At 47.6% G+C, this 285,190-nt stretch overlaps 15 protein-coding genes and 1 pseudogene across 18 annotated transcripts; 4 read left to right on the top strand and 12 right to left on the bottom strand.

Annotated features, from left to right (window-relative positions):
- Positions 1–11,041: 11,041 nt before the first annotated feature.
- Positions 11,042–201,214, bottom strand: LOC149329713 (uncharacterized). Of its 2 annotated transcripts, none has more exons than XM_089560432.1 (2): positions 200,867–201,214; positions 11,042–12,401 (listed from the first exon to the last, which is right to left on the bottom strand). In XM_089560432.1, the coding sequence occupies exons 1-2, from the start codon at positions 201,149–201,151 to the stop codon at positions 11,271–11,273; spliced, it is 1,416 nt and encodes a 471-aa protein (XP_089416558.1). In that variant the 5' UTR covers positions 201,152–201,214; the 3' UTR covers positions 11,042–11,270. The 2 variants fall into 2 exon arrangements, with proteins under 2 accessions (XP_089416558.1, XP_089416559.1); XM_089560433.1 differs by lacking the exon at positions 11,042–12,401 and adding an exon at positions 194,943–196,294.
- Positions 42,698–46,434, bottom strand: LOC149329714 (RING finger protein 151-like). The gene is made up of 3 exons (XM_089561203.1): positions 45,295–46,434; positions 43,505–43,583; positions 42,698–42,792 (listed from the first exon to the last, which is right to left on the bottom strand). The coding sequence occupies exons 1-3, from the start codon at positions 45,577–45,579 to the stop codon at positions 42,698–42,700; spliced, it is 459 nt and encodes a 152-aa protein (XP_089417329.1). The 5' UTR covers positions 45,580–46,434.
- Positions 63,734–70,776, bottom strand: LOC149329715 (uncharacterized). The gene is made up of 2 exons (XM_089560434.1): positions 69,613–70,776; positions 63,734–67,908 (listed from the first exon to the last, which is right to left on the bottom strand). Exons 1-2 carry the CDS (start codon positions 69,895–69,897, stop codon positions 66,823–66,825), a joined length of 1,371 nt encoding a protein of 456 aa, XP_089416560.1. The 5' UTR covers positions 69,898–70,776; the 3' UTR covers positions 63,734–66,822.
- Positions 84,881–98,570, bottom strand: LOC149329716 (uncharacterized). Its single transcript, XM_089560426.1, has 2 exons — positions 96,371–98,570; positions 84,881–94,666 (listed from the first exon to the last, which is right to left on the bottom strand). The coding sequence occupies exons 1-2, from the start codon at positions 96,653–96,655 to the stop codon at positions 93,581–93,583; spliced, it is 1,371 nt and encodes a 456-aa protein (XP_089416552.1). The 5' UTR covers positions 96,656–98,570; the 3' UTR covers positions 84,881–93,580.
- Positions 115,547–133,354, bottom strand: LOC149329717 (uncharacterized). The gene is made up of 2 exons (XM_089560427.1): positions 118,611–133,354; positions 115,547–116,906 (listed from the first exon to the last, which is right to left on the bottom strand). The coding sequence occupies exons 1-2, from the start codon at positions 118,893–118,895 to the stop codon at positions 115,821–115,823; spliced, it is 1,371 nt and encodes a 456-aa protein (XP_089416553.1). The 5' UTR covers positions 118,896–133,354; the 3' UTR covers positions 115,547–115,820.
- On the bottom strand, positions 133,497–137,034 carry LOC149329718 (uncharacterized). Its single transcript, XM_089560428.1, has 2 exons — positions 136,438–137,034; positions 133,497–134,950 (listed from the first exon to the last, which is right to left on the bottom strand). Exons 1-2 carry the CDS (start codon positions 136,717–136,719, stop codon positions 133,877–133,879), a joined length of 1,356 nt encoding a protein of 451 aa, XP_089416554.1. The 5' UTR covers positions 136,720–137,034; the 3' UTR covers positions 133,497–133,876.
- LOC149329719 (uncharacterized) lies at positions 148,949–151,319 on the top strand. The gene is made up of 3 exons (XM_089561204.1): positions 148,949–149,575; positions 150,509–150,714; positions 150,839–151,319. Exons 1-3 carry the CDS (start codon positions 149,063–149,065, stop codon positions 151,317–151,319), a joined length of 1,200 nt encoding a protein of 399 aa, XP_089417330.1. The 5' UTR covers positions 148,949–149,062.
- Positions 158,047–158,738, bottom strand: LOC149329720 (uncharacterized). The gene has a single exon (XM_089560429.1). It carries the CDS (start codon positions 158,666–158,668, stop codon positions 158,051–158,053), a length of 618 nt encoding a protein of 205 aa, XP_089416555.1. The 5' UTR covers positions 158,669–158,738; the 3' UTR covers positions 158,047–158,050.
- LOC149329721 (uncharacterized) lies at positions 165,345–171,204 on the bottom strand. Of its 2 annotated transcripts, none has more exons than XM_089560430.1 (2): positions 170,867–171,204; positions 165,345–166,596 (listed from the first exon to the last, which is right to left on the bottom strand). In XM_089560430.1, the coding sequence occupies exons 1-2, from the start codon at positions 171,149–171,151 to the stop codon at positions 165,502–165,504; spliced, it is 1,380 nt and encodes a 459-aa protein (XP_089416556.1). In that variant the 5' UTR covers positions 171,152–171,204; the 3' UTR covers positions 165,345–165,501. The 2 variants fall into 2 exon arrangements, with proteins under 2 accessions (XP_089416556.1, XP_089416557.1); XM_089560431.1 differs by lacking the exon at positions 165,345–166,596 and adding an exon at positions 170,676–170,795.
- On the bottom strand, positions 185,280–188,708 carry LOC149329722 (uncharacterized). Its single transcript, XM_089559592.1, has 2 exons — positions 188,263–188,708; positions 185,280–186,627 (listed from the first exon to the last, which is right to left on the bottom strand). The coding sequence occupies exons 1-2, from the start codon at positions 188,545–188,547 to the stop codon at positions 185,554–185,556; spliced, it is 1,359 nt and encodes a 452-aa protein (XP_089415718.1). The 5' UTR covers positions 188,548–188,708; the 3' UTR covers positions 185,280–185,553.
- Positions 201,215–213,255: 12,041 nt separating the features above from the next.
- LOC149329723 (uncharacterized) lies at positions 213,256–218,868 on the bottom strand. Its single transcript, XM_089559594.1, has 2 exons — positions 218,212–218,868; positions 213,256–214,504 (listed from the first exon to the last, which is right to left on the bottom strand). Exons 1-2 carry the CDS (start codon positions 218,494–218,496, stop codon positions 213,425–213,427), a joined length of 1,365 nt encoding a protein of 454 aa, XP_089415720.1. The 5' UTR covers positions 218,497–218,868; the 3' UTR covers positions 213,256–213,424.
- Positions 218,869–235,972: 17,104 nt separating this feature from the next.
- On the bottom strand, positions 235,973–246,858 carry LOC149329724 (uncharacterized). Its single transcript, XM_089560435.1, has 2 exons — positions 246,719–246,858; positions 235,973–242,081 (listed from the first exon to the last, which is right to left on the bottom strand). Exon 2 carries the CDS (start codon positions 238,895–238,897, stop codon positions 238,013–238,015), a length of 885 nt encoding a protein of 294 aa, XP_089416561.1. The 5' UTR covers positions 238,898–242,081; positions 246,719–246,858; the 3' UTR covers positions 235,973–238,012.
- LOC149329725 (uncharacterized) lies at positions 242,046–243,479 on the top strand (annotated as a pseudogene).
- A 5,199-nt stretch (positions 246,859–252,057) lies between the features above and the next one.
- Positions 252,058–263,320, top strand: LOC149329726 (uncharacterized). The gene is made up of 5 exons (XM_089559286.1): positions 252,058–252,475; positions 258,416–258,526; positions 259,356–259,420; positions 262,247–262,373; positions 263,276–263,320. The coding sequence occupies exons 1-5, from the start codon at positions 252,344–252,346 to the stop codon at positions 263,318–263,320; spliced, it is 480 nt and encodes a 159-aa protein (XP_089415412.1). The 5' UTR covers positions 252,058–252,343.
- On the top strand, positions 262,555–267,524 carry LOC149329727 (uncharacterized). 2 transcript variants are annotated; one of them, XM_089559595.1, is made up of 6 exons: positions 262,555–262,717; positions 263,392–263,559; positions 264,971–265,174; positions 265,234–265,369; positions 266,147–266,220; positions 266,989–267,524. In XM_089559595.1, exons 2-6 carry the CDS (start codon positions 263,431–263,433, stop codon positions 267,262–267,264), a joined length of 819 nt encoding a protein of 272 aa, XP_089415721.1. In that variant the 5' UTR covers positions 262,555–262,717; positions 263,392–263,430; the 3' UTR covers positions 267,265–267,524. The 2 variants fall into 2 exon arrangements, with proteins under 2 accessions (XP_089415721.1, XP_089415722.1); XM_089559596.1 differs by lacking the exon at positions 262,555–262,717 and having other exon boundaries at positions 263,260–263,559.
- Positions 267,525–271,203: 3,679 nt separating this feature from the next.
- On the bottom strand, positions 271,204–279,709 carry LOC149329728 (uncharacterized). Its single transcript, XM_089560448.1, has 2 exons — positions 279,360–279,709; positions 271,204–273,660 (listed from the first exon to the last, which is right to left on the bottom strand). The coding sequence occupies exons 1-2, from the start codon at positions 279,642–279,644 to the stop codon at positions 272,581–272,583; spliced, it is 1,365 nt and encodes a 454-aa protein (XP_089416574.1). The 5' UTR covers positions 279,645–279,709; the 3' UTR covers positions 271,204–272,580.
- Between the last annotated feature and the right edge of the window lie 5,481 nt (positions 279,710–285,190).

Raw genomic sequence — 285,190 nt, forward strand, 5'->3', positions numbered from 1 at the left:
GGAGGCAGGGCTGCTTACGGCGCACGCGGGGTCACGGAGTCGCGCGAGATGTCTATCTTGCAGCAGCACATCGGGAAAAGGTTAAATTCTTCCACTCGCCACTCGCAGCGTACCGCAGAGCCGGCAGCCTTCTCTCTTGTCCGCCTACCCGGCAGGAGCTACTCTCTCCCGTTCCGGCCGGGGAGACGGACAATAGTCGCGGGCGAGAGCGAAGGGGTGGCCCCCTCCACATGAATGGCATTAGAAGAATGTCACTGGCGCCTCCACTACGGCTCAGCTCATACTGGTTGCTGCGTTTCGCCGTAATTGCTTGTCAGCGAAGTGAACACAGCACCGTGCCTTCCCGTGAATAGTAGAAGCAGGGATGTCGCGGCCACATCGGCATTCGCAGGATAGCGCCGACCTGTCGCTTATTTGCTCGCTTATCCTCTGACAAGTCAAAAAGTCTTCCTGTCGTGGCACGCCATCCATGGCTTACGACACCACGTCTGTCATTCTCCTTCGTACTTCAAGCGTTTCTATTCTTGCTATGAAAGTATTAGCCGTTGCGGCCACCAATTCAAGCAGCGACAAAAATTTCAGCGCCGCAGGATTCGTAATGAAAGAGTGCCGCTCTTGTTTCGATCAAGCCATCATCAATGAACAACTTGCATATTTAGAGTGATAAATCTATACCTTTATGCGTTGTGTTTTGTGTATAATCCCAAACTGTGATCTGGAATGCGAGGTCAAAATTTGAATGCCATTGAAATAAACTCCTTTTCCTGAAATTCTCTTTTTGTGTCGTTGCCGCTTTGCAGGTCGGGCCGAGCACGAGCGTACTCAGGGTCCTTCAGTGTCGGGCCGGGCTTCCTGTCGGTAGGTTAGGTCCCGGGCCGGGCGCGGGTTCGAAATTGCGGCCCGTGCACAGCTCTATTCAGAAACCTAATCACATTTCCTTTTGTGAAAAAAGAGCTATGTGCAGAGTTTAAATGGTGCAAGTATGAAGCTACAATGAAGTCAATTACAGACTTCTGTGCAGCAGCTAGAGGAATTTCAAGAGCATGCTATACGTGATGCTATACCTCAGTCACAATATATGCAGTCAAGTATTATTTCGTATATTTTTTTTTACCCAACAGACATGAAATGTCTGAAGATTAATATGTACCAAACACATCGAAACATCAGTTGTGATGCCTGAAAAAAGTTGTACTGCAACATATAAATGCTAAAGTCTCGATAAGCAGGAATACTGAAGGGGAATCAAAACAGTTTTCTTTTGTTCGGGCTCACGCACCTGCTACAAACATATTCTTTATACATAGCAATAAAACTTGAAATAACGGTTTAAGAAGCCTTTTGGTCAATAGTATAGCTAAGTATGACTGAAAGGAGTCCGCAAGAAATGCGCGGAAGCAGGCATGCAGTGTGACAGCGCAGCGCGACAGGTGCGCTTTTTAATCTCGCGCGCGCACTGAAGAACATGGGTTTATGGTTTATTGGGGTTTTAACGTCGCAAAACGAGTCAGGCTATGAGGGACGCCGTAGTGAAAGGGGTTCGGAAATTTCGACCACCTGGGGTTCTTTAACGTGCACTGACATCGCACAGTACACGGGCCTCTAGAATTTAGCCTCCATCGAAATTCGACCACCCCGACCGGGATCGAACCCGCGTCTTTCGGATCAGCGGCCGAGCGCCATAGCCACTGAGCCACCGCGGCGGGTCGAAAGACATGACGGGGACACGCCGAGGAGGCAACGCTGCAGTGCACGCTGCCTCCTCGCCTCTCGGCTCCTCGCGAGCAGCCATCACGAGCAGCCCCGTCCGCTGACGAGCGGTGGCGGGGGCGGGGAAAAATCTAGGGAAAACATGCCTGTCCCCAACAGGACATGACGTCATTAAATACCACGTGACCTATGACGTCACGCGTATGACGTCATATTTTTTTGACCAATCAGCGTTTCCAGCCTGCCTACCCGCAAACGCTTGTGTGGCTACTGCGCAGTTAAGTAGCGATTGGTTGTTCAAAGACTACGGCGGGTAAAGAGAAATGACCGCCCCAGCGCCTTTGCTTATGTAAGTAATAAAAACGGAAGAGAAAGCCAGGAATGGCAGTCCCAACCATGCTCCGTGCTTAGCACGTACAGAAAGAACTTCTAGGCTCTAACCGAGACCGCCGGTCGATGAGTAAGATTTTCTGAAGTATCTGTGTGTGAGATAAGTGCCTTCTATGTTGCAGTACTTGAAACTTCTGTGTGACTTCACGCTTCTGCAACTGAGTTTGCCTTGCATATACCCTGTAAATGTAATTTCTCCTTCGTACCTTCTGCTTCTGTACTCGTGTGCTTCAAACACCACCGAACTACTCACGTTTTGAGGAGGCTGAACTCCCCCGAAGAAACGTAAACGAACCTGAAGAACCCTTAACCCTTCAGGCAACTGAATCGCGGGAAAAAGGTGTTTAACTATAGGCTGCCAATGGCACGGCATTGTGTTGAAAACGCTTTTGGAATTTTGTTTACCGGTGGCGTTGTTTCCTGGGAACCGATGTGGAGTTGCTAACGGACATGGTGCGGTGGGCCTGCATAATTTGCTGCTCTCTGGCAGTGCCTGTTGCCCTAATGATTATGGTGGCCGGGTCAGCGGTGACGGAATTCAAGAAGGCGGCTGGAGGCAGACCCTAGGGCACAAAAACCATCAGAGTACTGGCAATGGCAGCTGGACAGCTTCAGATGCCATGGGAATTCGAGACGCCATTGCAGAGTATACTTCAAAGAGTTCCTTGCCATGGCAGCCGAGGGTTGTCACGCGATGCTAATGCACAACATGAAGTTGTGTACTCTTCGTCTGTAAAGTGCGTTTATTTTCATGCAAGGCAAGCAAATGCCACACGTCAGCTCGAAATGTGAAACTTTATTTGGCACTCTCCTGACCGGTGAGTTCAGGAATTATATATGGATTGCACTAGTGGCATATCACGCATGTGTTGCAAAGGTTCTTGATATTTGTGTTCCTGCTTGTTGCACAGGCATATACCACGTAAAGTAACGAGCTTGATTTATACACTTTATTATTCAACTGCGTTCGAGCTTAACGTTTCGTTTCAGTATACAAGGTGTGTAGGATTATACTGCTGAAGACTTTTGACCTTGAGATATCAAGATGTGCTCTGTGAATAATTATATGGCGAAAGTTCAGCAGTGGGTCTCTTCTTCTAGTTTCCCATCAGTAAAAATTTAAAAGCACAAGATCTCTTGCAAGAGGATGAAGACGTGCTATTTGGTCTCGGTGATTCGAAAGCATTTTTTCAGCTCGAAATTAGGGTGTAGGAAGAAGATACACCCAGGATGGCAGGTGGGACTCGGCATATCTGCTGCGTGTGTTCCTTTCCTACGTAATGCCTAACTTTGTGCTGAAAAAAGAAATGCTTTCAAGTAACCACGAGGTAACAGACCTCTTGCAATGCAGAAAAATTACGTGCTGAAAGAGGCAGGAGACTGCTAAGCACATTAAAACTTGCAATACTTACAGGGAAACGGTTCAGTAGTGTAACAAAAATGTATCACAGCTGTGCAGCTGACTGAAACAATAACAACAAGAACACAATGATATCAGGAAACTGCACTGAATGGCAAAAATTGCAAAAAAAAAAAATGAACTGCGATGTCTTTCGGTTTATCGAAGGAAGCAAAGCGCATGCCACACCTTTGTTGTCACCTATCCACCTCAAAAGATATATCCTAAAATTAAGCCTCATACTGGTCAAATTCTGGTACTAGTTCCATTATTTTAACCTTCAAGCGAGAGGCAATTGTCGCTGGCATCCTGTCAATGCTCAAGGCAATGCACTCCCCGAAAGCCTCATTTTATGTGCTGTGCTCTCCCAGATGTGAAAGGAGCTGGTGCTCGAAGTAGTCCCAACTATTTCCTTTCTTTGACCGTTTTGAGGGTGGCTGGCTCGCTGTGAAGTTTCCTCACAGGAAGGTCGACCAGGACCGGCTGCTGCGGGCTCCAGGTCTTCATCAACAGTGGTGATGGGCGATGGTGCTGACGAATTGCCTTGCATCGCCTTAAAGATTTCTTCCGCTGTTGAGGCGCTGTCGTCTTGCCTTAAGCAAGGCACCTGAGCCCACGTTGCAGGTAGTCCTGAACGAACAGGTTTGACTCTAGTTAGTTCAGTCTTGTCGTTTCACATTTTTGTTTTACTGCAAAAAGAGCGGCACAGTCTTGTCGAGTGTAAAAGCTCTGCACACAGGGATGAAGCTGAAAGTAAGACAAGCGCATGTGCTCTGGCCTCAACCGACGTTTGAAATAGAGTTGAAATACAGGTCCAATGCGCTTTCCTAGCCTTCGTATTCATGCCTGTGAGTAGCGCTGTTCCCAACCCGTTCTGAATTGGAACCAACTTCTCCAATCGTGCACGTTAGTACTAGTTTCACAATGCGAAAATGCTGGTGTTGTCGAAAAACTTCGTTGAGTAAAACCCTTCCAGAAGCAGGAGCCACCTCCCCGACCCATATCCTGGGCAGAGGACTGCCCACTGACCCCCTGCAGACCTCGACCCACCCTCGGCACAAAGAGCAAAGCAACAGGCCGAACAACCGAGCAACCCATGCAAATGCCACGTTAACCCAAAACAAAGTTTACGCGAGTTACAAGAATGCAGCAGAGACAAACCCATGCAACCAGAAAGCAAAACCACGCAACACCAAAGCATAGGCACTGAGTGCCGGGGAACTTGAAGGCTCGAGTCCCCCCCCCCCCTTCCCTCCCGGGAGACTGAGCGATGGGGTTATGGGGCAGCATATCATTGTCTACGTACTCGCACATGCACCCCGCGACGGGGAGTCCATTGTTTCTTAGACATGAAGAGTTTAAAATATGTTTATGTTCAAATTGTAATGTTGTCGTCCAATGTTGTGCCCTTGCAAAGTGCTTTTTGTGTATCGCGAATAAGCCGATGTGTTTAGAAGATTCGTTTTTGCCACTTGTCGGGAGAGACCAAGTCTAGCGGACCTGTTCTTTAGAAGGCGGGGCCTTTAGTATATAGCCTCTCCGCCTACCTCCACCTTGTACTAACATTACCTGAAGATGCCATGTCACACGTATACATGTGCCTGTCCGGACTGAGCGATCACGATATGTGGCACTTTACGTTTGCTTTATCGCAGGCACCGTAGTCAAAACCCTGCAAGCTTAGACCATTAGCGACTGTAACAAAGCTGATTTTGTAGCCCTTAATAAATGGGCTCCTTTTTCGTTATTTTCTTACCAGGTTACCTCGAGCACTGAGTAGAAACAAACTGCTGCATGTGCCGAAATAAAGTGTATTCAACTGATTCATCTAGAATTACTATATGAGTAAGAATGGGGTGAAGCGCATATGGCAGGTTCTCTCAGATTATGAATGGAAGTTTACCAATATCCCTGAAGAGAAAAGTATACAACAGCTCTATCCTACCGCTACTCACCTATGGGACAGAAACGTGGAGGCTAACGAAGAGGGTTGAGCTTCAGTAATTTACAACGCAGTGAGCTACGGAAAGAAAAATGATAGGTGCAACGTTAAGAGATCGGAAGCGGGTGGAGTGGGTGAGAGAACAACTCGGGTTAATGACAACCTAGTCGCAATTAAGAGGAAGAAGTCGGCTTGGGCAGCGCATGTAATGCGAAGACAGATAACCTGCGCTAACTAACGCCCCTCACACCCCACCCCCCGCCCGGCTGATTGAAATCTCGGCGCCAGCCTCCTATCTCCGCGACCAAGGCACAATCGGAAGCATGGGAATTCATAGAATTGTCGCAACAGATGTCTGACCGTTCGGCAGGATTATTTGATGGAGTGCTTGGTATTACTCTATGTTACTCTATCTTTCGAAAGCTGGCAAAAATTTCATCTGATTTTACTACGGATTCGGTCCGCTCATTTCTGAGTCGCATAAAAGCTGTGAAACCTTCCAAAAAGACGAGCAACAGTCGACAGGCTTCTCCAGGGTCTTATCTAGAAGCCATGGTGCTAAACGCGATACAACGCAGCAGTTCATAGGCAGTTATGGGGAACAAAACACGAAGCAAAAAAAGGATAAGGATACTAAATCCTCCCACACAGATGATGAAAGTAACGGTAAAAAAGCAATAAATTAACGAAGGAGGTTCAGTGTACAACGCGAGCGGGAACGTAGCACCCAATTCATGCAGCACAACGAACATGCTTCACGCTCGTAACTCCACGTACTTCGAGCCTCGAAAAGAAACTTTCCAAAACAGCGAGAAGACGACTCACTTTCTTGGACGACTGCAGTTCTGGAAAAGTTCACACCGTCGAGAAGCTCCCATATCTGCCTCATAACGTAGGCGCTCCCGCTACTGGTTGCAAGCTCGATTGCTTCGAGCTAATGGGTAAAGCGATCTCCCAGCTTCGTCCACGACTTGTGGCATCCATCAAATACAAACGGAAACGAGGAAAAAAATCGATCAACATTACGGAGCATGCAGCAATTGGTGGGATGCCTCGGCAGAGGAATGTGCAAATGACCCCGAAAACTGCAGTCAGCTCGCCTGAGGAAAGACCGCTGCTCCGCGTACGCGTTTTTGCGCTGTTGGTCACTGAAATCGAGTCGCTTACTGTCATATACTCAGGGGTATCGCTTTATGGCTTCGATAAACCTCTCCACCACACTATCCGACGCATGGAACATGTGAGCAGCTGGCGGCAATCATGTTGTTCGCGCAGGGCGATATCATGCTTTTTAGCATGCTTTTAGCCATGACTGTTTGAGCTCTATTATGCTATTTTATCAATTAAAACAAGAAAACAAAGGAAGGCTCCAGCATATACTGCGAAGAAAGAATGAACCATTCAATTATTAAAGTAATTTTGAAGAAAGAAGATGCGCCTTGAGGAAAACAGACGAAACAAGCTAAACGTGCAACTGTTTATGCACTTAGGAAGCGAGTGAATATATAGGCAAAAAGGCAAGAGCAGAGAGGGGGACCCACACATGGGCACGAGCAGACACAAAAAAATATAACAAATGGCTGTAAAGAAGACTTGTCTCAGCACATATACAAAAAGACTGTTTTTTTTGTAAGTTTTAAGCGAGGGTTTGCGTACACAGTCCCGTCCGCCTTTGTTGATGTGGAATGCCTCCATAAGGTCACGACGAGCGGTATCTTTGCCCCTGCTTAGGATTTTTGTTTCCGGATTCAGCTTCGCCTTGCAATTTATCTCTTCTTTTCCCCGCAGGCCTTACAGTGATGACTGTAAAGCCAGTCATTTTAAATCCTGCAGGGGGAAAATATAGGGAAAGGTGCCATTCGAAGCTGAATAAGGATACAAAAATCCTAAGCAGGGGAAAGATACCACTGTCCGTGAACTTGCAGAGGCGTTCCACACCAACAAAGACGGAAGCGGTTGTGTTAGTTGTGATTGGTACTCCACTCCTTGGTTGATGCTTAAGCCAGAAGCCGGAAAACTCGGTCATCAAGCATACCGCACCCCTCCCCCCTCCCGCCTCCACAGACACACACATGTACTCACAAAATTCTTCCTCCTCTGACAAGCTAGATCAATTTAAACACGATGTCAAGTATGCCAACACGTATGGCTCGAGCGGCGTGGCTTGCACCACAGTCGGCATAGCTTCCAACCGCCCTAGTCCGAGGTTCCTAGCTTCGCTTTGCCGATTACCTTCGACGGCCAATACCAGCGCCTACGATCTACGCAAAGAGTGCAGGTTATTTATTTTCCAACGTTCTTGCTATGCCGCGCAGTGCTGAAGGAGAGCAGCGGAGTGCCTGATCTTCGCAAAGAAATGTAAATGACGAAAACAAAATAAATGCTAGCGCCGAGGCTCTGAGAAGCGGGGAGGACTCTGCGTAGACCTTCGTCACTGCTGTCGCGCTTACAAAGCCATCCCTGCGATCCCGCAACTCTCGCCACCTGCCAGCATATCCGTCGACGCTGCCGAGGGATCTGAAACATCCGCACTCCTGGCGCTGCGCAAATAGAAGCGCACGCTAGCACGGCGAGTGGCTTTGGGGCCGCAGCGCACAGGGAAGCAGACCACGCGCCCAACTGCGTCGCCGTCACTGCATCAACGCTGCGCATGCGCAGGGAGCAGCGCGGGGTGAGATCGAGTGCTAAAAGCATGGAGGAAGGAAGGCACAGGAGAGGCCCTTGCTCCATGGCTGAAAGCATGGATGAGTACAGCCGGCCAAATATTTAACTGGCTCGGGTGCAGCATCGCTAAATGCACCTTGTAAAAGGTTCTTTTCGGTTACAGCGCTAGCATATTCATGCTGTAAGCTAACGCGTGAGGTCGCATTTTGTAGTTCCTTTTTGCTCAAATAATGTTTGAGGGGACTACTTTCGGGTTTAGGTCAAACTTATCAGAAATATTCATCGTCTGCCACTACGAAGAGCCGAAACAAGCGGAATACGCAGCAATGGTTATGGTGGCGTAGTTGCGCTTACTCTGGGTGAACGCCTTGTCCGCCATGAAAGGAGTGGTAGTTTAACCAGAGGAGGAGGCCATATGGACCACAACTATTGCTGCGTATTCCGCTTGTTTCGGCTCTTGGTAGTGGCAGACGATGAATATTTCTAAAAACTTTGATTTCAACACGCAACTACTCCACTCAAACTTTATATGAACAAAAAGGAACCACGAAATGTCATCTCACGCGTCAACTTACACCATGAATATGCCGGCGGTATAGTCGAAAAGAACCTTCTACAAGGAACATTTAGCGATGCAGCACCCAAGAAAGTTAAAGATTTGGCCGGGTGTACCTCCCGTTCGCGCAGGCATCAACCATTTTTCTCTGCGAGGTGCATTGTGGGTGGACGCAGTCTGCGGCGCAGGCGTGAAAATGCATTTTCGCGCCTTCGGGAGCCAAAATTGGGCCGGGCACGTCGGGGAGCGCTGGCAGCCGCCGGTAACGTCATGCTGCAGTTCGCCAACGTTAGCGCAGTGCGTGCGAGAGCGCGCGCGCGTGTTACGTCGGACTGTATTCACGCCTGAAGTGCTGTTTCCGCCCCTTCAGAGCGCGCTCTTATCTCCTTCGTGGCGGTCGTCAAGGCGATGGGCTGACTCACGTCACATACTGCAGCTCACTTGAGATGACACGCCGCTATAGATGACTTTTTAAAAAAACTTACCGCTTTTATAGAAGCTGATAATTAACAAACTAGGCGGTACAAGGGGCGCATACTTGTTCCCAGGCGAATGGAAAGGGTATGGGGCAATTTTTTTGAATGGAAGAGAAAAATTGATGTCTCTAATACGTACGGTTTCGCTTATTACTGTTTGTGACACTTGTCCCCGTGATCTGTGGGCTCACATGCCTCAGAGATGCCTTTATATAGATAGCTAGCACTTCAGGGCACGCCAGCTTTTTCCATGCTCAGATAAACTAAGTTCTCCACAGTCAGTGTGGGATGGCCGATGGCAGTTCCATTTGAAAATGAAGGCTACGCAGTGCACTCCAGCACAAATTGTGGCGTTTTCTAAGGGGTTGTTAAGTAAGGCATGAAAACGACGCAGGACGAGAACTCAGTTTGTCAAAGCAACAAAGGTGTAATGGCAGATGCGCTACTAAAGTTTTAGTCGAAACCTTGGCGACAAGTTGACTTTCTCGCACGAGAACAGAGTTCGTACCTCCCTGGCTGTTATAACTCACTAAAACTGTTCAAGTTTCAGCACTGTCTTCTGACGTGCGTGCAAGACGAAGCATGCTCTAAAATGAGCTAAATAAAATGTTTTTTTAATAACGCACGTGTTAAATGCGGGCTCAATAAAAGCTGTTTAACATCGGAACATCAATGCCAGGAGTTTCAGAGTGAGAGCTCTACTGCTCGGAAATAAACAGCCGGGTGTTCGTTAATGAGCCTCTGACATCGCAAAGCACACGGGCCTCAGGAATTTCGTGCACATCGAAATGCGACCACCGCGGCCGGGATCGAACCCGCGTGTTTCGGGTCTGCGGCGGCGCACCATAACCCCTGATCCACCGCGGCGGCGGGTCGGCTTGATCAAGGGATCGTAGGTACACATCGCCTTGGAAGTTTTGCTTCCGCTTCATCGCCTGCGAAAAATCACTATCTTGGAAGCGAGAGAAGAAATTGGGCACGGCCCTGTTCTGCACCAGCGACAGTCAGAGGTTGAAAAGAAACACTGAAAAACATCGAGTATACGAAGAGTTGCTGGGTTTCCAGAAATTGAGAAGAAATTGACCTGAAAAATTTTGTTCAACTATGCATGGTGTGTCCTGGGTTTCCAAAGGAGGAAGACAGTAACTTCGACCACGACCTCAACAGGTGACTCCACCGATACTAAGGCGAAGTCCTGTGCTAAAAAAAAAAAACTGCACTATTCCGCGGACGATTATCGTCATGAATGGCGAAATCATGTAAAAGGAAAGGAATTATACGCGACACGAATCCAAAGTCGAGGCTTCAAGCTGAGACGACAGCATTCTCATCGAGGCAAGCACGAATGATGGGGCATGCGTAGCTTCCGACGGGGGCGATGTCAATTTTCGGGCCGTGAGCAAGAGGGGTGTTTAGAAAAAGTTGCTGCGGGGCAGCCTACCTTCTGTCGCCCGTCTAAAAAAGGCCTTTTTTCGGAACAGAACAACGCTGCTTTAGTTGTCCTCATACGGAAGAAATGCTCGAAGATACAACGTGCATAAATCAAATGAGGCTGTTCTACGTTTGGCTGGCTTCCTCTGATTCTAACTTAAAAAACGCCAATTGGAAAAAAATCGTTTTTTTTTTTTTTCAAAATATTGTATATGTCGTAACTTTGAAGTGTTTCCATTCAAGGTGTCAAAAGTATCTCTGGCTTTATGATGTTAGCAGATAATACTTAACACGATTACGATGATGTCGCTACAATTATGTCTTCGCGCAATTCAAGACTGGACATCGCAAATAAATTGCAAATGACGGCCAGCGTTTTTTTTATCGCATCAAAATGATATAATCGGAAATGGACACAATAAGCGGTTACCATTCGTTGACGAGAGTTTCGAGAAACACGCAGCACTCCCAGCGAGGGGGGAATAACATATTTTATTTAGTTATTTACACTTTTCATTTCATGGTAGGGTACAAGTGAGGGTCGCAAATGAAACAAAATTAGAAGCTATTTCTGTGCAGTGTTTCTAATCAAAGCTGTTGGGAAAGAAGCCTTCATATCAGTGTTTTCAGGCGAATTTCTACCTAACGCAGAGGTAGTTCCTAATGAACCAAAGAAAGAAATGGAGCGTGCAAGGGCGTTCACTAATACGAAGTTGTAAGGGATGGCCCGTGTCCGCGCTCAGGTTTGGTTCGGGGCAGCAGTTCCAACTTTATCCGAAGCTGATCACTATCTACGTACCCGTCACTGATGAGATTTTCGATATAAAAGAGATAAAGAGGGAGACAAGTCTCGTTGCTTGATGTCGTTGGCTTTTGATGACCTGGGTGAGATGGCTCTAGTTGAAATTTCCGTACAAGGTCTTCCCTTCCTCTCGGATGAATGACGCTCATCCTGACTTTGTGCTTGAAAGGCCACTGGACTTCGTCGTCCATGTCGCCCTTGTGCAGGGTGTACTTGAATCGCAGCCATACATATCCACTGCCACGCCAGAACATGACTCCAGGAGACATGGAGTAGCCGCGAAGGTACACCTTCTCGCTGTCGTAGTCAGCCCTGCCTATCAGCATCGCCTCGTCTTGAAGAGATTTCACTCCTTTTACAAGAAACTCGCAGTGCGCCCCTTGTTGCGCACTCACTGTAGGCACATCGGGGACGGGCTGCAATGTTTTTTGAACGCTCTGCTTCAAATCAACCTTGACTTGTTCAATGCTAGCTGCAATCTGCGACAAGTCGTCTCGCGTTGCACTGAATTTATCGTACAGTACTTTTTCTACACATTTTATAGTTCTCAAACAAGTGTTAACTGTATCGTTGCATGTCACAAAACATTGTTTCAGTTCAGCATTGGAGGATGTTATTTCCTCATGGTTCTGCCTTGTTAGAGTCGTTAGTCCTTCACGCACCGCCTCCTTTAGTGTGTTTATGCCATGAGATATTTCGCCTAATCGGTCCCCATGCGTGCTGATATCAACTGCCATTGGCCTCAGATATGCTGTGATTTCAGCCGCCTGCCTTTCGAAGGCTCCTCTGAAAGAAGTCAACGATGCAGCCTCATCCGCGTGAGCAGGTGCAACTTCGCATTCAGATGCCACAGATGTCGAAGTGTTGCAAGAGTCCGACCGGAGATGCGTGCACACGTCTCTGCAAAGGACGGTGGCCGAGCACTTGGGACAACGGACGGAGTGGTGTTCGCATTCCAGCTGGAAGTGCTGCGTGATTCCTGAAGCAGCGGTAGCATACTGGCAGCCACTACCTTCATTCCAGCACTTCACCTGCAATGATACAAAAGAAGTCACTTGGAGAGATGCTTGGTTTGGTTTGGTTTGGTTTATTGGAGTTTAACGTCCCAAAGTAACTCAGGCTATGAGAGACGCCGTAGTGGAGGGCTCCGGAAATTTCGACCACCTGGGGTTCTTTAACGTGCACTGACATCGCACAGTACACGGCCCTCTAGAATTTTTGCCTTCATCGAAAATCAGCCGCCGCGGCCGGGTTCGAACCCGCGTCTTTCTGGGAAGAAGCCGAGAGCCGTAACCACTGAGCCACCGCGGCGGGGCACTTGGAGAGATGCTATGAATATGCGGCGAGGGACTTGTGACGTTTTCTAGGGTAGGTGAGTCGGAAATAACCACTCGGTTGTGGGAGTTTGATGGTGGTAGAATATTTTTCATTAGTCTTCGTTGAATAGATTTTTAAAAAATTAAACGCTGGTCGTGACTAACATTTACCAAGGCAATCACATTTTAAATTTTTTGTGTATAGTGAATTTGCATTGTGTACCTTAATCTGTGTGTCGTACGGATATCGCGGAGAAAAATATTGTTGTCGTTCAGATTAACTATTGTTTGCCTCACCATTCGCCACACATTTTTGAAAAAAAAAATGAGAATGTTACTTAGAACTGATACATTGTGTTCGAGAAAGGTGCCCAACTTATCTGCGAGCAGCCCAACAACAGGTGGGAGGTCACACTGTTTTGTTCAGCGAAGATTACGATGGCCTGCCCCTGATAGCTTTGGCAACGCTCCAGCGCTGAATCCTAGGCTGCATCGAGGAGCTGCAGGACAACTCCACAGCGGCGGATTCACTCACCCACGGTAGAGTGGCATGCGAACTTGAAATCTAAGAGGCATTTTTTCAGTAAGCTTTTATGATCAGGAAACTTCTCCGTAACGCTATGGGAGAGCTTCATATGTTGACCGCGCCTTCCACGAGGCGGCGCTAAGAGTCCTGTGGGGGCAACGACGCTACGAAGCGAGCGTCTCTACGGCCGCGAGTCTACGGGCGGAGTGGGACGCCGGCGGTGCGGCAGCAACTATTTTCTCATTTCACTTTGCCTTCGTTTGCAAAATAAGTACAGTGCACGCGACGTGCAAGATTGCATTCTACGGAGGTACGCAGGACAAGGCCTCGCTGTTCTGTCGGCCGAGCGACGCCGAGAAGCGTAAAATATGGGAGCGGGCGATACCTCGACAGGAAAGCGGTGGATTTAGCTTAGACTCCAATCATGTCTGTGTCTGCAAGAGACATTTGGCCCCGCGGATTTAATTCTGGCTCACGAGTTCGTGATCAACGGAGAAGCAGTGTCGCCGCAACGCCAGACGCTGAAACTAAGGGCCGGCGCCGTCCCACGGATATTTGAAGCCCTACCAGCGTACTTGAGCACGAATCTGTGACGTTGTTGCATTTCAGACAGGTTGGTTGGTTGGTTTATTGGGTTTAACGTCCCAAAGCGACTAAGGCTATGAGAGACGCCGTAGTGGAGGGCTCCGGAAATTTCTACCACCTGGGGTTCTTTAACGTGCACTGATATCGCACAGTACACGGGCCTCGAATTTCTCCTCCAAAGAAATTCAGCCGCCGCGGCCGGGATCGAACCCGCGTCTTTCGGGCCAGCAGCCGAGCACCATAGCCACTGCAGCCACCGCGGCGGCCGCAGACAGGTGTACTTTTCAATGTGCGTATGGCTTTTGATGCGAAAGCACTACTTCATGGGGTCAAACCCAACCAAGAATCTTGTCTCGCTTTGAATTTAAGGGTGCAGAAATAAAATAAAAATTGCCGCGACTGGAAATTTCGAATCCCCGGCGGCGCGAACGGATGAGCTTCGCTGGCCACATCACGAGAGCACTGTGCTCTCGCATCAACGTTGTTGTTGCCTCAAAAACGATGGCGCACACTCACGATGGGAGACTGGCCAGCGTTTCATGCAGACCCAAACAGGAAAAAACTAAACTGCAACACACTCTCGCACTGCGCGCATTGTACGCCGTCGTCTTCATCAACGTCCACCTTCGGAACGAACACATCAGACCAGCTTAACCTCGATCAGAGCTTAACTTCAGACTAATATCGTCGCAGACGTGCCAACGACCCAACAAAGCAAAACCTTGAGCCAAACACGCTAAACACATGCGTTCGCATGTCTGCTTGGTTTAACCGCGTTAAACCCCTAGCGCTTTATATTTTTTGTACATGTTTCTCCGTGATTTTTATCATTGCTCATTTTTGGTTTAGTGCGTGGCCGCTCACAGCTTGTCTCTTATTTTTGTTGCGCGAAGCCAGCAGATGAGCTATGAACAATACAAATTCACAATTTCCTTGCACTCGTCAGCACGTCCGTAGTCACAGCGCGACAAAGTGTAAATAAATGGCTTATGCAGCGAGAGTTCAGCAGATGGCTATGGCACCTCCGAAAGTGTCAGCAAAAAAAAAAATTGAGATAGCACCATCAAACTGCCGGTGCATTCGTCATATGATCGCTTTTGTAGCGCGCACTCCTGTTCTTAAAATACGACCATAACCGTCTTGTTTTCAGCATTATTGCGATTGCAGTATTATGCAGCCTTGTGCACTTGGATGAACACGACTCGGCCGAGACAGGCGCAACCCAGACACATATAGATACGTTACTGATCGCTATGCTAGATCTTCCAAGATGACACTGTATACGCAAGTTGTGGTAAAAATGAATGCGAAGGCTTTTTAGTCTCTCGATGTTGCGGCCAAGCTTTCAGGTGATAACCTGTAAAGTAGCGTCCATCCTAAGCCCAAATACCGATCCCCAGAAAGCACAACTGCCAAGAGAATATGAACCTGTTGGCCGGAAAACAGCCGCTGCGAGGAGGGCTCACACGGCGACTTCTGCCCCCTCGCCAACAGGCGCGCCCCTAGCGGCGGGGGTCGCGGCGCGTTCGCACGGGGAGTCAGACGTGCTGTTCGTCGGCTCCGCTGATTTTCAGCCGGAGCAGCGGAAGTTTCCGCCTGACCCTAGCAAGTTCAACCCCAACGTGCACCGAAAGCTGTCGGGAACATCTGGACACCAGTTTTTCCAAGGTGGGCCCGGTTAAACCCCTTTTTCGGGCAACACATGGCCCGATCGGGCCGGTGGCGCGGCTAGGCCTAACGGCCGAACCGGTAACCGGCACATCGGGGCCTCTGGCCACTGACGCCAGTATGGCTGCTCCGCAAATCTCCTGCCGAGGCTACGACCCCGAAAACATGCACTGGACAACGGTTAACCCAGCGGCAACCGAAGGCCCAGTTTCGGCAACGGTTACCCCAGCGGCAACCGGAGGCCCAGATTCGGCAAGATTTCGCAGCGCCGCGTTGAACGCCGCAGTGCTGCGCCGAGCGCAAGACCAAGCCTTAAAGCCGGCGTCCGTAGACGCGGCCGGCGTTCACGCCGGAAACCAGCAGTCACCCGCCCCGCACGCGTCGGGCCGCAGTCGGCGACTGCTCACGAAGTGGAAACCGCCTGTTATACCCAAGCCTGCTCCAGACGACTACGTCGTCGTCATCAAGCCCCGGACCCGCGTCTCGTTGTACGAGACTTTCCAGGAGACCGGCTACGGCCGGGCGTTCACGGCTCTCCTGGGCACGCAACCCGCAACTGACCTTACCATAATACCGGTAAGAGAACAAAACCTCATTATTGTTCATACTGCGAAACCTGAGCTAGCCGACCGGATCATCGGCGAATTTGAACTTAATGGACCCGACGGGAGGGTCCCCCTTGTGGGGCACCTGCGCCAAGACGGCAAGGACGTCTGCTACGGCGTCATTACCGTCCGTAACTCTGAAACTACGGACTCGCTCCGTACTAGGCTCCAATGGCGCTACGGCACCATCGTGGAAGTGCGAAAATTTGGGACATCCAACAAAGCGAGACTGACTTTTGCCGGAACAGAGAAGCCACGTTTCGTGCACTACGATTCAGAGCTTGTACAAGTTAGGCCTTACCAGCGAACCATTCCAGCCTGCCGACATTGCGGTGTGGTCGGCCACCGCGTGGACGCCTGCCCCGGCCAGAGGCTGGACCGGTGTGGCCTGTGCGGACAGCAGGCTCTACTCGTTGAGGGGGTGCGGGCCCCTCACCAGTGCAACCCAAAGTGTTCAGTGTGCGGCGGGGCCCATGCCACGGGGGGCCCTGCGTGTACGGCTAAATATCGCGCTATCCAGCCCCCGCATGCCGAGCGCGGCCGTAAATCGAAGCGGAATCGACGCAAGCGTGGCAAGCGTCGCCCGGACAAGCTGAAGGCCAAGGCTGCCGACCAAGCCATGGACCAGCCTGTGAATTCCTCTACCGGGAGCCAGGGGAAACCTCCAGCTGCGCCACCGCCGCCTCAAGCCGGTGCAGCGAAGCCCCTCGGACCTCCCCAGAACGGCGGCTCCAAGACGTGGGCAAACGTTGTCAAGCAACACTCCCAGGTGAGCGGCGCGGGCAGGGCAGCTTCTCCCTTCCCTCCCCCTTCCCAATCCCAACCACGGCCAATCTCTGCCGAACAAAAAGAAATATCTGCTCTCCGCGAGCAGGTTGCAAATTTTCAAAAGCGCCTCGCAATAGCGGAGGCCCGCCAAAATTCCCCCAACCACACCTCTGCCTCACCCGCAGCAGAGGCAATGGAAAGCGACGCAACCCCTTCAGGACAGGCTGCGCATGCCCTCACGGCACTCGAGGCGAGAGTGAGCGCGCTCGAAACTGAAGTTAACAACAGAATAGCCGCATTGGAAACGCAAATCAATGCCACACTTACGGCGGCACTCAACAAAATTAGCCACCTTGCGGCATCTATCCCAAACCTCATAACCGCTCAGTTCGCTCAACTCACCCGCGCTCCCAAGCGCGCTGGCCCGCTCAAAACCTTCGCAGGCCGGCAGCTCAAAGCGTCTAGGCGTCGAATCGCCGGAGAAGAAGAAGAGGTCCCCTGTGCCATCCCCAGTATAGAGAACGCTCCTCTCTTTGGAGCCACTGGCTCTCAAGCCTCCTCTCTCCAAACTCACAACTCTACCCTTGATCATGGCGGGCGCCCCTAGAAATAGGAAGCATCCGCGAAGCAATTCGATCCCTATTCAAATTGTACAGTGGAACTGTCGCGGATTCAAGGCACGCACAAAGCGAGCCGATCTACGCCTTTTCCTTACAACTTTCCCAGAATTACCTGCTGTGGTGGCCCTTCAGGAGCCAGGAAATGGTGCCACCCTTGCCAGTTACACGGTGTACCAGCAGGATGCGCAGAGCTGCCTCTGCGTACATAAAAATTACACGGCCTCCCAGGTTGACCTGGATCTTAGCGCTAATTTCTCCTATGTAATGGTGACGATCCTTCCGCTACGCAAACAGGACCCCCCATTGCACATACTCAACATTTACTGTCCCCCAAAGCTACCAAATGTTACATTCGCAGACATCTTCAGCCGGGCTTTGAAGGTCGCGAATCGGGATCCCCTCATAATCGTTGGGGACTTTAATGCTCCCAGCACCTTATGGGGGTACACACGTGAAGAGAAACGCGGACGCAAGTTGGCGGAGCTTGTTTCCACACTGGGCCTTACTCTTCACACGGATCCCGCGCAACCCACTCGTATAGGTAACTCCGTTACACGCGATACGTGTCCGGACCTCACCTTTACGAAAAATATTCGCTATGCAGATTGGAGGAACACCGAGGAATCCCTCGGTAGTGACCACTGCATAATTACCACTACAATCCATACCAAACCACTCACAAGACCACAGGCCAATGCAAAACTACCCGACTGGACCAAATTTAGGAGCAGCTACACCAATCCTCAATCAATAATGGACCAAGGATACTCAACGTGGTCCCAACACCTGGTATCCCACTTGAAATCAGTCGAGCAAAATGTTCAACTCTCAGAGGCGAGCCCGGCGGTGGATAACCACCTCCTCCACCTCTGGGAGGCACGACACAGCCTAGTCCGCCGCTGGCGTCGTCAAAAACACAATCGGAAACTCAAAATTCGCATCGCGGATATCACCCAACAGGCGGCACAATACGCGGCCCAACTCGCCGACTCCAATTGGGTGCACCGATGCAACACTGCAGCTCGGCAAATGTCGAGTCGGAGTACGTGGCGCCTCTTCCGCGCCCTTATTGATCCGGCACAAACCCGTACTGAGACACAAAAACAGCTTCAAAGGGCTATACATAACTTCACTGGAGACACGGCCAAACTGGCCGATGCGCTCCGCGACAAATATTTGAGTATACACCAGGATCCCCGTGGTCAGGCGTACTCGTATGCAGGTTCCGAGAACGCGGATTTGGATCAACCGTTCCAGCTCCATGACCTAAAAGCGGCCCTGGCTAAAATGAAGCGAGGTACAGCACCAGGCCGAGACAGGGTGACGGTAAAGCTTATTGCCAACCTCCCAGATCCCGCCTACGAAACTCTCCTCGATTACTTCAACACTATCTGGATTGGAGGCACAGCACTCCCCATAGATTGGAAAACGGCACTAGTAACTTTCATTCCCAAGCCAGGTAAAGCCATTAACACCGACAACCTCCGGCCCATCTCCCTCACTTCGTGTGTGGGGAAGCTGATGGAGACTATGGTCCGCGACAGATTGTCGGCTTTCCTGGAACAGCAAAACATTTTCGCAGACACCATGTACGGTTTCCGCCCACACCGATCCGCACAAGATGTCCTGTTGCAACTTCACAAGGAGATTCTCGACCCCGTCGAGCACCCCAGCAATGATAAAGTAGTCGTCGCACTTGACCTGCGGGGGGCTTTCGACAATGTGACCCACGAGATCATCCTATCCCACTTGTCGCAAACAGACTGTGGGCGCAATACTTTCAATTATATCAAACAATTCCTTACAGATCGCCAATCCTATATCCGGCTGCAAGACACAGAATATGGCCCATATCAACTTGGCACACGAGGGACCCCACAGGGAGCTGTCCTCTCGCCATTACTATTTAATCTGGTCATGATGAAGCTCCCTACCCAGCTGGCAGAGGTCGCCGGTGTGCAGCACGCTCTGTATGCGGACGACATCACCCTCTGGGCAACACAACAATCGGTTGGAGACATCGAGACCAACCTGCAACAAGCGGCAGCTATTGTGGACGAATACGCTCGTCGCTGTGGTCTTGAATGCTCCCCGAGCAAATCTGAATTTGTGCACATACGCCCCAACTCAAAGTGCACAACCAAAATTGCCCTTTCCCTACTTAGCGGACCGATACCTGAACACGAGGAGATCCGGGTACTGGGGCTTTTCATTCATCATAGGCGCAAGATAGACACTACCCTAAACAAGCTACGTAAGGTGGGGGACCAGGTGGGTCGGATGCTCCGCCGGGTGTCCAATAAAAGGGGGGGACTACGATGCAAAGATGCCCTGCGGCTGGCCAATGCATTCGTGACCAGCCGGATTTTATATTCGGCTCCCTACCTCCACCTACGCAAATGCGATGAGAATGCCTTAGAAGTAGTTCTCCGCAAGATTTATAAGAGAGCGCTCGACCTCCCCATAACGACGTCCAACAAGCGTCTCCTCGGTCTGGGGATGACCAACACCTTTGGGGAGTTACGAGAAGCTCATCTTAACAATCAATACTTGCGCCTAAGCAAAACACCTGCGGGGAGCCGCCTTCTGACCCGCTTACACATATCCTACGCAACACATACAGAAGAACGGGTCCGCATCCCTGAAGCCTGGCGCTTTGCACTCCAGGTGCGACCCCTTCCGAAGAACATGACTGCAGACACCCATGATGGTCGCCGTCTTGCGCGGGCGGAGGCTATTTCTCAACAATATGGCCATAAGCCAGGTGTCTTCTATGTGGATGCGGCCGGCCCACACCATGGGGGTTGGTACACGGCGGCCGTCATCCACCAAAACACTACAGTTCAGGGCCTTACTTTCCGTGCCCCAAACATTACATTTGCGGAAGAGATCGCCATTGCACTGGCCGCCGCAGATCCAGAGTCCCGAGTCATTATTACGGACTCCAGGGGCGCCTGCCGCAATATTGAGCAAGGGTATATTCCAGACCGTGCTTTCAAAATTCTCCACGCATGCGAATACACAGGGTTTCCGACCCATCGTACCATCGTGTGGGCTCCGGCTCATGCGGGTCTTGAGGGGAACGAGGCAGCAGACGCTGCCGCCCGCGCGCTTACTCACCGGGCGTCGCCTCATCCGCAGCCTGATCCGGAATTCAATTTCAATCCGGCCATCACCTTTAAAGAGATCACCTCTCTTTATCAAAATTTTCATGGTCTCTATCCCCCTCCCTGTAAAGGCCTCACCAGGGTGGAGGAGCGCTGGCTTCTCCGCCTCTATACCAATACTGTACTGTGCCCGGCAGTACTTAAGCACTTCAATTCTTCTTTCTCGGGCGCGTGCCCACACTGTGAGGAGGAGTTTTCGGACACCTACCACATGGTGTGGGCATGCCCTTCCAATCCTGCCTACCCACCCCTCCTCCACCCCACTCGAGAGGACTGGGAAGCTGCCCTGCGCGGCTGCTCCGAACTCCATGCCCAACAGGCATTGGTAGCTAGAGCCCGGGCCGCTGCGGAAGCTACAGGGATCCCGGACTAGGGATCCCTCCTAGTGTTTGTAAGGGGCGGGCCCTTCCGGCTCGCCCCATCGACCTCTCACTGTAAATAGAAATAAAAGTTTTCCTCCTCCTCCTCCTCCTCCTAGCGGCGCGCGCTGTCCCTATATGAAACTTTGGCCGGAGTTTCGTGATGGTATAAGCAAAGCAAGATACCCTGGTAAGCATATGCGGCGAAGGTAGAAACAGGCAGACGTCGGCCGTACGCGACGGGAACGCAAGGCTCCACGCTGTATTTAATCACATGCTAACCATGGAAACACTAAACGCAACCAGCAGGACGAGATACTCCGCTTTTGGTTACCTGAAAACTTGGAAATGTGATACAGTAATGAAAAATCTATGAACTCATTGTGTCTTCGTGAAAAGGTAAATTCGAAAAAACGGGATATTTCTTTCAAATCTCGATGTGGTATCTCTTTGCTGAGCAGGCTCAGTGATTAAACCGCGCTTTATCTTGTGGACAGGTCAACGTTCGAGGCGCAGCCTAAGCTAAAACCGCAGTTGCATGCTTTAATCATCATCGAGACTTCCGAGCTTACGACGAAAAGTTCGATACCACCGAGTTTCTTACGGAGCTCTCCAATAGGCATAACATCTGCAGCAGTCGAAAGCAGCGCAGACTGAGCAGTTTTCCTGTCACCACATCAGAGCTTTCATGTGAAACTTATTTCTCACAGCGGCTCTGGACGATCCTGTAGTTAGCGTAGCCGCGCACATATTTTTGCAGCTGAGATACTGCATAAGGTGGGAAGGATTTCGAATTTTTACGCTTCTGCAGCTTCATTAATTTCCGGATATGGTTTCTGGTTCATGGGGGTTTAAACTCCAAAAGCGTCTGAGGCAGTGAGAGACGCGGTACTTAAGGGCGCCGGAAATTTCTATCCCCTGGGGTCTTTTAACGTACATTGACATCGCATAGTACAGGGACCTCAAGAATTCGCCGCCATCGAAATTCAACCGCTGCGGCCGGTATCGAACCCGCGTCTTTCGGATCAGCGGCCGGGCGGCGTAGCGAATGAGCGACAGCAGCGGCATTATTTTACGGATACCACGCCCGCCCAGCGCAACATTAAGCCGATAAAGGGGCTCCGCAAATATAAGAACATTTTACAGGGCTCTTTCATTGAACTTCACGGAAGCTGTAAGGGCTCCACTGTACGAGCTAGAAGCAAACCATGAAGCCTGATTACTTTTGACAAACACTGTACGTTAGGTTTTGGAAGCATTCCACATAAAAAAGAGGGGATTAGATTGTGTAGGCGATACTTCGGTCTGCCTTTTCAAGACCATGATGTGATATCTTGGACGGTTTGGTTGATGCCATCTCTTGTTTCTTTTTTTTTGCAGATGGCTGAAAATTTTTCTATATATTTGCTGGCTTGGCAGTAAATAAACTCGGATGATGTTAGCGCATGTTCTGCGTCAGTCTTTCTTGTGTATGTCTCTCAGTAGCGCTATTGCCTTTTCAGTCTGAATTAATACAGCCTCACCTGGCCCAAATTGACGTTCTTTTTAACGTTCTTTTAAATCGTGGACGAGATGAGCCATTTAATTTCGTTAGTTTTCCTCGGGGACAGAGATCCGCTGTAGAGAGAAATAGGACGGGGCGACTAAATATTCTTCACTGTTTATTGGTTTCTTTCCAATACAAATAAAAAGCCAAGCGAAAGCTAATGGCTACTAGCCTGAGGAGGCCCTCCCTCCACATACAGTTTCGACAGCATTACAGGAAGAATTAAACAAAAACAAACACACAAATTTGTAGTTGAACTCTGTTCAGTTCTATGTCATTCAGGATCCAATAGGAATCACTGTACACAAATATATACAACAGATTTCTTTGCCGTAGGGGGGACAGGAAGAAAAGAACAAAACAATATGAACACAGGTGCAAAGCTCAGTCATCGTGGCGAAAATATGTAGATATGAAAAACAGAAAAAAAAGAAAAGAAAGGCGACATCCAGTTCACCTTAGCTTTAGCTCTTTCCGGCGTCGTTTAGCGAGTCGGCCTGCTTTGAAAGGAGCGAATAGTCGCTATGAAGTGTGTGTAAATTGCTTATGCATTACGAGTTTGCTCAGAAAAGGAAAAGATTGTGGGAATATGACGCGCACTATCTAACTGGGAAGGACTAATGTGTGCATGAGACCTGCTGATTGCTGTTCAGCCACAAAGGCCTGAAGGTCAGGTAGGTCACCAGCCTGTGATGGAGATCGATGCCTGCGTGTGTCCTGTGGTCTGTTCGAAGAGGGGAAAGTTATAACGTATTGTCTGCGTTTCGCTGCAGCCGTCATTGATGCCAGAAGCCTTGAGAGGGGCTGTAAGTATACGAAACGGATATTATAAGAAACGCTGGCGGAAGTTTGTGGCTAGCGTGGAAACTTAAAAGAGACTGGAGACTTAAGCCGAAGCCTTTTATATCTTATATTGCCCCACCGTATCATATCACACAATTCGGTCAGACCTGTGAGGGATATGACCACCTTTAAGTCGTCCAATATACACTGAAGGAGACCAGTCTGTTATTCTCGCTCATCATAATGCTATCAGGGGGCGTCAATATAAAGCAAGCCCATTTATTGGTGGCAACACAGTCGTCAGGCGCTTCCCCTCGTTCCTTCAGCGATCGCTCCATATCATAGCCGGGGAAAAACCCCTGACGCCTCCTAAGGAACTAAAACTGATCGAATAAGAAGTTCGCGCCATCATAGGCGGCCGCATGCAGGCACCCTTTCGCATGCGGGAACAGCCAGCGTCCAACAAATCCGAAACATGTAGACAGAACGACTCGCCAGCTATAAACACTGCTCAGCATGCCTTTCGATTAGCTTGCGATAAGTTGAAGGCGAAAGGCATGCTGCCACAAAGCTTCTCTCACAGATGAAAGCGGAAGAAAAATTGCGCCGAGTCTTCTAGGCGTATTTCGTACTTAGCGCACTAGTGTAAAATACCACAAATAAACAAAAAAAGGCGCCTGTGGCTAAAGCGGTAGCGCGCACGTTTTGCGCCTGGGACGGCTGCTATAAGCAGTGGGTTAATTTAATATTGCAGTTGCATGTCTTAGGCATTTAATTGGCTCTGCTCCAGTATTTGTGTAGTGTACTAAAATATATTGAGGAAACATTTCAAATTTTGGGCTAAAAAATTAGTCAAAAGAGCTACTACTGGGGCTAGTTGGAAATACATACTTGAAGGAATTGGTGAGCGCTATAAAAACACGGAAAAGGAACGAATACACAGGACGAAGCGCTTTCTCATCATCATCATCATCATCATCAGCCTGACTACGCCCACTGCAGGGCAAAGACCTCTCCCATGTATTTCCAACTAACCCTGTCCTTCGCCAGGCGCGACCACCATATTCCCACAAATTTCTTAATCTCATCCGCCCACCTAATTTTCTACCGTCCCCTGCTACGTTTGCCTTCTCTTGGAATCCACTCCGTTACCCTTAAGGACCCGCGGTTGTCTTGCCTTCGCATTACATGCCCTGCCCAAGCCCACTTCTTCCACTTGATTTCAACTAGGATATCATTAACGCGCGTTTGTTCTTTCACCCACTACGGCCGCTTCCTATCTCTTAACGTTACAGCTACCATTTTTCTTTCCATAGCTCGCTGCGTTGTCCTTAACTTAAGCTGAACCCTTTTTGTTAGCCTCCACGTTTCTGCCCCATAGGTGAGTACCGGTAAGATACACCTGTTGCATACTTTTCTCTTGAGGGATATTGGTAAACTGCTATTCATGATATGAGATAACTTGCCATATGCGCTCCACACCATTTTTATTCTTCTAGTTATTTCCCTCTCATGATCTGGATCAGCTGTCACTACCTGCCCTAAATAGACATATTCTCTTACTTCTTCCAGCACCTGGCTACCAACTAGTGCACTGCACGGGCTCGGGCCGGCCCGAAATCCCGGGCCCGGCCCGCGGGCCTGGCCGGGCCGGGACATGATTTGGTTTGCCGGGCCTGGGCCGGGCCCGGGCCTGAAGTTGCGGGCCCGGGCCGGGCTCGGGCTTAAAGCTGCGGACCCGAGTCGGCCTTGGGTCCGTACAGAAACCGCTAGCGTCTGACTATTCATTCACTATTGCAGAGTGAAGTACATAACTGCGGCATTGGAGCAGCGACACGGATGAGCTATGGGTTATAGTACGTGCTGAGAAGAAAACTGAGCTTTATTTATTGAATTATTTATTGCCCTATTTCCACGCCGCGGTGGCTTAGGTTTTGCTCCTAGCCTCGATGGCCGAATTTCTATTTAGGCGGCAAGCATGACAGCCATGTACTTTGTAGTATAATTGCCGTGGCTGTTGGCTTCTGTCATGTTGAATAAACCCAGGCTGTCGAAATCATCGGAGCCCTTTGCTTCGGTATCTCTCACAGCCTGACTCCCCTTGGGCCCTTAAGCCTCAAAAACATAGCTTTTATTTTATAGCTATATTTTTCTCATGACAGAAGTTTCACAAACTAAAGCGCGTTTGGTTTTCTTTTTGATCAGCTGACCGGAACATCTCGTAAATGAAATAGCCACAAAAGCTCGCGTGAGTTTGTAAATCTCATCTCATAACCACATCTATATCCTTGCTTGCTTCTTCAGCCTGGTTGTCATCGCAAGTGTTTTGCCCTGTATGTTATCACGTGGTTCGCGCGTTATCTTGTGCTCCACCAGTAAGAGTGAAATTCAACCAGCCTTAATTGGCCTCGTTCGTCATCCGAAGACATACCTATACACTATTAGAAATGCATTGGGGAAGAACATATAAGTTAAAGACGCTTAGAGTCTTCAAACACACATCGTGAAATACTCAAGCCTTTTAGCTTTTCGTTTCTGCTTAAAGGCGACCATTTCGGCTATGAGTTCAACCTGAGAGATCGCGTTCACTAAAAAAAATGTCATCCCACAGCTTGCTATGCAGCTTTAATGTGTATATTTCCTGGGTGGCCAAATTTAACTAATTAAAATCATGGGGAAATGAAAGTCGTCTATTACGCTCGTATGCAGCCCTTTTTATTTGGCTCTCGGAACTTCCGAATTTATCTTTGCGCACATACACGAGGTCCCTGTCCACAAGACGGGCCTGGCGAGCACTGCTCTGAATCACTTCCTTCTGGGTTAAAAAGAACCAACTTTCTGCAAGCCACACTGTGGTTTCAGAACCTTTGTTGGCCAGTTCCTTATCGGTCTAGTAGCAGTCTACTTGCTGAGAGTGAGCAGTATCCCTCAAGCGTTACGGTGAAACGGGCCGGGCCGGGCCGGGCCGGGCTCGCTAGAGCGATAATTTAGCGGGCCCGGGCTTGAAGTAGCGGGCCTGGGCCGGGCTCGGGCTTCAGGTCTCGGGCTCGGGCCGGGCTTGGGCCTCAGATTAAGGAACGTGCAGTGCTCTACTGCCAACTGCGAACTGTTGTTCCCTTGCTAGGCTGTTTAACATTACTTTGGTTTTCTGCATGTTAATTTTTAGCCCCACCATTCTGCTCTGCCTGTCTAATTCATTGATCCTGCTTTGCAGTTCATGTCCTGAGTGACTTAGCAAGGCAATGTCATCAGCGAATCGCAAATTACTCGCAAGCGCTTTCTAACAACTGTTTAATCTCTAAAAACACGGAAAAGAGACGAACACACAGGACGAAGTGGTTAGAAAGCGCTTCGTCCTGTGTGTTCGTCCCTTTTCTGTGTTTTTATAGCGCTCACCAATTCCTTCAAGTAAAAAACTAGCATGCGTCTGATTTCATTCGAACGAAAACGTTACTTGTTTACACGACTGGCATACTGAAAACAAAAAAAAAGCCTGGAGTCGCGTATTTTATCGCGGCTATTTCTTCGCATGCTGTCACCCACATTCGGGTTAATTGCCCGTACTCTATGCGAAATAGGACTACTTTATTTACGTCACTTGGTAAGCATCCAGAGAGTCGAGGGGTACCGTCCAATCAGAATGCTTGTACCTGTACGCGCACAAGAGACCCACGCGCAGCGGCGCCATCCGTTATTAAAATATAAAGACAATCTATATAGATATGTTATAGCTTCTATTGTCTTCGTATGGAATTTCTTTTTGTATTCATAGATTATAGACTGTCTATGCACAAAAGCCTACTAAATGTGTATAGCCATAAGTCTATAGTTTGCTTATAGCATTTGTATTGCCTATGGACTGTTCTCTCGGATTTGTCTAAATAGTGTCTAGAGACCTTATAGACAGTAACGTACGGACAGTCTGTAGAGTGTCTAAAGAAAGTTTTGGGAGGAATGTTCTGGTTCAATGCTGAAACGATTCGGTTGCTAAACGTGCGTGGAGGCGAGGTAGTGCGTTCCTGCGCATTTCCACACCTTTTAGCGTACTACATAACAGCGCGATGTAATAACAGAGAGAAGAAGGTATTTCCATAATAACTTGTCATGGCGTTCTAGAGAGATTTCAGGGCATAGTTTTTTTATGCCGTCCATTTCACTTTCGCAAAGACATAGGTTAGGTTGATGTTGTTATAGAAAGTGTAACCGCATTGTCTTTTTTGTATTATACATGCGACTTACCGGGAAATTTTCGCAATGTCGGCTTCGTAGGGCACTGAAAATACTGCGTGGGAAAAAAGTTTTTGCCACAATATTGTTTTCGTCTGCATTGCTGCTTTTACTAAAACATGTGCGCTCTTTCAATCCGAGCTAACAGACGCCACAGTGCCTCTCATATGGAGTTAAGACGCACGAAGTCCACTGTACCACACAAGGTGGGGATGGTGGTGAAAACATTTATTCAAAAGGGACAGGAGGTATGCTTGGATCAGCCCCTAAGGGACCGATCCTTACAAACACTAGGTGGAGGTCCCTAGTTTGGGACCCAGGGGCGGTGGCCGCCGCCCGGGCGCCCCCGACTAAGGCTTGTTGGGCCTGTAAGTCGTGGCAGCCGAGCAGGGTCACCTCCCAGTCCTCCCAGGTTGGGTTGGGGATGGGGGCAATGCCGGATTGGAGGGGCAAGTTCACACCAGGTGATAGGTGTCCGAAGACACTGCACTACAGTGCTGGCAGCTGCCGCCAAAGGAGGGAGTTAAAAGAAGGTCGGATTTGGCCGGTTGGTCCGATCGTACGTTGGTCAGCGGTACTTTGTCCGCTCGTCCGGCGACACGTTGCCGGTTGGGGCAGCAACTCCAAACTTCTTCAGACAAAACTGATTTAATCAAGACGAGACCGAAATACAAACACTTAAAGAAAAGGCGGTTTAAAGAAAGGCTGTTAAAAAAAAGGCCGTCGAAAAGCGGCCGAGACTGGGACTCGGCGCGCTCCTTCCGCTCTTTGTTTGCAGCGGTTTTTATCCCCTCGATAATTGGGCGGAGCTTTAATAAACCGGCTCTCGACCAATTCCAACCAATACTGCTGCAGTGGCACTGCGCATACAAGTAGGCGGAGCCCAGTGCACGCCAGGGCCCGACTCTGGAGGCGCCACTGCTTAGCTAGACAGTCGGGGGTTTAAGGAGTCGTCGACCTTATTGTCCCCAACTCCCACTTCTATGTTTGTCAAGGGATCCTTTCAAGGGGTCGTCGGCCCCTTGGTTCCCGACAAGGCGGTCGCGGTCTTTCCCGCATCCTTGGACGGCATCCGAAGCGCGCGACCCGCTGTCGCCATTCCTAACCCCTCCCGACTTCAGACGGACACGGTAGGGGGGGAATTAGCCTACGGGCGCCGTAGGCTTCTGCCTTAACACCTCCCCACCAAGAATGTTGGGTGGACGCTCGCCGTACACACAACATACCAAAGCGCTCAAAAGTACAAAAGACCCGGCCGTGAACAGCAAAAAAAAAAAATAAACCCCGACAGCACACAAAAAAAAACGGATCTCAACTGAGCGCTGTACGAACAATATAAAAAAGGAGCGCTTCTGCGTCCTACTAACAACTGCACAAAGAGCATGTTCAAGACCACATGATGCATGCATCAACACTCACGCTCCTTAACTTCTTTTCACAAGCAACCACAATGGTCGAAACACTCGTAACATGGGAGTCCAACATCAATGCACTTGAGTTCACAGTCCACCACGTTCCCCCATGTTCCCCCACTCTCACCCACTGCCCCATTGTGTGCCCGAGCCAAGGAACATTTTTACGCTTTATGCGACCTGGCAGTGGCAGAGTGGGCTAAGGCTGAGGACATAGGCATTCGTCGCTAGCCACCAGGATCGAACCCCTGATCGGTTCTCATAATAGTAAACATTACGTGCCGCAGCGTGCACAATCCCCACATTCTTCCTGTATTTACCTGTATTTACCTCGAATTCCACGTCTTAAATGATCTCGTCATTTACTTGCGATACACATTTCGCCGTTACGGTACCGGCTTTTTCGTCAACAATCTGCTTCACGTAGTGGGCCTGATCCACTAGCAGTTCTTTTTTGAAGTTTGCGCAGCGAAAAAAAAAATTTTTACGTCCACTATTTCTTTTAACCTACATCGCAGAGCGTACTGCCGCGACAGAAAGAAATGCGAACAGCGCAGTGCCTAGGCGCTCCGCTGTTGGAATTTATTTTCGTCACGCTTATACTTGGCTGGCAACACAAATACACTAGAGACATCCGTGATACAATAATGTACCACTCTAGCGTCTTTTTGTTACTACCGAGATAAAAACGCATTGAAGGTCAATTCCGACTGCGCAGCGCGTGGGCGGCGTGCTGTTCGCATTTTCTTCTAGCGCCCCTGTACATTTTGCTAATCCTCTGAAGCTCGTCAGCGTTCAAGCACGAGGGAAAAAGCTCGGCACTGCACAAAGAGATTTGCAGGCTGGCCAACACGTGCAAAGTACGTGCAGAACTGGCTTTTTTTGAGGGGAAAGCGCGCTGCTCGCGCAGGTACTCAATGGGAGGGGTGACCGGTTTGCCCGGACAAAAATGCGGAGTCGGCCCGAGAGGGCGCTTTTCACTGGCGTCCGCAGCGCCCCTCTGCGAAGCTGCGGTACGCTGCGGTACCCCGATACGCTGCACTTCACGCTCGCTTTATCGCAGGCACCGTATTTAAAACCCTGCAAGCTTACACCATTAGAGACTATAACAAAGCTCATTTTGTAGCCCTACTTCTATTCTATATTTCTTTACTTTGCTAAAGCATTCGATAAAATTGATAACTCACTGATATTACTACAGAAACTAAGTGTGCTGAGCATTAACGCTGCAGTTCTTAACTGAATCCGTGGATTTCCTTCCTCTCAAGTTGAAGTTGTCACCACTAATAACGATGATTTCTCTACTGTACCACTTGGTTCTGGGGTCCCTCAAGGATCTGTACTTATTGGCCCGTTTACCTTTTTTTAATCTTCTAAATTGCCATTGCCGCTCCCCTCTGTAATGTGCTCTGTATACTGAGAGTAAAATAAATCAATAAATATCTCTTGCCAAGGAGCATGCTGGGAGGAAGGCGGGAGTGCGAATGAACAAAAGAGAGGGTGCTAATAACTCCCTCCCCATCCGCCCCCCGCCCCCCCCCCCCCCCCCCCTTCCCCCCGCAGATTGAAAACTCGGTGCTTGTGCACCAAGGCACAATCGGAAGCTTGGGGATTCATGGAATTGTCGGAACAGACGTCTGACCGTTCGGCATGTTTACTTGATGTAATGTTTGATATTACCCTATCTTACTCTACCTTTCGAAAGCTGGCAAAAAGTTCATCTCATTTTACTTCGGATGCAGTACCCTCATTTCTGAGTCGCATAAAAGCTGTGAAACCTTCCGAAAAGATGAGGAACAGTCGACAGGCTTCTCCAGGGTCCTCTCCAGAAGCCGTGATGTTAAACGTGATTCAACGCAGCAATTCATAGGCAGTTACAAGAACAAAACACAAAGCAAAAAGTGATACTAAATCCTCCCACACAGGTGATGACAGTAACGGCAAAAAAGAGAATAAATTAACGAAGGAAGTTCAGTGCACAACACGAGCGGGAACGTAGCACCCAATTCATGGAGCACAACGAACACGTTTCACGCTCGTAACTCCACGTACTTCGAGCCTCGAAAAGAAACATTCCAAACTCACTTTCCTCGACAACCCCAGATCTTGTAAAAGTTCACTGCATCGCTAAACTGCCCTGTCCGCCTCGCAACGTATGGGCGCTGCTGCGGCTCGTTGCGAGCTCGATTGCTTCGAGCTAACGGGTAAAGCGATCTCCGAGCTTCTTCCACGACTTGCAGCATTCTTCAAATACAAACTAAAACGAGAGAAAAAAAATTCGATCAAACATTACGGTGCATGCAGCAAGTGGGATACTTCGGCAGAGAAACGTACCAATGAAGCCGAAAATAGCAGTCGTAAACCGCTCACCTGCGGAAAGACCGCTGCTCTGCCGTATCTGTTTGCACGCGTTCTCTTTGCGCTGTTGGTCACTGAAATCGATTCGCCTGCTGTCATACACACAGGCGTGTCACGTTATGGCTTCGATAAACCTCTCCGCCACGCTATCCAACGCATGGAACGTGTGAGCCGCTGGCGACAATCAAGTTGTTCGCGCAGGGAGATACTTTTAGCATGCTTACAGCCACGGAGGTAGGGCCTATCCGGAGCTTTCCTTCCTCCATGCTTTTAGCACTCGATCTCGCCCCACGCTGCTCTCTGAGCATGCGCAGCGTTGATGAGGGTGCGTTCCAATACTCCCGAGTGGACGTCTACTTCATAGAGTTTCTTACTATTACTTAGAGGGAAAGCTGGCGGCGCTGCACTTCAGCCATCATGGACGCCCAAAGCATCATGGGGCGGGGAGCTACTTGTTGCGGAACAGTTGTAGTTTTTCAGGAACATGGAGTGTCATTACTAAGATGTTTCATTCCAAAAACGCTGTCTGTGTGTGCGCAGACCATGGAGGAAGAAAAAAAACTAGGAGGGAGTATGACGTCACAATCTTGAAGCCTAGTCATACAAAATATAATGGAAAGCATCATGGGAAATAGGCCCTCACGTGACAAGGCAGCGGTAGCTCTTAGCCGGATTTCGGTTCCGGTTTCGCTCTCTCGCTCTGCGAGCAACTGCGCGACCATCTGCTTGTGTTCACTGACGGCTCCGTGGTGAGCGCAAACTGCTCGCTCGCCGCAGCGGCCACCACCCCCGAGCGACGCGTGCGATGACTGCGGCGCAGTAGAGACCACATGCTCCTTCGCTGTGCCGATTCTGCAGTGCCGCGTCGCGAGATGCTCGCAGCCTACAGGGCGCTGGGAATCATACCGGACAGTCTCGAAGCGCTCCTGTGGCCGCGCGGCAGTGCGCGCACCCGACAGAACAATGGTGAGCCTCTGTGCGTTCATCGAGCAGGCGGACTTGACTTCTTGCTTGCTCTTCACCAGGTAGTGCACGCGTGACACGAACGCCTCGTGGGTGCTACCTCGGACGGTATACGTACGCGGCCGGGCGCCCCACCCCGGCCGCTAGTGCAGTGTGCAGCCCGCGCGATTAGTCCGAGACAGGACGCTACGTGCGCGCGGCTATTTAGTACATACAGTTTACTGCTTTTTGTAAGTGATTGTGCGCTGTGGCCGGGAGACACCGCGCAGGGGCTGACGTAAAGCCGCCGGCACTCTCTCTCGACAGCGAGAGAGAGAAATACTTCACTGCTGCATTTCACGTCGGAACCGCGTATGTGCGCGAGCGTATTCGGCGCGACTTGTGCATCGAAAACAGCGGAGAACGGCGGGCCCATGGGCCGGCCGAAGTTCGCCTGCCCGAGAAACAGAATCTTGCGCAGCGCGCCGGAGCGCTCGTTAAACACGTCCGTCCGCCGCGAGCGCTCTGGAAGCCATTGCGCAATTTTTTTAGAGGCTCGTTTTCTTCGCCTGCTCTCGAGTTCTCCGCTTATAGCATACGCTGAAATAAACGCTCCGTATGTGTGTTTAACGACGAAAGGAATTCCTCTCCATTCTCTTTGTGAACGACAGTTGAACAGTGACGATCGAGGTTGCGGCCGCACCCTTTGATGAAAAGTTTACCTGCAGTTTTCTACAGTGCACCCAAAAACTCGAGTGTAATCAACAGAGCGCTGAGACGCGGAGCCTTCAGACAACCTCGAGCTCGGTACGCATACTGCCAAACACAGGCGCTGCGCTTTTGCGATACAATCGGAGCACGGACGTTCACTAAAAAGCACCGCTGGTTGGCAGTCTGGTAACTGTGGAGGAGGGCCTATTTCCCAAGAGCCAGTGCGCAAAAGGGCCCTCGGCAGCGGTGTCAGAGGAGGATGGCTTGCAGAGGCTGAGCGCACTCTCTCCTGGTTTTTTTTCCTCCATGGCGCAGACGACTTACGCGCGAACGCTGTGTGCAAAAGCCATAGTAGTGAAAACGCGACGACACACGACGCCAATAAAAGGTTTTACTCTTCCGAAATGCCATTAAAAAACCTCTTAAAGTATCTAAGCAACAACATTTTTTTTTAAAACATATTTACTTTTAAAAGTGCGACTGTTAATTACGAAATATTAGTTTTTATAGTGTTCATTACTAGGCCAATAGGAGAGCGAGTCGTCTCTTATTTTGGGCAAACTTTGCACTTAAATGCTTTTCTGCTCGTTTGTTGCAATCATTAGACAAGATATTGAATGTTAGGACGTTTGTAGTTATCAAACAGCTTTATTTTTCTATTATTTCTTGGCCAAAAGTTGCAGTTCCGCAACAAGTAGCTCACCGCCCCATGATGCTCTGAGCGCCCATGGTGGCTGAAGAGGTCTCGAGGGGTCGCCGTGCAAACTCCCATAGACGGGCTGCCAGCTTTCCCTCTAGGTTTTTGTTTATTTCTCCTTCGGGCAACATACAGGTAATAGTAAGAAACTCTATGGTCTACTTAGACGTCTTACCGGAGAGCCGTCATTTTGAGACGTGTTCCATTTTTCACGAAGCCGTCCAAAAGACTGCTTCGCCGAAGTCAACATCGATGCAGGCTAACTTCCTGTCTAAAGATGGCGGAGCAGTTGGTGCAGTCGGAGCTGAGCGAGCCGTGCTCTTCGCTGGCACGGAGACGCACCATCTTTCAAGCGTGAGTCGTTCTGTTAAGTTGATTTTTATAAGAACTGGCGGCCAATAAAGCAGCCTTTGTGGACCTACGATTGCTATAGCAGCTTATATGTGGGAATTGCGCGGGAGGAAATCGGGCCGGTGAGATCGTCTGCTATGCGAGTGAGATCGTCTGCTAAAGCTGTAGCGATGAACGTACCATTATTGCAGCAAAAAACAAAAAAGAAAGAGGAAACTACTAACAGAGTGTTTTTAACTTCTTTTATTCACAATTTTTAAGAACACAGGCGTGCAACTATTTGTAAATTTTAGTTCATGTTGTATGACGAAAGGCGGCGCGTGAAGTAGACACGTTCCAATATGTAGACATGTAGACGGCTTCCTAGACGTCACACTAGACATCTTGTCGGACGTCTAGAGAATTGGAACGCACCCATAGTGACGGTGACGCAGCTGGGCGCGCCGTCTGCTTCCCTCCGCATCGCTCACCGCGTACGTCCGCAGCGCCAGTCGCATCAGGAACTGCTTTTTTCTGCCCCCGCGGTCCTATCTTCTTTGTGGCGGTCGTCAAGGCGATAGTCGCCACTGCATGGGCTGGCTGTGATCGTAAGTGCAGCGGAGTAGCGAAATGCAACGCTTCGATATATACCGCCGCTCACTAGAGATGACACGACGCTATAGATGGCTTTAAAAAACTGACCGCGAAACTTTCATAGAAGCTGATAGGTAATAACACAAGCAGCCCATGTAACCGGCCCAATAATGGAAACACATGGGGAAAGTCCAGCCCTACAAAGGGCCAGAGTGATGCCATCCATCTGCAATACTGGCCGATCACTTGTGCTGATTGGGAAACTAGGAGGTAGAAGGTTCGCACACCTGTTTCCACGCGAATGGCAAGGAGAGCGGATTATTTTTTTTTTGAACTGAAAAGAAAAAGTTATTTCTCGAAAACGCATGGTTTGGCTTAGTACTATTTCTGAAAGTTGTTCTCCTGATCGGTATGTTCGCATGCCGCAGAGACTGCATAGATGGCTACCATTTCTGAACAGACGACCTTTTTATGCGAAGCATACTACTTTAGCTACCACTTCAGCCCTTCACCGTGGTTATGCGCCTCCAAATCACGTGATACATGACGTCACACCACGTGACACGATGACGTCACGGCAGTGGAGAAACGGGGGCCCACCTCGCGCCGTCGCTGTGGTTGTGCGCCTCCAAATCACGTGATACATGACGTCACACCACGTGACAAGATGACGTCACGACAGTGCAGAAACGGGGGCCCACCTCGCGCCGTCGCTGTGGTTGTGCGCCTCCAAATTACGCGACACGATGATGCTTCGCATTCTCCAGGCTTAACCAAGTTAAGCCTCAGCCATTTTTTTCATGGGCAATGAAGCTACGTTCTCCGCAACTGGTGTTGGTTGGACGATATCAGTTCTATCTGAAAATGAAGGCTACGTAAACTCCAGCACGAACTGCCACCTTTTGAACCGGTTTGTCAAGTAATAAGCGAAAGCACTATGTCAAGGCAACAAAGGTGTAATGGCAAATATGTTACTAAAATTTTTGGGGAAACCTTGGCGACCAATTGAATTTCTCGCACGAGAACTGATTCGTGCATAGCTCGTATTACAACTGTCTAAAACTGTTGAAGTTTAAACACTGTCTTCCGATGTGTGAGCCAGAGGAAACATGCTATAAAATGAGTGAAGAAAATACTTTCCTTAATGAGGCGCGTCCAATACGGGGGCTCAATAAAAGCTGCCTAATACAACAACTTCCCTGTGAGGACTTTAAGAGCGAGAGCTCTATTGCTCGGGAAAAACAGCCGGGGTTTCCTTAACGTGCACTGACATCGCACAGTACACGGGCCTGTAGAATTTCGCCTCCATCGAAATTCAACCGCCGCGGCCGGGATCGGACCCGCGTCTTTCGGGACAGCAGCCGAGCACCATAACCTCTGATCCACCGCGGCGGCTGGTAGGCTTGAACAAGGAATCGCAGGTACACATATGTGCAAACAGCATTCATTCACCGCGGCCTAGAACTAAGTTTAACATTGGAGTACTAAAGTGTTTAGGTATGTTGACTATTTTCTAATAGTTTCAGAAGCAAGAAAACATTTGACCTACACAGATGCTGTGAGCGCAGTTTTATACAACTTTCAAAACGAGGGTAGGGGGTTGGTGCTCACTCATGAACTTTCTATGCCGGGGTGTTTGCAGTTTTTAGATCTTAACACTATCCTGGGCGAGCATCATGACTGTTGGCAATACTGACCTCGAGCATAGACGATGCTACTGCCCGATGCATCAGCTCATTCAAAAACTAAAACGCGTCATTGCTCGCCTCTGCCTCGAATCAGCTCTCGTGAAGTCGTATCAGCATGCTATGCGGGCGAGTTTTGATGAGCAAGTTCATCGGTTGGTTTCGGCGGGGTTCCCATGCTCGGTCATCAAAGAAGTTGCTGAAGCCCTCGGAAGAAAAATCAAATGTGCCCTATTTGAAAAGTCATGTGAGCCAAAAAAACAATCCGTGAAACCAGAAGTGGTACCTTATATGCGCAGCGTCGCGCATAATGTGTAAAAGGTGGCGAAGCTACGTGGCGTGCCAGTCGTGTTTTGTGCTCCACGGAAGCTTGCCCAGCTATGCTCGCGAATTGCGAGCGATAAAAAGAGCTCTTGCAACAAAACGCATGACAAGCAGTTAGTGAAGTGCTGCACAGGGGTGGTATACGAGATACCACTGACCTGCGGAAAAGCCTATGTGGGCCAAACGGGGCGGGGCGTTAATGGCAGCGCGGCTGAGCGTGCACAATCGCTAAAATAACTTTAAGCTAGAGGCCTACGGCGCCTGTAGCTAATTTCCCCGTACCGTGTCCGGCTAAGTCGGGAGGGATCGAGAATGGAGACAGCGCGTCGTGCGCTTCGGGCGCTCTCCAAGGCCGCGGGAAACGGGAAGCAGACCGCGAACAGCCTTGTCAGGGTTGCAGAAGGTCGGCGACCGTTTCCCATTGAAAAGAGATGAGTTGTCAAGTGGGTGTGGGGAACAATAAGGTCGGCGTCTTTTGAAACCACCCGACTGTCTACCTAAGCAGTGGACTTACTGGCGCCTCTAGAGTCGGGCTCTGGCGAGCACTGGGCTCCGCCCACTTGCATGTACAGTGACATTTCAGCAGTATTGGTTGGAATTGGGCGAGAGCAGGTTTAATAAAGCTCCGCCCAATTATCGAGGGGATAAAACCGCTGCAAACAAAGAGCGGGGGGAGCGCGCCGAGTCTCAGTCTCGGCCGCTTTTATGCGGCCTTTTTTAAACAGCCTTTTCTCTTAGTTCTTGTATTTTGGTCTCGTCTTCGTTAAATAAGTTTTGCTTCTCAGGAAGTTTGGAGTTGCTGCCCAAACCGGCAACCTGTCGCCGGACGAGCGGACGAAAACGCGATGCGCTTCGCGCCATTGTCGTTCGTCGCATCGACGATCATCCGACCCGACCAAACCGGCCATTCCGACGACGACACTCGGGAGAACGGTAACTGAGGTGCACATCTTTCACAGCACTGTGCTGATGGCTCCGTGTGTAACCGTGCGGCAGAACATGGGCCGGCTGAAAAGACATCCAGGCACTGCAAGAAGTGTGAACCACGACTTCAGGAGATAAAATATTCTGGGCAGGAGTAGAGATAGGAAGGCACGTTAGGTTTTGGAAGCATTCTACATAAAAAAGAGGGGATTAGATTGTGTAAGCGATACTTCGGTCTGCCTTTTCAAGACCGTGATGTGATATCTTGGACGGTTTGGTTGATGCCATTTCTTGTTTCTTTTTTTGCAGATGGCTGAAAATTTTTCTATATATTTGCTGGCTTGGCAGTAAATAAACTCAGATGAAGTTAGCGCATGTCCTGCGTCAGTCTTTCTTGTGTGTGTTTCGCAGTAGCGCTATTGCCTTTTCAGTCTCTCATAATGCAGCATCACCTGGCCCAAATTGACGTTCTTTTTAACGTTCTCAGGTCGTGGACGAGATTAGCTATTTAAGTTCGTTAGTTTTCCTCGGGGACAGAGATCCGCCATAGAGAGAAATAGGACGGGACGACTAAACATTGTTGATTGTTTATTGGTTTCTTTCCAATACACAGAAAAAGCGAAGCGAAAGCTAATGGCTACTAGCCTGAGGAGGCCCTCCCTCCGCATAATGTTTTGACAGCATTAAAGGAAAAAAAAAAACAGACACACAATTTTGTAGTTGCACTCTATACAATTCTATGTCATGCAGGATCCAGTACATATGATTGTGCACAAATATATACAACAGATTTTTTGCCGTATGTGGGACAGGAAGGAAAGAAAAAAAAAAGAACACAAGTGCAAAGCTCAGTCATCGTGGCGAACATATGTACATATGAAAAACAGGGCAAAAAAAAAAGGAAAGAAAGGCGACATCCAGTTGACCTTAGCTTTAGCTGTTTCCTGCGTCGTATAGCGAGTCGGCCTTCTTTGAAAGGAGCGAACAGCCGCGATGAAGTGTCTGTAAATTGCTTATGCATATCGAGTTTGCTCAGAAAAGGAAAGATTGTGTGAATATGATGCGCACTATTCAACGTAGGAACAGGGGAGGTATTAATGCATGCGTGAGACATCCTGATTGCTGTTCAGCCACAAAGACGTGAAAGTCTGTTAGGCTGCCAGCCCGTGATGGAGATCGATGCCTGCGTGTATCCTGTGGTCAGTTCGAAGAGGGGTATGTTGTAACGTATTGCCTGGGTTCCGCTGCAGCCATCATTCATGCCAGGAGACACGAGAGGGGCGGTAAGTATACGAAACGGACATTAAGCAAAGGGATGGCGGAAGTGCGTAGCTTGCATGGTAACTTACAACCGATTTCACACTTAAGCCGAAGTCTTCATAGATTATATAATGCCCCAGTCTACCTTATCACAGAATTCAGTCAGCCCTGTGAGTGATATGCCGAGCTTTTAATTCGTTGATTGTATACTGAAGGAGAACGGCCTGTAATTCTCGCTCGTCATAATACTACCAGGTTGCGGCAATCTAAAGTACGCCCACTAATTGGTGACAACGCAGTCATCAGGCGCTTCCCCTCTTTCCTTTGGCTGCCGCGGTCGCTCAGTGGTTACGGCGCTTGGATGCTGACCCGACAGACGCGGGTTCGATCCTGGCCGCGGCGGTCGCATTTCGATGGAGGCGAAATTCCAGAGGACCGTGTACTGTGCGTTGTCAGTGCACGTTAAAGAACCCCAGGTGGTCGAAATTTCCGCAGCCTTTCACTTCGGCGTCCCTCATAGCCTGAGTCGCTTTGGGACGTTAAACACTCATAAAGCAAACCAAACCAAACCCTCTTTCCTTTAGGGATCACTCGATGCCGTAACGCGGAAGAAACCCTAACGACTCCTGAGGAAGAAACACTTCTCGAAGAAGAGGTTTTCACCATCATAGGCGGCCGCACGCAGGCACTCTTTAAGCATGCGCAAACAGCCAGCGTCCCGCAAATCCGGAATGGGTAGACAAAAAGGCAATCCAGCTATAAAGGCGGCTCAGCATGCCTTTCGATTAGCTTGCGATAAGTTGAAGGCGAAAGGCACACTGCCACAAAGTTTCTCTCTCATATGAACGCGGCATAAAACTGCACCGAGTCTTCTTGCTGCACGTCGTACCTAGCGTACTAGCGCAATAAATACCCCAATAAAAAATAGTGGCGCCCATGGCTAAATCGGTAGCGCGCGTGCCTGGGATGGCTGCTAAGGAGTAGATTAATTTCACACCGCTTTCACGTAACCTAAGTATTTATTATGCTGTGGTCCAGTATTTGCGTAACGTACTCAAATAACTTGGGGAACAAGGCAATTGGTTACAAATTTTGTGTTAAAAGTTAGCATGTGTCTGCTTTTATTCGAATTAAAATGATACTTGTTTACACGACTGGCAAACTGAAAAAAAAAAAAACACGGGGTCTCGTGTATTTTATTGCGGCTACTGCCTGGCATGTTGTCACCTACATTCCAGTGAATTGGCGCTACTCTATGCAAAGTGGGACTACTTTATTAATGTCGCTTAGTAAGCGTCTAGAGAGTAGAGGGGTACCGTTCGTTCAATCAGAATGCATGTACCAGTGCGCGTACAAGAGGCACACCCGCAGCGGCGCCAACCCTTATTAAAATGGTCTATAGACAGTCTATAGACATCTTAAAGACACTATTGACTTCCATTAGATATTTTTCTACTCATAGTCTATACAATGTCTATGGACAACAGTCTACCTAAAGTGTAGGACCATAAATTTATGGACTGTCTGTAGCATATTGTTTAGAGACTGTTATCTAGGATTTGTCTATAGAGAGTCTACAGGCTTCGTAGACAGAAGTGTATGGACAGTGTACACACTGTCTAAAGAAATTTTTTGGTTGAAAAATGAAGCACTTTTGTTGCTTAACGTGCGTGGAGGCGAGATAGTGCGCTCCTACACATTTTTACAGCTTGTAGCGTACTGTACAAAAACGCCATAAAATAACAGAGGGGAAGAAGATGTTTTCATACTACTAGACAGATTTCAGCTGATATTTTGCTTTTCTGTCGTCAATTTCGCTTTTGCAAAGAGGTAGGCTAGGTTGATGTGATGGTTAGTGCAACGACACTCTACTTATTGCATTGTATGCGCGATTTAGCAGAGGGTTTGGGCAATGTTGGCTTCGTAGTACACGGAAAATATTCTATAGGAAGACAAAGATTTTGAGCCCCAACATAGATCTTGTTGGCATTGTTGTTTTTACTGAATAATACGTGTTGTTTTAAATGCAGCTAGACACCGCAGTGGCTCATGGCATTACGAGGCACGAAGTCCGCGTTGGCACAGATTGTGGCGACCGGATCCTTGTTAAGGCAGCTCTCCGAAGGTGACGAATGCGTGGAAGTTTTACTTAAGCTTCATCGCCTGCGAAAAATTACTACCTTGAAAACGAGAGAAGAAACTGGGCGCGAAGCTGTTCTGAATAAGCGGTAGTCCGAGGTCAAAAAGAAAACCTGATAAGCACCGAGAATACGAAGATTTGCTGAGTTTAAAGGAATTCAAACGAAATTTACCTGGAAAAATTTGTTCAGCCATGCGTGATGTATGCATGGTTTCCAAAGAAAGGAAGACAGTAGCTTCGACCACGACAGGTCACGTCGACCAATCTATCTACCTGTACGCTATTACTACTGCTTTTCTCCCAATAAACGCTCCTGTTTCTTGTAATTCACCGCCTGTGTCTTGGCCACTCCCCCGTAGTGGGTACGTGCCATCTTTATTTGAGCCCAACCAAGCTACCAACCCCTCCTGCGAAACAAATGCGAAGTCCTCTTCTGAAGAGGAAGAACAAAGGCGCAGTTTTCCGCTGACCAACATCGTCACTAGTTGCGATACAGTGTGCAATGAAAAGAACTATACGCGACTCGAAGCCAAAGTCGAGGCTTCAAGCTGAGACGGCAGCATGCTCATCCAGGTAAGCATGAAAGATTAGCATGCGTAGTTTCCGACGGACGCGATCCCGCTTGCCCGCCGTGGGCCACATGGGTGTTGGTTTAGAAAAAAGTTAGAGCGCGGAAGCCTACCGTCGAGCGCCTGTCTAAAGGAGGCCTTTTTTGGAACAGATCAACGCTGCCATATTTGTCCGCATGCCGAGGAAATGCTCGATGCTAAAATGAATATAACAGATGAAATAAGGATGCGGTACTTTTGGCAGAGTTTCTCTGATTCCGTAAAAAAGAGACCATAAAGAGAAAAAACACACTTCAACATTTTTAATATGTCGTACCTTCGAAGTGTTTCTATTTAAGGTGTCAGAAGTGTGCCTGGTTGTATTATGTAAGTAGGTGGTAGATAACTAGATTATGATAATGTCGGAACCATTGTCTGTGATGCTCGCCGTAGTAAACGGCTCCGGACATTTCGACCACCAGGGGTTCTTTCCATCAGAATTTTCGCAATCAGAATTTCGCCACCAACGAAATTCGACCGCCGCAGCCGGGATCGAACCCGTGTCTTTCGGGTCAGCAGCCGAGCGCCATAAACACTGAGCCACCTGATCGGCTCACGCATGTCAAGATTGTACTTAGTAAATAAATTGCAATGAGCGCCAGCGTTTTTTTTTTTCGTAGAGAAAGGATATAATACAAATTTACGCAATAAGCGTTTAGTGTTGTTTATTAAACTGTTTCGAGAAATATGGAGCATTCACAGAGGGAAGAAAATATTTTGTTTATTTAGTTATTTATACTATACATTTCACTAGAAATCTTCTGAGGGTCAGAAATAAAACAAAATTAGCAGCTATATTTGTGCAGTGTCTCCGATCAGAGCTGTTGCGAAAGAGCATTCATACCAGTGTTTACAGACAAATTTCTACCTAACGTAAAGTTACTCCCTAAATAAGTGAAAAAGAAATGAAGCGTACAGGGGCGTTCAATGACACGAAGTTTTAACGGATGGCCCGTCTCCGCGCCCAAGTTTGGTTCAACACAGCAGTTCAAACTTCATCCGAAGCTGGTCATTATCTACGTACCCGTCACGGATGAGATCTTGGAGTTGAATGCATGGATAAAAGTAACGAGACTCGTTGGTTGATGTTTCTGGCTTTTGGTTACATGGCTCAGATGGATTTGTTTTATATTCCCGCACATGGCCTTCCTCTCCGCTCGGATGAAGAACGCTCATCCGGAACTTGTGCTTGAAAGGCCACTGGACTTCGTCGTCCCTGTCGCCCTTGTGCAGGGTGTAGTTGAAGAGCACCCGTACAGATGAGTACCTATATAATAAAATGACACCAAGAGACATGCAGTAGCCACACAGGTACATCTTCTCGCTTTCATACACAGCCCTGTCGTTCTGCATCGCCTCGTCTTGAAGCGATTTCACTCCTTTTACAAGAAACTCGCCCTGCGTATCTTGTAGTGCACTCACTCTAGGCACATTGCGGACAGGATGCAACGTTTTTTGAACGCTGCCCTTCAATTCAACCTTGACCTGCTCAATGCAAGCTGCAATCTGCGACAACTGATCTCGAGTTCCGCTGAATTTATCGTTCAGTTTTTTTTCTACACTTTTTATAGTTTTCAAACCAGAGTTAACTGCATCGCTGTATGTCGCAAAACATTGTTTCAGTTCAGCGTTGGACGACGTCATTTCCTCGCGGTTCTGTCCTATTAAAGACGTTAGTTCTTGGCGCAGTGTCTCCTTGAGTGTGTTTATGCCATGAGAGATTTCGCTTAATCGGTCCCCTTGCGTGCTGATATCGACAGCCATCGGCCTCAGATATGCTGTGATTTCTGCCGCCTGCCTTTCAAAGGCTCCTCTGAAAGAAGTCAACGATGCGGCCTCCTCCGCGTGAGCCGCTGGAACTTCGCTTTCGGATCCCACGGGTGTCGAAGAGTTGCAAGAGGCCGACCGGAGATGCGTGCACACGTCTCTGCAAAGAACGGTGGCCGAGCACTTGGAACAACGGACGGAGTGGTGCTCACATTCCAGCTGGAAATGCCGGACGATCCCTGAAGCAGCCGTCGCGTACTCGCAGCCACTACCTTCATTCCAGCACTTGACCTGCAAGGATACAAAATCAGCCACTTTGAGACATGTTGTGACTATGTGGCGAGGGACTAGTGACGTTCTATAGGGTGAATCAAAAATAACCACTCGGTTGTGGGGCTTTGATAGCTGTGGAATGTTTTTCATTATTTTTCCTGGAATTGATTTTGAGAAATTAAACGTTGGTCGTGACCAACGTTTACCATTGCAATCAGATTTTAAATTTTCTGTGTATACTGAATCTGCATCCTGTACCTTAATCACTATATCGTACGGAAATTACGGACAAAAATATTGTTGTCGTTCAGAGTAAATATCGTTTGCCTCACCATTCGTCACAAATTTTTGAAAGGATGAGAATGTCATCGAGAACTGATACATTGTGTTCCAGAAAAGCACGTAACTTATCACCGAGCAGCCCGGCAACAGGTGGGAGGTCACACTTTTTTTTGTCCAGCGAAGATTACGACGGCCTGCCCCTGATAGCTTTGGCGACGCTCCAGCACTGAACTCTATAGGCTGCATCGAGGAGCTCCAGGACAAATTCGGAACGGCGGCTTCAGACCCCCGCTGTAGAAGTGCATGCGAACTTGAAGTCTAAGCGGCATTTTTTTCAGTCGAAGCAAAGCAAGACACTCTGCTATGAATATGTGGCGAATGTAGAAACATGGAGACGTCGGCCGTACGCGACTGGAACGCAAGGCTCCACCCTAAATTTAATCACAATCTAACCATGGAAACACTAAACGCAGCCAGCAGTGCGAGATAACCATGTCTCCGCTTTTGGTTACCTGATTACTTTGGAAACGTGATAAAGTAATGAGATATATATTAACACATTTTCTCTTCGTGGAAAGGTAAATTGGAAAACTTGGGATATTTGTTCGAAATCTCGGTATGGTATCTATTTCCTGAGCAGGCTCAGTGGTTAAACCGAGCTTTAACTTGTGGTTAGGGCTGCCGTCGAGGCGCAGCCTAAGCTAAAAGATTAATTCCATGCTTCAATCATCATCAAGACTTCCGAGTTTACGACGAAAAGTTCGATACCACCGAGTTTCTTCCGGAGCTCTCCAATATGCACCACTCGAAAGCAGTGGAAACTGAGAAGTTTTCCTCTTATTATATCAGGGCCTTCAAGTGTAACATATCTCCCACAGCAGGTCTGGAGAGCCCTGGAGTTAGCATAGCCGCGCACATATTTTTGCAGCTGAGATACTGCATAGGATGCCTTGCATTTCGAATTTTTGCGCTGCTGCGGCTTCATTAATTTACGGATATGGTTTCTGGCTTATGGGGGAGTAATGTCGAAAAGCGGCCCGGACAATGAGAGACGCGGTACTGAAGGGGTCCGGAAATTTCTACCGCCTGGCGTTCTTTATCCTGCACTGACGTCGCAAAGTACAGGGGCCTCTAGAATTCGCCTCCATCAAAATTTGACCTCCGCGGCCGGTATCGAACCCGCGTCTTTCGGGTCAGCAGACAGGCGCCGTGACCACTGAGCCACAGAGGCGGCTTTATTTTACGGATACCACTCCTGCCCAGCGTAACATTACGCCAAAAAAGTGGCTCCGCAAAAATGCGATTATTTTACAGGGCTCTATCATTGCATTGCAGTTTCATTTTGCCCTCCGATTCATGTGAAATGGGTAGGCCGGCGGGAGATACTGCGCAGCAAATCGCAAGGCGCAAACGAAAAGAAACAAAGAAAGCCCATTCCGGTAATTACCTCCCTTCTCAGCATGTCGTCAGCAGTGCAGTCCAACAGGCGGACGTCCTCCTCCTCGAAGTGGTTGCCGTCCAGAGGGCACTCGTTCAATCCGTCCTGGCTGCACTGCCCGTAGCAACACTCGCACAGCACGTGCATGCAGGGCAGCCACGCGGTCCTCTTTCGCACCAGTCCACAGGCACTGCATACACGGTTGGCTGGAACAGGCTTGAGGAAAGTCAGGGGCCTCCAGTCGAGCTCCGGGGAAAATCCCACCAGCGTGTACTGAGGGCTTGAGGGAGGCATCGTTCACCACGTATGCGTCCGCTGCGGCGGTGGCATATGGCGGTGGCATCAGGAACTGCTTTTTCCGCCCCTTCAGAGCGCGCTCTTATCTTCTTCATGGCGGTCGTCAAGGCGACAATCGCGACTGCGTGGGCTGACTCGCTGCAAGTGCAGCGGAGCAGCGAAATGCCACGCGTCGACATATACCGCCGCTCACTCGAGATGAAACGTCGCTGTGATGGCCTTAAAAAAACTGAGCGCGAAACTATCATAGAAGCTCATAGGTAATAACCCAAGCAGCAGAAGTAATCGGCCCAATACTGGAAACGTATTTGCAAAGTACGGTCCTACAAAGGGCCAGAGTGTGAATGTCCCTTTCCAATATTGGCCGATTACTTGTGCTGCTTGGGAAACTAGGCGGTACAACGGGCCCACGCGGGCTCCCAGGAGAATGGAAAGGGAGGAGGCCATGTTTTTGAACGGAAGAGGAAAGCTGATGTGTATACTACGTATGGTTTGACTTATTACTGCATGTGACACTTGTTCCCGCGATCTGTGTGTTCACCTTTCGCAGAGAGGCCTGTGTAGATGGCTACCATTTCAGCGTAGGCCAGCTTTTTAAGGCGAAAGCCTTTAATGTCTCATCGTTGTAAGCAGCAGTTGTCGACAGAGAATGTCACGCTTTTCAGTTGGTCGAAACGGTCGTGACGTCACAGTGCGCCAATTTCAAATGGGGCCAATTGTACTTTGGCTAGTAACCATGCAACCAATTGAAGGGACCATATAGTGATGCTCCAAGTAAGTGGGACTGAGCTTAGTTAATTGCTTAATTACCAATTAGCCTAATTAACTTCTCTAGTCAGGCCATATAAATAAATAAAACCTAGTAAGAAATTGGTCGAGCTCGGGAATCGAACCCCGGTCTTCGGAGTGCCAGACGAGCATGCTATCCACTACGCCATGCCAGCTCGATGGTTTGGAATGAACATAGGCACGTCTAGTGAATACGGTGTCTTCGCTCACTGCCATCCTCCTCCCTTCCCTTCCGGCGAGGTTTAGGTGTCCACCGAGATATGAGAGAGAAATACATTTCCTTTCCTCAAAAACCAATTTACCGACGAGCGAGGCGTAGAACCGAATGGGCGATGGCGTTCTATGGACTCCCTGGCAGCGTTCCACTCTTAGAGGCGAAGCTTAACATCTTAACCACACATCAGTGACCACACTTTAGGTCAAAAAAGTGCACACCCCCCCCCCCCTGAATTTTGACGGGTGTCCACCGAGATATGTGAGACAGTTACTGCGTAAATTTCTTTCCTCAAATACAATTTTCGTTTTCTTCATTACGGGCCATCATCGTCTTTCTTCTTTCACTCCCACTTCCTCCGTTCCTCTACGGTGCGGTTCAGGTGTCCACCGAGATGACAGAGATTTACTGCGCCATTTCCTTTCCTCAAAAACCGCTGCGTTGAAACGGCAAGGCATCGCGCCGAACGGGTGGTGGCGTTCCGTGGACTCCCTGGCAGCGCTACAACACGCTGTCGCGTTCCACTCCTAAAGGCGAAGCTTAAGCTTAAGCTTAATTAGCAGTTAATCAGTATTCAGATATTAATCACTAATTAACCATTAATTAGTGATTTGTCATCACTTAGTAATTAGTACTCAATTACATGTGACGCCATCAGTGCCACAGAAGCACTGAAAGTGGTGCGGAAAACGCTTTCGCCTCTACGCACTTTAGACAGTCAAAGTGCCCCTTGAATTTTTTTATGGTCAATTGAACTACGTTTTTAGGAACTAGTGTAGGATGGACGATAGCAGTTCCATTTCAAAAGGAAAGCTACGCAGTACTCCAGCAAAAAATGCGATCTTTTGTAACCGGTTAACAAGCAATACTTTCCTTAATGCGGCATGTACTATACGAGGGCTCAATAAAAGCTGCTTAATGCAACAACTTCAATGCGAGGAGTTTCAGAGTGAGAGCTCTGCTGCTCGGGAAAAACAGACAGGTGTTCGTTAACGTGCACTGACTTCGTACAGTACACGGGCCTCTGCAATTTCGCCTTCATCGAAATGCGACCGACGCGACCGGGATCGAACCCGCGTTCTTCGGGTCAGCAGGCGAGCACCATAACCGCTAAGCCACCGCGGCGGCTTGTATGCTTTACCAAAGGATCGCAGGTGGACATATCTGCAAATCATGGGTGAGATCAGCCATTTAATTTCGTGAGTTTGAGGAAAATTGTATTTGAGGCAATGAAATTCCGCAGTAACTATCACATATCTCGGTGGACACCCGTCATCGTCGATAAGTCACACCAGGGGCTGGATGTAACACCGAAGGACGGACGGGGTATGAGCCATTCAAGGATTTCGTCTTAAAAAGACAGCAACGGCGACGAATTCCGTCCTAAGGTAGGGGTCCTGCTTCGAAGGGCGCCGCCATGTTTGTCCCCGCGGAATTTTCCCGGTGGCGGCAATCGGTCCTGGACCAATCGCTATCACCGCGCCGCTTTCCGCCCTGGTCAGCCTAAAAAGCGACCGAAGCCTCTTCGCTCGCCATCAGTGTGCAGACGGCGTGAACTAAACAAAGTTGGAGGACGCTTCAGCTTGGCCTTTAAGAGTAGAACTCGACAGCTTAGTCAAGTCCAGTTCGCAAGCTGCTATCGGCCCGCCAATCTGTATACCCGCTATTGGCCGCGGGAGCTAATCGGCCCGCCTCCGTAGACGAACGGGATAGCAGCGCCCGATATACAGAAAATATAGAAAAATGGCTGCATACATAAAGAATATAATGAAAAGGAGTCACTAAAGATTTGAAAACGTATATCTCCTCAGCCCTACAGTTTACATCTGTCGAGCAGTTAGCTTCCATGTTTTCAAGTCTCGTACAGATTATGGCCACCAGAAGTTCACGTTTCCTATTCCGCGAGTTCTCAGTGCTTACCCCACCCCCTAGCAACTTTTCCGCCGATGGAAAGCAGAGGCGACCACAGCTATAAAAGACTTGTACATGATATGCTTCTTCTGCAGCATGCCATGGTACTTGCATGCATTGTTGCGTTGCACTTAAATATATAACAAAGGATTGTACTTTAGATGGTTGGTTTATGGGGTTTAGCGTCCCAAAGCGACTAAGGCTATGAGAGACGCCGTAGTGGAGGGCTCCGGAAATTTCGACCACCTGGGGTTCTTTAACGTGCACCGTCATCGCACAGTACACGGGACTCTAGAATTTCTCCTCCAAAGAAATTCAACCGCCGCGGCCGGGATCGAACCCGCGTCTTTCGGGTCAGCAGCCGAGCACCATAACCACTGAGCCACCGCGGAGGCGATTGCACTTTAGAGTTGGTCATTTATGTAAATAGTACTTTCATTCTATTTCGATCTTTTTTTATTATCAATCGGCAGATGTCAAATGCTTTGGATTTGTTGTTATTTCCAAAAAGGGAGCCGGCCTTAGGTGTTCTGTAACGCCGTCTGCTTGCTCCTCGTTCGTTACCATATGCACTGCAAACCAGAACCAAAACAAAAAAAGAAAAGAAAATCTATGACCTTAATGCTTCTCAACGGACTGTGCGATAAGTTGATGAGCGAATCAAGGAATCATATGCAGCACTTGTTTTCCTCAGTTCTTTTCCTCGATGATCAATCTGGTTCTCCTTACAGGGAGTTCAGAATAACACAGTTCCTTTTATCCTCTATTCACCGCAGATATCACAGGCATGAAATCTAACGTTTCCTTGTCTAACACAACACAGACAACTCATACGCCTGTGAGCTTTCCATGAAGTGCTCCATCCCGATTCACTGCACTACCATTTCATTACTACATCCTCTTATCCCTTTCTTAGTGTAGGTCATCACCACAACTTTGGAAACTTTTTTTTTTTTGCACACGAGCACATTTTCCTATTCTTCTGCCCTTCGCACATGGAAACAGTCAAACCACTAAATTCCCGCAGCCGTAGCTTCCATACCGCACAACGCATTCCATTACCAGTCTCTGTTAAGCGTTGTTTCAAGCGCCAAGGTTCATGTGCCACATAGGAACAGAGAGGGGAACAATCCTATTGCCCTTTCTCAAAGCAGTACGTTAAGTTGATATTTTTAAAGACAGAGTAAATGCGCTCCATTTTTTGCATTATATGTGGGATTTAGCATGGCGATTGGGTGAATTTGGCATCGTGGTGCACGGAAAATTTCCAATGACAGGAAATAAAATATCGTGCTACAAAATGGTTTTTATAATAAGGGAGTAATTACTCATTGACGTCCACCTGAGCACAGCCATACGGCTACAAAGGAAAGCTATGCAGGTTTCTCAGAAACTTCGTTCTTAAAGAAAAACTCGCCCTGGTCCGGGGTTCGAACCCGGGACCACGGCTTCGCCTGAGCAGTCGCTCAGGGTGGACGTCAATGAGTAATTCCTCCCTTATTACAAATCTACTCCACCTTGGGGGGTTCTCCTAAATGTTTGACCAAAATGGTTTTTAGAAGAGGGATAATACAGGCTGGCTGGTACATGATGACGGAAAAGAAGTAACAGGGTTTTTTGAAGACGGGACTGAGAACGAGACAGGGCAGGGGTCTGTCTCGTTCTCTGTGTCGTCTTCGAAAAGCGCTGTTACTTATTTTCCTTAAAGTCTGCATTGTTTCTTTCACTAAACAATGAGTGCGCTTTTAACTCCAGCTAACAGATGCCACAGTGCCTCTTATCACTACGGGGCATGGAGTCTGCGTTGGTACAAAAGGTGGCTACCGGACTAAGGTTAGTCAGCCTCCAAAGGTGATAAGACGAAGAACTATCGCTCCAACTTTATCGCTAGAGGAAACAAAAACCATCGCCTTCGAAAAATGACTCGCTGTTACGCGAGAGAACAAAGTGGGCACGGAGCTGTTCTGTATTAGTGATAATGAGACGTCAAAAACCATGAAAAGTGCCTCGAATAGGAAGAAGTGCTGAGTTCCCAGGAACCAAGAACAAATTGACCTCAAGAATTTTGTTCCACCACACGTGATCTTCGTATAACATAGGAGGAAGAGGAATGCCTCGACCACGACAGGTCACTGCACCGATAACATGGCGAAGTGTAATGCAGTGTAATGAAGTAATGCATTGTGAAATAGCGGGCATTTAAAACAATGTATACGCGACACGAAGCCAACTGCGAGTCTTCACGCTGGGACGAGAGCACACTCATCCAAGTAATCACAAAGGATCAGTAATGCGTAGCTTCAAACGGCCGCGATGTCCCCTTGCCCGCCGTGGGCAACACGGGTGATTGTCCAGAAAGAACTCCGGCGTGGAAGACTACCTCGTCCAAAGAATGCCTTCTGTGGGGAGAGCGACGCTGCTGTATTCGTCCGCTAGGGGAGAAAATCCTCGAAGAAACAACGTACATAAAAGTAACAACGTACACTGACAGTCACGGAACCTTCGAGCACCACCCACCAAAATTTCTGTGCCAGTGGGCAAGGCAGCAGCCGGACGATGCAGCCGCATCTAAACTTCCTGGTCATCTCTGTGAAGGTTAGTGCTAAACGTGCAGTGTGTGAATTTAAGAGTGATTCATTGTGCCTTATTGTGCTGCCTTGCCCAGAAGTGTTGGTGAATGCGTTGCGGGGTGCTTTGAGTCTTTGTGCTTAATTCGTCTCCTCTTGAGTGGAGATGTAGAATTGAATCCTGGCCCCTCGACGCAAGATCAACTGGCCGCTATTCTTGAGAACCAGATAGCTTCAGCGGCAGAAATCAAAGCAATTGGAAAAAAAACTTGATGCCCACATTTTGGACACCAACAAAAGGTTGGTTTGGTTTATGGTTGGTTTATGTGGTTTAACGTCCCAAAGCGACTAAGGCTATGAGAGACGCCGTAGTGGAGGGCTCCGGAAATTTCGACCACCTGGGGTTCTTTAACGTGCACTGACATCGCACAGTACACGGGCCTCTAGAATTTCTCCTCCAAAGAAATTCTAGCCGCCGCGGCCGGGATCGAACCCGCGTCTTTCGGGACAGCAGCCGAGCACCATAACCGCTGAGCCACCGCGGCGGCGGTCGCCAACAAAAGGTTGAGCTCAATTGAAGCCAGTATTGAATCCCTAGTGCAAACAGCCCAAAAAGTGGAAGAGTGTGAACGGTCAGTTGGTTTGCTTCGTGGGGAAATTGCTACGATGACACGTAGAATAGATTACCGTGACAGTTACAGCCGTCGGAATAATTTGATTGTATACGGCGTGAAGGAGCAAGAAACAGAGACAACGGAGTCTCTTATGGAGGCAGTATTAACGGGAATCTTCCAAAAAACGCTGGGAGTCAATGTGACCAGTCTCGAGCGAATTCACCGAATTGGGCAGAAAACAGCGGACAAAACAAGGCCAGTGATTTTGAGGCTATATGACTTCTCTGAAAAAATACTGCTGTTTAGTAATGCGAAGAAGTTAAAAGGCAAAAACGTGTCCTTGTCCGATGACTACACGCCTCGAATCCGGAAAATAAGGAAGTTGCTATGGTCGACAGTTGATAGTACTACAGAAACAGCTCATCTCAGGCGCGATAGGCTCGTTATCGGGAACGATGTTTACGTGTGGGACGAAGAAAAGAATGAGCGTCGAAAACTCGCCAACTTTGAGGACCAAATCGTAGATGCGTCAAGTGACAACGATGCCGATGTTCCAAAAGTGAATAAACATAGAGGCCGTAAGCAGAAAAAAATCGCCGACATGGCACCGAAGTGACAGCCCAGGGATACAAAGTCTATGCGATTGGTGTCTTTGAACGTGCGCAGTGTCATTAGCAAAACAACAGATATTGAAGGTTTACTTTACGATCTTGATCCCCATGTTATGTTGTTAACTGAAACATGGTTACATAACGATGTAACGGACAGTGATGTTGTACCACCTTTGTACGAAATATTACGGCGTGACCGGCCGTCTCGTGGGGGAGGAGTGGCTATTATTGTAAAAAACTCCATAAATCTGACACCACTCGATGGCATCCCTGGACATGAAAGCTTGTTCTCCAAGGTAGAAGTTTTTGGTTAGAGTGTTGTTATCGGTGTTGTGTATCGCCCACCTAACGCGGACATTCTTTTTCTTGAGCAGTTTTGTGACTATGTGCAGCGTTTCAGGGGAGTTCATACAAAGTTGATTATAGGTGGTGATTTCAACTTGCCTCATATTGACTGGCTAAATATGACAGTATCGGGTGGCGATTTAAAACATTCCAACTTGCTTCTAAGCGTTGCTTTTTCATGTGACCTCACCCAGGTTGTTCGCGTGCCTACACGAATCACACATTCATCGCGGTACACTTTAGATTTGTTGTTCGTTAGTCCTGCTATTTCCTGTACTCATGTTGATGTTATGAGTGGTGTGTCTGACCATGAACTAGTATCGGCAACTTTTCATCTCCAAAGTAGGTCTGAAAGCAATAATTCACCTGTTATTGTTAAAGACTTTAATAGAGCAGATGATGTGAGTATTCTTGACTACCTAGAGACACATTACCAGGGCTTTGAGACCCACGAGGACGTGAATATGTTATGGTCCAGGTTTAAAACAATATGCTTCGAATGTCTGGAACGGTTTGTTCCGAACAAGCTCAAAAAGAAAAGACATAATCCATGGATTACAAGAGATATTATACATATGAAGCGGAAGCTAAAACGACTCAGGCGAATGCCTTCTCGGCCACTAGCTGTCATTAGAAGCTTACGAAATGAGCTCAGGAATAGGATAAAGCAGGCTAAAGACAACTTCTTTTCCGTTACCCTCGGAAACTTTCTCCAACAGGCACCGGCAAAATTTTGGAGATTTATAAATGACAACAGGTCAAATGAAATTTCTTTATGTGTTAATTGCATACAAGTTACAGATTCTACATATGTAGCCAATGAATTTAACAAGTATTTCCACTCAGTGTTCGCGCCTAAAGACCAGAGCATTGGTTTTGCACTCGAGGAGTTCCAGTCGACAATGCGCGACGTAGTTGTGACTCGAGAAGGTATTTTTAATTTACTCTTAAACTTGGACGTCAAAAAAGCAGTGGGGCCAGACAATATTCCTACAGCATTTCTTCACCGTTACGCAGAGTGGATATCGCACTACTTGCACGCAATCTTTACTGCTTCGTTGTCAAGCTCAGCACTGCCTGCCGACTGGAAAAACGCGCGTGTTGTCCCTATTTTCAAATCCAGTGATCGTACAACGGTATCCAATTACCGCCCCATTTCCTTAACTTCAGTTAGTTCGAAGCTATTGGAACACATAATTTGCAGAGAACTAGTTCAATATTTGGAAGAAAACCGCTTATTATCAGATGCCCAGCATGGGTTTCGGCGCGGGCTCTCCGCCATCACACAGTTGATTACTACCTGCCATGACTTTTTTCTTGCAATTAATGACAGAGGTCAAATCGATGCAGTGTTCCTGGACTTTGCCAAGGCGTTTGATAAGGTGCCACACAATAAACTGATACAAAAGCTTTATAACTTTGGAATAAACAGAATACTTATTGACTTTATAAAAGCCTATCTTGACAACCGCGCACAGTATGTTAACGTAAATAATAGTTCTTCAGATAGCCTTCCAGTGACATCAGGTGTACCCCAGGGGTCTGTCCTGGGCCCGGTTTTGTTCCTTATTTATATCAATGATATTGTTACCGAGATAGACCCTTTTTGCGGACGATTGTGTTGTGTACACAACGGTCAGGTCACCACACGATCAAGAACTCCTGAACGCGAATCTTGGCAATATTTACACTTGGTGCGAAAAGTGGGAAATGGCTCTGAACATAAAAAAATGCTCTGTTCTTCGTGTCTCAAACAAGAAGCAAACATTAGCTCACACATACAATATTGGCGGGGATGTAATTAACGAAGTATCAGCTGTAAAATATCTAGGAGTCACAATAACATCAACTTTAACCTGAAACAAACATACTGACAACATATGTTGTACCGCACGTAAGGCCCTATGGGGGATTCGAAGAAAATTGACGACAGCCCCAACACAGGTGAAGCTCACTGCATACAAATCCTTGGTTAGACCGATTTTGGAGTATGCGTCATGCATATGGGACCCCTACACCAAAACAAATATAGATAAGTTGGAAAAGGTACAGAGAATGGCCGTCCATTTTATTTGCAACCGCTACAGACGAACAGATAGCGTAACACAGATGATTAATCTCTTGGATCTTCAGACCCTCAAATCCAGACGCACAGAATACAGGCTTAAGTTCTTGTACCTCCTGTACAATAATAAGACAAAAATAAACAAGACTCTCTACCTTACCCCTGCATCTCGAGCTAACACACGGTCTAACCACGGGAAAATCTTAAAAGAATACCAGGCTTGCATCGATTCATTTAAATATTCCTATTTTCCTACTACTGTGTCCGACTGGAATAAGCTGCCTCAGAATGTTGTCGATTCTCCTGACGAAGTGGAATTCATTGCTGCGTTGAAAAGTTTGAATGTATGACTTTTTTCTTTGACTTCATTTTGTATTTTTGGTATTATTCATGTATTTTTGGTATTATTCATGTGTTTCCCACTCCTGCTTGGACTCCAGAAGGAGTCTGCAGTATTCCTAAATAAATAAATAATAAATAATAAATAAAAGCTCAGATGAAGCTGCTGTACTTTCGCAGACTTGCGCTGATCCTGACTGAATCAACTCATGTTATACAGAAATAAAAAAAACACAAACTGTGTGCCTTTTATATCATTCGGCACCTCTTAACTGTTTCTAATTAAGGCGTCAAGCCGCCGCGGTGGCTCAGTGGCTATGGTGCTCGGCTGCTGGCTCAAAAGACGCGGGTTCGATCCCGGCCGCGGCGGCTAGAATTTCTTTGGAGGAGAAATTCTAGAGGCCCGTGTGCTGTGCGATGTCAGTGCACGTTAAAGAACCCCAGGTGGTCGAAATTTTCGGAGCCCTCCACTACCGCGTCTCTCATAGCCTTAGTCGCTTTGGGACGTTAAACCCCACAAAACCAAACCAAATTAAGGCGTCAAAGCAATCCCTCTTTGTGCCATGTAAATAGATACTTCACAAGATTATGATAAAGCCGCAACTATTATATTTGATGGAAATAAAAATTCGATTGTGCATGTACATCGCAAACGAAGATAGGCGTTTCTTATTTTTTTTCGGATAGAAGATATTCAGTAATGTTTTCAATAAGCGGTCACTATTGCTTCATCAAACTGTTTCAAGAAACACGCAACATTCGCAGCGAGACGGGAGATAACATTTGTTTATTTATTTGGACAAATGTATAGGGTATCCCCCAAGGTTTCTTAGGTTTGTATGGCTGCGCTCGGGTGGATGCCAATGAGTAATTACTCCCTTGTTTATTTAGTCATTTATACTTCACATATCACGGTTGGGGACAACCGAGGATCAGGAGTCGAGAAAATTAGGAGATGTTTTGTGAGGAATTGTTAATCAGCTCCTTCATACTATTGTTTTTCGATGAATTTCTACGTGACGTGAAGTTAATCCCCAGAAAATTGAAAAAAAAATTAATGCAGCATACAAGGGCGTTCACTGACGAAATTCTAAGGGGTGGCCCGTGTCCGCGCTTAAAAGTGATTCAAGGCAGCAGCTCAAACTTCATGCGCAGCTGGCCATTGGGTACGTACCCGTGACGGATGCCACGTGTGAGGATAAAAGGTGCATGAAAGTGAATAGACTGGTTGCTCGATGTGCTTGGCTTTTGATTATCTGGATTATGTGGATCTGGTTTAACTTCCAGCACACGCTCAGCGCCCCCTCCCGGACGAATGACGCTGAACTTGATGGTGTGATCGAAAGGCCACCTAACAACGTCGTCCATGTCGCCCTTGTGCAGGGTGTACTTCACGCTTACTAACAGACTTCCATGGACTTTGGAGATGTGCACTTCAGGAGACATGCAGTAGCCGCGAAGGTACACCTTCTCGCATTCATACTCGGCCCAGCCAACTGTCATCGCCTTGCCTTGAAGCGACTGCACGCCCCCTACAAGAAACTCGCACATCGCCAGCTGTACTGCACGCTCTCTACGCACATCGGGGACGGGTTGCAATGTTTTTGGGACGCTTTCCTGCAATTCAGCCTTGACTTGTTCAATGCCGGCTGCGATCTGGGCTCAATTTATCGCTCACTTTTCTTTCTGTGCTTATTATAGTTCTCAAAGAAGTGTTAACATTCTCCCTGCAGGTGGCTAAACGTTCTTTCAGTTCAGCGTCGGTGGATGTTGTTTCTTCGTGCTTCTGTCGCTTTAAAGACATTAGTTCTTGACGCAGTGTCTCCTTCAGCATGTTTATGCCATCAGAGGTATGACTTAATCTGTCTCCATGTGTGCTAATATCAACAGCCATTGACCTAAGACAAGCTGTGATTTCACCCGCCTGCCTTTCAAAGGCTCCTCTGAAAGAAGTCAACGATGCTGCCTCCTCCGCGTGAGCCGGTGGAACTTTGCTTTCGGGTGCCACGGATGTCGAAGTGCTGCACGACGCCGATCGGAGATGCGCGCACACGTCTCTGCAAAGAACGGTGGCCGAGCACTTCGGGCAACAGACGGAGTGGTGTTCGCATTCCCGCAGGAAATGCTGGGCGATCCCTGAAGCAGCGGTGGCATACTGGCAGCCACTGCCTTCGTTCCAGCACTTGACCGTAAAGGTTTGGTTGGGAGACCAAAGAACTCAATTGATTATATGCCGAAAGTCTCACTTATAACTTTTTGCAAGGATAGCGAATTTGAAATGAGATTCGATTATAACCGCTCGGTTGTGAGCCTTCGATGGCTACGTAATATTTTTTATTCTTCTTTAAATTTATTTTGAGAAATTACACACTGCACGTGACAGGCCTTTAGCTAAACAATAACGTTTTCTATTTGCTGTGTATACTAAACTTGATTAGTACACCCTGCTTAGTATGTTGCATGAAAATCGGAAATAAAAATATTGAAGTATGAAAAAGATTGCGAATTAACATCTTTAAAAGGAAGGGAAGGTAAAAGAACTGACACGCAGTGGTCAAGGAAGCGGCGTAACTGTTAAACGAGCTGCCCTGCAACGGGTGGGTGACAACACTTTTTTGTGCGAAAGCATTACTTCACCAGGTCTAACCGGCTACCCGAGTTTGTGTGAAGCTTGACCTTGAAGGTGACCTTGGCAAAACCTAGCATAGCAACAGCCCATGCAGAAATAAAATATATATTGCCGCGACTGGGTTTCAAACCAGCGGTGGGGCGACCAGATCAGCTTCGCTGGCGACTGCACTGCAGTGTACGAGGTCTGTTAGAAAAGTATCGGACCTTATTTTTTTTTTGCGAACACCTGATGAATATGAAACAAGCGCGCTTGCACCAGCAGACTTTGAACCATCGTCCGCATGCACGAATTTTTTCCCGCCTGCCAATAGCGTCAGTCGCTGGGAGGCAGCGTTTGAGTGAGGTAGTGCGCAGTGCTCTCGTCGGTTTTTTAGTGCAAGCAAAATGGCGGTACTACAGGAGTAGCGCTAATGCATCAAATTTTGCCAGAAACGGGGCGACAGCCAAGCGGAAACCATTCGGAATATTCAGACGGTTTTCGGTGATGATGCTTAGAGCAGCACACAAATTAAGCAATAGTACAACTGGTTTAAAGATGGCCGCACATCGGTGGAGAGCGAGCCACGCTCCAGTCGGCCATCAACATGCCGAAATGGCTAGGTCATTGCCGAAGTGAACGCTCTGGTGATGCGGGACCGTCGTGTGACTATCCGATGAATTGCGGAAGAGGTGAACATCAGTAGTTTTTCTACACATTCCATTATCACCGAAGATTTGGCCATGAAGAGAGTTGCGGAGAAATTCGCGCCGAAGCTGCTCACGGTGGAGCACAACCAGCTTCGTGTTGAAGTCTCACAGGACCCGCTGGATTCCATAAACAGTGAGCCCGACTTCATCAACACCATAATCACTGGTGACGAGTCTTGGGTGTACGGGTACGACCCGGAAACCAAATCCCAGTCGTCACAGTAGAAGCATTCCACGTCCCCAAGACCAAAGAAGGCCTGCCAAATGCTCAGCAACGTCAAAGTGATGCTGACTACTTTCTTGGACTCTCGCTGTGTGGCACACCACGAGTACGCACGCCCCAGGGTCAAACAATGACCAAAGTGTACTACAGGGGTGTTGTCCGTCGCCTACGCGATGCTGTGCGGCGCAGGAGACCGGAGTTGAGGTCAACAGGAAATTGGCGCATCCATCATGACAATGCTCCTGCACATTCCTCGCATTTGATTCAGATTTTTTGGCGAAAAACCAGACTCCTGTAGTTCGGCAGACTCCTTACTCTCTTGATACGGCCCCCTGCGACTTCTGGTTGTTTCCGAAAATCAAGAGGCAATTGAAAGGAGCGCAATTTCAGACAAGAGAGGACATTATGGCTGCAACGACAGCTGAGCTAAACTCCATTCCGAAAAAGGCCTTTTCGGAATACTTCCAACAGTGGCAGGACATCTGGGAGAAGTGTGTGGAGTCCCAAGGAGACTACTTTGAAGGTAATTAGGTTTCCAACGCTCCAGTTATGCTATTTTTTTTCTTCGGCCAAAGGTCGGATACTTTTCTAACAGACCTCGTATTATGCTATTGCTGAAGCCGACCACGCCTCGTGTTAAACAGCACACACTCGCGCTGTGCAGGACACATCGTCGTCTTCCTCAACTTCTATCTCGGCGCGAACAGATAAGATTATGTGAATCTCGGTCAGAGCTTAACCGTAGCCTGATATTGTTGCCAGACGTGCCGACGACCCAGAAAAAGAAAACCATGAGCGAACCATTCTAAGCACATGCTTTCGCATGTCTGCTTGGTTTAGCTACGTTAAAACGCTAACATTTTTTGTTTGTTCGTCGGCATATTCGACGGCCGGGCCCTGATAGCGTTCGCAACGCTCAAGCAGAGCAATTTCAATGGTGTGTCGAAGCACTGGAGAACAATTGCGCAGCGGCGCCGACAGACAGCCACCGCAAGGTGACATCCGAACTTTTAATCTAAGACAGGCTTTGTCAAAGCAAGAAAAACAAGATGCGCGGCTTCGTACACAGGACGAAGGTAGAAACTGAGAGACGGCGGACGCGCAACTAATACGCGAGGCACCACCCTGCATTTAATCTCATGCCCAACAAGCTAAGACTAAACGGAGCCAGCTCTGCGAGATAACTAAGAGAGCTTCTTGCTGGGGTAGTTGGTAATTCATTGTAAAAGTAAAGGCGCCAAAAAACCACACACACACACACACAAGACAAGAGAACGGGACAGAGCGCCACTCACTAGTTTATTTTTCACACCACAGGTACATATATACACAACGCCAGCGCCTGCGCAAAGAACAAAATTACGCATCAATGCGATAACGACTGCTCAAAAACCTTTCTTTCCGCCTGATAGAGAGATACGGAAGTTTCGCTAACACACGTACTGCCTTTTTTACAGATATAAAACGCTTCAATCAGTTCTCTGGCTTTAATATTGCTGCTTCTGGCAAGGACAGACAGACAGGACACTGCGTGAATGAGCGAATCAGGGAACATGAACGAAACGTTGAACAAAATTGTGGGAATCTGGCTTTCCGCCGTCGCCTTTGCGCGGCTCTGCCGGCCTCCCGCGTTGTTTCTCCTCTTTCCCTTGCTCCCGCCTCAGGCGGTGGAGAGGCGGCTGGGTGACTAATCACTGTCATTTAGCCACAGCTCCGCCCCGGCTCCCCAAGGGCCTTTGCCATTGGCGCCTTTTGGCGGGAAATCGGGACCCGCTTTTGGACGGCCGCGCACTGCGCAACCGTCCGAGCGGGGCCCAGAGAGAGAGATCCCTCCGAGACAGCGTAAGGTGCGTACGTTACTGTTTGTCCGTGCCGGCCTTTGCCGTTCGGACCAGTGCTTACTCGAGCTCGCCCGCACGTGTCCTCTGACCTGCAGCGGCTCGAGCCTGTCCAGCGGGGTCCAGCGACCTCTGGCAGGCGTACCTTGCGTTGAATGCCCACTCTCTCTCGCAACCGGCCCAACGGTCGACACGAGAGAGAGATCACAGCACTGCCGCGGGGACATTCTCCTGCAGCGGCGTGCTAGCGGTGCGCATTACTCGAGTCGCTTCGTGCGCGCAGCGGAGCCTTGCTCCTCGCGCGCCCCCGGGACGGGGTGACTATTGAGCGCGTGTGTATCAGCTGGAGGACGATGTGAATAAACGTCTCCTTTGTGAACTTGGAGGCTTATTTCTTTGCGGCGAATCGCTCTCCTCCCAGCGGAGGTTGAGTGCACTACATCGGTGTCCCAGTGTGTGTGTGGTGACGGCTGATCGGGGCCCTTGGCTCGCGCGAAGCTCGAACCCGCGGTGGGTGGTGGCCTGTGTCCGCTTAGAAACCCACAACTGGCGCCCAACGTGCTAAGTCATTGGTGCTTACGCCTTTGATGACACATTAGCCGAGCAGGTCGCCTTGCCGATCACGCTTGCGCACCATGTCTACCCCCGGCGGGGCACTCGGTAGCTACATGTCGGCTCCCTACGGAGTTGTAGCGTCGTTTGATCCGCTGGCTGCTGTTCCTTCGAATAGCCAGTCACCGTGGTTGGCCGCGGCCCCTGTTGGGGTTTACGGCGACACAACCCAAAATGTCGACCACGCGGCTCCCGTTGGAGCTGTATCGGAAGCACCCTGCGGTGCATCCGCTGGTCACATGCCTCAGCTGTGCACGCTTTGCGCCCAGTGCGAAAGCAGTTCGTGTCACACTGCCGCAACCGGCAGTTTCGAACAGCAGCAGCCGTGCCCCGCGAGCAGTCAATTCTGCTCTGGGAACGGCGAGGCGCTGGCCCGGTTCCCTGCGGAAACCGCGCCGCTCATCGAACTAGGAGCCTTGCCTCCCTCGTTCGTGCAGCCCGCCCAAGCCTCCACTGAGGCCGGGGCGCAGGCGCTGCTAGCCAGTGCTGCCCAGATGATCCAGTCGCTGTCAGGGGCTGTTGGGACGCTTTTGGCCACGCCGAAGTTGTCTCACCCCGCGGTCAAGTTGCCCATGCCAACATACCGCGGGTATGATGACCTACTCAGTGCCCGGGATTTCCTTGAGTCCCTCACCCATTATCAGAGAACTATGGGTCTCACTGAGCAGGTGGTGCTTGCACACATCATCCCCGCAGCGCTGACTGACACGGCAGCTCGGTGGCATCGGCTTTCCGGCCACCGGGCAGCGACTCTCGAGGAGTTCCGTGCAGCATTCCTGCGCGAATTCCTGCCCGCTGACTACGAGCGTAGGATGCGGCGAGAGCTGGAGCTCCGTACTCAGGCTCCGGATGAGTCGCTGCAAGAGTATGTTCGTGCGATGGAAGACCTTTTCTCAATCGCCGAGCCCAGAGCCTCGAACGAGGAGCGTGTCGAAAGGACGATCAGGCAGGCACATCCGACCTTTTCGGCTTACCTGCGCGGCGGCCGATTCCGAGATTTGGAGGAGCTGGCCGCCGAGGCAAAGCGCATTCAAGGCGACATTCTCGCCGCGCGCGCCTATCGTCCGCCACCGCCGGCAAGCGAGGCCCTTGAGCCACGTTGTGCATGGAGAGGGGCCTTGCCCTTACCCAACCGGCGACCACCCGCACAAAATGTGACTTCGTGAAAAAGGGACTTTTGTGCCATGGTCTGCAAACTGTCGCTTTTGTTAGCAGCCATAAAATATTAATCGATGCTTTGTGTTATGTCATAATGCTGTGTTTTTTTTCGGGGGGGGGGGGGGGGTTCTTCAACGGAATCTCCGAAAGGACATTGAGATTACGCCCTACACTGTAAGATTTTTGCCTACAGAGGAAGGTTACAATGTCCCATGTGATCTTTTAGTGCTCATGGGACTGTTCAGCGTGTGGAAGAGCCGCATAACAAATCCCCGCGCATACCCACCACTTTCATAGAAGTCTCTGTTCAGAAGAGCAGTGTGCTGTGGTGTGGGGAGGAAGGGGGGGGGGGGGGGTGCTGCGCAGGATCGACCTCCTTCCTGGCCTCCTTTCCTCGATGCATGCGTGTGTCTTTCGGAATGCTGATGTGTGGGCAAAGTGAGAGCTGGATGCTGGTGTGACTGTGCATGGCGGGGTGCGGGATGAGACCTGGTTAAGTCTGGCTAGAAGTCTGTCAGCGTGGGCTTACCTCCATGCAAAAAAAAAGAAGAGCCTCCATTGCCTAGAGGTAACCAGTCTGACTCCCAACATAATACTTTACGGAAGCCAACATGCAGTCACCGAAATCAAGGAGCACAGGGAATGTCTTTTCCTTTCTTTTTAATCTGTGGTGTCCGTCAGTGCGAGATTAATATGACAGAGATTTTAAAGACAATCGATTAGAACGGAGAAGACAAATAACAAACACATGCCGCCGGCAGGATCCGAATCTACGACCTCCAAATTTCGAGTCCAGTGCACTACTAACTGAGCTACGGGAACGGCTATCCAATCTTCTGGTTTCGGTACTATTTAGTGTAGTGTAACCGAACCTTGAGAGTGTTCACCAGCGCCACCCTCGACCATAGCGGCGGATCGCCGTAGTTCGTTCCGTGTTCGCGCGAGTGCCACGTAGGAACGTGATCGAACGGTCAGGGCAGAAGCTGTGAGAAAACCCTCTTATGCCACTCACGGAAGCAAGACTGCCAGAATCGAGTCCCTTCGTTAGCTATCGAGCGCCTGAGGGAAGGGGAAAAGAGAGGCTCGTTACGACATGCATGACGGAATCCGAAAGTCACCGAAACCAAGGAGCATAGGGTATTTCAGTAAGAGGTTATAATCCCGACTAATTACCCAATATCTTTTGATCGCAAATAATTTTCTTTATGTACCTAAATGTCATAATGACGTTTTGTTCATGTTGCGACATACTAATTACGAATTTTCTAAATCACTTTTCATTCCACAGCTCCATGTGTGCCGGTACATGCACCGGCGACTACTCCGGCTTCTGCACACGCACCGGCGACGACACCAACTACGCCGTGTTCCCCGCTGAACGGGACTCTTACGCTATCGCGTTAAAATTTCAAATTTCGTTAAAGGAATTTTGTTAACCACGCAAGATCTGTGCATGGTAAAGAAGGAAGACACATGCCTCGACGACGGCGGGTAATTCAGATAGCAATGCGAAGTCGTACTTTAAAGCAAAGAAACTAAGCATGGCAGGACGCAGTTTTTCGTCCTCCATCTGTCAGCAGTGTGCAGTGAAAGCCTGAGACTCGAAGCCAACTGCGAGACTGTACGCGAAGACGCAAGCACACTCCCTCAAGCGTGCATGAGGGACGGAATGCACGTCGCTCCCAGCGGCCACGATTTCTGCTTGCGAACGCCTTGGGCCACATGAGTCTTCGGCTCGAAATCATAGCCTCCTGCGTTTTTCCAAGCAATATACCCGAGCATGATAGGTAATCGCCCCAATGTTGGTAATGAATGGATTAACTCTGGTCCTTTGTAGGCCCAGCCTTTGCAAATACATTTCAAATACTGGATCAATTATCTGGGCTGCTGGGTATGCCTCTCGCTCTTGTGGGAAGAGAGCAATGCTGCTGTCTGTATCAGCGATGGGTAGAACTTTTTGAACATCCAAAATGTACAAAAACGTGAGTGATTTTATTGCTCTTGTAGGAGACCTGCTCTTATTGTGACTCTCAAAGATGATTTATTCTTTCAGAAAGAAATATATCGAATTGTTTGCTTTAATTCTTAGTCTTGAGTAGCTTTAGAAGTGTTTCTATCTGTGGTGACAAAATTGGCCCCTGTTGCATTATGCATCTGATTAATATTTAACCGCACAATAATACATTCGCAACAGTAGTGTTTTAGTTTGGAATAAAGACTGGGTCGGGTGCTCAAGTCGTGGGTGAGAGCCGCCACACTTGTTGTGACAGAAGAAAAGTAATAAGAAACATATAACATAATCCGTTTATATTGCTTCAGCAAACCTTAACAAGAAGCAAAAAGTCCGCAGCAACGAAAACAAATCGCATTGGTTTATTTAACCAATTTTGCTTTATGTGTCATGGTTGGATTAAATTGAAGGTCCGAAATAATATAAATTTATATAATATTTTTTTATGAAGTGTTATCAGTCTAGACTGTTGCGGAAGAAACCTCCGTACAAATATTCAGCGATGTATTTCAACCTAAGCGACTGGTACTCTGCACACAGTCGAACGCAAATAAAGCAGCTGCGCAGGGGCGTCGGTACCTTACTGGCATCTTACCGGTACTCACCTCACCTAAGGGGCAGAAACGTGGAGGCTAACAAAGAGGGTTCAGCTTAAGTTAAGGACAACACAGCGAGTCATGGAAAGAAAAATGATAGGTGTAACGTTTAGAGATCGGAAGCGTGCAGAGTGGTTGAGGGAACAAACGGGGATAAATGACATCCTAGTCGAAATCAAGAGGAAGAAATGGGCTCGGACAGATCATGTAAAGCGAAGGCAAGTTAACGAACGGTCGTTAAGAGTAGCCGACTGGATTCAAAGAGAAGGTAAGGGTAGCAGCGGGCGGCAGAAAGTTACGTGGGCGGATGAGATTAACAAGTTTGCGGGGATACGGGGGCCGCGACTGGCAAAGGGCAGCGTTAATTGGAGAGACATGGGAGAGGCCTTTGCCCTGCAGTGGGCGCAGTCAGGCTGATGATGATGATGATGATGCAGGGGTGTCTACAAAATCTAATTTGAAAGAGGTCGCCCCTGTAGGCTGTCGAGTGTTATTCAAGGCAGGACCTACCACTTAGTTCCAAGCTGGTCGAAGTTTTGCTTAAGCTTCATCGCCTGCGAGAAATGATACGCTTGGAAGCGAGAGAAGAAAGTGTGCACGAAGCTGTTCTTCTATCAGCGATAGACAGAGGTAAAAATGAGCCACCAAAAGCGCCGTTGCCGAGTTCCCAGGAATTACGGACAAATTGACCTGAAAAATTTCGTTCAGCCATAAATGATATCTGCATGGTTTGCAAAGGGTGAAGATAGCAGTTTCGACAGCGGCGGATCGCTTCCCGGATAGCATGGCAATGTCCCCTTCTAAAGCGAGGAAAAAAAGGAACGGCAGGAGACCGCGGTCGAACATCGTCATGAATTGCGATATAGTGTGCAGTGACAGCAAGGTGTACGCAACCTGAAATCAAAGTCGAAGCTGCAAACAGGGACGGCGGCATATACTCATCCAGGTAAGCATGAAAGATCAGCATGCGTAGCTTCCGACGGCCGGGATGCCCATTTGCGGGCCGTGGGCCGCAGAGTTGTTGGTTTATTAAAAGTTACTGCGGGGAAGCCTACCCTCCTGCGCTCGCCTAAAGAAGCCCTTTTAACGGCAACAGGAAAACGCTGGTGTATTTACCCGCATGCGGAGGGAAATACCAGAAGATACAGCGTGTAGAGCAGGTGCAATGAGCCTGCTGTATTTTTAAAAGAGTTGCCCTGATCCCAACTCAAAAACGATAATGAGAAAAAACACACTTTCTTTAAATTTGAATACATCGTAGCTTGCATGTGTTTCTATTTAAGGTGTCAAAAGTGTATCTGCTTGTATTATACAAGTAGGTGGTAGTTAACAAACTTATGACAAAGTCGCAACCATTGTCGTCGCGCCTATAGAGGTTCATGGGGGCTTAACGTCCCAAAGCAACTCAATCTATGCGAGACGCAGTAGTGAAGGGCTCCGGAAATTTCCACCAAATGGGGTTCTTTAACGTCCACTGACATCGCACAGTACGCGGCGTTCAAGAATTTAGCCTCCATCGAAATACGACCGCCGTGGCCGGGATAGAACGCGGGTCTTTCGGGTCAGCAGCCGAGCGCGATAACCACTGAGCCACCTTGGCGGCTCGGCATATAAAGATTGTACTTCGTAAATAAATTGCAAATGAGGCCAAGGCTTTTTTTTTCGTAGAAAATGGATATAATCAGAAAAAGACGCAATATACGGTTAATATCGTTTTCCGAAGATGTTTCGAGAAATACCGCGCATTCGCAGCCAGACAGAAAATAACATTTGTTTATTTAGTTATTTTTACATTTCACAGTGGGAGACATATCTGAGGGTCAGAAATAGAACAAAATTAGGAGCTATTTTTGTGCAGTGTTTCTAATCAGAGCTGTTTCGAAAGGAGTCTCCATATCAGTGTTTTCAGAGGAATTTCTTACTAACGTCAAGTTAGTCCATAAAGAACTGAAGAAAGAAATGGAGCATGCAAGGGCGTTCAAAGACACAAAGTTGTAAGGGATGGACGGTGTCCGCGCTCAAGTTTGGTTCAAGGCAGCAATTCGAACTTTATCCGAAGCTGATCGTTATCTACGTACCCGTCACGGATGAGATCTTGGAGTTGAATGGGACCAAAATTGAAACAAGTCTCGTTGCTTGATGTCGTTGGCTTTTGATTGCATGGACGAAATGGAATTGGTTCAATTCCCGGCACAATGTCTTTCCTTCCTCTCGGATGAATTACGCTCATCCTGACTTTGTGCTTGAAAGGCCACTGGATTTTGTCGTCCATGTCGCCCTTGTGCAGGGTGTACTTCAACTGCAGCACTACAGATGCACTGAAACGCCAGAACAAGACTCCAGGAGAGATGCAGCAGCCGCGAACGTACACCTTCTCGCTGTAATAGTCAAACATGCCTTTCTGCACCACCTCGTCTTTAAGCGATTTCACTCCATTTACAAAAAATTCGCAGTGCGTCTTTTGTAGTGCGCTCAGTCGATGCGCATTGAGAACGGGTTGCAACGCTTTTTGTACGGTGTCCTTCAATTCAGCCTTGATTTGTTCAATACTAGCTGAAATCTGCGACATTAAGTCGTCTCGAGTTCCGCTCATTTTATCGTTGAATTTTTTTTCTGCGCTTTTTATGGTTTTCAAACAAGTGTTTACTGTATCGCTGCATGTCGCAATGCATTGTTTCAGTTCAGGGTTGGACGACGCCATTTCGTCATGGGTCTGTCTTGTCAAAGACGTTAGTTCTTGACGCAGTGTCTCCTTGAGTGTGTTTATGCCATGAGAGATTTCGCTTAATCGGTCCCCATGCGTGCTGATATCGACAGCCATCGGCCTCAGATATGCTGTGATTTCACCCGCCTGCCTTTCGAAGGCTCCTCTGAAAGAAGTCAACGATGCTGCCTCCTCCGCGTGAGCGGGTGGAACTTTGGTTTCGGGTGCGACAGGCGTCAAAGTGTTACAAGAGGCCGACCGGAGATGCGTGCACACGTCTCTGCAAAGAACGGTGGCCGAGCACTTGGGACAACGGACGGAGTGGTGTTCACATTCCAGCTGGAAATGCCGGACGATCCCTGAAGCAGCGGTGGCATACTCGCAGCCACTACCTTCATTCCAGCACTTGACCTGCAAGGATGCAAAATCAGCCACCTTGAGATATGTTGCGACTATGTGGCGAGGGAGTAGTGACGTTCTCTAGGGTGAGTCAAAAATAACCGCTCGGTTGTGGGGCTTTGATGGCTGTGGAATATTTTTCATTATTTTTCCTGTAATTGATTTTGAGAAATTAAACGTTGGTCGTCACCAACATTTACCATTGCAATCACATTTTAAATTTTCTGTGTATACTGAATCTGCATCGTGTACCTTAATCACTATATCGTACGGAAATCACGGACAAAAATATTGTTGTCGTACAGATTAAATAACGTTTGCCTCACCAATCGTCACAAATTTTTGAGAGGATGATAATGTAACCGTGAACTGACACATTTTGTCCGAGAAAGGCGCGTAACTTATCTCGGAGCAGCCCGGCAACAGGTGAGAGGTCCCACTGTTGTGTCCAGCGAAGATTACGACGGCCTGCCCCTGATAGCTTTGGCGACGCTCCAGCACTGAACTCTATAGGCTGCATCGAGGAGCGGAAGGACAACTTCGCAGCGGCGGATTCAGGCACCCGCGGTAGAACGGCATGCGAACTTGAAATCTAAGAGGCGGTTTTTCAGTCGAAGCAAAGCACGATACCCTGCTATGCATATGCGGCGAAGGTAGAGACATGCAGACGTCGGCCGTACGCGACTGGAACGGAAGGCTCCACCCTAAATTTAATCACATGCTAACCATGGAAACACTAAGCACAGGCAGCAGTGCGAGATAACTATGTGTCCGCTTTTGGTTACCGGATTACTTTGGAAACGTGATAAAGTAATGAGATATCTATTAACACATTTTCCCATCGTGGAAAGGTAAATTGGAAAACATGGGATATTTGTTCGGAATCTCGGTATGGTATCTATTTCCGGAGCAGGCTCAGTGGTTAAACCGAGCTTTAGCTTGTGGATAGGTCTACGGTCGAGGCACAGCCTAAGCTAGAACCGTAATTCCATGCGTCAATCATCATCGAGACTTCCGAGTTTACGACGAAAAGTTCGATACCACCGAGTTTCCTCCGGAGCTCTCCAATATGCAGCACTCGAAAGCAGCGGAGACTGAGAAGTTTTCCTATCATTATATAAGGGCCTTGAAGTGCAACATATCTCCCACAGCGGCTCTAGCCCTGCAGTTAGCATAGCCGCGCACATATTTTTGTAGCTGAGATACTGCATAAGGTGGCTAGGATTTCGAATTTTTCCGCTTCTGTGGCATCTATAATTTACTGGCATGGTGTCTGGTTTATGGAGGTTTAACGTCCAAAAGCGTCTGAGGCAATGAGAGACGCCGTACTGAAGGGCTCCCGAAATTAATACCACCTGGGGTTCCTTAACGAGCACTGACATCGCAGAGTACAGGGGTCTTTAGAATTCGCCGAAATGAAAATTCGACGTCCGCGGCCGGTATCGAACCCGCGTCTTTCGGATCAGCGGCCGGGCGCCGTAGCCACTGAGCCACAGCAGCGGCATTATTGTACGGATACCACGCCCGCCCAGCGCAACATTACTCCGATAAAGGGGCTCCGCAAAGATAAGAACATTTTACAGGGCTCTTTCATTGGATTACAGTGTGATTACGTCCACCGATTCATACGAAATGCGTAGGCATGCGGGAAATATTGCGCGGCAGATCGCAAGGCGCAAACGAAAAGCAACAAAGAAAGCGCATTCCCGTAATTACCTCTCTTCTCAGCAGGTCGTCCGCAGTGAAGTCCAACAAACCGACGTCCTCCCTCTCGAAGTGGTTGCCGTCCAGAGGACACTCGTTCGACCCGTCCTGGCTGCACTGCCCGTAGCAACACTCGCACAGCACGTGCATGCAGGGCAGCAACGCGGTCCGCTTTCGCACCAGGCCGCAAGCACTGCATACACGGTTGGCTGGAACAGGCTTGAGGAAAGTCAGGGGCCTCCAGTCGAGCTCTGGGGTGAATCCCACCAGCGTGTACTGTTGGCTTGAGGGAGGCATCGTTCACCACGTATGCGTCCGCTGCGCCGGTCGCATTGGGAACTGCTTTTTCCGCCCCTTCGGAGCGCGCTCTTATCTTCTTCGTGGCGGTCGTCTAGGCGACAATCGCGACCGCACGGGCTGACTCTCCTCGCGAGTGCAGCGGAGCAGCGAAATGCCACGCGTCGAAATGTACCGCCGCTCACTAGAGATCACACGTCGCTAGGATGACTGTAAAAAACTGAGCGCGAAACTTTCATAGAAGCTCATAGATAATAACCCAAACAGCAGAAGTAATCGGCCCAATACTGTAAACGTATTTGCAAAGTCCGGTCCTACAAAGGAACAGAGTGAGACCATCCATCTGCAATATTGGCCGATTACTTGTACTGCTTGGGAAACTAGGCGGTACAGCGGGCGCACACGGGCTCCCAGGCGAATGGAAAGGGAGTGGGCGATGTTTTTGAACGGAAGTGGAAAACTGATGTGTATAATACGTATGGTTTGACTTATTACTGTATGTGACACTTCTTCCCGCGAACTGGTGTTCACCTTTCGCAGAGAGGCCTGTGTAGATGGCTACCATTTCAGCGTAGGCCAGCTTTTTTCATGGTCAATTGAACTACGTGTTCCGGAAGTAGTATGGACGATAGCAGTTCCATCTCAAAAGGAAAGCTACGCTGTACTCCAGCAAAAAATGCGATCTTTTGTAACCGGTTATCAACTAATACTTTCCTTAATGCGGCATGTACTATACGAGGGCTCAATGAAAGCAGCTTAATACAACAACTTCAATGCGAGGAGTTTCAGAGCGAGAGCTCGGCTGCTCGGGAAAAACAGGCGGGTGTTCGTTAACGTGCACTGACATCGCTCAGTACATGGGCCTCTGGAATTTCGCCTGCATCGAAATGCGACCACCGCGACCGGGATCGAACCCGTGCGCTTTGGGTCAGCAGCCGCGAGCCCCATAACCGCTGAGCCACCGCGGCGGCTTTTAGGCTTGATCAATTGATCGCAGGTGGACATATGTGCAAATCATGGGTGAGATCAGCCATTTAATTTCGTGAGTTTTAGGAAAATTGTATTTGAGAAAAGGAAATAACGCAGTAACTGTATCACATATCTCTGCGGACACCCGTCATCGTCGATAAGTCACCCCAGTGGCTGGATGTAACACGGACGGACGGACGGGAGTACGAGCCATTAAATGCTTTCGTCTTAAAAAGCAGCAACGGCGACGAATTCAGTTCTAAGCGAGGGGTCCTGCTTCGAAGGGCGCCGCTATATTTGTCCCCGAGGAATTTTTCCGGCGGCGGCACTCGGTCCTGGACCAATCGGCCTCGCTATTACCGTGCCGCTTTCCGCCCTGGTCGGCCTAAAAAGCGACCGAATCCGCTTCGCTCGCCGTCAGTGGGCAGACGGGGTGAGCTAAACAAAGATGGAGGACGCTCCAGCTTGGCCTTTAAGTGGAACGAGACAGCGTAATCAAGCCCAATTCGCAAGCTGCTATCGGCCCGCTAATCTGTATACCCGCTATCGGCCGCGGGAGCTAATCGGCCCGCCTCCGTAGACGAACGGGATAGGAGCGCCCGATATACAGAAAATTAAAAAAAAATGGCTGCATACATAAAGAATGTAATGAAAAGGAGTCACTAAAGATTTGAAAACGTATATCTCCTCTGCCCTACAGTTTACATCTGTCGAACAGTTAGCTTCCATGTTTTCAAGTCTCGAACAGATTATATCCACCAGAAGTTCACGTTTCTTATTCCGCGAGTTCTCAGTGCTTACCCCCTAGCAACTTTTCCGGCGATGGAAAGCAGAGGCGACCACAGCTATAAAAGACTTGTACATGATATGCTTCTTCTGCAGCATGCCATGGTACTTGCATGCATTGTTGCGTTGCACTTAAATATATAACAAAGGATTGTACTTTAAGATATTGGTGAAAACAGCGCGAAAGAAGAAGCCCGAAGGCGAAACGAGGCGAATCACTTCCTCGTTTCGCCTTCGGGCTTCTTCTTTCGCGCTGTTTTCGCCAATATCAGAATGGACCAACTAGCCCAGCAAAAAGTTCTGCTAGATTGTACTTTAGATGGTTGGTTTATGGGGTTTAACGTCCCAAAGCGACTAAGGCTATGAGAGACGCCATAGTGGAGGGCTCCGGAAATTTCGACCACCTGGGGTTCTTTAACGTGCACCGTCATCGCACAGTACACGGGCCTCTAGAATTTCTCCTCCAAAGAAATTCAACCGCCGCGGCCAGGATCGAACCCGCGTCTTTCGGGTCAGCAGCCGAGCACCATAACCACTGAGCCACCGCGGAGGCGATTGTACTTTAGAGTTGGTCATTTTGTAAATAGTACTTTCATTCTATTTCGATCTTTTTTATTATCAATCCGCAGATGTCAAATGCTTTTGGATTTGCTGTTATTTCCAAAAAGGGAGCCGGCCTTAGGTGTTTTGTAACGCCGTATGCTTGCTCCTCGTTCGTTAGCATATGCACTGTAAACCGGAACCAAAACAAAAAGAGAAAAGAAAATCTATGACCTTAATGCTTCTCAACGGACTGTGCGATAAGTTGATGAGCGAATCAAGGAATCATATGCAGCACTTGTTTTCCTCAGTTCTTTTCCTCGATGATCAATCTGGTTCTCCTTACAGGGAGTTCAGAATAACACAGTTCCTTTTACCCTCTATTGACCGCAGATATCACAGGCATGAAATCTAACGTTTCCTTGTCTAACACAACACAGACAACTCATACGCCTGTGATCTTTCCATGAAGTGCTCCATCCCGATTCACTGCACTACCATTTCATTACTACATCCTCTTATCCCTTTCTTAGTGTAGGTCATCACCACAACTTTGGAAACTTTTTTTTTTGCCACACGAGCACATTTTTCTATTGTTTTGCACTTCACACATAGAAACAGTCGAATTCCTGAAGCCGTAGCTTCTATACCGCACCCCGCATTCCATCACCAGTCCCTGTTAAGCGTTCTTTCAAGCACCAAGGTTCATGTGCTATATAAGAACAGAGAGGGGAACAATTCTATTCCCCTGGTTAAGTTGATATTTTTAAAGACAGAGTAAAGGCGCTCCATTTTTTGTATTATATATGGGATTTAGCATGGGGTTGGGGTAAATTTGGCATCTTTGTGCACGGAAAATTTCCAATGACAAGAAATAAAATTTCGTGTTACGAAATGGTTTTTATAATACGGGAGTAATTACGCATTAACGTCCATCTCAGCACAGCCATATGGCTACAAAGGAAAGCTATGCAGGTTTCTCAGAAACTTCGTTCTTAAAGAAAAATTCGTCCTGGTCCGCGGTTCGAACCCGGGACCACGGCTTCACCGGAGCAGTCGCTCCGGGTTGGACGTCAATGAGTAATTCTTCCCTTATTACAAATCTACTCCACCTTGGAGGATTCCGCTCAATATTTGACCAAAATGGTTTTTAGAAGAGTGATAATACAGGATGGTTGGTACATGATGACGGAAAAGAAGTAACAGGGTTTTTTGAAGACGGGACTCAGAACGAGACAGCGCAGGTGTCTGTCTCGTTCTCTGTGCCGTCTTCCAACAGAGCTGTTACTTCTTTTCAGTAAACATGGATTTTGTCTGCATTGTTTCTTTCACTAAACAATGAGTGCGCTTTTAACTCCAGCTAACAGACGCCACAATGCCTCTTAGCACTACGGGGCATGGAGTCTGCGTTGGTACAAAAGGTGGCTACCGGACTAAGGTTAATCAGCCTCCAAAGGTGATAAGACGAAGAACTATCGCTCCAACTTTATCGCTAGAGGAAACAAAAACCATCGCCTTCGAAAAATGACTCGCTGTTACGCGAGAGAACAAAGTGGGCACGGAGCTGTTCTGTATTAGTGATAATGAGACGTCAAAAACCATGAAAAGTGCCTCGAATAGGAAGAAGTGCTGAGTTCCCAGGAACCAAGAACAAATTGACCTCAAGAATTTTGTTCCACCACACGTGATCTTCGTATAACATAGGAGGAAGAGGAATGCCTCGACCACGACAGGTCACTGCACCGATAACATGGCGAAGTGTAATGCAGTATAATGAAGTAATGCATTGTGAAATAGTGGGCATTTAAAACAATGTATACGCGACACGAAGCCAACTGCGAGTCTTCACGCTGGGACGAGAGCACACTTATCCAAGTAATCACAAAGGATCAGTAATGCGTAGCTTCAAACGGCCGCGATGTCCCCTTGCCCGCCGTGGGCAACACGGGTGATTGTCCAGAAAGAACTCCGGCGTGGAAGACTACCTCGTCCAAAGAATGCCTTCTGTGGGGAGAGCGACGCTGCTGTATTCGTCCGCTAGGGGAGAAAATCCTCGAAGATACAACGTACATAAAAGTAACAACGTACACACTGACAGTCACGGAACCTTCGAGCACCGCCCACCAAAATTTCTGTTCCAGTGGGCAAGGCAGCAGCCGGACGATGCAGCCGCATCTAAACTTCCTGGTCATCTCTGTGCAGGTTAGTGCTAAACGTGCAGTGTGTGAATTTAAGAGTGATTCATTGTGCCTTATTGTGCTGCCTTGCCCACAAGTGTTGTGTGAATGCGTTGCGGGGTGCTTTGAGTCTTTGTGCTTAATTCGTCTCCTCTTGAGTGGAGATGTAGAATTGAATCCTGGCCCCTCGACGCAAGATCAACTGGCCGCTATTCTTGAGAACCAGATAGCTTCAGCGGCAGAAATCAAAGCAATTGGAAAAAAACTTGATGCCCACATTTTGGACACCAACAAATGGTTGAGCTCAATTGAAGCCAGTATTGGATCCCTAGTGCAAACAGCCCAAAAAGTGGAAGAGTGTGAACGGTCAGTTGGTTTGCTTCGTGGGGAAATTGCTGCGACGACACGTAGAATTGATTACCTTGACAGTTACAGCCGTCGGAATAATTTGATTGTATACGGCGTGAAGGAGCAAGAAACAGAGACAACGGAGTCTCTTATGGAGGCAGTATTAACGGGAATCTTCCAAAAAACGCTGGCAGTCAATGTGACCAGTCTCGAGCGAATTCACCGAATTGGGCAGAAAACAGCGGACAAAACAAGGCCAGTGATTTTGAGGCTATATGACTTCTCTGAAAAAATACTGCTGTTTAGTAATGCGAAGAAGTTAAAAGGCAAAAACGTGTCCTTGTCCGATGACTACACGCCTCGAATACGGAAAATAAGGAAGTTGCTATGGTCGACAGTTGATAGTACTACGGAAACAGCTCATCTCAGGCGCGATAAGCTCGTTATCGGGAACGATGTTTACGTGTGGGACGAAGAAAAGAATGAGCGTCGAAAACTCGCCAACTTTGAGGACCAAATCGTAGATGCGTCAAGTGACAACGATGCCGATGTTCCAAAAGTGAATAAACATAGAGACCGTAAGCAGAAAAAAATCGCCGACATGGCACCGAAGTGACAGCCCACGGATACAAAGTCTATGCGATTGGTGTCTTTGAACGCGCGCAGTGTCATTAGCAAAACAACAGATATTGAAGGTTTACTTTACGATCTTGATCCCCATGTTATGTTGTTAACTGAAACATGGTTACATAACGATGTACCGGACAGTGATGTTGTACCACCTTTGTACAAAATATTACGGCGTGACCGGCCGTCTCGTGGGGGAGGAGTGGCTATTATTGTAAAGAACTCCATAAATCTGACACCACTCGATGGCATCCCTGGACATGAAAGCTTGTTCTCCAAGGTAGAAGTTTTTGGTAATACTGTTGTTATCGGTGTTGTGTATCGCCCACCTAACGCGGATATTCTTTTTCTTGAGCAGTTTTGTGATTATGTGCAGCGTTTCAGGGGAGTTCATACAAAGTTGATTATAGGTGGTGATTTCAACTTGCCTCATATTGACTGGCTAAGTATGACAGTATCGGGTGGCGATTTAAAACATTCCAACTTGCTTCTAAGCGTTGCTTTTTCATGTGACCTCACCCAGGTTGTTCGCGCGCCTACACGAATCACACATTTATCGCGGTACACTTTAGATTTGTTGTTCGTTAGTCCTGCTATTTCCTGTACTCATGTTGATGTTATGAGTGGTGTGTCTGACCATGAACTAGTATCGGCAACTTTTCATCTCCAAAGTAGGTCTGAAAGCAATAATTCACCTGTTATTGTTAAAGACTTTAATAGAGCAGATGATGTGAGTATTCTTGACTACCTAGAGACACATTACCGGGGCTTTGAGACCCACGAGGACGTGAATATGTTATGGTCCAGGTTTAAAACAATATGCTTCGAATGTCTGGAACGGTTTGTTCCGAAGAAGCTCAAAAAGAAAAGACATAATCCATGGATTACAAGAGATATTATACATATGAAGCGGAAGCTAAAACGACTCAGGCGAATGCCTTCTCGGCCACTAGCTGTCATTAGAAGCTTACGAAATGAGCTCAGGAATAGGATAAAGCAAGCTAAAGACAACTTCTTTTCCGTTACCCTCGGAAACTTTCTCCAACAGGCACCGGCAAAACTTTGGAGATTTATAAATGACAACAGGTCAAATGAAATTTCTTTATGTGTTAATGGCATACAAATTACAGATTCTACATGTGTAGCCAATGAATTTAACAAGTATTTCCACTCAGTGTTCGCGCCTAAAGACCAGAGCATTGGTTTTGCACCCGAGGAGTTCCAGTCGACAATGCGCGACGTAGTTGTGACTCGAGAAGGTATTTTTAATTTACTCTTAAACTTGGACGTGAAAAAAGCAGTGGGGCCAGACAATATTCCTACAGCATTTCTGCACCGTTACGCAGAGTGGATATCGCACTACTTGCACGCAATCTTTACTGCTTCGTTGTCAAGCTCAGCACTGCCTGCCGACTGGAAAAACGCGCGTGTTGTCCCTATTTTCAAATCCAGTGATCGTAAAACGGTATCCAATTACCGCCCCATTTCCTTAACTTCAGTTAGTTCGAAGCTATTGGAACACATAATTTGCAGAGAACTAGTTCAATATTTGGAAGAAAACCGCTTATTGTCAGATGCCCAGCATGGGTTTCGGCGCGGGCTCTCCACCATCACACAGTTGATTACTACCTGCCATGACTTTTTTCTTGCAATTAATGACAGAGGTCAAATCGATGCAGTGTTCCTGTACTTTGCCAAGGCGTTTGATAAGGTGCCACACAATAAACTGATACAAAAGCTTTATAACTTTGGAATAAACAGAATACTTATTGACTTTATAAAAGCCTATCTTGACAACCGCGCACAGTAGGTTAACGTAAATAATAGTTCTTCAGATAGCCTTCCAGTGACATCAGGTGTACCCCAGGGGTCTGTCCTGGGCCCGGTTTTGTTCCTTATTTATATCAATGATATTGTTACCGAGATAGACCCTGGAATAGTAGTTGAACTTTTAACGGACGATTGTGTTGTGTACACAACGGTCAGGTCACCACACGATCAAGAACTCCTGAACGCGAATCTTGGCAATATTTACACCTGGTGCGAAAAGTGGGAAATGGCTCTGAACATAAAAAAATGCTCTGTTCTTCGTGTCTCAAACAAGAAGCAAACATTAGCTCACACATACAATATTGGCGGGGATGTAATTAACGAAGTATCAGCTGTAAAATATCTAGGAGTCACAATAACATCAACTTTAACCTGGAACAAACATACTGACAACATATGTTGTACCGCACGTAAGGCCTTATGGGGGATTCGAAGAAAATTGGCGACAGCCCCAACAGAGGTGAAGCTCACTGCATACAAATCCTTGGTTAGACCGATTTTGGAGTATGCGTCATGCATATGGGACCCCTACACCAAAACAAATATAGATAAGTTGGAAAAGGTACAGAGAATGGCCGTCCGTTTTATTTGCAACCGCTACAGACGAACAGATAGCGTAACACACATGATTAATCTCTTGGATCTTCAGACCCTCAAATCGAGACGCACAGAATACAGGCTTAAGTTCTTGCACCTCCTGTACAATAATAAGACAAAAATAAACAAGACTCTCTACCTTACCCCTGCACCTCGAGCTAACACACGGTCTAACCACGGGAAAATCTTAAAAGAATACCAGGCTTGCATCGATTCAATTAAATATTCCTATTTTCCTACTACTGTGTCCGACTGGAATAAGCTGCCTCAGAATGTTCTCGATTCTCCTGACGAAGTGGAATTCATTGCTGCGTTGGTTTGAATGTATGACTTTTTTCTTTGACTTCATTTTGTATTTTTGGTATTATTCATGTGTTTTTTTGGTATTATTCATGTATTTTTGGTATAATTCATGTGTTTCCCACTCCTGCTTGGACTCCAGAAGGAGTCTGCAGTATTCCTAAATAAATAAATAATAAATAATAAATAAAAGCTCAGATGAAGCTGCTGTACTTTGGCAGACTTGCGCTGATCCTGACTGAATCAACTCATGTTATACGGAAATAAAAACAAACAAACTGTGTGCCTTTTATATCATTCGGCACCTCTTAACTGTTTCTAATTAAGGCGTCAAGCCGCCGCGGTGGCTCAGTGGCTATGGTGCTCGGCTGCTGGCTCAAAAGACGCGGGTTCGATCCCGGCCGCGGCGGCTAGAATTTCTTTGGAGGAGAAATTCTAGAGGCCCGTGTGCTGTGCGATGTCAGTGCACGTTAAAGAACCCCAGGTGGTCGAAATTTCCGGAGCCCTCCACTACGGCGTCTCTCATAGCCTTAGTCGCTTTGGGACGTTAAACCCTACAAAACCAAACCAAATTAAGGCGTCAAAGCAATCCCTCTTTGTGCCATGTAAATAGATACTTCACAAGATTATGATAAAGCCGCAACTATTATATTTGATGGAAATAAAAATTCGATTGTGCATGTACATCGCAAACGAAGATAGGCGTTTATTTTTTTTCGGATAGAAGAAGATATTCAGTAATGTTTGCAATAAGCGGTCACTATTGCTTCATCAAACTGTCTCAAGAAACACGCAACATTCGCAGCGAGACGGGAGATAACATTTGTTTATTTATTTGGACAAATGTTTAGGGTATCCCCCAAGGTTTCTTAGGTTTGTATGGCTGCGCTCGGGTGGATGCCAATGAGTAATTACTCCCTTGTTTATTTAGTCATTTATACTTCACATATCACGGTTGGGGACAACCGAGGATCAGGAGTCGAGAAAATTAGGAGATGTTTTGTGAGGAATTGTTAATCAGCTCCTTCATACTATTGTTTTTCGATGAATTTCTACGTGACGTGAAGTTAATCCCCAGAAAATTGAAAAAAAAATTAATGCAGCATACAAGGGCGTTCACTGACGAAATTCTAAGGGGTGGCCCGTGTCCGCGCTTAAAAGTGATTCAAGGCAGCAGCTCAAACTTCATGCGCAGCTGGCCATTGGGTACGTACCCGTGACGGATGCCACGTGTGAGGACAAAAGGTGCATGAAAGTGAATAGACTGGTTGCTCGATGTGCTTGGCTTTTGATTATCTGGATTATGTGGATCTGGTTTAACTTCCAGCACACACTCAGCGCCCCCTCCCGGACGAATGACGCTGAACTTGATGGTGTGATCGAAAGGCCACCTAACAACGTCGTCCATGTCGCCCTTGTGCAGGGTGTACTTCACGCTTACGAACAGATTTCCATGGACTTTGGAGATGTGCACTTCAGGAGACATGCAGTAGCCGCGAAGGTACACCTTCTCGCATTCATACTCGGCCCAGCCAACTGTCATCGCCTTGCCTTGAAGCGACTTCAGGCCCCTACAAGAAACTCGCACATCGCCAGCTGTACTGAACACTCTCTACGCACATCGGGGACGGGTTGCAATGTTTTTGGGACGCTTTCCTGCAATTCAGCCTTGACTTGTTCAATGCCGGCTGCGATCCGGGCTCAATTTATCGCTCACTTTTCTTTCTGCGCTTATTATAGTTCTCAAAGAAGTGTTAACATTCTCCCTGCAGGTGGCTAAACATTATATGAGTTCAGCGTCGGAGGACGTTGTTTCTTCGTGCTTCTGTCGCTTTAAAGACATTAGTTCTTGACGCAGTGTCTCCTTCAGCATGTTTATGCCATCAGAGGTATGACTTAATCTGTCTCCATGTGTGCTAATATCAACAGCCATTGACCTAAGACAAGCTGTGATTTCACCCGCCTGCCTTCCAAAGGCTGCTTTGAAAGAAGTCAACGATGCTGCCTCCTCCGCGTGAGCCAGTGGAAATTTGCTTTCGGATGCCACGGATGTCGAAGTGCTGCACGACGCCGATCGGAGATGCGCGCACACGTCTCTGCAAAGAACGGTGGCCGAGCACTTCGGGCAACAGACGGAGTGGTGTTCGCATTCCTGCAGGAAATGCTGGGCGATCCCTGAAGCAGCGGTGGCATACTGGCAGCCACTGCCTTCGTTCCAGCACTTGACCTGAAAGGTTTGGTTGGGAGACTAAAGAACTCAATTGATTATATGCCGAAAGTCTCACTTATAACTTTTTGCAAGGATAGCGAATTTGAAATGAGATTCGATTATAACCGCTCGGTTGTGAGCCTTCGATGGCTACGTAATATTTTTTATTGTTCTTTAAATTTATTGTGAGAAATTACACACTGCACGTCACAGGCCTTTAGCTAAACAATAACGTTTTCTATTTGCTGTGTATACTAAACTTGATTAGTACACCCTGCTTAGTATGTTGCATGAAAATCGGAAATAAAAATATTGAAGTATGAAAAAGATTGCGAATTAACATCTTTAAAAGGAAGGGAAGGTAAAAGAACTGACACGCAGTGGTCAAGGAAGCGGCGTAACTGTTAAACGAGCTGCCCTGCAACGGGTGGGTGACAACACTTTTTTGTGCGAAAGCATTACTTCACCAGGTCTAACCGGCTACCCGAGTTTGTGTGAAGCTTGACCTTGAAGGTGACCTTGGCAAAACCTAGCATAGCAACAGCCCATGCAGAAATAAAATATATATTGCCGCGACTGGGTTTCAAACCAGCGGTGGGGCGACCAGATCAGCTTCGCTGGCGACTGCACTGTAGTGTACGAGGTCTGTTAGAAAAGTATCGAACCTTATTTTTTTTTGCGAACACCTGACGAATATGAAACAAGCGCGCTTGCACCAGCAGACTTTGAACCGTCGTGCGCATGCACGAGTTTTTTCCCGCCTGCCGATAGCGTCAGTCGCTGGGAGGCAGCGTTTGAGTGAGGTAGTGCGCAGTGCTCTCGTCGGTTTTTTAGTGCAAGCAAAATGGCGGTACTACAGGAGTAGCGCTAATGCATCAAATTTTGCCAGAAACGGGGCGACAGCCAAGCGGAAACCATTCGGAATATTGAGACGGTTTTCGGTGATGATGCTTAGAGCAGCACACAAATTAAGCAATAGTACAACTGGTTTAAAGATGGCCGCACATCGGTGGAGAGCGAGCCACGCTCCAGTCGGCCATCAACATGCCGAAATGGCCAGGTCATTGCCGAAGTGAACGCTCTGGTGATGCGGGACCGTCGTGTGACTATCCGATGAATTGCGGAAGAGGTGAACATCAGTAGTTTTTCTGCACATTCTATTATCACCGAAGATTTGGCCATGAAGAGAGTTGCGGCGAAATTCGCGCCGAAGCTGCTCACGGTGGAGCACAACCAGCTTCGTGTTCAAGTCTCACAGGCCCCGCTGGATTCCATAAACAGTGACCCCGACTTCATCAACACCATAATCACTGGTGACGAGTCTTGGGTGTACGGGTACGACCCGGAAACCAAATCCCAGTCGTCACAGTAGAAGCATTCCACGTCCCCAAGACCAAAGAAGGCCTGCCAAATGCTCAGCAACGTCAAAGTGATGCTGACTACTTTCTTGAACTCTCGCTGTGTGGCACACCACGAGTACGCACGCCCCAGGGTCAAACAATAACCAAAGTGTACTACAGGGGTGTTGTCCGTCGCCTACGCGATGCTGTGCGGCGCAGGAGACCGGAGTTGAGGTCAACAGGAAATTGGCGCATCCATCATGACAATGCTCCTGCACATTCCTCGCATTTGATTCAGATTTTTTGGCGAAAAACCAGACTCCTGTTGTTCGGCAGACTCCTTACTCTCTTGATATGGCCCCCTGCGACTTCTGGTTGCTTCCGAAAATCAAGAGGCCATTGAAAGGAGCGCAATTTCAGACAAGAGAGGACATTATGGCTGCAACGACAGCTGAGCTAAACTCCATTCCGAAAAAGGCCTTTTCGGAATACTTCCAACAGTGGCAGGACATCTGGGAGAAGTGTGTGGAGTCCCAAGGAGACTACTTTGAAGGTAATTAGGTTTCCGACGCTCCAGTTATGCTATTTTTTTTCTTCGGCCAAAGGTCGGATACTTTTCTAACAGACCTCGTATTATGCTATTGCTGAAGCCGACCACGCCTCGTGTTAAACAGCACACACTCGCGCTGTGCAGGACACATCGTCGTCTTCCTCAACTTCTATCTCGGCGCGAACAGATAAGATTATGTGAATCTCGGTCAGAGCTTAACCGTAGCCTGATATTGTTGCCAGACGTGCCGACGACCCAGAAAAAGAAAACCATGAGCGAACCATTCTAAGCACATGCTTTCGCATGTCTGCTTGGTTTAGCTACGTTAAAACGCTAACATTTTTTGTTTGTTCGTCGGCATATTCGACGGCCAGGCCCTGATAGCGTTCGCAACGCTCAAGCAGAGCAATTTCAATGGTGTGTCGAAGCACTGGAGAACAATTGCGCAGCGGCGCCTACAGACAGCCACCGCAAGGTGACATCCGAACTTTGAATCTAAGACAGGCTTTGTCAAAGCAAGAAAAACAACATGCGCGGCTTCGTACACAGGACGAAGGTAGAAACTGAGAGACGGCGGACGCGCAACTAATACGCGAGGCACCACCCTGCATTTAATCTCATGCCCAACAAGCTAAGACTAAATGGAGCCAGCTCTGCGAGATAACTAAGAGAGCTTCTTGCTGGGGTAGTTGGTAATTCATTGTAAAAGTAAAGGCGCCAAAAAACCACACACACACACACAAGACAAGAGAACGGGACAGAGCGCCACTCACTAGTTTATTTTTCACACCACAGATACATATATACACAACGCCAGCGCCTGCGCAAAGAACAAAATTACGCATCAATGCGATAACGACTGCTCAAAAACCTTTGTTTCCGCCTGATAGAGAGATACGGAAGTTTCGCTAACACACGTACTGCCTTTTTTACAGATATAAAACGCTTCAATCAGTTCTCTGGCTTTAATATTGCTGCTTCTGGCAAGGACAGACAGACAGGACGCTGCGTGAATGAGCGAATCAGGGAACATGAACGAAACGTTGAACAAAATAAAGAGGGCCCAAATTTGCCGAAACATATAAGATCCTGCCCTTCACGCTCTTGTGAGCCATGCTTTTCATCCGTGCGGATCCTTCCCAGAAGCAGCAATATTACAGCCAGAGAACTGATTGAAGCGTTTTATATCTGTAAAAAAGGCAGTGCGTGTGTTAGCGAAACTTCCGTATCTCTCTATCAGGCGGAAAGAAAGTTTTTTGAGCAGTCGTTATCGCATTGATGCGTAATTTTGTTTTTTGCGCAGGCGCTGTCGTTGTGTATATATGTATCTGTGGTGTTAAAAATAAACTAGTTGTGAGTGGCGCTCTGTCCCGTTCTCTTGTCTTGTGTGTGTGTGTGGTTTTTTGGCGCCTTTACTTTTACGAGATATCTAAGGTTCCGCGTTCGGCTATCTGATTACGATGGTAACATGATAAAGTAATAAAAAAAACCTATTTACTAAAAAGGGAACTTAAAAAAATCTGGAAAAAAGGAACTGGTGAAAAGGGGAGGTTTCTCTGGATGCTCGTTGTGGTATCTTTCGCCTGAATTTAAACAGCACATAAAACGAGCTTTATCTTCGAAATATCTTATTCACAAATCATGCCTCTTCTTGATACACGCTGGCAGCATCCCTCGGGTGAAACTTCTAGACACGGCCTCAGCCAAATCCTGAATGCTGTGCTTCAATGAATTAGAAACGCCCGCAGTTTACGACGAAAGTTTCAGGGCCCAAGGGTTCGCTTCGATCTTCACCCATTCATCACGAATACCATCTCCTGCTCTCGAAAGCAGTGTGAGAAGAAGTTTCCTCTCACAATTTTCATATTTGGGCTTTCAAGCGGAAACAACTCGCGCAGAGCCAATCGCATATTTTCCAAAGTCGACATTACATAAGATGCTTAGGAGTTGGTATGATGGCGGCCTAAGTATTTTACAGTGCCGATAAACGAACTCTTGAGCAAAAGCAATATTTTGCATGGTTCTTTCTTTGCATTCCCCTGACGTTCTTTCTTCAGGTGCAGGCGTGTTTGAGACCCTCCGCGCGGTAAGCAACAAGCTAAAAGAAACCAAAAAAGGGGGCTCCAGAAGCTTTTTTTTATATTGTCGCTTACCTCTCTCCTAAGCAGGTTGTCAGCCGGGAAGTCCATCAGGGTGACGTCACCCTCCTCGTACCCGCATCCGTCCAGCGGACACTGGTGCGAGCCGTTCTGGTAGCACTGCTCGTTGCAAGCCTCGCATAGCGCGTGCATGCAGGGAAGCAATACTGTCCTTCTGCAGACCAGCCCGCATGCACTGCACACTCGGTTGGCTGGAACAGGCTTGAGAAAAGTCAGGGGCCTCCAGTCGATCTCCGGGGAGAACCCGACCAGAGCGTGTATTGCGGGCTTGCAGGAGGCATTGTTGGTGACGTATCGAGCTGTTTCACACTGAGAGCCACACTGGGAGTGCCGGCGAGAACGGGCGGCACAAGGCGCATGCGCGGAAAGAGCAGCCGGCCGTGCTTACTGCGCATGCGCCGTTGCCGCTGATTCTCACCGGCTATCGGGGGCCACGCGCTCCCAGTTTCCCTCAAGTGTGAAACAGGCAATCGGTTAGGTGCGCCTGTCGTATCAGGCACTCCCCCCCCCCCCCCCCCCCCCCCCCGCTTTATCCATTAACGGCCGACGTTGCATATATGATAAAGGGCTCAAAAATGTGAATAGTTTTAACTTCTGCCCCCTTTACCAATTCAAATCCTAGCACGCTTCAAGTAACGCTCTTCTCCAACTTACTTATCAACGCAAGGCTAAAGTATGGGCTACCGGAGATGGGGGAAGGCCGCGAAAAGATAAATTTTTGGAAAAGCTAGTCCTAACTGAAAAGAGCCTGACATTTATGTAGTCGTAAGGCTGCATTCAAAGATGATAGAGCAGTTTTGAATTTCGCTCTTTTATTCCTACGTGCGCCTGTGTGCTAGCTCATGGTTTTCTGGCCCTTAGACAGCCAGTTATAGTTATAAAAATGAGTCGAAATAAACTAATGTGCAATCATTGTTTTCTTAATGAATTCAAAGGTTTTTTTACATTTTTCTGATCGGCAAGCCATTAATGATGAAGTCCGGGAGATTCATAACCTTTATCTGACGTTTTCAATGAATGAGAATTAATGGGTTAAAGTCATCGCGGCGGTCGTCAAGGCGACAATCGCGACTGACTGATCTGACTATCGTCGGAAGTGTATAGTGGAGGAGTGAAAAGCCATGCGTCGATATATATGTGCCGTTCAGATGTGATGGTAATGAGATTAACAGCGCCGTTTTTTTTTTTTTTCAACGGAGCTTCACTGCTTTTGCACGTATACAGGGTGTTTCATGTAACGAACCAGGGATCGAAAAGAAACGGTGCACTGGAGCTGGGTGAAACCAACCACGTAATATTTTCCGTCTGGTGGCGTTCCTTTTTAAACTCTGGATAATTAGCTAAAATTAATACGCAAAATTTCTTGTATTCACTTTAGGGTCAGGTGCATTTCGTTAAGTTTTAGAGGGCGTTTACGAAACAATTAATCCAGATTTATCCCCCCGCCCCTTTTTTTAAGCTTGTTTTAAACGAACGAAACGTTGCCGCTGACTTCGCCCAAGTAAGTGGCCGCCGCTCAATTCGACGGGCTGTACAATGATACAAATGAAAAAAAAAATACCGACGATTACGTTACTTCCTAATGCGAAATTTGAGCGCAGCATATAAGCTGTTTCACCTTTTCGATAGATTGAGGCAAAGAAATGGAGCAACACATGTATGCGCTATCACAGAATGTAAAGTAACGTAATCGTCGGCGCTATCACAGAACGTAAAGTAACGTAATCGTCGGCGCGTCGACAACTGCGCGTCGGCGCTACCACAGAACGTAAAGTAACGTAATCGTCGGCGCGTCGACAACTGAGCGTCGATCGGCAACCGGCGCGTCGGCAACTGAAGAGCACCCTATCCGCCACACAAGAACAGGGGGGGGGGGGGGGACCCTTTCCTCCTCTTTCTGCATGGCGGCGACGGTGTTCTATGCAGTCACGTTATCTTGACTCTCCAGCGGCGTCAGCGGCATCCAGCGGTATCAGTCGGTCGCTGCTAGCGCTGGGGGGAATGAAAGGGGGGCAGGCTGGTTACGAGGCAGACGACAACGCCGACGACGACGCGAAACCCAGGAACGGACGCCAAAGAGCTGCGCTCTAAAAAAAAACGGACAGTGCTTTAATATGCGCGACTTCACTTCTTTCACTACCTTTCTTGCTTTGTGTGACGGTTCTCTGAAAGCTCAATCTGAACTGACTGTCGGTGGCCTGCCTATCACTTAGTAGTAGTAGTAGTGAAAACATTTATTTTTTTTTTTCAAAAGGAAGAGTTAGGGAGTAGGGGGATGGGGATAGATAGATGTGGAGCTTCAGTGCTCGGTCTTCCCTAGTCCAGGATCCCGTTGACCTACGCCGCTGCCTTGGCCCTGCGCAGATCATGGCGCGCGCGTTCCATGTTCAGGAGGAACGTGCTCACGCACATTAAAGACTAAGCGACTAAGCTGTGAATGGCCTCGGCCGCTCTCTTAAAACCGGCGTTTACATAACCCGACAAGGCCGTGTTGAGTCGAGTTATCGGATCAAAAACCGGTTACTGGGCTTATTGAAACGCGCGCCCAGTCGAGTCGGAAGTCGAGGTGTCGGGTCCAGTGAACTCCACCGCAAGGGACAGGTTGACTAAATCGACCCTCGACCCTACGGTGCCTCGATGTGCCTTTAAATGCAGTCGATTCGAATAGTCGGCTTAGCGGGAAGGGAGATGATAAATGCGAACCTGTTTTTCGCTTCCGCCGTCGCACCTTCGAGACAGGGGATGAGGGCCGCAATCTTGGAGGCTGCCACTGCCCTCTCCCATTGCGCTGCACGACGCTTGGTGTCGCTGCAGTCGAACCTGTCTCGACTCGTTAAAATCGAGTTCATGTAACCACGCACTCGTCGAGTCGGGGTGACCTTGCTCAACCCGCCCCCGACTCGACCAGACGCTATCAGGTTCGTATAAACAGGTCTTTAGAGGCGGTGAACGCGCAGGCTTCGTTCATACATGACGCGTTTGGCAGCGCTATAATTATGGCTTGGACTTTTCGGTTCAAACTGCAGAAGGTACGGCGAATTGAGTTTTAGAAATTCGGTTTTAATCGAAGAGGGTCAGTACCCATGACACGGAGGTCAGAGCTAGCTTGCTATTAAAAAGGAATTACCTAATCAAAAAAGTAAATTGTTGCGTGCGCCTGCCAAGGTGCACTAAGGTAGTGCTACCTTTTGATTAAGCAGCGCAGCCATGAGCTTTTTGCCATTGCTTTACTACCTTCAACACCTATGCATACCCGAGGCTGCACACCAATCATCGCCACGAGTCGTGTGTTAGCGTAGTGCTGCTGCCCCATACGCCACTTACTTATTTAAGTGGGCTCCTCAACTGCATATACGGACACTGGCGCAAAACCACACATGAACATCACGGAATACTGTCTTTTTGCGTCTACTGCGAATTTTTAGCGTCATTTCTATCGCTATAGTCATCACATAGACTACGTGTAGGATGTCTTAGTATCTTCAAGAACAGAGCAGTTCGTGGCTTCTCACTATAGCAGAGTGTAATTAAGATTTTGGCTTATGCTGATGACGTTGCCCTTTTTTGTTCTGATAAAAAGTGCGCGCTCGAGCTTTTGCGTGTAACCAAGCAGTTTTGTGATAGTTCGGGTGCGTCTCTTAGCTTGATAAATTAAAGGAGTTCTGATGAGGTCCCTGGGCTATAAAAGCAAGTTTTTCTGCAAGCTTGAGGTGGTACTCCGTCGATCTACAGTATTTGGGGGATCCCTTGCATCAGTATCGTAATAGTTGGCCTCAGTGGGATTCTTAGATCTCGGTAGTTAGGCGACAAAGCCAGGCTTGGGTTAGCTGGGAGCTGTTTCTATTTGCACGACCACAAGTTTGCAATATCTTATTGGTTGCGAAGCTTATCTATGTCATGGAGCTGCTGCTTTGTTGGTTGGTTGGTTTATGGGGTTTAACGTCCCAAAGCGACTAAAGGCTATGAGAGACGCCGTAGTGGAGGGCTCCGGAAATTTCGACCACCTGGGGTTCTTTAACGTGCACAGACATCGCACAGTACACGGGCCTCTAGAATTTCTCCTCCAAAGAAATTCAACCACCGCGGCAGCTGCTGCTTTGTGTAAGGAAAAAGTCCATGCAATGCACAGAAAACCTGCCACTTTTGTGTGAAGCTCTCAATGGGAACCTATGCGTCGAGGCAGGCAATTTTTTTCTGCCTCTGGAGGCGCAGCTGGTCTTGACCACATGTTTTGTTCATCAGCTCATTTCAAGGCAGTTCTTTTTCAAAACAACCAACTATCCCTGCCGCCTAGCTGTTTTTAACAGAAGATTAAGTGCTCATTTGCCTGTTCTGTTTGTGCCCAGCGGTCATAGGAGTGAGGGGCCTTTTGGGGAGTTTTCTTTGAAGAAGTCTATGACACATTTCATTTCCTAACGGTATACGGTTTTCCTTACAATTCCTATACCTATCCAGAAAACAGATGAAAAAAAGTTCTGACTAGGACGTTGTTTCCTGCACCGACGTATTGGCAACCTTACCTCTCCTTTCAAGACAACACTGTATTAAAGCGGTTGCAACGGATGTGTCCAATCGGGCGCAAAGCCTTTCTTTTTTTAACTTCCCCTTTAAACCTTACCTGTCAAAATGTGACTTCGTGAAAAAGAGACTTTTGTGCCATGGTCTGCAAACTGTCGCTTTTGTTAGCAGCCATAAAATATTAATCGATGCTTTGTGTTATGTCATAATGCTGTGTTTTTTTTTTTTTTTTGGGGGGGGGGGTTCTTCAATGGAATCTCCGAAAGGACATTGAGATTACGCCATACACTATAAGATTTTTGCCTACAGAGGCAGGTTATAAAGTCCCATGTGATCTTTTAGTGCTCATGGGACTGTTCAGCGTGTTGAAGAGCCGCATGACGAATCATCGCGTGTAGCCACCACTTTCATCGAAGCCTCTGTTCAGAAGAGCAGTGTGCTATATAGTGTGGGGGTGTATGCTGCGCTGGATCGACCTCCTGCCTAGCCTCATTTCCTCGATGCATGCGTGTGTCTCTTGGAATTTTGATGTGTGGGCAAAGTGAGAGCTGGATGCTGGTGTCACTGTGCATGGCGGGCTGCGGGGTGACACCTGGTTAGGTCTGGCTTGAAGTCTCTCAGCGTGGGCTTACCTCCATGCAAAAAAAAAAAAAGAAGTGCCTCCATTGCCTAGATGTAACCTGTCTGACTCGCAACATAATACCTTACGGAAGCCAACAGTCACCGAAATCAAGGAGCACAGGGGATAGTATTTTTCCTTTCTTTTTAATCTGTGGTGTCCGTCAGTGCGAGATTAATAGGACAATGATTTTAAAGATTATTTATTAAAACGGAGAAGACAGAAAACAAACACAAGCCGCCGGCAGGATCCGAATCTACGACCTCCAAATTTCGCGTCCACTGCACTACTAACTGAGCTACGGGAACGGCTATCCAATCTTCTGGTTTCGGTACTATTTAGTGTAGTGTAACCGAACCTTGAGAGTGTTCACCAGCGCCACCCTCGACCATAGCGGCGGATCGCCGTAGTTCGTTCCGTGTTCGCGCGAGTGCCACGTAGGAGCGTGATCGAACGGTCAGGGCAGAAGCTGTGAGAAAACCCTCTTATGCCACGCACGGAAGCAAGACTGCCAGAATCGAGTCCCTTCGTTAGCTGTCGAGCGCCTGAGGGAAGGGGAAAAGAGAGGCTCGTTACGACATGCATGACCGAATCCGAAAGTCACCGAAACCAAGGAGCATAGGGTATTTCAGTAAGGGCTTATAATCCCGACTAATTACCCCACATCTTTTGATCGCAAATAATTTTCTTTATGTACCTAAATGTCATAATGACGTTTTGTTCATGTTGCGACATACTAATTACGAATTTTCTAAATCACTTTTCATTCCACAGCTCCATGTGTGCCGGTACATGCACCGGCGACTACTCCGGCTTCTGCACACGCACCGGCGACGACACCAACTACGCCGTGTTCCCCGCTGAACGGGACTCTTACGCTATCGCGTTAAAATTTCAAATTTCGTTAAAGGAATTTTGTTAACCACGCAAGATCTGTGCATGGTAAAGAAGGAAGAGACATGCCTCGACGACGGTGGGTAATTCGGATAGCAATGCGAAGTCGTCCTTTAAAGCAAAGAAACTAAGAATGGCAGGACGCAGTTTTTCGTCCTCCCTCTGGCAGCAGTGTGCAGTGAAAGCCTGAGACTCGAAGCCAACTGCGAGACTGTACGCGAAGACGCAAGCACACTCCCTCAAGCGTGCATGAGAGACGGAATGCACGTCGCTCCCAGCGGCCACGATTTCCGCTTGCGAACGCCTTGGGCCACATGAGTCTTCGGCTCGAAATCATAGCCTCCTGCGTTTTTCCAAGCAATATACCCGAGCATGATAGGTAATCGCCCCAATGTTGGTAATGAAGGGATTAACTCTGGTCCTTTGTAGACCCAGCCTTTGCCAATACATTTCCAATACTGGGTCAATTATCTGGGCTGCTGGGTATGCCTCTTGTGGGAAGAGAGCAATGCTGCTGTCTGTATCAGCGATGGGTAGAACTTTTTGAACATCCAAAATGTACAAAAACGTGAGTGATTTTATTGCTCTTGTAGGAGACCTGCTCTTATTGTGACTCTCAAAGATGATTTATTCTTTCAGAAAGAAATATATCGAATTGTTTGCTTTAATTCTTAGTCTTGAGTAGCTTTAGAAGTATTTCTATCTCTGGTGACAAAATTGGCCCCTGTTGCATTATGCATCTGATTAATATTTAACCGCACAATAATACATACGCAACAATAGTGTTTTAGTTTGGAATAAAGATTGGGTCGGGTGCTTAAGTCGCAGGTGAGAGCCGCCACACTTGTTGTGAGAGAAGAAAAGTAATAAGAAGCATATAACATAATCCGTTTATATTGCTTCAGCAAACTTTAACAAGAAGCAAAAAGTCCGCAGCAACGAAAACAAATCGCATTGGTTTATTTAACCAATTTTGCTTTATGTGTCATGGTTGGATTAAATCGAAGGTCCGAAATAATATAAATTTATATAATATTTTTTTTATGAAGTGTTATCAGTCTAGACTGTTGCGGAAGAAACCTCCGTACAAATATTCAGCGATGTATTTCAACCTAAGCCACTGGTACTCCGCACACAGTCGAACGCAAATAAAGCAGCTGCGCAGGGGCGTCGGTACCTTACTGACATCTTACCGGTACTCACCTCACCTAAGGGGCAGAAACGTGGAGGCTAACAAAGAGGGTTCAGCTTAAGTTAAGGACAACACAGCGAGCCATGGAAAGAAAAGTGATAGGTGTAACGTTTAGAGATCGGAAGCGTGCAGAGTGGTTGAGGGAACAAACGGGGATAAATGACATCCTAGTCGAAATCAAGAGGAAGAAATGGGCTCGGAGAGATCATGTAAAGCGAAGGCAAGTGAACGAACGGTCGTTACGAGTAGCCGACTGGATTCAAAGAGAAGGTAAGGGTAGCAGCGGGCGGCAGAAAGTTACGTGGGCGGATGAGATTAACAAGTTTGCGGGGATACGGGGGCCGCGACTGGCAAAGGGCAGCGTTAATTGGAGAGACATGGGAGAGGCCTTTGCCCTGCAGTGGGCGCAGTCAGGCTGCTGCTGATGATGATGATGCAGGGGTGTCCACAAAATCTAATTTGAAAGAGGCGGCCCCTGTAGGCTGTCGAGTGCTATTCAAGGCAGGACCTACCACTTAGTTCCAAGCTGGTCGAAGTTTTGCTTAAGCTTCATCGCCTGCGAGAAATGATACGCTTGGAAGCGAGAGAAGAAAGTGTGCACGAAGCTGTTCTTCTATCAGCGATAGACAGAGGTCAAAATGAGCCACCAAAAGCGCCGTTGCCGAGTTCCCAGGAATTACGGACAAATTGACCTGAAAAATTTCGTTCAGCCAAGAACGATCTGTGCATGGCTTGCAAAGGGTGAAGATAGCAGCTTCGACAGCGGCGGATCGCTTCCCGGATAACATGGCAATGTCCCCTTCTAAAGCGAGGAAAAAAAGGAGCGGCAGGAGTCCGCGGTCGAACATCGTCATGAATTGCGATATAGTGTGCAGTGACAGCAAGGTGTAGGCAACCTGAAATCAAAGTCGAAGCTGCAAACAGGGACGGCAGCATATACTCATCCAGGTAAGCATGAAAGATCAGCATGCGTAGCTTCCGACGGGCGGGATGCCCATTTGCGGGCCGTGGGCCGCAGAGTTGTTGGTTTATTAAAAGTTACTGCGGGGAAGCCTACCCTCCTGCGCTCGCCTACAGAAGCCCTTTTAACGGCAACAGGAAAACGCTGGTGTATTTACCCGCATGCGGAGGGAAATACCAGAAGATACAGCGTGTAGAGCAGGTGCAATGAGCCTGCTGTATTTTTAAAAGAGTTGCCCTGATCCCAACTCAAAAACGATAATGAGAAAAAACACACTTTCTTTAAATTTGAATACATCGTAGCTTGCATGTGTTTCTATTTAAGGTGTCAAAAGTGTATCTGCTTGTATTATACAAGTAGGTGGTAGTTAACAAAATTATGACAAAGTCGCAACCATTGTCTTCGCGCCTATAGAGGTTCATGGGGGCTTAACGTCCCAAAGCAACTCAATCTATGCGAGACGCAGTAGTGAAGGGCTCCGGAAATTTTCACCAAATGGGGTTCTTTAACGTCCACTGACATCGCACAGTACGCGGCGTTCACGAATTTAGCCTCCATCGAAATACGACCGCCGTGGCCGGGATAGAACGCGGGTCTTTCGGGTCAGCAGCCGAGCGCGATAACCACTGAGCCACCTTGGCGGCTCGGCATATAAAGATTGTACTTCGTAAATAAATTGCAAATGAGGCCAAGGCTTTTTTTTTCGTAGAAAATGGATATAATCAGAAAAAGACGCAATATACGGTTAATATCGTTTTCCGAAGATGTTTCGAGAAATACCGAGCATTCGCAGCCAGACAGAAAATAACATTTGTTTATTTAGTTTTTATATTTCACAGTGGGAGACATATCTGAAGGTCAGAAATAGAACAAAATTAGGAGCTATTTTTGTGCAGTGTTTCTAATCAGAGCTGTTTCGAAAGGAGTCTGCATATCAGTGTTTTCAGAGGAATTTCTTACTAACGTAAAGTTAGTCCATAAAGAACTGAAGAAAGAAATGGAGCATGCAAGGGCGTTCAAAGACACAAAGTTGTAAGGGATGGACGGTGTCCGCGCTCAAGTTTGGTTCAAGGCAGCAATTCGAACTTGATCCGAAGCTGATCGTTATCTACGTACCCGTCACGGATGAGATCTTGGAGTTCAAGGGCATAAAAATCCAAACAAGTCTCGTTGCTTGATGTCGTTGGCTTTTGATTCCATGGGTGAGATGGATGTGTTTCAACTTCCCGCACAATGTCTTTCCTTCCTCTCGGATGAATTACGCTCACCCTGACCTTGTGCTTGAAAGGCCACTGGACTTCGTCGTCCATGTCGCCCTTGTGCAGGGTGTACTTGAATTGCAGCAGTACAGATGCCATGCAACGCCAGAACAAGACTCCAGGAGACACGCAGTAGCCGCACAGGTACACCTTCTCGCTGCCATAGTCAGCCTCGCCTTTCTGCACCACCTCGTCTTTAAGCGATTTCACTCCATTTACAAAAAATTCGCAGTGCGTCTTTTGTAGTGCACTCAGTCGATGCGCATTGAGAACGGGTTGCAACGCTTTTTGAACGGTGTCCTTCAATTCAGCCTTGATTTGTTCAATACTAGCTGAAATCTGCGACATTAAGTCGTCTCGAGTTCCGCTCATTTTATCGTTGAATTTTTTTTCTGCGCTTTTTATGGTTTTCAAACAAGTATTAACTGTATCGCTGCATGTCGCAATGCATTGTTTCAGTTCAGGGTTGGACGACGCCATTTCGTCATGGGTCTGTCTTGTCAAAGACGTTAGTTCTTGACGCAGTGTCTCCTTGAGTGTGTTTATGCCATGAGAGATTTCGCTTAATCGGTCCCCATGCGTGCTGATATCGACAGCCATCGGCCTCAGATATGCTGTGATTTCACCCGCCTGCCTTTCGAAGGCTCCTCTGAAAGAAGTCAACGATGCTGCCTCCTCCGCGTGAGCGGGTGGAACTTTGGTTTCGGGTGCGACAGGCGTCAAAGTGTTACAAGAGGCCGACCGGAGATGCGTGCACACGTCTCTGCAAAGAACGGTGGCCGAGCACTTGGAACAACGGACGGAGTGGTGTTCACATTCCAGCTGGAAATGCCGGACGATCCCTGAAGCAGCGGTGGCATACTCGCAGCCACTGCCTTCATTCCAGCACTTGACCTGCAAGGATGCAAAATCAGCCACCTTGAGATATGTTGCGACTATGTGGCGAGGGAGTAGTGACGTTCTCTAGGGTGAGTCAAAAATAACCGCTCGGTTGTGGGGCTTTGATGGCTGTGGAATATTTTTCATTATTTTTCCTGTAATTGATTTTGAGAAATTAAACGCTGGTCGTGACCAACATTTACCATTGCAATCACATTTTAAATTTTCTGTGTATACTGAATCTGCATCGTGTACCTTAATCACTATATCGTACGGAAATCACGGACAAAAATATTGTTGTCGTACAGATTAAATAACGTTTGCCTCACCAATCGTCACAAATATTTGAGAGGATGATAATATAACCGTGAACTGACACATTTTGTCCGAGAAAGGCGCGTAACTTATCTCGGAGCAGCCCGGCAACAGGTGGGAGGTCCCACTGTTGTGTCCAGCGAAGATTACTACGGCCTGCCCCTGTTACCTTTGGCGACGCTCCAGCACTGAACTCTATAGGCTGCATCGAGGAGCGGAAGGACAACTTCGCAGCGGCGGATTCAGGCACCCGCGGTAGAACGGCATGCGAACTTTAAATCTAAGAGGCGGTTTTTCAGTCGAAGCAAAGCACGATACCCTGCTATGCATATGCGGCGAAGGTAGAGACATGCAGACGTCGGCCGTACGCGACCGGAACGGAAGGCTCCACCCTAAATTTAATCACATGCTAACCATGGAAACACTAAGCACAGGCAGCAGTGCGAGATAACTATGTGTCCGCTTTTGGTTACCTGATTACTTTGGAAACGTGATAAAGTAATGAGATATCTATTAACACATTTTCCCGTCGTGGAAAGGTAAATTGAAAAACTTGGGATATTTGTTCGAAATCTCGGTATGGTATCTATTTCCGGAGCAGGCTCAGTGGTTAAACCGAGCTTTAGCTTGTGGATAGGTCTACGGTCGAGGCACAGCCTAAGCTAGAACCGTAATTCCATGCGTCAATCATCATCGAGACTTCCGAGTTTACGACGAAAAGTTCGATACCACCGAGTTTCCTCCGGAGCTCTCCAATATGCAGCACTCGAAAGCAGCGGAGACTGAGAAGTTTTCCTATCATTATATAAGGGCCTTGAAGTGCAACATATCTCCCACAGCGGCTCTAGCCCTGCAGTTAGCATAGCCGCGCACATATTTTTGTAGCTGAGATACTGCATAAGGTGGCAAGGATTTCGAATTTTTCCGCTTCTGCGGCTTCATTAATTTACGGATATGATGTCTGGTTTATGGAGGTTTAACGTCCAAAAGCGTCTGAGGCAATCAGAGACGCCGTACTGAAGGGCTCCCGAAATTAATACCACCTGGGGTTCTTTAACGAGCACTGACATCGCAGAGTACAGGGGTCTGTAGAATTCGCCGAAATCAAAATTCGACTTCCGCGGCCGGTATCGAACCCGCGTCTTTCGGATCAGCGGCCGGGCGCTGTAGCCACTGAGCCACAGCAGCGGCATTATTGTACGGATACCACGCCCGCCCAGCGCAACATTACTCCGATAAAGGGGCTCCGCAAAGATAAGAACATTTTACAGGGCTCTGTCATTGGATTACGGTGTGATTACGTCCACCGATTCATACGAAATGCGTAGGCATGCGGGAGATATTGCGCGGCAGATCGCAAGGCGCAAACGAAAAGCAACAAAGAAAGCCCATTCCCGTAATTACCTCTCTTCTCAGCAGGTCGTCCGCAGTGAAGTCCAACAAACCGACGTCCTCCCCCTCGAAGTGGTTGCCGTCCAGAGGACACTCGTTCGACCCGTCCTGGCTGCACTGCCCGTAGCAACACTCGCACAGCACGTGCATGCAGGGCAGCAACGCGGTCCGCTTTCGCACCAGGCCGCAAGCACTGCATACACGGTTGGCTGGAACAGGCTTGAGGAAAGTCAGGGGCCTCCAGTCGAGCTCTGGGGTGAATCCCACCAGCGTGTACTGTTGGCTTGAGGGACGCATCGTTCACCACGTATGCGTCCGCTGCGCCGGTCGCATTGGGAACTGCTTTTTCCGCCCCTTCAGAGCGCGCTCTTATCTTCTTCGTGGCGGTCGTCAAGGCGACAATCGCGACCGCACGGGCTGACTCTACTCGCGAGTGCAGCGGAGCAGCGAAATGCCACGCGTCGAAATGTACCGCCACTCACTAGAGATCACACGTCGCTAGGATGACTTTAAAAAACTGAGCGCGAAACTTTCATAAAAGCTCATAGATAATAACCTAAACAGCAGAAGTAATCGGCCCAATACTGTAAACGTATTTGCAAAGTCCGGTCCTACAAAGGAACAGAGTGAGACCATCCATCTGCAATATTGGCCGATTACTTGTACTGCTTGGGAAACTAGGCGGTACAGCGGGCGCACACGGGCTCCCAGGCGAATGGAAAGGGAGTGGGCGATGTTTTTGAACGGAAGAGGAAAACTGATGTGTATAATACGTATGGTTTGACTTATTACTGTATGTGACACTTCTTCCCGCGAACTGTGTGTTCACCTTTCGCGGAGAGGCCTGTGTAGATGGCTACCATTTCAGCGTAGGCCAGCTTTCTTCATGGTCAATTGAAATACGTTTTACGGAAGTAGTATGGACGATAGCAGTTCCATCTCAAAAGGAAAGCTACGCTGTACTCCAGCAAAAAATGCGATCTTTTGTAACCGGTTATCTAGTAATACTTTCCTTAATGCGGCATGTACTATACGAGGGCTCAATAAAAGCTGCTTAATACAACAACTTCAATGCGAGGAGTTTCAGAGCGAGAGCTCGGCTGCTCGGGAAAAACAGGCGGGTGTTCGTTAACGTGCACTGACATCGCTCAGAACATGGGCCTCTGGAATTTCGCCTGCATCGAAATGCGACCACCGCGACCGGGATCGAACCCGTGCGCTTCGTGTCAGCAGCCGCGAGCCCCATAACCGCTGAGCCACCGCGGCGGCTTGTAGGCTTGACCAAGGGATCGCAGGTGGACATATGTGCAAATCATGGGTGAGATCAGCCATTTAGTTTCGAGAGTTTGAGGAAAATAGTATTTAAGGAAAGGAAATTGCGCAGTAACTGTATCACATGTATCACAAATCTCGATGGACACCCGTCATCGTCGATAAGTCACCCCAGTGGCTGGATGTAACACCGACGGACGGACGGGAGTACGAGCAGTTAAATGCTTTCGTCTTAAAAAGCAGCAACGGCGACGAATTCAGTTCTAAGCGAGGGGTCCTGCTTCGAAGGGCGCCGCCATATTTGTCCCCGAGGAATTTTTCCGGCGGCGGCACTCGGTCCTGGACCAATCGGCCTCGCTGTTACCGCGCCGCTTTCCGCCCTGGTCGGCCTAAAAAGCGACCGAATCCGCTTCGCTCGCCGTCAGTGGGCAGACGGGGTGAGCTGAACAAAGATGGAGGACGCTCCAGCTTGGCCTTTAAGTGGAACGAGACAGCGTAATTAAGCCCAATTCGCAAGCTGCTATCGGCCTGCTAATCTGTATACCCGCTATCGGCCGCGGGAGCTAATCGGCCCGCCTCCGTAGACGAACGGGATAGCAGCGCCCGATATACAGAAAATATAAAAAAATGACTGCGTACATAAAGAATGTAATGAAAAGGAGTCACTAAAGATTTGAAAACGTATATCTCCTCAGCCCTACAGTTTACATCTGTCGAACAGTTAGCTTCCATGTTTTCAAGTCTCGAACAGATTATATCCACCAGATGTTCACGTTTCTTATTCCGCGAGTTCTCAGTGCTTACCCCCTAGCAACTTTTCCGGCGGTGGAAAGCAGAGGCGACCACAGCTATAAAAGACTTGTACATGATATGCTTCTTCTGCAGCATGCCATGGTACTTGCATGCCTTGTTGCGTTGCACTTAAATATATAACAAAGGATTGTACTTTAGATGGTTGGATTATGGGGTTTAACGTCCCAAAGCGACTAAGGCTATGAGAGACGCAGTAGTGGAGGGCTCCGGAAATTTCGACCACCTGGGGTTCTTTAACGTGCACCGTCATCGCACAGTACATGGGCCTCTAGAATTTCTCCTCCAAAGAAATTCAACCGCCGCGGCCAGGATCTAACCCGCGTCTTTCGGGTCAGCAGCCGAGCACCATAACCACTGAGCCACCGCGGAGGCGATTGTACTTTAGAGTTGGTCATTTTGTAAATAGTACTTTCATTCTATTTCGATCTTTTTTTATTATCAATCCGCAGATGTCAAATGCTTTGGATTTGTTGTTATTTCCAAAAAGGGAGCCGGCCTTAGGTGTTCTGTAACGCCGTCTGCTTGCTCCTCGTTCGTTAGCATATGCACTGCAAACCAGAACCAAAACAAAAAGAGAAAAGAAAATCCATGACATTAATGCTTCTCAACGGACTGTGCGGTCAGTTGATGAGAGAATCAAGGAATCATATGGAGCACTTGTTTTCCTCAGTTCTTTTCCTCAATGATCAATCTGGTTCTCTTTACAGGGAGTTCAGAAAAACACAGTTCCTTTTATCCTCTACTGACCGCAGATATCACAGGCATGAAATCTAAAGTTTCCTTGTCTAACACAACATAGACAACTCACATGCATGTGAGCTTTGCATGAAGTGCTCCATCCCCATTCATTGCACTACCATTTCATTACTACATCCTCTTATCCCTTTCTTAGTGCGCCGCCGCGGTGGCTCAGCGGTTATGGTGCTCGGCTGCTGACCCGAAAGACGCGGGTTCGATCCTGGCCGCGGCGGCTGGAATTTCTTTGGAGGAGAAATTCTAGAGGCCCGTGTACTGTGCGATGTCAGTGCAAGTTAAAGAACCCCAGGTGGTCGAAATTTCCGGAGCCCTCCACTACGGCGTCTCTCATAGCCTTAGGCGCTTTGGGACGTTAAACCCCATAAACCAAACGAAACCACCTTTCTTAGTGCCGGTCATCACCACAACTTTGGAAACTTTTTTTTTTGCCACACGAGCACATTTTCCTATTCTTTTGCACTTCGCACATGGAAACAGACAAACCACTAAATTCCCGCAGCCGTAGCTTCCATACCGCACCGCGCATTCCATCACCAGTCTCTGTTAAGCATTCTTTCAAGCGCCAAGGTTCATGTGTCATATAAGAAGAGAGAGGGGAGCAATCCTATCCTCCTTTCTCAAAGTAGTATGTTAAGTTGATATTTTTAAAGACAGAGTAAAGGCGCTCCATTTTTTGTATTAAATATGGGATTTAGCATGGGGATTGGGTAAATTTGGCATCGTGGTGCACGGAAACTTTCCAATGACAAGAAATAAAATTTCGTGCTACAAAATGGTTTTCATAATAAGGGAGCAATTACTCATTGACGTCCACCTGAGCACAGGCTTACGGCTACAAAGGAAAGCTATGCAGGTTTCTCAGAAACTTCGTTCTTAACGAAAAATTCGCCCCGGTCCGGGGTTCGAACCTTTAGCTAAGCAATCACGTTTTATATTTGCTGTGTACACTAAACTTGATTAGTGCACCTTGCTCAGGGAGTTGTATGAAAATCATAAAAAAAGATATTGAAATATGAAAAAGATGGGAAATCATTTGCCGAACAATTCGTTAAAGATCTTTAAAAAGGGAACGTAAATGAACTGACAGATCGCGTTCAAGGAACTGTTAACCGAGCTGCCCTGCGACAGCTGGAAGACAGCACTTCTTTGTGCGAAAGCACTACTTTACCAGGTCTAACCTGCTCACCGAGTTTGTGTGAAGCTTGACCTTGAAGATGACCTTGGCAAAACCTAGCAAAGCAACAACCCATGCAGAAATGAAAAATATTGCCGCGACTGGGTTTTGAAACCAGTGGTGGTGCGAACAGCTCGGCTTTGCTGGCTGCTGCACTATGGGGTATTATGCCATCGCCGAAGCTGATCACGCCTCATGTTAAACAGGAACACATACTTGCGCTGTGCAGGGCACATCGTCGTCTTCATCAACTTCTATCTCGGCGCCAACAGATCAAATAAGATTATGTGAATGTCGATCAAAGCTTAACCGTGGCCTAATATTGTTGCCAGACGTGCCGACGACCAAGAAAAGGAAAACCACAAGCCAACTAGGCTAAGCACATGCTCTCGCATGTCTGCTTGGTTTAGCTGCGATAAAACGCTAAAATTTTTTGTTTACTCGTTGGAATATACAACGGCCAGGCCCTGATAGCACTAGTAAGCCTCAAAAAGAGCAATTTTAAAGTGTGTCGAAACACTGGAGAACAATTGCACAGCGGCGGCTACGGACAGCCACCGCAAGGTGGCATACGAACTCTGAATCTAAGGCTTTGTCAATGCAAGAAAAACAAGAAACGCGGCTTTGTACACAGGACGAAGGCAGAAACTGAGAGACGTAGGACGCGCAACTAAAACTCAAGGCTCCGCCTTACATTTAATCTCATGCCAAACAAGCTAAAACTAAACAGAGCCAGCTGTGCGCGATAACTGAGGTTCCGCATTCGGCTATCTGATTACGGTGGAAACATGATAAAGGAATAAAAACCTATTGACTAAAAAAAATCTAGAAAAAGGAAACTGTTATAAAAAGCATCGTTTCTTTGAATGATAGTCATGGTATCTTTTGCCTGAATTAAAGTGTACATAAACCGAGTTTTACCTTCGAAACATCTTATTCACAAATTACGTCCCTTCTTTAACGAACAAGGGAGGGGAGAACCTCAGGTTGCTTGAGCCAACGTTTCGACAAGGGGACTTGTCTTCGTCTGGGCAAAGCGTTCATCATCGGCAGGGATTAAATAGGGCCTTCGCTCCGATGAGGAAAGTCCCGGGGGTGGGGAAGGAAAGTGGTGTGAGAGGGGATGCGTGTCAGGAAGGGGAGGGAGGTGAATATTGATTCGTTAAGCTGAAATAATGAAAAAACATATATCCCGGGAAATGTTGGCTCAAGCAACCTGAGGTTTTCCACTCCCTTGTTCATTTTGTGATCGCAAAGGACCATCTACCACACCCTCTCTCTACCATGTCCCTTCTTTAAGTACGCTCAAATTTCCAGGCACGGCCTCAGTCAAATCCTCAATGCTGTGCTTCAATGATTTAGAAATGCCCCCACTTTACGAAACTTTCACGGCCCACGGGTTTGCTTCACCAAAGCACCACGTGCGCATACCATCTCCTGCTGTGGAAAGCAGTCGAGGCTGAGAAGTTTCCTCTCACAATATCCATATTTGGGGTTTCAAGCGGAAACAATTAGTCGCGCAGAGCGAATCGTATATTTTCCAAACTAGAAACTACTTAAGACGCCTAGGAGTTGGAACTTATAAGCTAATGGCGCCCTAATTATTTTACGGATGGAATCCCTACACTCGCGAACATTAAGCCGATAAACGGGCTCTGGGATAAAAGCAATATTTTACAGCGTACTTTCGTTGCATTCCACTCACGTTCTTCCTTCCGCTGGATGCGAAAGGCGCAGCCGTGTTTGAAACACTCCGCGCGGCAAGCAACAAGCGAAAAGACACGAAGAAAGGGGGCTCCAGAAGCTTTATTTATATCGTCGCTTACCTCTCTCCTAAGCAGGTCGTCAGCCGGGAAGTCCATGTGGGTGACGTCACCCTCCCCGTACCCGCATCCGTCCAGCGGACACTGGTGCGAGCCACTCTGGTAGCACTGCTCGTTGCAAGCCTCGCATAGCGCGTGCATGCAGGGCAGCAACACTGTCCTTCTGCAGACCAGCCCGCATGCACTGCACACTCGGTTGGCTGGAACAGGCATGAGGAAAGTCAGGGGCCTCCAGTCGAGCTCCGGGGAGAACCTGGCCAGCGTGTACTGCGGGCTTGCAGGAGGCATTGTTGACGACGTATCAAGCTGTTTCACACTGAGAGCCAAACTGGGAGTGCCGGCGAGAACGGGCGGCACAAGGCGCATGCGCGGAATGAGCAGCCGGCCGTGCTCACTGCGCATGCATGCGCCGTTGCCGCTGATTCTCCCCTGCTATCGGCGGCCACGCGCTCCCAGTTTCCCTCAAATGTGAAACAGGCAATCGGTTAGCTGCGCCTGACGTATCAGGCATTTCTTCCCCCCCCCCCCCCCCCCCCGCTCTTCCATTAACGGCCGACGTTCCATATATGATAAAGGGCGCAAAAATGTGAATAGTTTTAACTTCTTCCCCCTTTACCAATTCAAATCCTAGCACGCTTCAAGTAACGCTCTTCTCCAACTTATTTATCAACGCAAGACAAAAGTATGGTCTGCCGGAGATGGAGGAAGGCCGCGAAAAGATAAATTCGTGCAAAAGCTAGTCCTAACTGAAAAGAGCCTAGCATTTATGTAGTCGTAAGGCTGCATTCAAAGATGATAGAGCCGTATTGAATTTCGCACTTGGATTCCTACATGCGCCTTTGTGCTAGCACATGGTTTTGTGACCCTTAGACTGTCAGTTATAATCATAAAAATGAGCCAAATATACTAATCTGCAATCATTGTTTTGTTAATGAATTCAAAGGTTTTTTTTTTACATTTTTGTGATCGACAAGTCATTTATGATGAAGTCCGGGAAATTCATAACTCTTATCTGACGTTTTCAATTAATGAGAATTATGGGTTAAAGTCATCGCGCCGGTCGTCAAGGGGACAATCACGACTGACTAAGCAACGACTGCCATCCGAAGCGCAGTTAACGAGTGAAAAGCCATGCGTCGATATACAGTGCCGTTCAGATGTGATGGTAATGAGATTAAAATCATCGTTTTTTTGTTTTTTTTAGGACGCTTCGCTGCTTTTGCACGCATACAGGGTGTTTCATGTAACTTGAACCAGGGATCGAAAAGAAACGGCGCACTGGAGCTGGGTGAAACCAAGCACGTAATATTTTCCGTCGGGTGGCGTTCCTTTTTAAACTCCGGATAATTAGCTAAAATTAATACGCAAAATTTCTTGTATTCACTTTAGGGTCAGGTGCATTTCATTAAGTTTTAGAGGGCGTTTACGAAACAATTCATCCAAATTTATCCCCCCTTCCCCTTTTTTTTTTGGAGCTTGTTTTAAACGAGCAACACGTTCCCGCTGACTTCGCCCAAGTAAGTGGCCGCCGCTAAATTCGACGGGCTGTAAAATGATACAAATGAAAAAAACAAACGGAAAGTGCTTTAATATGCGCGACTTCACTGCTTTCTCTACCTTTCTTGCTTTGTGTGACGGCTGTGTGAAAGCTCCATCTGAACTGACTGTCGGTGGCCTGCCTATCACTTATCGCAGATCATGGCGCGCGCGTTCCATGTTCAGGAAGAACGTGCTCACGCACATTCAAGACTAAGCGACTAAGCTGTGAATGGCCGCGGCCGCTCTCTTAAAACCGGCATTTACATAACCCGACAAGGCCGTGTTGAGTCGAGTTATCGGGTCAGAAACCGCGTATTGAAACGCGCGCCGAGTCGAGTCGGAAGTCGAGGTGTCGGGTCCAGTGAACTCCACCGCAAGGGGCAGGTTGACTAAATGGACCCTCGACCCTACGGTGCCTCGATATGCCTTTAAATGCAGTCCATTCGAATAGTCGGGTTAGTGGGAAGGGAGATGATAAATGCGAACCTGTTTTTCGCTTCCGCCGTCGCGCTTCCGAGACAGCGGATGAGGGCCGCAATCTTGGAGGCTGCCACTGCCCTCTCCCATTGCGCTGCACGACGCTTGCTGTCGCTGCAGTCGAACCTGTCTCGACTCGTTAAAATCAAGTTCATGTACCCTTAACCCTTTCAGGAGATTTGTACACAATTGTGTAAGCGGCAAACTTACAGCTTTTTCTGAGAAACTGTAGCACTTGACAGTGATTTCATTATTTCAAATTGAGCACCCTTCTTGTTACAAATAAGTTGCTTTTTTGTACCATGTAGCGAATGCAGTAAATAATATTTCATATAACAGTGAGCTAGGTAGCACTTTATCTGCCGTTTGTGTGCAGACAGATTTTGCTGCGAATGAAAACATCGATGGTTTTTGCTCAATTTCGAGCATAATGTGCATCTTCGAAACACAAAGCAATTCCACGATCCCTAGGGTGTTTACCTGACACACGAGAACATCTCGATGTTACTGTTTCTAACAAATCTGACACTTTGTATGGAATTCTCCACATTGTTGTAAAAACTTACCTGCTGGTCTTTCACGTTCGAAAACTAACAAATTCCCTTTCTTGAGGCCTGAATCTACTATATAGGTGAAAAAATAGTTGATTTCAGTCAAAACAAAAAATGGCACCTGAGAGGGTTAAGAAAAAATCTAATGACTTTCTTATGAAAGTCTAGTGACTTTTGACATTAGGATCTTATGCCTTTCTCATGACTTTCTGGTGATTGTCCTAATGAATTCCTAATGGCTTTCTAAAACAAATTGGCCAGCGTGGTTCTAGTGTGTTCTGCTTTTCTGATGATTTTTTCTTGACTCTCTCGTGTCCTACCTGCCGTTGCAAAACGTGATCCAAATATGGGGATCACTAATGCAAAATAAGAGCCAAAATAAAAAAAGTGGGGCAAAAACAAAAAAAAAACAAAAAAGTGAAATAAAAACTGCCGGCCTTCACGAGGTTACGAACCGCTGACCTCAGACTCCCTATCTTACCACGCTAACCACTACACTTTTTTTTTCTTTATTGCCTGGCTCTGGCTCATGACATTGCACAACAAAAATACACATAACGCTATATACATACGACACTAGAGAGTCATAGGGGAATAGCGGGATGCTACTGCGCATGCGCAGAACGCTATCGGCCCTTGGGTGTTTGGGTGAGCGGGCGACGCTAACGCTAAATCGGCGAAATAGCGTGCGCCCCTTGCAAGACAACATGGCGGCGCCCGCCGAAGCGGGCCCTCTCGCTTCATCACCGATTCGTCGTTGCCGCTGCTCTGTGGCTCACGCTCACATCAAACTAAAGGCGCACGAGGCTTTCGCTTTGGCTGAAGATGCCTGAACAACAAAATTTTAGCGATAAAACACGCCTAATTTTCAGATTGCTCCCGTGTTTACAGAGCTGCTAGGCTTAGCGAGTTCTCGTTGACTGACGTCAGAGAGCGCGGGAGGTTTGAACTACTGATCTCCACAAACAGGTTTGCAATTTTTTACCAGACCTTCACGCGCGTGCGACCTGTATATATTTATATTTATCATGCATATACGTAAATATACTTATTTTCAGTGTACTCCTCCCCCTGTCCTTTCTACTATCCCCTCCCCTCTTTCTTTTCACTTCTACACACTGCCTGCTATCCTTTATTTCCGCTGCCCCAGCTCAGCTGCTTCCAGCAGCGATAGCAGATGCAGGGAGAAAAAATTCTTCTACCTTCCATATTCAATGCAAAATATTAAAAAAACCATTACTACTACTGCTCTTCCTGCGTGAATAGCCTTGGCTCGGATTGAACATGTCCGCATTATAAAAAAATATTTGCATCATTTTTCGCTTTTCTTAATTAGTAATTGGTAACTGAAACAGTTTGCGCGTCATTTTATTTACACAGTAAAAAAAGTGCAGCATATATATCAACTTATTTGTTCTGAAAGCTTCTCTTTCCCGCGTCATGGCGCTGCCTTCAAGCAACGCAAAGCGACCGTCCGCGACCCTATTCTATAGACAGAAAACGTGAACCCGTTCCCCTAACGCTAAGCGCATGCGGATAGGGTCACCCTATTCGCCACGACGCTATTCTAAAACTCTCTACTGTCGTGGTCAGCCAGAAGAAGACTGGCTTCGTCAGCTTAAAATTCCCGCAACATACACAACGGCTCTAGTCTTGAGAGCCACTCGGGAGGCTCCGCAGCTGCTTTTTGGATTGCAAGAAACCAGCCCATGCTTTCCCGAAAAAAAATTCGGGCCGGTCGTGCGTCTTTGTCACAATGGTAGCCTGCCATTCTGGAGCGCCATATACAGTGGAGGCCCAAGAGCATTATGAGATCAAAAGGTGCCCCATCCTCATTATCGGTGCTTAAGTAGCGAATTCTGTGCGCGTCAAGTGGTAGCTCTTTCTTTATGGTCTTTTGTAACACGTCCCCAAAATAAACCCCTTCCCAGCAATGCAAAAAAACATGGTCTATTGTTTCAGGCTGTTTACAAATTAAGCAGTTTGATCCCCACGGTAAAAAGAAATCCTTTCCCTCTAGAAACTTTTTAACTGGTAACGTCCCGGTGTGTAACTTAAAAAGAAAGTCTTTACTCCTGGTGGCACCTGCCTTTTCTTCACCCTTTTTAAAACATCCCCTCCCGGGCCTGCACTGTACAAGGCCCTGTACATGGGCTCTGCGAAAACAATATCACAAAGATCATTGTACAACTTTTTCCTTTTACTTTTCCACAAATAATCGGTGGAAAAACGTGCCGAAAGAAACCGAACGCTTGCTACAATCTCTTTGTAGTAACCAAAAGTTCCACCAGAGAGCTCTTCTGTGGATACCACAAACTCCGGCAGCAATCGCCGCAGCTTCACTTGGCACACGGTGCGCAAGAACGGGTCCGTGACGTCGCGAAAAAACAATAAACGGTTCACCAGCTGCCTTAAAAAGAGGTGCCCTAGCCCTAGCCCCCCCGTCTTTTACCCGCCGGAACAGGTTCGTTCTGCTACAACGTACCCATTCCGACGCCCATATGAAAACTGCAAAAATCCTGTGTAGCTTCTCAACGTTCACGCGCGAGCAATGCAAAACCTGCATCACATACCAGAGTTTGCTAATAAAAAAAAAAGATTGCAGACTGTAGCTCTGGCGAAAATTGAAAGGCTGGTGCCTTTCCATTTCCCAGCTTGGTCACGTGCGTCTTTAGTTTGCTCTTTCCAATACTCCTCGCTATCGCGATAAGCATCGAGCGGAACGCCCAAATACTTGCCCGGGGTCGTCGCCCACGATACGTTGGCGAAATGGTCCGGGTGGGATCGCCACCATCCATGTCAGAGCCCAAGGCACTTGGACCAGTTAACCCCGCTACCTGTGACTTCGCTGAACGCGCGTACACACCCGACAGCTTCACTTATGCTCCCCTGATCAACCGTAAATACTGCAACATCATCTGCATAGGCCAGCATCTTAACTTCAGCTGCTTGTAACCTAAAGCCATTAATACTATTGTTTTCTATTATTTTCATGCACAGCGTTTCGATGTAAAAACAAAACAAGAGAGGGCTGAGGGGGCAGCCCTGACGCACCGAACGCTGCACGCTAATGGGGGCCCCCAGACTCTTGTTAACAATCAGTCTCGTCGTGCAGTTTCGATACGCCAGGGCTACACCCTTACGGATAACTGAACCGACGTTCACATGGCCTAAAACGGTGAACAAAATTTCATGGGAAACACAATCAAATGCCTTTTAGAGATCAATCTGAAGCATCGCCACTCGCCCATTGATGTCGTCACAGCTTTCAAGCACACTTCGCGCTTTGTGAATGTTGGAAAAAATTGAGCGCCCTTTGATTCCACATGTCTGGTGGGGTCCAACAATATCTGATATCACTGTCTGCAGTCTACGCGCCAATACCTTCATAAAAATTTTGTAGTCCACATTAGTGAGTGTCATGGGTCGATACGCTGTAACCAATTGCAATTTCTCTATATCATCCGTTTTAGGTATGAGCACTGTATGGGAGATCCCAAAAGACGAAGGCAATACGTTTATTTCATAGTCTTCATTGAAAATTGTACACAGCACTGGGGCAATTTCGTGCTTAAATTCTTTATAAAATGCCGCACTGAATCCATCTGGTCCTGGTGATTTTCCTAGGTTTAACTGATCTATCGCGTGCTCTACCTCGCTGTGAGTTATTGCTAGTTCCATTTTCTTTTTGCTTTCTTCGTCAAGCCGTGGCATTGCACCAAGAAACTGATGCGTAAAGGCTACTGCGTCTACAGGAGTCGATGAAAAAAGCCTCTGGTAGTATTCATTAAAGGCTTCTTTGATGTGATCGGTGTCTGTCGATAAGATACCCCCCCATTCTATTTTATCGATGTGATTTCTTTCAGTGCGCGCTTTTTCTAGACCAAGAGCACGTTTCGATGGCGCTTCGCCAGCAGCTGTGTCTTCCGCCCTTGCCCTCACTAGTGCTCCGCGATAACGCCGTTCTTCCATAAGCTCTATCTTTTGTTTTGTTTTCCTGACATCTTCTATCCATTTCCCAGGCTCTTTGCATTCCTGCTTCATCAGCGTTTGAAGCAGTGCCCTTAGCTCAGCTTCGCCTTGTTTTTCTTTATAACGGATACATGTCGCCCTTTCTATTGCTTTGATTTTTGAAGATTCTTTACTTAGCTCCCACTGTTGCCAAATCTTCAGGTTCTTGCGCGGGTTTATTTTCCCTATTTCATCCTTTACTGCTCTGCAGTAGATTTCGTCTTGAAGAAGCGTGTTGTTTAGCTTCCACATTTCCCACGAAAATGCCTTGCTTCGGTTCACACTTCCCAGGCAGCTCTCAACTAAACAGTGGTCTGAGAAGGAGACTCCCACAACTTCATAATGGTTGCAAACAGGGGCAAGGTCGACTGATGCGTAAATGCGGTCCAGCCGTGCATGGCTTGAGCCGTGGAAATGAGTGAACTGCACTGTCCGCGCACCCTCAATAAGTTCAGCCACATCCTCAAGGTTTCCGTTCTCGATTATTCGCATCAACACTTCAGTGCTCCTGTCTCGAAACCCCCGGATGTTTGACCTATCGCGCGCATTAAGAACACAATTGAAGTCGCCTAATACAATGAGCCGCCTCTCCGTACAAAGGCGCTCTTGGAGGCTTTGGAAAAAGGCAACCCTTTCCTCAACCACATTCGGCGCGTACACAGTAACAATGCGCCACTCATTGCCGTTCAGACAAAAATCAAGCACAATACACCGGCCATACACACACGAAAAATAAGCCTGCACCTCTAGCCCCGGCATCTTCTTTACAAAAAGCACGCAGCCAGCCGATGTTCCCACTGCTTGACTGACGACAGCATAAAATCTAGTCGTGAAACGTCGCACCATGCTGTCGGTTCCTTCGTTGCCGTCCACTTTCGTCTCCTGCACGGCCAATACATCTATCTCGCGCTCCGTAATAAGTCGGTACACCTGACTTTGTTTTTTCCTTGCCGCCAGGCCCCTCACATTCAATGTAGCGACTCTAAAGGCGGAGGCGGGAGCCATTTTTACGCAAGAGGAAGGAACCAACAGCATCACCACGCCACCAGACGTTAACTAGTTAGTTTATGTGGTGTGATATGCGCAGCCACAGTTGTTTCTTGTTCTTTCCATTGCGAGCATCTACATGCTAGCACGGGACAACAACGTTGTTCAGAAGGACCTTTCAGGCCTGTTGTAAGTGCCAACGTATTCTGAGCCTTGACATACAGCGCATTGGCCATATCAAACCGCTTGGGAAACTACAAGTCTCAGAGCGACAGCTGTCCGTTTTACTGTCTTAGCGCTCCTAATCCTTGGTACAGACCACAGCGTTGTGCAAAACTGCACTCCGGGGCACAAATTACTCGAATAATGCGCTAGGTAGCTTCAACACCTGCGAGCATGTTAGCGACTCACATCTTCCTAATCCAGCTAAACGTTTGAATGTTGTAAACATACATGAGGAGGTGACTGAAGATCGAGAGACTGCGCTGTCTTCTTTTTTTATCTTGTACACTGGTACATCGCATGCTTGTCACTTGTTTTTTTTTCTTGTTGCGTTCCTTTCTGCACTGTTCGGAGTTATATTGAAAACAGCGCGCGCTTACGCTTTCGACGTGACGCACTATATGGAGCCTGCGACTGAGCCAGCCTTTGATATTACGTTGTTCGTTGCTGTATCAGTGTCTTCAAGCCTATATTTTGCACTTTGCAGACAAAAAGAAAAGTCTTCCTTTCACCCTTGCTGGTAGCACGTTTTTTGGTCACTCGTATTAACGCCACCGCGCGGTACGTTCATCGCATTGAATAATGATCGCAGGTAACGTCCACTAATCTGGATACTAAAGAGCAAAAAAAATCGAATTTTCCGTGTAATGTTTCAATAGCTGTCGACAAGCATTTTTTTTTTTTTTCAAGAAAACCTTCGCTGACCAGTAAACAACCTCTCTCTTTCTAGAGTGCCGACACAGTCATAAAAGCGTAATAAAGACAACACTGTATTAAAGCGGTTGCAACGGATGTTTCTCCAATCGGGCGCAAAGCCTTTCTTTTTTTAACTTCCCCTTTAAACCTTACCTGTCAAAATGTGACTTCGTGAAAAAGGGAATTTTCTGCCAAGGTCTGCAAACTGTCGCTTCTGTTAGCAGCCATAAAATATTAATTGTTGCTTTGTGTTGTGTCACAATGCTGTGTTTTTTTTTTTCGGGGGGGGGGGGGGTTCTTCAACGGAATCTCCAAAAGGGCATTGAGATTACGCCCTACACTGTAAGATTTTTGCCTACAGAGGCAGGTTATAAAGTGCCATGTGATCTTTTAGTGCTCATGGGACTGTTCAGCGTGTTGAAGAGCCTCATAACAAATCACCGCGCATAGCCACCACCTTCATCGAAGTCTCTGTTCAGAAGAGCAGTGTGCTGTGGTGCGGGGGGGCGTATCCTGCGCTGGATCGACCTCCTGTCTGGCCTCATTTCCTCGATGCTTGTGTATGCCTCTTGGAATTTTGATGTGCGGGCAAAGTGAGAGCTGGATGCTGGTGTGACTGTGCATGGCGGGCTGCGGGATGAGACCTGGTTAAATCTGGCTTGAAGTCTGTCAGCGTGGGCTTACCTCCATGCAAAAAAAAAAAAAGAAGTGCCTCCATTGCCTAGAGCAGGGGTTCTCAAACTGGGTTCCGCGGAACACAAGGGTTCCGCGGGCTGTCTTCTTGTGTTCCGCGAGAACCCTCACTGGCCCTGACCCGGCAGCTGATATGAGACTGGCTCAGAGTGCTACTGAGCCACGCTTTGACTTGCTCTTAAAAGGGAAGCAGTACCACCCATCACATTAGTATTTGTATTAATCTGTGCAATAAACATTTAACTTTTGCAACTCTCTCTTCGCAAAAATGCACTCGACAACATTGCTGGTAAGTGAAAGCAGGGGGGGGGGGGGGGGGGTTCCCTGGAACTTATTGAAGGCTTTTGGGGTTCCTCCAAGCAAAAAAGTTTGAGAGCCCCTGGCCTAGAGGTAACCTGTCTGACTCGCAACACAATACGTTACGGAAGCCAACAGTCACCGAAATCAAGGAGCACAGGGGATGGTATTTTTCCTTTCTTTTTAATCTGTGGTGTCCGTCAGTGCGAGATTAATAGGATAATGATTTTAAAGATAATTGATTAGAACGGAGAAGACAGAAAATAAACACAAGCCGCCAGCAGGATCCGAATCTACTACCTCCAAATTTCGCGTATAGTGCACTACAAACTGAGCTACGGGAACGGCTATCCAATCTTCTGCTTTCGGGACTATTTAGTGTAGTGTAACCGAACCTTGAGAGTGTTCACCAGCGCCACCCTCGACCATAGCGGCGGATCGCCGTAGTTTGTTCCGTGTTCGCGCGAGTGCCACGTAGGAGCGTGATCGAACGGTCAGGGCAGAAGCTGTGAGAAAACCCTCTTAGGCCACGCACGGAAGCAAGACTGCCAGTATCGAGTCCCTTCGTTAGCTATCAAGCGCCTGAGGGAAGGGGAAAAGAGAGGCTCGTTACGACATGCATGACGGAATCCGAAAGTCACCGAAACCAAGGAGCATAGGGTATTTCAGTAAGGGCTTATAATGCCGACTAATTACCCCATATATTTTGATCGCAATTAATTTTTTATGTACCTAAATGTCATAATGACGTTTTGTTCATGTTGCGACATACTAGTTACGAATTTTCTCAATCACTTTTCATTCCACAGCTCCATGTGTGCCGGTACATGCACCGGCGACTACTCCGGCTTCTGCACACGCACCGGCGACGACACCAACTACGCCGTGTTCCCCGCTGAACGGGACTCTTACGCTATCGCGTTAAAATTTCAAATTTCGTTAAAGGAATTTTGTTAACCACGCAAGATCTGTGCATGGTAAAGAAGGAAGAGACATGCCTCGACGACGGTGGGTAATTCAGATAGCAATGCGAAGTCGTCCTTTAAAGCAAAGAAACTAAGAATGGCAGGACGCAGTTTTTCATCCTCCCTCTGGCAGCAGTGTGCAGTGAAAGCCTGAGACTCGAAGCCAACTGCGAGACTGTACGCGAAGACGCAAGCACACTCCCTCAAGCGTGCATGAGGGACGGAATGCACGTCGCTCCCAGCGGCCACGATTTCCGCTTGCGAACGCCTTGGGCCACATGAGTCTTCGGCTCGAAATCATAGCCTCCTGCGTTTTTCCAAGCAATATACCCGAGCATGATAGGTAATCGCCCCAATGTTGGTAATGAAGGGATTAACTCTGGTCCTTTGTAGACCCAGCCTTTGCCAATACATTTCCAATACTGGGTCAATTATCTGGGCTGCTGGGTATGCCTCTTGTGGGAAGAGAGCAATGCTGCTGTCTGTATCAGCGATGGGTAGAACTTTTTGAACATCCAAAATGTACAAAAACGTGAGTGATTTTATTGCTCTTGTAAGAGACCTGCTCTTATTGTGACTCTCAAAGATGATTTATTCTTTCAGAAAGAAATATATCGAATTGTTTGCTTTAATTCTTAGTCTTGAGTAGCTTTAGAAGTGTTTCTATCTCTGGTGACAAAATTGGCCCCTGTTGCATTATGCATCTGATTAATATTTAACCGCACAATAATACATACGCAACAATAGTGTTTTAGTTTGGAATAAAGATTGGGTCGGGTGCTTAAGTCGCAGGTGAGAGCCGCCACACTTGTTGTGAGAGAAGAAAAGTAATAAGAAGCATATAACATAATCCGTTTATATTGCTTCAGCAAACCTTAACAAGAAGCAAAAAGTCCGCAGCAACGAAAACAAATCGCATTGGTTTATTTAACCAATTTTGCTTTATGTGTCATGGTTGGATTAAATTGAAGGTCCGAAATAATATAAATTTATATAATATTTTCTTATGAAGTGTTATCAGTCTAGACTGTTGCGGAAGAAACCTCCGTACAAATATTCAGCGATGTATTTCAACCTAAGCCACTGGTACTCCGCACACAGTCGAACGCAAATAAAGCAGCTGCGCAGGGGCGTCGGTACCTTACTGGCATCTTACCGGTACTCACCTCACCTAAGGGGCAGAAACGTGGAGGCTAACAAAGAGGGTTCAGCTTAAGTTAAGGACAACACAGCGAGCCATGGAAAGAAAAGTGATAGGTGTAACGTTTAGAGATCGGAAGCGTGCAGAGTGGTTGAGGGAACAAACGGGGATAAATGACATCCTAGTCGAAATCAAGAGGAAGAAATGGGCTCGGAGAGATCATGTAAAGCGAAGGCAAGTGAACGAACGGTCGTTACGAGTAGCCGACTGGATTCAAAGAGAAGGTAAGGGTAGCAGCGGGCGGCAGAAAGTTACGTGGGCGGATGAGATTAACAAGTTTGCGGGGATACGGGGGCCGCGACTGGCAAAGGGCAGCGTTAATTGGAGAGACATGGGAGAGGCCTTTGCCCTGCAGTGGGCGCAGTCAGGCTGCTGCTGATGATGATGATGCAGGGGTGTCCACAAAATCTAATTTGAAAGAGGCGGCCCCTGTAGGCTGTCGAGTGCTATTCAAGGCAGGACCTACCACTTAGTTCCAAGCTGGTCGAAGTTTTGCTTAAGCTTCATCGCCTGCGAGAAATGATACGCTTGGAAGCGAGAGAAGAAAGTGTGCACGAAGCTGTTCTTCTATCAGCGATAGACAGAGGTCAAAATGAGCCACCAAAAGCGCCGTTGCCGAGTTCCCAGGAATTACGGACAAATTGACCTGAAAAATTTCGTTCAGCCAAGAACGATCTGTGCATGGCTTGCAAAGGGTGAAGATAGCAGCTTCGACAGCGGCGGATCGCTTCCCGGATAACATGGCAATGTCCCCTTCTAAATCGAGGAAAAAAAGGAACGGCAGGAGTCCGCGGTCGAACATCGTCATGAATTGCGATATAGTGTGCAGTGACAGCAAGGTGTAGGCAACCTGAAATCAAAGTCGAAGCTGCAAACAGGGACGGCAGCATATACTCATCCAGGTAAGCATGAAAGATCAGCATGCGTAGCTTCCGACGGCCGGGATGCCCATTTGCGGGCCGTGGGCCGCAGAGTTGTTGGTTTATTAAAAGTTACTGCGGGGAAGCCTACCCTCCTGCGCTCGCCTACAGAAGCCCTTTTAACGGCAACAGGAAAACGCTGGTGTATTTACCCGCATGCGGAGGAAAATACCAGAAGATACAGCGTGTAGAGCAGGTGCAATGAGCCTGCTGTATTTTTAAAAGAGTTGCCCTGATCCCAACTCAAAAACGATAATGAGAAAAAACACACTTTCTTTAAATTTGAATACATCGTAGCTTGCATGTGTTTCTATTTAAGGTGTCAAAAGTGTATCTGCTTGTATTATACAAGTAGGTGGTAGTTAACAAAATTATGACAAAGTCGCAACCATTGTCTTCGCGCCTATAGAAGTTCATGGGGGCTTAACGTCCCAAAGCAACTCAATCTATGCGAGACGCAGTAGTGAAGGGCTCCGGAAATTTCCACCAAATGGGGTTCTTTAACGTCCACTGACATCGCACAGTACGCGGCGTTCAAAAATTTAGCCTCCATCGAAATACGACCGCCGTGGCCGGGATAGAACGCGGGTCTTTCGGGTCAGCAGCCGAGCGCGATAACCACTGAGCCACCTTGGCGGCTCGGCATATAAAGATTGTACTTCGTAAATAAATTGCAAATGAGGCCAAGGCTTTTTTTTTCGTAGAAAATGGATATAATCAGAAAAAGACGCAATATACGGTTAATATCGTTTTCCGATGATGTTTCGAGAAATACCGAGCATTCGCAGCCAGACAGAAAATAACATTTGTTTATTTAGTTATTTTTACATTTCACAGTGGGAGACATATCTGAGGGTCAGAAATAGAACAAAATTAGGAGCTATTTTTGTGCAGTGTTTCTAATCAGAGCTGTTTCGAAAGGAGTCTGCATATCAGTGTTTTCAGAGGAATTTCTTACTAACGTAAAGTTAGTCCATAAAGAACTGAAGAAAGAAATGGAGCATGCAAGGGCGTTCAAAGACACAAAGTTGTAAGGGATGGACGGTGTCCGCGCTCAAGTTTGGTTCAAGGCAGCAATTCGAACTTGATCCGAAGCTGATCGTTATCTACGTACCCGTCACGGATGAGATCTTGGAGTTCAAGGGCATAAAAATCCAAACAAGTCTCTTTGCTTGATGTCGTTGGCTTTTGATTCCATGGGTGAGATGGATGTGTTTGAACTTCCCGCACAATGTCTTTCCTTCCTCTCGGATGAATTACGCTCACCCTGACCTTGTGCTTGAAAGGCCACTGGACTTCGTCGTCCATGTCGCCCTTGTGCAGGGTGTACTTGAATTGCAGCAGTACAGATGCACTGCAACGCCAGAACAAGACTCCAGGAGACACGCAGTAGCCGCACAGGTACACCTTCTCGCTGCCATACTCAGGCCAGCCTTTCTGCACCACCTCGTCTTTAAGCGATTTCACTCCATTTACAAAAAATTCGCACTGCGTCTTTTGTAGTGCACTCAGTCGATGCGCATTGAGAACGGGTTGCAACGCTTTTTGAACGGTGTCCTTCAATTCAGCCTTGATTTGTTCAATACTAGCTGAAATTTGCGACATTAAGTCGTCTCGAGTTCCGCTCATTTTATCGTTGAATTTTTTTTCTGCGCTTTTTATGGTTTTCAAACAAGTATTAACTGTATCGCTGCATGTCGCAATGCATTGTTTCAGTTCAGGGTTGGACGACGCCATTTCGTCATGGGTCTGTCTTGTCAAAGACGTTAGTTCTTGACGCAGTGTCTCCTTGAGTGTGTTTATGCCATGAGAGATTTCGCTTAATCGGTCCCCATGCGTGCTGATATCGACAGCCATCGGCCTCAGATATGCTGTGATTTCACCCGCCTGCCTTTCGAAGGCTCCTCTGAAAGAAGTCAACGATGCTGCCTCCTCCGCGTGAGCGGGTGGAACTTTGGTTTCGGGTGCGACAGGCGTCAAAGTGTTACAAGAGGCCGACCGGAGATGCGTGCACACGTCTCTGCAAAGAACGGTGGCCGAGCACTTGGAACAACGGACGGAGTGGTGTTCACATTCCAGCTGGAAATGCCGGACGATCCTTGAAGCAGCGGTGGCATACTCGCAGCCACTACCTTCATTCCAGCACTTGACCTGCAAGGATGCAAAATCAGCCACCTTGAGATATGTTGCGACTATGTGGCGAGGGAGTAGTGACGTTCTCTAGGGTGAGTCAAAAATAACCGCTCGGTTGTGGGGCTTTGATGGCTGTGGAATATTTTTCATTATTTTTCCTGTAATTGATTTTGAGAAATTAAACGTTGGTCGTGACCAACATTTACCATTGCAATCACATTTTAAATTTTCTGTGTATACTGAATCTGCATCGTGTACCTTAATCACTATATCGTACGGAAATCACGGACAAAAATGTTGTTGTCGTACAGATTAAATAACGTTTGCCTCACCAATCGTCACAAATTTTTGAGAGGATGATAATGTAACCGTGAACTGACACATTTTGTCCGAGAAAGGCGCGTAACTTATCTCGGAGCAGCCCGGCAACAGGTGGGAGGTCCCACTGTTGTGTCCAGCGAAGATTACTACGGCCTGCCCCTGTTACCTTTGGCGACGCTCCAGCACTGAACTCTATAGGCTGCATCGAGGAGCGGAAGGACAACTTCGCAGCGGCGGATTCAGGCACCCGCGGTAGAACGGCATGCGAACTTTAAATCTAAGAGGCGGTTTTTCAGTCGAAGCAAAGCACGATACCCTGCTATGCATATGCGGCGAAGGTAGAGACATGCAGACGTCGGCCGTACGCGACTGGAACGGAAGGCTCCACCCTAAATTTAATCACATGCTAACCATGGAAACACTAAGCACAGGCAGCAGTGCGAGATAACTATGTGTCCGCTTTTGGTTACCTGATTACTTTGGAAACGTGATAAAGTAATGAGATATCTATTAACACATTTTCCCATCGTGGAAGGGTAAATTGAAAAACTTGGGATATTTGTTCGAAATCTCGGTATGGTATCTATTTCCGGAGCAGGCTCAGTGGTTAAACCGAGCTTTAGCTTGTGGATAGGTCTACGGTCGAGGCACAGCCTAAGCTAGAACCGTAATTCCATGCGTCAATCATCATCGAGACTTCCGAGTTTACGACGAAAAGTTCGATACCACCGAGTTTCCTCCGGAGCTCTCCAATATGCAGCACTCGAAAGCAGCGGAGACTGAGAAGTTTTCCTATCATTATATAAGGGCCTTGAAGTGCAACATATCTCCCACAGCGGCTCTAGCCCTGCAGTTAGCATAGCCGCGCACATATTTTTGTAGCTGAGATACTGCATAAGGTGGCAAGGATTTCGAATTTTTCCGCTTCTGCGGCTTCATTAATTTACGGATATGATGTCTGGTTTATGGAGGTTTAACGTCCAAAAGCGTCTGAGGCAATCAGAGACGCCGTACTGAAGGGCTCCCGAAATTAATACCACCTGGGGTTCTTTAACGAGCACTGACATCGCAGAGTACAGGGGTCTTTAGAATTCGCCGAAATCAAAATTCGACTTCCGCGGCCGGTATCGAACCCGCGTCTTTCGGATCAGCGGCCGGGCGCTGTAGCCACTGAGCCACAGCAGCGGCATTATTGTACGGATACCACGCCCGCCCAGCGCAACATTACTCCGATAAAGGGGCTCCGCAAAGATAAGAACATTTTACAGGGCTCTGTCATTGGATTACAGTGTGATTACGTCCACCGATTCATACGAAATGCGTAGGCATGCGGGAGATATTGCGCGGCAGATCGCAAGGCGCAAACGAAAAGCAACAAAGAAAGCCCATTCCCGTAATTACCTCTCTTCTCAGCAGGTCGTCCGCAGTGAAGTCCAACAAACCGACGTCCTCCCCCTCGAAGTGGTTGCCGTCCAGAGGACACTCGTTCGACCCGTCCTGGCTGCACTGCCCGTAGCAACACTCGCACAGCACGTGCATGCAGGGCAGCAACGCGGTCCGCTTTCGCACCAGGCCGCAAGCACTGCATACACGGTTGGCTGGAACAGGCTTGAGGAAAGTCAGGGGCCTCCAGTCGAGCTCTGGGGTGAATCCCACCAGCGTGTACTGTTGGCTTGAGGGAGGCATCGTTCACCACGTATGCGTCCGCTGCGCCGGTCGCATTGGGAACTGCTTTTTCCGCCCCTTCAGAGCGCGCTCTTATCTTCTTCGTGGCGGTCGTCTAGGCGACAATCGCGACCGCACGGGCTGACTCTCCTCGCGAGTGCAGCGGAGCAGCGAAATGCCACGCGTCGAAATGTACCGCCGCTCACTAGAGATCACACGTCGCTAGGATGACTTTAAAAAACTGAGCGCGAAACTTTCATAAAAGCTCATAGATAATAACCTAAACAGCAGAAGTAATCGGCCCAATACTGTAAACGTATTTGCAAAGTCCGGTCCTACAAAGGAACAGAGTGAGACCATCCATCTGCAATATTGGCCGATTACTTGTACTGCTTGGGAAACTAGGCGGTACAGCGGGCGCACACGGGCTCCCAGGCGAATGGAAAGGGAGTGGGCGATGTTTTTGAACGGAAGAGGAAAACTGATGTGTATAATACGTATGGTTTGACTTATTACTGTATGTGACACTTCTTCCCGCGAACTGTGTGTTCACCTTTCGCGGAGAGGCCTGTGTAGATGGCTACCATTTCAGGGTAGGCCAGCTTTTTTCATGGTCAATTGAAATACGTTTTACGGAAGTAGTATGGACGATAGCAGTTCCATCTCAAAAGGAAAGCTACGCTGTACTCCAGCAAAAAATGCGATCTTTTGTAACCGGTTATCTAGTAATACTTTCCTTAATGCGGCATGTACTATACGAGGGCTCAATAAAAGCTGCTTAATACAACAACTTCAATGCGAGGAGTTTCAGAGCGAGAGCTCGGCTGCTCGGGAAAAACAGGCGGGTGTTCGTTAACGTGCACTGACATCGCTCAGAACATGGGCCTCTGGAATTTCGCCTGCATCGAAATGCGACCACCGCGACCGGGATCGAACCCGTGCGCTTCGTGTCAGCAGCCGCGAGCCCCATAACCGCTGAGCCACCGCGGCGGCTTGTAGGCTTGACCAAGGGATCGCAGGTGGACATATGTGCAAATCATGGGTGAGATCAGCCATTTAATTTCGTGAGTTTGAGGAAAATTGTATTTGAGAAAAGGAAATAACGCAGTAACTGTATCACATATCTCTGTGGACACCCGTCACCGTCGATAAGTCACCCCAGTGGCTGGATGTAACACCGACGGACGGACGGGAGTACGAGCAGTTAAATGCTTTCGTCTTAAAAAGCAGCAACGGCGACGAATTCAGTTCTAAGCGAGGGGTCCTGCTTCGAAGGGCGCCGCCATATTTGTCCCCGAGGAATTTTTCCGGCGGCGGCACTCGGTCCTGGACCAATCGGCCTCGCTATTACCGCGCCGCTTTCCGCCCTGGTCGGCCTAAAAAGCGACCGAATCCGCTTCGCTCGCCGTCAGTGGGCAGACGGGGTGAGCTGAACAAAGATGGAGGACGCTCCAGCTTGGCCTTTAAGTGGAACGAGACAGCGTAATTAAGCCCAATTCGCAAGCTGCTATCGGCCTGCTAATCTGTATACCCGCTATCGGCCGCGGGAGCTAATCGGCCCGCCTCCGTAGACGAACGGGATAGCAGCGCCCGATATACAGAAAATATAAAAAAATGGCTGCGTACATAAAGAATGTAATGAAAAGGAGTCACTAAAGATTTGAAAACGTATATCTCCTCAGCCCTACAGTTTACATCTGTCGAACAGTTAGCTTCCATGTTTTCAAGTCTCGAACAGATTATATCCACCAGATGTTCACGTTTCTTATTCCGCGAGTTCTCAGTGCTTACCCCCTAGCAACTTTTCCGGCGATGGAAAGCAGAGGCGACCACAGCTATAAAAGACTTGTACATGATATGCTTCTTCTGCAGCATGCCATGGTACTTGCATGCCTTGTTGCGTTGCACTTAAATATATAACAAAGGATTGTACTTTAGATGGTTGGTTTATGGGGTTTAACGTCCCAAAGCGACTAAGGCTATGAGAGACGCAGTAGTGGAGGGCTCCGGAAATTTCGACCACCTGGGGTTCTTTAACGTGCACCGTCATCGCACAGTACATGGGCCTCTAGAATTTCTCCTCCAAAGAAATTCAACCGCCGCGGCCAGGATCTAACCCGCGTCTTTCGGGTCAGCAGCCGAGCACCATAACCACTGAGCCACCGCGGAGGCGATTGTACTTTAGAGTTGGTCATTTTGTAAATAGTACTTTCATTCTATTTCGATCTTTTTTTCTTATCAATCGGCAGCTGTCAAATGCTTTGGATTTGTTGTTATTTTCAAAAAGGGAGCCGGCCTTAGGTGTTCTGTAACGCCGTCTGCTTGCTCCTCGTTCGTTAGCATATGCACTGCAAACCGGAACCAAAACAAAAAGAGAAAAGAAAATCTATGACCTTAATGCTTCTCAACCGACTGTGCGATAAGTTGATGAGCGAATCAAGGAATCATATGCAGCACTTTTTTTCCTCAGTTCTTTTCCTCGATGATCAATCTGGTTCTCCTTACAGGCAGTTCAGAATAACGCAGTTCCTTTTATCCTCTATTGACCGCAGATATCACAGGCATAAAATCTAACGTTTCCTTGTCTAACACAACACAGACAACTCATACGCCTGTGAGCTTTCCATGAAGTGCTCCATGCCGATTCACTGCACTACCATTTCATTACTACATCCTCTTATGCTTTTCTTAGTGTAGGTCACCACCACAACTTTGGAAACTTTTTTTTTTGCCACACGAGCACATTTTCCTACTCTTTTGCCCTTCGAACATGGAAACAGTCAAACCACTAAATTCCCGCAGCCGTAGCTTCCATACCGCACCAGGCATTCCATCACCAGTCTCTGTTAAGCGTTCTTTCAAGCGCCAAGGTTCATGTGCCACATAGGAACAAAGAGGGGAACAATCCTATTGCCCTTTCTTAAAGCAGTACGTTAAGTTTATATTTTTAAAGACAGAGTAAAGGCGCTCCATTTTTGTATTATATATGAAATTTAGCATGGGGACTGGGTAAATTTGGTATCGTGGTACACGGAAAATTTCCAATGACAAAAAATAAAATTTCGTGCTACAAAATGGTTTTCATAATAAGGGGGCAATTACTCATTGACGTCCACCTGAGCACAGGCTTACGGCTACAAAGGAAAGCTATGCAGGTTTCTCAGAAACTTCGTTCTTAAAGAAAAATTCGCCCTGGTCCAGGGTTCGAACCTTTAGCTAAGCAATCACGTTTTCTATTTGCTGTGTACACTAAACTTGATTAGTGCACCTTGCTCAGGGAGTTGTATGAAAATCATAAAAAAAGATATTGAAATATGAAAAAGATGGGAAATCGTTTGCCGAACAATTCGTTAAAGATCTTTAAAAAGGGAACGTAAATGAACTGACAGATCGCGTTCAAGGAACTGTTAACCGAGCTGCCCTGCGACAGCTGGAAGACAGCACTTCTTTGTGCGAAAGCACTACTTTACCAGGTCTAACCTGCTCACCGAGTTTGTGTGAAGCTTGACCTTGAAGATGACCTTGGCAAAACCTAGCAAAGCAACAACCCATGCAGAAATGAAAAATATTGCCGCGACTGGGTTTTGAAACCAGTGGTGGTGCGAACAGCTCGGCTTTGCTGGCTACTGCACTATGGGGTATTATGCTATCGCCGAAGCGGATCACGCCTCATGTTAAACAGGAACACATACTTGCGCTGTGCAGGACACATCGCCGTCTTCATCAACTTCTATCACGGCACGAACAGGTCAGATAAGATTATGTGAATGTCAATCAAGGCTTAACCGTAGCCTAATTTTGTTTCCAGACGTGCCGACGACCAAGAAAAGGAAAACCACAAGCCAACTAGGCTAAGCACATGCTCTCGCATGTCTGCTTGGTTTAGCTGCGATAAAACGCTACAATTTTTTGTTTACTCGTTGGAATATACAACGGCCAGACCCTGATAGCACTAGTAAGCCTCAAAAAGAGCAATTTTAAAGGTGTGTCGAAACACCGGAGAACAATTGCAGAGCGGCGGCTACAGACATCCACTGCAAGGTTGCATACGAACTCTGAATCTAAGACAGGCTTTGTCAATGCAAGAAAAACAAGAAATGCGGCTTTGCACACAGGACGAAGGCAGAAACTGAGAGACGTAGGACGCGCAACTAAAACTCAAGGCTCCACCTCACATTTAATCTCATGCCAAACAAGCTAAAACTAAACGGAGCCAGCTGTGCGCGATAACTGAGGTTCCGCATTCGGCTATCTGATTACGGTGGAAACATGATAAAGAATAAAAACCTATTGACTAAAAAAAAAACTAGAAAAAGGAAACTGTTATAAAAAGCATCGTTTCTTTGAATGGTAGTCATGGTATCTTTTGCCTGAATATAAAGTGCACATAAACCGAGTTTTACCTTCGAAACATCTCATTCACAAATTACGTCCCTTCTTTAAGTACGCTCAAATTTCCAGGCACGGCCTCAGTCAAATCCTCAATGCTGTGCTTCAATGATTTAGAAATGCCCCCACTTTACGAAACTTTCACGGCCCACGGGTTTGCTTCACCAAAGCACCACGTGCGCATACCATCTCCTGCTGTGGAAAGCAGTCGAGGCTGAGAAGTTTCCTCTCACAATATCCATATTTGGGGTTTCAAGCGGAAACAATTAGTCGCGCAGAGCGAATCGTATATTTTCCAAACTAGAAACTACTTAAGACGCCTAGGAGTTGGAACTTATAAGCTAATGGCGCCCTAATTATTTTACGGATGGAATCCCTACACTCGCGAACATTAAGCCGATAAACGGGCTCTGGGATAAAAGCAATATTTTACAGCGTACTTTCGTTGCATTCCACTCACGTTCTTCCTTCCGCTGGATGCGAAAGGCGCAGCCGTGTTTGAAACACTCCGCGCGGCAAGCAACAAGCGAAAAGACACGAAGAAAGGGGGCTCCAGAAGCTCTTTTATATCATCGCTTACCTCTCTCCTAAGCAGGTCGTCAGCCGGGAAGTTCACGAGGGTGACGTCATTCTCCTCGTGACCGCATCCGTCCAGCGGACACTGGTGCGAGCCGCTCTGGTAGCACTGCTCGTTGCAAGCCTCGCATAGCGCGTGCATGCAGGGCAGCAACACTGTCCTTGTGCAGACTAGTCCGCATGCACTGCAGACTCGATTGGCTTGAGCAGGCTTGAGGAAAGTCAGGGGCCTCCACTCGAGCTCCGGGGAGAACCCGAGCAGCGTGTACTGCAGGCTTGCAGGAGGCATTGTTGGCGACGTATCGAGCTGTTTCACGCTGAGAGCCAAACTGGAAGTGCCGGCGAAAACGGGCGGCACAAGGCGCATGCGCGGAATGAGCAGCCGGCCGTCCTCACTGCGCATGCGCCGTTGTCGCTGATTCTCCCCTGCTATCGGCGGCCACGCGCTCCCAGTTTCCCTCAAGTGTGAAACAGGCAATCGGTTAGCTGCGCCTGTCGTATCAGGCATTTCTTCCCCCCCCCCCCCCCCCTCTTTATCCATTAACGGCCGACGTTGCATATATGATAAAAGGCTGAAAAATGTGAATAGTTTTAACTTCTGCCCCCTTTACCAATTCAAATCCTAGCACGCGTCAAGTAACGCTCTTCTCCAACTTATTTATCAACGCAAGACTAAAGTATGGGCTGCCAGAGATGGAGGAAGGCCGCGAAAAGATAAATTCGTGCAAAAGCTAGTCCTAACTGAAAAGAGCCTAACATTTATGTTGTCGTAAGGCTGCATTCAAAGATGATAGAGCAGTTTTGAATTTCGCTCTTGGATTCCTACATGCGCCTGTGTGCTAGCTCATGGTTTTCTGGCCCTTAGACAGCCAGTTATAGTTATAAAAATGAGCCGAAATAAACTAATGTGCAATCATTGTTTTCTTAATGAATTCAAAGGTTTTTTTACATTTTTCTGATCGGCAAGCCATTAATGATGAAGTCCGGGAGATTCATAACCTTTATCTGACGTTTTCAATGAATGAGAATTAATGGGTCATCGCGGCGGTCGTCAAGGCGACAATCGCGACTGACTGATCTGACTATCGTCGGAAGTGTATAGTGGAGGAGTGAAAAGCCATGCGTCGATATATATGTGCCGTTCAGGTGTGATGGTAATGAGATTAACAGCGCCGTTTTTTTTAACGGAGCTTTACTGCTTTTGCACGTATACAGGGTGTTTCATGTAACTTGAACCAGGGATCGAAAAGAAACGGTGCACTGGAGCTGGGTGAAACCAACCACGTAATATTTTCCGTCGGGTGGCGTTCCTTTTAAGGCGGAAGCCTTTAATGTCTCATCGTTGTAAGCAGCAGTTGTCGACAGAAGATGTCACGCTTTTCAATTGGTGGAAACAGTCGTGACGTCACAGTGCGCGAATTTCAAACGGGGCCAACTGCACTTTGGCTAGTAACCATGCAACCAATTGAAGGGATCGTATAGTGATGCTCCAAGTAAGTGGGACTGAGCTTCGTTAATTGCTTAATTACCCAATTAGCCTAATGAGCTTTACTAGTCAGGCCATATAAATAAATAAAACCGATTAAGAAATTGGTCGACCTCAGGAATCGAACCCCGGTCTTCGGCGTGAGAGACGAGCACGCTATCCACTCCGCCATGCCAGCTCGATGGTTTGGAATGAACAAAGGCGCGTCTAGTGAATACGGTGTCTTCACTCACTCTCATCCTCCGCCATTCCCTTCCGGCGAGGTTTAGGTGTCCACCCACAAATGAGAGACAGATACATTTCCTTTCCTCAAAAACCAATTTACCGACGAGCGAGGCGTAGAACCGAATGGGCGACGGCGTTCTATGGACTCCTTGGCAGCGTTGCACGACGCTGTCGCGTTCCACTCTTATGGGCGAAGCTTAACATCTTAACCACACATCAGTGACCACACTTTAGGTCAAAAAAGTGCCCCCCTGACTTTTGACGGGTGTCCACCGAGATATGTGAGACAGTTACTGCGTAATTTCCTTTCCTCAAATACAATTTTAATTTTCTTCATTACGGCTCCTCTTTATCTATATTCTTTCACTCCCACTTCCTCCCTTCCTCTACGGTGCGGTTCAGGTGTCCACCGAGATGACAGAGAATTACTGCGCCATTTCCATTCCTCAAAAAGCGCTGCGTTCAAAGGGCAAAGCATCGCGCCGAACGGGTGGTGGCGTGCCGTGGACTCCCTGGCAGCGCTACAACGCGCTGTCGCGTTCCACTCCTAAAGGCGAAGCTTAAGCGTCATTAATTAGCAGTTAATTAGTATTCAGGCATTAATCAGTAATTAAAAATTAATTAGTGATTTGCCATCACTTAGTAATTATATGTGACGCCACCAGTGCCACAGAAACAGCGAAGGTGGTGCGGAAAACGCTTCCGCCTCTACCCACTTTAGACAGTCAAAGTGCCCCCTGAATTTTTTAAACTCTGGATAATTAGCTAAAATTAATACGCAAAATTTCTTGTATTCACTTTAGGGTCAGGTGCATTTCGTCAAGGTTTAGAGGGCGTTTACGAAACAATTAATCCAGATTTATCCCCCCGCCCCTTTTTTTAAGCTTGTTTTAAACGAACGAAACGTTGCCGGTGACTTCGCCCAAGTAAGTGGCCGCCGCTCAATTCGACGGGCTGTACAATGATACAAATGAAAAAAAAAAACGGAAAGTGCTTTAATATGCGCGACTTCACTTCTTTCACTACCTTTCTTGTTTTGTGTGACGGTTCTCTGAAAGCTCCATCTGAACTGACTGTCGGTGGCCTGCCTATCACTTAGCGCAGATCATGGCGCGCGCGTTCCATGTTCAGGAGGAACGTGCTCACGCACATTCAAGACTAAGCGACTAAGCTGTGAATGGCCTCGGCCGCTCTCTTAAAACCGGCGTTTACATAACCCGACAAGACCGTGTTGAGTCGAGTTATCGGATCAAAAACCGGTTACTGGGCTTATTGAAACGCGCGCCGAGTCGAGTCGGAAGTCGAGGTGTCGGGTCCAGTGAACTCCACCGCAAAGGACAGGTTGACTAAATCGACCCTCGACCCTACGGTGCCTCGATGGGCCTTTAAATGCAGTCGATTCGAATAGTCGGGTTAGCGGGAAGGGAGGTGATAAATGCGAACCTGTTTTTCGCTTCCGCCGTCGCGCCTTCGAGACAGGGGATGAGGGCCGCAACCTTGGAGGCTGCCACTGCCCTCTCCCATTGCGCTGCACGACGCTTGGTGTCGCTGCAGTCGAACCTGTCTCGACTCGTTAAAATCGAGTTCATGTAACCACGCACTCGTCGAGTCGGGGTGACCTTGCTCAACCCGCCTCCGACTCGACCAGACGCTATCAGGTTCGTATAAACAGGTCTTTAGAGGCGGTGAACGCGCAGGCTTCGTTCATACATGACGCGTTTGGCAGCGCTATAATTATGGCTTAGACTTTTCGGTTCAAACTGCAGAAGGTACGGCGAATTGAGTTTTAGAAATTCGGTTTTAATCGAAGAGGGTCAGTACCCATGACACGGAGGTCAGAGCTAGCTTGCTATTAAAAAGGAATTACCTAATCAAAAAAAGTAAATTGTTTCGTGCGCCTGCCAAGGTGCACTAAGGTAGTGCTACCTTTTGATTAAGCAGCGCAGCCATGAGCTTTTTGCCATTGCTTTACTACCTTAAACACCTATGCATACCCGAGGCTGCACACCAATCTTCGCCACGAGTCGTGTTAGCGTAGTGCTGCTGCCCCATACGCCACTTACTTATTTAAGTGGGCTCCTCAACTGCATATACGGGCACTGGCGCAAAACCACACATGAATATCACGGAAAACTGTCTTTTTGCTTCTACTGCGAATTTTTAGCGTCATTTCTATCGCTATAGTCATCACATAGACTACGTGTAGGATGTCTTAGTATCTTCAAGAACAGAGCAGTTCGTGGCTTCTCACTATAGCACACTGTAATTAAGATTTTGGCTTATGCTGATGACGTTGCCCTTTTTTGTTCTGATAAAAAGTGCGCGCTCGAGCTTTTGCGTGTAACCAAGCAGTTTTGTGATAGTTCGGGTGCGTCTCTTAGCTTGATAAATTAAAGGAGTTCTGATGAGGTCCCTGGGCTATAAAAGCAAGTTTTTCTCCAAGCTTGAGGTGGTACTCAGTCGATCTACAGTATTTGGGGGATCCCTTGCATCAGTATCGTAATAGTTGGCCTCAGTGGGATTCTTAGATCTCGGTAGTTAGGCGACAAAGCCAGGCTTGGGTTAGCTGGGAGCTGTTTCTATTTGCACGACCACAAGTTTGCAATATCTTATTGGTTGCGAAGCTTATCTACGTCATGGAGCTGCTGCTTTGTTGGTTGGTTGGTTTATGGGGTTTAACGTCCCAAAGCGACTAAAGGCTATGAGAGACGCCGTAGTGGAGGGCTCCGGAAATTTCGACCTCCTGGGGTTCTTTAACGTGCACAGACATCGCACAGTACACGGGCCTCTAGAATTTCTCCTCCAAAGAAATTCAACCACCGCGGCAGCTGCTGCTTTGTGTAAGGAAAAAGTCCATGCAATGCACAGAAAACCTGCCACTTTTGTGTGGAGTTCTCAATGGGAACCTATGCGTCGAGGCAATTTTTTTCTGCCTCTGGAGGCGCAGCTGGTCTTGACCACATGTTTTGTTCATCAGCTCATTTCAAGGTAGTTCTTTTTCAAAACAGCCAACTATCCCTGCCGCCTAGCTGTTTTTAACAGAAGATTAAGTGCTCATTTGCCTGTTCTGTTTGTGCCCAGCGGTCATAGGAGTGAGGGGCCTTTTGGTGAGTTTTCTTTGAAGAAGACTCCGACACATTTCATTTCCTAACGGTATACGGTTTTCCTTACAATTCCTATACCTATCCAGAAAACAGATGAAAAAAAGTTCTGACTAGGACGTTGTTTCCTGCACCGACGTATTGGCAACCTTACCTCTCCTTTCAAGACAACACTGTATTAAAGCGGTTGCAACGGATGTGTCCAATCGGGCGCAAAGCCTTTCTTTTTTTAACTTCCCCTTTAAACCTTACCTGTCAGAACGTGACTTCATGAAAAAGGGACTTTTGTACGATGGTCTGCAAACTGTCGCTTGTGTTAGCAGCCATAAAATATTAATCGTTGCTTTGTGTTGTGTCACAATGCTGTTTTTTTTTTTTGGGGGGGGGGGGGTCATTCTTCAACGGAATCTCCAAAAGGACATTGAGATTACGCCCTACACTATAAGATTTTTGCCTACAGAGGCAGGTTATAAAGTGCCATGTGATATTTTAGTGCTCATGGGACTGTTCAGCGTGTGGAAGAGCCGCATGACGAATCATCGCGTATAGCCACCACCTTCATCGAAGTCTCTGTTCAGAAGAGCAGTGTGCTGTGGTGTGGGGAGGAGGGGGGGGGGGGGGTGCTGCGCAGGATCGACCTCCTGCCCGGCCTCCTCTCCTCGATGAATGCGTGTGTCTTTCGGAATTTTGATGTGTGGGCAAAGTGAGAGCTGGATGCTGGTGTCACTGTGCATGGCGGGCTGCGGGATGAGACCTGGTTAAGTCTGGCTTGAAGTCTGTCAGCGTGGGCTTACCTCCATGCAAAAAAAAAAAGAAGTGCCTCCATAGCCTAGATGTAACCTGTCTGACTCGCAACATAATACCTTACGGGAGCCAACAGTCACCGAAATCAAGGAGCACAGGGGATAGTATTTTTCCTTTCTTTTTAATCTGTGGTGTCCGTCAGTGCGAGATTAATAGGACAATGATTTTAAAGATTATTTATTAAAACGGAGAAGACAGAAAACAAACACAAGCCGCCGGCAGGATCCGAATCTACGACCTCCAAATTTCGCGTCCAGTGCACTACTAACTGAGCTACGGGAACGGCTATCCAATCTTCTGGTTTCGGTACTATTTAGGGTAGTGTAACCGAACCTTGAGAGTGTTCACCAGCGCCACCCTCGACCATAGCGGCGGATCGCCGTAGTTCGTTCCGTGTTAGCGCGAGTGCCACGTAGGAGCGTGATCGAACGGTCAGGGCAGAAGCTGTGAGAAAACCCTTTTATGCCACGCACGGAAGCAAGACTGCCAGGATCGAGTCCCTTCGTTAGCTATCGAGCGCCTGAGGAAAGGGGAAAAGAGAGGCTCGTTACGACATGCATGACGGAATCCGAAAGTCACCGAAACCAAGGAGCATAGGGTATTTCAGTAAGAGGTTATAATCCCGACTAATTACCCCATATCTTTTGATCGCAAATAATTTTCTTTATGTACCTAAATGTCATAATGACGTTTTGTTCATGTTGCGACATACTAATTACGAATTTTCTAAATCACTTTTCATTCCACAGCTCCATGTGTGCCAGTACATGCACCGGCGACTACTCCGGCTTCTGCACACGCACCGGCGACGACACCAACTACGTCGTGTTCCCCGCTGAACGGGACTCTTACGCTATCGCGTTAAAATTTCAAATTTCGTTAAAGGAATTTTGTTAACCACGCAAGATCTGTGCATGGTAAAGAAGGAAGACACATGCCTCGACGACGGCGGGTAATTCAGATAGCAATGCGAAGTCGTCCTTTAAAGCAAAGAAACTAAGAATGGCAGGACGCAATTTTTCGTCCTCCATCTGTCAGCAGTGTGCAGTGAAAGCCTGAGACTCGAAGCCAACTGCGAGACTGTACGCGAAGACGCAAGCACGCTCCCTCAAGCGTGCATGAGGGATTGAATGCACGTCGCTCTCAGCGGCCACGATTTCCGCTTGCGGACGCCTTCGGCCACATGAGTCTTCGGCTCGAAATCATAGCCTCCTGCGTTTTTCCAAGAAGTATACCCGAGCATGATAGGTAATCGCCCCAATGTTGGTAATGAATGGATTAACTGTGGTCCTTTGTAGGCCCAGCCTTTGCAAATACATTTCCAATACTGGGTCAATTATCTGGGCTGCTGGGTATGCCTCTTGGGGAATAGAGCAATGCTGCTGTCTGTATCAGCGATGGGTAGAGCTTTTTGAACATCCAAAATGTACAAAAACGTGAGTGATTTTAGTGCTCTTGTAGGAAACCTGCTCTTATTGTGACTCTCAAAGATGATTTATTCTTTCAGAAAGAAATATATAGGATTGTTTGCTTTAATTCTTAGTCTCGAGTAGCTTTAGAATTGTTTCTATCTGTGGTGACAAAATTGGCCCCTGTTGCATTATGCATCAAATTCAAATTCAAATTCAAATTTATTTAGCATCAACAATGATGTTACAGAACTCGTGATGCAACGGGGTGCTAGCAAAAAGCCTGTAACGGCTTGACAAAGGCTAGCACCCCGTTCACAAAGCAATACAGCAGGGGACAAAAAGTGATAGCGATATAAAGAAAAGCAATATATATATGGCGACGGCTTTACATAATCATAAAAACATGTTAAGTGATAGGGCTAACATTGTGGGTTCATAATTGTAAGTGTTAATGTCTTGGAGGTGACTTGTAGGTGTTATCAGAAGAGTTAAGAACATGTGGTAGTGTGTACATCAGCAGATTAATATTTAACCGCACAATAATACATTCGCAACAATAGTGTTTTAGTTTGGAATAAAGATTGGGTCGGGTGCTCAAGTCGCAGGTGAAAGCCGCCACACTTGCTGTGAAAGAAGAAAAGTAATAAGAAGCATACAAAATAATCCGTTTATATTGCTTCAGCAAACCTTAACAAGAAGCAAAAAGTCCGCACCAACGAAAAAAAATCACATTGGTTTATTTAACCAATTTTACTTTACGTCTCATGGTTGGATTAAATTGAAGGTGCGAAATAATAAAAATTTATATCATATTTTTTTATGAAGTGTTATCAGTCTAGACTGTTGCGGGAGAAACCTCCGTACAAATATTCAGCGATGTATTTCAACCTAAGCCACTGGTACTCCGCACACAGTCGAACGCAAATTAAGCAGCTGCGCAGGGGCGTCGGTACCTTACCGGTATCTTAACGGTACTCACCTATGGGGCAGAAAAGTGGAGGCTAACAAAGAGAGTTCAGCTTAAGTTTAGGCCAACGCAGCGAGCCATGGAAAGTAAAATGATAGGTTTAACATTTGGAGATCGCAAGCGGGCAGAGTGGTTGAGGGAACAAACGCGGGTTAACGACATCCTAGTAGAAATCAAGAGGAAGATATGGGCTCGGGGAGATCATGTAAAGCGAAGGCAAGTTAACCAACGGCCGTTACGAGTAGCCGACTGGATTCCAAGAGAAGGTGAGTGTGGCGGGGGGCGGCAGAAAGTTAGGTGGGCGGAGGAGATTAACAAGTTTGCGGGCATACTGTGGCCGCAACTGGCGAAGGACAGGGGTAATTGCAGAGACATGGGAGAGGCCTTTGCCCTGTAGTGGGCGTAGTCAGGCTGATGATGATGATGATGATGCAGGGGTGTCTACAAAATATAATTTGAAAGAGGTCGCCCCTGTAGGCTGTCGAGTGCTATTCAAGGCAGGACATACCACTTAGTTCTAAACTGGTCGAAGTTTTGCTGAAGCTTCATCGCCTGCGAGAAATGACTCGCTTGGAAGCGGGAGAAGAAAGTGGGCACAAAGCTGTTCTTGTATCAGCGATAGACAGAGGTGAAAAATGAGCCACCAAAAGCGCCGTGCATAGAAACAGTTGCCGAGTTCCAAGGAATTACGGACAAATTGACCTGAAAAATTTCGTTCAGCCAAGAACGATCTGTGCATGGCTTGCAAAGGGTGAAGATAGCAGCTTCGCAGCGGCGGGTCGCTTCCCGGATAACATGACAATGTCCCCTTCTAAAGCGAGGAAAAAAAAAGAACGGCAGTATTCCGCGGTCGAACATCGTCATGAATTGCGAAATACTGTGCAATGAAAGCAAGGTATAGGTGACACCGGAAGCCAAAGTCGAGGCTTCAAGCTGAGATCACAGCATAATTATTCAGGTAAGCATGAAAGATGGGTCATGCGTAACTTCCACCGGCCGCGATGTCAATTTGCGGCCCGTGGGCCACGTGGGTGGTCGTTTAGGAAAAGTTACTGCGGGGCAGCCTACCTTCCTGCGCTCGTCTAAAGAAGGCCTTTTGTCGGGAACAGGACAACGCTGGTGCATTTGCCCGCATGCAGAGGGAAATGCCAAAATGCCAGAATATACAGCGTGTATAGCAGGTGCAATGAGCATGCTGAATTTTTAAAAGAGTTGCCCTGATCCCTTCTCAAGAAACAAAAATGAGAAAAAACACACTTTCTTTAAATTTGAATATATCGTAGCTTGCATGTGTTTCTATTTAAGGTGTCAAAAGTGTCTCTGCTTGTATTATGTAAGTAGATGGTAGTTAGCAAAATTAGGACAAAGTCGCAACCATTGTCTTCGTGTCTATAAAGGTGCATGGGGGTTTAACGTCCCAAAGCGACTCAGCCTATGAGAGGCGCCGTAGTGACGGGCTCCGGACATTTCGACCACCTGGGGTTCTTTAACGCGCACTGACATCGCACAGTACGCGGGCCTCTAGAATTTAGCCTCCATCGAAATACGACCGTCGCGGTCGGGATCGAACCCGGGTCTTTCGGGTCACCAGCCGAGCGCCCTAACGACTGAGCCACAGGATCGGCTCACGCATATAAAGATTGTACTTCCTAAATAAATTGCAAATGTGGCCAGGGCTTTTATTTCGTAGAGAATTGATATAATCAGAAAAGTATGCGGTTACTATCGTTTTCCGAAAATGTTTCGAGAATTGCCGAGCAATCGCAGCCAGAGAGAAAATAACTTTTGTTTATTTAGTTACTTATGCATTTCACGGTTGGTGACACACCTGCCGGTCCGAAATAGAGCAAAATTAGTAGTTATTTTGTGCAGTGCTTCTAATCAGAGCTGTTAGGAAAGGAGCCTTCATACCAGTTTTTACAGAGGAATTTCTTCCTAATGTAAAGTTAGTCCCTAAAGAACTCCGGAAAGACATGGAGCGTATAGGGCTTTCACTAACACGAATTTGTAAGGGACGGCCCGTGTACACGCTAAGGTTCGGTTCAAGGCTGGAGTTCCAACTTTATCCGCAGCTGGTCACTATCTACGTACCCGTTACGGATGAGATCTTCGAGTTCAATGCCAGGAAAATAGTCACAAGAAGTGTTGCTTGATGTTTTTGGCTTTTGATTACATGCCCAAGATGGACGTGATTCAGCTTCCCGCTCAATGTCTTCCATTCCTCCCGGAAGAAGTACGCTCATCCTGACCTTGTGCTTGAAAGGCCACTGGACTTCGTCGTCCATGTCGCCCTTGTGCAGGGTGTACTTGAATCCCAGCAATACAGATGGCCTCCGACGGGCGAACCAGACTCCAGGAGACATGCAGTAGCCGCGAAGGTACACCTTCTGGCTGTGATACTCAGCCCAGCCAGCCTTCATCGCCTTGTCTTGAAGCGATTTCACTCCTTTTACAAGAAACTCGCAGTGCGTCTCTCGGAGTGCACTCACTCTATGCAGATTGGAGACGGATTGCAATGTTTTTTGAACGCTCTCCTTCAATTCAGCCCTGACTTGTTCAATGCTAGCTGCAATCTGCGACAAGTCCTCTCGCGTTGCGCTCAATTTATCGCTCAGTGTTTTTTCCATGGTTCTGAAACAAGTGTTAAATGTATCGCTGCATGTCGCAAAACATTGTTCCAGTTCAGCCTTAGACGACGCCATTTCGTCATGGGTCTGTCTTGTCAAAGACGTTAATTCTTGACGCAGTGTCTCCTTTAGTGTGTTTATGCCATGAGAGATTTCGCTTAATCGGTCCCCATGCGTGCTGATATCGACAGCCATCGGCCTCAGATATGCTGTGATTTCTCCCGCCTGCCTTTCGAAGGCTCCTCTTAAAGAAGTCAACGACGCTGCCTCCTCCGCGTGAACCGGTGGAACTTGGCTTTCGGATGCCACGGTCGTCGAAGTGTTGCAAGAGGCCGACCGGAGATGCGTGCACACGTCTCTGCAAAGGACGCTGGTCGAGCACTTGGGACAACGGACGGAGTGGTGTTCGCATTCCAGCTGGAAATGCTGTGTGATCCCTGACGCAACCGTCGCATACTGGCAGCCACTACCTTCATTCCAGCATTTAACCTGCAAGGATACAAAATAAGTCACTTGGAGAGATGGTGTAGCTGGACATAGCGAATATTAAATGGGTTTCAATATTACGGGCTCTTGTGCGGGCCTGAGATATGAAATGGCACGGGACAGATATTTGGAAAAAAGGATCAAGTTTTCTATTTCCACTGTATGCAGAGCATGTATCGTTCGCATTGTTCAATAGGCTGCATCAAAATCGTAAATAAAAATATTGAAGTGTGAAGAAGAGAAAAAAGTATGTGCCTAACCATTCGTCGAACATCTTTAAAAGGATGGGGATCTTTTTGTGAACTGGCACACCATGTTCGTGGAAGGTGTGTGATTTATCACGAAACAGGCTTTCAACAGGTAGAGGACCACACTCGTTTGGTCTTTGAAAAAAAAAGAGGGGGGTGGGGGGGGGGGGGGGGGCGGCTTCCTCTGATAACGTTGGTGACGCTCCAGCACAGGTTGCATCAGGGCGCTGCACGGCGGCTTGATAGCGGCTGCTTGAAGCATCCGCGCTTGAACCGCACGCAAAATTTAAACGTAATATTGGCTTTTTCAGCAGAAAACAAAACAAGATACGCGGCTTTGTACACAGTGGGAACGTAGAAACGGGCAGATGTCGGCTTCGCGCGACTTAAACGCAAGGATTTCCGCTCTGTGTTTTTCACGTGTTAACCAAGGGCGCACTGAACCAGCCAGCTGAGCGAGATAAGTGAGGAGCCCATATGCCTAGCTGAATGCGATGCAATATCATAAACTAATACAAACTCTAGTAACTATCATGTTCCCTGAAAATGATAGTAATGAGAGGAATCTGTAAAAAGAGAATGTTTCTTTGAATGTCGGTTGTAGTGTTTCTTGCCTGACTTTAAACGGTCTATAAAGTAAGATTTAGAATCGAGAGATTAAGAAATTACGCCCTTCTTGAAGCAAACTGGCAGCGCCTATCCATTCTATGCACGGACTTGGCTAAAGCCAGAAAGCTGTGTTTCAATCATTACCGAAATACCCGTTGTTTACGACGAAACTTTCCCGGCCTCCAGGTTTGTTTCGGGGCTAACGAATGCACCACGCATGACATCTCCACCTGTTGATAGCACTGGAGAGTGAGGAGATATTTCCTCTCTCCATACAAGCTCTTTTAAGTAACAGAATATCTCGCACAGCGTGTGAACCCTGAGCAGCAGTGAGCGTAGCTAATCGTGTATAATATTTGCATGGAGAAACATGTAATATACTACATAAGTTGCCACTCGTTATTGAACCGATACCATTGATATCCAGCGCAAAGTTACGCTGACGAATTAAATCCGCAACGGTAGGACTATTCTACAGGGCTCTTTCCTCGCATTCTACTTCTGTAAGGTGATCCGACGGATGTGAAATGTGTTGGCATGTGAGAAACACTCTGGACTGCAAACATTAACGCGCGAGCGATTAGAAACAAAAAAAAAGCACAAGGAACATTACTCATTTACATTCTCGCTTACCTTCCTTCTCAACAGATCGTCAGTGAAGTCCGTCTGGGTGACGTCATCCTCCTCGTAGGCGTTGCCGTCCAGAGGACACTCGTATGAGCCATCCTGGCAGCACTGCCCGTAGCAACAGTCACACAGCGCATGCATGCAGGGCAGCAACGCGGTCTTCTTTCGCACCAATCCGCAGGCACTGCATACACGGTTGGCCGGAAGAGGCTTGCGGAAAGTCAGGGGCCTCCAGTCGAGCTCCGGGGTGAATCCCACCAGCGTGTACTGCGGGCTTGAGGGAGGCATCGTTTACCACGTATGCGTCCGCTGCACCGGTCGCATCAGGAACAGCTTTTTCCGCCCCTTCAGAGCGCGCTCTTATCTCCTTCGTGGCGGTCGTCTAGGCGACAATCTCAGCTGCTTGAGTTGCCTCCCGTCGCAAGTGCCGCGCTGAACCGAGATACCACGCCTGGAAATGTACTGGATGAAACGCCGCTAGGGTGGCTTAATAAACTGACCGCGAACCTTTCACTGAAGGTCACAGGTCAGGAACTATGCGGTACAGCGGGCACAACTGTATTCCCAGGTGAATGGGGAAGGCGGTAATTTTGATGGACTTAAAGGAAAAGATCAGGGGTTTGGTTCCGGCTTATGAATTCTTCCCGCAGTCGCATTGTTCGGAAACCTATAGGTGGTCTGTCGTATAATGATGAGAACAAAAGTAACTGCGCAAAAGGACGGGACAAGAGAAAGAGAACCACACGGGACACGGGTCGTATACATGACTACAATTTCAGCGCATGCTAGCTTTTCATAGTCAGTTATTGCAGCTTCTCTCTAAGGAGTATATGCTGGCCAACAATAACAATATTCAGAGATTAGGGCGTCGTATAGTTGTGCAGCAATAAATGTACTTTTTTGTAATTAATTGTCAAGGTAGACTGAAATAAGACGCACGGAGGGAACAGGGTATTTTAAAACATGGGCAATAAGAAATTGCAGAAATAGAGTTGAAGCGAATTCTGCGCAGGCTGTTCACTGTTTCGCAGAGGAACTGGATAATATGCGCCATTCTGTCCATAGAAGGTGTGATAATTCTCGTAAATTCACTGCATAAATGTGAACACTGCCGTCTGAAGGGTGCTGGGGAGGAAGCCAGGCACAAATTGTGTAAAAACACAATACCTTCCCAGTGAGGTACTTCTTATCCGGCCTAGATCGGCCCATTACAGAAGCTGAGGTAAGGGCAGAACTTCACAAACTGAATACATCCTCCGCTTCGGGACTGGACGGGATCACGAACAGGGCACTACGAAATCTGGATACCCCCTCGATCAAAGCCTTAACAGCCTATTTCGATGAGTGCTGCCAAAACGGTTCCCTACCTCCTCAGTGGAAAACAGCGAAAGTTGTATTTCTGCCCAAGCCAGGCAAGCCGCTTCACCATACTAATCTCCGACCCATCTCTCTTACTTGATGTCTAGGCAAGCTCTTCGAGCATGTCATTCAGACGTGACTCAGCAACTATTTGGAGGATAATGAGCTCCTCCCTAATAGCATGTTTGGTTTTAGACCAGGATTGGCAGCGCAGGATGTATTCCTCCAACTCCAACATCAGATACTGGAACCCAAAACAAAGGATACGAAAGCCATATTAGGAGTAGAACTCAATAAGGCATTTGATCACGTTACCCACGCGGCTATCCCAACTAACATGCGATCCCTCGAAGTTGAAGAACGCATTTACAACTGCATTCGCGATTTCCTCAAAAATCGCACAGCCCATATCTTAATCGGCCCGCATTCCTTAAACGACATCACCATCGGTGCACGAGGCACCCCACAGGGAGCGGTCCTCTCCCCGACTCTCTTTAACATAGCCATGATGCGATGCCCTAAATTACTGAGTTCGATACCCAACCTACGCTTCAGCTTCTATGCCGATGATATTGCACTAATGGCATGCCGAGGTAGCGACACGGAGACAGGACACCGCTTACAAACAGCACTAAATATCATTTGCACGTACGTCCATGATAGAGGGCTCTCATGCTGCCCCACGAAATCACAACTTTTCATATACGAGCCCCACCGAATGTCTGGCACACCACCCACCCAATATTCAGCTTGTTTTGGGCAAGGAACCGATTCCCACAGTCCCAAAGATTCGCATATTGGGAATGTTTCTCACGACTTCTGGCTCTCTTACTGACAGGATCCAAGCACTCCAAACGCCCACCAGGCTTATCAAACGTGTGGCACACAGAAAATCGGGCCTACGGGAACCAAACACGCTTCGACTAACACAGTCTTACACCACCATTAGAATAACATACGCACTACCGTACCTCCCGCTCTTAGCGAAATATTGAGAACGCTTAGACGGCCTCATTGGGAGCAGTACGCGCACAGGTTTACGCCTTTCCCCATGCACTTCCACAGAGCGCCTTCGTCGACTAGGAATACATTACACTTTCGAGGAACTCTGTGGGCCACCAAAACGGCACAACTAGCCAGACTCACACGCACCCCTGCAGGACGAGCTCTGCTGCAGTCTCTTCGCATATCGCCTGTCGGCGTTATACCCGGCACTGACACAATCCCCTCTCACATAAGAGCTGCAGTTCAGATACCCCCTCGCCCTAAACACATGCATCCGGAGCGCGATCAAAAGCGCAGGGAGGCCCGGGCCTTAGCGCTACACAGAGCTTACGGAGAGGATCCCAATGTGGCATATACTGATGCCTCGCTCTACGAATCAGGCGCACAGGCAGCCATAGTGGCTGTTCGAAGTGATGGCCTCCCCATCACGGCAGGAACCATTCTTATCTCATCCATAACTACGGCTGAGGAAGCGGATATCGCTCTAGCCATCTCCTCTTCAGCCACCACCAAAATTATATCCGATTCGCAAATAGCAATCCTAAATTATAGCACTGGTTCATATCTCTCGGCAAGCCAGCACCATACTCCGACGCTGGAATCCCTCCAGAACCGTAACGCTCATCTGGGCGCCAGCACATGCCGGACTACCCGGAAACGAGGAGGCACATGCCCTCGCCCGAGATCTTACCCTCCGGGCGGGAGAGCACACCGCCTCCTCCATCGAAGGGGAGTGCCTGTTAAATTTCAGTGACATCCTACAACACTATCGCTCCAACGGACAGACATACGCACATCCTCCCCCTTCGCTATCAGCCACGCAATCAACTTTCTGGCGCAGGCTCCAAACTCGCACACTCTCATACCCGATAGTCATGCACGGACGTTTTCCTGACATATTCTCCTCCTCCTGTCGACTATGCGGCAAACCAGGCGACTTTCTGCATGTACTGCTCACCTGTTCTACTTATCCGCACCCTCTCCCCCCCCCCCCCCCCCTAGAGGTGGCACTCACTTACTGGGAACCGCTGATGTCCAGTTCAGCACTCCAAGACAAACGACTCGCCATCACCAGTGCCTCTAACAGGCTGGCCCTCCAGGGTCTGTCACACCATTTGTAAGGGAGGAACCCGCTTTGTGGGCCCCTCCCGCGGGCCATGAGGAGGTCTCTGCCCCCCACCTGTAACTTGTCATGGCCAATAAAGTTTACAGCACCACCTCACCAAAAGCTGGTTACCATCTCGGGTTCATTGCCAGCCATTTTGCCAGTGAGCAGCGACTCACTGTAATAAGAAAGAGCTTTTTTGCACCGAATCTTAGGTTTTGGTCGTGGTGTCGTTAGGGATTTGCACAATACACAGCACAAGCACAGCGCAAGCACAAAAAAATTGGCAGTGGCTTAGCTCTGGTTAAGCCTGGATGTACAAGCGAAAAGCTGCAGTTATGCTTTGTTTGACGTCATGGCTGTCGTAGTTCGCGCACAATGCACTGGGAGCACCACGGTAGCGGTGTAGATCTTGAGCCAACTCCCTCGCTACCACTTCTGGGTCTTCTTTTCTTCCTTCCATGGCGAATGTCTGCGCCTCTTCTACGGCCGCCGCCGCCGCTCATGCGTGCGTTTTCGCAACGCCTTGCGAAAGAACCTTCTCTTGGGACGGAGACCGCCGTCCCAACCGTCCCAAGCGGTTAACCGATGGCGAGGAGAAGTAACGACGGAGCGCGCGCCACGGCGCGCGGCCTCTTATGTCCGCCGCCGCCGCTCGGGCGTTATCGCAACGCCTTGCGATAACGCGATAAGAACACGATCAACCGAAGCGTGGCCTTGTCGTAGAGCATCCGCCTCGCATTCGGGAGGTGCTGGGTTCGATCCCCAGTGCCGCCGGGTACCCACCGGTTTCTTTAATGGGTACAAGATTTCCCCTGGCCTGGTGCTCGGCTCTTCAAGGGTGAAATGCTTGGGAAAAGGGTCTTAGACCAAACAGTTGCCTTGGCGGATGAGTGATAAGTTCCCCTGCCAAGCAACCATAAGTCCGCCTCGTGCGGCATAAGCCCAATTTGTGGCCCTTGGGCCACAAATTGGGTTGCTTATGGTTGCTTGGCAGGGGAACTTATCACTCATCCGCCAAGGCAACTGTTTGGTCTAAGACCCTTTTCCCAAGCATTTCACCCTAGAAGAGCCGAGCACCAGGCCAGGGGAAATCTTGTACCCATTAAAGAAACCGGTGGGTACCCGGCGGCACTGGGGATCGAACCCAGCACCACCCGAATGCGAGGCGGATGCTCTACCACAAGGCCACGCTTCGGTCAGCAGCGGCGAAGGGTAAACCGGTGGCGAGGAGGAGAACGGTGGGGGTGGCGAGGAGGAGCAAGGGCGCGTCGCGGCGGCGCCAAGGGGTGGCTCACGCGAAGCGCGTTGTTGACGAGCCTAGTGAAGCTGTTCACTTCAAAAGAAAGCAAGCAGTGATTGGTAAGTGCACTGAAATTTCGCTGGCCGGTTTCTGAAGCTGGTGGCGTTAAATCAGAGTGTTGCAAACAGTACGATCACAAATCTTTTGTAGACTGAGCAGCACTTGCTTTCTGCATCGACAACGGTCGAGATGTCGCAGTATCTAGGCTGTGACTGTGAGGAGTCGTTTTATCTCCCTTCATTGTTTCGAAAGCAATCATCGGGCTCAGAGCTTCAACGGCAGAAGTATCATGAACTACAAGCATCTCTTTCTTGTGCAATCTTCGCTGCCGAGAGATTCCGTCGGCATCAACGGCCACTGGTCTACGTCTAATTGAAACTGCTTGGGTCTTTTTCCCAACGTGGGGCTGCACAATATCTTTTCAAGGGACTCCCTACGACAAGGAGGTGTGGAGGATTATCCGGGCCAGGACAATATTTCTATTGCGACCAATTGATCCATCCTCGGATTTCTGTTACCCGGTTGCGTACAAATTGCTTTCGTTTCACGGAGTCGCCTCCTGTTCAGGAAAAACCACTAGCGGAATTCTTTCGCGTGTTGTGGTCAACCTTGAAACTCAGAAAGCTGCTGAATACATGGTTACCCTAGCAGTACAGGTAATAGGCCCAATATTGGAAACGTATTGGCAAAGGCCGATGTTGCAAAGGACCAGAGTGAAATCACCCATTTGCAGTATTGGGCCGATTGCTTGACATCCTTAGGCAGGGGAGGTCGTGCCTATCATGTGCTCCTAGAAGCTCTACGCGATGCACAGCGATGACTGGGACATCGGTAATGTCGTGTTATCTTTCTTTACGTCTATACTTTTCACTGTTTCTTCAGAATTCATATGAAAATCGTAAAAAAGCCAAAAAGTTTAAGGAAGCTAAAAATTCTTGCAAGTACATGTAGGACAAACTGCTTTGTGTCCAACTTGCTTTTCATGAGCTTAAACGAGAACATCTTCGATGGAATTCAGTGTGATTAGGTTTAAGATTTAAAAAAAGAAAGATTCGAGTAGGTACGGACACATTGAGCTGCTAATAAATATTGGCTGATGCCACTGTTCTTCAACTTAATCATCTGTTTCATAGTGACATCAACCAATATTTATTACAGCTCAATGTTCCCGGTACCACACGATCTCTTCTTCTTAAAGCCCAAACATAACCAGACTGAATTCCATCTTCGATGGAATTCAGTCTGGATGGTCTCTTTTGTCACTAATCACATTAAAGGGCAACTCCGGCGATTTTTCGATATTCATCGATGGAAATGAAATTTTAAGTCTGTATTCTTTATGGTAGTCTGACATCTCATGTAAAATTTCGCACCTAGAAGCGGCGTAGGTTTTTTCGCAAACGAATTTTGAAGACAAGCACTCCTCGACGCGAGCGGCACCCATTGATCGAGCAACTTCTACAGGCCACCCTGTACTGTGACGTCACTAGCGTGTCGGCTTGTCAAGCTGGTCGGGCGCGCGCTGGCGTTGGCAGTGCAGGGGAAAACTGAAAATTGATTTTGAGGAAATGACGCAGTAACTGACACCCGAACCGCGACGTAAGGGAGGAGTGAAAGAAGAAAGGAAGAAAGAGGTGCTGTAATGCAGGTCTCCGGAATTATTTCGACCACCTGGGCAATTTCACGCCATCTCAACGTGCCTGATGTGATGTGTACGCCAGTGTGATGGGTCACGGCAACTTCTGATGTGCTGTGGGCTGCAAAAATTCTTCATCTGTGACAACGGGCGTGATCTACCATAGGTTTCCTAGCGATAAGAACCTTCGCGACAATTGGGTGTGAGCTGTCCGCCGTGTCAACTGGTCTCCGAGAAATTATTCCCCCTTGTGCTCGGAACATTTCGCGCCAGATTGCTATGAAGACAGCGTGTACCTCAGATGGAGCTTTGGACTCGCTAAGGCTTCGTTCTACCGGCGCTTGAAGGCAGATTCTGTGCCAGCGTTATTCGAGTACAACCGCTCATCGCAGCGGCGAGCTGAACGAAGCGCGGCCGTCCAGAGGAAGCGGACCACAGTGAGCGTGCTCAAAGTATGTTGGATTGTATAACTGTAGCTGGCGTGAATTCACTTCCAAAAGCTCGCCGTCGAGACAAAGCTTCGCAAAGAGAGGACTGTTGGTAACGCATTCCCCTGTAAGGACGTAGTACACCGCGGCAACGTTCCGGCAGCAGATTCATCAGGCTAGGTCGGCCGGCACTCGCCACACGAACCGCTATCAGCGGGAGCATCACATTAACTTTTGCTCTGATGACTGTGTCACAAATGCATGTACTGTAAATGACTCATATACTTACTTCTCCGAGTTCAGACCGTCTCCATGTTGCAGGTGACGCGGTCTGTGGTGTGACTCGGCTAGCTAGCGCGGCGGTGGATCATACCTGAAAGGCGACTCGTCCAGTCCGAAATCGTCGAATGAGTCGTCTCCATTAAAGACTCGCTGGTCTCGGAAAAGCTGTTCGCGCTTCAGTCACGTCGAAAGCGCGGCTCCGGACTTCGCAGCGCGGCGAACACGCTAGTGACGTCACAGTCAATGCCGCACGAAAGCACCTCCCCGGTTTCGGTTTCGCGGTTTCGGTTTCGAGTTTTGCGTTTTTTGCTGTTTAAAAATTATTTTAGGGTTGCTTTTGAAAACCTTGTATCGTACACATTACAGGAGATTCTTAGGAACACAAAACAGCCATTAACTTAAAATGGCTGAAAAATCGCCGGAGTTGCACTTTAAGGCCTTCTGTCGTCTTAGCGAACGCACTGCTACAAACTGTCATTCGACCTTTGCATAGGCAGCACTACACTAGAATGGGCTTCCTACCGATTCCACAGACCACAGGAGTACTGTCCATTTTTATAACGCCATCGAGAGTATTATGCTAAAAAATTGCAGTGGCTTAGCTCGGCTATACCAGGATATATGTAGGGAAAGGTAAGACATATCTTGTTCAGCCTTGGTTAACCTTGATTGCAAGTCTAGGTTAGTCTGATTGTCTAGCTATGTTGTTTCAATCCTCCGACATGTTATCAGGCATGCGACAAAGCTGGCGAAGCGAGCGGAGGCGAGCGCAACGGCGAGGCAAGCGGTGTGACGTCACGCCAAACGGCGGCGGCTCCGCGGCGAGGAGCGTGGTGTGACGTCATGCCCGATGGCGCGGTGAGCGCGCGGCGTCCGCCAGCTGCGGCGGTTGCTAGGCAACGGCTCAAGGTCGGTCTCTGTGCCTCCTCGGAGCACCGCCACAGCGAAATCGCAAGTTCGTGGCCAATGGAGCTTTCGCTACAAAACTAAACATTTTGACAGATTTGTCTGTCTGGTTGGGTTTCAAGCCTTATATGAACTCTAACACATCACCAAACAAAAACTTTAATTTGAAACTCGATATTTCGGAGCCAGCTCGGCTTCTTCTTCAGGGGTGACTGGGGGCAGTACCTCTTTAAATAACTGTAGACACCTAATTTTATTGCGTGTTTTCTTTCATCAAATGACGTTTTAGACATTAGAATGCCTGAATTATCGTATGGTTTTCGCCTACAACCAATCAATAATTTACAATCGGATTCCTTCTTTCATGCTGTTTCGGTTTCAACCAAGCGATGGCTGTGACGTGTGGTTGATGTTTAAGCCATGTGACGAACGAAAAAAAAAAAACGGGAGCATGAATGCTGATAGATATTTTTAACAAATTACAGCACTTAAACCAGTCCACTTCAATAGCTAGAGTTACAATAGACGGTGTATCAGCAGTTAAATTCACGTTTTTTGTGCCTCACGTGACGTAAACGTCAACTACACGTCACAACCATCGTTCAGTTGCTGAAGCCGAAACAGCGTCAAGAAGAAATTGAGTTATTGAGTATTTAGCGCTCGTAGGCGAATATCACGAGGTACTTCGTGTATGCAAATGTTTAGAGCGTCGTTTGAGAGAAGAAAGCAAATAAGCAAAAATTTGATGTCTATAGTCCATTAAGTATGCATGGGGGTAGCAGGAGGCCAAATGTGCTAGAGATGTGTTTATTATAAAATATTATGCATTAAACACCAGTGTCATTCATTTACGATTCACTTTGTATATCGTACTGTATTATCCTTCATGTAATACCCCTATATAATACATGTAATGTTTACAGTTGAGCTGCGGAATAATAAATAAATGAAAATAAATAAATCATATATCTATACAACACTTAATTTTGCACTAAAATCGCAACCAGTATGTTTCGGTGGAGACAGGGGATGGATTTGGTGAAGAAGTGATCAGAAATGGATCCAACAAAATATCACTGTTGCTTCACACCAAAGCCTCTCTAGAAACACGCAAGGTTCGCACCAAAAGGAAAACTAACATTCGTTTATTTAGGCATTTTTAATTCACATGACGTGGCAGGGGACCTAGGAGGGACCAAAATAAAACAACGGTAGAGTGTTTTTTTTTAAATCTCCATTTTTGATCCATCATATGATTATTTTCAGATTGATTCCTGCATGAGAATGCATTATTCCGCATGCAATCGAAAAGCAGCAAACAAATGGGCCAGTACGAGAGGATTCAAAAAGACGAAATTAAAACTGACAGCCACAATACGCGCTGAAGTGTGATTTAAAGCACAAGCTCCCACTTTATTCGAAGCTGGTCATTGTCTACGTATACAGCAGTGATGAGATCAGTGAGGTTAAAGCAATCCACAAGGTAATAAGTCGGGATACTTTGAACACTTGGCTTCCGATTCGCTCGGTGTTTTCGATCTGGTTTAACTTCCAGCACACGATCTGCACCTGTTCTCGGATGAATGACGCTCATCCTTATTTTGTGCTTGAATTTCCACTGTACAACTTCGTCCATGTCCCCCTTGCGCAGGGTGTATCTCGCGTGCACTGTTGCCGATCGCTCACTTTTTATGGCCAGCACTCCAGGGGTCATGCAGTAGCTGCGAAGGTACACCTTCTCGCTGTCATACACAGCCTTGCCTTTCTCCACCGCCTCTCCTTGAAGCGATTTCACTCTTTTTACAAAAAAACTAGCAGTGCGCCACTTCAAGTGAACGGTGCCTAAGCGCACTGGTGACGATTGCAATGATTTTGGGACGCTTTCGTTGACTTCCGCATTGACTCGTTTTACGGCGGATACAACCTCCGGCAACTCGTCTCGAGTTCCGCTTAGTTTATCGTTCGGCATTTTTTCTACATTGATTACAGTTCTCTGGCAAGTGTTAACTGTATCACTACATGTCGCAAAGCATTGTTTGAGTTCAGTGTTACAGGACGCTATTTCGTCATGGTTCTGCATTGTTAAAACCGCTATTTCTGGACGAAGTGTATCTTTTCCTTCTTTTACGCTGCGAGAGATTTTGTGTAATCGATCCACTTGTGGGCTGGTATTAACCGCTATTGTCTCCACATATGCTGTGATTTCACCCGACTGCCTTTCAAACACTTCTTTGCAAGAAGTCACAGACGCTGCTTCGTCCATGGGAACCGCCGGATCATGGCTTTCGGATGCGAAAGGCATCGAGATGTTGCAAGCAGCCGACCTGAGATGCGCGCCCACCTGCTTGCAAAGAACGGTGGCTGAGCACTTGGGACAACGGACGGAGTGGTGTTCACATTCCAGCTGGAAATGCTGGGTGATCCCTGAAGCATCCGTCGCATACTCGCAGCCACTACCTTCATTCCAACACTTGACCTGCGAGGAGATCAAAGGAATATCCTGGTGACATGCTGTGACTGCGTGCCGAATGACTTATGACATTTTCTAGGCGTAGCGAATCAGAAATGACGTTCTTTAATACCGCTTGGTTGCGGGCTTTTGCGAAATACGGAGTATCTTTCTTACTTCCTTCTTTTGAGAAATTACAGGCTGAACGTGGCAGATATTTTCTCCAAAATAGTATCCTGTTTGTTGCGTACATCGAACGCCTACCGTAGATCTTCCTCAGTTTTTTGTATAAACATCATAAAGAGAAGTTCTCGAATGGGAGAAAGGCAGCCATTTGTTTGGCTTAACATTCAGCAAACACCTTTAAAAGTGTGGGAAGAAAACTTTGATCTGCCATATCGTGTTGGATAAGGATGAGTAAGAGATAACCGACCTTCCTAGAAACTCCACAGTCACAGTTGGGAGATCACACGCAATTGTTTGTCGAATTATCCGACGGCCTTTGCCTGATAGCGCTGGCGACGCCCCCACCCAGCTACTTAGGGAGTATATCGAGGTGGTGCAGAAAATTTTCACAGCGGTGGCTTTTGACGGGCACACTAGAGCAGTATGAAAACTATGAATCTGAGAGGCCCTTTCTCAGCATGAAGAAAACTAGATACCGTGCTTTGTACACAAAGCGAAAGCAGGAACCCAAAGACGGCGGTCATTATCGAGTGACATGCAAGACCCTCCGTTCTACATTTGCTCACATACGGACACAGAAACACTCAGCACAACTAGCTGTGCAAGATAATTAAGTTCCAGAATTCGTCTATTTTATTAGTGTGGTAATATGATAAAATAATACTAGCAGTAATAAATAACTTTTTCTAGTAGCGAAAAGGAAATATAAGCAAAGGGATGTTTCCCTCATTGCACGTCAAGGCGACTGATGCCTGTGTGCAAGCACTACATGATCCAACGCTTGGCTACGAGACATTTTTTATTTCCACGTCAACATTCTTATCACCGGCTCAACTAATCCTTAAATACAGCCCTTGTATGTGTAGAGAAATGCGCTAAATTTACGCCAACAGTTTCACGGCCTTAATGATTGCTATATGCCATGTCCAATATTTCAGGGCAACAATTTTTAATATTGAAGTATAGTAAGGTACTATAGACGGGTTGCATAAATGCCAGCAACGCTGTGAAATGTCGCAGGTTGTTCTAGCAACATTGTACCTCGCCGCCATTGTGCAGGAAAACATTTCGTTCGCCTTGGCAGACTGGCCGTGTCTGATCTGCAATTTTCCCTTGTGTCACTGATTTCAGCGGTTTTTGATCGGAAGTCAGTGAGCTGCCGTTTATTCCGTCATTTCGTGTCATGGCAAAACCGGTCATTTTCCCGGTCACGGGATGGAAAAACGATCTGACCGTGATACCAACGCTTACGGATCGGAGCGTCCGTGAGTTCTATGAGAAGAGATCGGGCGCACAGCGCAGCTACGAACGTAGCTACAACTTTCACGTAGAATCTTACGTGAATGTAGCGGCACTGATGACCAACAAAAGCGACAGCAGGTAAGAGAATGATTTCATGGGTGTCTGGTAGGTTAGCTGCGCTTTCGATTTGCGAGGTTTAGCATCGGCTACTCGGGCTTTTAAAGAGAACGCCGAAGTGGGCGGCTTTGGATGAATTTTGACTACCTGGGGCTTTTTGACATGCATCTAAATCAGAGTGTGAGGGATTGTTACATTTCTTCTACATCACAATGTGGTCGCGGCGGCAGGCACGTAGTAACTTGTGTACCGCTGCCTGGTCGGTGCCCGTAACGTTGCTGTCGACGTCAAGCTCGCGAGCCCTCTTAAACTCGCCCCATGTTTTCGACAGTTAGTTGCCGCCAGTCTACAGAATTTAAAAACGCAGTGTGTTGGTTTGCGATCCTTTCTCATTGAAGAATATCTATGTTCAAAACGCCAACTTCTTAACCTTCTTTTCAGTGGTGGTCTTGCCTTCATTAGAGCACCGTGCTTTCGAAGCAAAAAGAAGAATGCCCCACCGTATTCTGTGTTGATTGCCTTGGACGACACAGCGCACATCGTAGGTGGGAGCTGCGACTGTCCGGCAGGAAAACTCGCCTGCAATCATTTGATAGCCGTTTTGCGCACGGTGATGTTGCTAAAAAGCAAAGGATTTACAGAGGCGCCTGACGAGCTCTCATGTACGGATCTGCCGCAGAAGTGGAGAAGACCGCGCGGTGACACTGTCAAAGGATGCTCACTGCAGTCCGTGGACTGGCGCAAGGTGAAGGAAGGCGGAGCCGTCACGCCTCGGATCGCGCTACCTAAGGAACGCCGCGTGCGCACTAGAAATCGTGAGCAGCAAGAGCAATCCAAGCGGCGTCTTGCGCTCGCCCTGCTAGCTGATGACCCCGATAATGACTTTGCGAGGGGCCTCCTGCTAACTGACGAAGGGGATACAGAAGAGTCAAGGTTCGGGTCTGTGTCTGCTCTATCTCCGCAGAGCTACCAGCAGTCGCTTTTGCCGCACGGTTTCGCCGTTCTGATGTCTGGTGTGAAGCCTGCCACCATCACTTTAGAGAAAAACATCCCTCCCAGCACCTTCTTCCGAGAATCTGCTCCATGGATTCCTGAAATACATCTCGAAGGGAACGTCATTGTGCAGGTCAGTGAGTGCTTTGAAAGAAAGGGAAGCTAGAGTAAGCAGGTTTTTTCCTGTTATCGATGACCTGCTTGGTTGTACTCAGAAGCGGCAGTTATTGTCAGAAAAACAAGGAGTTTTTAAAATCTCATAGCTGTTTCTAGATCGCACTTTGTTATAATCTCACAAGAACTTAAAATTCACATCTGTGTTGAAGAGTGGGTATAAACAAAAAGTCTATGGCTGTCGAGCTTGTGTAACAGCATTGAGGGACATCAGTGCTTAGTTAATGCATTTACTTCTGCCTGCATCTGTGATAATTCTGGTATTGCTTTACTGGTTCAAGTGCTCCGAATGGCTGCTTGTTTTTCTGAACGTGTGCTGCCTTGCTTTATAGTCCATGCAGCGGCAGCTACTATATTGCCTCTCATTGAGAAAGGTGCTAATGAGGGCCTAGTTGATGCGTGCCTGCCGTGATGTATACATCACAGCGGTGTGGCTTTTTGGTATGGTCATACAGATTTTGTGCATTTAGCTTGTGGATGGTCCATGTATGGTGAGTGCTTACCAAAGGAAAGAACTTCAGCTGGGGTAGTATAGAGCGAAGTCTTGCGACTGAGGGCTTAACGGAAAGACAGTTAGATTGTACATGCTTGGCCCGTTTGTTCTGATCCTCCAAAGTCTGCTGAACAGCAGCAGAAAGGGCTGCTGCTCTTGGACTCTTTGGTGTAACTGTACTCTGAGGAAAATTGTAGTAGCTACTCGACAAAGGTGGGCTTAAGGGTGTATGCTTTGTTGATTGTAGCATTGGGTGTTGCTGTTTGTATTGACCTGCTCCAGTGTGGCTGCTATGCTACTATGTGGTAATGCTAATGTGATAGAAGCAGGCAACATGGCTGCAAGTGTCGTGACGAAAGTTTTTTCTTGGTTTTCATGGCCTTGGCTATTATAATGCAGGAAGTGCACGTGACACAGAAAGAAGCACAAGCACTGGAAAAGAACAGCAGACAGCAGGCCAGAAGTAGCTCTTGGCATAAAGGTCGAAAAGTTCGAATTACATCCTCCAAGTTTGGCCAAGTCCTCAACCGCAAGTCGCCATGGACAAGCAAGGGCCTACAGAATCTCACAGCTAGTAGAGACCTCTCTAGGGTTCCTGCAATCAAGTGAGTACTCTTTCAATAGCGGTGCACACAACTCTGATAGTTTGCAAGCAAAGTGATATAGACAATGAGTTTGTGAGCAATAAATTTTTTATTTTAAACATTTTACCTTGCTTTTTTTTTCCAGCTACGGGATCAAAACAGAAGCAATAGCTGCCCAGAGGTACGAGGATGTGCTCAAGAAGATGGGCCATGCTCCTGTCATAACTACGTGTGGACTCCTGGTGAACCCAGCATTTCCATGGCTGGGAGCTTCTCCAGACCGAATTGTCTACGATGCTGTGGAAGGGTCCCATGGCATCGTAGAAATCAAATGCCCCTACAGCTTACGTGGCCTCACAGCAGATGATCTGACAACAGCAGAGTTCTGCAGCACTGTTCTTAACGGATTGCCACACTTGAAAGAGGATCACGACTATTACCACCAGATTCTGGGTCAGATGGGCGTTTCAGAGCTATCTTGGGGCGATTTTGTTGTGTATGGAGAAGAGTTTATCCTGATAGAGAGAATAAGATTTCAGGAGAGTGTATGGGACAGTACAAAAAGGGCCCTAGATCAGTTTTATTTTAATACTCTGCTGCCATATCTATCTGAGATTACGATATAAGCTCACTGCCACTAACACAAGGCTATTTATATGCCATCTATTCCCATGAACAACTAATCCTGACCTGTTGAGGAATAGGGGAGAAATCACGTTTGGTTTGGTTTATTCGGGTTTAGCGTCCCAAAGCGACTAAGGCTATGAGGGACGCCGTAGTGAAGGGCTCCGGAAATTTCGACCCCCTGGGGTTCTTTAGCGTGCACTGACATCGCAAGCTACACACGGGGCTATAGAATTTCGCCTTCATCGCCCCAAGATAGCTCTGAAACACCCATCTGCCCCAGCCAAGTGCCGTAACCATGGAGAAATCACGCTAACAAAACTAGCCATGCTCTTATGCAATACCTTTTTTTAATTTTTATGGTATTTATTTTTCGAAGCAGATGTTTTCAGAAACGTATGCAAGTTCTACGAGGGGGTACCCAAAAGAAACCGGACTTATTTTTGTTTTGTAGGGGTGCGTTTATTAGGCGTCCTCAAGAGACCGAACCGCTGTGCAGGGTCTGGCAGCGTAGACGGGCGTAGCCAGCACCAAGAGAGAAGAGAGCGGGGGAACTTCGTCGTCGTCAGGCGCAGCGTAGTGTCGGCGCATAACTTCGTCGTCGTCAGGCGCAGCGCAGTGTCGGCGCATGGCGGTAGCGGAACCTGTCACAGTTGGCACACTACAGTTTCCCCCGGGTGAAAAGGAGCCATCCTGGCGTCTTAAGGGGAAGGAAGAACAGAGGGGTCGTAGTACGGCTTCAGTCGGTCGACGTGGACGGTTTCGCGGCCACGGCGACGTAAGTCCGCAGCGGGTGCAACAGGCTCAACAATATAATTGACCGGAGATGTTTGCTTGAGAACCCGGTAGGGACCATGGTATCGATGCAGCAGTTTCCGCGAAAGGCCGGGAGTTGTGGGAGGCACCCAGAGCCACACAAGGGAGTCGGCAGGGTAGGAGGTAGAGGTCGCGGAAGTGTCGCGGTCATGTTTTTGCTGCCACTGGGTCTGCGTGGTAAACGAGCGAGCAAGCTGGCGGCATTCTTCGGCGTACCTGGCAGCGTCGGACAGTGGCGTGGACTCGGCAATGTCGGGTCGGTAGCGAAGAAGAGTATCCATCGTGCAGGGGGGCTCGCGGCCGTACAGAAGAAGGGAGAGAATCCAGTGGTGGTTTGTGTCGCAGTGTTATATGCGTAGGTGACGAAGGGAAGAACTTGGTCCCAGTTGGAGTGGTTGGCGTCGGCGTACATGGACAGCATGTCACTGAGGGTTCGGTTGAAACGCTCGGTCAGGCCGTTGGTCTGAGGGTGGTAAGACGAAGCGGTTCGATGGATAATGCGGCATTCCTTGAGGAGGGCCTCAAGAGCGTCAGACAGGAATACGCGTCCACGGTCGCTGAGCAGTTCTTGAGGAGCACCATGGCGAAGAATCAGGTTCTTTAGAAGAAAGGAAGCCACGTCGCGGGCGGAGGCAGATGCTAATGGAGACGTTTCAGCATAACGTGTGAGATGATCCACGGCCACGATAATCCAGCGGTGACCAGCGGGAGTGGGAGGGAGGGGGCCGTAGAGGTCTATGCCAACGCGGTCAAACGGGCGGGCAGGGCAGGGTAACGGCTGCAGTGGAGCAGGCGAGGTGTGAGGCGGACATTTACGCCGTTGACAGGATGGGCAAGATCGCACAAAGTGGCGAACAAAGCGGTACATGCCACACCAGTAGAATCGAAGACGCAGACGCGTGTAGGTTTTCAACACGCCGCCGTGGGCACACTGTGGGTCCGCATGAAAAGCGGCGCAAATGTCGGTGCGTAGATGGCGGGGGATCACTAGGAGCCATTTGCGTCCGTCGAAGAGGTAATTGCGACGGTAGAGGAGACCGTCCCGAATAGAAAAGTGACGGGCTTGACGTAAGAGAGAACGGGACGAATTATCAGTCGTAGGACTCGAAAGGAAGTTAATAAGACTGGCGATCCAAGGGTCTTTCTGCTGCTCGGTTGACATGTCGGCAGTGGCAAGCGAGGACAAGTCGTAAGCAGACACAGGAGCAGGCGATGAAGCACTAGGTAGCGGCGAGCGGGAAAGAGCGTCCGCGTCATTATGCTTGAGGCCAGAGCGGTAAATGACATGAATGTCATACTCCTGCAATCGCAGAGCCCAGCGAGCTAGGCGGCCTGACGGGTCTTTGAGAGAGGCCAGCCAGCACAGGGCATGGTGGTCGGTTACTATACAGAACGGGCGACCGTAGACATAGGGACGAAATTTTCCAATGGCCCAAATGATGGCCAAACATTCTCGTTCGGTAACAGAATAGTTGGCCTCCGCTTTGCTCAAGGTCCGACTGGCGTAGGCGACCACATATTCACGGAAGCCAGGTTTGCGTTGGGTGAGAACGGCACCCAGTCCAATACCGCTGGCGTCAGTGTGGATCTCAGTAGGCGCAGTCGGGTCAAAGTGGCGCAGGATAGGAGGCGAAACCAAAAGGCGGCGCAAGGTGTCGAAGGCGTCATCGCAAGCAGGCGTCCAAGCGGAGAGGTTGGAGCTGCCTGCGAGTAGCTGGGTCAGAGGAGCGATGATCTAGGCGAACTTTAAGATGAAGCGACGGAAGTACGAGCAAAGGCCAACGAAGCTACGGAGCTGCTTCAGTGAGGTGGGCTTCGGAAATTCGGCAACTGCACGAAGTTTGGCGGGGTCCGGAAGAATGCCGTCTTTAGAGACTACATGTCCTAAAATGGTGAGTTGTCGGGCAGCAAAGCGGCACTTTTTCAAATTCATCTGGAGCCCAGCGTCAGTAAGACAAGTCAGAACGCGCTCCAGGCGGATGAGATGAGAAGAAAAGTCCGCAGAAAAGACGACGATGTCATCGAGATAGCAAAGACAACTCTCCCACTTGAGTCCACTAAGGATGGTGTCCATCAGGCGTTCGAAAGTTGCCGGGGCGTTGCAAAGGCCAAACGGCATGACGTTGAACTCATATAAGCCGTCAGGTGTTATGAAGGCAGTTTTTGAGCGATCAGTGTCAGCCATAGGCACCTGCCAGTAACCTGACCTCAAATCCAGCGAGGAGAAATACTCAGCTCCTTGCAAGCAGTCCAGGGCGTCATCGATTCGTGGCAGGGGATAGACGTCCTTGCGTGTGATGTTGTTGAGCCGGCGGTAATCAACACAGAACCTGATGGAACCATGTTTCTTTTTTACCAACACAACAGGAGACGCCCAGGGACTGTGAGAGGGCTGTATGACACCCCGACGGAGCATGTCGTCCACGTGATCAGAAATGACGCGGCGCTCAGAAGCCGAGACACGATAGGGGCGCTGGCGAAGAGGGGCGTGTGTACCGGTGTCGATGGTGTGCGCAACGACAGACGTACGGCCCAAGGCAGTCTGAGGAAGATCGAAAGAAGACCTGAAGCGCTGGAGGAGGGCGACGAGTTGATCACGTAGCGCGGGTGGAAGGTCAGCGTCAATGGCACGGTGGAAGACGCCGGAGGGCGGTGGATCATTCTGAACATCACAGGAGCTGAGCACATCGACATCGAAGGAAGCGGTGGTATCAAGAATAGGGTAGGGAAGGCAGGAATCAAGTTCTTCAATACGCCCGAGGCATTCACCTCGGAGCACTGCTGACGGGCACGAAGATGGGTTCGAGACGTAAATTGCACTTTGTCCATGGTCGATCGTCAGAACAGCAAAGGGAAGCAGGAGGCAGGGATGGCGGGAAGCGGTTTCGGAAGGCGTGAAGAAAACAGTTGAATGAGTGACGCCGGCACAGGAGAGGGGTACGAGGGCAGCAGAAAACGGAGGAATGTCGGTATCAGTCACGACCACAAGTTTGGCAGACTGCGTAGGTACGTCACAAAAGGCAGCGTCACACAGCGGAGAAAAGGCGATTTCAGCTCGAGCGCAGTCAATAACGGCACGATGGGTCGAAAGGAAGTCACATCCCAGGATGATGTCGTGTGAGCAGTGAGACAGCACAATAAACTCGATGGTGTACAAAACATCTTGAATGAGGACACGGGCCGTACATGCGGCTGAGGGATGAATGCGCTGTGATGAGGCGGTGCGAAGCGAAAAGTCAGAAAGTGGGGTAGTCACTTTGCGGAGTCGGCGGCAGAGAGCTTCACTTATAACAGATACTGCAGCGCCCGTGTCGACGAGGGCGAGAACCTTGGCACCTTCCACGAACACTACGATTACATTAGCGGGACGACACGGAGGACTTGAGGAGTTCGAAACAAGCGCAGTTCTTACCCCCGGAACTGCGGCTGTTAGTTTCCCTCAAGTGCGGAGCTAGAACGTCGCAGCATCGGAGAAGGGGAACGGCGTCGAGGGGAAGGCGATCGGCGAGTGGTGTAAATTTGGCGATCAGGGGAAACAAAGGGGGGACCAGGTGGACTTCTCGGCGAGGATAGTTCGGCATCGTACGGGTAGGAGCGCAGATCAGGTCGAGAAGGCGGAAGGCGCTGGCGGCAAAGCCGCGCGACATGGCCGGGCCGACCACAGGCGTAACAGATGGGTCGGTTGTCCGCAGTACGCCAGGGATTCGTAGGATGTGGGCGAACTCTTGAGAACGGAGCTTGAGACGGGGGCTCAGACGGCGGCGGCGGACGGAAAGAAGGGGCGGCCTGGTAGGAATCGGGTGCCGGCGTATGTCGTGGCCTGGCCACTGCTTGGGCGTACGTCAGGGGTGCTGTCACAGGCGGGAGCACAGGGCTTGACGGTAGCAGGTCAGCGACTTGGTCTTGCACGACACGGCGAATGGTAGGAGCCAAAGACGGGGTCGAGTCAGGAACTTGGCGGGCGGGGTCTTGAAAATGTGATATGAGGGACAGCTGGCGAGCGACCTCTTCACGAACGAAGGCTTTGATTTGGTTGAGAAGAGGGAAGTCCTCAGGAGAAGTACCGCCCAGGGCCAGTGTAGAGAGGGCCTCGTCGCAGACACCGGCACGCCGTGTGGAAGCGCGCTGCTTGCGGAGCTCGTCGTAGCTCTGGCAAAGCTTAATAACCTCACTGACGGTGGTAGGATTTTTCGCGAGGAGCATCTGAAATGCGTCGTCAGCGATGCCTTTGAGGATGTGGTGGATTTTGTCTGCTTCTGGCATGGCGGCGTTGACACGTTTGCAGAGGTCAACGATGTCCTCAATGTAACTTGTGAAGGTCTCGTCGGTGTGTTGAGCGCGGTCCCGTAAGCGCTGTTCGGCACGGAGCTTGCGCACCGCAGGGCGGCCGAATACGTCCGCAAAACTCTTCTTAAATACGGGCCAAGTGGGTAGGTCTGCCTCATGGTTTCGAAACCAGAGGTTCGCCACGTCCGTGAGATAAAAGATGACGTTACTCAGCTTGATAGTGTCATCCCATTTGTTGTAGCTGCTCACTCGCTCATACGATGACAACCAGTCGTCAACATCTTGGTCGGCAGTGCCACTGAAGAGGGCAGGGTCACGCTGCCGGATGGCGCCAGAAGAAATGACGGTGGTTGAACTGGCCGCCGGTGCTGGGGCAGTCTCATTTGGCATGGTTGACACAGGCGGCAGCGTACGGCTCCGGAGTTCCAGGTTGGTAGGGGACGAACCCAGCACCTCCACCAATTGTAGGGGTGCGTTTATTAGGCGTCCTCAAGAGACCGAACCGCTGTGCAGGGTCTGGCAGCGTAGACGGGCGTAGCCAGCACCAAGAGAGCGGGGGAACTTCGTCGTCGTCAGGCGCAGCGTAGTCGGCGCATAACTTCGTCGTCGTCAGGCGCAGCGCAGTGTCGGCGCATGGCGGTAGCGGAACCTGTCACAGTTGGCACACTACAGTTTGAACTTATTTGTCCACATTTTAAGCACAGACCTTCAATGTATTCCCCACTTGCAATGATACGCTTGTCGAATCTTTCATTCCATTTTTCAAAACATTGTTTAAATTCATCTTTTGTGATGCTTGACAGTGCCTCCGTCGTTTTTTTCTTCACCTCAGCAACATCAGCGAAACGCTTTCCATTCACCTGCCTTTTCATTCTAGGAAACAAAGAAAGTAGCACGGGGCAAGGTCTGGAGAGTATGAGGGTTGAGGAACAGGGGTCATGCCATTTTTGGTCCAAAATTGTCGTAGAGACAGGGCTGTGTGAGCAGGGGCATTGCCTTGATGGAAAAACCAGTCACCCGACCGCCACAAATCTGGCCGCTTCCACCGCACACTGTTGCCCAATCTTTTCAAAACATCCAAGTAGAAAGCCTGGCTAACTTTCTGACCCTGCGGAACAAATTCTCAATGGACGACTCCTCTCACGTCGAAAAAACCAATCAGCATTGTTTTGAGGTTTGGTTTCACCTGACGAGCTTTCTTGAGGCGAGGTGAATTTGATGTTTTCCATTGGCATGCTTGTTGCTTTGATTCAGGATTCGATTCAGCAACACTTGAGTTTTCCCCATAGCATCGTCCTTGTACGTCTTTCTTAATATTTCGAGAGTTTCCATTCAACTTTTTCCGAGCAAAAATCAGAATTTCACCAGCGCATGCTGTTCACGAAAATCAGCCATTGCAAAAACGACATTCACACAAAACAGTCGTCACTCTAAAACTCTGCCTAAACTAGTCTGACCTCCTTCAACGACGGCACTCGGCTTACTGACTCTGGAATGTTCGTTGTATGCGCTACTAGTGGCGAAACGCGGTACCACAGAAGCTTTGGCGACCAAAAAATTCAGTCCGGTTTCTTTTGGGTACCCCCCGCGTAAATGAATCCTGCAGAACCAGCACTTATTAAATGTTCCATCACTCGTTGTCTTTCAGAAGGGGAGGCTGAAAGTTCGTCAGAATGGCACACACTGTCCACATTTGGTTCACCAAAGGCACCAGGGAGATAGGAACAAGGCGGTCGAATATGTGGTAGCCTTTGATTCTCTTTATCTTCCTCTCCACATGTATCCTGATGGAAGCAATCTCCTGTGTCTCTTTCACTTCATTCGCAGTGAACTGTCCTCTCATTAAGAATGGAGGAATGTTCAGTTGCACTTTCTTTTTTTTCAAGACCTCTTCTATCTTGAAGCCTTTGTCAGCCATGACTGAGTCTGCTGTTTCAAAGGGAAGTTCCAGGAATCCACTCTTGATGACGCAGTCTTTATCCGACGTGCAGCCCGTAAAAAGTTCGGACACAAATGTCAGTGCTCCACTAGGTGCAATTCCTATTAGTCCCTTAAGTGTGTGTGTCGACTTATAGAAAGAATAAACCTGTGACTGTGTAACAAAAGATGTAGGTACTTCATATCTTATTTCAGTGGCATCTAAAATAACGCGCGTTGAAGGGTATTTTTCTTTGAATGCAGGTGGCATGGTCGCATCTACAGCTGGTCGTGACAACCAAAGAGAAAGCTCTGTAAGCTGTAAATACATGTAATCTATCCATGTGGAAAAGATCCTTGAAACTGTGCTCTCTGAAATGTGGAACAAATGGGCAAGGTGCCGGTGAAAAAGACCCACCCTAAGCTTCACTAGCACAAGGAAAAGCTGATTCTCTATGCTTATTTTGTGTCGTCGTCCAGTGTTTGCTGCGGTTCTGAGACCAGTACTGGTACTATCACTGCGCGAGATGTTCTCACCAGTTTCACCTACATCTAGGAACTCCAAGAGGGTAACAAAACGGGAATAGTTAGGAAGACCGGTATAAAACTGCATTTCCTCTGTGCTATCTTTAAATCTTTCGACATCAAATGCAAGAGTTCCTTCCGCTTTCTCTACATTTTTTTGTGCCTGGATTAGCTCACTACGGAGCAAATTTAGTTCACTGTCTTTGGATTTTAGCTGTAGCTTTAAATACTCTAATTCTTTCTTGCTTTCCAGTTCTTTTGCCTTGCTGACAGCTAGTTGTTGTTCTAACTGTGCAATAGCTTCTCCGCAAGAGCAAACAGTGTTTGTGTGTACATTCGAAGGGAATTTTTGCTGGACGCCTTCATTTTCAGTACTTGAGACCTGTCTGCCTTCTGTATTTCTTGGGCTATTGATAATTTTGGCACAGTTTTCATCTCCTGGCCTGTCATCATTGGCTGCCTGCTTGCTATGCTCGGAAGCAGGGATATCTTCATCCGTTAGGTTCCCGTGATCAACATTCAGAGGCATATGCTGTACTGTCTGAGGTGATGTGTCCATCGCACATCGTTTCCTCTTTGATGGTGCCACACTCTGGAAAGGGACCCTTGGAGCTGGTGGCTTCCTTGGAGGCTTGGTATTTTTGAATGGAAACACTGATGGCACAGCAAACTCGTGCAAGTGCCGTTGTCCGTTTGCAACATTTGCAACATAGTCACTCTCGAGAAAATGAAGAGAGCAGACCTTTCTTGCATTCGACACTTTAAAAAGTGCACCTTCGTCACGCCTAATGGCCACGATCCATTTTTGGTATAGGTCTGGTTTCCTCGGAAATCTGTGGTATGAGACCTGAAAATAAAATTCCACATTTACACTGTGCACTGTTGTGACTTGCAGCTGCACGCTGCCCATGCATGTCATTTTAGACAACTGCTATTTTAAGTAAGCCTTCATGCCATCTTGCATATACCCGCCAACGATTTGGCTGCCAGTCAGCTAATGCACTGTACTTTTCAGCATGCTGACATAGGGTACCATATGTCAAGCTTTCCATATCCCTGGCCATAATCCAGCAACGCACTACTACTGCCGAAACCTCTCTTAACCTCTGCCTTAGCAGTCTTGTATCTCTTGCCGAATCATACGAACTGTGCCTTGAAATGCAGTCCTTGTAGACTTCTTGCTACGCTGGTTGACGCTGTTATTTATAAAAAAAAGTTACGATAAATATGAACGAGATTCATCAACTTTCCTCGCACACCTGCCTAGAGTCCTATTTCGGGTAGCTCGCAATCAGCACGTCGCCGTCGTCGGGCTATCTACGCTTGGTGCCAACGAAAAACACGGCGAGGCGCCTGTGGGAGCGGGATAACACATAATTTACGCGCACTGCCCCAGCCGCGGCGCTCCGTTTCGATAGGGCCAGCCGCGGTGGCTCAGCGGCTGGGGCGCTCGGCTACTGAAGCAGAGTACGCGCCCGTATGCTGTGCGATGCCGGCGGACTTTAAAAGGGCCGAAAGTGGGCTGCATCACTAATCTGGTGCTCTCGGCGTCTCTCAACGGTTTACCTCATAGCCTGAGTTGTTTTGGGACGTTAAACTCGAAAAGTCACGCCTTGCACACACGCGCGTACTGAAGGCATGCACACTACGGAAGCGCAATGCAGAAAGCACTTACTTTTCGTCCCAGCTTGTCGAAACCGCCATACTGCGTGCACAGTGGTACGCAGCAGTTAACTGGCATGACTTTAGGTAGTTCAGTGCAGCCAGGCAGTGAAAAATAACCACTGAAGTAAGGCAGCCAGAAGCGGAGAAGCGTCGCGCGGGTGCACGGACGCACGGACGTACCACGGCGAGCACGGAGCACCTTTCCTGCACAATGGCGGCTGCAACGAAGTTCGTGTGCATGCATACAGATGGCGCTGCTCCAAACCGTGTTTTGCAACTCGTCTATTATGGAATTATTGAACTAATGGCCCACTCTTAAGTTGCGTCGCAGAATCTTTCTTTTCAAGTTTTTCCCTCGCTCGCGTCAAGCGGGTAAAACTCCCCCAGAAAAGAAATGCGGAATGGTTTTGTGGATAGCAAAAATATTCATGTCAGAAAAATTCAAGCCTTACGAGGGGAGAGCTGCACATATATTAATTGTTAGAGTGAAATCTTGCAATGCATAAAAAAATTGTGTTCATAAACTCTTTCCCGTTTAAAAATGCCTTTGCCCAGATTTGTTGGCTATGTCAGCAGTACACTACCCCAGCACCACAGCTAATCGGGCCAATAGTGAAAATGTATCGCTACAGACCGGTCCTATAAAGAGCCAGAGTAAAATCATCCTTTCCCAATATTGGGTCAATAAAATGTGCTGCTTGGGTACGCACTGCATCTGCAGCCCTCGAAAGCACTGCACAGTGAGAAGTTATCGCTCACCGTATAAGGCCTTTAAAGGGCATGAATGGTGAATGAGTGGCTCTACCATGAAGTGGCTCTACATGGTTAATCAGTGAGAAAGTTGACGTGGATATTTTTAATCCAGTTGAGATACCGTATAACACACTCAACCTTTCCAACTATAAGGTCTTGGGGGCCTATTATTTGACATGTAACCATCCTATCCTGATGAACATTACGCCGATAAAGGGGCTCCGGATGAATAGCAATAGTTTACTACGCGGTTTATTTGCATTATCCTTCGATACTCTTCTCCGCTGGTTGCGCAACGTGCAGACTCGCTTGACACTCTCTGCGCGGGAAGAGTCAAGGCGCAAGTAAAAAGAAACATCGCAAGCAGCCCCGGTAATCGCGCTGGCAAAGGCAGGCCCTACAAATGTCCGGAGTGAAAACATCTGTTTCCAATATTGAGCCGATCACCTTTGTTGTTCGGGGTAAAAAACCCCAAGCAGCTGTAGTCCTCAACATTCCCGCTTACCTCTCTCCTAAGCAGATCTTCAGCGGAGACGTTCATAATGTTCGCGTCCTCCTCCTCAAAGCGGTTACCGTCCCCAGAGGACACTCGTTCGATCCGTCCAGGCTGCACTGCCCGTAGCAACACTCGCACAGCACGTGCGTGCAGGGCAGCAGAGCGGTCTTCTTTCGCACCAGACCGCAGGCGCTGCATACCCGGTTGGCTGGAAGAGGCTTGAGGAAAGTCAGGGGCCTCCAGTCGAGCTCTGGGGAGAATTCCACCAGCGTGTACTGAGTGCGTGAGGGAGGCATTGTTCGCCACGTATTACGTCTGCGGCACTGGTCGCACGAGGAGCTGCTTTTTCTGCGTCTTAAGAACGAGGTCTTATCTTTTTCTCTGCGGTCGTCCAGGCGACAATCACGACTCTCGTCACAAGCGAAGGAGATGCCCCGAGAGGCCGAGCGTAGAAATATAATGCTGTTCACACCTGATGAGAAGCCGCTACCATTGGATAAAAACTGACCATGAAATTTTCGTGGGTCGATTGTTTACGAGAATCGCCCAAGCCGGAGTTGATTTGTAATAAGGGAGTAATTACTCTGTAACGTCCACACAAACGCAGCCATACGGCTGCAAAGGAAACTTGGGGGATTCCCCTAAACATTTCATGAACACTGTTCTCACTTCGAGTTATTGATCAAGTCGCTCTCCCCCTACCATAAGCTTGCCGTCCGGGTTAGCTCACTTGGTACAGGTACTGCTACGTCGCAATTCCTCATGCCATTAATGTGCATGGCGTTCGCATGGTCCAATACAGATTAAGACCGGATTCATGTCCTTCAGCTCTCGAAAGATGAAGAAGACAAACATTCGCTTCAGCTTCATCGCCTACGAAATAGAACTGCATGTACAGAGGGCAAAACACATGCCTAGAACAACCAAACTGTGTGTTCCGCCGCTCCCAAAGCCGCTGCGCCCAAGAAAGCAAACAATGATAATGAAATTCTAAGAGTTTAAACTGCACGTGTTAACATCCAGACCATTTTTAACCAAATCTTATCGCTAGTTATCGCGTGTTCAGCCCGAAACACGCTCAGAGCGTGTTCTAGACATGCGTTTTGCCCTCTGTACAAGCGAGATAAGAAAGCGGGCATGAAACTGCTGTAGTAGCGATAGCGTGAGGTCTACAAAGGATGTACGAACAGCGCTGCGATTGAAGAAAAAAAGTGGGGAGTTTCCAGGTTTGAGGACGAAATTGACCGCAAGAGGTAAACGACTAAATCACGCAATACTGAAGCAAAGCTTTTTATTAATGCAAAAGCAATTCTAAGCTATGTCGACCGGTCGTGTCACCAAAGCATGTCACCAAAACGTGCCCGCTGCGATTATGACGTTCTCAGAAAAGATAACATCAAATGAATGATTGTGATCAATAGAGGGCGATGTGAGGATAATGTGCCAAAAAATTTCATGTCAATAGGATGATTAGTTAATTAGTTACAGAAAATAATGCAAAAAAAGTTCAAATAGCACGGACGTCGATATAGTGAGTGAACGGGAAAACAGCCGTGGGTGGCAAAATTGTGGAAAAATAGGCAAAGAAGTCAAAGTAAAGTCTGAAGTGGATTGAAATATGTTTGGTGAGTGATAATTAATTGAACAAAAAGTTTAAGTGATATGACTTAGTTAATTGGAAGCAAAAGTCAATGGACGGTTGAATAGGCTGGACGGGTATACAGTAAGTGGGCGGGAAAACAACCCTGGCGCCAAATTTGAAAGCCGAAAATGTGTTTGAGAGGAAAAAATGGTATAATCAGAGTAAATGTGATTAATTAAATTAATAATTAGAGCAATTGGGAATCAGAGGCAAAGAGCGGCGACGAGTTCCGGGGAGGCGCCAATGCTTTCTCATTCCTCTAATGCAAGTAGCCGCAGCGATCTCTAAAGTTTTTGTTTTTTCATTCTTCAAAGCTGCCTGCACGCGGCTTCATTGCTCTGTTTGTGATGCAAGACACGACCAGATTTATTTCGATTGATCGCGCCCGGGCGGAGCCGATTCGACATTGTTCCAGGCTGTTGGGATTGCATTGCTCGCCGTATCTCGAAAATTCGTTGCGGCTTTTAATTGAGCGCAGCTGATAGCGCCAGGAATTCTGTTCGTCGACCGCCGAGCACGCTTGTTGCTACGGCGCCGCCAACTTCTTTGTGTTCTTTGCGGGCGCAGTTCTGCCAAATATACCGATTCTTCCATAAGCCGTTTTAGAGCGGCAGCTCTACTTCTCCCGTGCAAAAACCTCAAGGTCACGTCGTTCCGAAGAATGACCTTCAAACAGCCGAGCGGGGTGTGGCTGTGACGTCATACCACGTGACGCGCCGCGCCTCGGCGTAGCCGCGGCGCACGGAGCCGGCGGTGTTCGCTCTCCTTCGCAGCTGCGTTGAACTTCATTCAACGCTCATCTCAAGTTTTGCTGAACCACTTGACTCGCCGTTCATTATGATAAGATAAAAAATGAGAAACATTCCTCGATGTTCGCAGACAGCCATGGAGGAGTCATGCTCTGGAAGCAGTGCTCCGGCTGTGAATCGCAGACAGCTGATTGAATCGCATGATTCTTTTGATCGAGAACGTCGACGGGGAGCATTGGAGAAGGATAGGGCGAGGAAATTTTGAACCACTGCAAACCGTGCCTGATCATGCTTAATCGAGCTTCTGCTCTCTAAACTAGGTTTAGCCTCGTTGAACCCCAGCCAGTTTTTTACTGTCTTCCTGCTCGCGTGACTGCGTCACCACTGCGTGACAATATTATTGGCTCGGTAAACAAAGAAGGGACAAAGAGATGCCTCGACGACGACGGGTTACTTCCGAGACAACATGGCGATGTACTATTTTAAACGAGGACAACAATTCGAAGTTTCTAAGAATGCTCGGAACTTATAGATCGAGTTCCCGCGGTAAAAAGACGAGTTCAGATTCCTCTTTAGAGCACCTTTAAAGCCCAAGGTACAGAATCTCAAGGGGCACAGTTGGAACTTTGGAAGAGCTGCGCTGACATGGCCCCTAAAGCAATCCTTACATTAAAAAAAAATGAATTATTTCACCTCGAGTTCTTTCGCGCCTCGTCTCTACCTTGTGACCTATTTTGTTTATGGTACTAAAGTTATCCCTGCGTGCATATATAATGACAACATTATGGTAACAAAACGGAAACTTTAAGAGTAATGCATAACGTTTGGCGAGTTTATGATTCATCCTGTTAAACTTGGCGCCAGCATAGAAAATGAAGACACAGAAGAAGCACACAGCAGAACAGCTGGTCAGAAACGTTGCATTTGCTGAAAATAAAAACAGGGTTGGGTGCTACCATCTTAAATGCAGGCAGGTGTAACTTCACTCAGTAAAATAAAAAAAACACTAACAAATGAAAAACAGGCTTTTGCCATTTCAAATAACCCATACTTATTTGTACGCCTTTCGTTTACATCTCTTTGTGGACTAAAATCTGAGCAGAAATGAACAAGTCGTCGTGGCTTAAAATCGAAGTATGTAACGTACAAGAAAATCAGACACAGTAAGTAAGAAGACTTGCAAGATAGGCTTCCACACCAGTTCTGTTTATTAACCGTCTGCCCAATTTCATACTGTGGACCAAATAATTGTCAGGAAAAAAAACGCAGCAGTACAATGGTTTTCGGGCGCAGAAAAACGAAGGAGACGACCTCTTTGTGTGCTGAAGTTTGTTTCAAGACAAAAGCTCCCACTTAACACGAAGCTGATCATTTTCTACGTATCCGTCTTTGATCAGATCACCGAGGTTAAAAGAACCAGGAATGTAACCAATAGAGTTGCTTGATTCCCTTGGCTTTTGATGTCTTTCTTGTCTTCCACACGGCTTGCATTCCAGCACAAGCTCTGCACGTCCCTTGGGATGAATCACACTCATCCGCATTTTATGCTCGAATGGCCATTGAATAAAGTCGTCCATGTCACCCTTGTGCAGAGTGTACCTGGCGTGCAGTGTAGCAGAATCCTCACTCTTTATGAGCAGAACGCCAGGAGACATGCAGTAGCCCCGAAGGTAAAGCTGCTCGCTGTCATACGCAGCCCAGCCTTCCTTTGTCGCAGTGTCATGAAGCGTTTTCACGTCGTTGACAAAAAACACCATACACTGCTCTTCTTGTGGTTCCATGAGTCGAAGCATGACACGGTCGAATCCCTTTTCACTATTCTCGTTCACGTCCGCGTTCAGTTGTGTTACGGGAGCTGCAATCTGTGTCAGTCCGCCCCGTGTTTTGCGCAGACCATCCTTGAGTGTTTGCTGTAAGCTGCTCACGCTTCTAGAAAAAATGCCACTTTTATCGGTGCATGCGGGAAAACTTTCATTAAGTTCCACTTTGGGCGCAACTGTGTCACGTACACTTTTTCTCGGACTATCGGGATTTTGTCTTGTTGAGACCGCCAGATTAGGCCTTAGTGTCTCTTTCAGTGTGTTTATACTGTCGGAAACTTCTCTTAATATTTCCCCATGTGCGCGGATATCGACAGCCATTGGCATCAGATAAGTTGAGAGTTCAACCGCCTGCGTTTCGAAGGCTGCTTGGAGAGAAGTCAAAAACGCTGCCCCATCCAGTTTACCCGGCGGAGCGTGGTTTTCGGATGCAAAGGAAGAGCTGCAACTGGGTGATGCGAGATGCGAGCACACATCTCTGCAAAGAACGGTGGCCGAGCACTTGGGACAACGGACGGAGTGGTGTTCGCATTCCTCCAGGAAATGCTGGGCGATCCCTGAAGCAGGCGTCGCATACTGGCAGCCACTGCCTTCGTTCCAGCACTTGACCTGCAAGGCGGGAATATGCAACACTTGAAGACAAGCCACGACAACATGCCGAGGGGCGGAGTTTTTTTTTATTATTTAGAGAAAGTGCGCCCTTCCGTCGATTTGTGCACTAAGAAGGGTGTCCTAAGAAGGGCGTTTATTTAAAAAAAATGTTTAACCAAACTATGGCCGCTGTGTTTGACTTATTAGAAGAGTGAGTGGAGGGCAGTTTCGCTCTGAAAGCCGCGATGTTTGGTGATGTACCAATGTTCCATTGCCCACTTTTTGTGAGAGCCTTCCCAATTCCACCGCAAGGAATCGTTTGCGTACGGAAGCCGTGGCTAGGCATGTGCACAAGCGACGCATATTACACACGTCCGGTGAGGACTTGCAGTTGCTGGTTGTTGCACCGCGACGAATAGATTTGGAATACGAATAGATGGATACGGATAGAGTCGCCCTTGACCGAATACGGCGCATGGTTACCTTCTTCTCCCGAGACTAAGGGGGAGGGGATGCGAGCACGACAATTTAGTGCGCGTGTTCGCTGGCGCTCGAATGTGGTTAAGATACACAGAACAGGAACGCAGTTGGGGAGAAATGGGGAAGTCGGCGGGTCATCTCGTGCGTCTGGTTGTGACAAAACATCAACATGAATATTATGAGGATCATGAGCATGGCTGATAATCCAGCGCATGCTCACAGAACATAGGTACTTATAAGTGAACTAAATTTCAAGTGGAGTAGCAGGCAAGGGTCACCTTACCGCCGGCCGACCTCTCCATCCATTCCTTTCATTAAATTACTTTTTTCTTCTCTGTCTCCCTCCATTTTAAGTGGGGATGAATGAAAGAGAAGCTATGACACTGTACATCGCTTGACGTTCAAGTTCCAACGGATGCCCGTATCCGCGGTGTTCGCTGCACGAGAGTTAATATCAGGATGGGAGCGGCTGTAACTTAGCGATGACTCCCCGCTGTGGTGTATGTGATGCATCGATATGAAGCATGTACCCCCTTTGCCAAATGTAACCGAGCAACAGGTTCTTGCTTCTCAAACGTATAACGGAGCATTTACAGCAGCCCTAAAGACCGAACGGTGCCATAATGTAAGGACAGGGTCTCACCTTTCTTTACACAGAATCAGGGCTTAAGGGCTGCCATGAGTGCTTCGCTACGTGGCTAAGAAGCGAACCACCTGTGCCGGGTTACTTTTGGCAAAGACTGTACATCTGAGGTAGAGGAGATGGTGACACTGGCTCGACAAGTGTGGATCGATTGTCTGCAGCTCACAGTACGACAAGGGGAAGTGTTCGGAGGAAGTTCGCAAGCTCTGTTTTCCTCACGCTGGTTGGTGAGTTCAGTCAGGGTATTTACCTTTGCGTACTTCTGAAGGACGGCTATGATTGCAAGGCCAGGAAGATAAATTATGACGCGCATAGTCTCGCGGTTAATAGGTTCGAGGGAGTCCCACCGTCAGCGGGTGTGGCGATGAAATTGTACGTGGTGTACTATCCTTGGCTGTCGGATAGAATGCACAAACTAACTAGGGAGCCGTATGAGCAAGTGCGCCAAGAGCGCACAGATATACGGCGGGCAATGCCAAGCATAGCGTCAGCTGATTTACGGAAGGCTGTTAGCCACGGACTGCCGGTCGCAGATTTGTGAAAAAGATCAAGAATCGGAAAAGTATATACATGAGGGATGGGGGATCACCTAACGTAAAATTAAACCGAGGAACTTTGCGCAAAACATTTTTGTTTCCATTGCAGATCAAACACGACTTAGCAGGTGATAGGGTCAGGCCGAGAGGAGGATGCTGAGACGTTAAGACATCCAGTGGTTTGGTTTGGTTTATGGGGTTTAACGTCTCAAAGCGACTAAGGCTATGAGAGACGCCGTAGTGGAGGGCTCCGGAAATTTCGACCACCTGGGGTTCTTTTATGTGCACTGACATCGCACAGTACACGGGCCTCGAATTTCTCCAAAGAAATTCAACCGCCGCGGCCGGGATCGAACCCGCGTCTTTCGGGACAGCAGCCGAGCACCATAGCACCATAGCCAAAGCCATAGTAATCTACGTGGCTTATGTACCCGCTTTGTTCAAGGTTAAAGAATAAGAGTCACATTCTGCTTCTTTTTTTTTCTTTAGTTGAGTTTTGGAAATGCAAGGCTGGATAGCTGCAGTTAGTTTTGGGTTCACAAAAGTGTTTTTATTAGTACTATACACTGAACCTGTTTCGTGTAGCCCGCTTTGTACCACTATGGAGCAACACAAGAATCTTCAACTTCGGGAGCAACATAGGGACGCTGAGTACAGCTGCATACAACTTTTTTTCGAATAAGAAATTGGTTGCAGCGCTCTTTGTAGCTTCGTTGATAATTTTTTCGGCAGCAGATTAACATTTATTCCAGGTATAACAGGATTTAAAAACGTAATGTTTCTCCGCTCCCGTTGACTGAATCTCAGGACGTAGAATAAGAAAATGAGACCGACATCATCAACGAGAAGTTAAGGACACTGTGGCATTGGTTTAAAGATTCGAAATTGAAACAGTATAAAGTTTTTCGCAGGTACCTTTACGAAATAGCCGGGAGAGCGGGAGTGTCGATGCTTGTAATTAAAATTTTAGCCTTTTCTGGAGTATGGAAGTTCCGTTAATTATTAGAGAAAGTGTGCTCTCACACCCAAAAATTCTACACAAAAGCATTTTTTTAACGTGAAAAAGTTCATGAATGCAATTGCTCACGCATAATAAAATTTCACTACAACAAGCAATATATCCGCACATCTCCATTCGGCAGGTTTGTAATTTTTTGCTGTTACCTTTTTTGCCACTGTAAATGACGTTCCCCAATGGTTTTCTATGGCAGTTTTAACTACTCGTCGCGAGCGATTGAAAAGCATTAAAAGAAAAGATTTGCTCCGCATTGGAAGGGTGGACCATAACCTTCAATATTTCCAAAACAGTATCTTACAGTATTCCAATATTCAAAATTTTCCTCTAAGTGGTCGTTAGAGCCAGGCGATGAGTCGAACTAGACCAACTTGTGTCTTTCATGGGACAGCAAACTGTTCGCCTAACTCGTCGTCAACTATGGCTTTGCTCGTTGAATTGGAAACTTTGGCCCGACTAGGCGCTTTCGAGGGTAGATCCTTGGCGTAGCAGCCATAGGCAAGGCAACAGGAGGGATATCGCACGCTATTGTCCAGCGAAAAAGATAACGCCCTGCTTCTGATAGCGCTGGCGACGTTCCTGCGAAGCAAATTCAAGTACAGCCTTTCTGATTTTGAATAGCATCGCGTGACTGTCGACCCTTTCGCATAGAAGTGCCTCATGACGGCGATAAACCGGGAAATCGGTGAAGGTTCGTGTAAGTGTTTGGAATCCTTGTAGCGGGAACGCCGTCTGCTAAGCTGTTCTGTTCCGAAAAACACACGCTCTACAATATTATGTTAAAAAAAAATAGATGCCAAGCAGAGGACGTGCGTGAGTAAAGGCAGTCGCTGCCACGCGCTTTACCTTTTTTGTTGTTAAAGCGTGTGTAAGCGCAAGAAAATTGGTCAAGCTCGTTTTCAATCAATCAATTTCTCTTTCGTATGACTGGAGCATGGGTTCAGGAAATGGAGTGAATATTTAAAAAAGAAATAGTCAAGAAAGGAAACTCACGAGCTCGCCAGAAAGATTAATGCCATGCGATGTGAATTTTGATTTGCCACAGCGCTCTGCGAAGTGGAAACCCAGTCACGGGGCTCTGAATTAAAAATAAAGCAACACAGCTTTCAAGGAAGCTTTTCTGGACATCTTCACATCTTTTCTTTCTTTTTTTGGGAGGGGGAGGGGGGGGGTCGCGCGAAGTCTCGCCGATTGCACCGCTTGTCGCAGTTATAAGGCCCCAACACACCTGGCGTTCGGCGACCACCCGATATGATTAAAAATATGGAAGGCTCTAAAAACTGAAGGGATATTCAAGCTGACACCATAGCGTAATAAGTTAGTATCCAAATGAGCCCCAGGTTGCTCTCCCCGAGCGACCAATTATTAATTTAACTGCCACCTACCCCGGTGGGCAGGTTGTGATGACACCGCAAGGTCGTGTGAGCTAAGTATCCCGCCTGCCTCCTTGGCTGCTCTCTAAGGACCACCTGCAAGAGCCATGCTCGTGATTCCACGCTCGCAATGCCGAAGCCAGGTTTTCTGGGTAACGAGGCCTTCAGCGCTGTCGCGCAAAAAAAAAAAAAAAGTTGACTGTAGCAGTGCAACCACATTTTCTGTTTCCTTTTCGCTTACCTCTCTTCTCAGCAGCTCGTCGGCAGGGCATTCCATCATATGGACGTCCTCCTTCCCATAGGCATTGCCGTCGAGCGGGCACTCGTTCGACCCGTCCTGGCTGCACTGCCCGTAGCAACAGTCGCACAGCACGTGCATGCAGGGCAGCAAGGCGGCTGTCTTGCGCACCAGACCGCAAGTGCTGCATACCCGGTTTGCTGGAATAGGCTTCAGGAAGGTCAGGGGCCTCCAGTCGAGCTCTGGCGAAAACCCCACCAGTGTGTACTGCTGGCTTGAGGGAGGCATCGCTCTTGAAGTGTTTTCGCTGCGACGAGTGCTCCAGGAACTACTTTCGTCCCTTCACAGCGTGCTCTTATCAGTCTCGCAGCGGTTGCCAAGGCCACGATCGCGACTGGACGAGCTGCCTATCGTCCAAAGATTGGCGGACAGTTTACTGAACTGTATCCTAAACGCCGATATAAGCTGTCGTTCACGCTTGTTCATCCGCCGGCGCCAGTCTATGTATAAGCTGATAACGAAGCTTTCAAGAAGCTCAGGCGTCTAAAACGAGTGGCATGAATGCGTAATGGGGTTTTGGTTTTATGGAAGTTAACGTCCCACACTGACTCAAGCTATGAGGGACGCAGGAAGGCTGTGGTTATTTTCGACCACCTGCGGTTCTTTAACGTGGAATACACTAACATCGCACAGTACAGCGACGTCTAGCATTTAGCTACCATGGAAATAAAACCGCCGCGGCTGGGATCGAAAGCGCATCTTTCGGGTCATCAGCCGAGTGCCCTAACCACTGAGCCATCGAGCCGACTCAGCGGCGTAAAGTGACTTGTCAACAACTACTGGTGTTTGACGTTCAAAGGGCGGGGTAAAGGAGAAACTTTACCGGCTATTCGAGTGAAGCAGAACACCTGGCCAGGAGAAGTGTTGTAATCGTTTCCACTTGATTAGTACCCTGGAGCCCTTGGCAGCTAATCTCTCGTCTCTTGCTTTGTGCCTTATGATGCTACCGAACCAAGTAGCTCGCAGGAAACGCCTTTGCGAGAGCCACCATGCGTTGCAAGCTAGGAACAATGGATACCACAAGCGCTACGTCGTAGGTTCTGTGTGCTTGTTTGCATGATTGTTTTAGGTTTGTCAGAACGTTTGGAGCTAGAAAAAAGAAAAAAAACAAAACATCAGGCAGAATAAATCCAAACAATGCAGCAGAAGAGAGAGAGAGCTTAAGCACAAGTAGCAAGTAGGATGTAGTGGCGTATGTCTCGATCACTTCCTGCTAGACGGCCCCGCAAAATATATAGTTTAGTGACAATCCTGTGTGCCTCTTAGAAATGAAATGGTATTTTGATCACTTTTTTCAGTCCTTATGCTGTTCAGTGTTAAAAGCAGGCAGCTAGCGTGGTGACTGAGACGGTGTCGTTGAAGCAGCGACAACCCTTGCTGCATGCAGTGAATATGCGCCGCTATGTCGCCTAATATCGTGGCTTCGCGCAGGTGCATCAGAGGCGGCGGTAGGTGACAGCCGTGATTAACGTACTTCGCGTCGCGAGAAACATGACATCAACAGGTTGCCGCTTAACTCTTACAGGGCTAGCAGGTAACAACCTATCGCGTCTGATAAACACGCTGGCCGTCCGCCCCCAAACAATGCAAAACAATAGCCTTGCGTTGCTCCGGCTTGAATGCGGCGGCTCCGGATGCCAGCAAGCCAACGTTAAACATCCGCTCCCACTGCTCCCATGGCAGTGACGGACGGCCGGGCGTCGGAAGGAAAAACGGTGGCGGAGCAAGCCCGGTGAAGCTCATGGTGGGCGGATCCGGATGGTGCAGCGAGGCTGGGGGTACGTTCACAACATCCTCGTCGCCAATGTGATATTTTCGAAGGTGAAAGTCGGACTACAGCCGTCCCGATGCACACACAACCCCTTAATTGAAACATGCAATCATATATATATAACGAAGAACAGAACCGCCCCCTGGGGAATGAAGAATTGAAAATGAAAACGAAACTGAATAGAACAATAGTACGTGCCAGAAGCCAACAGCCATCGAAATCAAGGCGCGCATGGGATGTTGTGCTTTTCCCCTTCTTTTTAATTTATGGTGTTCGTGAACGTGAGATTAATAGGGCAATGATTTTAAAGGTAATGGATTAGAAAGCAGAAGAAAAATTGCTGAGGCTCAGCTTGGCTAAGCCTTGGGAATGCGAAGCATCCCACGGCGACGGCGCGAGGTGGAGGCAGGCTCTCTCATCCGATGTCACGTGGTGTGACGTCACGGTGTCACGTGGCGTGACGGCTAGTGGTCCCACGGCGACGGCGCGAGGTGGAGGCCGGCTCTCTCATCCGGTGTCACGTGGTGTGACGTCACGGTGTCACGTGGTGTGACGGCTAGGGGTCCCACGGCGACGGCGCGAGGTGGAGGCCGGCTCTCTCATCCGATGTCACGTGATGTGACGTCACGGTGTCACGTGGTTTCACGTCTAGGGGTCCCACGGCGACGGCGTGAGTGGTAGCTCTTGCAATATGCTTCGCATAAAAAAATGGCTGAGGCTTAACTTGGTTAAGCGTGGAGAAAGCGAAGCATCATCGTGTCGCGTAATTTGGAGGCGCACAACCACAGCGACGGCGCGAGGTGGGCCCCCGTTTCTCCACTGTCGTGACGTCATCGTGTCACGTTGTGTGACGCCATGTATCACGTGATTTGGAGGCGCACAACCACAGCGACGGCGCGAGGTGGGCCCCCGTTTCTCAACTGTCGTGACGTCATCGTGTCACGTGGTGTGACGTCCTGTATCACGTGATTTCGAGGCGCACAACAACAGCGACGGCGCGAGGTGGGCCCCCGTTTCTCCACTGCCGTGACGTCATCGTGTCACGTGGTGTGGCATCATCGTGTCACGTAATTTGGAGGCGCACAACCACAGCGACGGCGCGAGGTGGGCCCCCGTTTCTCCACTGTCGTGACGTCATCGTGTCACGTGGTGTGACGTCATGTATCACGTGATTTGGAGGCGCACAACCACAGCGACGGCGCGAGGTGGGCCCCCGTTTATCCACTGTCGTGACGTCATCGTGTCACGTAGTGTGACGTCATGTATCACGTGATTTGGAGGCGCACAACCACAGCTACGGCGCGAGGTGGGCCCCCGTTTCTCTACTGTCGTGACGTCATCGTTTCACGTGGTGTGACGTCATGTATCACGTGATTTGGAGGCGCATAACCACGGTGAAGGGCTGAAGTGGTAGCTAAAGTAGTATGCTTCGCATAAAAAAGAATCACATGCCGCCGGCGGGATCCAAACCCACGACCTACAAATTTCGCATCCGGTGCTCTACCAACTGAGTTATACGGCAACGACTATCCGACCTTCTGCTTTCGGGGATATTTATGTGCACTATAACCGAACCTTGAGAGTGTTCACCGGGGCCACCCTCGTCCACAGCGGCAGACCGCCGTAGTACGTCCAGCATTACCACGAGTGCAAAGTAGGAACGTGACGGAACAATGAGGGCGCAAGCTGTGAGAAAACCCTTTTATGCTACCCACGCCCCCAAGACTGCCAGAAGTGAGGCCCTCGTTAGGTATTGAGCAGACGATAAAAGGGGGCAAGAGAGGAGCATTGAGGACGTTAGTAAGGGGTTGGAATTCCGACTAATTAATCTATATATTTGGAGCGCAATTAATTTTTTTACGGATTTACATGTCATTATGACGTTTGATCCATGTTGCGACATGATAATGACCTATTTGCAAAATCACTTTTCATTCCACAGCTCCATGTGTGCCGTTAACCTCCCCTCGTCCACTCCGGCTTCTGCACACGCACCGGCGACGACACCGACTACGCCGTGTTCTCCGCTGAACGGGACTCTCACGCTATCGCGTTAAAACTGACTCCGAAATGACGTCAACTATACGCCGTGTTCTCCGCTGAACGTTAAAACTGACTCCGAAAGGAATTTCCTTCAACCAAGCAAGCTCTGTACATGCTAAAGAAGGAAGACAGGTGCTTCGGTGACGGCGGGTCACTCCGACAAGAATGGGAACTCCTCCTTTCAAGCGAAAAAATAAAGAACGGCAGGATGCCGTGGTCTAACTTCGTCAACTATTTGCCTGTAGTGTACAATTAGTGTGAGACTCGAAGCCAACTGCGAGACTACGTCAAGGCTGCAGCACACTCCCTCAAGCGTGCATGAGGGATGGTGTGCACGTCACTTCCGGCGGCCACGATGCCCGCTTGCGAATGCCCTGGGCCACATGACGTCAGCAGTATAGCTAGTCGGCCCAATATTGCAAATGTGTTGGCAAATGTCGGTCCGACAAAGGACGAGAGTGAAACTATCCATTTCAAGTATTGCGCCGGTTACTTGTGTTGCTGTCTGTTTCGGCGTGGTGTAGAACTTCTTGAACTTCTAAGATGTACAAAAACGCGAGTGAATATATACTGCTCGTGTGGGAGAGCTGCTATGATTGTGACACTCAAAGAACACTTTTTCTTTCAGAAAGAAATATATGCGATTGCTTACTTTTATTCGTAGACTTGAGTAGCTTTTGAAGTGTTTCTATATGTGGTGACAAAATTGCCCCTTGTTGCATTATCTACCTAATTAATATTTAACCGCACAATAATACATTCGCAACAACAGCGTTTTAGTTTGGAATAAAGATTGGGTCGGGTGCTCAAGTCGCAGGTGAAAGCCGCCGCATTTGTTGTGAGGGAAAAATAGTAATAAGAAGCATATAAAATAATCCGTTTATATTGCTTGATAAAACTTTATCGAGAAACACAAAGGCCGCGGCAACGGAAAAAAAATCACATTGGTTTATTTAAGCATTTTTATGTTACGTCTCATGGTGGGATTCAATTCAAGGTCCGAAATAATATAAATTTATATAATATTTTTTATGAAGTGTTATCAGTGTAGACTGTTGCGGAAGAAACCTCCTTACAAATATTCTGTGATGTATTCCAACCTAAACGACTGGTACTCCGCACACAGTCGAACGCAAATAAAGCAGCTGCGCAGGGGCGTCGGTACCTTACCGGTATCTTAACGGTACTCACGTCACCTATGGGGCAGAAACGTGGAGGCTAACAAAGAGGGTTCAGCTTAAGTTAAGGACAACGCAGCGAGCCATGGAATGAAAAATGATTGGTGCAACGTTAAGAGATCGGAAGCGGGCGGAGTGGTTGAGGGAACAAACGCGGGTTAATGACATCCTAGTCGAAATCAAGAGGAAGAAATGGGCTTGGGTAGGCCATGTAATGCGAAGACAAAAAAACCACTGGTCCATAAGGGTAACACAGTGGATTCCCAAAGAAGGCAAACGGAGCAGGGGGCGGCAGAAATTAAGGTGGGCGGTTGAGATTAAGAAGTTTGCGGGGATGGGTGGCCGAAACTGGCAAAGGAGAGGGTTAATTGGAGAGACATGGGAGAGGCCTTTGCTTTGTAGTGGGCATAGTCAGGCTGATGATGATGATGATAGTGGGGAGGGGAGTTCTAGCTTACCTCTCTGCTCAGTAGATCTTCATCACGGAAGTCCTTAAGATCAACGTCCCGTTCCTCGTATAGTGGTTGCAGTCCAGAGGACACAGGTGCGAACCGTCCTCGTCACACTGGTCGTAGCAACACTCGCACAGCACATGCATGCAGGGTAGCAGCGCGGTCTTCTTGCGCACTAGTACGCATGCGCTGCATACCCTGTTCGGCGGAAAAGGTTTCGGGAAACTCAGTGGCCTCCAGTCCAGCTCCGGGGAGAACCCGACCAGGATGTACTGCGGGCTTGCAGCAGGCATTCTCTAACACATGCGGTCTATGCGCCCGGTTGCATGAAGATCTGCGTTTTCTGCTTCTGAAAGCGTGAGCTCATCTTCTGAGCGGCGGTCGTCAAGGCGAAAGTAGGGGCCGCATGAGGTGACTCTCGTTGGGACTGTAGCGGAAGCTGCAAACGCCACGCGCTAAAACATGGGGTGTTTTTTTCTTCTAAACTACACCAAATTCTCGTAGAAAGCTCAGATTAACAATTATTTTTTTTTAATTTTGTAGTTAGCGTTCAGGGCATGGAAGACGCTTGAAATGCGTCAGCTTGTGCCTTGAAGCGGCTATTAACAAAGCTGTTTTAATTTGCTTTTCTCTGTTTTCTCTACAATGCTTGTTGCAATAGCGAAACTTAAGCACAGCCTGTGTATTCACCAGATACACAGTGAACTGAAAGAAAGTCCTTGAGTGTTTTAGGGGTGAGATGATTTCATCTCCGCACCCTTTTACCCTTTTATTGGTCCTCTCAAAAAAAAGGTAAAAAAAAACATAAAAGAAAGAGAGAGGATGCCTGGACCAGCAATGCTTTGCCAGGCTTAACGCCAATCAAAATAAATGAAAAATAACTAAATGTTTCAAAGAAGAAAAAAAGAATTAAGCGAAAAACAGAGCATAAAAAAAAACTCATAAGAAAAGAAAACAAAAGTCTCGTCAGAGTAAGTTAGACGCAGGCAGATAGCCAAAGCACAGCGTGCAGTCCGCGAAATAAATAAAAATAATAATAAAAAGAAAACCCAAGTCACTGCAAAGTCATTGTCACCGTAACAGTCAAAGAAAGCACTGAGCGCCGGCCACAAAATAAAGATCACAAAAATAAAAACATAATCAAGAAAGACAAAAGACAAAAAAAACCGAAGTCACAGTCACTCAGACAAGGACACAGTCACAGTCACGCAGTCAATACAGAGTCGCAGTCACACAGTCAAGGACGTAGTCACAGTCACGCCACGACAAAGCCACCTATGCTCAATAAAGGAGCACGGGGCGCTCCGCTGTGCAAAGCTTGGGGAAGAGAGATTAGAGGAAAGAGAGAAATCAGCGTGAGTAATTTGGAATTGTACTACTTATGAGGTGAACCATTTGAAGAAGAAGAGCACAAGCAGCAGGGTTTCAGAGAAGGGAGGGGTAAACAGATGGTGTGATGTCCGATGAGCAAAGAGATTTTAAACGAGAAACTAAAGAAGCAGTAACGGAACAGTCCCGGAAGTAATGACGGATATTTTCACATAACAATCCACAGGAACAAGTTGAAGACGGAGAGAGGCCAAATCTTTTAAAATAGAACGGAAATCTACCATGCCCAGTAAGTAACGTTATTAGAGGATTCCTGTGTAGACGAATAAGGGGAATGTTAAGTGTATCAGGGACCCAGTTGAATAGTTCAGTGCCACCATTATTCTCGCGCCAAAAAATGCTCCATAAAAGAAGTGAAGAATGATGCAAACGGGAACGAACGCAACGGCGTGAAAGGGTAGAAATATATAAACTTCCAAACTGGCCGGCACTACCGGCAGCTTGGTCGGCTAACTCGTTTCCAAAGATTCCAGAATGACCCCGGATATGAAAGAAAAGAAATGGGGCTAAAGAAGACAAACGATAGAGATCTTTCTTAATTGCAATAATAGTCGGATTGTAAGAAGTAACTGAAGACAGCGCAGAAAGCAGAGACAGAGAATCAGTGTAAAAATGAACAGGCGTAGAGGGAGGGTTGTGAATAGCATAAACAACAGCAGAATGAAAGGCTACAAGCTCAGCGGCATAGGCGCTAGAGGGTGGTTCTAAAGATAGACGGTGTACATGGACAATATTTTGTGTTGAGCTAAGAACAACAAATGCTGCACCAGCTGAGCGAGGAGTGAAAGACCCAGCAGTGTAAATATGCAGGGCACGTTGACAAGAAAAGAATACAGCTTCTTGAGAACTAAGTTGAACAAAAGAAAATTTAAATATTAATGAGGGATGGTCTGACTAGGGATCAAATAAAGGTTGAATGTGAGAGGGATCATAAAAAGTATTGCCGTACACTACGGATTGACGTAACGTGAAAAGCATAAACTCTGCGCATAACTGATCCAGATAGATAGGCAGAGGAAGAACGTTCGCAAGAACATGAAGAGCAGCGGTTCGCGTAGTATGATAGGCACCAGTAAGAGCCAGAAGGGGAATTCGTTGAAGCGATAGAACACGATCTCTTAGCCGAGAAAGGGGGCAATGAAACCACCAAGCTGGGGCGGCATAGGTAATTGTAGGGACAATAACCTGATGATAAATTTGGCGCATATGAGAAGGAGAAACAAGAAAATGGAAATGGAACCAGTTAAGGAGCTTGGTGGTAGATGCAAGAATTTTCGTTTGCAAATAATTAACATGGGGTATAAAGCTTAAGTAAGAGTCAAAGACAACACCGAATAATTTAATACTCGGTTCACACTTGAGACTGTAAGTGTCTAGTCGAATAGTCGGCTTACGCTTATGTAACGCCGGAGCTCCATTAAAAAACAAAACATAAGAACACTTTTCTGGGTTTAACTGAACGCGGGACGTGGTACACCAGTTTTGGATTAAAGTTAAAACATTTGAGCCCAGCGTTGACAACTCGCGGCTAGTTTTGCCAGGGATGAGTACAATGGTGTCATCTGCATATGCCTGAATGTGGATAGGTGAGGGCACAGGAAGGTTTAGGAGATCATATAGCAAAATGTTCCAAAGCAGTGGCGAAAGTGGTGAACCCTGCGGACTGCCGAGGGAAGAAGGCACAGAAAGAGTACAAGAAGGAGATTGATAGGTCAATTGGCGGTTATGAAGGAAAGACTCCAGAAGGGAATATAGATTTCGAGGGCAACGATGCTTTCGTAAAAAATGTAAAACCAGAGGGTGCCAAACACTATCAAATGCTCCTCTGAAATCCAGAGAAATTAGAACCACAGGAATTTTTTGTTGTTTATAACTATGTAAGAACTCCCGCAAATGATATAGAGCCTGAACAGAACTGCGACCATGCGTGAAACCATACTGATTTCTATGAAGTAATTTGTTTTGGCGCAGGAAGTAATACAGCCGACCATATATTAAACGCTCGAGCACCTTACCGAAAGACGAATTAATACAGATCGGTCGGTAAGAATTTGGAAGGTGCTTTGGTCTGTTCGGTTTGGGAATGAAAGTAATTCTGCCAATTCTCCATGTCTGCGGAAAGTAACCCAAGTGCAAGGCAGAATTAAAGAGGGAGACGAAAAACAAGGGATGAGCGTTAAACAAGGCGACAACAAAACGGGGAGAGATAAGATCAGGCCCTGGAGAAGACGACAAATCTAATGAATTGATGACAGTTTCGATCTCCGCAGCAGTGAACGGTAAATCTTGGACTGGGTTATTGTAAGGCTGCGCAGTAATGTCCCGAACATGAGTATGAAAAGGGAGATCACGGGAAGAATCATCTGTAGCGACGTGAGTACGAAGGAGCAACTGTATAGCGTCAGGAAGCGTTTCAGTATATGTGCCATCAGCGTACCGTAGAGGAGGGATAATGGAAGGGCACCTGAGCTTGCCAAAAGCATGTTTATATGGCTTACCAAAGAGATATTTACGTGTAGCTGTGGAGCAGATCTCTTTTATATAACTATCATGTGTGGTTCTGATGTTAGAGCGATACTGAGCAAGAGCTTTATAATAAATTGAACGCTGAAGAATTCTCAGCTGTGGGTCTGAAATGCGTTGAAAACGGCGACGAAGAGCGCGCACACGGGACCTCTCCATGCTCAAATCAGCCGTCCACCAAATGGAACCCTCGGGAAAATGTGGTTTAACCAAACGCAAGTTTTTCTTGTAAAGTGACATAAAGGTGGCGTTAAATTTTGAGAGGACATGATCAAGAGCACACGCCGAATGAAACTGATAATTGTAAAAAGATTTGAACCAAGGCAACGAAGTTAACTGGGCAATTAAGCGGCTGGAGCTGGCTCTGGTAAGCCGCTTGAACGGCGACAACGGTTGGGAAAGAAAAGAGTATGTAATAAATCTGTGTTCGGAAAGAGATAAATCAGGAATGACTTCCCAGGAGTAGCCCTTTGCAAGCAAACTAGGTGAAGCGAGACTAATGTCAATCCAACTGGAAGCATATGGAGTTTCATAAGTTGGTAAAGAGTCCGGATTATTCAGAACAACCAGGGCATTAGAAGCCGCAAAAGCTTCAACATGAGTTCCTCTAGCATCAGTGGTATTGCCACCCCATAAAATGTTTTTTGCATTAAAATCACCGCAAATGATAATTTTGTCAGTGGGTGAAGTCTGAATACAAGTGGTGAGCAAAGCCAGAGATACTGTAATATCGGCGCGAGGCGGTACATATACTGCTACAAAAAGGAATTGATCAGTCGATGTCGAACATAAGATGGAAACAACTTCAGGAGAAATTAAAGTAGGGAAGATATCAAAGGTAGGATTGTGTAGCAATATGACACACCGAGGATTTTCGGGAGACAGGATTTTGTAAAAAGTGGAGGGAATTCCTACAAATTCGTTATGGGTATTAATATATGGATCTCCGACAGTGGTGATTGTGATATTATTGTCCAAAATATATTTAACCATCGGGGCAGTCGCACACCGGGTGTGATCCAAATTGACTTGGAGAAAATTGATGTGGTCGGGCGGAGGACACGGGGTTACATGAGGAGCGCTACGAGCCATAATTAGTGCGGGAACGGATTCTCTCCGTACGTTCACGCAAGAGTGAACAAGAGACATGCCCGGCAGGATGATCGGACGAGCGACCGGCGGCCGCGCAAGGGGCGCACTTCCGTTGGGGATCCTGGATGGAAATTGGGCAGGCGGCCAAGGCATGTGACCCCGCACAGCGGGTGCAACAAGCCTTTGAAGGGTCATTTTTCAACGTGCAAGCCGTCAAAGCGTGGCCATATTGAGCGCAATAAGTGCAGAGCGGCACATGCCGGTCTTCGCGCACCTCAACTGAAGTCCACCCGAGGGTCACGCGACGTGCCTCGCATAAACGGACGAAAGCAGGAGGATCCACCTCGAGGACGTGGACGAACTGTCCGGATTTTTGGGGAAATGAGAGTCTGACCTTACAGGAGGATGGGTCCAGATGAAGATTAGGGTTCCGGCGGTTGAGTGCCGTAACTAGGTCCTGTGGCCGCACGTCGGGGTCGACCCCTGCCAGGCGAATGTGCGGGTTCCTCTGTCGCGGGACACGGACCTTAATCGCGGTTCTAGTGGCTTCGATGCGGGTAATGGCGGCCTTGAGACGGTCCAGGTCTGCAGGGTCACTGGAGGCAACCGTGAGGGCACGAGGGGAAGGCCGAAGGGCAACAGCTCCGATTCCCTCGGCCTCGGGATCGATGTTTTCCCTAATCAATGCAGCCACCTCACGGCCGACGTCTGCTGAAGCCGCGACGGAAGTTAAAAACATCTGATGCGGCAGGGGGTTCGGTCGGGTGTTCCCAGCAGGTGGAGGCTGTGGCTGGCCAGGGGTCGCGTCCAGGGCTGAAATTCCGATGTCCCTCTGAACCGGAACAGGAGCACCACGCAGGGCATCTGCGAAAGTCCGGGGGACCAATGCCTCCTGCCTCAGGTCGCGAAGTTCCGCCTCAGCCGCGGTGACCCTAGCAGACATCTCCGCAAGCTGTACTTTAACGGCGTCCAGCTCGCGCTCTCTGGCTTCCAATGAGGTCTGCAGCGTCCTTGAAAAATTGGTCTCGGCGACCGCGCACGCAAAAAAATGCGCCGTTTGGCGGTACAGGTCGCAAACCAGAGACAGTAGGACTGCGCGAGCTGCCGGGCCTATCTTATTGTCCTTGTCCAAGATCGCTGTCATTAGCTGTTCGCGAGCCCGCATGGCAACAGCGTCCGTGCCCAACTCCAAACGGGCGGGTTGAGGCGACTCCGGAAGCCTTGCTGGCTGCGAGAGACCAGGGGACCACAAGACCTGGGAGACTCCAGGTTCTACGGGGCCACAGGAGGCGCCTCCGGAATGGTGTGCAAGGGCAGGATCCTCAGGCACGCCAGCGTGCAAAGGGATGTCCGTGTGATGGTCCGAAGACTTGTCCGAGGTAGATTCAGGTTTTGCCGCACACGAAGAAGAGCCGCTCGAGGGTGGCGGGCCATCTGGAGTAACCCGATCGGCCATGGCCAAGCTGGCAGCTGGTAGGCCTAACCAGCCAGCCGCCAGAGACCACAAGCCGCCGAAACTGCGAAAAGAAAACACGGACCTCAAAGGGGGAGGCCACTCGGAGGGTCCCCCGACGTCTTACAGGGCCCCTCCGAGTAACAGGATGTCCCAAGAGGCCGTGAAACTGCAAAAAAGGCAGACACACAAGAGCAACCAAATAAACCACAGCCTCTTCTTCCTTCCTTCTAGTAGGAAAAAGAGCGTCTATGTCTCCGCCTGCACGGGTGACACGAAGTCCCAACACTAGGACATGCCGCCAAAAGAAGAAAACAGAGGAGCGAGGGAACACACGGTGACAACCAGTGACAGCCAAGGAGGTTATATACCGGGCGCGTCACCTAAAATTTTACAGTTTTTTTTAATACGCTTTTTGAGAACTTACAACAGACTGGAGACTTCAGCCGAAGTCCCGATATCTTATAATCCCCCCCCTGTACCCACTGTAAAGACACCTAGGACAAGAAACCCCCTGATGCAAGATTACTAGCCTACAACACGTCCATCAGGTCCACCCTAGCGTACGCTAACATAACTTGGTCTCCGTTTACTAAAGGGCACATACACAAACCAGAGCGGGTGGAAAGGAAGACAGTGGTAATTATCCTTACTAAATACCTTTCACTAGCCGAGCTGGTATGGGTCCAATCAAGTTCTGATGTATTTGTTTCCCAAAATAAAATGATGATGATGATGAAAATAAAAATGAACAGATTCTCCAAATGGGCTATTCAAGAACGCTAACATTTTAACTCTACAAAGCAGAGCCGTACTAGAACCATATTAATTGACAAGCAGATGAACGTGAGATACTATGAGGTGCACTACTTACGAACAAAGATAACAAGGCATAAGCATTCACAAACACTCACCGAACAACTGTCTCGTACAGACTGCTTCAAATTTTCTTTTTTTCCATGAGCCATAAGATCGGAATAGCCTATACCCATCAATTCTTAACTGATAGCTTTGCTTCATTGCTTGTGAATCATTAATAAGAAATCGTTAAAAAAGCCATGTGATTCCTTTTTTTTATTTCTTTGGAGCTTTGTGTGTGATATAATCCATACTTATATAGTCCATCCTTTTGTTTTCAAAATGTATAGATAATACATTTTTGTGTATTTGTAAACCCATTCTCCTTTTCGCGCGTTATTACCCTGTTACACAAACCGCGTTGCTGTTAACACTAAGATGTTGCCAAACTTGGCTCATTCCATTGCGTTACATGTACTCCACAATCTTATATGTTCCCTTCCTGCAATATTCCCAGACGACGTAGGCAGTACCTGTAAATAAATAGATAATACTTAACACGATTACGACGATGTCGCTGCCATTACGTCTTCGCGCATATGAAAACTGGGCCTCGTAAATCAATTACAAATGACAGCCGGCGTCTTTTAAGGCGGAAGCCTTTAATGCCTCTTCGTTGTAAGCAGGAGTTGTCGACAGAAATGTCAGGCTTTTCAATTGGTCGAAATGGTAGTGACGTCACAGTGCGCGAATTTCAAACGGGGCCAATTGTACAGAGGGCAAAACGCATGCCTAGAACAACCAAACTGTGTGTTCCGGAGCTCCCAAAGCCGCTGCGACCAAGAAAGCCAAAAAAGGCGATGAAATTCTATGAGTTTAATAGCACATGTTTACATCTAGACCATTTTTAACCAAATCTTATGGCTAGTTATCGCGTGTTACGCCGGAAACACGCTCAGAGCGTGTTCTAGACATGCGTTTTGCCCTCTGTACTTTGCTAGTAACCATGCAACCGATTAAAGGCATCATATAGTGATGCTCCAACTAAGTGGGACTCAGTTTAGTTCATTGCTTAATTAACCAGTTAGCCTAATTAAGCTGTCTAGTCAGACGAGATAAATAAACAAAACCGAGAAGGTATTTGGTCGAGTTTGGAAATCTAACCAGGGTTTCTGGAGTGCGAGGGGAGCACGGTAACCACTCCGCCATGCCAGCTCGATGGTTTGGAATGAACAAAGGCGCGTCTAGTGAATACAGTGTCTTCGTTCACTCACATCTTCCTTCCTACCCTTAAGGCGAGGTTTAGGTGTCCACCGAGAGATGCGAGACAGATACAGTTCCTTTACTCAACATCCAATTTGCCGGCGAGCAAGGCGTAGAGCCTAACGAGCGATGGCATTCTGTGGACTCCGTGGCAGCGTTGCAAGACGCTATCGCGTTCCGCACTCAGAGGCGAAGCTTAACATCTTAACAACACATCAGTGACACAAGCAGCAACACCGCGCTTAAGGCTTTCGCCTCTCCGCGCTTTAGGTGAACAAAGCGCCCCCCTGAATTTTTTTTCCCCTATAAAAACGATATAATCAGAAATGGACGCAATAAGCGGTTACTATTTGCTCAGGAAAGTTTCGAGAAACACGCCTCGCTCGCCGCGAGATGGGAAATAACACTTGTTTATTTAGTTATTTACACTTCACATTTCACGGTAGGGGACATATGAGGCTCAGAAATGACACAAACTTGGAACCTGCTTTTGTGCATGTCTCTAATCAGAGATGTTGCGAAAGGAGTCTTCATATCAGTGTTTTCAGACTAATTTCTTCCTAACGTAAACTCAGTCCCTAAACAACTGAGGAAACAAATGGAGCGTACGAGGGCGTTCACAGACACGAAGTTGTAAGGGATGGCAGGTGTCCGGGCTCAAGTTGGGTTCAAGGCAGCAGTTCAAACTTAATCCGAAGCTCATCGTTATCGACGTACCCGTCACGGTAGAGATCTTGGAGTACAATGCAAGGATAAATGCGACGAGTATCGTTTCTTGATGTTGTTGGCTTTTCATTATCTGGGTCATACGGATCTCGTTCAACTTCCCGCACAATGTCTTCCCTTCCTCTCGGATGAATTACGCTCATCCTGACCTTGCGGTTGAAAGGCCACTCGACTTCATCGTCCATGTCGCCCTTGTGCAGGGTGTACTTCAAGAGCAGCTCAACAGATGCCCCGCCACGGAAGAACGAGACTTCAGGAGACATGCAGTAGCCGCACAGGTACACCTTCTCGCTGTGATACTCAGCCCTGCCTTTCCGCATCACCCTGTGTTGAAGCGATATCACTCCTTTTACAAGAAACTCACAGTGCGTCTCTTGTAGTGCACTCAGTGTACGCACATTGGTGACGGGCTGCAATGCTTTTTGAACGCTGTCCTTAAAATCAGCCTTGATTTGTTCAATGCTAGCTGAGATCTGCGACAATTCGTCACGCGTTCTGTTCAATTTATCGCTCAGTGATTTTTCCACGGTTCTGAAACAAGTGTGAAATGTATCACTGCATGTCGCAAAACACTGTTTGAGTTCTGCCTGAGACGACGCCATTTCGTCGTGGATCTGTCCAGTTAAAAACTCTACTTCTTGGTGCAACGTCTCCTTCACTGTGCTCGTGCCATGAAAAAGTTCGTTCGATCTGTAGCCATGTGTGTTGATGTCCACAGTGATTGGATTCAGATATGCTGTGATTTCCCCCGCCTGCCTTTCTAAAGCGTCTTTGAAAGAGGTCAATGATGCTGCCTCCCCCGCGTGAGCCGGTGGAACTTTGCTTTCGGATTCCACGGTCGTCGAAGTGTTGCAAGAGGCCGACCGGAGATGCCCGCACACGTCTCTGCAAAGAACGGAGGCCGAGCACTTGGGACAACGGACGGAGTGGTGTTCGCATTCCAGCTGGAAATGCCGGACTATGCCTGAAGCAGCTGCCCCAAACTGGCAGCCACTGCCTTCATTCCAGCACCTGACCTGAAAGGAGACAAGAGACGTCACTTGGAGACATGTTGCGACTATGTGGCGAGGGACTTGCGATTTTCTCTAAGGTAAGTTAGTCGGAAATAACCGCTCGGTTGTGGGGCTTTGATGGCTGGGGAATATTTTTCACTATTCTTCTTAAATTGATTTTGAGAAATTAAACGCTGCTCGTGATCAACATTTACCATGGCAATCACATTTTAAATTTTCTGTGTTTTCTTGAATCTGCATCGTGCACCTTGATCAATCAGTCTGTCGTACGGAAATCACGATGCTTCACCATTCGTCGCGAATTTTTGAAATGGTGATAATGTTACCGAGAGCTGACACATTGTGTTATCTCCAAGCAGTCCGGCAACAGGTGGGAGGTCGCAGTGTTGTGTTCAGCGAAGATTACGACGGCCTGCCCCTGATAGCTTTGGCGACGCTCCAGCACTGCATTCTAGGCTTCACCGAGGAGCTGCAGCACAACTTCGCAGCGGCGGCTTCAGACACCCACGGTAGAGCAGCATGCGAACTTTAAATCTAAGAGGGGTTATTTCCGTACAAGCAAAGCAAGATGCGCTGCTTTTGCACATACGGCGATGGAAACAGGAAGACGTCAGCCGTGAGCGACTGGAACGCAAGGCTCCACCCTAAATTTAATCACATTCTAACCATGGAAACACTAAACACAGGCAGCAGTGCGAGATAACTATAGCCCCGCTTTTGGTTACGCGATTACTTTGTAAACGTGATAATGTAATGAGATATCTATTAACACATTTTGTCTTCGTGTAAAGGTAAATTGGAAAACTTGGGATATTGGTTTGAAATGTCGGTATGGTATCTATTTCCTGAGCAGGTTCAGTGGTTAAACCAAGCTTTAGCTTGTGGACAGGTCAACGGTCGAGGGGCAGCCTAAGCTAAAACCGTAATTCCATGCTTCAATCATCATCGAGACTTCCGAGTTTACGACTAAAAGTTCGATATCACCGAGTTTCTTCCGGAGCTCTCCAATATGGTGCACTCGAAAGCAGCGGAGACTGAGAAGTTTTCCTCTCACTATATCAGGGCCTTCAAGTGCAACATATCTCCCACAGCGGCTCTCCAGAGCCGCTGTGGAGAGCCACTTTGGAGAGTCACATATTTTTGCAGCTGAGATACTGCATAGGATGCCTTGGATTTCGAATTTTTTCGCTGCTGCGGCTGCATTAATTTACGGATATGGTTTCTGGCTTATGGGGGTTTAATGTCCAAAAGCGCCGGGGGCTATCAGAGGCGCGGTACTAAAGAGGCCGGAAATTTCTACCACCTGTGGTTCTTTAACGTGCACAGACAGTAAAATACAGGGGCCTCTAGAATTCGCCTCTATCAAATTTTGACCTCCGCGGCCGGTATCGAACCCGCGTCTTTCGGATCAGCGGCCGGGCGGCGTAGCGAATGAGCCACAGCGGCGGCCTTATTCTACGGATACCACTCCTGTCCAGCGCAACATTAAGCCAATAAAGGGGCTCCTCAACAATACAAATATTTACAGAGCTCTTTCATTGCTTTTATTCTGGCCACCGACACATGTGTAATATGCAGACATACGGAATCGCCAGGCGCAAACGAAAAGAAACAAAGAAAGCTCATTCCCGTAATTACCTCCCTTCTCAGCAGATCGTCAGCAGAGAAGACCATAAGGGTGACGTCCTCCTCCTCGAAGTGGTTGCCGTCCAGAGGACACTCGTTCGATCCGTCCTGGCTGCACTGCCCGTAGCAACACTCGCACAGCACGTGCATGCAGGGCAGCAACGCGGTCCGCTTTCGCACCAGACCGCAGGCACTGCATACACGGTTGGCTGGAACAGGCTTGCGGAAAGTCAGGGGCCTCCAGTCGAGCTCCGGGGTGAATCCCACCAGCGTGCACTGCGTGCTTGAGGGAGGCATCGTTCACCGCGTATGGGTCCGCTGCGCCGGTCGCATCAGGAACTGCTTTTTCCAAAGCCCCTTCAGAACGTGGCCTTATCTCCTTCGTGGCGATCGTCAAGGCGACAATCGCGGCTGCGTGGTCTGGCTCTCGTCGTAAGTGCAGCGGAGCTGCGAAATTCCTCTCTTCGAAATGTACAGGGTCAATCACACTTACAAGGAACACGGCTCCGCGTAACTGGGCCAGTGGCGGTCCCAGACCGTGGTTTTAGGGGGGGGGGGGGGGGGGGGGTGACAGATTTCCGTATATCAAAAAAGAAAAAAAAACATAGAAGCAACGATTTTTTAATTTATTTTATTCAAACAAAAAATTTTGTGCGCTTTGTTGTTGAAAAATAAATGGCTAACGGTACAGATGTTATACCATTACTCAGTATTTGAATGTTAACGTTTACGCGAGCAATATTCATTTGGATAGAAGGGGAAACAAGCCGACGGCTGAGATATCCCGCCACGGCATGTCCACGAAGGTCAAAGCACCTGACCGGACATTTCACCAGTGGGATAAGCGGCCTTCATTACTCAGTTCTGAGAAGTGGCTTTGTTCGGCCCGGAGTACCCTCCTTCAAGGCGACCGGTCGGCGCTTATTGTCAAGCCAAAAAGGAATGATCTCCTCGCTGGCGTCGCTGTCCCGCATGGTGGGATAAAGACATGAATGGGTGGCTCTTTGCCGCCCGACGAGGTTGCTGGCCGCCGCAACCGCAGGTGAATGGCACCGCCGTCGTCGCCGCGCCGGCGGCATGGCAAGACAACGTTGGGGGCACGGCAGGACCACGATACCTAGACAATCCCTGCGAGCTGTGCTCGTATAACTACCAACGTGTAGAACTTGGAATTGTGTGAAATAAGGCAGCCACTAACACGGTGAACGTACAAAGTAGGGGAATACTTGACGCATCACGCAGGAAAAAGCTTTCCAGTTCTACGTCAAAAATCTCATCTCACCCTATGAGAGCCCGAAAACGGACGTTTAGGAAAATGTGCAATAGATTTTGGGGGGGAAGGGGGGGGGGCGACCGCCCCCTCCCCCCCCCTCCCCTTAGGACCGCCACTGGGCTGGGCACATGCAGAGTACCATTAAGACCAAGCTCTTAGCAAACGCATGAAAAGGGGCACGACACGAAACACCACGTCGAAGTCTCTCTTCTCGTGCGTCGCTCTGCATCGATTCAAGAACGGATTAGATGCAATGGCACTCGGCAGGCACGTGGCCACGCGAAGCCGTGTTCCCTTTAATTGTGATTGACCCTGTACTGCCGCTAACTTGAGATATGACACGCCGCTAGGATGGCTTAAATAAACTGGCCGCGAAACTTTCATAGCAGCTGATACGTAATAACTCAAGCAGCACAGTCAATGAGCCCAATAAGGGAACGTATTTGCAAAGTACACTCTTACAAAGGGGCAGGGTAAAATCCTCCATCTGCAATATTGGGCCGATAACTAATGCTGCTGGGGAAACTAGGCGGTACACGTGCTACCAGACAACTGGAAGGGGGGGGGGGGCAATTTTTTTAACGGAAGAGAAAAAGTCATGTCTATAATAAGCATGGTTTGGCTTATTACTGTTTATGACACTTTTTTCCCGCGATCGATATAGTCACCTGCCGCAGAAAGGCCTTTATAGAGGGATACTATTTCTGAGCAGGCTAGCTTTTTTTCATGGTAAACGAATCTACGTTTTGCGGAACCAGTGTAGGCTGGACGACAGCAGTTCCATTTGAAAATGGTGGCTACGTAGTGCTTCTGGAAAAAAATGTTATCTTTTGTTAATTGCTGTCGAGTTAGGGGTGAAAACGACGGTGGAGGATAACGCAGTATGTCATGGGAACAAGGGTGAAATGGCAGATCCGTTACTAAAGTTTTAGTACAAACATTCGCGACCAGTTGCATGAAACGTGTGGTTGGGACGAAGGGGCCTTGAAAATCATCTGTGTAAAAAATTTTCTCGATTCTATCTGCAAAAATAGCCGCAATGGTTCATTAAAAACCCGCCGCCGACACGCCTTCCTCGCTTCCGGAAGCGCAGGGTAGGGGGACGGCAAAAAGGGAGAACTGGCGGAAGTGACGCCATTCACGGGTAGTCTGCCGGCCGTCCTGCTTTGCTTGCCCCTTTTCGGCCCGCACTTCGGTGAACGACGGATCAACGCTATCCTCTGCCAGTGCCGTTTGCTATCTCTGGTTCGGGCGTTCTGTGACGAGTGCGTGCACCGACGAGTCGTCATCATGCCCTCGTTTTGCGCAGCGTTCGGTAGCGCGAACACTGGCGGCCGAGAAGACGTGGTGTTCCTCACGTTCCCACAGGATAGGAAAGTTTCTGCGCGGTGATTCCACTGCCGTGAAAAGGAAAAATTATCGTGCCTACGAAATCAACTGCCGTGTGCTCCTACCATTACCGCGACAGTGACTATTATCTTAATAAACAGATTCACAACAGCGCTACAGAACAAGGACAGAAGGAACACGAAAAACACAGGACGGGCGCTCGTGTTCCTTCTGTCCTTGTTCCGTAGCGCTGTTGTGAATCTGTTTATTAAGCATGAACCAACTAGCCCACACCAGAATCCTCTTGACTATATCGAAGCTTGGGAACGATGCGGGCGCTCGGTATTGCAATTTAATCGGCACGACTGTAGCCCTGAGTCATTCCAAGCACAAGTAATACTCTCCATCATTCATCAGAGCGCACTACACGCAGCTGCACCTAATTGAAAAAAAAAAACCGATTATATCAGCCTATAGTATACTTGAACAATGCCACCATTTGCACTCATGAACGCTTGTTCATGGCTGACGATTAACAATGGCTTCAGATTTCTTTCAAATTTTTTCTGGGGTCAGAACGGCGAAGTCGCCGATTCGCGGTACGCATATATCTGACACAAATAATTGTGCTGGCTACCTCGATGCGAAACTGGAGCAACTGTATCTCGCAGCACACTAGTCTTGACAAGCAGCACTGCTCCGAAACGCAGCCATAATTATTGTTCAGATGCGTGTTCAGAATGCGAAGAAAAGAAAACAAAATGTGCGGGGTTAAGTGCAGATGTTTTGCGGTTGAACCGGAGCGCGAACTTAGGGCAGAAGGAATAGCGCACGCGAGAGCTTGCTCCGTCGTCCGATCTCTTCGTGCTGCCGTACAACAGTGAACCCACTTCAACTCGTCCAGTTTAGCATTGTTTTGTAGTTCTAAAAGGCATTTGGGTGTAATTATACACCTCACTATAAATAAATGAACAAACAAATGCTTTGTCTCACGTGACTCATGTAAGCCTGCCGGCGATTTGAATTCGATCATGTTTACACGTCTTACAAGTTGTCCGGTTTTTATGCAGCATTGAGTAGACAACAACGTTTCGACGTGATTTCCTTTTTTTTATTGCCACTTGCACACGCACCTATGCAAAAGCTATGTACGCACAACGCACATGCACCTACTCAAACGCTATGTACGCACGTACGCAAAACATGCGTACCAGTTGAGATTTCCAGCACGTGAAAATGTCGCGACCTCAATTTATCAGCCGGCGCACTCCGCGCCGTCGTTGGTTCCGCCGTTTTCTGGACACGCTGATGGCTCGAACATGTAGGGTGAGAGACCAAACTGTTCAAGACCGCTGTAATGATCCATAATTTGCAGACCGCATTTCTCAAGCCAGCTGAAGCAACGCGCTACGCAGCAGCGCAGTCGGTGCTGGCCGGAGATCCCCGTGGATGACGTCACGGCAGTCCCAGCCAATCGCGGGCAACAGCGTCGTTCACTCGGCGCCCTGTGGCGCCGGTGCCCGTTTTCTTCCAAAAAACAGCTTTTTGCGTTTATTTCCACCCTTTTTGAACGAGGTATTCTTTTTCAGTGGACTAAAAACTATGAAATGCCGCAGGAAACTCAATTTTTACGAAAAATGCTAAAGCTTCGCTCTAAGTTTTAGGCGAAACCTTCGCGAACATTGACTTTCTCGCACGAGAACTGAATCCTTACATCCATCGCTATTTTAACTCACTAGAATTGTTCAAGTTGAAACACTGTCTTTTTAAGTGTGCGTAAAAGAAAACATGGTGTAAAATGAGTGAAAAAGTTACTTCTCTTAATAAGGCACGTGCTATACGGGGCGCCTAATATCTCCGCAATGTATAGCAACTTCAATGCCAGGACTTTTGGAGCGAGAGCTCTGGAAAAATAGCCGGGTGTTCATTAACGTGCGTTGACATCGCACAGTACACGGGCCTCTGGAATTTCGGCTCCATCGAAATGCGATCGCCGCGACCGGGAAGGAACCCGCGTGTTTCTGGTCAGCAGCCGAGCACTATAACCACTGAGCCACCACGGCGGGTTCCAGGCTTCACCATGAGATCGCAGGTAGACATATGTGCAAATAGTGGACGAGAAGCGATTTAATTTCGTGATTTTTCCGCGGGGACAGAGAACCGCCGTACAGTGAAAAAGGACGGGACTAGAAAATAATGACCTCACTCTTCACCTTTTCTGACTTCGTAGCGAGTTTGCCTGCATTTTCAAGGTGCGAATAGCTGCGATGAAGGGTGTGTAAATTGTTTATGCATTACAAGGGGGCTCAGAAAAATAAATGATTGTGTGAATGATGCTCACTAGCAAACGTAGGAACGAGGAAGGATTAATGTATGTATGAAACCTGTTGATTGCTGTTCAGCCACGTAGGAGTGAAGGTCAGGCAGGCCGCAGCCTGTGACGGAGATCGATGCCTGCCTGTATACTGCGACCTGTACGAGCAGGGGAAAGTTGTAAGGGACTGCTGCGCCTCGCTGCACCCTTCATCACACACGTTTAGGATACCGTGTACCGTGACAATGTTACCGGTACCGGGGTGCCGTGAGCTCATCCAGCTCATGCGCATGCGCAAACCTCTTTGACAGCGCCAGATGGCGCCAGGTACCGGTAAGATGCGCGCGCACCTGCAGAATCGGGACCAATCAGCGAGTGCTCACCGACGGTGGGCGGACTCCCGGTACTCCGGTAACAGTAACGGTATGACGGTACACAATCATAATTTTGTTTGCATTGTTGGTTTTACTAAACAATGCATCTTATTTTAACTCCAGCTAAAAGGTGCTGCAGTGCCTCATGACAATAGAAAGAACGAAATCCGCGATGGCAGCGAAGGTGGCGACCGGGTCCGTGTAGATCTCCGAAGAGGATGAAGGCGCGTAATTTTTGCTTCAGCTTTATCGCCTTCGAAAAATTGCTCGCTTGGAAGCGACAGAATAAAGTGGGCACGAAGCTGTTCCGTATCAGCGATAGTCAGAGGTTGAAGAGAAACACCGAAAAGCATCGAGTATACGAAGAGTTGCTGGGTTTCCAGGAATTCAGAAGAAATTGACCTGACAAAATTTGTTCTACCATGCATGACGTGTGCATGGTTTCCAAAAAAAGAAGCCAGTATCTTCGACCACGGTAGGTCACTCTCCCAGCTAACAGGCCCCCTTTCGTTGCGTCGTCCAATCTGTCAGCCTATACCCTATTAATTTTCCTTTTCCTCTAAAGCTCCTAATCCTTCCAACAGTTCACCGCCTGTGTCTTGGCCACTCCCCCGTAGTGGGTATGTGCCATTCTACTTGAGGCCAACCAACCAACCAACCACTCCACCGATAACAAGGCGAACTCCTCTGCTAAAGAAGAAAAGAAAGAATGGCAGTTTTCCGCGGTCGAACATCGTCATAAATTGCGAAATAGTGTACAGCGAAATGATCCCTATGCGACACGAAGCCAAAGTCGAGGCTGCAAGCTGAGCCGGCAGCATACTCAGTATCCAGGTAAGAATGAAAGATGGGGAATGCGTAGCTTCCGACGGGGGGCGATGTCCATTTCCGAGCCGTGGACCACATTTGTCTTAGTTTGGAACAAGTTACTGAGGGGCAGCCTTCCTTCTGTCGCTCGTCTAAACAAGGCCTTTTTGGGAACAGAACAACGCTGCTGTATTTGTCCGCGTGAGGCAGAAATGCTCGAAGATAAAACGTGCATAACAGAGCAAATGAGGCTGCCGTTGTTTTGGCAGAGTTGCTCTGATCGTTACTATAGAAATACACGAATATAAAAAAAAGCTCTTGATAAAATTTTGAATATGTCATAGCTTAGAAGTGTTTCTATTTAAGATGTCAAAAGTATCTCTAGCTGTGTGCTGTTAGCAGGTAACACTTAACACAATTACGATGAAGCAGCAACCATTATATCTTCGCGAATATAAAGACTGGACATCGTAAATAAATTGCAAATGCCGGCCGGCGTTTTTATTTCGCATCGAAAGGATATAATCAAAAATGGACGCAATAAGCGGTTACCATTCGTTTACGAAAATTTAGAGAAACACGCAGGATTCGCAGCGAGAGGGGAAATGACATTTGTTTATTTAGTTATTTACATTTTACATTTCACGGTAGCGGACATGTGCGGGTCGGAAATAAAATAGAATTAGAACCAGTTTTTTTACAGCGTTGTTAATGAAAGCTGTTGGGAAAGAGCTTTCATACCAGTATTTTACGAGGAATTTCTACCTAACGGAAATTTATTCTCTAGAGAAGTGAACAAAGAAATGGAGCGTACAAGGGCGTTCACAGACACGAAATTGTAAGGGATGGCACGTCTCCGCGCTCAAGTTTGGTTCAAGGCAGCAGTTCCAACTTTATCCGAAGCTGATCATTATCTACGTACCCGCCATGGATGAGATGTTGGAGTTTAAGGTTCATCATAAAGTAACAAGGCTCGTTTCTTGATGTTCTTGGCTTTTCATTAAGTGGGTTAGATGGATGTGTTCTGTTTTTCCGCACAATGTTTTCCCCTCCTCTCGGATGAATTACGCTCATCCTGACCTTGTGCTTGAAAGGCCACTGGACTTCGTCATCCATGTCGCCCTTGTGCAGGGTGTACTTGAATTTCAGCTATATAGTTCTCGCGCCACCCAAGAACCAGACTCCAGGAGTCATGCAGTAGCCGCGAAGGTACACCTTCTGGCTGTCATAGTCAGCCCATTCATTCTGCATCACCATGTCTTGAAGCGATTTCTCTCCTTTTACAAAAAACTCACAGTGCGTCTTTTGTAGTGCACTCACTCTATGCAGATTGGAGACGGATTCCAACATTTTTTGAACTCTGTCCTTCAATTCACACTTGACTTGTTCAATGCTAGCTGCAATCTCGGACAAGTCGTCTCGTGTTGCGCTCAATTTATCGCTCAGTGTTTTTTCCACGGTTCTGAAAAAAGTGTTAAATGTATCGCTGCATGCCGCAAAACATTGCTTCAGTTCAGCGTTGGACGACGTTATTTCCTCGTGGTTCTGGCCTTTTAAAGACGTTATTTCTTGACGCAGTGTCTCCTTCAGTGTGTTTATGCCATGAGAGATTTCGCCTAATCGGTCCCCATGCGTGCTTATATCAACAGCCATTGGCCTCAGATATGCTTTGATTTCACCCGCCTGCCTTTCGAAGGCTCCTCTGAAAGAAGCCAACGATGCTGCCTCCTCCGCTTGAGCCGGTGGAACATGGCTTTCGGATGCCACGGATGTCGAAGTGTTGCAAGAGGCCGATCGGAGGTGCGTGCACACGTCTCTGCAAAGGACAGTGGCCGAACACTTGGGACAACGGACGGAGTGGTGTTCGCATTCCAGCTGGAAATGCCGACCGATCTCTGAAGCAGCTGTCGCATACTGGCAGCCACTACTTTCATTCCAGCATTTCACCTGCAAGGATACAAAATAAGTCACTTGGAGAGATGCTGTGACTATGTGGCGAGGGACTTCTGACGTTCTCTAGGGTAGGTTAGTCGGAAATAACCACCCGGTTGTGGGAGTTTGATGGTGGTAGAATATTTTTCATTATTCTTCCTTGAATTGATTTTGAGAAATTAAACGCTGGTCGTGACTAACATTTACCATGGCAATCACATTTGAAATTTTTTTGTGTTTAGTGAATTTGCAGTGTGTACCTTAATCTGTGTGTCGTACGGAAATCACGGACAAAAATATTGTTGTCGTAAAGACTAAAAAATGTTTGCCTCACCATTCGTCGCGAATTTTCGAAAGGATGATAATGTTAGTGAGAGCTGATACATTGTGTTCGAGAAAGGCGCGTAACTTATCTCCCAGCAGCCCGGCAACAGGTGGGAGGTCACTCTGTTTTGTTCAGCGAAGATTACCATGGCCTGCCCCTGATAGCTTTGGCAACGCTCCAGCACTGCATCCTAGGCTGCATCGAGGAGCTGCAGGACAACTTCACAGTGGCGGATTCAGTCACCCACGGTAGAGTGGCATGCGAACTTGAAATCTAAGATGTATTTTTTTCAGTCGAAGCAGAGCAAGACACCCTGGTAAGCATATGTGGCGAAGGCAGAAACAGGCAGACGTCGGCCGTACGCGACGGGAACGCAAGGCTCCACCCTGTATTTAATCACATGCTAACCATGGAAACTCTAAACGCAACCAGCAGGCCGAGATAACTATGTCTCCGCTTTTGGTTACCTGAATACTTTGGAAGTGTGATACAGTAATGAAAAATCAATGAACTCATTGTCTCTTCGTGGAAAGGTAAATTAGAAAAAATTGGATATTTCTTTGAAATCTCGATATGGTATCTCTTTGCTGAGCAGCCTCAGTGGTTAAACCGAGCTTTATCTTGTGGACAGGTCAACGTTCGAGGCGCAGCCTAAGCTAAAACCGCAACTGCATGCTTCAATCATCATCGAGACTTCCGAGTTTACGTCGAAAAGTTCGATACCACCGAGTTTCTTACGGAGCTCTCCAATAGGCATACCATCTGCAGCAGTGGAAAGCAGCGCAGACTGAGGAGTTTTTCTGTCATCTGTGGGGACGCTTTCGTCGCCTGCGTTCACTTTCCCGCATTGCACCCCCTACTGTAGTTAGCTCCTCCGCGACGCACTCTTCTCAGTTAGGTTACTGTAACTAACAGGGGAGGGCGCTCGCGTCGCAGCGACACCAACGCCACGGATGGCGTTTTGCTGCGCACTCGCGGGGAGCGACGGGGTCTGTTCTCCCTGGGACCGGGAAGCGAGCAGACGTTTCGCTCTTCGTCGGCGGGCGACCTCGTGTGGAAACGTGTTCCCCTCAGCTCGTCCTGTCCGGCCTCGGAGTTATTCCCTCTGCCCTACCGTGGGCGAACGTTCGCTCGTAACCGTGCTGGTGAGTCGGACATCCTCGATTCCTCAGTGTATTTTGTTGCTAGCTGGCGTTATTGTTGTTATAGCAATAAATGCCTTGTTTGTGTCAGCCAGTGTGTCGTTCCTTTGTTCCCGCGGAGCACGGCCCGCCGTGATCGGCGTGCGCTCGGTAGCGCTCGCGACCATGGGGTGGGGTCCGCGCGGCTTTGAACTGTGTCAGCGAAGGTAAAACGGGGAGAACGTGTTTATCTACCCCTATCCAACCCCACGCATCATATCAGGGCTTTCAAGTGAAACTTATTTCTCGCAGCGGCTCTGGACGATCCTTTTATTTATTTTATTATTTATACAGAATACCCCTAAAGGCCCTCGAGAGGGTATTACATAGGGGGGGGGGGGCACAGGCAATTGAACAGAATAAAACAAAACCACAAATATAAAACAAACAACAAAAGCACAAACAAGACACTTTGCATGACATAAGTAAGCAAAAGAATCAAAACAATGGCAGCGCGGCAAAGTACGAAGATTACTGCAGTATTAAAATTATACAAACAGAACACTAGTACAATGAATCTTTTTAGTAACAAACCCTGCAAGAAAGAAGCCATGAACAAATAAAATAACAATGTCTGCGAATAGTTAAGCAGTAGTTATTGAAGATTTAAGTTTAAAATATTTATCAGGATCAGTGGTGGTTGCGACATGTGAAGGCAGAGTGTTCCAGTCAGATATTGTGCGTGGTAAGAATAAATGCGCATAGATAAAAGTTCTGCACGTGAAACGTCTAACTTTAAAGGGATGATCGCGGCGGTCAAAAATCGAAGGAGGCAAAGAAAAAAAGTCGTTATGAAGTGATGGATGATGATAAAGTTTATGAAAAAGTGATAGACGTGCAATTTTACGGCGGAGACATAAATCCTGGAGATCTGCGCGTTTCTTTATGGCTGTGATGCTGGTGTTACGTGAATAATCGGAGCAAATAAAATGAACGGCACGGTTCTGCAATGATTCAATGTTATTTATTAGGTAAGATTGGTAAGGGTCCCAAAGAGCCGAGGCATATTCAATTTTAGGTCGAATTAGAGTGGTATAGGCTAGAGCACGGAGGTGAGGAGGAGCATGCTTTAGGTTATGTTTTAAGAGACCTAATGACCGATTAGCAGATGCAAGCATAAGGTTAATATGGTGGTTCCAAGCTAAGTCTGAATGAAGGTGAAGTCCTAAGTACTTATACGTGGTGACTAGCTCGAGTGAGCTATTTAAGGAGTATGCTGTTTGAATTGGAGACATTCGGTTAGTCAAAGACATCAATTTAGTTTTTGAATGATTAAGTTACATAAGCCAGGTTGAGCACCATGCTGTTACTGAATCCAGGTCAGATTGAAGGGATTGGCAATCGGTGTTAGAATAAATTTTGCGATAAATTACACAATCATCAGCAAAAAGTCTGATATGGGAAGAAATGGAATCCGGTAAATCGTTGATCAATATTAGGAAAAGTAAGGGGCCAAGCACACTTCCTTGTGGGACGCCAGATTGTACTTGGCTGAAAGACGAATTGTGGTTATTGACAGTTGTAAATTGAGACCTGGAAAAAAGAAAATCTTTAACCCATGCAATGACAAGAGGGTGAATATTAAGCAGTGCTAGTTTCATTAATAACCGGTTGTGAGGTACTCTGTCAAAAGCTTTAGAAAAATCAAGAAATATGGAGTCTACTTGAATGCCAGCATCAATCGATGAATGTATGTCTTGAATGAATCCGGCAAGTTGCGTTTCGCATGAGTAGCCTTTACGGAACCCATGTTGATATTTAAAGATAATGTTATGTTCTTCAAGATAGTTAATTACCTGCGAGTGAATTACGTGTTCAAGAAGTTTGCAAACAGTGCTAGTTAATGAAATGGGTCGGTAATTTAGTGGTGAGGAACGATCGCCAGACTTGAAAATTGGCACAACTTTAGCTAGGCGCCAGTCCAGCGGAATCACGCCTGATGATAGAGATTGTGAAAAAAATAGCGGACAAGATGCGATGAATACCATCAGATGAATTTTTGAGTATTTTGTTATTAAAGCCAAGGTGATCTGCTGCTGATGTTGTTTTAAGCTTCCCTAGTAAGGATAAGATACCGGTCTCACTGATAAATATTTCGTACATTGATGTATTAGAAGTGCTGACAGAAATAGGAGGTAGAGGGAGATCTTCACGGGTAAAAACGGATGTGAATGCGTTATTGAAAAGTTCGACGCATTCGGCCACTGGAACACTGCTGCCTTCCGCGTCGGTAAGAGTAATGTCAGGATGATTAGCGGGGTTTATTATCTGCCAGAACTTCCGTGGATTGTTTGTTAGCATTGCCGGTAGATCGTGTGTAAAAAAGTGCCTACGTGCAGATATCAATTCAGACTGGTATTCCTTATCATATAGTTTGTACCGTTGCCAAGATTCGGAGTGTCTGTTCTTGTCGGCTTGTCTGTAAAGGCGCTTTTTCTTGTTATTAAGGCGACGTAGATGCCTGTTAAACCAAGGCGCTGTGTTAGTGCAAGGGATACTGATAACCGCGCACATTAGCACATTAGCTAGTTAGCATAGCCGCGCACATATTTTTGCAGCTGAGATACTGCATAAGGTGGCTAGAATTTCGAATTTTTAAGCTTCTGCGCCTTCATTAATTTACGGATATGGTGTCTGGTTTATGGAGGTTTAACGTCCAAAAGCGTCTGAGGGAATGAGAGACGCCGTACTGAAGGGCTCTGGAAATTGCTACCACCTGGGGTTCTTTAGCAAGCACTGACATCGCAGAGTACAGGGGCCTTTAGGATTCGCCGAAATCAAAATTCGACGTCCTCGGCTGGTATCGAATTAACCCGCGTCTTTCGGAACAGCGGCCGAGCGCCGTAGCCACTGAGCCACAGCAGCGGCATTATTGTACGGATACCACGCCCGCCCAGCGCAACATTATTCCGTTAAAGGGGCTCCGCAAAGATAAGAACATTTAACAGGGCTCTTTCATTAAATTACAGTGTGATTATGTCCACCGATTCATGCGAAATGCGTAGACATGCGGGAAATATTGTGCGGCAGATTGCAAGGTGAAAATTAAAAGCAACAAAGAAAACCCCCTCTCGTAATTACCTCCCTTCTCAGCAGATCGTCCGCAGTGAAGTCCAACAGACCGACGTCCTCCTCCTCGAAGCGGTTGCCGTCCAGAGGACACTCTTTCGACCCGTCCTGGCTGCAATGCTCGTAGCAACACTCGCACAGCACGTGCATGCAGGGCAGCAACGCGGTCTTCTTTCGCACCAGACCGCAGGCACTGCAGACTCGGTTGGCTGGAACAGGCTTGAGGAAAGTCAGGGGCCTCCAGTCGAGCTCCGGGGAAAATCCCACCAGCGTGTGCTGAGTGCTTGAGGGAGGCATCGTTCACCACGTATGCGTCCGCTGCGCCGGTCGCATCAGGAACTGCTGTTTCCGCCCCTTCAGAGCGCGCTCTTATCTCCTTTGCGGCGCTCGTCAAGGCGACAATCGCGACTGCATGGGCTGACTCTCGTCGCAGGTGCGGCGGAGAAGCGAAATGACACGCGTCGAAATATACCGCCGCTCACTAGGGATGACACGCCGCGATGATAGCTTTAAAACACTGAACGCGAAACTTTCATAGAAACTCATAGGTATTAACCCAAGCAGCACAAGTAACCGGCCCAATATTGGAAACGCATTGACAAAGCCCGGTCCTACAAAGGACCAGAGTGAGACCATCCACCTCAAATATTGGCCGATTGGCTGTGCTGCTTGGAAAACTAGGCGGCACAAAGGGCGCACACGGGCTCCCAGACGAATGGGAAGGCGGAGCAATTTTTTTTGAACGGAAGTTAAAAAGTGATGTCTCGAATACGTATGGTTTGGCTTATTACTGTTTGTGACACTTGTTCTCGCGATCTGTGTGTTCACCTTCCACAGAGAGGCCTTTATAGATGCATGGCTACCATTTCAGCGGAGGCCAATTCTTTTTCAAGGTCAATGAAACTACGTTCTCCGCAACCTGTGTTGGCTGACAGCAGTTCCGTTTGAAAATGAAGGCTGCGAAATAATCCAGCACAAACTCTCACCTTTTGTAATGGGTTGTCGAGTAATACGTGAAAACAGAATGTCGACGCAACAATGGCGCAATGGCAGATACGTTACTGAAGTTTTAGGCGAAACCTTCGCGACCAGTTTACTTTGTGGCCTTTGTGGCAGTGTGCGAAAATGAAACATGGTGTAAAATGAGTGAAAAAAATACTTTCCTTAATGAGACACGTGCTGTAAGGGGGCTGAATAAAAGCTGCTTAATATAACAACTTTCAGAAGGTATATGTCACGATATGGTGGGCGGCTTGGTGTTGGTTGGCGCCGAAGTTATAATTAATCCGGCCAACCTGCCCACCACTGCACTCTCCGTAAGTTAGGAGGGGGTGAAGCGACAAACTTCTCCACCCCGCGTGCGGAAGATGAGGTTAGACTGCTGACCGGCGATAGGTGCCACGCCTGATTAGCCGTTGACCGGAGGCATGAGGCGTATAGGCAAGTTTCTTCAGCAACCCCCTTTACTTGGGCAAGAACACGAACAAACGGTTACAAAACAAACCAAGCAAAATAGAGGTAATGCACAGGCGCGATGCGAACAACAAGCACAAAATCAGAACACAAACACAAACTATTAACAAGAAGAAGGAAAACAACAGGGCGAGAACTATACAACAAAGTTACATGATTAAAGCAATATACAAAGGAATAGGACGAGAACAGCGACAGAACAAAGAAAAAGAGCAGAGCGAGTGGTGAGAATCGGTGACTTAGCTGCGTAGTGGCAAGGTCCGGTCGCAGGGAGCGTCGGGCTGCGGAAGCGCGCGGTGCTGATGGGGGGTGGTGCGGATACGGGCGAACTTGGGCCCCGGGTTACGCGTCTTCCACGCGTCTTTCGGGGCCGCCGTCGCCGCGCTCTACGCGTCAGACACCGCCTAGGCTCGCTTGCCGACCACTGCCCTGGCTGACCCTACACACGTCGGCACGCACCGAAATCTCAAAGTCAAAACCAACTAACTCGGTCGTGATTTTCCCGCCACCGTGTTCACGTGACAAACCACAAAAAAACAAATAAAAGCAAACGAATCCTCTCGGCCCCGTGCACCAACGATATACAGATGTTGAGAAGGGGGGAGAAGAAGCATGAAGAAACTGAAGGGGACGCGAAGGAAAGGTATGGTCCTAACGAGGAGGGATGTTAACTTCTCAAGGTTGGGACGGGTGCTAGGGCCTTCACCGGCCGCTTCCCGTCCCCCCCTCGTGAAAGCACTCTCTTCCCGGCGATAATCCTGAGGAGGGGGGCGGCGTAGTCTTGACCCCCCCAGCGTCGCGAGGGGTCAATGCCCACGCGGGGGGAGGCAAAGTCATCGCCGCTGCGTCGCGACATGCCCGCATACTACCGGCGCCGTGGCCAGCCGTGGCCACTTTGGTCGGAGAAGAAAGAAGAAAAATAAAGCATGCGCGCACTTTGTGACAGTATACCGTGTCTAAACATGGCTCGATTTTCACGAGGTTTGTGGCAGCGTTTTTTTCTTTAGTGAATAGAGGAAATGTTGCGGGCAGATTTTATTGTTTAAGTTGCATTTTTTTACCAATTAGACGCAAAGTTCCAGAAAAATGCTGCTTTTAGATATGTCGAACTTTCCTGTCATTTCGGGAAAAAACTAAGCCAAATATCAAAATTTCGCCCGCAACATTTCCTCCCTTTTTCTTTCTTGATTGTTAAGCCGCAATTTCTATCCGTATCGAACCTAGTGTTTGCGTTTTACAGGCTCTGAAAGTTGTGTAGGTATTTTCTGCGGTGATTTGAATTTCGCGCTAAAATTTTACTAGTGCGACGTGGCTCCACCTGGCGACAACTTATTTTGTCGCTACTACACTCTACCACAAACTTCTTGCTTGTCTGTGTTCATGCGCACACTTTTTTCTTATAACCTGGACGAACTGTATTCCTTTCTTTCCTTTTTTTCTTGCTTGGGCTGTAGTTGGAAAGGATTTCTGCTTTTCTTTTTTTTTCTCGAGCTTCTGGTGCCAAAAGGAAGCGGGATGCAAGGCCACAGCCAAAAGCACCTCACTCTCCCCCCCCCCCCCCCCCCCTTAGCTCACGCAGTAAGGCATTGTTCGCCCCAAAACACTCGTGAGTCGAGTTATCGGGTCAAAAACCGGTTACTGGGTCCATGTAAAACGTGCCGAGTCGAGTCAGGAGTCAAGGGGTCGGGCCCCAGTAAATTCCTTTTTCTTTTTTTTTGACTGAACTCCACCCTGCCCCAATGTGCTTGCAAACGCTGTCGAGCCGAAAAAACGGAGGGGAGAGGATAAATGCAAACTTGTTTTTCACTTGCGCCGTCGCACCTGCGAAGCAGCGGTGGTGTCCCTCAATCTTGGATGCTACCACCAGTGGCGTAGCCAGAAATTTTGTTCGGGGGGGGGGCTCATGTTGCAGCGCGGCCTCCTGATAGAATTTGTGGAGAGATCAAACGCAATAATAAATGCATTGCAATTGACAATGCCATTGTGTATTAGGTAACGCTACGCACTGTCTAGACAAGTGAAATATGTATTTTTTAAATAAAAAAATGTATTCGTATGTTCAAAAATCGTGGCAGACATAACTGATACCAATGCTTCCATGTTTTTGCGTATTCAATAAGTAAAGAAAATACCACACGAAGTCTAGAGCTATATCAGTCCGAAACGAGCAAAACAGTGCATGCCGCTGATATGAAAAAACCACAGTTCTCGTCCTTTTAAGTTTCATCCAACTTTGATTTGCTTGGTGCCTTGTTGGTGCTGAGAAGCGGAAGATGGGTGTTCGGCGCTGGGAAGGCTCGTACGAGACTAGGCAAAGTAAGCTACAGGCTGTCACTACAATCGAGGACATGCTTCTGTAGCTATGTAAGGAAGGCCAGGCGGGAAAGGGATGGAAACCAGTCATACGGCCTTGTGCTAGGAGCTCCTTTCTTTCCTATTATTTGGAGACTGACTACACAGGTGTTCAACACAATGGAACCTTTTCTGGGTAATGTCCTGGGGATGCACCAAGCCTCGCTTCCGCCATTTTAACCAACCACACCTGTCTGCTCAGCCGAAACCAGTAGCCCCCCTCTACCATTGTAAAAGAATTTTCTCAGAAAAGAAGGAAGAAAGCTTAGGCAACCCAAATCGGAAACGCTAAATTGGTGGGTTACTGGGAAATGGTCTATTGTCTGACCCCCACATCCTTCTTTGCTCAATGGCTTGAGAGGGGTTAACTTTTTTGTGCTTCGGTCCCAGGAAACTTGGCCACATACCTACACAAAGTTCTGGGCTCTACTTTTTGTACGCGGAAGAACGAATACTTTCGTGTCGCGGTGTGGTTTACACACCTGGAGGGGGAATAGAACTTACCTCCTTTTTGGGGTACTCAGGTGCTGCCATCTATCGACAGAAAAAGTTCAAATCTGAGTTGCCTTGTAGCTGGTGAACCCTCTTAAGAGCAAAAAATATTAGCACAAATCACTGGCGATTACAATTCGTATATTTCACCACGAGGCGCTGCGGTACGCATACCTGCCTAACGGGCCGTTTCCATGTTTGCAGCCTAGGGGGGGACGGCAGGAAGTAATTGCTTTATCAAGCGTGCACCGCCCGAGCGTTGGAGTGCCGCCCCTACGTGACGGTGCTTGCAGCATTTATTTTGGCTCGGTTATCATGAGCAAAGGTGGCTTCTTTTTATTACTGTTTTCTTTTTAATGTCCGCGATGGTTTGTCAAAAGGTACTCGCGGGAACAATAGATGATAGCGCTGCTTTTAGGCACTAGTTTTGCTAGTCCGTGGCAGTCCGTTGAACCTCCCTTATACTGTAGAATGGGAACGGCCCGGCACTCTCGTTATCAGCTTCTTCGCCACCCGCAGCGCCACGGGTTGTCATTCCGGCGCTCTTATATTCCGTCATGAGTGCTAATCTTTTTTCACCCGCGACTGTACTTTGACATCGCACAGTACACGGCCTCCAGAATTTCGCCTCCATCGAAATGCGACCGCCGCGACCGGGATCGAACCCGCGTGTTTCGGGTCAGCAGCCGAGCACCATAACCGCTGAGCCACCGCGGCGGCTGGTGGGCTTGACCAAAGAATCGCAGGTGCGCATGTGTGCAAACGCACTGACCGCGGCCTATGACGAAGGTTAGCATGGAAGGGAGTATTAAAAGTGTTTAGGTATTTTGATGGTTTTTTATTAGTTTTTGAAAACAAAAAAAACACTTGACCTACACAGATGCTGTAAGCGCAGTTTTAGCCAACTTTCAAACAGAAGAGAGGGGGTTGGTGCTCAGTCGTGAACTTTCTATGAGGGGGTGTTTGGAGTTTTTAGTTCTTAACATCATTATCCTGGGCGAGCATTATGTCTGTTGGCGATACTCACTTCGAGCACAGAAAGAGCTATTGCCTGTTACGTCAGCTCATTCAAAAACTGTAGAACGCGCCATTGCTGGCCTCTGCCTCTAATCAGCTTTCATGAAGTCGTGTCAGCATGCTATGCAGGCGATCTTTGATGAGCAAGTTGATCGGTTGGTTTCGACGGGGTTCCCATGCTCGGTCATCAGAGACGTTGCTGAAGCCCTCCTAAGAAAGAGGAAATGTTCTATGTTTCAAAAGTCGTGTGAGCCAAGAAAACGATCCGTGAAACCAGAATTGGTAGCTCATACGCGCAGGGTCGCGCATAGTGTGAAAACGGTGGCGAAGCGACATGGCGTGCCGGTCGTGTATTATGCTCCACGAAAGAATGCGCAGCTATGGGCGTGAATTGCGAGCGATAAAAAGAGCTCTTGCAACAAAACGCATGGCACGCAGTACGTGAAACGCTGCACAGGTGTGGTATACGAGATACCACTGACCTGCGCAAAAGCCTATGTGGTCCAAACGGGGCGGGGTGTTAATGGCCGCGCTGCTGAGCATCCACGATCGCTAAAAGAACTAGGGGGTGCACATCTTTCACAGCACTGGACTGAATGCTTCGTGTGTAACCGTGCGGCAGAGCATGGGCCGGGTGAAAAAACATCCAGGCACTGCACGAAGTGTGAACCACGACTTCAGGAGATAAAAGATTCTGGGCAGGAGTAGAGTTAGGAAGGTACCGTCTTTGTCAAAATAACCAGGCTGCACGGTTTGCTTAAAGCTTCTATAGTGGAGCCCTTGTGGCTTTCCTAACGATCAAAACTTGTTGGAAGGTAAGAAGACCACCAGTCCTTACTTCTAACGGCCATTTCAACTTCACGGAAGCTGTAAGGGCTCCACTGTACGAGCTAGAAGCAAACCATGAAGCCTGATTACTTTTGACAAACACTGTGCGTTAGGTTTTGGAAGCATTCCACATAAAAAAGAGGGGATTAGATTGTGTAGGCGATACTTCGGTCTGCCTTTTCAAGACCGTGATGTGATATATTGGACGGTTTGGTTGATGCCATCTCTTGTTTCTTTTTTTTTTGCAGATGGCTGAAAATTTTTCTATATATTTCCTGGCTTGGCAGTAAATAAACTCGGATGATGTTAGCGCATGTTCTGCGTCAGTCCTTCTTGTGTATGTCTCTCAGTAGCACTATTGCCTTTTCAGTCTGAATTAATACAGCCTCACCTGGCCCAAATTGACGTTCTTTTTAACGTTCTTTTAAATCGTGGACGAGATGAGCCATTTAATTTCGTTAGTTTTCCTCGGGGACAGAGATCCGCTGTAGAGAGAAATAGGACGGGGCGACTAAATATTCTTGACTGTTTATTGGTTTCTTTCCAATACAAAGAAAAAGCCAAGCGAAAGCTGATGGCTACTAGCCTGAGGAGGCCCTCCCTCCGCATACAGTTTCGACAGCATTACAGGAAGAATTAAACAAAAACAAACACACAAATTTGTAGTTGAACTCTGTTCAGTTCTATGTCATTCAGGATCCAATAGGACTCACTACACAAATATATACAACAGATTTTTTGCCGTAGGGGGGACAGGAAGAAAAGAACAAAACAATATGAACACAGGGGCAAAGCTCAGTCATCGTGGCGAAAATATGTAGATATGAAAAACAGAAAAAAAAGAAAAGAAAGGCGACATCCAGTTCACCTTAGCTTTAGCTCTTTCCGGCGTCGTTTAGCGAGTCGGCCTGCTTTGAAAGGAGCGAATAGTCGCTATGAAGTGTGTGTAAATTGCTTATGCATTAGGAGTTTGCTCAGAAAAGGAAAAGATTGTGGGAATATGACGCGCACTATCTAACTGGGAAGGACTAATGTGTGCATGAGACCTGCTGATTGCTGTTCAGCCACAAAGGCCTGAAGGCCAGGTAGGTCACCAGCCTGTGATGGAGATCGATGCCTGCGTGTGTCCTGTGGTCTGTTCGAAGAGGGGAAAGTTATAACGTATTGTCTGCGTTTCGCTGCAGCCGTCATTGATGCCAGAAGCCTTGAGAGGGGCTGTAAGTATACGAAACGGATATTATGAGAAACGCTGGCGGACGTTTGTGGCTAGCGTGGAAACTTAAAAGAGACTGGAGACTTAAGCCGAAGTCTTTTTTTATCTTATATTGCCCCACCGCATCATATCACACAATTCGGTCAGACCTGTGAGGGATATGACGAGCTTTAAGTCGTCCAATATACACTGAAGGAGAACAGCCTGTTATTCTAGCTTATCATAATGCTATCAGGTGGCGTCAATATAAAGCAAGCCCACTTGCTGGTGGCAACACAGTCGTCAGGTGCTTCCCCTCGTTCCTTTAGCGATCGCTCCATATCATAGCCGGGGAAAAACCCCGGACGCCTCCTAAGGAACTAAAACTGATCGAATAAGAAGTTCGCGCCATCATAGGCGGCCGCATGCAGGCACCCTTTCGCATGCGAGAACAGCCAGCGTCCAACAAATCCGAAACATGTAGACAGAACGACTCGCCAGCTATAAACACTGCTTAGCATGCCTTTCGATTAGCTTGCGATAAGTTGAAGGCGAAAGGCAGGCTGCCACAAAGCTTCTCTCACAGATGAAAGCGGAAGAAAAATTGCGCCGAGTCTTCTAGGCGTATGTCGTACTTAGCGCACTGGTGTAAAATACCACAAATAAACAAAAAAAGGCGCCTGTGGCTATATCGGTAGCGCGCACGTTTTGCGCCTGGGACGGCTGCTGTAAGCAGTGGGATAATTTAATATTGCAGTTGCATGTCTTACACTTAATTGGCTCTGCTCTAGTATTTGTGTAGTTTACTAAAATATATTGAGGAAACATTTCAAATTTTGGGCTAAAAAATTAGTCAAAAGAGCTACTACTAGGGGTAGTTGGAAATACATACTTGAAGGAATTGGTGAGCGCTATAAAAACACGGAAAAGGAACGAACACACAGGACGAAGCGCTTTCTCATCATCATCATCACCATCAGCCTGACTACGCCCACTGCAGGGCAAAGGCCTCTCCCATGTCTTTCCAACTAACCCTGTCCTTCGCCAGGCGCGACCACCATATTCCCGCAAATTCCTTAATCTCATCCGCCCACCTAATTTTCTGCCGCCCCCTGCTACGTTTGCCTTCTCTTGGAATCCACTCCGTTACCGTTAAGGACCAGCGGTTATCTTGCCTTCGCATTACATGCCCTGCCCAAGCCCACTTCTTCCACTCGATTTCAACTAGGATATCATTAACGCGCGTTTGTTCTCTCACCCACTCCGCCCGCTTCCTATCTCTTAACGTTACAGCTATCATTTTTCTTTCCATAGCTCGCTGCGTTGTCCTTAACTTAAGCTGAACCCTATTTGTTAGCCTCCACGTTTCTGCCCCATAGGTGAGTACCGGTAAGATACACCTGTTGCATACTTTTCTCTTGAGGGATATTGGTAAACTGCTATTCATGATCTGAGATAACCTGCCATATGCGCTCCACCCCATTTTTATTCTTCTAGTTACTTCCCTCTCATGATCTGGATCAGCTGTCACTACCTGCCCTAAATAGACATTCTCTTACTTCTTCCAGCACCTGGCTACCAACTGCGAACTGTTGTTCCCTAGCTAGGCTGTTTAACATTACTTTGGTCTTCTGCATGTTAATTTTTAGCCCCACCATTCTGCTCTGCCTGTCTAATTCATTGATCCTGCTTTGCAGTTCATGTCCTGAGTGACTTAGCAAGGCAATGCCATCAGCGAATCGCAAATTACTCCCAAGCGCTTTCTAGCAACTGTTTAATCTCTAAAAACACGGAAAAGAGACGAACACACAGGACGAAGTGGTTAGAAAGCGCTTCGTCCTGTGTGATCGTCAGTCTTCCGTGTTTTTATAGCGCTCACCAATTCCTTCAAGTAAAAAATTAGCATGCGGCTGATTTCATTCGAACTAAAACGTTACTTGTTTACACGACTGGCATACTGAAAACAAAAAAAAAGCCTGGAGTCGCGTATTTTATCGCGGCTATTTCCTCGCATGCTGTCACCCACATTCCGGTTAATTGGCCGTACTCTATGCGAAATAGGACTACTTTATTTACGTCGCTTAGTAAGCATCCAGAGAGTCGAGGGGTACCGTCCTATCTGAATGCTTGTACCTGTACGCGCACAAGAGACCCACGCGCAGCGGTGCCATCCCTTATTAAAATATATAGACAGTCTATAGATATGTTATAGCTTCTATTGTCTTCGTATGGATATTTCTTTTTGTATTCATAGATTATAGACTGTCTATGCACAAAAGCCTACTAAAAGTGTATCCATAAGTCTATAGTTTGCTTATAGCATTTGTATTGCCTATGGACTGTTCTCTCGGATTTGTCTAAATAGTGTCTAGAGACCTTATAGACAGCAACCTATGGACAGTCTGTAGAGTGTCTAAAGAAAGTTTTGGGAGGAATGTTGTGGTTTAATGCTGAAACGCTTCTGTTGCTAAACGTGCGTGGAGGCGAGGTAGTGCGTTCCTGCGCATTTCCATACCTTTTAGCGTACTACATAACAGCGCGATGTAATAACAGATAGAAGATATTTCCATAATAACTTGTCATGGCGTTCTAGGCAGATTTCAGGGCATAGTTTTTTTCTGCCGTCCATTTCACTTTCGCAAAGACATAGGTTAGGTTGATGTTTTTATAGAAAGTGTAACCGCATTGTCTTTTTTGTATTATACATGCGACTTACCGGGAAATTTTCGCAATGTCGGCTTCGTAGTGCACTGAAAATATTGCGTGGGAAAAAAAAGTTTTTGCCACAACATTGTTTTCGTCTGCATTGCTGCTTTTACTAAAACATGTGCGCTCTTTCAATCCGAGCTAACAGACGCCACAGTGCCTCTCATATGGAGTTAAGACGCACGAAGTCCACGGTCCCACACAAGGTGGGGATGGTGGTGAAAACATTTATTCGAAAGGGACAGGAGGTATGCTTCGATCAGCCCCTAAGGGACCGATCCTTACAAACACTAGGTGGAGGTCCCTAGTTTGGGACCCAGGGGCGGTGGCCGCCCGGGCGCGCCCGACTAAGGCTTGCTGGGCCTGTAAGTCGTGGCAGCCGAGCAGGGTCGCCTCCCATTCCTCCCGGGTTGGGTTGGGGATGGGGGGAATGCCGGGTTGGAGGGGAAAGTTCACACCAGGTGATAGGTGTCCGAAGACACTGCACTACAGTGCTGGCAGCTGCCGCTAAAGGATGGGTCAATTGTTTAATTGCTGCCGGGCACAGCAAGGTATTGGTGAGAAGGCGGAAAAGGAGCCGCTCATCCGCCTTCTTGAGGCCTTTACATAGGCGAAGTTAAAGGCTATGACATTCTCTATAGTGGGTTGTAATATTTTTGAACGTATATAGCTCTCCGAAGGTGACGAAGGCCATGAAGTTTTGCTGAAGCTTCATCGCCTGCGAGCATTAGGCCTGAGGACATAATCATCATCATCATCGTCATCAGATGATACGCTTGGAAGCGGGAGAAGAAAGTGGGCACGAAGCTGTTCATGTATCAGCGATAGACAGAGGTAAAAAATAAGCCACAAAACCGCCGTGCATAGGAACACTTTCTGAGTTTCCAGGAATTAATTAAGGGCAAATTGGTCTGGTCTGGTATATGGTGTTTAACGTCCCAAAGCGACTGAGGCTATGAGAGACGCCGTAGTGAAGGGCTCCGGAAATTTCGACCACCTGGGGTTCTTTAACGTGCACTGACATCGCACAGTACACGGGCCTCTAGAATTTCTCCTCCAAAGAAATTCTAGCCGCCGCGGCCGGGATCGAACCCACGTCTTTTGGGTCAGCAGCCGAGCACCATAACCGCTGAGCCACCGCGGCGGCTAAGGGCAAATTGACCTCAAATAGTTCGTTCAACCACGAATGATCTGTGCATGGTTTCAAAAGGATGAAGGTAAGAGCTTCGACCACGGCGGGTCGCTCCACGGATAGCAAGACAACGTACCCTTCTAAATCGAGGAAAAAAACAGAATGGCAGTAGTTCACGGTCGAACATCGTCATGAATTGCGAAATAGTGTGCAGTGAAAGGAATTATACGCGACACGAAGCCAAAGTCGATGCTGCAAGCAGAGACGGCAGCATACTCATCCAGGTAAGCATGAATGATTGGGCATGCGTAATTACCGATGGGGCGCGATGCATATTTTCGGGCCGTGGGCCATAGCGCCACATAGGTGTTAGGTTAGGAAAAGCTACTGCGAGGAAGCCTACCTTCCAGCACTCGTCTAAAGAAGGCCGTTTTGGGAACAGAACAACGCTGGCGTATTTATACGCATGCGGAGGGAAATGCCAGACGAAACAGCGTATATAACAGGTTAAATGAGCCTTGCTATATTTTTGGCACAGATGCTCTGACCCTGACTGAGAAACACTAATGAAAAAGAAACACGTTCTTTTTCTAACTTTTAATATGTCGTGGCTTCGAAGTTTTTCTATTTAAGGCGTCAAAAGTGTCGCTGCTTGTATTACATAAGTAGATAGCAGTTAACAAGATTATGACAAAGTAGCAACCATTGTCTTCGCGCCTAAAAAGGTTCATGGGGGAGTTTAACGTCCCAAAGCGACTCACTCTATGAGAGACGCCGTAGTGAGGGCTCCGGACATTTAGACTACCTGGGGTTCCTTAACGTGCAGTGACATCGCACAGTACACGGACCTCTAGAATTTCGCTTCCAACGAAATTCGACCGCTGCGGTCGGCATAGAACCCGGGTCTTTCGGGTCAGCAGCCGAGCGCCATAATCACTGAGCCACCGCGGCGGCTCGCGCATAGAAACATTCTATTTCGTAAATAAATGGCAAATGAGGCCAGGGCGTTTTTTTTTGTAGAAAATGGATATAATCAGAAAAGGGCGCAATATGCGGTTACTATCGTTTTACGAAAATGTTTCAAGAAATACCGAGCCTTCGCTGCCAGAGAGAACATAACATTGTTTATTTAGTTATTTATACATTTCACGGTGGGACACATATCTGAGAGTAGGAAATAAAATAAAACTAGGAGCTATTTTTGTGGAGTTTCAAATCAGAGCTGTTAGGAAACGAGCCTTCATGCCAGTGTTTTGGGAGGAATACCTACCTAACGTAAAGTCAGTCCCTAAAGAAGTGAGGAAAGGAATGGAGGGTAAAACGGCGTTCAATAACACGAACTTGTAGCGGATGGCCTTTGTCCGCGCCCAAGTTCGCTTCAAGGCAGAAGTTCAAACTTTATCCGAAGCTGATCGTTATCTACGTACCCGTAATGCTCGAGATCTGCGAGGTTAATCCCAAAATAATAGTGACAAGTCTTGTTGCTTGACGTCGTTGGCTTTTGATTGCGTCCGTCAGATGGGTCTGGTTTAGCTTCCCGCACAGTGTCTTCCTTTCCTCTCGGATGAATTACGCTCACCCTGACTTCGTGCTTGAAAGGCCACTGGACTTCGTCGTCCATGTCGCCCTTGTGCAGGGTGTACTTGAAGTACAGCAGTACAGATCTCCAGTTACGCTCGAACCAGACTCCAGGAGACATGCAGTAGCCGCACAGGTACACCTTCTCGCTGTCATACTCAACCCTGCCTTTCTGCGTCGCCTCGTATCGAAGGGATTTCACTCCATTTACAAGAAACTCGCAGTGCGCCTCTTGTAGTGCACTCACTCGACGCGCATTGGGAACGGGTTGCAACGCTTTTTGAACATTCTCTTTCAATTCAGCCTTGATTTGTTTAGCTGCAATCTGTGACATTAAGTCGTCTTGAGTTGCGCTCAATTTATCGTTCAGTTTTTTTTCTACACTTTTTATAGTTCTCAAACAAGTGTTAACTGTATCGCTGCATGTCGCAAAACATTGCTTCAGTTCAGCATTGGACGACGTTATTTCCTCGTGGTTCTGTCCTTTCAAAGACGCTAGTTCTTGACGCAGTGTCTCCTTGAGTGTGTTTATGCCATGAGAGATTTCGCTTAACCGGTCCCCATGCGTGCTGATATCAACAGCCATTGGCTTCAGAATTCCTGTGATTTCACCCGCCTGCCTTGCAATGGCTCCTCTCGAAGAAGACAACCATGCTGCCTCCTCGGCGTGAGCCGCCGGAACTTCGCTTTCGCATGCCACGGATGCCGAAGGGTCGCAAGAGGCCGACCGGAGATGCGTGCACACATCTCGGCAAAGCACGGTGGCCGAGCACTTGGGACAACGGATGGAGTGGTGTTCGCAGACCAGCTGGAAATGCCGGACGATCCCTGAAGCAGCCGTCGCATACTGGCAGCCACTACCTTCATTCCAGCACTTCACCTGCAAGGATACAAAATAATTCACTTGGAGAGATGATGAAGCTGGGTATAGCGAATAAGAAACGGGTTTCTATATTATGCGCCCTTTTTCGGGCCTCAAAAATGAAACGGTAAACGCGACAAATATATTAAAAGTAATCAAGTTTTCGATTCTCGCTCTATACGGAACATGTATCGTTAACATAGCTAACGATGTTCTGTCAATTTGATAAACAAAGATATTGATGTCTGAAGAACATATAGAATTATTTCCCTAACCAGCTGTTGAACATGTTCAAAAGGATAGAGGTCTCATAATCTTAACTAATACACCATGTTCGAGGCAGGTGTGCAACTTACCAGCGAGCGGCCTTGCAAGTGGTGGAAGACCACACTCTTTTGTTTGTTGAAAAAATTGTCAGACTCTGAAGCAGCGTATGACCTGGCGTCAGCTGCAAGTTTTTTTTTTCTGTTTTCCAGGAACGATTTTGATGCCAACGTATACATAGTGAGAAGAGAAATCGTTTGACGCCACCTCGAATGTCCTACGTGAAGTAGTTTGGTCGTAAGGAACGTCTGAAGATCCATGAAGTTATGGCTTTGGAGACCAAAGGCCGTCGGTATGAATCGCTTTAATATGCTAAGCATTGATACGATTATTAATTGTATGTTCCATAACACGTTGAATTGTTTGACACCACACCGCTTATTCTGCGCCAGTTCGGTGGTTAACAAACCTTGTACCAATGGTACCACTTAGTGGTCCAATTTGGCTCTTTGCACACTGGGGTATTAACAGGAAAATGAAAGGATAGTAGTATACAGGGTGTGTCACGTAACTTGAACCAAGGATTTTAAAAAGCGGTAAGCCGCAGCCAACTGAAACCAACGATACATTGTTCGCCATCATGTGGCGCTCCTCAGAATATTTTGGTTGGTTGGTTTATGGGGTTTAACGTCCCAAAGCGACTGACGCTATGAGAGACGCCGTAGTGGAGGGCTCCGGAAATTTCGCCCACCTGGGGTTCTTTAGCGTGCACTGACATCGCACAGTACACGGGCCTCTCTTTCCCTCGGAATACTTTTATTGGGCTTAATTAGTTAATTAACCAAGATGAATTATGCAAATTTATTTTAGTGCTAAGACCGTTACGTTAGGCGGTAGAGCAGGTTTATAAACAACCCATCCAGTTTATTTCAGCATCGTATCTCCTACGGGGTCCTTTTTTCCGGCATTTAAAGAAATGCTGCGAAATATGACAAAATACCACGTGACTACGCTAGCGCACTACCAAATTGTAGCGCTCTCAACGGCGTTTCGAGCAAACCGAACGTGCCCGCTGACCGTGGCGAATTGAACGGCCGCCGCTACGCTGCGCAATGTGCTGACGCACTATCAAGGATCACTCGTTGCTATGCAACCGGTAGGGTCACATGGTATGGTACCACTCCGGTACCTGGTGATGTACCACCTGCTATCTGCTGGTGCACCACCTGGTAAGTGGTGGATACCACTCATGGTTACGTATTATGGCGGCCATTTTGGTCACGTGATACGCAAATTTTGTTTATGCAAACGCTAACCCCTGTGGCCGCCATATTTAGACAATGATGCTGTGTTGCACACTCACACGACCTTGAGTAACGCGAGTAGTATATCTGACGCTCTCAAAAACAAAGGCCTGCCCCCGATAACGTTGGCGACGCTACAGAACGGCATTCTAGGGTGAATAGAGGAGCTGCAAGACCGCTTCATAGCGGCGGCGTGAAGCACGAGTACTTTGAATCTAAGATGGGCTTTTTCAGTGCATGAACAAGGTACGCGGCTTTGTACACAGTGGGAAGGAAGAGACGGGCAGATGTCGGCTTCGCTTGACTCTAACGCAAGGGTTTCTGCCCAGTGTTTATTTACGTGTTAACCAAGGAAGCACTGAACGCAGCCAGCTGTGCGCGATAAGAGGAACGCACATGCCTACCTGAATGCGATGCAGTATGATAAACGAATACAAAGTCCAGTAACTGCCATTTTCTCTTCATAGAAAGCAAAATCGATGAAGGTAGGATGTTTCTCTGAATGTTGGTTGTAGTGTTCCTAGCCTGAATTTAAACTGTATATAAAGGAAGAGTTATGTGAAGTTCGCTGAACTTTCTGATGCTCGATGCAGTCTCCAGCACAGAGTGTACGGCGCGAGGTAGCTGCTTTGAGATGTGCACCTGTCCCCGGTCGAAGGGTTACCAAATTCGTGGAACCGCGGACGCACGACGGAGGCTCGGTGGCTGCTATTTTGTTGCCGGCGGCCCCGCCCCTAGAGCGCTGGTTCGGTCTCCATCTTGCCTTTCTACCACAGATATCTTTTCTGCGCGCAGCTTTGTGCGATGTTCAGTGTTTGAATGCCTGCAGTCGTCATTTCGGTGGCCAGTGTACTTTTTATTTTTTTAACTTTCTCGTTTCCCTGCGCGTGAGTCATTCGCTCTGCTCATGTGCATAGCTTATTGTGAGGACGCAGGTGTACGGTGGCTGCTCGGTACGCGAAGCGGCGCCAATGGGTCGCTTGAGCTTTTGGTACCCAGAAGAGGCGCCTGGTTCAGGCTGGAGTTGTCAGTGAGCGCTTGGCCCCTCAAGAACAGCTTTCTTCTGTTTTTTTTTTCATAAAGAACCTGCAGTGCGTCCCGCATGCACGTGTGCGGAAAAGAAAACGTAGAGGAAGGCAGAGGTTCGGAATGCAGTGAGTTCAGTGCTGTTTGTATGTGTGCTCGGAACCCCTCCTTTCCCAAATATTTGGTTAGCCGATATCCTTTCCCCAGTCTTTGATTACCTGACCTAAACTTTATTTTCTTTTCCCTAACCATCGATTGGGGCGAAGTGTCGCCTGATTTATTATTGGCTGCTGTCCTCGGCAAGGGTGGAGACAGAGGGCTTAAATCTAAGCGCTCTGGGTTAAGCGGGGGCTCATTTCTTGTAACCAACGGTTCAGTCGTGCTGTAAATGGTGTTCTCCTAGCTCGTTTGTTCTTGTTTATTTATGTGTAAGAAGTTGAACTATTTGTTAACTATTTGTTAAACTTCTTTTCCTGCCGTCCAGTAATGCGAATGTTTTGAGAGTCCGAACGACAAATCCATCAAGAAACCCGATTTCATCATCAACAAGTATTTCCTCACGTCGCCACGAGCAGGGTAAACGAATTAGATTCGACAGATTAAGAAATTACGCTCTTATTGGCATATCTACGAGGTCAACGTTAAAAGCCCGGCCTAAAACAAAGCCAAAATTTTGTGCTTCAGTAATTATAGAAATGCTCTCAGTTTACCACGGAAATTTAAACTGCCTCCTTGTTTTGCTTAGGCGCTCACCAATGTACACCGCATAGCATCTCCAGTTCTTGGAAGCACTGAATAATGAGGAGAAATATGGCATTGAAGAGGAAGAATCTCTCGCAGAGCGGTTCGAAACGGTCCAGCAGTGAGCAAAAATGCTTACGAGTCACAATTTTGAAGCTTGTGACGGCCTCATTATTACGCTGTTACGTAACATAACGCGAGACAAGCGACATACGCAACGATACGAATATTTTACAGGGCTCTTTCTTTGCAGCACAGTTTTGTACTGCCCTCCGATAGATGTGATATGTGTACACATGCGAGAAATACTCTCCGCGGCAAAGAGAAACAGGCAAAGGAAACAATATAAAAAAAAGCCCAAGCATCTACTCCTTTCACGTGCTCGCTTACCTGTCTTCTCAGCAGATCGTCAGCGGAGAAGTCCATGACGGTGACGTCATCCTCCTCGTAGGCGTTGCCGTCCAGAGGACACTCGCTCGAGTCGTCCTTGCCGCATAATGTGTAGCAACAGTCGCACAGCGCATGCATGCAGGGTAGCAACGCGGTCCTCTTTCGCACCAGACCGCAGGCGCTGCAGACTCGGTTGGCTGGTATAGGCTTGAGGAAGGTCAGGGGCTTCCAGTCAAGCTCCGGGGAGAACCCAACCAGCGTGTACTGCAGGCTTGATGGAGGCATTGCTAGCACTGTACTGCGTATGTCCGCTGCGCCGGTCACTCGGGCAACTGCTTTTTCCGCCCCCTAAAAACGCGGCCTAATCCTGCTCCCGGCGGTCGTCAAGGCCACAGTCGCGTCTGCATGAGCTGACTCACGTCCACGTGTAAAGACAGACAGCAGCGCCGACTGCAACCGGCTGGCTCGATTTTTGCCACGAGAATGCCCAGCTTGCGTCCGGCCAAAGAAAATGCTAGCTGACGCTGGTCCGGCACTCAGCTTTGCGCTGTACTCTCCCCCTTCCTCTCGCCTTCGCTCCTTTTAGGGGCTTCGTGCACTCTTTCTCCTCACCCTATCCTCCTTGCAGAAATAGCTAGGGTGCCTCAATGCCCCCCCTCCGCCGCTCCGTGAAGGGTGGTGGCTTTCTTCGAAAAGGACAATGTAGCCTTCGCGGGGTCGACCGACAAGTCCGACATGTTTGAACCCACGACCGTGGTGAGGAGGAACCGCCGCTTCGCAGGTGTTTCTCCCTTTTTCACAAACTTCCCGGCCAACACGTCACCGCTCGCGGCGTAAACAGATCTGGTTTGAAAACAGCATGAATCCACGGGCGTCCGGAATGGAGGGCAAGGGAGGGGGCGTCTTTCCCCCAACTATACACTATCAGAAAACAACTACAAAGCTTGATTAGTACGCTAAGGTGGTAGCAACTTTTCGCATTCTGCTTATTAAAATTAGTTCTGTGGTTTAGGTTTGGTTTATTGGGGTTTATCGTGCCAAATCAGCTCAGGCTATGAGAGACGCCGTAGTGAACGGCTTCGGAAATTGCGACCACATGGGGTTCTTTAACGTGCACTGACATCGCATAGTACACGCGCCTCTAGAATTTGGCCCTCATTGAAATTCAGCCGCCGCGGCCGGGATCGAACCCGCGTCTTTCGGGACAGCAGCCGAGCGCCGTAACCACTGAGCCACCGCGGCGGGGCAAGATTGTTCCCTGATAAAATCCAATGTATATGTAGTAGTAGTAGTACTGGTGGTTTTATTTTTCATTGAATATGGAGGGAAAAATCATTTTTGCTAGCTTCTGCGTCTGCTATCGCTGCTGAAGCACCTGAGCTGGGGCAGCGGAAATAAAGGATAGCAGGCAGCGTGTACAAGTGAAAGGAAAGAGGTGAGGGGATAGTAGAAAAGACAGGAGGAGGTGTGAGATCGCGCCTCTTACACGACCTCACCGGCTCTGCCAGAACTCTGTGCAAGGATGCTTACATGCTCCTGACTCTCGTACTGAGACAAACATCGTGTATGCTCTGTGTCACGAGTGTTTTTGTGCTGGATCGGCAAGTTGTATTTTTGTGACGCGAGAGCCGTCTTTCAGCATGTCAGTTTCTTTCTATATGCGGATCGCATATTGTATTTGTAGACAGCCGCGATCTTTTGTTGATCTTCTCTAAACGAGCGGACTCCCAAGCTCGTTTATCCTCTCAGGGGGGACGTGTATGATCGCTCCTCGTTGACGACCTCGCCGGCTCTCCCCTTTGTACTTCCCGCGTGGCTCGCGCAGTGAAGCGAGCAACACATGCTGAAGCAATTACCGGCATGGGGAGGACGCCCTTCTGGAACGCAGACGTGACGCCTCGGGCAGAGGGCGCGCGTGCGGCGTGGCCTTGCCTGTCCCGAAAAGGGTGGTTTCCTTCCCACCGCGACTGAACAATGGGCTGATCCGCTGAGTGATACCATTGTAGCCATGCGGGGAGGTAAACAAAGGTCATCCGGTCGGACGCAGCATGCGAGTGTGGCGGCCCTGAGCTCTCCGAGGCGCTTAGGCACGTGCATGCACTTGGAGACGAAAAGTACATTCTTGGGGGAAGGCGAGGGTGTGGCGTGGAGAGCGTTTTACGAATGTTTTGTTGATTTGTTTGTTTTATTTATTCGAGCCCTGGTTTCGAGGCTATGCCCAACGCACAGAGCTGTGGCTACTGCGCAGTTAAGGCCACGGACCAGGGTCCGGACATTTTTGAAAAACAAGCCCACTGCATAGATGAGGCATCGAAGATAACCTCTGCAAAATATTAGAGCCATGCGCGCCCCGAAAAGCTGCGAAAATTCAAATCAAAGCCCGTTCGTTCTTTCCTTCCTTCAAAAACGGGCCCGGCCCACTACTCTGCACCCCGCTGACGTCAAGGGGGGCTACTTTCGCTAAAGGCACTCCATTGGTGCATCGTTCTGACTGACGGGAGAACGTTGGGCGTAGCCTTGGCGTCGCGTCGTCTGCACAAGGCTTTCCGCAGCGCCGCGCCTTCTGTTCTGGCTCATGCCTACAAACCCGCATGAAGGAAAAAAAAAAAACTGCGGAGGGAGCGTGCGGCGACAGCCTTGAACCCTAGCCATAAAAAGTAAAAAAAAATAGTAAAACTGAGGGAGTTGGTTCGCCCCCCCCCCCCCCCCCCCCGCCGTGATCACGTCACGAGACGCTCTGCGTGCGCGCTCCCTTCTCAGTTTCTTTTCTTCTATGCGAGCCCCCCAAAACAAGGTTTTAATTAGTAGTGCAGCAGAGCCTTTGCCTCGCTCGCCCACATGACCGCTCCGCACACACACCCCTTATCTTTCGTGCATCTTGCGTACGCCTTGACTCCAATGAATGACATATGCTTTGGAGCGGAGAAAAGACACAAACACACAGAACACAAACACGCATGGAGAAAAGCAAACGGGCGGTTGCCGGGTCCGCGCTTCGCCGTGTGTTTCGAACACAACCGACTTCCGCCCCTCCGCTCGTGAAACGGTGGGGAGGCCTAAAAGAAAATGAAAAGGTGGCTCGTTAACTGGGAATGACAAACAGATGTATGAAAGGATGCGCTCGCTAACAAGTCTAGGTGGTCGAGCCGATCGCGCCTCTCGATCGTTCAGTGTGCGGAGAAAATGCAAAAACCAAGAAAAGAATTCTATTGAAGGCGGGGCCATGACGTCGCCCTGTGACGCACTCCACAGACACCACGCCTCCGGCTTACACCGGAGAACGAAGGGGTGATTTTGCCTTGCCGAGCCTACTCGACGAGGAGCGGGAGAGAAGAATTTCGAGGAGGGAATGGAAGGAGAGGAGGCTCGCTCAAAGAGAGGTAGAGAGTGTCTGCTGCGCTGGGGTGGGCACAGGCCCTTTAAGTAGCGATTGGTTGTTCAAAGACTACGGCGGGTAAAGAGAAATGACCGCCCCAGCGCCTTTGTTTATGTAAGTAATAAAAACGTAAGAAAAAGCCAGGAATGGCAGTCCCAACCATGCTCCGTGCTTAGCACGTACAGAAAGAACTTCTAGGCTCTAACCGAGACCGCCGGTCGATGAGTAAGATTTTCTGAAGTATCTGTGTGTGAGATAAGTGCCTTCTATGCTGCAGTTCTTGAAACTTCTGTGTGACTTCAGGCTTCTGCAACTGAGTTTGCCTTGCATATACTCTGTAAATGTAATTTCTCCTTCGTACCTTCTGCTTCTGGACTTCTGTGCTTCAAACACCACCGAACTACTCACGTTTTGAGGAGGCTGAACTCCCCCGAAGAAACGTAAACGAACCTGAAGAACCCTTAACCCTTCAGGCAACTGAATCGCGGGAAAAAGGTGTTTAACTATAGGCTGCCAATGGCATGCCATTGTGTTGAAAACGCTTTTGGAATTTTGTTTACCGGTGGCGTTGTTTCCTGGGGACCGATGTGGAGTTGCTAACGGACATGGTGCGGTGGGCCTGCATAATTTGCTGCTCTCTGGCAGTGCCTGTTGCCCAAATGATTATGGTGGCCGGGTCAGTGGTGACAGAATCCAAGCAGGTGGCTGGAGGCAGACCGTAGCGCACATAAACCATCAGAGTACTGGAAATGGCAGCTGCACAGCTTCAGGCGCCATGAGAATTCGAGACGCCATTGCAGAGTATACTTCATGTTCCCAAAGGGTTCCTTGCCATTGCAGCTGAGGGTAGTCATGCGATACTAATCCACAACATGAAGTTGTGTCCTCTTCGTCTGTAAAATGCGTTTATTTTCATGCAAGGCAAGCAATTGCCACACGTCAGCTATAAATGTGAAACTTTCATTGGCACTCTCTTGACCGGTGAGTTCAGGAATTATATATGGACTGCACTAGTGGCATATCACGCATGTGTTGCAAAGGTTCTTGATATTTGTGTTCCTGCTTGTTGCACAGGCATATACCACGCAAAGTAATGAGCTTGATTTTTACACCTTATTATTCAACTGCGTTCGAGCTTAACGTTTCGTTTCAGTATACAAGGTGTGTAGGATTATACGACTGAAGACTTTTGACCTTGAGATATCAAGATATGCTCTGCGAATAATTATATGCCCAAAGTTCAGCAGTGGCCCTCTTTTTCTCCTAGTTTCCCATCAGTAAAAATTTAAAAGCACAAGATCTCTTGCAAGAGGATGAAGACGTGCTATTTGGTCTCGGTGATTCGAAAGCATTTTTCCAGCTCGAAATTAGGGTGTAGGAAGAAGATACACCCAGGATGGCAGGTGGGACTCGGCATATCTGCTGCGTGTGTTCCTTTCCTACGTAATGCCTAACTTTGCGTTGAAAAAAAAAATGCTTTCAAGTAACCGCGAGCTAACAGACCGCTTGGATTGCAGAAAAATTAAGTGGTGAAAGAGGCAGGAGACTGCTAAGCACATTAAAACTTGCAATACTTACAGTGAAACGGTTCAGTAGTGTAACAAAAAATGTATCACAGCTATGCAGCTTACTGAAACAATAACAACAAGAACACAATGATATCAGGAAACTGCACTGAATGGCAAAAATTGCAAAAAAAAATGAACTGCGATGTCTTTCGGTTTATCGAAGGAAGCAAAGCGCATGCCACACCTTTGTTGTCACCTATCCACCTCAAAAGATATATCCTAAAATTAAGCCTCATACTGGTCAAATTCTGGTACTAGTTCCATTATTTTAACCTTCAAGCGAGAGGCAATTGTCGCTGGCATCCTGCCAATGCTCAAGGCAATGCACTCCCCGAAAGCCTCATTTTCTGTGCTGTGCTCTCCCAGATGTGAAAGGAGCTGGTGCTCGAAGTAATCGCAACTATTTCCTTTCTTTGACCGTTTTGACGGTGGCTGGCTCGCTGTGAAGTTTCCTCACAGGAAGGTCGACCAGGACCGGCTGCTGCGGGCTCCAGGTCTTACTCAACAGTGGCGATGGGCGATGGTGCTGACGAATTGCCTTGCATCGCCTTAAAGATTTCTTCCGCTGTTGAGGCGCTTTTGTCTTGCCTTAAAGGGACTATGAAACAAATTAATTGAGATTATGTAAAGATAGGCAATCCATCACTCGTAACTCCAGCGCAAGAATTTTTGAGCTAGCATCAATAACAACGAAGTTATAGGCGATTAAAAATCACCCTCCTCCTCTCCCCCCTCAACTCGTACGCGCGGGGCACCATAAAAAAATAAAGAAAACAGCTCCGGGACTGGGCTCCGCCCATGAAAACGTCATTCGCTGACGTTCGGTTTACGACTTCCGGTTGTCGCACTCCCGAGGAGCAGCGTGCGTCGGCAGCGTCTCTCCGGTCTCGGCGCTTTCTTGGATTGCGGCGCGCGTCGGGTTTCTTTGCTAGTTGGCAGAATGGACCCGGACCTGTTCCCGGCTCACACAATGTTTTATTTTTTTTGTGCGCTGGTTCGGCCGTCACACCGACGCTGCCAAGTCTTGGCGTGAAACACCGTGCATATACTAAGCCTAGCTGTCGAATGATGTTGGACACCCGGCTGCGGGATCGCAAAATCGCGCCGCCCGACTTAGAACACAAGGAACATACGGTATTACGGTCGTAAAACGGACGGGAGAGTGAAAGAAGGTCGGGACCGAGTCTGCATGTTGAAGCAGCAGCCGAATGTGAACCACAGCAGTACGTAGCCGTCAGGCCAAGGCCCTCCGCGACAGCTAACGCTTCGAATTCGTCCTGTGCCCTAAGTAAATGCGGCACCTTTTTTTAAGTTCTCGCAGATCATATCGTGTAAACGTTCATACCGGTCGCTGTAAGCTGGAAACTAGCCTTTCCGGCGGGAAGAAACAGTGTCGGCAGCGGCTTCGGTCGAAGCTTCAGGTGCTTGACATTCATGCCTGACTGTCGAACGAGCGCTGGGTTATAGTAGTAAGCGTCAGGTGCGAAGTGTCGACCGCAAACTCGGAGTCTTCGGCGGGCGTGCGACGCTGGCAGTCCGATGCGCTCCATCCAGGCTGCTCGCTCACGCACGTCTCTAGGAATAACATGCCTGAGTTCAACACCTCGCCAGTCACTGGGTTTGCAGCCGACGACACAGCAAGGCGTATTCATCTTGGGCGGTCGAAAAAGGCACTGCGAGTGGCTCCCGAACTCGCGACAGAAAGAGGCGGCAGAGGTAAATTAAAACCATATGCGCGAAGGCAATGCCCTCGCTCGCGCTTGCCCGAGGGGGTCGCGCGGCAGCTCGAGCAGACGATTTTCACCGCTACCGGAAGTGTGCCCGTGACGTCGAAGCTGCCGCGGCTCTAGCGAATGAAAGCGTGTGGTGGCCTGCCGACGTCATGGGACTAGTGACGTCTGTTTTCCCGATTTTGGTTTCAGAATTGCTCCCTACGAAGACACCAAGCGACCCGCGAATTTTAAAAAACACGATTTTTAAAAATTCATAATAAATTGCCGGCTCAGTGCCGAAGACTCATACTTGGTGTCAATGCTCCTGAGCATCACTTCTAACATTTACAAGCGGCTTTTAATTCTTTTCATGGTCCCTTTAAGCAAGGCACCTGAGCCCACGTTGCAGGTAGTCCTGAAAAAACAGGTTCGACTCTAGTTAGTTCAGTCTTGTCGGTTGACATTTTTGTTTTACTGGAAAAAGAGCGGCCCAGTCTTGTCGAGTGTAAAAGCTCTGCACACAGGGATGAAGATGAAAGTAAGACAAACGCACGGGCTCTGGCCTCAACCGACGTTTGAAATGGAGTTGAAATTCAGGTCCAATGCGCTTTCCTAGCCTTCGTATTCATGCCTGTGAGTAGCGCTGTTTTCAACCCGTTCTGAATTGGAACCAACTGCTCCAATCGTCCACGTTAGTAGTAGTTTCACAATGCGAAAATGCTGGTATAGTAGAGAAACTTCGTTGAGTAAAACCTCTACCTTCCAGAAGCAGGAGCCACCTCCCCGAGCCATACCCTGGGCAGAGGGCTGCCCACTGACCCCCTGCAGCCCTCGAGCCACCCTCAGCACAAACAGCAGAGCAACAGGCCGAACAACCGAGCAACCAGTGCACATGCCACGTTAGCCCAAAACAGTTTACGCGACTTACAAGAATGCAGCAGAGCTGGTACAGCGAGCTCAACGGGCGGCAGAGCAAAGCCCTGGACTGAGGGCAATTCCGACCACTGATTAGAGGCGGACGACTTCGACAGAGAAGGTTCCTGGGGGTAGAACCAAGACGTCTCTGAAGATGCCCCAAACCGCAGGAAAAACCAATAGTGTAAATAAAGTTTTCCCTTCCTTCCTTCCCATGCAACCAGCAAGCAAAAACACGCAACACCAAAGCATAGGCACTGGGTGCCGTGGAACTTGAAGGTTCGAGCCCCCCCCCCCCCCCTTTCCTCCCGGGAGACTGAGCGATGGGGTTATGGGGCAGCATATCATTGTCTACGTACTGGAACATGCACCCCGCGACGGAGAGTCCATTGTTTGTTAGACACGAAGAGTTTAAAATATGTTTATATTGAAGTTGTAATGTTGTCGTCCAATGTTGTGCCCTTGCAAAGTGCTTTTTGTGAATCGCGAATAAGCCGATGTGTTTAGAAGATTCGTTTTTGCCACTTGTCGGGAGAGACCAAGGCTAGCGGACCGGTTCTTTAGAAAGCGGGGCCTTTAGCCTCTCCGCCTACCTCCACCTTGTACTAACATTACCTGAAGATGCCATGTCACACGTATACATGTGCCTGCCCGGACTGAGCGATCACGATATGTGGCACTTTACGTTTGCTTTATCGCAGGCACCGTAGTCAAAACCCTGCAAGCTTAGACCATTAGCGACTGTAACAAAGCTCATTTTGTAGCCCTTAATAAAGGGCTCCTTTTTAGATATTTTCTTACCAGGTTATCTCGAACACTGAGTAGAAACAAACTGGTGCATGTGCCGAAATAAAGTGTATTTAACTGATGCATCTAGAATTACTATATGAATAAGAATGGGGTGAGGCGCATATGGCAGGTTCTCTCAGATTATGAATGGAAGTTTACCAATATCCCTCAAGAGAAAAGCATACAACAGCTGTATCTTACCGGTACTTACCTATGGGGCAGAAAAGTGGAGGCTAACAAAGAGGGTTCGGCTGAAGTAATTTACAACGCAGCGAACTATGGAAAGAAAAATGATAGGTGTAACGTTAAGAGATCGGAAGCGGCTGGAGTGGATGAGGGAACAACTCGGGTTAATGGAAATCTAGTCGCAATCAAGAGGAAGAAGTCGGCTTCCCCCCCGCTCGGCTGATTGAAAACTCAGCGCCTATACAGCAAGGCACAATCGGAAGCATGGGAATTCATAGAATTGTCGCAACACATGTCTGACCGTTCAGCAGGTTTATTTGCTGGAATGCTTGGTATTACTCTATGTTACTCCATCTTTCGAAAGCTGGCAAAAAGTTCATCTCATTTTACTTCGGATGCAGTACCCTCATTTCTGAGTCGCATAAAAGCTGTGAAACCTTCCGAAAAGATTAGGAACAGTCGACAGGCTTCTCCAGGGTCCTCTCCAGAAGCCATGGTGTTAAACGTGATGCAACGCAGCAATTCATAGGCAGTTACATGGAACAAAACACAAAGCAATAAAAGTGATACAAAATCCTCCCACACAGGTGATGAAAGTAACGGCAAAAGAGGAATAAATTAACGAAGCAGGTTCAGTGCACAACACGAGCGTGAACGTAGCACCCAATTCATGGAGCACAACGAACACGTTTCACGCTCGTAACTCCACGTACTTCGAGCCTCGAAAAGAAACATTCCAAACTCACTTTCCTCGACAACCCCAGATCTTGTAAAAGTTCACTGCATCGCTAAAATGCCCTGTCCGCCTCCCAACGTATGGGCGCTGCCGCGGCTCGTTGCGAGCTCGATTGCTTCGAGCTAACGGGTAAAGCGATCTCCGAGCTTCTTCCACGACTTGCAGCATTCTTCAAATACAAACGAAAACGAGAGAAAAAAAAATTCGATCAAACATTACGGTGCATGCAGCAAGTGGGATACTTCGGCAGAGAAACGTACCAATGAAGCCGAAAATAGCAGTCGTAAACCGCTCACCTGCGGAAAGACCGCTGCTCTGCCGTATCTGTTTGCACGCGTTCTCTTTGCGCTGTTGGTCACTGAAATTGATTCGCCTGCTGTCATACACACAGGCGTGTCACTTTATGGCTTCGATAAACCTCTCCGCCACGCTATCCAACGCATGGAACGTGTGAGCCGCTGGCGACAATCAAGTTGTTCGCGCAGGGAGATACTTTTAGCATGCTTACAGCCACGGAGGTAGGGCCTCTCCGGAGCTTTCCTTCCTCCATGCTTTTAGCCCTCGATCTCGCCCCACGCTGCTCTCCGAGCATGCGCAGCGTTGATATAGGGTGCGTTCCAATACTCCCGAGTGGACGTCTACTTAGACGTCTTACCGGAGAAACGTCATTTTGAGACGTGTTCCATTTTTCACGAAGCCGTTCAAAAGACTGCTTCGCCGAAGTCCACATCGATGCAGGCTAACTTCCTGTCTAAAGATGGCGGAGCTGTTGGTGCAGTCGGAGCTGAGCGAGCCGTGCTCTTCGCTGGCACGGAGACGCACCATCTTTCAAGCGTGAGTCGTTCCGTTAAGTTGATTTTTATAAGAACTGGCGGCCAATAAAGCAGCCTTTGTGGACCTACGATTGCTATAGCAGCTTATATGTGGGAATTGCGCGGGAGGAAATCGTGCCGGTGAGATCGTTTGCTATGCGAGTGAGATCGTCTGCTAAAGCTGTAGCAATGAACGTACCATTATTGCAGCAAAACAACAAAAAAGAAAGAGGAAACTACTAACAGAGTGTTTTTAACTTCTTTTATTCACAATTTTTACGAACATAGGCGTGCAACTATTTGTAAATTTTAGTTCATGTTGTATGACGAAAGGCGGCGCGTGAAGTAGACACGTTCCAATATGTAGACATGTAGACGGCTTCCTAGACGTCACACTAGACATCTTGTCGGACGTCTAGAGAATTGGAACGCACCCATAGTGACGGTGACGCAGCTGGGCGCGCCGTCTGCTTCCCTCCGCATCGTTCACCGCGTACGTCCGCAGCGCCAGTCGCATCAGGAACTGCTTTTTCTGCCCCCGCGGTCCTATCTTCTTTGTGGCGGTCGTCAAGGCGAAAGTCGCCATGGCATGGGCTGGCTCTCATCGTAAGTGCAGCGGAGTAGCGAAATGCAACGCTTCGATATATACCGCCGCTCACTAGAGATGACACGACGCTATAGATGGCTTTAAAAAACTGACCGCGAAACTTTCATAGAAGCTGATAGGTAATAACACAAGCAGCCCATGTAGCCGGTCCAATAATGGAAACACATGGGGAAAGTCCAGCCCTACAAAGGGCCAGAGTGATGCCATCCATCTGCAATACTGGCCGATCACTTGTGCTGATTGGGAAACTAGGAGGTAGAAGGTTCGCACACCTGTTTCCACGCGAATGGCAAGGAGAGCGGATTATTTTTTTTTTTTTGAACTGAAAAGAAAAAGTTATTTCTCGAAAACGCATGGTTTGGCTTAGTACTATTTCTGAAAGTTGTTCTCCTGATCGGTATGTTCGCATGCCGCAGAGACTGCATAGATGGCTACCATTTCTGAACAGACGACCTTTTTATGCGAAGCATACTACTTTAGCTACCACTTCAGCCCTTCACCGTGGTTATGCGCCTCCAAATCACGTGATACATGACGTCACACCACGTGACACGATGACGTCACGGCAGTGGAGAATCGGGGGCCCACTTCGCGCCGTCGCTGTGGTTGTGCGCCTCCAAATTACGCGACACGATGATGCTTCGCATTCTCCAGGCTTAACCAAGTTAAGCCTCAGCCATTTTTTTCATGGGCAATGAAGCTACGTTCTCCGCAACTGGTGTTGGTTGGACGATATCAGTTCTATCTGAAAATGAAGGCTACGTAAACTCTAGCACGAACTGCCACCTTTTGAACCGGTTTGTCAAGTAATAAGCGAAAGCACTATGTCAAGGCAACAAAGGTGTAATCGCAAATATGTTACTAAAATTTTAGGGGAAGCCTTGGCGACCAATTGAATTTCTCGCAGGAGAACTGATTTGTGCATAGCTCGTATTACAACTGTCTAAAACTGTCGAAGTTTAAACACTGTCTTCCGATGTGTGAGCCAGAGGAAACATGCTAAAAAATGAGTGAAGAAAATACTTTCCTTAATGAGGCGCGTCCAATACGGGGGCTCAATAAAAGCTGCCTAATACAACAACTTCCCTGCGAGGACTTTCAGAGCGAGAGCCCTATTGCTCGGGAAAACCAGCCGGGTTTTCCTTAACGTGCACTGACATCGCACAGTACACGGGCCTGTAGAATTTCGCCTCCATCGAAATTCGACCGCCGCGGCCGGGATCGAACCCGCGTCTTTCGGGACAGCAGCCGAGCACCATAACCTCTGATCCACCGCGGTGGCTGGTAGGCTTGACCAAGGAATCGCAGGTACACATATGTGCAAATAGCATTCATTCACCGCGGCCTAGAACTAAGTTTAACAATGGAGTACCAAAGTGTTTAGGTATGTTTACTATTTTCTAATGGTTTCAAAAACAAGAAAACACTTGACCTACACAGATGCTGTGAGCACAGTTTTAGACAACTTTCAAAACGAGGGTAGGGGGTTGGTGCTCACTCATGAACTTTCTATGCCGGGGTGTTTGCAGTTTTTAGATCTTAACATTACACTGGGCGAGCACCATGTCTGTTGGCGATACTGACCTTGAGCAGAGAAGGAGCTATATCCTTGTGCATCAGCTCATTCAGAAACTGTAAAACGCGCCATTGCTGGCCTCTGCCTCGAATGAGCTCTCGTGAAGTCGTGTCAGCATGCTATGCAGGCGAGTTTTGATGAGCAAGTTGACCGGTTGGTTTCGGCGGTGTTCCCATGCTCGGTCAACAAAGAAGTTGCTGAAGCCCTCGGAAGAAAAATCAAATGTACCCTATTTGAAAAGTCATGTCAGCCAAAAAAACAATCCGTGCAACCAGAATTGGTAGCTTATATGCGCAGGGTCGCGCATAATGTGAAAAAGGTGGCGAAGCTACGTGGCGTGCCAGTCGTGTTTTGTGCTCCACGGAAGCTTTCCCAGCTATGCTCGCGAATTGCGAGCGATAAAAAGAGCTCTTGCAACAAAACGCATGACAAGCAGTAAGTGAAGTGCTGCACAGGGGTGGTATACGAGATACCACTGACCTGTGGAAAAGCCTATGTGGGCCAAACGGGGCGGGGCGTTAATGGCCGCGCGGCTGAGCGTGCACGATCGCTAAATGAACTTTAAGCTAGAGGCCTACGGCGCCAGTAGCTAATTTCCCCCTACCGTGTCCGGCTAAGTCGGGAGGGATCGAGAAGGGAGACAGCGCGTCGCACGCTTCGGGCGCTCTCCAAGGCCGCGGGAAACGGGGAGCAGACCGCGAACAGCTTGCCACGGCTGCAGAGGGTCGGCGACCGTTTTACATTGAAGAGAGATGAGCTGTCAAGTGGGGGCGGGGGACAATAAGGTCGGCGCCTTCTGAAACCACCCGACTGTCTACCTAAGCAGAGGACTTACTGGCGCCTCTAGAGTCTGGCTCTGGCAAGCACTGGGCTCCGCCCACTTGCATGTACAATGACATTTCAGCAGTATTGGTCGGAATTGGGCGAGAGCAGGTTTAATAAAGCTCCGCCCAATTATCGAGGGGATAAAACCGCTGCAAACAAAGAGCGGGGGGAGCGCACCGAGTCTCAGTCTCGGCCGCTATTATGCGGCCCTTCTTTTAAACAGCCTTTTTTTAAGCAGCCCTTCTTTAAACAGCCTTTTCTCTTAGTTCTTGTATTTTGGTCTCGTCTTCATTAAATAAGTTTTGCTTCTCAGGAAGTTTGGAGTTGCTGCCCCAACCGGAAACATGTCGCCGGACAAGCGGACGAAAACGCGTAGCGCTTCGTGCCATTGTCGTTCGTCGCATCGACGAGCATCCGACCCGACCAAACCGGCCATTCCGACGACGATCCTCGGGAGAAAGGTAACTGAGGTGCACATCTTTCACAGCACTCTGCTGAAGGCTCCGTGTGTAACCGTGCGTCAGAACATGGGCCGGGTGAAAAAACATCCAGGCACTGCAAGAAGTGTGAACCACGACTTCAGGAGATAAAAGATTCTGGGCAGGAGTAGAGATAGGAAGGCACGTTAGGTTTTGGAAGCATTCTACATAAAAAAGAGGTGATTAGATTGTGTAAGCGATACTTCGGTCTGCCTTTTCAAGACCGTGATGTGATATCTTGGATGGTTTGGTTGATGCCATTTCTTGTTTCTTTTTTTGCAGATGGCTAAAATTTTTCTATATATTTGCTGGCTTGGCAGTAAATAAACTCAGATGAAGTTAGCGCATGTCCTGCGTCAGTGCTTCTTGTGTGTGTTTCGCAGTAGCGCTATTGCCTTTTCAGTCTCACATAATGCAGCATCACCTGGCCCAAATTGACGTTATTTTTAACGTTCTCAGGTCGTGGACGAGATGAGCTATTTAAATTCGTTAGTTTTCCTCGGGGACAGAGATCCGCCGTAGAGAGAAATAGGACGGGACGAGTAAATATTGTTGATTGTTTATTGGTTTCTTTCCAATACACAGAAAAAGCGAAACGAAAGCTAATGGCTACTAGCCTGAGGAGGCCCTCCCTCCGCATACAGTTTTGACAGCATTACAGGAAAAAAAAAACAGACACACAATTTTGTAGTTGCACTCTATACAATTCTATGTCATGCAGGATCCAGTACATATGACTGTACACAAATATATACAACAGATTTTTTGCCGTAGGTGGGACAGGAAGGAAAGAAAAAAATATATGAACACAGATGCAAAGCTCAGACATCGTGGCGAACATATGAACATATGAAAAGGAGGGGAAAAAATAATTAAGGCGACATCCATTTGACCTTTGTTTTAGCTTCTTCTGACGTCGTAGCGAGTTGGCCTACTTTGAAGTGAGGGAATAGCCGCGATGAAGTGCGTGTAAATTGCTTGTGAATTGCGAGTTGGCTCAGGAAAGGAAATGATAGTGTGAATATGATGCGCACTATTCAACGTAGGAACTGGGGAGGATAAATGTATGCATGAGACCTGCTGGTTGCCGTTCAGCCACAAAGGCATGAGGGTCAGGTAGGTTGCCAGCCTGTGGCGGAGATCGATGCGTGACTGTACATTGCGGCCTGTCCGGAGAGGGGAAAGTTGTACGGTATTGCCAGGGTTCCGCTTCAGCCGTCATTCATGCCAGGAGACACGAAAGGGGCGGTAAGTATGCGAAACGGACATTAAGCAAAGCGATGGCGGAAGTGCGTAGATTGCATGGTAACTTACAACCGACTCGACACTTAAGCCGAAGTCTTCATAGATTATATAATGCCCCACTGTACCATATCACAGAATTCAGTAATACCGGTGAGTGATATGCCGAGCTTTTAATTCGTTGATTGTATACTGAAGGAGAACGGCCTGTAGTTCTCGCTCGTAATAGTACTACAGGTTGCGGCTATCTAACGTACGCCCTCTTATTGGTGACAACGCAGTCATCAGGCGCTTCCGCTCTTTCCTTTGGCTGCCGCGGTGGCTTAGTGGTTACGGCGCTCGGCTGCTGACCCGAAAGACGCGGGTTCGATCCCGGCAGCGGCGGCTGAATTTCGATGGAGGCGAAATTCTAGAGGCCCGTGTACTGTGCGATGTCAGTGCACGTTAAAGAACCCCAGGTGGTCGAAATTTCTGCAGACCTCCACTACGGCGTCCCTCATAGCCTGAGTCTCTTTGAGACGTTAAACCCTCATAAACGAAACCAAACCAAACCCTCTTTCCTTTAGGTATCACTTGATGCCGTAACGCCGAAAAGACCCTAACGACTCCTCAGGAAGAAACACTTCTCGAAGAAGAGGTTTTCGCCATCATAGGCGGCCGCACGCAGGCACTCTTTAAGCATGCGCGAACAGCCAGCGTCCAGCAAATCCGGAATGGGTAGACAAAAAGGCAATCCAGCTATAAAGGCGGCTCAGCATGCCTTTCGATTAGCTTGCGATAAATTGAAGGCGAAAGGCACACTGCCACAAAGTTTCTCTCTCATATGAACGCGGCATAAAATTGCACCGAGTCTTCTTGCCGCACGTCGTACCTACACTGTAAACAAGATTTAGCCGAAATAGGAGTATAAAAACATACATAGCCTTTAATACTCCTCACCCTAAAAATATACTCCCGCGTTAAGGAGTAAAAATGTTCACAGTCGCCTGTTTTACTTCTTGAAGTAAATGGAGGAGCAAAAATGTTTTCACGACCCTATTTTACTCCTATTCTGAACAGATGTAAATGTCGTTAGATACTCCTCTCAGCCACAAAGGAGTTAAAGAACTTCTTTTCGCCGGCATGCATGCACATTGAAGACTGCCGGCATAGCTGGTAATGCTGACGGGGCCAACGGCATGCACGACGGTAATTTGAGGCCTGACTGAGACAGCGGCGGCGCCTGAGCGTTCGTCCTGTGCCATCGCGGCCAACGGCGGGTCGCAACGGGCGCTATCCGTAGCCAAGCATGGCCAAGCGGCCTAAGAGCAAAGCACCGACCGCGCTGCGCTGGCTGCGTTCTTGCGCGCTGGCTGCTCGACAGCAGTTTTCGACGTGTGTTGTTGCCAATGGGCGTGCAATGAAGTTCTTGAAGCCTTCTTCAAGTTGTTGACAAGGGACCTAGTTTTATAGAAATGAGTAGTTATTCCAGTGAAGAGAACAAGCTGAAAACATGCGGCAATGTGGTCAGGCAGCGAAGCATCGGCGGTGCGCTGGGCTTTCACCAGTTTGCAGGAGTGTTGTGTTGCTAACGGGCGGCCTGTCCCGTTTTTGAAGCCAACTTGTTCCCGTTGTTGACAACGGACTTCGTTCTGTGCGAGTAAGTGGCTATTAGAGTGAAGAGAACAAGCAGGAAATGTGCGGCAATGTGGTAAGTGCAAGTCCGTTGGTTGACAACACAAGGACTCCATATGCAGAGAATGCGCAGCTGACGAGAAATAAACAGATATTGCCGCTTCGGCACCTACCACCATGGCTAACCCGCGCAGTTTTTCGGAACACTGAAGAGGTGGATTATCGCGTTGGTGGTTTTTTTTTTTTTTACTTTGTGAAGAGTTGCGGAGAAAGGATTGTTACCTGCCCTATCGGTAACCGTAGCCGTACGCAGAAAGTTCCTGTCACCAGTGTTCTAGAACTCAAATACAGAGCACTTCCGTGGTCATTTGCTCGTCGGGTTTTCAGTCTTCGTGTCTCGAGTAGTGCTGTTCACGAAACGTGTGAGGAAATTGATGCTTGCGCGGTGGAGAAACGTGCGTAGAGCGAGTCACCGCTTTGATTATGCACTTCTTTCAATGTGCAGTTTTCCGACGTGTGCTCTGCCCTGTGCGTGTGAATTGCAAGCGAATGCGAGTACCTTATGCCTTGCACTTTGTGGCATGTGAAAGTGTGAAGATCCACCGCTTGTGAAATTATGTGGCACCGATCGCATCCTACCATGCTCCGTTTCGTTTAGCCCACCTTCGAAAATGCAGCTTTCATTTTCCTAGCTTTTACTAACTGCTAACAGGGAGATGTGTAATGTGTAACCCAGGGGCTAAAGAATGGATACCCCAAGTTAAATCCTGTATGTTTATATGCAAATATAGCAGCTACACAAATGCATCACTCTTTACTGCATGCATTACAAGCAGCATACAATATGTGCATGCTGCTTATGATATAGGCACATGGAGGCCCTCATGAGGGGACTTCGTATTTCTGAAGGTATGCTGCCTTATTAATGGTTGTATGTACTGGCAGCTACCAGGCTGCTGTGGCCATTGCTAAAAATTCATGTATATGGTGAAATGTACTATTTGCTACAATAGTACTTTTATTACCACTAGCAAAAACAGTACGTATGTCCCTCATCGTCATAGCGCAAATACAGCTTCAGAACTGTAAATTATACTTCAAACGCTATTACAGACTACATCTTTGTTGTATGACATCTCCAATTTCACTATGTGATGGAATCAGAATCTCAAGGTATGAATGCAAACTGATCATGAAATATCAACCCGCTTGCTTACATGCTGTTAGCAAACCGGAGAGCAGTAATATGAGGCAGGTGGTTGCAGCCCAACAGCAGAGGCATTTTCCAGTGATAGTAAAGACGAAGGCAAAAGGGAAGCCCAACTGAGGATTTCAACTTACTTTAATTCAGAGCGTGGCAGCAGGCTCCCATGGAGCACACGCAATACACGTAATTCTAAACAGACATGAAAATTTGCCAAGGAAGCATGACTGATGCACTGTCACACATCTACAACTTTCTGCAAGTTAACCGGCATTTTCAGAGCCAGATGCAGCACCCACAGCAGGACAGTCTCCGCCATGCAATGTTATTAAGTTTCCTTTACGCTTATTCGCCTTCCCTAAGCGACGAGTGATACATGCTGTTGCATTGCTTTTGGACTTTTGACAGCAGCTTCCGAGGGGAGCCTGCTTTTCCATGTTTTTCATTGTGTCATGTATAAATTGAGTGCATTTAGCAATAAACCTCGGTTGCAAGTTAGCACTTGTCTGCATCGCCCTAACCATCCTTAGTGTTTCCTTCGTGCTATTTTTTGCATCATGAACATTCACCAACTTTCGGCTTTTCTTTACCCACACCAGAATCGGCCGTTTTGTCAATAAAGTATGCTTTAAAATTTCAGCTTCTTTTGACGTGAACCTTCCAAGGACAGCCGACAAAAATTTCAAAGTTCTGTATTCACAAAAGGGGCAATTCCTCTGCAAGTGCTGCATTAGCCATGCTTCCTAAGTAGTTGCACGTTTCACTGATAGGTGTTCTCCAGCTTTGTGCTTTGCACTTGAAATTCCCAGTGCTGAAAATACAGCTGCGAAACCTACCACTGGAGTGTAAAAAAACAGCAACTGGTCTTATTTATTTATGCATACTCCAGCCCTTATATGGAGCTGTTGTAGAAAGGAGGCAAACAAATGATCAATAAACTGAATGCAGAGAAAGCAATATAAAAAAGGATTAACATGAAATATGGCAGAGCACAAGAAGTAAATACAGAATGATAATGCAGAATATGCCACCCGGTGTTCTCAGGCGGCGCTGAAGTGTCTCATCTTTTTTCTTCACCAGCACGACAGGTGAAGACCAGGGGCTGCTGGAAGGTTGAATTATTCCATCTGAAAGCATCTCCTTCACCTGCGTTTGGATCGCCTCGCGCTCCTTCGGTGAGATACGGTACGGCTGCTGATGGATAGGGCGGGCATCGTCGGGCGTAATGATGCGGTGCTTGAGAAGACCCGTTTGCCGGACTTTCGACGAAGAAGCGAAACAGGTAGCGTATTCGAGTAGGAGGGCACGTAGTTCTCGCTGTTGAGTCGCCGAAAGGTCCGGGCTGATGTCAAGGGATGGGCGCACAGGTCCAACAGCTTCGAACACGAAACATTCAGAAACCTCCGCTAAGGGGTCGGCGAATGCGATGGCAGTAGCACGAAAAAGGTGCCGGGGATCGTTAGAGAAGTTAGTCACCAGGAGCTCAGAGCAGCCGTCGCGGAGATGGATGAGACTTCGCGCTGAGCAGATGCCGTGGGTGAGCAAAAGGGCCAGGTTGCCTTCTGCGACCGCTGTCCCTTCACGTAGTCCGTCGCAGTGAACACTCACAAAAACACTGGCGCGTGGCGGAATCCAAACGCTCTCGGCGGATATTCGAAGGGCGGTGCGGCGTGGACAGTCCTCGGAGTAAACATAAGCTTTCTCGGTAGAAAATGTGACAGTGCGCTTTCGGAGGTCAATAATAGCTCCATACTCCCGGAGAAAATCAACGCCAAGGATGCAGTCACGGGAGCAGTCAGGTAGAACTAGGCAGCTGACAACAAATGTGGAACTGCGAATTTGGACTCTTGCTGTGCATAGGCCAAGCGGAGTTACGACATGTCCGCCAGCCGTGCGAATCTGCGTGCCGGACCATGGCGTCATTACTTTTTTTAAGAAGCGCCGCTAGCTTTCCGCTTAAAATCGAGAAATCAGCGCCAGTGTCCACCAAAGCACTAACCTTATAGCCATCGAGAAGCACGGGTATATCCAACGAGAATCGATCTCCGAGTTCAGGTACTGCAGCCGTTGCCTTTAAATCGCGGTTGGTCGCTGTTCGCGTTGTCGGGGGGTCTTGTTCGCATCGATTGCCAGCGGCCTCACCCCCTGAGGTCGCTCTCTTTAGTTTTCCCGGCGGGGACTTGGCGACTGTCTCTGCGCCATCCAGGAGGAGCTTTGGGGCTGTGGCGAAGGTCGGCGTGGTGATGGAGACCGAGACTGCCGCTGGGGAACTGTCGCCATGCGCTGCTGGGCTACGTAGTCCTCGATCTCCCGGGGTCGTTGACCTCGTGGTGGACGGGGCATGTCGATAGGAAACCCCCGCAGCCCAAGCTGTCGATACGGGCACTGGCGATACAGATGACCGGGTTCCCCGCAGTGAAAGCAGAGACGCCGCCGATCTGGAGCACGCCACAGGTCCGTCTTCCGCTGGGGCGATCGTCGATTGTCGGTGTAGTACGTGTCGGGGTGTGCGGAAAACAGCGAGCCTTGACTGGACGGAGGAAACTGCGCCGAAGAGGGCGCAGGACGTTGCAAGGCTTCAGCATACGTTGGACGACGGCACTCCGTGGGTAAAGCCGGCGGGTCAACGTACGGGAACGAAGGTCGCAAGGCTTGAACCTCTTCGCGGACGAGGCTAGCGAGAGAGCCGGCCGTCGGCAGGGGAGCACCGAAAAGCGCCTGGAGCTCTTCGCGCACAACGGAGCGGATCAGGTCGCGGAGATCAGGGTTAGCCCCGAAGGCAGGAAGCGGCTCTGTAAGTGAAGCGGCGAGTACCGGCCTGTCGTAGGTGGTAGAACGCCGCAGGAGCATCTTCTCCATCGTGGCCGCTTCCGTAAGAAACTCAGCAACAGTCCCAGGTGGACTGCGCACGAGGCCAGCGAAAAGTTGCTCCTTAACGCCGCGCATGAGTTGGCGCACCTTTTTCTCTTCGGGCATGGCCGGGTCAGCTCGCCGGAAGAGCCGAGTCATATCCTCCACGTACATGGCTACAGTCTCATTCGGCATTTGAATGCGAGACTGCAAAGCCCGTTCAGCCCGTTCTCGGCGATCCGTGCTGGTGTAAGGTCTCCAGCAGGCGTCGGCGGAACTCGTGCCATGATGTTAGCGCATCTTCTCGGTTCTCGTACCACGTACGTGCACCATCCTCCAGGCTAAAGAAGACGTTTCGAAGCTTGGCTGCGTCGTCCCACTGGTTGAACGAGGCCACGCGTTCAAACTCGACCAGCCAGTCTTCGACGTCTTCGAGCTGACTGCCATGGAATGGTTTGGGCAGTCGCGGATTCTGCAAGGTATAGTAGGCTGCAGCTGGCATAACAGGATGATGGGTGGGTGCCCTTGCAGACTCCAAAAGCCCGTGTTCGGGAGGTAGGCCTTGGTTTCTCCGGCTAGCACGGTGCACAGGGGTGTCCACCAGCGAAGGACTGGAGCCCAGGGTATGCGGAGGAGTATTAGACATATACAGGGATCTTACCCCGCACCTCCACCAAAATATGTAACGGAAAACAGGGCGACAGGTCGCTAACCAGCAGAATGCAGCAGCCAGCCAGCGCGAGACACTTCAACGTCTTCGAAGACACTTCAGCACCACCTGAGAACACTGGGTGGCATTAATACAGTTGCAGTAACATGAAATAAATTGAAGCAATACACTGTAAACACAACAAAATACATAAAATCATGTGTAATGTCTCTTCGTCCGAGTCTGGGTATTACTGCTCGAGAATTTGAACTACTGGAAATATAAAGGCACAGCAGAAAGAAAAACCACAACCAATGCAGCAAAACGTGGAATGAAAGCATTCACAACATATCACTGGGACTCCTGTGTAAAGAAGTCATATCTGGGGCAAATGTAAGAAAAGCTTTGCAGTTCATACAGATACAGGGGATCAAAAAATTCATCAAGGTGCTCCATGCTTTCAATTATCACACTGTGGCCAGAAAAGTCAACACAATAAGCATGAAAATGGTCATCAAAATACTTTGTCCTTAACACTGAAGCATAAACAAAATGTGCTGCATTACAGATTGCTATCAATGCTACCTGAGCAAACAGAGGGAGGTCATTTTCATGTATAACTAACGGAATGACACAGCCGACGGAGAGTTTCCTTTCATCAACTGTGAGCGATGAAACTGTGTGTACATCCATGTCTACTAGGCTGAGCTCCTGTAGTCTATCCTTTAAGAGGCCAGGCAGGGAGTTGAAATAACACTTTCTCTTACCAACTGTAAGTATTGATTGACATGGTTCTGTTAAAGAATACATCAGATGCATTTGGTGGCGCTGGCTAAGTGTAGCACAGATGCTCTTGAAGTTTCCAGTCTTTTTCACAATCGATTTGAAAAATTGATGCTTAGCCTCAAAACGCATGCATGACAGTTTTATAAGTGGCCCATACAAGAGCAGCAGCCTAGGGTAATGAATAAGGTAATGCATTTTAGGAATCACATTCACGTCAGGGAAAACTTCCCTGAATGCACTGTAAAAATCCTCAATAAGGACTTGCAAGTATGCAGCTGCACTACGGCTGACCTGTGGTGCAGCAACAATATCTACAACAGTCCTCAGTGCAAGGTATACGCTGTATGCGGCATTTCCTTTTGACACACAATCACCAACCAGGAGTGAAAAGAAACGGAAAAAGCAGAGTTTTTCAGCAGCTGATCCTTTGAGTGCAGCGCTTCCAAACACTGCTTGACGAGAAATAGGAGGAAGCTTACTTCTTTTGTCAGCCCCTTTGAAGGGAAAACAGAGAAGCCTCTCATTCAACTCATCCAAACTCAGAACACGATCAGAGATGATGCGATGAATCACATGTTTAAGCACAAACGGGATGACACCTTCATATAAATCATGCATAACATCAGGTGGCAGCCCTTGCGTGACATCAAAGGAGTTGATTGAGTTAAAGCAGCCTTCACCTGTAATGCCATACACACTTGACAAGCTTTCATCTGCCTGGGCCAGTTTAACATGTTGTGCATGTGTTACCTTGTTCCTTAGAACAAACTCTTCCTCATGCCATTTCTCATTAATACCTTGCTTGCTCGCCATGCAAAACCGGCAGATCAGCCCCGAAGAAAAGCACTGACGAAAACCACCAACCTGGTGGCTTGATAAATTATCACCACACACAAATAAAATTGAACCTTTAACAGTTTCTCCATTCAACTGTATACCAGTTGACTCCAGTAGGTGCAGGTCAGCTAGCAGTGGCTGAATTATATGATGGAGGCCATATTTAGCAACAAGAGAAGATTTGGCAAGTAGAACAAGGTACTTAGCATTTAATTTGGACAGGTACTTGGGCTGTATGTTCAGGATTGACATATACCCAGCCAGAAGTTTATGCTTCCCACGCTTGCTGCCCAGTGGGTTGCAAATTTCGAAGTCATCAAAATAAAGCTGGAGAACTAATGCTTTGTCATTCATAGACTTGAAGATCCGGTGGTTTTTATAAAACTCCCCATCAAAAGCATCCTGAAGAAGGCCACTGCTAGCTTTTCTTTTTTTAAAAAGGTCACAGACACTTGCAACAGTTTTCACCGTGTCAAGCACTGATACGTACTGGTATGTTTCTTTTTTTTCCTTATCTGAACATACCACTGTTTTCGGGGCAACAAAACTACATGAAGCTTTCCAATACTTTTCACGGCCTGCCCTGGTTGTAAACTTGGAAATTTCAGTCATGTCAGCTGTACCTAGTTCTGCTCTATAGTCTTGCACAAAATTCACAATGTCATTTGCTATTTCATTTACCACACTCAATGGCAACTGTCGGCCTTCTTGCCACTTTAGTAGCAAAGATGAAAGGTGCATAGCGCATTCCGTATTTGGATCAGATGAGCCAACACTTGCATGATTTGTTACATGAACATCCGCTGGCTCTGGAACATTGTTTCCACAGGATGTCTCATCATCTCTTGTGTCCTGTAGGTTATCGGACAGTGATGGTGGAGGACTTGCAACTGTTGTCTTCATAGAAGAGGCAAACAGATGTTGGTGGCACCGGGTAACGTGCGCCCGGAAGGACCTGTAGAGTCTGTAAGAATTTGTGCAGCCTTCCAAGCTGCAATTCCAATTCCCTTCGGAGCCATGCCATGAGCTGAAGTGCCGAAAAAGAGTGGACAAAGATGGTGCCCTGTGGCAACACTTTCTGCAGCTGTATGTTCTTCTGCACTGCATCTGAAAGCCAAAAAATGCAAGTGTTTGGTATCTCTCATTTCAGCTGGTGCCGCAGCAAGAACACAGAAAATTTGCAATGGCAGTAAATTCAAAAATCCCACAAGGCTTTGGCAAGAATTATGTAATGCAAAATAAATAGTTGCGGTAACAGGTTTTCATGCATATTCTGCAGGAATGGGATTGAACTCAAAACAAATTTACACTGCGAGCATACAACAGTGCCAGAGGAAAAAGCCTTTGTCCTATGTAGGAGTTCGAAACAGAAAGGAAAGCTATTGAAGGAAGTAGACAGCAAACGCCAGCACACTGAATTCTACAAAACATGTTTGGATCATGTCAAGGCAGCCACAGCTGGCCATAGCCAAGCCAAGCTCAGCCTAACGGGGAGCCGAGCAGATGATGGCCGTATTAAGTAGCCATGTAATCTTGGTACATATTAATAAATAACTATTGTTTACATGGTGCCAAAAGCGCAATCTTGCGAGATGAAGAAGGAAGCGTAAAAGCAAGCAGTGCAGAAGAAGAAATCAACAAAGACGAAAGTGGCAAATAAACGTGAACGAGGCCAACACTAATTTTGAAACCATGGTGGACAGTGGTCTGATGCCAATGAAACCAATCGACTTGCGATCGCTGTCACAAAATGCATGGAAAGACTCACTACACAGATATGAGTCATATGCCACAGCGGTACAACTCCACAAGAAGCTGCCAGAAGTGCAAATGGCAAATTTCATGGCTGTTATTGAACCGGATGTGCAAGTAGCATTCTGACTCTCTCTAAGCAAGGAAGAAAAACCTTGAAGTAGCCAAGCAAAGGTTCAAACCACACTTCACTCCAAAGATAAGCCACACTACAAACACAAGTTCAACTAGATGGAGCAAAAGGAACTGCGCCCTTCATCGAGTTCCCGACAGCAGCCAGACTGCAGACAAAGAAATGCCAGTTCGGAGACCTGTCCGACGAGCTGCTCAGAGATGGCATCATTATCAGTATATCCAACGATGATGTGCGAGAGAGGCTGCTGAGCAATCCTACCATACACATTCAGAAACCCATCAGCCTATGCAGGGCAAGTGAGCAAGAATCGATGCAACTGAAACAAATCACTTGCAAGGATACCGGGGTGGTCAATGCAATCCAAGAATAAAAATGCGAGCTGAAGAATGACTCAAAGAGGACCACACCCAAATAAGTACTGACTACCAAGATATGCCAGCAAATTATGTGCAGGATACCACAAGCCTAGAGTATGCCAAACCTATTTGCAAGCAGTGTCACAAGTGCCAAAAGATAGAATGCTTAGCAACAGTTAGCCGAACAGGCAGAAGATAAGCGCAGTATCACATGCACTCCATTGATGACAAAGAAGACACCGAGCTGTGCATGTCGGAGGTAAAGACAAAAGAAAGCAAGACGAAATTAAGTTCAGCGATAGTGCCACAGTCACCATCAAGTTGGACACAGGCGTACAGTGCAATGTACGACCACTGAAAAAGTGCTACCAATGGGCGTTCACTTACATCCATCTACTGCCAGAAGAATTTGACATACAGCAACTGCAATATGCAAGTGATGGGTGAAGCCAAAGGAACCTGTGCAGTAATGGAATGAAGAGCTAAGCTAAAATTTTAGTTGTCAATATTGATGCCATACCAGTGCTACAACAGAACGCCTGCGAGTTATTCAATCTGCTGTAGAGAGTGTATACATAAAAGGCAAGACAAATCGAAATTTCCGAAGCCTTCCACTATGACGCCCCTTATAGCCTGAGTCGCGTTAGGACATTAAACCCACCATAAACCTAAACCTAAATGTAACATCTTCCAAGGCAACAGATGCGGCAGAAATTTTTAGTATGAAATGGACATAAAAGAAGAAGGTAGCAAAAGATTAGTAAACGAACCCTCCCCCCCCCCCCCCAGAAGGATCCCTTAATGTCTGATTGATGAATTCAAGAAAGCTGATAAGCATGGAACAGAAGGGAACAGAAGGGAATCATCGAAAAAAAACACAGAACCGGCTGCTAAGAGTCTGCATAGTTCAGATGAAATGAACAAAGTGCTGCTAAAGAGAAATTATCTGCTAAAGACACTGGCCAAAGAAGCCCTGAAAGGAACACCAGCACTGGCATACTATGTCAGAGGGCTATGATGCTTTCAGTTGATGCAGTTCTGCTGCAAGAAGGAAAGCCCATTACTTATGCATCAGCCTCAGTGACCGAGCCCCAGCAGAAGTGTCACCAAACTGAAAAAGAAGCACTGGCAATCTGACATGGATGTAAGAAATTTTACCAGTATACAGTGCACTTAACCGAAGACTTTACACAGTTTTGAAAAATAAACTTTGAGTTAGAAGAGCGCTTTTTTCAGCATGGCATTGTCAGCGGTATGGTACATCAGCATGCAGCTAACACTTGCTAACTAGCAGGCTGGTTAATTAATATTGAATAATATTGAATTTATCTCACCGTAACTAATATCCATGTCAGTTTTCAGAACTTTGAAAATGCTCGGCGCTGTGGCCCAACAAATTCTGGCTACATCACGCCAAAATGCATGCGCTTTCAAGAAGCTTGCAAGCAAAGCAACCTCTCCAGTGCACATAACTCGTTGAAATAGCCAAAATTCATTGGGCCACAGCATCGACGGTGACCGCATTTTCGAAATTCTAAAAACTGATATGTTTATTACATACCATGGGTTATACGTATAGCCTCTCAATGATTAAGGAGCCTAACTAACAGTAATAGTTAAAACTTTACTGAATATTAGCTAACCAGCCTGCTAGCACGTTTTAGCTGCATTCTGATGTACTGCACTGCTGACAATGCTATGTAAAAAAAAAGTTCTGTTCTATCTAAAAACCTATTTTTAAAAATTCTGTAAAGTCTTGGAAACATCCTGTATATATGGCAGACCACTGACCATAAGACTGACGTCAAACAGATTGAAAGCACTGCCAAACAACAAAACACTAAGCAAGGCAAAGGCTAGACATGCAGCAGTATGCACCTACAATCGTTTATAAGAGAGGTCAAAAGATTACAACAGCAAAGGAACAACCGAAGAGTGCACGAAGAACCCCCAGGTCATGAAAATTGTCCCAGTGGCACCAAATGCATGGGAGGTTTTCAAGAAAGAGGTTGAAATGGACAAAGGCTTATGAGAGGTCATAAGAATGATCGCAAACGGGTGGCCAAACAATTCCAAAGGCCCTGATGAAACCAGCAAAGCTGTATTGGTCACTCAGGGGCGAGCTTGCAGTTACAAAGGCGTGTTTCCGGTCAGTGATTCCGAAGTCCTGGAGGAACAGAGTCCTTAAACAAATACATACAGGACATATTGGCATAAACAGTTGCCTCAAGAAAGCCAGGGAAACTATATATACTGACCTGGTATGACAGTTGATATAAAGAACTGCGTGGAAAGGTGCCCAGCATGCCAAGAAACTAACAAGAAGCCACCATGTGAGCCCGTGCTCATGAAGGAAATACCAAGCTTTCCTTGGGAAAGAGTTGCATCAGACTTCTTTCGCTTCGAAGGCAAACCCATTGCGTTCTCATAACAGCTACACTGGTTGTCCAGGCTTTAAGAGTCCTCATGGTGAATCATTGTAAGAAGTCGTCAGTGTCATAATGGTTGGCCACTCATGGAGTTCCCAAGATACTAGAAACCGACGATGGGGTATTGTTGTTAATGTTTAAGTGGTTTGTTTAATAAAATAAAAACGGAAGTAAAAAAATTGCTAGCTGTGGCATCTGCCATTGACACCTGAAGCACTGAGCTGCAGCTAGCTTGAGTAAAAGGACAGGCAGAAAAGAATGAAGGGGAAAGAGTGGAGAGATAAGGGAGAAAGGATAGGAGGGGCCATGTTACGCAGCAGAAGAGTTCAAGAAGTGCAGCAACAACTGAGGTGAGGATTTAAACATGTCCAACTTCAAGCCTGAGATACGTCCAATCAAATGGCCTCGCAAAACGAGCTTCAAACAGCAACGGTAATACTGTGAAAATGCACTGAAGTACACAGTCGCCCACTGTTAAGCGCGCACGCTGCGTTGCGTTGGTGAAAACAGCTCCGTCTATAGTTCGACGCACTGCAGCGGCCAACGCAACCGGCGGCTGCCAGCGTGCCCCGACGGGCCCGGCGCAGATTTGGCTCACGACTGCTACGGATTGCTGTCGCCAACGTGACGTAGTGCGCGCGCGCGTCGGACTATAAACGCGCCTTTAGTACGAACACGGCGCGGTGCAGACGTACAGGGGCCTCGAAGCGGTGCTTCGTGTCGTCTGCCACAGCGCAGGAGCGCATCGTCACAGTAATAAGCAAGCGCGGCGTGCTCACGCGCAGTAACAGACGACACGAAGCAAGGCAGCCATAGCTGGCCAAACCCAAGCCCAGCCTGACGAAGAGCCAAGCAGACTACGGCCTTATAAAGTTACGTACGCAGCCATGTAACTTCAATATCTATCAATAAAATAACTGTTGCTTACGGAGGAGCTGGCACTGCAGCGCGGCTGATAGTGGGGACTGTGAAGTACGTTTCTGTAATCCTAAATCTCTTATCGCGAGTCGTTGCAACAGAGGGGTTTAGCATGCAGTTTAGCACGATGGCACTGCGGTTAAAAAAACTTACCTTGACTGCAGATGCGGCTGTAAATTATCGCAGAATAGCAGAACGACGAACCAGTGCGCGGATTCCTCGAAGACTTGCTGGGTGCGCGTTGCTGCAACGAGAGTCAGAAACCGAGCTCTTCGTGCTCGGACAGACGGTACTCCCGGACGCTCACGGCGGGAATTTATACGTTGGCTGTTCTAAAGAGCGTAGGCACGCCCTGTTGTCAGTACGACGAAGCGTGCCTCTAATTTTAGAAACAGTTGCAACGCAAACAATAGCACAGCATATTTCGACAACAGCAGTAGTCTTTGAGACAGTTTTAGCCGGTTTCAACAGCATTTTGAAGCAAAGGCACGCAGGCGCACACGGAGCAAGCGCAATGGGGTGTGCAGGCAATTTTCAGAACAGCCACAGCGTGAGATCGGCCGGCGCCGGCTGCGCTTGCTGGTTGCATGTGCTGGAGCTATTGCATTAACTAACTTTTCATGGTGGGACTCATATTAACGACTTAACCTTGAACTATCATAGTAACCTAGTATAACATCTGATAGCCCCTTTTTAGCTCTAAAACGTAACTTTCAACTGCTCCTAAGCCATGCCAAATGTACAGTCGGGGACAAAAGTCTCCGGACCACGTGTTCCTCTAACGAAGCCGATAGCTCTGCTATTATTCGGCGGCTGAAGACCGTACTTGTGGAGGTGAAAGTTAAATTTTTGTTCTTTCATCTCCACAAGTGTGGTCTCCAAGCGCTGTCTGATAGTAGAGCTATAAGCTTCGTTTGAGGAACACGTGGTCCGGAGACTTTTGTCCCCGACTATACTTTAAAAAACATGCTGCAATCAAATCGGGTCAGTATTATACTTAACGCAACCGAACCTCTCACTGACATCGTCCCTGAGTTGTCAAATCATAACACGTCATTTCATTTGATTCCGTTTTAGCGCCCAGTAACATCACCAACCTATTTTCACGTAGACACGCTACTTTTTTTTTTTGTGCTTTGTGTATTCATTTGTAGAGTTGTAACAGAGCTCTTGCCGGTTATGTCACGCAGAAAAGGTTAATATCATAGTAGTGAGATCCGGATGAAGAATACACAGATGCGCAAAACGTTCGGGTGTTCCGTGAAGCAACTCGAGAGCAGAAAGTTAAATTTTGTATACTTTTATATATTTTGGCCCCACATTACCATTCCTCTTTTCTTAAATTATGCCGAATGGCACACTGGTCACACGCAAAGAAAATGAACAAATGTACAGTCTTTGTCAAAAGTAACCAGGCTGCACGTTTTTCTTCTCAGTCGTATATTAAATGTATTATGACAGCCAGCCCTCAAGCTCTAAATCTCTGTATGGTAAGAAGAACCTGTGTTCTCACTTTCAAAGAACTTTCTGATCTTTAGGGAAGCCGTGAGGGCTCTGTTATGCGAATGCGAAGCAAACCATGCAGCCTGGTTACTTTTGACAAAGGCTGTACGTGGGTGACCGTTCTCGTGTTGTAAAAGTGCAAGTCGTCAGAAGGAAAAACACATGTCTACAACGGCACAGCTGCCTGTTTCGCAGCTCTCAGAGCCGCTGCGATCAGGAAGGCAAATAATGACGATGAAATCCTACGAGTTTAATTGCCCATGCTTACATCCATTTTTAGCCAAATGTTATCGCTAAATATCGCGCATTCAGCCCGAAACACACCCAGAACGTGTTATAGACAAGCGTTTTGCCCTCTGCCACAGTGCGCCCTATAGCTTTGCCCCATTCCTCTCAGGCATGCGACAGCATGTGACAGGCATCGAGCTTTTGGTAATAAACATGTGAAAACACATATAGCTCAAACAACCTTGCGCATTTATTTTTTGCCAATGCAGAAAAAAAAAACATTCAAAACAACCTCGCATGAGTGAAGAAATCGCGCGTCTCATATACGAGGTGTGAAGAGCGCTGAGTATACATTTCATAGCACGTGCAATAAAACGTACCCTCTAGCTACCTTCCTTGCTTTGCCTGACTGATGTTGAAGCAGCAGCAGAGCTTAGTAAAATGTCCTTTTGATTTCGACATCATTCCATATTGAAGAAAAGCAAGTGAATTCAAGCTCCGAGGCCATCGAGGGCGAACACTCTCCACTTGCCTTCGGAAATCGCACTGTTCTGACTCTACTGAAGGGCATAAAAGCATCTGAAGTCACTGTATAACGCACTGGAATGTTTCGACGTTCAAGATTGGAAGATATCCAAAATCGGTGCGTGCGTGCGTGCGTGCGTGCGTGCGTGCGTGCGTGTGTGTGTGCATGCGTGCGTGCGCGCGTTTTCGCCTACGCTTTGTCCTCAAAAAGCTGACCGTCTGTCGCTACCAGCGTAGGAGAGTTGGACTCAACTCTGGCACATATGAGAAACTCTGCAGTTTTGAGCAGAATAGAGCATAGTCCGGGTCGTTAACACTGCTGTCACGATCTTTCGCGCAAACACAGGCGGCAGTTCGAGGCGCGCGCTGGCGTACACTGCCGTAAATGTGCTGATTTACTTCAACGCTCAAGAGAAGGGAACGTTCATTTCAAGCAACACTGTGAGCGAACTTCTAATGGAACTTATAACTCCCTTCTTTTTTTGAGAGTTTGCCTTCCTACGCAAAGAGATCAATCTATTCCTCAAAACAAAACAAACCGCTCAAGTTTTTTTTTTTTTTTTGCTGCCTTTATGCAATTCATGAGAATTCAATTCTTTTATTTCCTTTTTCAGAGGAGGAGACAGGACAAAAAGCCGTGACAACGGCTCGATGCGGGTCCTGCCAGCTCACATATTGGCATTCATATACAGATACGGCTATATGCCACAGCTTCACAGGTCAAAAAAAAAAAAAAAGAAAACGAACAAGTATTTTCAACATTTTAAGCAGTTATTGGGGATACAGCAAGTATCCAAAATGAACGCGAGTGGACATGAATAAACAGTAGTAAATGAAAACAAATTATGTGGGAACGGCTAAAGCATACTAGGTAAAGACGACAAAAACAACTTAATTAGAATTTGGATTACAAAAAGGACCAAACGGCTCTTGCTCCAACCGATTTAACAAAGAGGAGAACGTGTTAACTATTCCTTGCAGCAGTTTGCTCGTGGTGTGGGCACATTCCACATTTCACTATGACGGGTGCAGTGAGAAGATTCTTTTATTTCCAGCTTCGCGATTTCCGCTAATATGTTATCGCTGGTTTTAGCAGTGCTGGAAGCATACACGCGTGCCATGACGTAAGTCGCACTGTTTACTTGCATAAAGCAGAGGTACAGTGTAGCAGAGGTATTTACAGAATGTCACGGGTTTTTCGCTGAGAAATACGTCATGGAAAGTTTAATGCTGATGTCACACGTACTCAGCAGTTTCAGTGCCACGGCCGCTAGCAGGCGTCGCGCTCTTCATGCATATATCACTGCCGGCACAGTGATGTTCTCCTGTTTTCCCTGTGAGCGGCGGTCAAAATAGTTCGTTTACATAAAAGCAACGCTTTTGCCACCCGCACGCGGACCACAGAAACGGTAGAATGTCGCTCCAAAACGGTATAAAACGAGTTGCGTCACATCATGCCTGTACGATAAAGCAGGACACTGTGTAGTTACTTCAAAATAACGCGCAATATGTACCGTACACACTCGTGCAAGGGCCCATTTAAAAAATATATTTTGACTAGGTGCGGCTTTTAGTTTTCTATTCAATTTCCGACTCCAATGGAACCCTATACAGGGAGCCCCGACGGCCGGTATTACAAATTGATGAACACTTTATAAGGCCGACTTAATATAATTCTGGATGAATAAAAACATATGGACGCCTAATACATGACAGGGTTTAAACAGCGCCGATGCAATACTGCTGAGCGGCGAAGCATCCGTGTGTTAACAATAGAGAGGCGAAGTCGGCGTATCGCAGGCAGCTCTCATCCTCTAGGCGTCTGCTAAATTCCCATGGGGGACAAAGTCATGCACACAGAAAACGCAGTTGCTGTTTGCAAACTTTTTTTTTCTCTTCAGATCAGCGGCTGGAATATTTTCTTGTTTGAAAAGGGGGGGGGGGGGGGGGGCATATACACGAGTGTATGCGGTATAGTGTACTTTAATTAAGTGCCATGCATCCGCCTGCGATGGAGAGCGGGTTGTTCCAGCGATTACCGCACCTAGCAGCAAGAAGTGCTTGATACTGCGTGAGGCACGCGATTTCTCCGAAGTAATGCATGTATTTCTGTACAGCAAACGCTAAGAAAGTGAGAAAATTCCAACGATTTAAACTGGTCTGCTGACTGCAACGGCACGGCATTCCAGCGACTCAATTCCAGCCACTGACAACGTCGCACCTGTGCACGTATATACCAGCCACTGACAACTTCCTTTTAAACCCCAACTTTGACTCTGCTTTTGCCATGCTGTTTCGCTCAGCAACCCCAAGCCACCCTTCTTTTTTTTTTCACTTCTACACGCGGCCTGCGATCCTTTATTTCCGCTGCCCCAGCTCAGCTGCTTCCAGCAGCGACGGCAGATGCCGGGGATAGCAGAAATTCTTTTACCGAACATCCTTTAAAGCAAGGATGTTCGGATTCGTGGAAAGCGTGAGAATGTGCAAACATTCCAGTGGCTAAGGTTGGAGTTGTTGAATGCAACGTCATGTGATGGAGTCGCCGTACTGCACGTGGGGCAACAGGGTAAGGGCGAAAATTCCAGTGACCCCGGTTCGGGACGTTTGATGTAAGCAGCGCGGTGAAAGCTCAGTCGAGTGGTGGTTTAAAGGGAACTGAGGTCAGTTAAAGTGGCTGGTAACGTGAGAACGGGTGAAAATTCCAGTGAAACGGCTTGGGAGTAGTGGTGTTTTTTTTTTGCATTGAATATGAAAGGTAAAAGAATTTCTGCTATCCCCGGCATCTGCCGTCGCTGCTGGAAGTACCTGAGCTGGGGCAGCGGAAATAAAGGATAGCAGGCCGCGTGTAGAAGTGAAAAAAAAAAGAAGGGTGGCTTGGGGTTGCTGAGCGAAACAGCATGGCAAAAGCAGAGTCAAAGTTGGGGTTTAAAAGGAAGTTGTCAGTGGCTGGTATATACGTGCACAGGTGCGACGTTCATGGTAGTGCCTTTTAAAGTCTTCTGGGCAGTAGGGAACAATAGGGGACAAAATTTGCGCCCCCATCCCTCACGCCATTTGGGGGGGGGGGGGGGGGGGGGGGGCACTACACCTGCCCCTGCCCTCTCCTCTGTGCACTCCTGGTGACTGCTAGAGTGGGAAAGTACGAAAATTACAGCGCCACGGCTTGGGGTTGTTGAACGAAACGTCATGGTGAAAGGAGGAAGTCATGCCAAAGTGGTGGCGTCGCCATATTGTTCATGCACTCGTCCCGATGCGAGAGAAAGTGAGAAAACGCGAGACTCTGCACGGTGTTGTTGCAGCTGCATGAAGTACGGAAATGGTGGAAAGCCCGTACTGAACCTGTTCGCAACAGACCAATGAGAAGTGTTCTGACATCTGCCTGAACCCGATGGTAATTTAAGTTTGGTATAAAATGCCAAAGCGTGCGGCGTGTGCGCCTCACTCTTGCTACGTCTGGCGACCTGACTCAGTAAGCTTCACGCATTGCTTGGTACTACTAGGCCTGCACGTATTTTGAACACCATGGCAGCTAATGTAGTGTGTCTTGTCGCTCTGGAAAGTGGGGAACGGAAAAAGGTATCTCTGTCTGATGGCACTTACGAGGAACTGACGAATGCGCTGACCGTATTTACAGCGATCAACGACAGCACATTGGTAAGTGCACTTTCTTTGCTGCTCTACATCTTGAACTTGAGCGTATAGAGGTGAACAGACATGTCCACAGCACTCGAGTGTAGCGTGCCGCGGAGAAAATTAAGTGAAATATCGGCACTTAACGCCGCTGCTTTGTCAGGGGCAATGCGCTCGTGCCTGCAGGGTTTGTACGTTTGTTCGGCGGCATTTGAGTGTAAGTATTCTCTCTAGAACACAGGATCTGCTTAAAAAAAAAGCGTTGTAGACAAGCGTGCTCACCTCTGTACAGCGACATGTAACAAAGTAGCGCTTGTCCTGTCCTCCTCTCGTCCTTTGTAGTTACCGCGCTGTGCTTTCTGTGTAACAACTTTTTTTTTTGTGAGTTTGTGAACATCCATCTCCACCAAGTTTGTAGACAGCGATGCTGTTCACAAAAGAACAATATTCTCACTTTGTGATGCGCAGTCATTTTGCTCCACAAATGATTAGCCTGAAGAGTGGAAAAACTATTGTTCATAATGTGTGCCTTCAAGCCTAATAATTCCGCTATTCACCTCAATTTTGCCTAAATTCACCTCAAGTAACCTTAATTTTCCTAACTCTGATGAACTTCTGCAGTCTGTTGAGCGAAAAAGCGTGACTTTTGGGTCAAAGTGGAGGGCCGTCTTTTTTGATATATTGTGACAGTCAGTTATAATGCACAGTCGCGGACAGAGTCGCGGACTTTTCCGAGTTGAAACTGTTTTCTGTCGTGTCGCGCAACGAAAATAGAAATGTTTGGTGTCGTTATGTGTGAGGGCAAAAGTAAGGTATACTATACTTGCATATGCATACAACATCCATTACATTTTGCAAGGTTACGCGTCTGAAGACTGACCATACTGACCATTAATTAAGACTGACTTTGTCCATGTTTGTCTGTCCGCGAATGCACAATGTAACATAGCACAGCAACCTTTCCTTCTAAAAACGAATTTGGCGACTAAGATCAGGAGGTGTTGAGGGTGCAACTCTGCAGTCTATCAGCCCGATGGTTGGATCGTTCAGTGCTATAAAAATTTTTCGTCGGGACATTCTTGAAATGTAACAGGGGCCTTTGCAACAAGGTTCGGCTACTTCAAGTTGATAGGCAGAAGTCGTTTCTCATCAGCAGGCGCCATCACATTTACTAGCAAAACAAATGTCAACAAATGTGGTATCAGCCCTTTCATTGCGTGTGCATACGTCGGATCTTGCTTTCGCACTGAATGGCCTACCCTTCCCTGTTGAAAGCAACTGAACAATCATCGACAGTGTGGAAGACACTCTTCACTTTCCCGTTTTTTAGGCAGCTGAAAAGCAATACGAGTGCTGCGCCTTTCATTGAAAATCGGAGAAAAATTCTCTCGGCCAAACCGCTGGCTTGGTAGCGCTCGAATTTCGCACAAAGGTGGTATTTATGGTAACTTTTGCGTTATGCCACGTTTGGGTGAGGTACTTCCATGAATCGGTAAGAATTAAAATTTCTACACTATGTGGCGATGGTGGCGATGCCGGACCAAAACATACTGTTTCGATCGGTGGAACGCCGGACGAATCCGACCAGTAGGGTGTGACCAGAGGTATGTAGGACGGACCTAGAGCTAGCATTCTTTTTCCTAGTATGTCGGGCGGATTCTAGTTGCGCTCCTCTGAATTACCGCCTATTGGACGATAGGTATAATGGTTCAAGAACATATATGCTCACTGCCCGGAATAGGTCGACTGGTGATCGGTGCATCCGCATACTTCGAGAGCACCCTGCAATGAACTGCTTACATGTCTACTACACACATTACAAGCACCAAGACGGATCCTCCGGTTGCACGTGTACCGTTTGCCGCACGTCGCTTGGTTGCATCGTGCGAAATGCAAAATTACTCCTGGATATTTGCAAGCCAACATATATGGGCTCATGAGCTTTTCTGTCGTGTGCTGAAGTCCGCTTCGTGAACTTGAGGCGATTGATGTGGCGAGCCGGCTGCGGTGAGCCGGTTGCGGGGAGCCGATTGAGCGACAGCCAGATATACAGGGTGTCCCAGCTAACTTGGAACAAGGTTTATAAAAAAACTAAGCATTCTTCAGAATTGAAATCGCGCGCATGTTGTTAAGGTTTATCAAAAGTTACAGTACCATTTTTTTTCCTCCTTCTACTTGAATAATCAGTCGTGATAAATCTTTTTAAATAAAGCTTGAAACGTTCCGGCATCAATAAAAAGTGGTGGAGCTCCACAAATACCGTCCAACCCAGGCACTTCCAACGAGATAGACTTAACGTGGCCGTTTTTATTCGGGAAAAACAAAAGCCCGCGGTGTTTAAAAAATACCACGTGACAGCTCGCTCCGTGCGCCCGGATGCGCCCCGATTACAGCGCTCTCACCCGTGCTTTGTAAGAAACATCACCCGCTTCGGGCCTTTCGTGCTGACCAAGACAGGCCTTCGCGATGTGCTTGGTTCCAAGATAAGCGCCAGTGGGTTCGGGCGGGAGTTGAAAGAAAGCGCGGCTCCCGTTTCTGCGGCAATAACTGTACACTCACGTTAGCAGAATGCAAGCGGAGGAACGATGACAATCTCATGAGTTTGAATTTGGGATCAAGATCCCAACAAGTAAAGACGCATATAACAAGCCTGATAACGTCGTGTGAATTACGCTGAAAAACAGGAGCCGCGCTTTCTTTCCATTGCCGCCCGTACCCACTGGTGCTTATCTTGGAACCAAGCACATCGCGAAGCCCTGTCTTGGGCAGCACGAAAGACCCGAAGCGGGTGATGTTTCTTACAATGCACGGATGAGAGCCCTGTAATCGCGGCGCATCCGGGCGCATGGAGCGCGCTATCACGTGGTATTTTTAAAACTCCGCGGGCTTTCGTTTTTCCCGAATAAAAACAGCCACGCTAAGTCTATCTTGTTGGAAGTGCGTGGGTTTGTCTATATTTGTGGAGCTCCACAACTTTCCTATTGACGCCTGAACGTTTCAAGCTATATTTAAAAAGTAAATTTATTTATCTCGACTAATTGTTCAAATAGGAGGAGCGAAAAAATGGTACTGTAACTTTAGATAAACCTTAACAACATCCACGCGATTTCAGTTCTGAGAAGCGCTTAGTTCTTTTATAAATCTTGGTCCAAGTTAGCTGGGACACCCTGTATAAGAATGGGCGAACTTCTCTTTGCAGCTCCTCGAAAGTAGCGAATGTAGCGTGCGCCTTGCAATGCAGAAGCTTTGCACATAAGATCGCGTAACGAGCAGCATTGGCGCATATACAGGGTGTTTCACGTAACATGAACCAGGGATTTAAAAACAGTGGCTCACCGGAGCTGGGCGGAACGAACGACATATTGTTTCCCGCCGTGTGACGCTCCTCAGGGAATATTTTTTTTAATTCTGCTTAATTAGCCGAAATTAATTATGCAAGTTTGGTATTATTCACTTTCGGGTCACGTGCGTTCCCTTAAGTTGTAGAGGGGGTTCAGAAAGAACCGATCCAGTTTTTTGCAGCAATTTATTTCCGAAGCGAATTATGATAAAAAAAGCTACGTGACTGCGCTCATGTGCTACCATATTCCAGCACTCCCAACCGTGTTTCGAACGAACGAAACGTGAGCGCTGACCATTCCCAAGTGAGCGGCCACCGCTCAGTTCGACAGGCTGCAAATTTATAAAAAAAAAATGGTGGCTACCTTAAAATAGGCGACTCCACTGCTTTCCCTTCCTTTTTTGTTTTGCCTACGAGATGGTTCAGTAGAACTCCGTCTGAATTGGTTGTCGAAGGCTGCTTATCACTTATCGAAGATCACGGCACGCGCTTTCCGCGTTCAGGTAGAATGTGCTGATGCACTTTCAAGACAATGCCGAGAGCGGCGCCGGCCGCTCACTTCGAGACGGTGAGCGTGCACGCTTCGTTCACTCAGGACGCGCTTGGCAGCGCTACAGTACGGTAGCGCAAGAGTGCAATCACGTGGTTTTTTTTCATATTTCGCGGGCTTTCTTGAAATTCTGGAAAAATGAGCCACGTAGAAATATCGTACTACAAAAAACTGGATCAGTTGTTTAGTAACCCCCCCCCCCCTGCAATACAACGAAACACAAGTGACCCTGTGGTGAATATTAAATTTTTTTGCATAATTAATCGATGGTAACAAATTAATTAAGCGCAATTTTAAAAAAATACTCCGAGGAGCGCCACAAGACGGGAAACAATATGCATTTAGTTTCAACCAGTTCTGATGTGTCACTTCTTTTTTAATCTGTGGTTCAGGTTACGCGAAACACCCTGTATACACTGGACGCGGCATTAGTCATGGACCTGGAGTCAGCCGTACCTTTAACGAGAATGAACGAGGTCCGGCGGACGTATTAGTCATTTCAGTAAATATATTTGCATCCCTTTTGTAACGGGCACTAGCGAGTGCTACCTTGCAAGTAAAGTGGTGAACTATTTATTTGTTTTGTACTTGGCCCTCCCCCTTTCCCCCTTTTTAAACTTAATCCTGTTCCGATTCCTTTTTTTTTCCAGTAAAGGCTGTTTTTTATGTTGTAAGCTATACTCCAGTCTTCTCTTGCTCGTCTTTACAGCTGATGTGGTAATTTTTTTTCACTACCCCTAGAAACCAAAACTTCTGGAACGCTATGTCCTCTCTGATATTTGTTTGTATAGTCTTATAGTCTACCATATTATGTTTAATGTTTTCTAACTGCTCCCGCATGCTTCACAAATAATATTGCCTTGTTCACACTTGCTTCTCTATTGCCTGGTTCTAAGGCGACCAGATCTAGCCTCAAATAGAAGGTCTACCCTCTCAGATTTCATTTTTACCAACTCTGTGTTCACACACTGAATCTTTTGTTTCTACTTTTTGCCTCCACTTAGCAGTCTGTTTTTTTTTTTTTGGTGCTCTCATAACTTCCTTTTCCCTGTTGTTACTTGTGTAGCATGTCGTATATGCTTTCTAGTCCTTTTCCTCCATCACATGTCCGCATATTCTCAATATGATACCCCAGTTATGGATCCCTTTCATGGAAAATCAAGTTTGTAGTAACACGTGAAATGATAGTAATCTATGCGTAGAGTTGTAATAAATCCTGCACTAGAACCATGTATCTTGGTGAATGCAGTGCAAGGAGTGAAACGGAGGACATGGAGATATGAAATGAACACCAGTTATCTAGATAGCAGTTGACACTGTTATATGATTCAGGACCTCTGGTTCCCACTTGCCTCTGGTTCCTCTGGTTCTTCTGGGACCTCTGGTTCCCACAAAGTTTCACGCATTGCCTAGAGATGTATTTCACTCAAAATCACGGGACGCAGTCTCTTCACTGTTGGCTACCGATTCATTTATGCTCCCTGTCAAACTCAAGTGCCGAGCAAAAAAAAAGCATGTTACCTCGTTGTACCTCAACATTATGGGTGTTTTCACTGCAAAAGACATTCTGAAAATCAGACCGGCTGTTATTGATCACCTACAAAAATGGCTTAAAGGTATCGTCTATAAGAACGTCTTTTTTTTTTGCTCGGGGCTTGAGTTTGACAGGGAGCATTAATGAATCTCTAGCCACGGACAGCACCTCATGATTTTGAGTTAAATACACCTCTAGGAGATGCATGAAACTTTGTTGGTAGAATGCGCAGTTATGAATTGTGAATGAAATGATACCAGTAGTCTCACAGGCAAGTGGGACAGAGGTCTTGCACCGTATAACAGTGTCAACTCCTGTGAAGATAACTGATGTTCGTTTCATGCCTATGCCCTTTCTTTTGTTTTTTTGCATAGCATTCCCCAAGATATACTGCTCTAGTGCAGAATGTGTTACATATCTCACGCATTACCATGACAAGAGTGCATAACTCAAGTAGCATTGCGAGAATATAGTTCTTGCATGAGCTTACCGCACACAGAGGTCGTAATTCATTGCATGATCAAACTGTTCTTTTTTTAGATCCAGATATATGATGCAGAATTGGAAGACTTCATCGACCTTGAGCCTGGTGAACCTATTAGCAATAAAGCTAAAATCAGGGTCACAAGGAAGGTGACACCTCCCATAGATGTGAGTACTGTACTACACTGGCATGAACAGTGCAAGGCTGTGAAGTAGCAACTGATATGAAGTGCATTATTTCATATAAAACAAAGTTAGAACAGTGGCTTTACTGTAGTGCACACACTGCATGGGCTATGTGACAGCTATAAAATAGGATGTGGAAACCCGAACAGGACCACTACAGTGCAGGCAAAGAACATAAAAATAATAGATGCCAGATAGAGGATACACCTGTGCTTGTTAGCACTTCGAGAGAGTAGTCATTGTGCCTTTGAAGTGAAAACCAACAGTGCTAGCCTTCAGACTCCCTCAAGTATGGGCACCAAAATTATGCGTACTTATTAGGTACAACAAGGCCATAAAAAAATGCACAAGCACTTTTAGCTGCAGTGTACAACAAACCTGATTCATATTTCTAGGTAAAGGTTCTACTGAAGTACATATTGAAATAAAAAACCGATTGTTAAAGAACACCTTGTTGCAAAGTAGAAAAGTATGGCATATGTTTCCGGCATATGTTTCATTCCGGCCTCACTGTACAGGCGCGGACAAAAGTAAATGGAGCACGCAACTGTCTTCGAATATTTTCCACGCGTCACCTAACTGAAATTACCAGCAGTGGTACGCGCATGCTGGTAGAGGAGGTTGGTGGGCTTTCTTGTAGACAAGCAACGCTTCTTCATTACCAATGGAGGAAGCGTGATTGCACTTCAAACGCAATAGCGTGCTCCGTTTACTTATGGCCGCGCCTGTACATTCCATGAGAAATCAATCACTGCAGCAATGAAACTGGAAGGCACTGTTTCAGCATATCGTGTGCCTTTTTTCAATACAGAGTACACGTGACAGTGCATCCAGCAGCCCATTGCAGACCCTTTCTGCAGAGGTGGTTGATGCAAGGTGAGCATACATTTTCAAGAGCTGTGACTTATCCTGCTAGTGTGCCACCAAGAACCAAGCATCATGGAATATTAGAAAGCCCACATAATACCTAATACAAGGCTTATCACCTTGTCAGGCATGTGCTCTATGCAGGATGTTGTTTGTTAACACCTTTTCACACTTAGTTCATTAAAATGGGATGTGGAGGGCTTGAAAAGCTACAGACCAATCATCTTTACTGCCTACTGTCTAAAAGGTATTCACAGAGGTGATCACAAATAAAACCTGAGCAACCATAGACCTCAATCAACCAAGCGATCATGCTGGCTTTTGTAAAGGCTATCCGAAAATATACTATATTCATACCATCAATCAGCTGATAAGAGAAATGCACAAATATAACCAGCCACTATACGTATCCTTGACAGATGATTAGGAAGCATTTGAGTGAGTAGAAATGTCAGCTGTCATGCTGGAATTGAGGTGTAGAAGAGGCGCATGTAAAGGTGATAGAAAATATCTGGTAGATGCACAGCCATCGCCCTTCTGCATAGAGAAAGTGATGAAATAATTGCTATTAGGAAAAGTGTTGGGCAGATAGACATGATCTGTACAGCAGTATTCACCGCTTGTGTACAGGAGGTATTCAGAGAACCATATTGGGAGGAGTTCAGGATACAAGTTAATGGAGAATACCTTATTAATACCCGATTTGCTGAGGATATTGCTTCACTAAGTAAATTGGGTAATAAATTGCAAAGCACGATGAGGACCTGAACAGGCAAAGCAGGATGAGTGCTCCAAAAATTAACAGGAACAAACCTTTGATAGTCTCGGAAGGGCACAACAGTTCAAGATGGGCAGCAAAGCATCGCAAGTTGTGAGGGAATACGTCTACTTAGGACACATAGTAAAAGCTGACCCAGACCACAAGAGTGAAATAACTAGGAAAAGGTTGGGGTGGAGTGAATTTGACAGGAGGAGGAGGAAGAGAAATTAAAAAAGGAAAGGCAGGCCATTCATATCTGAATGGAAGCTTACCGGTATCTCTCAAGAGGAAAGTATATAACATCTCTATCTTACCGATACTCACCTATAGGGCAGTAACAAGGAGAATTCTGAAAGGGGCTGGACTTAAACCAAGAACAATACAGCGAACTATGGGAAGGAAAATGATAGGTGTTATATTAAGAGAAAATAAGAGCACATTGTGCCAGGGAATAAAATGAGAGTTAATAATATCCTACTCAAAATCAAGAAAAGATGGGCATGGGTAGATCATGTAACGCGGAGGCAATATAGCCGATGGTCCCTTAAGGTAAGAGTGGATTCCAAGAGAAAGTAAGTGCAGCAGGGTCATCAGAGTCAGGTGGGAAGATGAGATTAGCAAGTTTCCAGGTGTAAGGTGGCCGCAGCTGGCACAGGACAAAGTTACCTGGCGGAATGTGGGAGAGGCCATTGTCCTACTTTTGGACGTAGTTAGGCTGATGGTGGTGGTAGTGGTAGTGGTGGCAGTGTTTTAGTATTCTGTGCATTTCTCCATAGCCTGATTGTAGTGTTCTCTTCACAGAGTGTCTAGTTCTCAGTAACAATGGTAAAACACCAATCAAAGAACTGTGTTGGGTCAGGCAAGGCAAAAAGATTTTTCCACTACTAGCTGTTCACCACGCATTTGCAAGAGGTATTCAGGGCGTCGGACTGGAAACAGCTAGAAATAAAGGTGATTGGAGAACCCATTAATAATCTCCAATTTGCTGATGGTACTGCCCAGCTAAGTAACTCTGGGGAAGAATTGCAATGCGAAATGGAGGACTTAAGCATGCAAAACATAGCGGTAATGCTCAACACTCTGGGAACAGAACAGTTTGTGATGTGCAGTGATATAGTGGAAGTGGTGAAAAAGCACATCTTACCAGAATAAGTAATGACTGGTGATCCAGGCCACAGGAATGAAATTGGAAAAGAAGTTACAAGGAGCAGTGCATTTAGAACCCCAGCCTGCCTGGCGCATTCCATTATTGCTTGTGAATGGAAACATAACATATTTCCAATCACGGTCTCATTGATCATTTCACTGCAGCACAAAGGTTTACTGGCAACCTGGTTCTCATTACACATGCTAATGTACCTTCTTTTGTGATACTAGCTCCGATTTCTATCACAGCTGTGATACTGCTTCACTTCACCTTGTATTGCTATATGCTGCATTTCAGGCATAGTTCAGCATAGCTGCTACCTATTGCTGGTAGGATAGGATAGGATAGGATAGGATAACTTTATTTGGCTCTAGCACAAGTGTTTTTTGTTTTTTTTATGTGGTCAGATGAGTCCATCCGCAGGTGAAACATTGGTGCTGTGGGTTACAAGGCTCCTTAATCATGTGTAAAGAGCAAGCAGTCACTTCACCATCACCCTGTCTTTTGTAGAGCGCATTTTCTGTACAGCATTTGTAGAGCAGCCAATAACAGCAGCCGCAAAATATGTTGGTATCTAGGATATATAAAACAATCTTGTATTATTCTCAGTGACTGCAAGTACTGTCACCAGCAAGGGTGGCAAGACATGGAGCTGTTTTCGAAGGCTGTCTTGAGGACATCATTTAAAGGCTTGGGCAATGTTATGGAATGGTTCATTAGTATGTCATGCAGTGAAGGTTGTGAAGTGTAAGAGCACTTGCTGCTGGGCTAGTTGGTTTTGGTTCATAATTAAATCGTTTTAGGCACAAAAAACAGACAAGACACATAGGTAGGTGACAGGTGACAATTGTGAATTGTGTGCCACATGTGTCAAACTTGATGTATATCAAAAATAACTGACTTGTATGTTTCCTTCACTGTGTTGCAGTGGCAGCATTGTGCACGACGTGAATGCCATACCATTTGAGGACAGATTCGATTACATGGGATTTACCTTGCCGTCCTTGGCACCATATGAGGATGTCCTCAAGCGGCAGACACCAATCAGTGGCCATGTCAGACGGTTTATCATTGATAAACTGTTTCAGGAATGTTTTAAGCTGGCATGGTATGTGGTGCTTCAAACTATTACTTGGCATTTCTTGCTGCTCTGCTAGCATTGTTGCAGTGTGATGTCTTTAAATACAGTCAGTAAAAATTGTGAACTACCATTTACTGCATGCAAATCACAGCAGTAATTATTGCTATAGCCTGTAGTACTATTATTTCCACTTAACATAGTGCAACATTTCACCTCTGTTCTAGGTACCCATCCCGCACACTGTACCGTGTTGCTGCCGAAAAGCTTCTTCAAAAATATCCGCATCTAGTTGATCGAGTTGGGAACGGAAGTGGTTTGGTGAGCACACATAGTTTGTTAGTTTTCTTTGATGAAATTTAACTGTACTGCAGCACTTGAAGAGAGTTTGGTTTCAATTATTTGGTGGCCCATATTAGTGTGTGATAATGAAGCTTGAGGCGAGCACTTTTTGAGGGCAGTATGAGCATGGGAAGCTTGAGCAGTAATGCCCACTTAACATGGATAGTTTCGATAGATGCTGAACCTTTTGCCAATACATTCGCTTGCTCCAAAAATGCTCAGGTCATGTACTGTACGTGTTGTACTTAAAAGTAACGTACAAGTGTCTTTTCCATGTGACACCACAATCAACCATGCACTCGTCAGAAAATAATTTGTGCAAATCGATAATAGTGCCATCAGTACAAATCCATAGAGGTAAGCTCTACCCACATTCAATTCTTTGGTGAACAAAACTGATTCATCTGTTTTTATCTGAATGCAATACACATTTGCAGAAGAGTAACTGCAGAGTGTCACATTTTGGTCCTGTACCTTCTTGCCAGTGCAATACAAAAAGCACTCATGAGCAAACCTTTGGTTATCATGTTTCCATAGGCACCTGATGATGGCACGGGTTGCATGCTTGCAAGTTTAGGGTGATACACGTTCCTTGAATCCCTACTTGTCTAAACACTTCTTTTTAGATCCTTTGTGTCCAATTTTTTTTACAGGAATCATGGGTGCTAGGCCTGCGAAACAAATTTAAAAATATGAGGAGGAAAACAGAGACGATCACAGAAGAGATGCTGGAAAAAAAAAGAAAGCACTCGGGCGCAGCTGCAAAAAGGGGGAGTGAAAAAGACACGGAGGCAGCGAACAAGAAATTATGCCGCCTCTTCGTGAGTTTTTGCTTCTGCTTGTTTCCTGTTAGAAATTTCCAGCTAATAGTATGTTACTATGTTTCGATTGTGTCGGTGCTGACTCTCAGGGCTGGGGGCAAAGTCCACTTTATTACACATGCGAGTAGGGTGGTCTTGGGGGATCCTGACCACTTTGCTAGCTTGGTAATAACTAAAAATGATAATACTCTGCTTTATGCAAGATGAACTACTCTTTTACCTGCTGTTTCTTGTAACCTTCAGACACTGAATTTCTTTATGCTCAGTGTGCTATGTTAACATTTGCATTATTATTTCACGCACCTTCACGAGGCAGTTCAGCCATTTAATATCAATGCACATCCTGGCCACTGTGGCTGCATTGTGGTGGAGGCAAAACGCAAAAATTTCCACATGCTTTGCAATGCCACTCCAATACCAGATGGTCTAAATTAGTCCAGAGCCCTTCACTACAGAGTCCCACATAGCCCATGAGTTGCTTCAGGATGAAACAACTCCGGGTGCCGAAATTTCCAGCCCTCTACTACAGTCTAAAATGGCACATGTGCAGCTTTGAGGCATGCCGCAGTTCAGTATATAGCCACTCCTATTTACCATGTTTATTCCTGCCTATCAATGTATCCTGTGGTGCATCTGGACCTACAGTAGAAAGGTTTGCTTTGACAATGGGGCTACTAATAGCTAAACAGCAAATATTTTATGATGTTCATTTAAAGACTGCATGGTAATAATAAAATACTGATGGTACTGAAGAGTGGCCATCTAAAAAATGGGGATCCTATAAAAGTGCTGTAGCGGCTAAGGTGTTCCGCTGGATCTATTCCTTGGCGCACTAAGGTTTCTGTGCATGTTAGAACCCTAGGCAGTTCAAATTAATCAAGAATCTTGTTGTACGGTGTGCCTTTTTTTCTTTCCCACCATAGTACAGGTATGTGCCTGAAAGCCACTCCCTTTACTTCGGCTTTTAAAAGCTGGTACAACTCAGCAAATGGTTGGTTGGTAGGCTGGTTGGTTGATGGGGTTTAACGTCCCAAAGCAACTCTGGCTATGACGGACGCCGTAGTGAAGGGCTCCAGAAATTTCGACCACCTCGGGTTCTTTAACGTGCACTGGCATCGCACAGTGCAGTGCACATTAAAGAATCCCAGGTGGTCAAAATTTCCAGAGCCCTTCCTGCCATCTAATTATTATGAAAAATGTTCCTGTAAGTATTTATTGAAATGGAAAGTAGTAAGGAACTTTTGTGTGATGCATTTGCCTTTAGTTTAAGGAAAAGTTATTAGCGGGTAGTAAGGTGGGAAGAAGATGAATGCGATTTTGTGACATGAATTGAAAAAAGCAATTCCAGATTGCCTTTAAAGGGCTTATACTGACCCCACTTTATTGGAGTAACTCATTCTTTTCATTACAGGACTGTAGCCACCTTTTTGTTTACGGAGAAACAATGGAGTCACTCGAAAGCCACAATGAGTGGCTTAGAGAAAACCTGGCTGCAGACAGCAGTGAACTGCGGCCACGCTTGCTGGCTACGGCTCAGAGGCGCCATCAGGAGCTCCGGACTATGAGCATATCAGATGCTTTGCTCCTCTTTCCTTTCCTGAGAACTCAAACATCGGTACGTTCAGCATTTTAATATTTTGTGCATTGTTTTAAATGTGCTCTTTTCTTTTTTAGCTCTTGATGGAGTTTGATATCCTATTCAAGAGAAGCATTGCTGATGCCATAAAGGGTGGTTTTTCATCGCTGCGCAAAATCCTCGTGGAACATGGTGATGAGCATGAAGCCGCAGCATTGGCCCAGCAAGGAGATGGTAACTACAATAACACAATTCCATTATTTTCGTTTACCACTTATATTGCACTTTTATTCTAAAAGACAAGATGACATGAAAGGTTGCATGTTAATCTTTTCAGAAGTGCCACCTTGGAAATGCATGGCAATGCAGGTTTCCATGCTGGCCAGTTACGGCAAAAGGCAATGTGTAGGGTTTATATCAGGTGTCCGAGCTAGCTTGCCAAGGTTTAAAATTACACCGGAGCATTATAGATGGAGGCAACTTCAACCTGTACTTTGTTCAATGAATAGTTAAATAAACTGATTGTGTTCTGGGCAAATTCCAGTGCCAAATTGTAGACCTGACAAAAAGCGTCTAATTCATCAGTTTTTATTTTCATGAGTGCTACTGCTGGTGGGAGCGTGATGAAAAACTGTAGCGGAACACTGTGGTCCCCCACAAAGATGCCTCGATAGCTGCACTGTCCGACAGCAAAAGCACTGTGTGCACTGTGAATCGCTAGTGGGCATCTGCGGTCTACAAACTTCCTCTGCTTTGATTACTGACCTTTTTCCCTTTAAGCCCAATCCTCTAAAAGTATCGCATGAACTGCTCCATCATTAAGTATGCACACAATTACCGGAATTACCTTATTAGTTTACAGTCAGTCAGTACCTTGGTCTTGAATTTGTCGCAGTGTGAGATCTTCTGCCAGGCATTTCTTTCGCGAAAATGATGCATGTTGCATTTGCACTTTGTTGGCTGGAAATTTCAACCTGCCGTCTGACAAGTTCTACATGACTGTTTCTGCAGAAAATGACCTGCTAGGGCTGCTCACTGTCACCATGACAAGGCTGAAGGAACCAATTGAGGCAGTCTTAACTGAAGTAAGTGTCTGATCTATTGGTTTACTTTCATGCTAATAATATATGGCAACACAATGCGATGTAAGAGTGATAGTGTAGTGGCAGCAGCGAGTTCACCGCCAACGTGCCACCTGTTCTGCGTCCACTGCAAACACCCTACTGGCCGTGGCTCTACAAAAGCAACCAGCAGTTGTCTCCGCCCTTTGTGTGTGCTCTGCAAACTAAGACTGACTAGCCAGCCTACCGTTATGGTGATTAGTAGTGCGCAGTGCCTTGCACTGTCAAGACTATGTGGCCATGACACTTTCTGTGCGGGAGCAATTGTTGCATTTTTCTGGCGTTAAATTTAGTAGCAGTGGATTTAAATATGTCACCAGGTTCAGTGCTAGTTTTGCTGCATTTCTGGAATAAGTGCCAAGAATGGAAGCTAAGCTAAGTAAGCTGTTCTCCCGGCTCTTGCATGACAGTTTTGACAACTTGACTAAACATGACTATTCCAGCCCTAGTGCAATCACCAAATCATGCTATCTACCTGCGTTCTTTTGTCCTCATTAGTGCACCTCTCAAGAATGTCGCTCTTCATATGTACTTGCTGCTTGGTTTCCATAAGCAGCTTTCACCCTGAGGCCTTTAGCGCAGCATAATTATTTGCTTGCAGCTAATGCTACAAGCAAAACTTTTAACTACGTCTATCTGAATGAAATAGCCTAATTTCTTGCTGTGAACATTGCTTCAAGCCTAAAGGTGTGTAATTGATTATGTCTGGTTTTTCTTCAATCTTCATTACAGAAGGAGCCTCCTTTGACTCCATGCCTCGTCAAGACTGACGGAACAATAAGCCTCTATGTTGATAAGCAACACCTTTTTGAGGTGTCATCCCTGCATGCAGGGATGGCATCTCTCTTCGCATCTTTTTGGGTATTCCACATAGAGTACCCCCGAAAGGCGCATAGAATGTTAACCTTTATGGAGCATTCCTTCCTGGACTTAAAGCACACAAAGCCGCGCATTAAGTCGCTGGACCTAATAAACTTGTATAAGGGTCATGGAGGTGGCTCTCCATAAATGTATAAAGAGTTTGCTGCAAATCCTAATGTTGTAAATAATGTTGTAAATAATGTTGCAAATAGTGTTGTGAATAGTGTTGTGAATAGCATTGTAAATAGTATTGTAAATAGTATTGTAAATAGCGTTGTAAATAGCATTGTAAATAGTGTTGTAAAAAGCATTGTAAATAGCATTGTAAATAGTGTTGTAAATAGCATTGTAAATAGTATTGTAAGCAGTTCTGTAAGTAATTAAAGATTATTTCAGCTCAGTGCCTGCAATTTGATTTAAGCATTCACTCGAGTTCTGTGCCCCCTCAAGGAGTGAAATATACTCATGTTGCATCATGAATGCAACTTTATAGCAGGAAATTTACTCCAAAAAAACCTTGCAGAAACTCCTTCAAAGGAGCGGAAACACTCCTGAAAAGCTCTCTAAAAGGAGCATTTATTACTGCTATTTGGTGCCATTTTAACCCCTGTCCTGAGAGAAGTAAAAATGTACTCCTCTGAACACCAAACATACCTCTCCATATGTGAGAATACAGCTGGTACTAAAAGGAGGATTAATACTCCTTTATGATCTCAACATTTACTCCAAAAGAACACCTGTCCTAAGAGGATTAAAATTTCTACTCCTCTGAACACCACAGATACCTCTCTGCATGTGAGAGTAAAGCAGGTACTGAAAGGAGTAAATGATCACAACATTTACTCCCAAAAGAACCCCCCTCCTAAGAGGAGGAAAAATTTTACTCCTTTGAACACCAAAGATACCTCTCCTTACGTAAGAGTAAAGCAGGTACTGAAAGGAGTAAATGATCACAACATTTACTCCCAAAAGAACCCCCCTCCTAAGAGGAGGAAAAATTTTACTCCTTTGAACACCAAAGATACCTCTCCTTACGTAAGAGTAAAGCAGGTACTGAAAGGAGTAAATGATCACAACATTTACTCCCAAAAGAACCCCCCTCCTAAGAGGAGGAAAAATTTTACTCCTCAGTGAACACCAAAAATACTTCTCCGTACGTAGGAGTATCGCAAATACTCCTTTTTTGAGGTGTAACTGAAACTCCTTTTCGGGAGTGCGCTACGCGATGGGCCATTTACTCCTTTCTGGGTGTTTTTCCGTTTGCAGTGTAGCGTACTAGCGCAATAAATACCCCAATAAAAATAATGGCGCCCATGGCTAAATCGGTAGCGCGCGTGCCTGGGATGGCTGCTAAGGAGTAAATTAATTTCACAGCGCTTTCACGTGACCTAAGTATTTATTATGCTGTGGTCCAGTATTTGCGTAACGTACTCAAATAACTTGAGGAACAAGGCAATTGGTTACAAATTTTGTGTTAAAAGTAAGCATGTGTCTGCTTTTATTCGAATTAAAATGATACTTGTTTACACCACTGGCAATCTGAAAGAAAAAAGAAACACGGGGTCTCGTATTTTATTGCGGCTACTGCCTGGCATGTTATAATAATAATGCTTTATTTCCACCAAATCAAATACAATTTGATGGAGGAGGGGAGAAAAAAAGCGGCTATCCGCTTGACGGAGTTCTCCTCTCCTGTTCAGACGGCAGTGACAGAAAACGAGGAACTAAATTGAACATCAAGTCATCAAGTCATTAAGAACATAAAACGAAGAACTAAATTGAACATAAAGTCATAGATGAACAAAAACATCAATATAAGCAATGTCTGTAACCGAACAGAATACACAGAAATCAAAAGGGGGTATCAGCAACGAAAAAGGGGTATCAGCACAGTAGACGACCAGTCATCAAATAACAAAAAGGGTGGAGAGTAATTCATAAAACAGGAGTTGATGTATTAGCACTTAACCAAATGAACAATCATGCTACGCAGAGAGGAGATGGTGATTTCACGGAGGTTTACGCCTGCTTCAATTAACTGGTTTTGTAAATACGGTAGTTGGTAATTAAGTCTTTGGCGACCGTAGCTAGTTCTTGTGAATGGTAAAACCCATTGTGGTTGGTGGCGATGCGCATATGGTGAATCGGACTGATGCAAAGGAGCCATAGAGGAAATGGTGTCAACATGGCGCTTTTGCTCAACTGTATACACGCGCAGCAGTCTGTAAGCATAGATGTTTAATATGGCGATAATGTTGAGGTTAGTTACCAAATCCTGAGTTGTGTGTCTAACGGGCAAGTCATAAACTATACGAAGGACTTTTTTCTGAAGTACTAATATTTTGTGTAAGTTAGTATGTGTTGTTGTTGCCCACACTAATGTGCAGTAGTTTAGGTGTGAACAGAACAGGGAATTATATAAGAGAAGTTTGACTGTCTGTGGTAAAATATGTCTGTGGCGTGATAGAAAACCTATAACCTTAGATGTCTTCAACATGACATTACTGACATGGTCATCCCACAGCATATTTTCGTGAAAATAAACACCAAGTGATTTGAATGATTTTACTATTTCAATTTCTTGTGATTTATAAGAGAGAGCTAGTTCTGCACTACAAGTTTTATGCTACGGACGGAAAATTACAGCTTTGGATTTTGACACATTTATTGAAAGAAAATTTGAGTCTGACCATTCCTCTAGATTCTTTAATATGCGATTAGCATGCATGTTTAGATCGTCACAGGTATCACCAGGTATAAGGATAGTAGTGTCATCGGCATAAATGATAAAGCGGGCGGAAGTGTCAATAGTTACAATGTCATTAATGTAGAGATTGAACAGCAGAGGGCCAAGGATGCTGCCCTGAAGGACACCGGTATTAACTGAGCGTTGTGATGATTTGAAGTTTCTAATCTGAACATATTGTTTTCGAGATGATAAATAAGATTGTCACCTAAGGTTGTCACCTACATTCCAGTTAATTGGCGCTACTCTATGCAAAGTGGGACTACTTTATTAATCTCGCTTAGTAAGCGTCTAGGAAGTAGAGGGGTACCGTTCGTTCAATCAGAATGCATGTACCAGGGCGCGTACAAGAGGCCCACCCGCAGCGGCGCCAACCCTTATTGAAATGGTCTATAGACAGTCTATAGACATCTTAAAGACACTATTGACTTCCATTAGATATTTTTCTACTCATAGTCCATACAGTGTCTATCGACAACCGTCTACCTAAAGTGTATGGCCATAAATTTATGGACTGTCTGTAGCATATTGTTTAGAGACTGTTATCTAGGATTTGTCTATAGAGAGTCCACAGGCTTCGTAGACAGAAGTCTATGAACAGTCTACAGACTGTCTAAAGAAATTTTTTTGTTGAAAAATGAAGCACTTTTGTTGCTTAACGTGCGTGGAGGCGAGATAGCGCGCTCCTACACATTTTTACAGCTTGTAGCGTACTGTACAAAAACGCCATAAAATAACAGAGGGGAAGATATTTTCATACTACTAGACAGATGTCAGCTGATATTTTTTTTTCTGTCGTCAATTTCGCTTTTGCAAAGAGGTAGGTTAGGTTGATGTGATGGTTAGTGCAACGACACTCTACTTATTGCATTGTATGCGCGATTTAGCAGAGGGTTTGGGCAATGTTGGCTTCGTAGTACACGGAAAATATTCTATGGGAAGACAAAGATTTTGAGCCCCAACATAGATCTTGTTTGCATTGTTGGTTTTACTGAATAATACGTGTTGTTTTAAATGCAGCTAGACGCCGCAGTGGCTCATCGCATTAGGAGGCACGAAGTCCGCGTTGGCACAGATTGTAGCGACCGGATCCTTGTTAAGGCAGCTCTCCGAAGGTGACGAATGCGTGGAAGTTTTACTTAAGCTTCGTCGCCTGCGAAAATTACTACCTTGAAAACGAGAGAAGAAACTGGGCGCGAAGCTGTTCTGAATAAGCGGTAGTCCGAGGTCAAAAAGAAAATTTGATAAGCACCGATAATACGAAGATTTGCTGAGTTTGAAGGAATTCAAATGAAATTTACCTTGAAAAATTTGTTCAGCCATGCGTGATGTGTGCATGGTTTCCAAAGAAAGGAAGACAGTAGCTTCGACCACGACAGGTCACGTCGACCAATCTATCATCCTGTACGCTATTACTACTGCTTTTCTCCCAATAAACGGTCCTGTTGCTTGTAATTCGCCGCCTGTGTCTTGGCCACCACTCCCCCGTAGTGGGTACGTACCATCTTTATTTCAGGCCAACCAAGCAGCCAACCCCTCCTGCGAAAACAATGTGAAGTCCTCTTCTGAAGAGGAAGAACAAAGGCGCAGTTTTCCGCGGACCAACATCGTCACTAGTTCCGGTACAGTGTGCAATGAAATGATCCATACGCGACTCGAAGCCAAAGTCGAGGCTTCAAGCTGAGACGGCAGCATGCTCATCCAGGTAAGCATGGAAGATTAGCATGCGTAGTTTCCGACGGACGCGATCCCGCTTGCCCGCCGTGGGCCACATGGGTGTTGGTTTAGAAAAAGTTAGAGCGAGGAAGCCTACCGTCGAGCGCCTGTCTAAAGGAGGCTTTTTTTTGGGAACAGATCAAAGCTGCCATATTTGTCCGCTAGCGGAGGAAATGCTCGATGCTAAAACGTATATAACAGATGAAATGAGGCTGCGGTACTTTTGGCAGAGTTTCTCTGATTCCACAAAAAAAAACCATAATGAGAAAAAACACACTTCAACATATTTAATATGTCGTAGCTTCGAAGTGTTTCTATTTAAGGGGTCAGAAGTGTCCCTGGTTGTATTATGTAAGTAGATGGTAGATAACTAGATTATGATAATGTCGGAACCATTGTCTATGATGCTCGCCGTAGTAAACGGCTCCGGACATTTCGACCGCGAGGGGTTCTTTCCATCAGAATTTTTGCAATCAGAATTTCGCCACCAACGAAATTCGACCGCCGCAGCCGGGATCGAACCCGTGTCTTCCGGGTCAGCAGCCAAGCGCCATAAACACTGAGCCACCGGATCGGCTCACGCATGTCAAGATTGTACTTAACAAATAGATTGCGATGAGCGCCAGCGTTTTTTTTTTTCGTAGAGAAAGGATATAATACAAATTTACGCAATAAGCGTTTACTATTGTTTATTAAACTGTTTCGAGAAATATGGAGCATTCGCAGAGGAAAGAAAATATTTTGTTTATTTAGTTATTTATACTATACATTTCACTGTAGAAATCTTCTGAGGGTCAGAAATAAAACAAAATTAGCAGCTATATTTGTGCAGTGTCTCCGATCAGACCTGTTGCGAAAGAGCATTCATACCAGTGTTTTCAGACAAATTTCTACCTAACGTAAAGTTATTCCCTAAATAACTGAAAAAGAAATGAAGCGTACAAGGGCTTTAAATAACACGAAGTTTTAACGGATGGTCCGTCTCCGCGCCCAAGTTTGGTTCACCACAGCAGTTCAAACTTCATCCGAAGCTGGTCATTATCTAGGTGCCCGTCACGGATGTGATCTTGGAGAAAAATGCATGGAGAAAAGTAACGAGACCTGTTGGTTGATGTTGTTGGCTTTAGATTGCTTGGGTGAAATGGATCTCGTTCAACTTCCCGCACAATGTTTTCCTTTCCTCTCGGATGAATTAGGCTCATCCTGACCTTGTGCTTGAAAGGCCACTGGACGTCGTCGTCCATGTCGCCCTTGTGCAGGGTGTACACGAAATCCAGCCATACAGATTTCCCCAAACAATAGAACGTGACACCAGGAGACATACAGTAGCCGCACAGGTACACCTTCTCGCTGTCATATACAACCCTGCCTTTCTGCATCGCCTCGTATTGAAGGGATTTCACTACATTTACAAGAAACTCGCAGTGCGCCTCTTGTAGTGCACTCACTCGACGCGCATTAGGAACGGGTTGCAACGCTTTTTGAACACTCTCTTTCAATTCAGCCTTGATTTGTTTAGCTGCATTCTGTGACATTAAGTCGTCTCGAGTTGCGCTCAATTTATCGTTCAGTTTTTTTTCTACACTTTTTATAGTTCTCAAACAAGTGTTAACTGTATCGCTGCATGTAGCAAAACATTGCTTCAGTTCAGCATTGGACGACGTTATTTCCTCGTGGTTCTGTCCTTTCAAAGACGCTAGTTCTTGACGCAGTGTCTCCTTGAGTGTGTTTATGCCATGAGAGATTTCGCTTAACCGGTCCCCATGCGTGCTGATATCAACAGGCATTGGCTTCAGAATTCCTGTGATTTCACCCGCCTGCCTTGCAATGGCTCCTCTCGAAGAAGTCAACCATGCTGCCTCCTCGGCGTGAGCCGCCGGAACTTCGCTTTCGCATGCCACGGATGCCGAAGGGTCGCAAGAGGCCGACCGGAGATGCGTGCACACATCTCGGCAAAGCACGGTGGCCGAGCACTTGGGACAACGGATGGAGTGGTGTTCGCAGACCAGCTGGAAATGCCGGACGATCCCTGAAGCAGCCGTCGCATACTGGCAGCCACTACCTTCATTCCAGCACTTCACCTGCAAGGATACAAAATAATTCACTTGGAGAGATGATGAAGCTGGGTATAGCGAATAAGAAACGGGTTTCTATATTATGCGCCCTTTTTCGGGCCTCAAAAATGAAACGGTAAACGCGACAAATATATTAAAAGTAATCAAGTTTTCGATTCTCGCTCTATACGGAACATGTATCGTTAACATTGCTAACGATGTTCTGTCAATTTCATAAACAAAGATATTGATGTCTGAAGAACATATAGAATTATTTCCCTAACAAGCTGTTGAACATGTTCAAGAGGATAGAGGTCTCATAATCTTAACTAATACACCATGTTCGAGGCAGGTGTGCAACTTACCAGCGAGCGGCCTTAAGTGGTGGAAGACCACACTCTTTTGTTCGTTGAAAAAATTGTCAGACTCTGAAGCAGCGTATGACCTGGCGTCAGCTGCAAGTTTTTTTTTCTGTTTTCCAGGAACGATTTTGATGCCAACGTATACATAGTGAGAAGAGAAATCGTTTGACGCCACCTCGAATGTCCTACGTGAAGTAGTTTGGTCGTAAGGAACGTCTGAAGATCCATGAAGTTATGGCTTTGGAGACCAAATGCCGTCGGTATGAATCGCTTTAATATGCTAAGCATTGATACGATTATTAATTGTATGTTCCATAACACATTGAATTGTTTGACACCACACCGCTTATTCTGCGCCAGTTCGGTGGTTAACAAACCTTGCACCAATGGTACCACTTAGTGGTCCAATTTGGCTCTGCACACTGGGGTATTAAAGGGATACTGAGGCGGTTTTCGAATCAGCTAACCTTCTAGGGTTTTGAAGTAGTGTCATTGCTGATCACGTCTGTGAAATTATTTTTTCGATTTTGGCTAAAACAGTGGCGCAATCACCAATTAAAAACGCGATGTTTAAATTTCCCGCGCCCCGCGCGAGCGCAAGAGATGGGAACAGCGGAGAGGGAAACCTCGTCCATGTCGGCCAGCGTGACGTCATGTTGAGGAGCCGGGGATGCTTCGGCGAACGCGAGCGCGCTTTCAGCGCGCGTTGTTTCTCGTGCTGCATGCGTTGTTCCTCGTACTGCGAGCGTTGCGACGTACAAAGCGTGTCAGCCGACCTTGAGAGTCAGATTCAACAGGTACTACTCTGCGTTCGTGTCCACGAACAACTACGGCCGCGACTGTGTCGTCTTCCACTGTTTTCCGCAAGATCACAAGCTCGCAGCGCAACCGCTCGCTGCTGTGACGAAGAATTCAAGCCGACTAAAGCAAGCTCGAAACACTTTCGTAAGAGCGGCTACAGGCAGAGCTTGTCCTAGCGTGATCTCTGGAGATTTCTGTCGAAAAGGCGCGGCTGAACCATGACACAGTTCCATCGATTTCCTCGCGCATAAGAGGCGTGTCACCATTCCGAAGAAGCGCCTCTTTTAAAAGTAGAAACATGCTCACTTAGCCCCTGAAGAAATCTTATAGAGGCTTAACCATGTGTCGCTCTCCTCAGCTTAGGTGAGGCCAGACCACCTGAGACGTACTCAGCAAGGCTCGGTTAGTGATTTTATACTCGGTTCGACGTCTCCAAGCAAGCAAGCAGAGCAAAGCACAATAAAGCAAAGCAAGCAAGCATCGAAGCTCTTCATATGCGGCATCTCGTTTAATCCTAGCTAAGCAATTAAAATGAAAGCGTTCGACGTTGATTTCGGATGCAAATTTATGAGTGAAGTGAATGCCAACCGAGTTTTTGCAAAAAAACACCGCAACCTTACTCGGTTTCTTCATCACGTTGTGGCAGCGGGCGAGTTGCAGCTAGCTTGGCTTTTAAACACACATATAGTTGGCAACTACTTCACTGAACCTAAACTGCACATCTAGGAAGGGCGAATGTTTCCGAGGCAGCGATTAATATTTTCTGGCATCTGCTGAACGCGCCAGGAGTGAAGCGTATTTGTGCGCGTATTTGGCTTGGTTTCCAGCGCACCATGATTGCGTCACTATCTTGTGGTCACATGCCTCGCAGTGCTTGGCCACTGCGCTTCGCTAATTTTGACACCAACTTTGTGCTCCTTCATCGTTCACTTGAAATACTTTCTTGCCGCAACCTGCAACGCCTGGTACTGAGAACAAGATTTACACAGTGCTTTGGGCCTTTTCTTTAGGATGACGCTCTTCCGGGCGAGCCAGGAGGCGTCCGGTGGTGGTAATTGACTTGAGTATTGTTCGCACCCCTTCCTTTCCGAGAATACGAGCCGATGATGTGTTGGCACCTTTTACGCATGGTCTGTATCGCGTCTTTGACGCTGGCGTATGCTTGTGCTAGGCATAGAATTTTTTGCTTGTGTCTTTTTTGGTTTCAGGCGATACGTGGAATGAGCAAACTGTAGTATCCTTTTCTTCGGTGCTCAGTAAAAAAAATAGTCGCCGTATTCGCTTTTACAACGACACGGAAAGCTGCGATCTACCCTCAACGCAGCGCCGGATCCGCATCGGCAGCTTCTCCAGTCCTCAAAGTGACGTCACGACCTCTCTTGACCAATCATGGGCGGCGGCGCGCCGCGCGGCGTGCCCCGCGGCACAGGCCGCATATTTCGGCTAAAAAAGGCAATTCGCGCTTGTTTTTGCCTTAATTGGATGCGATATTCCAGTATACAGCATGAAAAACTATAGGATGCCGCTGCCAGCCCGATTTTCAGAAAAAGTGCTTCAGTCTCCCTTTAACAGGAAAATGAAAGGATAGTAGTATACAGGGTGTGCCACGTAACTTGAACCAAGGATTTTAAAAAGCGGTAAACCGCAGCCAACTGAAACGAACGATACATTGTTCGCCATCATGTGGCGCTCCTCAGAATATTTTGGTTGGTTGGTTTATGGGGTTTAACGTCCCAAAGCGACTGACGCTATGAGAGACGCCGTAGTGGAGGCCTCCGGAAATTTCGCCCACCTGGGGTTCTTTAGCGTGCACTGACATCGCACAGTACACGGGCCTCTAGAATTTCTCCTCCAGAGAAATTCAACCGCCGCGGCCGGGATCAAACCCGCGTCTTTCCCTCGGAATACTTTTATTGGGCTTAATTAGTTAATTAACCAAGATGAATTATGCAAATTTTGAAATATTTATTTTAGTGCTAAGACCGTTACGTTAAGCGGTAGAGCAGGTTTATAAACAACCCATCCAGTTTATTTCAGCATCCTATCTCCTACGGGGTCCTTTTTTCCGGCATTTAAAGAAATGCTGCGAAATATGACAAAATACCACGTGACTACGCTCGCGCACTACCAAATTGTAGCGCTCTCAACGGCGTTTCGAGCAAACCGAACGTGCCCGCTGACCGTGGCGAATTGAACGGCCGCCGCTACGCTGCGCAATGTGCTGACGCACTATCAAGGATCACTCGTTGCTATGCAACCGGTAGGGTCACATGGTATGGTACCACTCCGGTACCTGGTGATGTACCACCTGCTATCTGCTGGTGCACCACCTGGTAAGTGGTGGATACCACTCATGGTTACGCATTATAGCGGCCATTTTGGTCACGTGATACGCAAATTTTGTTTATGCAAACGCTAACCCCTGTGGCCGCCATATTTAGACAATGATGCTGTGTTGCACACTCACACGACCTTGAGTAACGCGAGTAGTATATCTGACGTTCTCAAAAACAAAGGCCTGCCCCCGATAACGTTGGCGACGCTACAGAACGGCATTCTAGGGTGAATAGAGGAGCTGCAAGACCGCTTCATAGCGGCGGCGTGAAGCACGAGTACTTTGAATCTAAGATGGGCTTTTTCGGTGCATGAACAAGGTACGCGGCTTTGTACACAGTGGGAAGGAAGAAACGGGGAGATGTCGGCGTCGCTTGACTCTAACGCAAGGGTTTCTGCCCAGTGTTTATTTACGTGTTAACCAAGGAAGCACTGAACGCAGCCAGCTGTGCGCGATAAGAGGAACGCACATGCCTACCTGAATGCGATGCAGTATGATAAACGAATACAAAGTAAAATAACTGCCATTTTCTCTTCATAGAAAGCAAAATCGATAAAGGTAGGATGTTTCTCTGAATGTTAGTTGTAGTGTTCCTAGCCTGAATTTAAACTGTATATAAAGGAAGAGTTATGTGAAGTTCGCTGAACTTTCTGATGCTCGATTCAGTCCCCAGCACAGAGTGTACGGCGCGAGGTAGCTGCTTTGATATGTGCACCTGTCCCCGGTCGAAGGGTTACCAAATTCGTGGAACCGCGGACGCACGACGGAGGCTCGGTGGCTGCTCTATTGTTGCCGGCGGCCCCGCCCCTAGAGCGCTCGTTCGGTCTCCATCTTGCCTTTCTACCACAGATATCTTTTCAGCGCGCAGCTTTGTGCGATGTTCAGTGTTTGAATGCCTGCAGTCGTCATTTCGGTGGCCAGTAGACATTTTATTTTTTGAACTTTCTCGTTTCCCTGCGCGTGAGTCATCGCTCTGCTCATGTGCACAGCTTATTGTGAGGACGCAGGTGTACGGTGGCTGCTCGGTACGCGAAGCGGCGCCAATGGGTCGCTTGAGCTTTTGGTACCCAGAAGAGGCGCCTGGTTTAGGCTGGAGTTGTCAGTGAGCGCTTGGCCCCTCAAGAACAGCTTTCTTCTCTTTTTTTTTTTTCATAAAGAACCTGCAGTGCGTCCCGCATGCACGTGTGCGGAAAAGAAAACGTAGAGGAAGGCAGAGGTTCGGAATGCAGTGAGTTCAGTGCTGTTTTATGTGTGCTCGGAACCCCTCCTTTCCCAAGTATTTGGTTAGCCGATATCCTTTCCCCAGTCTTTGATTACCTGACCTAAACTTTATTTTCTTTTCCCTAACCATCGATTGGTGCGAAGTGTCGCCTGATTTATTATTGGCTGCTGTCCCCGGCAAGGGAGGAGACAGAGGGCTTAAATCTAAGCGCTCTGGGTTAAGCGGGGGCTCATTTCTTGTAAGGAACGGTTCAGTCGTGCTGTAAATGGTGTTCTCCTAGCTCGTTTGTTCTTGTTTATTTATGTGTAAGAAGTTGAACTATTTGTTAACTATTTGTTAAACTTCTTTTCCTGCCGTCCAGTAATGTGAATGTTTGAGAGTCCGAACGACAAATCCATCAAGAAACCCGATTTCATCATCAACAAGTATTTCCTCACGTCGCCACGAGCAGGGTAAACGAATTAGATTCGACAGATTAGGAAATTACGCTCTTATTGGCATATCTACCAGGTCAACGTTAAAAGCCCGGCCTAAAACAAAGCCAAAATTTTGTGCTTCAGTAATTATAGAAATGCTCTCAGTTTACCACGGAAATTTAAACTGCCTCCTTGTTTTGCTTAGGCGCTCACCAATGTACACCGCGTAGCATCTCCAGTTCTTGGAAGCACTGAATAATGAGGAGAAATATGGCATTGAAGAGGAAGAATCTCTCGCAGAGCGGTTCGAAACGGTCCAGCAGTGAGCAAGAATGCTTACGAGTTACAATTTTGAAGGTTGTGACGGCCTCATTATTACGCTGTTACGTAACATAACGCGAGACAAACGACATACGCAACGATACGAATATTTTACAGGGCTCTTTCTTTGCAGCACACTTTTGTACTGTCCTCCGATGGATGTGATATGTGTACACATGCGAGAAATACTCTCCGCGGCAAAGAGAAACAGGCAAAGGAAAAAATATAAAAAAAGCCCAAGCATCTACTCCTTTCACATACTCGCTTACCTGTCTTCTCAGCAGATCGTCAGCGGAGAAGTCCATGAGGGTGACGTCATCCTCCTCGTAGGCGTTGCCGTCCAGAGGACACTCGCTCGAGCCGTCCTTGCCGCATAGTGTGTAGCAACAGTCGCACAGCGCATGCATGCAGGGTAGCAACGCGGTCCTCTTTCGCACCAGACCGCAGGCGCTGCAGACTCGGTTGGCTGGTATAGGCTTGAGGAAGGTCAGGGGCTTCCAGTCAAGCTCCGGGGAGAACCCAACCAGCGTGTACTGCAGGCTTGAAGGAAGCATTGCTAGCACTGTACTACGTGTCTGCTGCGCCGGTCACTCGGGCAACTGCTTTTTCCGCCCCCTAAAAACGCGGCCTAATCTTGCTCCCGACGGTCATCAAGGCCACAGTCGCGTCTGCATGAGCTGACTCTCGTCCACGTGTAAAGACAGACAGGAGCGCTGACTGCAACCGGCTGGCTCGATTTTTGCCACGAGAATGCCCAGCTTGCGTGCGGCCAAAGAAAATTCTTGCTGACGCTGGTCCGGCACTCAGCTTTGCGCTGTACTCTCCCCCTTCCTCTCGCCTTCGCTCCTTTTAGGGGCTTCGTGCACGCTTTCTCCTCACCCTATCCTCCTTGCAGAAATAGCTAGGGTGCCTCAATGCCCCCCCCCTCCGCCGCTCCGTGAAGGGTGGTGGCTTTCTTCGAAAACGACAATGTAGCCTTCGCGGGGTCGACCGACAAGTCCGACATGTTTGAACCCACGACCGTGGTGAGGAGGAACCGCCGCTGCGCAGGTGTTTCTCGCTTTTTCACAAACTTCCCGGCCAACACGTCACCGCTCGCGCCGTAAACAGATCTGGTTTGAAAACAGCATGAATCCACGGGCGTCCGGAATGGAGGGCAAGGGAGGGGGCGTCTTCCCCCCAACTATACACTAGCAGAAAACAACTACAGAGCTTGATTAGTACGCTAAGGTGGTAGCAACTTTTCGCATTCTGCTTATTAAAATTAGTTCTTTGGTTTAGGCTTGGTTTATTGGGGTTTATCGTGCCAAATCAGCTCAGGCTATGAGAGACGCCGGAGTGAACGGCTTCGGAAATTGCGACCACCTGGGGTTCTTTAACGTGCACTGACATCGCATAGTACACGCGCCTCTAGAATTTGGCCCTCATTGAAATTCAGCCGCCGCGGCCGGGATCGAACCCGCGTCTTTCGGGACAGCAGCCGAGCGCCGTAACCACTGAGCCACCGCGGCGGGGCAAGATTAATTCTTTGTTCCCTGATAAAATCCAATGTATATGTAGTAGTAGTAGTACTGGTGGTTTTATTTTTCATTGAATATGGAAGGAAAAATCATTTTTGCTAGCTTCTGCATCTGCTATCGCTGCTGAAGCACCTGAGCTGGGGCAGCGGAAATAACGGATAGCAGGCAGCGTGTACAAGTGAAAGGAAAGAGGTGAGGGGATAGTAGAAAAGACAGGAGGAGGTGTGAGATGGTGGTGGTGGTGAAAACATTTATTTCGAATGAACTGGAGGTATGTTTGGATCAGCCCGTAAGGGACCGATCCTTACAAACACTAGGTGGAGGTCCCTAGTATGGGACCCCAGTGGCGGTTGCCGCCGCCCGGGCGCGCCCGACTAAGGCTTGTTGGGCCTGTAAGTCGTGGCAGCCGAGCAGGGTCGCCTCCCAGTCCTCCCGGGTTGGGTTGGGGATGGGGGGAATAGCGGGGTTGGAGGGGCAGGCCCACACCATGTGATAGGTGTCAGAAGACACTGCACTACAGTGTGGGCAGCTGCCGCTAAAGGAGGGGTCAAAATGCTTTAGTGCTGCCGGGCACAGTAATGTATTGGTGAGAAGGCGGAGAAGGAGCCGCTCATCCGCCTTCTTCAGGCCTTTACATGGGCTAGGGTAAAGGCGATGACAATTTTGATAATATGTTGTAATATCTTTGAATGTATAGACCGGATTAAAATCGGGTTCCTGATCGGATGGGGAGGAGAAAACAGCCCGGTGAGAGAGCGCGCGGGCGGCTGCGTCTGCTGCCTCGTTTCCTGCCAACCCCTGATGAGCAGGGGCCCATATGAGGTAACGGTGTGCGGGGTCCGTATCCCGTATGCAATTTTGATATATTCGCGCCTCGTACACGACCTCACCGGCTCTGCCAGAACTCTGTGCAAGGATGCTTACATGCTCCTGACTCTCGTACTGAGACAAACATCGTGTATGCTCAGTGTCACGAGTGTTTTTGTGCTGGATCGGGAAGTTGTATTTTTGTGACGCGAGAGCCGTCTTTCAGCATGTCAGTTTCTTTCTATATGCGGATCGCATATTGTATTTGTAGACAGCCGCGATCTTTTGTTGATCTTCTCTAAACGAGCGGACTCCCAAGCTCGTTTATCCTCTCAGGGGGGACGTGTCAGATCGCTCCTCCTTGACGACCTAGCCGGCTCTCCCCTTTGTACATCCCGCGTGGCTCGCGCAGTGAAGCGAGCAACACATGCTGAAGCAATTACCGGCATGGGGAGGACGCCCTTCTGGAACGCAGACGTGACGTCTCGGGCAGAGGGCGCGCGTGCGGCGTGGCCTTGCCTGTCCCGAAAAGGGTGGTCTCCTTCCCACCGCGACTGATCAAAGGGCTGATCCCCTGATTGATACCGTTGTAGCCATGCGGGGAGGTAAACAAAGGTCATCCGGTCGGACGCAGCATGCGAGTGTGGCGGCCCTGAGCACTCTGAGGCGCTTACGCACGTACACCCGGCGGCAAAATAAATCGGGGCACGCGAGAGGCGGCCAGAATCAGATAAAACTGCATCGCCGCGCCGTCTGACGTTGCGCTTCTGGTGTCGAGAAATCGCAGTGCGCGTGCGCGTCCTTTCATGCTTACAGCCGTGTCTTTTTTCTCGCTTGCGCCGTACTAGCTGATTACTTGCGGCGTTTGGCAGTAGGGGCCACTTTCTCTATTTGCGACGTCAGGCGCGCAGTTCTGGGTGGGGGGGGGGGGGGGGTAGGAGGGGGGGCACGGCGAGGGTGAAGCGTGCGCTGCTCGCTTTGCCGCGGCTGGACAGATAACGAAAAAAGACAGAAGGTCCCGTGCCAGCAGCGATGAGTGATAGTTTGTTCAAAAAAAAAAAAAACAGAAATCTTGCAATTGTGTGTTATCTGTCCGGCCAGGGCAAAGCGAGCAGTGCACGATTCACCCTCGCCGTGCACCCCCTCCTACCCCCCACCCAGAACTGCGCGGCTGACGTAGCAAACAGAGAAAGCGGCCCCTACTGCCAAACGCCGCAGGTAATCAGCCAGTACGGCGCAAGCGAGAAAAAAAGACACGGCTGCAAGCATGAAAGGACGCGCGCGCGCAATGCGATGTCTCGACACCAGAAGCGCAACGTCAGACGGCGCGGCGATGCAGTTTTATCTGATTCTGGCCGCCTCTCGCGTGCCCCGACTTATTTTGCCGCCGGGTGTACGTGCACTTGGAGACGAAAAGTGCATTTTTGGGGGAAGGCGAGGGTGTTGCGTGGAGAGCGTTTTATGAATGTTTTGTTGATATGTTTGTTTTATTTATTCGAACCCTGGTTTCGGGGCTATGCCCAACCCACAGAGCTGTGGCTACTGCGCAGTTAAGTAGCGATTGGTTGTTCAAAGACTACGGCGGGTCAAGAGAAATGACCGCCCCAGTGCCTTTATGTAAGTAGTAAAAACAGAAGAGAAAGCCAGAAATGGCAGTCCCAACCATGCTCCGTGCTTAGCACGTACGGAAAGAGCTTCTAGGCTCTAACCGAGACCGCCAGTCGATGAGTAAGATTTTCTGAAGTATCTCTGTGTGAGATAAGTGCCTTCTAAGTTGCAGTACTTGAAACTTCTGTGTGACTTCACGCTTCTGCAACTGAGTTTGCCTTGTATATACTTGTATAAGAAAACAAAAGAAGGCTGCAGCATATACTGCAAAGAATTAATGAACCCTTCATTTATTAAAGTAATTTTGAAGAAAGAAGATGCGCGAAACAGACAACACATGAGGAAAACAGACGAAACAAGCTCAACTTGCAACTGTTTATTCACTTAGGAAGCGAGTGAATATATAGGCAAAAAGGCAAAAACAGAGAGGGGGACCCACACATGGGCACGAGTAGACACAAAAAAATATAACAAATGGCTATAAATCTTCTCTCGGCACATATATAGAAAGACACTTTTTTTTGTATGTTTTAAGCGAGGGTGTGCGTACACAGTCGCTTCCGCCTTTGTTGATGTGGAATGCCTCCATAAGGTCACGAAGAGCGGTATATCTTTACCCCTGCTTAGGATTTTTGTTTCCGGATTCAGCTTCGCCTTGCATTTTTTCTCTTCTTTTCCCCGCAGGCCTTACAATGATGACTGTAAAGCCAGTCAAGTCCTGCGGGGGGCAAAGATGGGAAAAGGTGCCATTCGAAGCTGAAAGATATCTCTGTCACACAAGCACGCAAAAACTCTTTTACCTAAGCGGTCATTTACCGAGTTGAAAGACCTCTAATTAAAAGGAGTTGCGCTGCAGACACACGGCGCGGCGATCTCCTTTTATCGTTTCCTTCCGAACACGCTATGGAAAGCATGGTGCTAGATTCTGAAACAAAACCAGGTAGAATAAACCAACGTATTTCAATATAGAAATTAGAAACGTATTATAATATGCTTGTTTTAGTGAATTTAGATACAGTTTATTCGAAAAGGTTGAATTAAAGAAGATTTAATAAGGTAGCTTCAAGAGCGTTCGCAGAAGTAGCGAAGTTTACATGTTTGTCTATCAACCTTCGGCCACTGTTTACGAGAGTGCCGTGCAAAAAGTGCAAAATTGCGCCTACTTAAGGTTCAGCGAAAAACAAAACCCTTTTCTGTGATGTGTACACTTGAAATAAAAATGCTCTTTTGCTTAGTTTCTTAATTGCATGATAATTACTGGTGCCCACTGCGTTGGAGGCTACGCCTTTCCAGCCGTAAAAGAGATCCGTGATCTCCGGTTTCGGAAAAGACCGTTTCTGAAAAGGAGATTAAACTTTGGCGTGTGTCTGCGGATGCAACTCCTTTTTGTGAGATGTCTTTTTCTTCAAATGCCTTTAAAGTGCTCGTGTGACAGGGGTATAAGGATACAAAACTCCTAAGCAGGGGCAAATACACCACTGTCCGTGAACTTGTAGAGGCGTTCCACACCAACAAAGACGGAAGCGGTTGTGTTAGTTGTGATTGGTACTGCATTCCTTGGTTGATGCTTATGCCAGAAGCCGGAAAACTCGGTCATGAAGCATACCGAACCCCCCCACCCCCATCCACAGACGCACACACACGTACTCAAAAAATTCTTCCTCCTCTTACAAGCTAGATCGATCCAAACACGATGACAAGTATGCCAACACGTACGGCTCGAGCGGCGTCGTCGGCATAGCTTAAAACCGCACTAGTCCGAGGTTCCTAGCTCTGCTTTGCCGATTACCTTCGACGGCCAATGCCAGCGCCTACGATCTACGCAAAGAGTGCAGGTTATTTATTTTCCAACGTTCTTGCTATGCAGCGCGCAGTGCTGAAGGAGAGCGGCGGAGTGCCTGATCTTCGCAAAGAAATGCAAATGACGAAAACAAAATAAATGCTAACGCCGAGGCTCTGAGAAGCGGGGAGGACTCTGCGTGGACCTTCGTCACTGCTGTCGCGCTTACAAAGCCATCCCTGCGCTCCGGCAACTCTCGCCACCTGCGAGCATATCCGTCGACGCCGCCGTGGAATCTGAAGCCAGGGTTGCCGTTGGGAATATTTTAAAAGGAGCCAAAATGTGAGCTGAAATTAGCCAAAAGTATCCATGCCATTCAATCTTA

This window comes from Amblyomma mixtum, chromosome 9 (assembly GCF_055824585.1).
Source record: "Amblyomma mixtum isolate Tamu chromosome 9, ASM5582458v1, whole genome shotgun sequence".
Lineage (NCBI taxonomy): Eukaryota > Metazoa > Arthropoda > Arachnida > Ixodida > Ixodidae > Amblyomma > Amblyomma mixtum.

Excerpts from the sequence above, each read along its gene's own strand:
- LOC149329714 (XM_089561203.1), bottom strand. The coding sequence starts at position 45,579 with ATGCCTCCCTCAAGCCCTCAGTACACGCTGGTGGGATTTTCCCCGGAG. Across the intron at positions 43,584-45,294 it reads ACGACATGCTGAGAAGGGAG|GTCAAGTGCTGGAATGAAGG; the intron begins GTAATTACCGGA and ends GTATCCTTGCAG. Across the intron at positions 42,793-43,504 it reads CCGGCATTTCCAGCTGGAAT|GTACTCATCTGTACGGGTGC; the intron begins GTGAGCACCACT and ends TTTATTATATAG.
- LOC149329715 (XM_089560434.1), bottom strand. The coding sequence starts at position 69,897 with ATGCCTCCCTCAAGCCAACAGTACACGCTGGTGGGATTCACCCCAGAG. Across the intron at positions 67,909-69,612 it reads ACGACCTGCTGAGAAGAGAG|GTCAAGTGCTGGAATGAAGG; the intron begins GTAATTACGGGA and ends GCATCCTTGCAG.
- LOC149329716 (XM_089560426.1), bottom strand. The coding sequence starts at position 96,655 with ATGCGTCCCTCAAGCCAACAGTACACGCTGGTGGGATTCACCCCAGAG. Across the intron at positions 94,667-96,370 it reads ACGACCTGCTGAGAAGAGAG|GTCAAGTGCTGGAATGAAGG; the intron begins GTAATTACGGGA and ends GCATCCTTGCAG.
- LOC149329717 (XM_089560427.1), bottom strand. The coding sequence starts at position 118,895 with ATGCCTCCCTCAAGCCAACAGTACACGCTGGTGGGATTCACCCCAGAG. Across the intron at positions 116,907-118,610 it reads ACGACCTGCTGAGAAGAGAG|GTCAAGTGCTGGAATGAAGG; the intron begins GTAATTACGGGA and ends GCATCCTTGCAG.
- LOC149329718 (XM_089560428.1), bottom strand. The coding sequence starts at position 136,719 with ATGCCTCCCTCAAGCCCGCAGTACACGCTGGTGGGATTCACCCCGGAG. Across the intron at positions 134,951-136,437 it reads ACGATCTGTTGAGAAGGAAG|GTTAAATGCTGGAATGAAGG; the intron begins GTAAGCGAGAAT and ends GTATCCTTGCAG.
- LOC149329719 (XM_089561204.1), top strand. The coding sequence starts at position 149,063 with ATGTTGCTAAAAAGCAAAGGATTTACAGAGGCGCCTGACGAGCTCTCA. Across the intron at positions 149,576-150,508 it reads AAGGGAACGTCATTGTGCAG|GAAGTGCACGTGACACAGAA; the intron begins GTCAGTGAGTGC and ends ATTATAATGCAG. Across the intron at positions 150,715-150,838 it reads TCTAGGGTTCCTGCAATCAA|CTACGGGATCAAAACAGAAG; the intron begins GTGAGTACTCTT and ends TTTTTTTTCCAG.
- LOC149329720 (XM_089560429.1), bottom strand. The coding sequence starts at position 158,668 with ATGTATTTACAGCTTACAGAGCTTTCTCTTTGGTTGTCACGACCAGCT.
- LOC149329721 (XM_089560430.1), bottom strand. The coding sequence starts at position 171,151 with ATGCCTCCCTCAAGCCAGCAGTACACACTGGTGGGGTTTTCGCCAGAG. Across the intron at positions 166,597-170,866 it reads ACGAGCTGCTGAGAAGAGAG|GTCAAGTGCTGGAACGAAGG; the intron begins GTAAGCGAAAAG and ends CCCGCCTTGCAG.
- LOC149329722 (XM_089559592.1), bottom strand. The coding sequence starts at position 188,547 with ATGCCTCCCTCAAGCACGCAGTGCACGCTGGTGGGATTCACCCCGGAG. Across the intron at positions 186,628-188,262 it reads ACGATCTGCTGAGAAGGGAG|GTCAGGTGCTGGAATGAAGG; the intron begins GTAATTACGGGA and ends GTCTCCTTTCAG.
- LOC149329713 (XM_089560432.1), bottom strand. The coding sequence starts at position 201,151 with ATGCCTCCCTCAAGCACTCAGCACACGCTGGTGGGATTTTCCCCGGAG. Across the intron at positions 12,402-200,866 it reads ACGATCTGCTGAGAAGGGAG|GTGAAGTGCTGGAATGAAGG; the intron begins GTAATTACGAGA and ends GTATCATTGCAG.
- LOC149329723 (XM_089559594.1), bottom strand. The coding sequence starts at position 218,496 with ATGCCTCCATCAAGCCTGCAGTACACGCTGGTTGGGTTCTCCCCGGAG. Across the intron at positions 214,505-218,211 it reads ACGATCTGCTGAGAAGACAG|GTGAAGTGCTGGAATGAAGG; the intron begins GTAAGCGAGCAC and ends GTATCCTTGCAG.
- LOC149329724 (XM_089560435.1), bottom strand. The coding sequence starts at position 238,897 with ATGCCGAATGAGACTGTAGCCATGTACGTGGAGGATATGACTCGGCTC.
- LOC149329726 (XM_089559286.1), top strand. The coding sequence starts at position 252,344 with ATGGCAGCTAATGTAGTGTGTCTTGTCGCTCTGGAAAGTGGGGAACGG. Across the intron at positions 258,527-259,355 it reads AGGTGACACCTCCCATAGAT|AGTACACGTGACAGTGCATC; the intron begins GTGAGTACTGTA and ends TTTTCAATACAG. Across the intron at positions 259,421-262,246 it reads GCAGAGGTGGTTGATGCAAG|TGGCAGCATTGTGCACGACG; the intron begins GTGAGCATACAT and ends ACTGTGTTGCAG.
- LOC149329727 (XM_089559595.1), top strand. The coding sequence starts at position 263,431 with ATGAGGAGGAAAACAGAGACGATCACAGAAGAGATGCTGGAAAAAAAA. Across the intron at positions 263,560-264,970 it reads AGAAATTATGCCGCCTCTTC|GACTGTAGCCACCTTTTTGT; the intron begins GTGAGTTTTTGC and ends TTTTCATTACAG. Across the intron at positions 265,370-266,146 it reads ATTGGCCCAGCAAGGAGATG|AAAATGACCTGCTAGGGCTG; the intron begins GTAACTACAATA and ends CTGTTTCTGCAG.
- LOC149329728 (XM_089560448.1), bottom strand. The coding sequence starts at position 279,644 with ATGCTTCCTTCAAGCCTGCAGTACACGCTGGTTGGGTTCTCCCCGGAG. Across the intron at positions 273,661-279,359 it reads ACGATCTGCTGAGAAGACAG|GTGAAGTGCTGGAATGAAGG; the intron begins GTAAGCGAGTAT and ends GTATCCTTGCAG.